The sequence below is a fragment of the Phycodurus eques genome, chromosome 2, assembly GCF_024500275.1.
Source record: "Phycodurus eques isolate BA_2022a chromosome 2, UOR_Pequ_1.1, whole genome shotgun sequence".
In the NCBI taxonomy this organism is placed as follows: Eukaryota; Metazoa; Chordata; class Actinopteri; order Syngnathiformes; family Syngnathidae; genus Phycodurus; species Phycodurus eques.
Genome location: NC_084526.1, coordinates 36,431,424 through 36,652,807, shown reverse-complemented (window position 1 = coordinate 36,652,807; position 221,384 = coordinate 36,431,424). Strand labels below are relative to the sequence as shown.

Here is a 221,384-nt window from a genome sequence, read left to right as displayed (position 1 = left end):
TAAAACTAGATAGCATACAATGAATTTAAATCTGTAGAAAGATTGCGCCGATAAAAAATCAATGGCGGAAGATTTGCACCTTGCCTGCCTTAATACGGTCTTCAATGCTGTAAATATGACGGTCAATGTCAATGTCGAAAGAGTACTACTTACTACAATTGCAGGCCACAAAGAGACAAACAATCAATCATTAACATGCAAATTCACACCGATGGGCAATTTAGAGTCTTCAATTAACCCAGCATGCATGTTTTTGGAATATGGGAAGAAACCGGAGTACCTGGAGAAAACAGAGAAATGAGAATTCACAGTGCACATTTGCAGAACATTTATTCAAGACAAAAGCTGAAGTTATCATACAATTTATCAGTGCCTTAAGTCCTCCTGCTTTAGCTCCTCAAACAATAAGATGCACGAAGAAAAAATTAACGAAGCAATTTGAACAGTAACAATTTAGTGCTGACAAATTATGTTAAAGAACTTTGTACAAATAATAACATTCCTTCCTTGGATGTTGTGTAGCAATGTTGCTACATGTGTCAAACAAGACGTACTGTATTGCATATTGGTGCATTCTCAAGACGTCTTGAAACTAATAACCAATAACAATGTTAGTCCAAGTGGGTTCAAAAGCTTTAAGCCCAATATGTCATAAAAGGACAGCAGGAGTGTTTGGCGTTATGAATTACCTTTTTAGCAATTCAGCCCAACATGTAGTGTAACAGCTCTTGTGATGTACTGTAGATTTAACTGTTATCAGTGCCAGGCAAGTCAGTGAAAAAATTGGTTGTGTTTTATTCTCTCACATGCAATGAACATGGATTTACAATCAGATTATCTTAAGTGCGTTGAACGTTTATTTAAATTCAAATAAAAATAAAGACTAACATGGAAATCGAGACACATAAACTAAAAGATTTTACATCCATTTGGTCACTTGTTTGAAAAGCTGTGACTATGGTTTGGATGGTTTAAGAGTTTCAGATTTCCTTCAGAAATGCTCCTCACAACTCTCTGAGGTTTGTCCTCTTCTGAACCTGATAATGATGCAAAAATAGTATTTCAGAATAACAGGTCACTTTGGCTACACTTTAGTCTCTGACTGTTAACCAAAACAACAAACAAACATTGAATGCAGTGTTTCCCCAGGGTTGAGAATTTACTTGTGGTGTTGGGCAGGATGGTTCAGGGTGACGCCGTGGTGTTTTTTAAGCGCATTCAAAATAATCGAATCAAACAAAGGTTTATGAAATGTGCTGATTTATTTGGTCGCACCATTATTTGAAGAGGTACAGCATGACCATGGCATACCATAATTTCCTATCACGTGAAGTTTGTCTGCAACAAGCAGTGGCTGACAAAACAGGTCAATGATTTAACAAACAAGAACAAAAACAAGTTTAGTTTCATCTTCTTGGGTAGCTGTCAATTTACTTGGGCGACCTGCCCAAGTAAAGCCTATGTCGGGGAAACACTGGAATGAATGTGTGCCTTTCCAAAATGATACTTACCAGAAAATTTAGGTACCCTCATCGGTCTGGTAGGAACACAGAGGGCTTTCTTAACACGCTTCGGTGCAGACATGTTCTCATCTCTTTCCCTGAGAGAACAAAAAGGGAAAAATTGTGGAACAAAAAAACAGCACCTTATCACTAATGGTAATTTCTGAATTTCTCCATAAAAACAAAACGTTTGAACTTTTGGGAGAAATATAAAGCACTAAAAGAATCCTGATTAGGAATTCTGACTAGGATAATCCATAAAGATAGAACTATGATTCTAATAAGACTCAACTGTCTGTGACACTCTGTTGAAAAACTGTCTGCAATGTGATTATTTTAATCATGTTATAGCCTTTATTTTCAGTGATTTAGTGGGAATAGGTGATCTTGTCATGCCCTGACATTGTATATTCAAGTGTTGCCAAACCCTACGTCTCAACAAGAAAATGTGTGTACTGTACATTAAAACTTAGCAGCTTTAAAAACATTGGAATGGGGGTATAAAATGGAATGGTAGTTCAGTGATGCACTAATTAAATCCGTTCATTCAGTTTGTTAGCCTTTGGGTGTTTCCTATTTGGCTGCTTAGGTTCATTTGTCTTGTTAGACAATCCGATATGTAAGCAAACAAACAAAAAGCAATGATTGAAAACCAATTACCGATTGAGTTTACGCTTTCCTTGCGCAGCAGACGTCATGCCCATGTACGTTGGATTGGCTTGTCTCATTTCTTGTAAGGAGAGCTGATGTCTGCACACACAGGTTAAGGTTGCGTTAGGTCTCCAGTGCCGTTCCCATAGAATTCAATACATTCATCAGTCAATCAGGAGTTCACCATAGCCCACTGTTCTATTGGACAACAGAATATCTGATTTTGAACTGTTAATTACTTTGTTCCACCTCCCTGAACACAGTGAGAGGTGTGTCTCATGTTAAAGGAGCAGTCAAGAGACAGTTCCAAGGCAGCTTTTTTGTAGGCCTCTGTAGGAAGTGCCACTCGGGATAAAGCAGTCTATGTATAATCCTGCGGCGCGATGGGTTACTCCTAATCTCTACCAAATTCGGTGTTACAAAACAGACGTTTTTAGGGCCATGTTAAAAATAGATCTGCCCTAAATATGTTTTAACAAGATCACACCAAATCTTGCCCCGCCACCCAAAAACAAATAAATAAATACAATTCTGTTCTAAATGTTACAGATTGGTGAAATGTTATTGAATTATGAAGGTTTGTGTTTCTTTTAAATTTAGGAAATTTCTTTCGGATTAATGATTTATTTAAATTGTATTCCACTTTGGAAATGGGGCTGCATAGCATACACACACACACACACACACACACACACACACACACACACACACACACACAAAGTTCACATATTATTCATTTTATTCTAAACTGGTTGCACACACCCGGACGCCTCCGTGTTGCGATGTTCTGGGCATGTCCACCGGGAGGAGGCCCCGGGACGAGCCAGGACACGTCTATGTCTCTCGACTGGCCTGGGAACCCCTCCGGATCCCCCCCCCCCCGGAAGAGCTAGACGAAGTGGCTGTGGAGAGGGAAGTCCGGGCTTCCTGGCTCAAGCTGCTGCCCACGCAACCCGACCTCGGATAAGCGGAGAAAAATGGATGGATGGATAGTTCCACACAATTGTTTTGGGAGTTAAATTTATCTTTAACCTATTGTTTTTTGTTTAATCAACATAAAATTGTGTGTCGTTTTCATTATTTTGGTGTACAGCGCCGTGGAAAAGTATCGACCCCTTCACAAATTCTTATATTTTTGAAGTTTCCCCCCTTTAAGATCATCAAACAAATGTAAATATCAGACAAATATAACCCAGGTGAATTTAAAATGCTGTTTTTAAATGATTTCATTTATTAAGGAAATAAAAAACTATTCAAAGTTACCTGGCCATGTGTGAAAAAGTAATTACCTCCTCTTAAAATCATAAATTGTGGCTAATCACAATTTTTAGTTAATTTTCACTGATCACACCCAAGCTGATTACCTCCAGACCGGTTCAATCAAGAAATCACTTAAACAGAATCTGTCCCGACAAAATCTAGTCAGACAAAAGATCGAAAAAAAGCAGCAACAAAATAACACAATCCCAAGAAATTCCAGAACAGTCGAGAAATAAAGTAATTGACATCTATCAGTCTGTAAAGGGTTACAAAGCCATTTTCTAAAGCTTTAGGCTTCTAGCGACCCAGAGAGAGAGCCATTATCCTCACATAGAGAAAACATGGAACAGTGGTGAACCTTCCCCAGAGTGGCCGGCCCACAAAGACTGCCATTTTCTAAAGCTTTAGGCTTCTAGCGACCCAGAGAGTGAGCCATTATCCTCATATAGAGAAAACATGGAACAGTGGTGAACCTTCCCAAGAGTGGCCGGCCCACAAAGATTACCCCAAGAGAACAGCAATGACTTATCCAGGAGGCCACAAAGGAACTCAGGACAACTTCTAAAAGAACTGCAGGTCTCCCTTTGCCTAAGGTCAGTTTTCATGAAACAACAATAAGGAAGAGACTGGTCAAAAATGGCATCCAGGGCAGAGTTCCAAGGCGAAAACCACTGCTGACCAAAAAGAACAAAGGTTCGTCTTTTTGGAGAGAGAGAGAGAGAGAGAGAGAGAGAGAGAGAGAGAGAGAAAAAAAGTAAATAATTCCCAAGACTTATGGCAGAGTATTATCAGAATCATCTTTATTTGTCAAGTATGTCCAAAAAACACACAAGGAATTTGTCTCCGGTAATTGGAGCCGCTCTAGTACGACAACAGACAGTCAATTGACAGAGAACACTTTTGAGACATAAAGACATTGAGAAAAACAGTCACTGAGCAATAAAGGGTTGCTAGTTATTTGGTAATGACGAGATGAAAGTTGATCTTTTTGGAAGGTGTGTGTCTCGTTACATCTGGCATAAATGTAGCACAGCAATTCAGAAAAACAACCTCATACCAACAGTCAAACATGTTGGTGGTAAGTGTGATGGTCTTGGGCTGTTTTGCTCCTTCATGACTTAGACAACTTGCTGTGATTTATGGAAAGATTAATTCTGCACAACAGAAAATCCTGAAGGAGAATGTTTAGCCATCAGTTTGTGACCTTAAGCTGAAGTGCATTTGGTTTCTGCAGCAGGATAACGATCCAAAGCACACCAGCACGTCAACTTATGAATTGCTTAAAAAAAAATAAAAAAAAAATCTAAAGTTTTTTAAGTGGATTATTGCTCAATTCAAACAGTTCTGCAAGACTGGGACTAAATATCTCCAAAGAGATGTGAGAGACTCATTGCCAGCTGTAGAAAACGCTTTATTTCAGTTGTTGCTGCTGAGAATGGCCCAACCACTTATTAAGTTTAGGGGGCCATTACTTTTTCCACACAGGGCAAGGTAACTGAAGTTTTTTTTTCCTTAATAAATGCAATCATTTAAAAGCAGCATTTTAAGTTCACTTGGGTTATAGTTGTGATATCTACATTTGCTTGATTATCTTAAAGTGGGGAAATTATGAATTTGAATCTTTTTTACAGCCCTATTTTGTTTCTGTGGTCCATTTTTCATTTGAATGGGGATAAACTGTTCAGAACGGCTTCATTAATATTCAGTCTGTGTACCCTTTACTGAATTTAAAGAACACATTTTGAGGGAAAAAAAACTCTCACCGTTTAGTAGGAATCTGGTTGACTTCATCGGCTTTGAAAGGATTGATTAGGTGTGTTGGAGCTTTCTGAGAGGGGCCGTCATTGTTTGTAATTGCTGCATCTTCTTTATGTTGAATTTCAAAGGTCATGTCGAGATCCATGCCAGTGGAGAAACCAAACTGAACATCTTTTTGAGCAGGTTCTGGTGTGTATTGGAGAGGAAAGGTACCATCCTGAAAGTCTTTGGAGAAAGTCTTTGGGCTTTGTGCTGGCAGCAATACTGAGAGATTTCTTCTTGTGTTTTTTTGGGGAAGTATGTCTTGCTGCAGGTTTGGATGACTTTTGCTGCCTAAAACCCCAAGTAAAGCATAAAAATGAGAAGGAATGACTGAACATTCATTTTTATATTTCATTACAAATATTTGAAAATACAATGTTGCTTGCTTGTTAAAACAAGAATGTCATTACTAGTACAATTTGGAATTCAACCTTAATTTAATGAAGAAAAAATAAAAAAATAAAAATGTATTTCAGATATACTGCCACACTACAGGTGACCAGTAAAGGCACAGAGAAAATGTGCATCATTTTGTGCTGTAGCGATAGCATTGCTATGAAAGAAATACATTTAAATTGTCTCTGGTCAGGATACAGTAACATGGGAATATTATACTTATGGTAACAAATGTGGCAACCCAAAAATTTAAATCAATAATAAAAGAACAAAAATAGAATGTGCAGCAAAACGTCAGCAGTGTATAGTGTGACTCATTTCCCAGCCACACAGTCTTAAGTAACTCCCAGTTTCTACTTTTGTGTATGCCATGCATTCATTATGCATCAAAGGGGGGGGGGGATGTTTGAATTTACTTTTATTATAGAGTGGCAAACATTTAAAAATATATATACATATTTGTATGACAGTTAATGTTAAAAAACACAATACACAAAGTCAATAACTCTCCACTACCATGTACACTATGCATCCATAAGTCAAAGGGTGAGTAGTTTGATTTGGGAGGCAATTGTAGCACCTTGAGATGTACATAAAAGTCAGCAGAACCCATAGCCCAGGGATGTCCAACTCATTTTTGTCGTGAGCCACATTGTGGTTATAGTTTCCCTCAGAGGGCCGTTATGACTGTGAAACCATATAAATGTTTTGTCGCGGACCAATGAGGGATGTTGAGATGAAAACATTAGCAGAACACCAAAGAGACAGTGAAAGTGCAAAATGCATGACTGAAACGTGACTTTCTATATTTTAATGTAATTTTTAGAATATATGAGCATCAGAAAGTTTTCTGAGTGAGGTGATTACATAAGCAATAAAAAGCCCATTTCTGTGGCAGTGGAGTTATTCCTTGAAATAAAGGGCAGTAGAGTTCCTTCACTCGCATATTTTTGGCTTGTAGGGGATTAATACATGCATGAGTTGCTATTTCTGGTGGAGGCAGCACTGAATTAGGGTCGCCTGGTTGCTGCTGCCTGTTTTTTATAGTCCACCTTTTCTGGTTGGTGGAGCTGGGGAATTTACGTCTGCTGACGTTTTTTCCTGCCCTGCTGTGGATCTGCATTTTCATGAATGAAGCTCAAGAGGGATTGGGAGTGTTCAATGTGAGACACTGAGAAAAAACATTTGTGGGTACAAGGGAAAGGCAGAACAGAGGGCAGAATCAGACTGGGACTTGACGTAACATTGAAAAGTAAACATTTAGGGAGGGGGAAAAAATAAAAGGAAAAGAAAGGAATTGAGAGCTTCCAGATACAAATAATAAAAAAACAAAGACAACGAATAAAGACTGCAGAGGATCTGTATGCTAAAAAGGACAAGTGTAGACATGCTTCAATCCTCTCTGAACCACCTTCTGCATGTTTCTATTAATAACCAGTCAGTCAAAGCATCAATTCCCCCTTCAAAACCCATCCCTCTCTAAATCTGACCACATTTGATTGGCTTTGCAAATTGCAGGGAGGAGCTATTGCTCATATTATGCTGCAGAGTCTATAATAAGGGCTGAAGGAGTAGGGGACTGTCAAAACAGCATCAGGGTGAGATCAGAGCAGTTTGTCAAACGCTGAATCGTCTTCCGCAGACCGAAGCCACCAGTTAAGAAGGGATGTTTAGTGTACCTGATGACACCGTAAATAATTTGCTTTGTTATACCCATAATGTGAATATCATAAGCATGTGACAGTGGAATTAGGATATGTAGGATGGGTATGAGAGATTAAAGTATGAGTCAGTGAATGAATAATTGAGAGGGATGCAAAGAGTTATGATTTCATTAGAGAGATGAAACTGGCTGCATGTTCTCAATATTGGAAACAGGAGTGATTAACAGTTAAATAAAGGCTGTATATATTACACTCATTATATTACATGGAAATTCACTGGTATCCTCTTTTGAAGTCTGAATGGCTTGCATGCATGATAGCAAAATTAATGCCGCTTTGACCACACACGGAAATGAAAACAGAGCAGAATTATATTACATATAATATCATTCAAGACTTAAATGAGTGTGTGTTTTGAAATACCTAATGTATAAAAATGAGATTGCCTGCAAACAACAAATGAAGAGTAAAAAAGCTAAAATGAAGAAGTGGAAGGCTGACGAACCACACTGGAACAGGCTGTCCAGGATTCAACAGTAAACTTTCAAAACAGATAGTGTATCAGGTTAAAGTCATTTATAATTTGATGGGAAACACAATAGCCAGTTAAAAACCCCGCATGGCTTTCATAATTGTTTACATTCAAGGAATCCCATCATCTTGCAGAATGTTCTGAAACAGTTAGTTTTAGCCAAAATGTGTTGAAATGTAGATTACATAGATAGATTATATCGTTTGAGTTGCATTTCTCCAAAGGCTTTTCAAAAACAATGTAGGACCAAAAGGGCCAGAATTATCTAAATGAATACAAATAAATTAGATGTGTCATGAATTATTTAAATATTCAAATATTAATTTAATTATTTCAATATATTTAAATAGTTAAATATTTATGTATTTTAATGTTATGTTTTGGTATTTCAACATTTATTGAATTCTGTCTGTTATTTCACTATTTATTTATTTAAATTTAATGCTCCTGTCGCCTGTGCAGCTAACAAATATAAATAAAAAATTAAAAAGAAAGAAAACTTACCTTTTGGAGATGGGGCATTTTTGATCGATACGCTCTTTGTCCGCCTCTCTGCACCTGTGTTTAAAAAAAAAAAAAAAAAAAAAACATTCTTGTCAATACTTTTACACCACATCATTAAACTGTGCGCTAAGGTTTTTTTTGTTCAGTTAAAGACTGAAAGATTGATGCTTTTGGTTTCTTTGGATAATTGCCAAATACACATGGTTGCACCAAGACCGCCTAGCCCAATCGCTCTCTCTCTCTCTTTTTTAAAAAAAATAAAATACAGTAGTGGAGTAGATCTAATCGTTCATCAAAAACTAGTCCCCCATCCCAAAAGATTACATTTAATATTTTAATAATAAGCTACTGTATTATATGTGTTTAAATGTGTTTGTATTGTTTTAAAAGTGTGTTTAAAGACCTTTTAACAGGGTTCCTACACATTTTAGATGTCAAAATTCCATACTCCACCCCCACGACTCTAATTTTGATGTATCAAATAAATTTGTGGCATTAATCCTTAATAATTGTACACTTCCAAGGGTATCAACCTGCTTATACAGGGCTTTACACTAACGTTTGTATTAGTAGCACTGGTGCAACCAATTGAAAAAGTTGGTCGCACCCTTTTTTGAGTAGGTACAGCATGACCATGGCCATGAATTAAAGATTGACAGTGACTCGAGATATGATTTACTGTGAACAAGTTTGTCCAAAACAAGCAGTGGCAGACAACACAGGTCAATTAAATTTAAAAAAGAACAAAAAAGGCGTTACTTTTATTCGCTTATTTGTTGGACAGAGTGGCCAGTTCTTATAGTGAGGGCTGCTCCTGACCCTCTCCCTTCCCCTGGGAAAACCACAACCATATGATCGACATAAATTTAAAAACAATTGCAATAATGGACCACCACCAAAACGATAGACATATTAAACAATCTTTGCAGTTGATGGCCCTACAGGGTCAAATGCAATTCATGTCTGATTGTCTAATTATTATCTATAGTTGTGCTAAAGAATATTGGCACCCCAAGGGAGAAAATAGGACGGAGCCCCTAAAGCAGGTGTGTCCAAACTTTTTGCAAAGAGGGCCAGATTTCGTCAGATGAAAATGTATGGGGGCCGACCATTCGGTCTGACATTCCTCGAACCATTACCATTGTAAATTAACATGTAAATATGTAACTATATCACTTTGCTGTCTGCAACTGGGTCGATATTGCAAATGAGAATCTGTTTTCAATTGCATTATCAGGATAGTTAAAGGTTATAATAATAATAAATTAAATACAAATGAACTATTTTATGAAAGTTGACTGAAATTTTTTAGAAACATGTATTTATTGATCAAATCACATCCCAGTGCATTTTGACAAAGAATAGTATAGTGACTATTTGAAAAAAACTGTGGTTTGATCATCACAAAAAAATAAATTCATTGAGACTTGTAGCTCGCCTTTGTAGAATTTTCATTTGAGTCACAGGCTATTGTGAAACGCTGCTGTGCTATCAAAACAGCTTCCAGTGGCTTCAGTTTTTCGGCACGTTTGTTCGCCGTTAGCTTGTCGTAGTTAGCATGTTTCGTCTGGTAGTGCCTCTTAATATTAAATTCTTTGAAAACAGCCACAGTCTCTTGGCAAATTAGGCAGACAGTTGTTTCGTATGCCAGTGAAAAAATCCACTTGTCCTGGACACGGCGGCCTGCGTTGTCAACTTTCCTCTTTTTAGTTTCAGTTGCCATTTTAGAAATGGGCTAAAAACATGCCACAGGTCACGCGACGAGAGTGCGGCCACAGGTCTACTGCCACCCTCTGTTGAAATATAAAATGGCTTTTTTTTTTGGTGTGTGTGTGTGTGTATTGTTTACTGTGGTAAATTGTGCTGGCGGGCCACATTGATTTTATGACATGATGCTTCGGGCCGGAGGAAATTTCGACTCGGGCCGGACTTGGCCCGCGGGCCGGACTTTGGGCATGCCTGCCCTAAAGGGACATGGAAAACCAAAAAAAACCAAAAAAAAACTTGTTTCTCATTGTAACGAAAAACTTTCTCATTCAAATGAGAAAAACTCTCTCATTGTAACGAGAATGTTTCTCATTTGAAGGAGAAACGTCTACCTGTCTGTCTCCCTGTGAGTGTTATCTTATTTACAGACACACACACACACACACACACACACACACACACGCAAATATGGCTCAGCTATTCTCTAGCCTCTACTGCTATATTTGTGTAATGAAAGTTTACATTTATAGTCATGTTATCTTCTTTGAGTTGGTCGATGACACTATCGGGCATATTCCTGGAAAGAGAGCAAGTCGTCTTCTGTTGCCATTTTCTCAGATGACATGCGCTGGAACCAAATTGTAAATAAGATACTGTATGGCTACCCGAACGCAGGAAGCTACCGCTAGCAGGTAAATAAGCTACCACTCACAGGTAGACGTCTCTCGTAACGAGAAAAAAGTTTTTCTTTTTTTCCCCTCCCATGTCCCTTTAGGGGCTCCGTAAAATAGAAAACAACTAGTAATAATTTTGGTAATCCTAACTGACCTAAAATAGGAAAAGTTTAGTCTGAAATCATGTCAGTCAGTCAAATATAAAAAAAAAAAAAAAAAAAAAAAAAAAAGTATGTCTCTTTATACAGTCATGGCTAAAAATATGACCCCCCACCGACGGCAAGATTTTTTAGCATGACTGTATGGCTTAGCATGAGTCCAGCAATGCAGATTCTCAATTTTTGTCTCCTCTCAATCAGACATACTTGTAACCTGGCACATTTAAACACACACTTTTAATATTTAAAAGAACAACCCAAAAATAAATAAGTAACAAGTAAAATAATAATAATAAATATAAATAAAAAAACATGTATTTTGCAAATAGAAATAATTTTGGTAATCCTATTGACCTAAAACTGAAAAAAAAAAAAAAAAAAAAAAGTCAGGGGGGAAAATGACTACGTGCTGTTCCTGCTGTGCGCGCCTTGGCCTCTTAGGGACAGTGTGTTATGATCCATGCATGGAGCTACACGTCTGTAGTTTAAAAAAGTATAGAAGAAGAACATCACGATAAAACAACATTTTTCAGACCAGGAAGAATATATCCTTGTGAGTATTGTTATATTACCTATCCGTATGTGTTACCACGGAGTTTGTGTACAAATATTCATTATTCGAAAGTAAATCCCACCCATGACCTAATGCTAACTCTAGCTAGCCTGTCAATGGGGTTTTCAACAGACTGTGAGCATTATGGTGGCCATTTCTAAAAAGATCATGTGTGTCTTGTATTTAGATATACAATCTTTTTGGTGCGTGTTTAACAGTAAACTACACTAGGGGTGTCAAACAGTTTAAAATCACACTTAGGGAGGGCAGAGACCGTTTGTGTGTGTGTGTGTCACCCATGCAGACTGCGTGTCACTTTCAGTCACGTATGTATATTATACAGAGACTAAAAATACTCCAAAAAGTTACATATATGTCATATCAAACAAAGTTATTACTGTTCCATTTGGCAAGATCTTTGTACTTCTATTATTTTGTCCCTTTGTGACATTTAAAATGTCAACAAATTGATAAAACCAATCTCGATCATTTGAAAATCTCGTGGTCAACCCCGATTTTTGATCACGTGATTGGATCGGTAACCAAAATAAACAGCATGGAAACTTACTACAAGGGCTACTCTGGTGGTAAAGCAGTTGTGAGAAAGACAGGACAGGTGCCAATTCACCACAGAACTTGAAGTTCCCCGACTCCTTGGTCTCTTGTGTCATTTGCCTAGTAGATGAACCTTGTACGTCTGGGTCCACTTCTGCCTGGTCTGCCCAGGCCACACACCTCTCTCTCAGCACAATTTGCTCAAGCTCATGGTTTTGCAACTCATCTTGGGCTGTAACCAGCCCAGCGTCATGCATCGCAGTGTAGCATCGACCATAAGCTGGCAACAACACATTCACCATTCTAGAATTCAATACAGATTGTTGCAATTAGATGTGTGTTAGTGAGCAAATACACAGCAATGTGCAAATGTACAAATACTACCGACATACTTTTGCATGCGTTTGTTCTCTTGATCCTGAAGTGCAGTGATTTTGACCATCTGCTTGATGTGTTGTTTAAGATCATTCACCTGAAGCTCCAGTCTGTGACAATGCAAGTCCTTTTCTAATACCTTAAGGAGAGAGTAAAACTAGGTTCATATAAATTAATGTACAGAAAATAAAAAAATTCAGACATGCCAAACTGTCCAAAGCTTGTTTGAAATGTTATTTTGGAGAAAACTTTACGTTATGCGTTTGTCTGTTGTACTTCAAAGACTATGCTGTGGGTAGGAGGTGGTAGGGGGTTTGAGGACTCTGACGCAAGAAAACTACGAAACAACAGCAGCGAGAACATTTGATTGGTGAGTGCGTCATAGTTCTGGGTCAGTTCTGGGAAGAAAAGATAATGAAGAAAAAAAAACATGGACATGGTTTTAGGTAACTGGCTGCTGTGTGAGGGACGAGTAAAGTGTATTGATTTATTCTCTTCGGTGATCCACGAGTGAGCTGAAGAAATAAAATGAGCACGGTTCTAATTACTGGGAGAACAGATGGGAAGAAAACAAAGACAGTCACGACACCACTAGACACGGCCTACCTTTTAAAATAAACAAACAAAAAACACCAAGCAATGAGTTTTCAAGAATTCATCTGATATTGATGAGTTCTCTTTATCATACCCATTTTAGATTTAGAAATCTATTGCACCTTAAGTTACAGAATTAGTGAAGTATTATTAGTGCATCATTGTTCTCAGACCAGCAAAGTTGGTCACTTACGTTAAGAGCAAAATTACATGACAAATTATGAGTTGTTCTCTTTCAGAGAACCAGCGTTATCCTGATAACTGATTCGGATTGAATACATTAGGCTGTACTAACCTCAGATGCAAGATCATTTGACTTCAATAATCTCATTTCGTTCTCGATACGGTGGAGCCAGCCATCATTGTTTTGAAAGCACATTTCTGCTTCTTTCAGACGTTTATGGATATGCTGCTGCTTAGTGCGTAGCATTGCAATCTTCCGCTCATGTTTACAAGTAGCCTATTGGAAAAGGACATTGGGAGTTACATGAATGAGAACAACAAACGATCATAACCCCTTGCTTTCATCCATCCACTGTTTGTTTGACATATCAGCGTATTGTGTGTGTGAGACAAGGATTGATTGTAATGGTATAAGATTGTAACAACGTCTGCAATGTCACAGCCTTTCTTAAGAGAGGAGAAGAGGAAATTCAGAATTTCTTCCCCCCCCCCAGATTTGCAGAATTAGCTTGATTCTACACTACAATATGTAGAGGGTGAGACTAAGATGTGGAGGATTCAGTTCAAGCAACTTTACACCACAAGCACGGCTCATTCCTGTTGTGGTGTAAATTACAGGCTGAGAGTTCTGTCGAGAACAGCAAAGTAAAATGATGATTCAGCAGCTCTTTTCCTGCAGGGATGATGGAATCTGGAAAGCAAAGTAAGCGTCCGCTACCTTGTCAGTCTTTTCTTTGGCAGAGATATATTGGACCTGCAGGTTGTCCTCCTCACTGTAGCGCTGGCGCAGCTCATTCTCCTTCAGTTGTCTCTCCAGATCCAGCTGTTCGCTTCTGATTTGGGCACGCATGGAGAAGACTTGCTGCAGAAATTCTGACACCCTAAAGAGAGACAAAAGAGACAGACTTTAAACAAATTTTACTTGCAAAAAGAATAAGGTTCAAACATTGAAAGATTATATTTAAACTCTGAACAGAAAGGAAAGCTTGTATTATATATATATTATAATATTTTTTTGCATGACTTTATTGTCTATTAAATATATTTGTCAAACATAAAACCTCGCACTATTCTGGCATTTAGCAAATAGAAATAATTTTGGTAATACTAACTGACTTAAAACAGGAAGATTTTAGTCTGATTTCATATCAAAGTCAAGAAAAAAAAGCACGTGTCTTTTTATACAGTCATGTCTAAAAATATTGTCAGCCCACAGATGCCAATATTTTTTAGCACGACTGTACATTGGCATGAGATAATCATCTATATTCTTATTAAATTACGGTATAACAACCAATTTAATTTACCCAAAACAGGGGGAGAGAGACATACAACCCCAATTCCAGTGAAGTTGGGACGTTATGTTAAAGATAAATAAAAGCAGAATACAATGATTTGCCAATCATGTTCAACCTATATTTAATTGAATACACTACAAAGAAAATATATTTAATGTTCAAACTGATAGACTTTATTGTTTTTAGAAAATAATCATTAACTTATAATTTTATAGCTGCAACACGTTCCAAAAAAGCTGGGACAGGTGGCAAAAAAAGACTGCGAAAGTTGAGGAATGCTCATCAAACACCTGTTTGGAACATCCCACAGGTGAACAGGCTAATTGGGAATAGGTGGGTGCCATGATTTGGTATAAAAGGATCTTCCCTGAATTGCTCAGTCATTCACAAGCAAAGATGGGGCGAGGTTCACCTCTTTGTGAACAAGTGAGTGAGAAAATAGTTGAAGGACAATGTTCCTTAACGTACAATTGCAAGGAATTTGGGGATTTCATCATCTACGGTCCATAATATCATCAAAAGGTTCAGAGAATCTGGAGAAATCACTGCATGTAAACGGCAAGGCCGCAAACCAACATTGAATGCCAGTTACCTTCGATCCCTCAGGCGGCACTGCATCAAAAACCGACATCAATGTGTAAAGGATATCACCAGATGGGCTAAGGAACACTTCAGAAAATCAATGTCATTAAATACAGTTAGGCGCTACATCCGTAAGTGCAACTTGAAACTCTACTACGCAAAGCAAAAGCCATTTATCAACAACACCCAGAAATGCCGCCGGCTTCTCTGGGCTCGAGCTCATCTAAGATGGACTGATACAAAGTGGAAAAGTGTTCTGTGGTCCGACGATTCCACATTTCAAATTGTTTTTGGAAATTGTGGATGTCGTGTCCTCCGGGCCAAAGAGGAAAAAAACATCTGGACTGTTATGGACGCAAAGTTCAAAAGCCAGCATCTGTGATGGTATCTGTGTTAGTGCCAATAGCATGGGTAACTTACACATCTGTGAAGGCACCATTAATGCTGAAAGGTACATACAGGTTTTGGAGAAACATGCTGCCATCCAAGCAACGTCTTTTTCATGGACGCCCCTGCTTATTTCACCAAGACAATGCCAAACCACATTCTGCACATGTTACAACAGCATGGCTTCGTAGTAAAAGAGTGCGGGTACTAAAGTGGCCTGCCTGCAGTCCAGACCTGTCACCCATTGAAAATGTGTGGCGCATTATGAAGCGTAAAATACGACGGAGACCCCGGACTGTTGAACAGCTGAAGAATTCCACCTACAAAGCGTCAAGAATTAGTGTCCTCAGTTCCCAAAAGTTTATTGAATGTTGTTAAAAGAAAACATGATGTACAGTGGTATTGTTGCGTTCCATTTGAATTCGGAAGTCGGAATTTCCAAGTTCCAAATGGAACGCCCTCTGAAGTCTGATTTCTCACCCAGAAAGTCGGAGACACAGTGGTAAACATGACCCTATCCCAGCTTTTTCTGAACGTTTTTGCAGCCATAAAATTCTACGTTAATGATTATTTGCTAAAAACAATCAAGTTTATCAGCTTGAACATTAAATATCTTGTCTTTGTAGTGTATTCAATTAATCATAGGTCGAACATGATTTGCAAATCATTGTATTCTGTTTTAATTTGTTTAACACAACGTCCCAACTTCATTGGAATTAGGGTTGTACGTTAGTAAATAAAACTGGAGAGGTGTTGCTGAAATATGACTGCACTCTGTAATGAAACTCTACTGACGTAGGAAACGTCATGGCCTTGCTAGACTGCTGAATTTTTAATAGTGTGAGAACCGTGCATGCTCTATTCAGAGCATCTCACTCTGCGAGTTGTGAATTCTGATGCCAGTAAATGAAATGTGTGGGAGTGAGATTCATTCAGCTTTTCTGTATCCTCCGCCCCCAGCCTGATAGATGCCACTGTAGGCCTTAAGGATAACTAGAGATATTTAAATATAGTAGAAGACCGTCTGATTGATGAAACACATACAGTAGACGCAAAAGAAACACTCCACTGGCCGCACACTGTAAAAAATTAGGTGTTGGCTCAAAGTAAAAAAATAAAACAAAGGAAAGATGTAACTATTTCCAAGGATATTTCATCCATCCATTTTCTACCGCTTATCCGGGTCGGGTCGCGGGGGCAGGAGCTTTAGCAGGGACGCCCAGACTTCCCTCTCCCCAGCCACTTCATCCAGCTCTTCCGGAGGGATCCCGAGGCGTTCCCAGGCCAGCCGAAGGACGTAGTCTCTCCAGCGTGTCCTGGGTCGTCCCCGGGGTCTCCTCCCGGTGGGATGTGCCCGGAACACCTCACCAGGGAGGCGTCCGGGAGGCATCCGAATCAGATGCCCCAGCCACCTCATCTGGCTCCTCTCAATGCGGAGGAGCAGCGGCTCTACTCTGAGATCCTCCCGGATGACCGAGCTTCTCACCCTATCTCTAAGGGAGAGCCCGGACACCCTGCGGAGGAAACTCATTTCGGCCGCTTGTATCCGGGATCTCGTTCTTTCGGTCACGACCCACAGCTCATGACCATAGGTGAGGGTAGGAACGAAGATCGACCAGTAAATTGAGAGCTTCGCCTTTCGGCTTAGCTCCTTCTTTACCACAACGGACCGATACAAAGTCCGCATCACTGCAGACGCTGCACCGATCCGTCTGTCGATCTCCCGTTCCATTCTTCCCTCACTCGTGAACAAGACCCCAAGATACTTGAACTCCTCCACTTGGGGCAGGATCTTATCCCCGACCTGGAGAGGGCATGCCACCCTTTTCCGACTGAAGACCATGGTCTCAGATTTGGAGGTGCTGATTCTCATCCCAGCCGCTTCACACTCGGCTCCGAACTGCTCCAGTGAGAGTTGGAGCTCACGGTTTGATGAAGCCAACAGAACCACATCATCAGCAAAAAGCAGAGATGCAATACTGAGGCCACCAAACCGGACGCCCTCTACGCCTTGGCTGCGCCTAGAAATTCTGTCCATAAAAGTTATGAACAGAATCGGCGACAAAGGGCAGCCTTGGCGGAGTCCAACCCTCACCGGGAACGAGTCCGACTTACTGCCGGATATGCGGACCAAACTCTGACTCCGGTCGTACAAGGACCGAACAGCCCGTATCAGGGGGTTCGGTACCCCATACTCCTGAAGCACCCTCCACAGGACTCCCCGAGGGACACGGTCGAACGCCTTTTCCAAGTCCACAAAACACATGTAGATTGGTTGGGCGAACACCCATGCACCCTCGAGGACCCTGCCGAAGGTGTAGAGCTGGTCCACTGTTCCACGGCCAGGACGAAAACCACACTGCTCCTCCTGAATCTGAGATTCGACTTCCCGACGGACCCTCCTCTCCAGCACCCCTGAATAGACCTTACCAGGGAGGCTGAGCAGTGTGATCCCCCTGTAGTTGGAACACACCCTCCGGTCCCCCTTCTTAAAAAGGGGGACCACCACCCCAGTCTGCCAATCCAGAGGCACTGTCCCCGATGTCCACATGATGTTACGGAGGCGTGTCAACCAGGATAGCCCCACAACATCAAGAGCCTTTAGGAACTCCGGGCGAATCTCATCCACCCCCGGGGCCCTTCCACCGAGGAGCTTTTTAACTGCCTCGGTGACCTCAAACCCAGAGATAGGAGAGCCCGCCTCAAAGAACCCACACTCTGCTTCCTCATGGGAAGGCGTGTCGGTGGAATTGAGGAGGTCTTCGAAGTATTCTCCCCACCGACTCACAACGTCCCGAGTCGAGGTCAGCAGCGCCCCATCCCCACTATACACAGTGTTGGTGGTGCACTGCTTTCCTCTCCTGAGACGTCGGATGGTGGACCAGAATTTCCTCGAAGCCGTCCGGAAGTCTTTCTCCATGGCCTCACCGAACTCATCCCATACCCGAGTTTTTGCTTCAGCGACCACCAGAGCTGCATTCCGCTTGGCCAGCCGTTACCCATCAGCTGCCTCAGGAGTCCCACAGGCCAAAAAGGCCCAATAGGACTCCTTCAGCTTGACGGCATCCCTCATCGTTGGTGTCCACCAACGGGTTCGGGGATTGCCGCCACGACAGGCACCGACCACCTTACGGCCACAGCTCCAGTCGGCCGCCTCAGCAATGGAGGCGTGGAACACGGTCCACTCGGACTCAATGTCCCCAGCCTCCCCCGGATCATGAGCAAAGTACTGTCGGAGGTGGGAGTTGAAACTCCTTCTGACAGGGGATTCTGCCAGACGTTCCCAGCAGACCCTCACAATACGTTTGGGCCTGCCAAGTCGGACCGGCATCTTCCCCCACCATCGGAGCCAACTCACCACCATGTGGTGATCAGTTGACAGCTCCGCCCCTCTCTTCACCCGAGTGTCCAAGACATGTGGCCGCAAGTCCGATGACACGACCACAAAGTCGATCATCGAACTGCGACCTAGGGTGTCCTGGTGCCAAGTGCACGTGTGGACACCCTTATGCTTGAACATGGTGTTCGTTATGGACAATCCATGACGAGCACAGAAGTCCAATAACAGAACACCGCTCGGGTTCTGATCGGGGGGGCCGTTCCTCCCAATCACGCCCTTCCAGGTCTCACTGTCATTGCCCACGTGAGCATTGAAGTCCCCCAACAGAACAATGGAATCCCCAGCGGGAGCGCTCTCCAGCACCCCCTCCAAGGACTCCAAAAAGGGTGGGTACTCTGAACTGCTGTTTGGTGCATAGGCACAAACAACAGTCAGGACCCGTCCCCCCACCCGAAGGCGGAGGGAGGCTACCCTCTCGTCCACCGGGGTGAACCCTAACGTACAGGCGCCGAGCCGGGGGGCAATAAGTATACCCACACCTGCTCGGCGCCTCTCACCGTGGGCAACTCCAGAGTGTAAGAGAGTCCAACCCCTCTCGAGAGGACTGGTACCAGAGCCCAAGCTGTGTGTGGAGGCGAGTCCGACTATATCTAGTCGGAACTTCTCGACCTCACACACCAGCTCGGGCTCCTTCCCTGCCAGAGAGGTGACATTCCACGTCCCTAGAGCAGCTTCTGTAGCCGCGGATCGGATCGCCAAGGTCCCCGCCTTCGGCCACCGCCCAGCTCACACTGCACCCGACCCCTATGGCCCCTCCCACAGGTGGTGAGCCCATGGGAAGGGGGACCCACGTTACCCTTTCGGGCTGTGCCCGGCCGGGCCCCATGGGTGCAGGCCCGGCCACCAGGTGCTCGCTTTCGAGCCCCACCACCAGGCCTGGCTCCAGTGGGGGGCCCCGGTGACCCGCGTCCGGGCAAGGGAAAACGAAGTCCATTATTTGTCGTCATCATTAGGGGATATTTCATCGGTATTTCAATTAAGCTAGCGTTGAGTACATGCCACAAGACTTATATAGCTAATAGAGATAAAGTGACAAATATCTGATGTCTTCAAAAAATAAAATATCTTTTTTGTCCATCCATCCATCCATTTTCTGTACCGCTTTATCCTCACAATATGCTCAATAGCGTGCTGGAGCCTATCCCAGCTATCTTCGGGTGAGAAGCGGGGTACACCCTGAACTGGTCGCCAGCCAATCGCCGGGCACATATAAAAGAACAACCATTCGCACACACATTCATACCTAAGGGCAATTTAGAGTCTTCAATCAACCTACCATGCATGTTTTTGGGATGTGGGAGGAAACCGGAGTGCCCGGAGAGAACCCACACAGGCACGGGGAGAACATGCAAACTCCACACAGGCGGGATTTGAACCCCAGTCCTCAGAACTGTGAGGCAGATGTGCCTCAGAGGTCCCTTATGACAGTGAAACCATACCTCATCATATTCTTAGATATACACAACAAATTGAGGGATAACTCGTTTTTAAATCAGAAGACAAGGACAATAGTTTGTTCAAGTTACTGTAAAAAGGGGCTTAGTAACAGAAAAATGCAATATCCCAACATTATTATTTATTACATATGACAATTTGGAATTAGGTACAGATTTAAGCAAGAATCATGGAAGTTGACGCACATAATTTGCTTTCGCGGGCCACATAAAATGATGTGGCGGGCCGCATCTGGCCCCCGGGCCTTGAGTTTGACACATATATGCTCACCAATCGTCCACCGTGCCGCCATATCTTTGTCGTCTGTGTTTTAATTTGAGCAAAAATGTAAAGTTTTACAGTATGACGAGTGAGACTCATGATGCGGTAATGGTGTGTCCGATTTCCACCGAGAGTCGGAATTGATAAAGCTTGCGACACGTGAGGCCAGAGTTGTGGCCTCTCCCAGTGCTTCTCAGTCTTACAAATAAGGACGTTCTGATACAACGTTTTCACTTCTGATCCAATACAGATATTCCAGCCTTGTGTTTTGGCCGATAGCAATAATCATACATATTTTACTTATTTTGTCATATGGAATGTTAGAAAAGGTATGATCAAGTGATATTACTCAAACAAAGAACAATAATCAGCAACAGTAGATATGAGAAAATTTATTATTAACCAATGGGTAACAAAGTTACTTTAAAAATAAGGTTATTACAATTGAATAAAAAATGAAAATATACAACAAAATCCTGAAAAATAACTAATAAAACCAATAACAAAAAATATATTTAAATTGAAATATAACCACTGCTTAATGTAAACCTAAGCATATTGCACATTTGAGTAGATTAAATAAAATAAAAAATTGGAAAACCATGAAAAATAACCAATAAATAATATATACAAATAAAAAAAAAAAAAAAAAAAGTTTTGTATATATATAATATATACAAAACTTTTAAACTGCAAAATTAAGTTCGATTTATTTATTTTTTTACTGTCAGTGGTGGGAAGAGGATTTGCAGAGGAAGAGTTGCGCAGGTTATCGGTCCATTCCACAAATACAATGGAAACGAGATTTCTTTCACTCGATAAATTTTCATTGCTGTGGTAATACCGGCGTGCCGCTCACGACGCAGCGTGCCGCTGGCTCACGTTCGCTAGCCCATTAGCTAACTAGCTAGTATGCTAAGGAGCTGTCAAAAAGTATTGATCCCCTTCTCAAATTCTTATATTTTTGCATAGTTTCCCCACTTTAATGTTTAAGATCAAACAAATATAACCCAAGTGAACTTAACATGCTGTTTTTAAATGATTTCATTTATTAAGGAAAAAAAAATATATTCTAGGTTACCTGGCCCCATGTGAAAAAGTAATGGCCCCCTAAACCTAATAACTGGTCAGGGCATCGTCAGCAGCAGCAACTGAAATCAAGCGTTTTCTATAACTGCCAATGAGTCTGTCAAATCTCTGTGGAAATATTTTGGCCCACTCATCTTTGGCAAATTGTTTGAATTCAGCAAAAATTGAGGGTTTTCGAGCATGAACGGCCTTTTCGAGGTCATGCCACTGCATTACAAACGGATTCAAGTCTGGACATTGACTAGGCCACTCCAAAAGCTTCATTTTTTTTTTTCTTTTAAAGCAATTCAGCGGTTGACTTGCTGGTGTGTTTTAGATTGTTATTCTGCTGCAGAACCCAAGCGTGCTTCAGCATGAGGTCACAAACTGATGGCTGAACATTCTCCTTCAGGATTTTATGTTAAAGAGCAGCAAGTTGTCCAGGTCCTGAAGGAGGAAGCAGCCCAAGACCACCATGCTTGACTGTTGGTATGACGTTCTTTTTCTGATCTGCAGTGCTACATTTACGTTAGATGTAACGAGATGCACCTTCCAAAAAGCTCAGCTTTCATATCATCATTTTGGAGACTGTAGGGTGAAAGGCTACTAGTGTGGACTGAATGGATGGCAAAAATGGGGAAATGCACGTATTTTGAGGGTAATCGCTTGCAGCAACACACTGAAAAAAACAAACTAATGAAAGAAAAAGAACTTTGAACTAATTACCTTTTTAAAATGTGAACTTAGTTAATTTTTTTTTATTATGAACTGAACTACCGTCATTTCTTGTGTATAATGCGCACCCATGTATAATACGCACTCCCAAAGTTGACCTCAGAATCCTGGAAAACCCGTCTACCTATGTATAATGCATTTATACAATGCATGATTTTGCTTCTAACCATATTTTCAAAGCATAAAGTATCTGTATTTTGTTAGTTTTCCCCGAAAAATATTCTGAAGCTAAGCACTATATTTGAACACAACTTATATCCACTTGATTATAACTGAGCGCTGTAACGCGGCTGCCACTGCACCACCAGTTATGACGTGGAGAGCAAAACGCTCACCGGTGACAAACAGCTGAGGTCCGGGGACGTAACACGAAAAGCATAATCCAGATGTGAAAAGAGGAATAAGAACGTCAGGTGAAAAACGTCTTCTACATCCGCGAAGTGAAACAACCACAACAAGCCTGACTGTTCATGTAATATAGCCTCCCATGGTAGCTGACGCCTCCAGAAAAGAGATAAAAAGTTACAAATAAATGCATCAGTAGGCCTACTGTAAAGTAGGTTCAGCAATACAAATTCTTAATATACTTTATTCCATATAGCCTAAAATTTTAACAAAAACAGTACAGAACAGCTAAAACATGTTTACCTTTTGACATCTGCTTTCTTCTGCGGAGATATTGCGTTTGAGGAAACAGACATTTTTTTGTCCTCATACTCTTGTATCTTCTGCTTCAACTGTACAATCTTGAAAGAGATAGAACACTGATTTAAAGTCATGAGCACTGATATTGTGTAATGAAAAAAAAAAAAAAAAAAAGGCAGCATCAATGTGTTGTTTACCTCTTGCCGCTGCTTCTCACAAATGACTGCATATTGACCAATGTGGCTGTCCAGGCTTATAACATTACTCTTCAGCTGATTAGGCAAATAAAAGAAACAATATAATACATGACTTATGAAACAGTTGTAATCCAAGTATCACAAAACATACTATAGATTAGGGTTGTAACGACTTGTTTTAGCAATGATTCGATTCTTATCACGATTCATGGTTGCCGATTTGATTCAAGGAAGATATTGGTTCATTTAGAACGATACGATCCAAAACAATTCATTGGCTGAAAATCGATTCAGTCACTTTTTTTAAGCCAAAAAGTCATCCAGTGTGAAATAAATATCTAGATACTGGACAGTGCGGATGAAATGTCCTACAGTCCTGCTATTTCTTGCAAGGGAATGCGGTCAAATTAATTATGGTCATTAAATATAAAGATTTTCCTGATGTACTTTCCTTTTGTGTCTCTTATTTAATATTGTACTGCATGTGTTTTCTAATTAATGGACGGATGTATTGCTTTGCAAAAACAAAGGAAACAGCGACTTATTGTTATTTATATTATTTCAGCTATGATTTCATTGTTCGGCAATTTTATTTCCTAGAAAAGAGGCGTTTAATTGGTGTTAGAATTATGAACGAGTCCTTGGATAAATATCTCCACTGTAAGGTGTCCTTAGTTGGCGCCAAAGTTTGAGAATACCTGTTCTAAACAGTTAAATAACAATTGCTATAAACGAAGCACTGAGGTTTTCATGAGCTAAAATACTTTAGGACTAATGTTACTAATACTGTACGTATAGAGCTAAACAAATGAACAAACCTGCTTTTTGGAACCCAAATGTGAGCCTGAAACAGCGTCCAGGAGTTGAAATTGTCACTGGTTCTCCAGTTTTCTGTCCTAGTACTCTTCTCTTTTGTTGGCAGCTAGCGAGCTAAACTAACCACTTGAAAGGCTTCAAAGTGTATGGCGATTCAATACTGATAATTTCTTGCTAGCCTCTACTCAACTGTCATCCACCAGACAGACGGATGTCTAAAAACAATTGCTTAAAAAAAAAAAAAACACACACACATACTGTGGTGTCTTGTCCAACTATTAAGGGCACTATGGAAAAGAGTGACTAGATGTGGGGTGTAGAAAAGGAAAAGAAGAAAAGAGACAAAGAAAGTAGCATTGACAGTGCTGACTGCCGTATCCTATTAATTTAAATAAATAAATCAAGCGACGAAGGAATTACAAGCATTTTTCTTAGAAATACAACACATACAGCGGCTGAAATAAGTATTTAACGTCACCATTTTTCTCACTAAATATATTTCCAAAGGTGCTATTGACGTGAAAATACCACCAGATGTTGGAAACAACCCAAGTAATTCAGACATACAAAGAAAGTAAAACAAATAAGCTCAGAAATTAAGTAATTTCTAATAATATGAAATGACACAGGGAAAATAATTGAACATGCCAACAGGTATTTATTTAATAATTTGTACAAAAGCCTTTGTATGCAATGACAGGTTCAAGACGTCTGCCGTATGGAGAAACGAGTTGCATGTATTGCTCTGGTGTGATTTTGTCCCATTCCTCCACACAAGCAATCTTCAACTCTTGAAGGTTCCATGGGCTTCTTCGATGGACCTTGAGTTTCAGTTCTTTCCATAGATTTTCGATTGGATTCAAGTCGGGTGATTGGTTGGGCCATTCGAGCAGCTTTATTTTTTTTTTCCTTTGAAACCAATTGAATTTCTTTGGCAGTATGTTCTGGATCATTATCCTGATGAAATGTCCACCCTTGTTTCATTTTCATCATGCTTGTAGATGGCAGCAGATTTTTGTCAAGAACGTCTCGGTAGAGTTTCCCATTCATCCTTCCTTAAAAAATGTGAAGTTTACCAGGATCATTCGCTGAAAATTAGCCCCACACCATCATGTTCCCACCTCGGAACTTCACTGTTGGTATGGTGTATTAGGGTAATGTGCAGTGCCTCTTTCTCCTCCAAACGTGGTGCGCATTATGGTATCCGAAGAGTTCAATTTTGCTCTCATCAGACCAGACTATTCTCCCAGTATTTAACTGGCTTGTCCCAATGTTCAGCAAACATTAAACGAGCTTTGACATGCCCCTCCTCCCCCCAGCAATGGAGTCTTGCGTGGTGAGCGTGCATACAGGCCATGGCGGTGGAGTGCATTACACACCGTTTTCCTTGTGACGACAATACCTGCTAATTCCAGGTCTTTTTGACGCTCTCCACAGGTGGTCCTTGGCTCTTGGACAACTCTTCTGATTATTCTTTGCACTCTTCTGTCAGAAATCTTGCGTGGAGCACCTGATCGAAGAAAATTTATGGTGGTATGATTGGCTTTCCACTTACGTATTATGGCCCCAACCGTGCTCACTGGGACATTCAGAAGCTTAGATATGCGCCTGTAACCAATGCCATCATTATGTTTTGCAAAAATTACTTTGCAACGGTCTTGAGACAGCTCTTTGCTCTTACCCATCATGAGATGTGTCTTGACTCACACCTGGGCAATGAGACCTTTTTGTAGGCCATCAATTAGGACTGAACCAGCTGATATTCATTTGCACTGACAAGGGGCTGGATTGCTGTATGATTATTGATAGATTTTAGGTGTTGCATTGGCTTTCCATGCCTTTTTTGCACCTCCCTTATGTTCCTGTATCATTTCACATTATAACATAATTTCTGATCTTGTTTGTTCTACTTTCTTTGCATGTATGGATTACTGAAAATTTCATGTCAATCGCACTTTTGGAAATATATTTAGTGAGAAAAATGGTGATGTGTTAAATACTTATTTCAGCCGCTGTACACACATCCAGATAAAGCCTGTCATGCTTAAATAAAGTGGATTATTTCCTAGTATCAATGTAATTGATTGATTAACTTTTAAAATGATTTAAGTCAATATATTTACATCAGGAAGGCTAACTTGCTAAGCACAGATTGATCCAATTGGAACACAGGAATAAATTGAACTATTGATATAATGACTGAATCGTTACACCACTACTATACATGTGATTTTATGACATAATAGTTAATACAAACCGAAGATTTTATTTCCTTGGCCCTGTTAGCATATTTCAGAGTGTTTTGCGTGTCATCATACGACTTGGATGAGGGGCTGATGTTGGCAATCATGACAGTCCTGCAGTTGCCTCCCAAAGAGTCCTTTAGTATCCGAGTAAGTTTGCTGTCCCTGTATGGTATATGAGCCTTCTTGCTCTAAAGCAAATGGAAATAATTGACATGAGTCCAAAAGTTGATGATCAAGGATGTTTGGATTAATATGTAAAGTGAAAGAACGCTTACAAACATTCCAGACTGAATACCGCTTTTGATCAACTTGAATGGAGCACATAAAAGGAAAGATGACACACGTGAAACAAATAAAAGAAATAAAAGAAAGACAGGTTTTTTGCATTAAACTATCTTAGATCTTCGAATACACGACCTCAAACAAAACCTTTTCTTGGGAAAAAGATCCACTAAGCAAGAGCAGCCATTCGCAATATCATCAGCTGGTCAATGAAAACAAGTCTGTCTGTAATAACGGTATAAGACAAACTAAAGCTGCTTAGTTGACTCATGACAGGCATTAGGTTTGCAGAATGTCACATTAAGAGGACAATTTACAGTAACAAAGGAGTGTAAAAGGATCTCTACTTGGGATTTCAGTGGCACAGGCACCGCACCTGGAAATACCAAAATGTTCTACACATGAATCCAAAGACCATAGATAATAGCTCACATTAGATCCTTGAGGTTAGTTATACACATTGTGGTTAAAAGAAAGAAAACCCATAATAGTCACTGAAATAACGTGAAAGTGATGGGACTACAATTTGCAAAAATGCATAAGGCAAGCCACAAAGCTTCTGGGATAATAAGGACAGGATTTTTTTAGGCACTCACATCAGCTCTATGTTTACAGATGCAAAAATGAAATGCTGTGGTTGTTAAGGTGCTCTTTAAACAATATTGAGTTGAGAGAGGAAGCTTCAGGTCATGGGTCCTCAAACAGGCTAAATACCTTTATTTATTTTTTTACTTCCCCTCTCGAAAAGATTTCACTCCCCCCCCCCCCCCCCCCAAATTGTGTTGTACAAGTTTTAACAATAGGTCACATTAATGGTGGAAAGAGTTTTGAAATTATTTACCTTGGTCTCATTTTTCATCCCACAAAAACCTGGCGTGTGAACAAGGGTGTATAATTTTTATATCCACTGTATCACAAGATGGCCACAGCAAAATTGATTCATAAGTCCACAGAAATTTTGTGTGCCAAATTAAAGATACATTACACTGATTGGTCGACCCCCCTCCTGAAAGCTGTCACCTTATCGTGGTGGAGGGGTTTATGTGTCCGAATGATCCTAGGAGCTAAGTCGTCTGGGGCTTCACGCCCCTGGTAGGGTAAACCATGGTAAACAGGTCCGGGGTGAGGGACCAGACAAAGCACGGCAAAAAAAACCCTAAGATGAACGATGTTAATGGATTGAGGTTTCCCTTGCCCGGATGCGGTTCTTCGGGAGTATGGGGTACTGAAGCAGTAAGTCAGACTCTTTTCCGGCGATGGTTGGACTGCACTAAGGCTGCCCTTTGTCACCGATTCTTTTATGGACAGAATTTATAGGCGCAGCCGAGGCGTAGAGGGGGTCCGACGGTTTGGTGGCCTCAGAATTGCATCTCTGCTTTTTGCAGATGTAGTTCTGTTGGCTTCATCAAGCCGTGATCTCCAACTCTCACTGGAGCGGTTCACAGTAGAGTGTGAAGCGGTTGGGATGAGAAGCAGTACCTCCAAATCTGACACCATGGTCTTCAGTCGGAAAAGGGTGGAGTTCCCTCTCCAGATCGGGGATGAGCGCCCGCCCCAAGTGGAGGAGTTCAAGTATCTTGGGGTCTTGTTCACGAGTGAGGGGAAGAATGGAACAAGAGATCGACAGGCAGATAGGCGCAGCATCTGCAGTGATGCAGACTTTATCGGTCCGTTGTGGTAAAGAAGGAGCGAAGCCAAAAAGCAAAGCTCTCAATTTACCGGTCAATCTACGTTCCTACCCTCACCGATGGTCACGAGCTGTGGGTCGTGACCGAAAGAACAAGATCCCGGATACAAGCGGCCGAAATGAGTTTCCTCCACAGGGTGTCTGGGCTCTCCCTTAGAGATAGGGTGCAAAGCTCGGTCATCCGGGAGGAGCTCAGCGTAGAGCCTCTGCTCCTCCACATTGAGACGAGCCAGATGAGGTGGCTGGGGCATTTGATGCCTCCCGGACGTCTCCCTGGTGAGGTGTACCGGGCACGTCCCACCGGAAGGAGACGCCGGGGATGACCCAGGACACGCTGGAGAGTACGTCTCTCGGCTGACCTGGGAATGCCTTGGGATCCCCTCGGTGGGCGTCCCTACTAAAGCTACTGCCCCCGCGACCCGACCTCGGATAAGCGGTAGAAATTGGATGGATGATTGGTAGACCCTCCATTATGCAACAATTACACCAAACACTGCCAAAACAACAAATACCTAGCGAAAGAATTGCAAAGTCTATGACTGACCAAGTGATTCTTTAGACTTGAACGCTATGGGATATACATTTTACCTACTAATAAGAGACTGAAGGGAATAACCACCCAAAACAAACAATTGAATAGTGGAAAGTTCCTAGTTGTGTATCCAATCATGATTTAAATATCTGGACATACAAGCTGAGCTGTTGACATTATTTCTCATTTATTTGATAAGAAACCCAAATGTTTTCAGTGCACAGCACAAATAAATCTCACTGTTTCAATGCTTTTGGAGGGCGGTGTGGAAGTCTTCACTAGTCTGTCCTAATTATGTCCAGCATTGCACATTAATGCAATGACATGCTGGCCAGAGATGAGTTGAGTGAGAAGTTAGCAGCTGATAGCAACAAGTGAGCGAGCCCAGTGAAGATTGTAAGGCTGAAGTCCAGCCAATAGAGTCGATTGCTAACTTCATGCTGTACTGAATGCGCATCTGCGATTGACACTCATCAGAGGTAGTGTTTAAAGTGATTTCATGTTTCAACTGTTGTTAACGTAAACTACTTTTAAGTAGTACACTTGTGTGCCTTTTAATGTTAAAAATGGTATGTGAAGCACAATATGGCCATGTATTTTTGGTCATTATTTAGTTAGTGTTTTATAGTATTAATATTGCAGTCTTAGAATTACTTTTAAGGCCTTTTCACACTGCACTTGGCAAAGCGTCTGACGCCCTCGATTTTCCCATTCATTGTCAGAGCCAAGTAAATCAATGGTTCTCAAAGTGTGGTACAAGTACCACCAGTGATGCGCAGGTTCCCTCATGAAGGAATCACTGAATTAAATGTTCACAATATTACAGTGTTTTAAGATTTTGTTTTTTCAATCCAATCAAGTCTAATCAAATATTTCTTTAGGTACAATTTGAATTTACCTTTAGTGCGCAATACATCACTTGAGTTAAGTACAATTTTTTTCCCTATATTCAATCAGTGTTAATATTCACACCATCCATATTGTGACAGTGGTTTACAAAATTAAGTACAGCTTTTAGGAATTACAACCCCTGATGTATTTTATTAACACTTAGTCCTAGTATACCTCTCCATTTTAACGTTGGCCATAATGGTGGCACTTGGAGAGCCAAGTATTTTTTTCGGTGGTACTGACCGAGATGAAATGAAAAGGAACTGTGTGCAATTCACACACAGACATTGATCTACCTTGTTATTTGGACAAAACATTTATTTACTCATAAAATTGTAAAATCAGTAGTGCCTTTTGAGCAAAATTAAAAAATTAGTGATGCACCGAAATGAAAATTCTTGACTGAAACCAGGGACCCCTAGGCCGAAAACCGAAAGATGGAGCACTGAAAGAATTTACCAATCAATCAATTAAACTTTATTAGTAAGCACTTTTTATACAAAAAAAATGCAACACCACCCGCTTTACGGTAATAAAAAAACAAATCTGCCAATTACTAATTATAAAATGATTCCAATTAAAAAAAATAATAATCCAATTGCTAATTATAAATCTCTGCCAATTATTAGTGTAAAATGGTTCTGAAAAAGTTCATTTTCAGAACCATTTGTCAGAATTTTAAAAATTATGTCAAGAACATGACTGCGGGACAGTTCATTCATCATCCGTATCGCTTATCCTCACGAGGGTCGCGGGCTCGCTGGAGCCCATCCCAGCCAACTCTGGGCGAGAGGCGGGGCACACCCTGAACTGGATGCGAGCCAATCGCAGGTCACAGATAAACAATCAACCATTCACACCTACGGGCAATTTAGAGTCTTCAATTATCCTACGATGCATGTTTTTGGGATGTGGGAGGAAACCGGAGTAGCTGGGGAAACCCACGCAGTCCCGGGGAGAACATGTAAACTCCACACAGGCGAGGCCAGATTTGAACCTGTCTGTGAGGTAGACAAGCTAACCAGTCGTCCAACGTGCTGCCCGCGGGACAGTTAGTGCAGTATATTATTTCATTTCATTTATTTGGACTGCCATTAGCTTTGGCTAACGCCACCGCTATTCTTACAGGAGTTCACAGCCACCATTGGCACCTTTACACTGCAATACACCATTACAAATAAATATATAGACAACTAAAACAGTCACAAACCCCTCATAACAATTACGACAATACTATGTAATAGGATAAAAAAATTGCACTGTTCAATTTCACAACATAATTATTACTCTATAATCATTAATAAATGATGGCTTCAATATTTGTTATTTTTATGCATTTATTGCATCAACGTTGCTGGACAGTGGACACATTTGCAGTCAAATGTCTTCTTTTGCATTCTATTTTTCCATTTCCTGTATCCAACATTCCTGCTGAAATTATACAAATTTCTCCAAAGTGGGACTAAAGGTTATATTATTAAAAAAATATATTACTGTACCTTTAAATTATAGGTTCATTTTCTCAAGTGACGTAGCAGACGTAACACACTAATTTGTTCCCAGTTTATGGTCCCTGTACGGCTGTCTAGCAATGTACGTCCTGTAAAAGTATTTTCCTCTATAAACACCTACTAATTTGCCTTCTATATTGCTCTTCAAATTTGGTTAATCGCCGCTATAACGCAGTTCCAACCAGACCAATGTGACAAGTGGACTGTACTCGTCTCTGTCTGTTCTATGCGCAGTCAGTGATTGATTGGCTGAAGGGGGTGGGTGAACTCGGATGTGATTGATCAGTACGGTCCGTCAGTACGTAAAGCCTGTAATGTTGCACCGCTTAAAATAAAAGCGCCCCGTATGACTTGTATCAAACTTTCTGTTTTATGGCTACGGCCTGGGTCCGTGTGGGATTGATTCTGGCTCTACCTCGCAGAGATTTTTATTTTATTTTAACATAAATTAAGCAGCGGCACGGCGGCCGACTGGTTAGAGCGTCAGCCTCACAGTTCTGAGGACCCGGGTTCAATCCCCGGCCCCGCCTGTGTGGAGTTTGCATGTTCTCCACCGTGCCTGCGTGGGTTTTCTCCGGGCACTCCGGTTTCCTCCCACATCCCAAAAACATGCATTAATTGAAGACTCTAAATTGCCTGTAGGTGTGACTGTGAGTGCGAATGGTTGTTTGTTTGTATGTGCCCTGCGATTGGCTGGCAACCAGTTCAGGGTGTACCCCGCCTCCTGCCCGATGATAGCTGGGATAGGCTCCAGCACGCCCGCGACCAGAAAATGGATGGATGGATAAATTAAGCAATCTGGAAGACTCTGAAGAGTCCAATAAGACAAAATAAACTAATTTTCTTCATACAAAAAAAAATTATTTACACTGCTCAAGTACATGTTGATGTACAAATTTAACATTAAAATTAAATTTGCCTCATTTTTTTTCTTTTTTGTTCTGGCCTCCAACTTGAGCCAGGCCCATCTCCACATGCACCTTATGCCTGCTTAAAGCTGTGACACATGACTAGCATCCTCCTCTTTAAGCACTCTCATTCTGGAAAAGAATTGACCAAACTCATGGTCTCTTTCACTTAATTGTTTTCATGATTACCAACTTCAAAGGCGAATCCCAAATGCATCCTCCAGGAAAATATTAAGTACAATATTTTTCTGTTTTTATTGGCCATTTTTTTATTTGAAGTTAGTCCATTCTGTGTTGTGACATAATCCCAAACATCGCTCCGTCGCTTAATACCTTTAACATTAACATCCGTAAACTAATTAGATAAATTGTAGGCGCGTTTCCTAATTAATACAAGATCTACTAGCGGATCAACTCTTCTTGCCGATGTTACGTGTGCTGCGCTGGGACCACAACCTGCAGCACCGCAATATGACGACGACCCCACCCCCAGAAAAACTCATCGGATCTATAAGAGTCTCATAAATGGCCTTTCACCGAAAGGCGACTGATTTGCATGCATGAGTTTAGGCTGCAAGCACTGACTTTTCATTTGAAAATCCCCATCAACATAAGTGAACTGTCAAGGAAGGGTACAGTTCCATTGGTCTGCTTGACCACAGGTCAGTCGTGCATGGTTGCAAACTGCAAAGTTGTGATTTCGCTCTCTATTTACTCCTGGCATTTGTCACTGTGGTCAGGGCAGCCTCCAGTCAAGGTCAAGGCAGTCACCGCTACGATTGTTAATACTATGCATTACGGTAACACACCGCCTCGCCGCAATTGTCCTGCGAGGGACAACTTCAAAATAAAAGCCTAACATTTCTACATTGGACATCAATGCCATTGTTAGGCTTTTATTTTGACGTTGGCACCGGGGGGCGTTGCCGGCGTGTTACCGTAATGTTTCGTATGAACAATCATTGTGGCGGCTAGCTTGACTCAAACATTTCGACTGCAGGCTGGCCTGACAGCAGTCATTGTTCATACAGTGTATTTAATGCCACTTTGGAGAATTGCGTAAGCGGATCACGTTTTTTGTCCAATGTTTTGAAGTTATCTGTCGTTTTTTCCCAGATGGCTGAACAGATTAGTAGTTTTACCTTGCTGGGCAAACAACTGCTGCACTCTTAACCTATGGCATATTGTTGAACGTCACTTGCCTTGAAAAAAAAAACATGTTCAGAGAATCGATGTGGATCCCTTTCTGAGGTGCTAGCTCCACATTTTGCTGTACATGCTGATCTAGGCATGACTGATGCTAATAATTCCTTCGAGAATGAGTAAGGCTCACACTGCAGGGAGTGCTGGGCACCACTCGTTCTTTAGGCAGCTTAATTAAGCCATAACCATGCGTTCACCCCCTGGTGGCTGGCTGACTAGACTGAGAAAGAGCTTCATATGCAGCAATGACTGCATTTTAAATGTTAAGAATCCCAGACGATCAGTGTCACTGAATCGTGGCAGCCAAAATCGCAATCACGATTAACATTTTATTAATTGAGCAGCCCTATTGTTTACCAAGATTAAAGGTTTTTGTCAACAAAATTAACACTTTACACATGTAATAATAAAGGAAAAGCTTTAAAATCCCACTTCGTCAAAATCAAAGATTTAAATTAATAAAATAATTAAGGGTACGCTAACTTATAATAAAAATTAATAAAGAAGAAGGTCAAAGTATAAGTGTTACTGTAGATAGAGTTCACATGCACCTACAAAAGCATCGAGGTGACAGGAAGTCTTTGTAGCCAGCAGCAGGGGCAGGCTTTTTCCAGGCCATGACCATCAAACTACCACTACCATGTTTGACGTTTGATATGATGTTCTTTTTCTGAAATGCTGTACTATATTTACGCCAGATGTAACCTTATAAAAAGCTCAACTTTCATCTCCTCAGTCCAAATACTGTTGCTCCAAAAGTCTTGGCAGTCATTCAGATGTTTTTTTGACAAAACTAAGGTGACCCTTTTTGGTCAGTGGTTTTTGCCTTGGAACTCTGCCATGGATGCCATTTTTGCCCAGTCTCTTCCTTATCGTTGTGTCATGAACACTGGCCTTAACTGAGGCAAGGGAGGCCTGCAGTTCTTCACAAGTTGTCCTGAGTTCCTTTGTGGCCTCCTGGATGACTCATTGCTGTTCTCTTGGAGTAAACTTTGTCGGCCGGCCACTCCTGAGAAGGCTTACCACTGTTGCATGATTTCTCCAAGTGAGGATAAAGGCTCTCACCAATGGTTCACTCAAAGCCTAAAACTTTACAAATGGCTTTTATAACCCTTTCCAGACAGATAGATGTCAATTACTTTATTACTGGACTGTTCTGGAATTTCTTTGGATTGTGTCATTTTGTGTCAGCTTTTTCAGATCTTTTGCCCGACTTAATTTTGTCGGGACAGATTCTGTTTTAGTGATTTTTTTGATTGAACATGTCTGGAGGTAATCAAGCTTGGGCGTGATCAGTGAAAATTAAACAAAAATTGTGATTTTCCACAATTAATTCATGATTTAACAAGGGGAGTAATTACTTTTTCACACAGAGACAGGTAATTAGTTTTTTTCCCCCTTAATAAATGAAATTACCATTTAAAAAAAGATTTTTTAAGTTGACTTGGGTTATATTTGTCTCATAATTACATTTGTTTGATGATATTAGACATTAAAGTGGGGAAACTATGCAGAAATATAATAATTGAAGAAGGGGGCCAATACTTTTTAACGGCACAGAAATATGTTTATATGTTTTAATATGTTCAGCTGTCATACACTGCATCTTTGCTTTTCATAAACACCGTATTTGGCAACCGATTTATTGCGGCTGCCGCTGCCATTCATGTTTACATTGCAGCTAGTCAGTGTGCAACTTCTGGCCTGAGAGCCACCCTCAAATGCAGGTTTCCCTCCCCACCCAGAGCCTTCCTCATTCCTGGAACCACTTTTAATTGCTTTGCGATAGGCAATATTATAACCTACAGTGTGCGAACGTGCAAATTTTAATATGCTTCCATCAATATATATTTAACTTTAAAAAATTAATTAATAAATAAACAAAAATAAATGTGGACATTATATCGTATTAGTACACACTAGTTTTAAGGATTCCAATAATTGCTGCGCAACAGATCGATGTCTAAAAACAATATTAACAGAGGGATTTAAATCGATACTGGTTTGACTATACTGAATCTGCAATTGGTAAGCAGCTTGGTGTGAAGAAATCAACTGTGGGAGTAATTATTAGAAAATGGAAGACATACAAGATCACTGATAATCTCCCTCGATCTGGGGCTCCACGCAAGATCTCGTCCAGTGGGTTCAAAATGATCACAAGATAATAGTGATGTCATATTTGGTTTGGACAAATCTTCGACTTACTTCTTTCGTCCAGGTCAGCACAAACTACAGTTAACTAAAAGAATATAAGCTATTGGTTATTGTATCGGTCTTGAGAAACAGGAAGTTATCGGTATTGGCTTGAATTTTTAAAATGTGATTATTATTAAAAATATTATATTATTAAACATGGATCACTCTAATGCTTCAGTGCACTGAACTGTGTCAGCCACAAAGGTAAGTGCGTGAAAATGAATTTCCTTCTATGAAACTGCTTATTCAGCTCATCGTTTTATTTTTTTGCATCACTAATGGCCGTAAGACCTTTGAAAAGAGTTGGGGAAGATGATGTAACCACAGTCATTTGCTTTTGGCAAGTATCAAAGGCTTTTTGTCTGCCTGGTGAAAGTGTAAACTTGGAAAAGGCGCCAAATTCTACCATTTTAATTAATTCCAGCGTAATAAATTATACATTTATAGCATTTTAAATTAGTGATTAAACATGATTTTGGGATGGTTTTGTGTTGATGTTAGTGCGCAATGGTATTTGATAGCAATATAAGGTATAACACCAACTTGAACGATATGGTGTTTGGTAAGCAATATGTCATTTGATTGATTTCATGGGAAGTAGGGATTTTAGAGATGTGAGGATTTCACCCGACAGCGACGATATGTAGCTTTGTAGGCTGTCATTGCTGAATACTTACCAACTCTGTATGGGTTTCTGAGTAAATACCACCTGACTGTGGGCAAAAGGCAGGGTTCACCCTAGACTGTTGTTCAACCATTTGCAGGGCACATGAAGCATTCACACCCATGGGCAATTTAGTAGGGATGTCCCAATACAACTTCACTTACTTTTTCACCAGCCCATGCTTTGCAATAATTACATACAATTTTATTTTTATCCCCCGCTCACCCTTTTTTTTTTTTTTTTTTTTTGGACCCAAAACCATGGGCATCTTTGTCTGTCTGTATAACTCACTGGCAGCCATGTCCGCCAATACGTAGTTCATCGGTCTGCAACAAATATGCGTCAGCTATGCAAGACACATGGGGAACATATAAGCCACACAGCAAGGCTGTGCTGAATGGAAACCATAACCTCAGGAAGACTGTGCTGATTGGAAACCAGAACCTCAGAAATGGGAGGCAAATATGCTCACCATTAGTTTACCATGCTGCCCCTATAGAGAAGGGCGTGTCAAATAACAAAAACATTCAATTACCCAGTTGGATCCCTGTTTCTATTGTGAACTCCAAGCAAAAAAAAACAAACAAAAAAAAAACAATGCAGATCTGAAAAGAACGCTTTGCCTTTCTAAAAAAGCAGTGATCTGGCCTTTGCCCCATATGTACACCAACACGTAATGGGTTCATATTCAGGTCAAAGCAGCTTTCCACAAAATTCAATTTTTTTCCAGGGTCAAGTAGTTTTTGTGTAATCCTTCTGACAGACAACAAAGCAACATGTGCGGGTGAAAACATGATGAGAATGAAAAAATAGATGAGAATGTGGACTTTACCCACCCCCCTCATCTCTTCCATAAATACAATGTCAGGAAGAGATGAGATTCCCCATTGCTTACAGAATATATCTAGCTCAAAAGACATCATACAATTATTTTGGCCACAGAAAAACAACCACTTAACAACAGAGATATACAATTACGATTTAAGCAATTTTTTGGATAAGGTATACTTGTCAGGGTAGTTTTAATGCAACATTATCATTAGTATTTTTGTTAAAATGAAATTGTACTTTTACTCGATTACACTGAGCAAAATTCAGGTAACTACTTTAATTTTGAAATTTCTATTTTGTTGTTATTTTAGCTGTTTTGGTTTCCCAGGGAGACTTCCACCTTGGCTGCTGTTACATGACTCGGTTTTACCAATCCAGCGGAACTACTAGTGATGTTTGACTCCATTTGACCAAACAAACGGAGCCAGACAGTCAAATGATCACACACCCCTCATTTTCCTCTTGATAACACTCCATAGATTCTCAATGGGGTTTAGATTCGGCGAGTTGGCAGGTTTTGGTCCTTCTGGCGGTATGGGCAGGGGCCAGGTCCTGCTGGTAGATGAAATCTGCAACTCCATACAGATCCTCAGCAGAAGGAAACATGAAGTCCTCTAAAACATTCTGGTAGACTGTGGCAGTGAACTTGGATTTAAGAAAGCAGGGTTTACCAACACATGCACTGGACATTGCACTGCAAATCATGACTGACTGTGGATATTTCGCACTGGACCTCAAGCAGCTTGGGTTCTGTTCTTCATCCATATTCCTCCAAACCCTTGGACCTTGATTCCCTTATGGACCACTGGCCAACAGTCCAGTCCTTGTCCTTGGCCCAGTTGAGTCGTCTAAATGGATGTGTCTAAATGTGGTGGTTTTTGAAGCTGTGACTCCGCCCTTTTCCACTCTTTATTGTGCATCTTCTCCTACCACATTTTCCTTCCATTAGACTTTCCATTGATATGCTTGGACACAGCACTCTGTGAACAGTCAGCCTCCTGAGCTATGAACTTTTGTGGCTTACCCATGCTATGGAGGGTATCAATGATGGTCTTAAGGCCAGTTGTCAAGTCTGCAGTCTTCCCCATGTTGAGCCCAACTGAGACAATTGGACCAAATTGAAGCAATATAATGACACCTGGGGAATCCTGTGTAGGTGCTTTGTGTTTAGTCGATGATTAGTGCGTGACACTCAGTTTAAAACATTTATGGTCTGCAAAATATAGCCTGATTTCTTCACAGTATTTTAATGTTTTGAATTCCTGATTTTGTGTGTTTTATGAGCTGGAGATTTTTAAAAATAAACAAATAAATACTTGAAATTATTTAAATTGTGAGCCCTGAATCTATAATCTATGAAAGTTTAACTTTTTGAATGGAATTATAGAAAAACTTTTCCATGATATTAAAATTTTTTGTAAAGGGTCTGTATTCGGTCAGCCCTTGGTAAATTTTGAAGTTCCCGGATAACAGTTTTTCTGTCATTTATTCCTATTTAAAGTTTCATTATGCACCAAAATCTCTAGGTACTGTATTGTTTGTTGAAAAGTAGTTCAACAGCAGTACAGATATTTTCCCTAACATGAGGAATAATCATGATTACAATATCGATCAAAAATAATAGTGATTATCATTTTGGCCATAGTTGTGCAGCCCTACGTTCATGCTTTGATGAACAAAAGTTAATTATAAATTACACACCAGTTAGTTAATCCTTGGAAATTTTTCACTGACTACTTACCCTTACAGTGGGTACGTAAAGTATTCAGACCCCCTTAAATTTTTTACTCTTTGTTATATTGCAGCCATTTGCTAGAATCATTTACCGCGTTTTCACGACCATAAGGCGCACTTAAAAGTCTTACATTTTCTTCAAAATTTCTCCTTATGTGTGCACAGAGTTCCAAAATCTGTAACTGTTGTTGTGTGACTTTGATGAGTGCTCCGCTTGACTGACTGTGAGCATTTCCTGCCGACACGCTGCTTATATAGAGGAAAGGCGGACGAGACTGAGGACAACATGCGGACGTTAAAGGGGGAAGGGTGCACGTGAAAGAGGACGCTAAAGGCGCGCCCCCAGTAGGTATATATTGGCTAAGGACCACCGAAAATGGCACCTACGAAGAGACACGCTTAAGAAGCACAGTTTAAACTGCAAGCTATCAGTTACGCGGAGGTACATGGGAATCGAGCAGCCGCGAGAGAATTAAAAAATTCTACGAATCCATGGTTCGCAAGTGTATGCCTGGGCTAAGGTATCTGCTTTGACTGGTCTCAAGGATTATTAGAAGAAATGGACAGCACCTGAGTTAAATATGAGTGTCACAGCAAAGGGTCTGAATACGTATGGCTGTGTGATATTTCAGTTTTTCTGTTTTAATAAATCTGTAAAAATTTCTATAATTCTGTTTTTTTCTGTCAATATGGGGTGCTGGGTGTTAATGAGGAAAACAAAAAGTGATTTTAGCAAATGGCTGCAATATAACAAAGTTAAGGGGGTCTGAAAACTTTCCGTACCCACTGTAAGTAATTACTCAGAGGATTAGTGTTTACTTTTGGTTGAGTCATATTATTCTTAAGTAACAGTACACTCGAGTACAATTTGTGGCTACTCAACCCACCTCTGTTGCCCACCAATTCATATTAAACAACCAAGTAAATATTTATCTGCCTTACCCTTAAAATGTGCCTGCAGCATTAGTCTCAAATAGCACAACAAAAAGTCACTACATTTGATCCTTTTAGAAAAACTGTCTTGAGGGCTAGTATCTACTGTCATGTCCCTTGTATAATACACTCGAGTATAACGTGCACCCCCACTTTAGTTGACTCAAGAAATCAAAATTGTTCTACCTATGTACAATGTGCACCCAAAATCACCCCTATCAATACATATATTCATATGCATTAAATGGTCACATTTGAAGTTTCATTTATACCTCAAATTAATTCTAATCAGCTAAAGTGACTATGTTGATATCCCATATCTCCTGATTAATGTATTTAATGTTTTTTTTCTGTGATGCCCTCTTGAGTTTAGTTTTAAAATTGTGGCTTTAATGTGGGGGCTTAACCCTTGCATTGACATGTAGGCCGACTTGCACGATGTAAAGAAAACGAGACAAGTCGTATTTCGGGAAGATACATTCACTTCTGGTTCCACAAATAGAAACACACAAAAAATGCGGAGTGGGGATAAACACACAAGATTTATTAACATTCATATGAACTATTCCGAGGGTTAGGGGACTAACTGACATAAAACAGCATTTTAACAACTATTTACGATGACGTCAGGCAAGCTGGGAAATATTCAGACCCTGCGTGGTGATAAACTGCGCTTTACACGATCAGGATTTTTGGGGCCGATCACCGAGTTTAGAAAACAGATAATCGATCCGATGACAAGATGGAGCAATGTGTCTATTTAAATTACATGTTTAATTCCTGTATATACTTGTGTACTGTATACTGAGTACCTTCAAAAGTATTCTCTAGTCAGGTCATGTATTCTATTCAGCCAGGTCAAACCAACATGACAGAAATAATGGGTGCTTTACTGCTGTACTGTACAATTACTTTATTGTAATTAAATTACTTCAACTGCGAAACTTTAGAGCATGATTACGACAGAACGCCAGCATGTTTACCTACAACTGTTAGTACTAACACGAGCTTTCTAGGCTACACAACATTTTTGTTGCCTGCTTACGAGCCGTATCATATAAAAAGTATGTGACCATACCTCAAGCAATCCTTGAATGAAAGTCCTCTCCCGAGCACTGGTGACCACCACCACCACGTTTCCCCACATTTTCTTCTTATAATACACGCGGCGCAATCCATTGTTGTTGTCCTCGTCAAGGTAACGAGTGTTTACGGTTGCGCTTGAGTTGACAAGATAAAGCCCAGTGATCGTAAAAGACAGGATGCGGTGGTATCGGAATACAAGATTTTATTGCAGTAGTCTGACATCGTGCAATCGTGAAAGACCAAATTTGTCTTATAGTCTGATCCAGGCATTACATGTTGTCTGTCTCAGACGTGTTGCCTGTCCCACACCACCAACATGTTTTTTTTTAATAACTTTATTGGCGGTCAGATATTTACAGCACTCTGTCAAAGGAGGCAAAAAGGCTAAATATAAACTAGCTTTTGGATTCAAATATACTGTACACGATGGCGACGCGGAGTAAATGTCTTTTGCTGAGCCGATCGGCACATTATGACATAAGCGCCGATCAGCATAAAATGCTAATTATCGGCCGATACCAATCAGATCGGTGTAAAGTCGGGTTAATAGACGGTGGCATGCTATCAAGAGTATATTTCAACATGCCTAGAATTGCTGTAAACAGTTGTTAAAATGCTGTTTAATGTCAGTTAGTCCCCTAAATAGTTATTGGACATTAGGTGTGTTTATCCCCCCTCTGCATCTTGTGTGTTAATTATTTTTTTTTTTTATTCTGGAACCAGAAGTGAATGTATCATCCTGACAGATGACCTGTCCAGTTTTCATTACATCGTCCAAGCCGGCTCAGTTGTCAATGCACACGAGGGAGGGTGTAACCCTTGGCTTAAAGCAGCAGTGCACATAGCTAAATTTTTAAACACAATATTCAGGAGTAAATAATTTTCAGTCTTGTTAATAATTTCACTAAGAAAACAGTTTACAAAGTGGCAAAAAATCAATATGAATACACATCACTAGAAATTTATTTATCAGAATGTCTCATTTTATTATGAATGATTTATTTTTACTTTTACTATACCTAATACGCACTATTGGAAATAAAAAAATTTGTCTTAGAAAAAATTGTGCATCATACCCGAGAAATTACAGTAACTTGGCAACACTCAGTAGATGCAGCTTCTGTCGTGCCCACTTAGCTTTGCCCCAATTTGTCATGGAAACGAAAGTTTGTATGGGTCCGAATCAGTTGATTGATGGATTCGTAAACAACAGATGTACAGTGCCGTGAAAACGTATTGGCCCCCTTCTGAAATGCTTGTATCAGAATCATCTTCATTTGCCAAGTATGTCCAAAAAAAACACAAGGAATTTGTCTCCGGTAGTTGGAGCCGCAACAACAGACAGTCAATTGACAGAGAACACTTTTGAGACATAAAGACATTGGCAAAAAAGCAGTCACTGAGCAATAAGGGGTTAATAGTTATCTGGTAATGCCGGTACATTTTTTTTTTTGACAATTGTGCAAAAGATGCAGAGTCCTCTAGCACAGTTCGAATGACTAATATTGCAATAGTCCGGTACAATGACCATTGTGCAAAGGGCGCCGAGACTTCAAGGAGTGTATGCAGTTCAAAGTGACGAGTAGTATTTTTGCATAGTTTCCCCACTTTTTTCAAACAAAGGTCTACATCAGACAAATATAACCCAAGTGAATTTAAAATGCTGTTTTTAAACAGTGATTTCATTTGTTGAGGGGGAAAAAAAATAGTTACCTGGCATGTATGAGAAAGCAATCAACCCTCATTAAATCATGAAATAATTGTGTCTAATCACAACTTTTGGTTAATTTTTACTGATCAGACCCAATCCTGACTACCTCCAGATATGTTCAATCAATAAATCAATCAAACCGAATCTGTCCAGACAAAAGATATAAAAAAAATAAATAAAAAAAAATAAAAAAAGCTGCAACAAAATGACTAGATCCAAAGAAATTCCAGAACAGTTGAGGAAAAAAAAGTAAGTGACATCTATCAGTGTGGAAAGGCTGACAAAAGCCATTTCTAAAGCTTTAGGATTCCAGTGTACCATAGGGACAGTTTTTATCCTCACATGGAGAAAAAAAAGGAACAGTGGCGAACCCTCTCAGGTATGGCCGGCCTACCAAGATTACCCAAGTGAACAGCAATGAGTCATCCAGGAGGCCACAAAGAAACTCAGGACAACTTCTGAAGAACTGCAGTCCTCCCTTGCTTCAGTATTGATCACACAACAATAAGGAAGAGACTGGGCAAAAATGGCAGTTCCAAGGCGAAAACCACTGCTGACCAAACAGAAAAAAGGCTTGTTTTACTTTTGCAAAAAAAAAAAGAACCCTCTGAATGATTCCCAAGACTTTTAGGAGAATATTATATGGACTGATAAGATGAAAGTTGAGCTTTCAGGAAGGTGTGCGTCTTGTTACATCTGGCGTAAATGAAGCACAGCATTTCAGGAAAAATCATACCAACAGTCAAACATGGTGGTGGTAATGTGATCTTCTTTGGCTGCTTGAACCATGAATGAATTCTGCTCTTTAACAGAAAATCCTGAAGGAGAATGTTCAGCCAACAGTTTGTGACCTCAAGCTGAAGCGCACTAACGATCTAAAACAGCGCAGCAGGATACCGATCTAAAACACACCAACAAGTCACCTTCTGAATGGCTTAAAAAAACAAAACGGTTTTGGAGTGGCCTAGTCAAAGTCCAGACTTGAAGCTGACTGAAATGCTGTGGCATGACCTTAAAAAGGCTGTTCATGCTCGAAAAAACAAAATGTTTGCTGTAATTTAAACAATTCCCAAAGTAACTGTGAGCCAAAATATCTCCACAGAGATGTGAAAGACTCATTTGCTACTTATAGAAAACGGTTGATTTCCGTTGTTGCTGCTGAAGGTGGCCCAACTAGTTAGTAGGTGTCGGGGGCCATTACCTTTTCACGCAGGGCAAGGTAACTGAACAGTTTTTCCTTACTAAATGACATTTTTTTAAAACGGCATTTTAAGTTCACTTGCCCCTCCTTGAGCTGTCACCTGTCAGGGGTTTTGTGTGTCCCAATGATCCTAGGAGCTACGTTGTCTGGGGCTTTTATGCCCCTGACAGGGTCACCAATGGCAAACAGGTCCTTGGTGAGTGACCAGGCAAAGTACAGCTCCAATAAGCCCTATGAAGATTAAAAATAAAAATTAAAAAGTCCCTTGCCCGGACACGGGTCACCGGAGCCATTCTCTGGAGCCAGGCCTGGACGTGGGCCTCGAAGACGAGCGCCTGGTGGCCGGGCCTGCACCCATGGGGCTCGACCGATAAGAGTGGTGTTCTGTTATTGGACTTCGGTGCTCATCACGGATTGTACATAACAAACACCATGTTCAAGCATAAGGGTTTCCATACGTGCACTTGACACCGGGACCCCCGAGGTCGCAGTTCGATGATCGACTTTGTGGTCGTGTCATCGGACCGCATGTCTTGGACACTCTGATGAAGAGAGGGGGGAGCTATCAACTGATAACCACCAAGTGGTGAGTTGGCTCCGGTGATGGGGGAACATGCCGGTCTGACCTGGCAGGCCCAAACGTATTGTGAGGGTCTGCTGAGAACGTCTGGCAGAATCCCTTGTCAGAAGGAGTTTCAACTCCGGCAGAACTTCACCCACATCCCGGGGGAAGCGCGGGACATTGAGTCCGAGTGGACATGTTCCGTGGCTCCATTGCTGAGGCGGCCGACCAGAGCTGTGGCCGTAAGGTGGTGCTGTGGCCGAACCCGTTGGTGGACACCAATGGTGGGGGATGCCGTCAAGCTGAATGAGGAGTCCTATAGAGCCTTTCTGGCCTCTGGGACTCCTGAGGCAGCTGATGGGTCTGGCCAAGCGGAATGCGGCTTTGGTGGTCGCCGAGGCAAAAACCCGGGCGTGGGAGGAGTTGGTGAGGCCATGGAGAACGACTTCCGGACGGCTTCGAGGAAATTCTGGTCCACAGTGCGGCGTCTCAGGAGGGGGAAGCAGTGTGCCATCAACACTGTGTATAGTGGGGATGGGGGCTGCTGACCTTGACTCGGGACGCTGTGAGTTGGTGGGGAGAATATTTCGAAGACCTCCTCACTTCCACAGACACGCCTTCCCATGAGGAAGCAGAGTCTGGGGTCTCTGAGGCGGGCCCTCCTATCTCTGGGTTTGATGTCACCGAGGTGGTTAAAAAGATCCTTGGTGGCAAGGCCCGGGGGTGGATGAGATTCGCCGGGAGTTCCAAAAGGCTCTGAATGTTGTGGGGCTGTGCTGGTTGATACGCCTCTGCAAAATCGTGTGGACATCGGGGACAGTGCCTCTGGATTGGCAGACTGGGGTGGTGGTCCCCCTTTTTAAGAAGGGGGACCGGAGGGTGTGTTCCAACTACAGGGGGATCACACTCCTAAGCCTCCCTGGTAAGGTCTATTCAGGGGTGCTGGAGAGGAGGGTCTGTCGGGAAGTCGAATCTCAGATTCAGGAGGAGCAGTATGGTGTTCGTCTTGGCCGTGGAACAGTGGACCAGCGCTTCACCCTCGACCGGGTCCTCGAGGGTGCATGGGAGTTTGCCCAACCAGTCTAATGTGATTTGTGGACTTGGAGAAGGCGTTAGACCGTGTCCCTCCTGTGGGGGGTGCTTTGGTAGTATGGGGTACCGAACCCCCTGATACGGGCTGTTCGGTCCCTGTACGACCGGTGTCAGAGTTTGGATCCGCATTGCCGGCCATTTCCGGTGACTCCGCCAAGGCTGCCCTTTGTCACCGATTCAGTTCGTAACTTTTATGGACAGAATTTCTAGGCGCAGCCGAGGCGTAGATGTGGTCCGGTTTGGTGGCCTCAGTATTGCATCTCTGGTTTTTGCAGATGATGTGGTTCTGTTGGGTTCTTCAAGCCGTGAACTCCAAATCTCACTGGAGCAGTTTGCAGCCAAATACGAAGCGGCTGGGATGAAAATTAGCACCTCCAAATCTGAGACCATGGTCCTCAGTCGCAAAAGGGTGGAGTGCCCTCTCCAGGCCGGGCATGAGATCCCGCCCAAAGTGGAGGAGTTCAAATATCTTGAGGTCTTGTTCATGAGTGAGGGAAGAATGGAACGGGAGGTCGACAGGTGGAACGGTGCAGTGTCTGCAGTGATGCGGACTTTGCATCGGTCCGTTGTGGTGAAGAAGGAGCTAAGACGAAAGGCGACGCTCTCTATGTATAGGTCCATCTACGTTCCTACCGTCACCTATGGTCACGTGTTCTGGATCGTGACCGAAAGAACAAGATCCCGGATACAAGCGACCGAAATGAGTTTCCTCTGCATCGTGTTCGTGCTCTCCCTTAGAGATAGGGTGAGAAGCTCGGTCATCCGGGAGGAGCTCAGAGTAGAGCAGCTGCTCCTCCGCATTAAGATGAGCCAGATGGGGTGGCTCAGGCATCTGTTTAGAATGCCTCCTGGACCCCTCCCTGGTGAGGGGTTCCGGGCATGTCCCACCGGGAGGAGACCCTGGGGACGACCCAGGACAAGCTGGAGAGACTACGTCTCTCAGCTTGCCTGGGAATGTCTCGGGATCCCCTCGGAAGAGGTGGGATCCCCTCGGAAGAGCTGGACAAAGTGGCTGGGGAGAAGGAAGTCTGGGCTTCCTTAAGCGGAGGAAGTGGCTGGGGAGAAGGAAGTCTGGGCTTCCTTAAGCGGAAGGGGAATGAATTAATGAATAAGTTCACTTGAGTTATATTTGTCTGATATTTAAATTTGTTTGATGATCTGAAACAAAGTGGGGAACTATGCAAAAAATTCATAATATGAGAAGGGGCCCAAAACATTTCATGGCACTGTATTACAAACAAGTACCTAATGGATTCTACAGGCACGTAGGAAAGGAAGGAAATTTCAGTTTTAATGTGAAAACAGTTTAACCTTCAGCTTCTGTGCATGAAACCCTACTTTCCACTGATTGACGACGTATGAAACACTAGTTCTTGTTAGCTCATATTGGTAACAAGTGGTACATTAATACAAAATAAATAATGTAACTCACCTTGGGATCAGCGAGAGCATTTATAACATTCCCCAGGGAGAGGAGTGAGCGGTTGATGTTAGCTCCTTCACGCAAGCGTTGGCCTTTGGCATTGGTAGCACTGGCTCTTTCTGAGCCTGCCAGGTCAATTAAACTCATTTTGGCAACGCACACATTGGGATTAAGCATAGCAGTTTTGTCCTGCTGTCGCAAATATATCTGGAAAAAATATAACACTCATTGTAGGCCAACAACATGTTAATATTTGTATGACATTTATCACACGCAAAATAAAGTAGTGTATGCTTATTCTAATTGTGACTATTCAACTTCTTTATTGTATTTCACAATAAAATCTGTCCTATTGGAAAATTTAAATGGGACTAAAGAGAAATACCTGGAACACGGCATGGGACCTGGAAGAGGTGGCATTTGTATCCGTTGGGTGCTGTGTCCTGTTTTGATTGCCAGAATCCAAAGCCTGGAGAATGTTCTCGGCAGATTTTGGCTGTGCAAAGACATCATACATTGAGTGTGTCCAGTACTGTATTGGTAATTTACAGAGCCAAATTGTTAGGCATTCCCATATAGCTTTCGGTGACAATATTATACAGGATGCTGAGACAATGTTCATAAAACAGTGTGCCTACTAACCTGGTACAGCGTGAGGCCCTGAACAACCACTCCTTTAACACTGTCCTCTCTTACTGCAAGAGGACCTGCATTAGCCAGCAAATCCCTGATCTGTTCATTATAAACCTATTGTTAAAACAACAACAACATTATTTATATACAAAGCCAATCAAAATATTGCAAGTGATCATTAGACAAAGTGCATGTTTTGAACAAAATCGTTCCAGCAGCAAGTCCAAAAACACTGGGCTGGACCAAAGGTGGGTAAAATTCTCAGTAGCCCATTTCATACTGCCATACAAAATGCTTTTTCCTATGGGAAAGCTACTGATATTGATACAAATATTTTCATGCTTTTGGGTTAGTACCAGAGGCGGAATCCAGACGATTCATAGCCCCACCCCCCAAAAAAAGACAATTCTTAGACATGGACTGTTCATAGACATCGAAATTTACCTCCAGAACAATTTATTCAAATTTGACTGAATTTCCATATTTTCAAAATTTTGTCAAGAACATTACCATGAGACAGTCAATCATAATCGTTAATAGTCATTAATGTTTGTTACCAGAATGAGATTTCGACATGCTATCATCAAGAATGTCTATAGATTAATTCGTATTTGCAAATTCTGTAAAAAAAAAAAAAACAACAACAACAAAAACTATGAAAACAGATTAATCAGATCCCTTCTTTTCCTTTCAGCTTGTCCTGTTAGGGGTCGCCACAGTGCGTCATCCTTTTTCATGTAAGCCTATCTTCTGCATCCTCCTCTCTAACACCAACTGCCCTTGTATCTTCCCTCTTCCCACATCCATCAACCTCCTCTTTGATCTTCCTCGAGCTCTCTTGCCTGGCAGCTCCATCCTCATCATCCTTCTACCAATACACTCGTCTCCTCTGGACATGTCCAAACCATCAAAGTGTGTTCTCTGTCTCCAAAACATCTAATCTTGGCCATCCCTCTGATGAGCTCAATCCTAATCCTGTCCAACCTGGTCACTCCCACAGAGATGCTCAAAATCTTCATTTCCACCACCTCCAGCTCTGCTTTCTGTTCTCTCTTCAGTGCCACTGTCTCTAATCTGTATACCATGGCAGGCCTCAGCACTGTCTTATAAAGTTTTCCCTTCATCCTAACAGAGACTCTTCAGTCACATAATACACTTGACACCTTCCCCCACCTGTTCTAACCTGCTTGGACCGTTTGCTCCTAACCACACTCACCATCGCTTTGGACTGTTGACCAAATATTGAAACTCCTCCACACTCGCTCTCTCTTCTCCCTGTAGCCTCACTCTTCCTCTTCCCCATTTATGCACATACTGTATATTGTCTTACTTTGGTGCATATTCATTTGTCTCCTTTCCAGTGCATGCCTCCACCTTTCTAACTGTTCCTCCACCTGCTCCCTGCTTTCACTGCAGATTACAATGTCATCTGCGCACATCATGGTTCACGGGAATTCCAGGCTGACCTCATCTGTCAACCTATCAATCACCTCTGCAAACAGGATGGGAGTCAGAGCTGATCCCAGATGCAGTCCCACCGCCACCTTAAACTCTTTTGTCACACCTAGAGCACACCTCACTGCTTTTCTGCTGCCCTCATAGCAGCTGCTGTCCTGTACTATGATATAATACTTTTCTGCCACTCCAGATTTTTCACCTCCAAGAGAATCTTAGCCAACTCTTCCTTTAAAATAACACCTAGTCCATTTTTCTTCCCATTTGCACACTTGAAAAATTATTTTAAACCTCTATCTTACTGACCTTTCCACCTGCTCTCCTGGACACACAACATAACAACCTTTCTTCTCATCATCATGTCAACCAATTCCTGATCTTTTCCTGTCATAGATTAAAATTAAATATGCCTAATTTCTTTGCTTTTTTTGTGCTGGCCTGCAACTTGAGCCAGGCCCATCTCCACCTGCACCTGATGCCTGCTTCAAACTGTGCCACATGAATAGCATCCTCCTCTTTAAGCACTCTCATTCTGGAGAATAATTGACAAAAATCATTCTCTGTTTCACTTCATTTTTCACTATTACCAACTGCAAAGGCTAATCCCAAATGCATCTTCCTGGACAATATTAAATATTTGAAGTTATTTCATTCAGTGTTGTGACATAATCCTTAACATAGCTCCGTCGCTTAATACATTTAACATTAACATTCGTAAACTAATGAGATAATTGTAGTCGCGTTTCGTAATTAATACAAGATGTACTAGCGGATCTCTTGTCGCCGATGTTACGTGTGCTTCGCGGTTCCGGTGGGACCACAACCAGGGCCACAACCCGCAGCACCTCAACGCGAAAATACAAAAGCAACAAATACGACACTGGCTGATCTGATGAGCAAAAATGTTGCCTAAACAGAAGAATAACAATAGAGGATGTCTGCTCCAGAGATGGGTAGAGTAGCCAAATATTGTACTCAAGTAAGAGTACTGTTAGTTGACAATAATGTGACTCAAGTGAAAAGTAGTCCTCCAAAAAAGGTTGTCCTCCCAAAAAAATACTTAAAGAGTAAAAAGTACACAGTGAAATAATTACTCAACGACTGAGTAAAAAGCACAAAAAAAAAAAAAAAAAACAATATTAATAAAATGCAATTTACTGCACGGTGTTTTCTCAAGTTATAAGTGCGATAAAATATCCACGTTTGGGCAGACAGTGCCAGACAAATACAACAATACATGAAAGCTGTTGTTTTTGTTCGTCTAAATGTAAGCAAGAGTAGAGCGCCATTACCTTCATGGTAATTACCATGAAGGTAATTACCCACATTTCCAAAATCAGAATGTTTATTTCCCAAGTATGTCAAAAACACACGAGGTATTTGTCTATGGTAGTTGGACCCGCTCTAGTACGACAACAGACAGTTGATTGACAGAGAATACCTTTGCGACATAAAGACACTGGAGGGTGGGTGAATGAATAAATTAATAAATAAATAAATAAATAATAATAAAAAAAAACAGTCACTGAGCAATAAAAGGTTGCTAGTAATCTGGTAATGCCGGTACAATTTTGATTTCATTTATTTTTTGACAATTGTCCAAATAGATGCAGTCCTCTAGCAATTAGAACAGTTTGAAATTATTAATAGAACAATAGTCCAGTGCAATGACCATTGTGCTAAGGGCGCGGAGATTTCAAGAAATGTATGCAGTTTAAAGTGACTAGTAGTGCGACGATCTGGGACAATGTCGATTGTGCAAATGTTGCAGATGCTACTCAGGCACATGAGTGGCCAGTATTGGTCAAAAACATGCAAATAGTGCAGCGTGGCGAGACTACTACAGTGAGTGCACGAGTAATGTATAATTGGCCAGACAGAAATGTGACAACAAACTCAAGACAAAAAAAATTGGCAGCATGTTGCAATGGAATTGTAAGTTAGCTGCTTAAGAAATTAATTGTAAGAGGGTAAAAGCTGTTGGAATGTCTGCTAGTTTTAGTTTGCATTGTTCGGTAGCGCCTACCTGAGGGAAGGAGCTGGAAAAGGTGGTGACCAGGATGTGGAGGGTCTATGAGTATTTTGCATGCTCTTGTCTTAGTTCTGGCTGCGTACAACTCTTCAAGGGTGGATAGGGCGGTACCGACAATCCTTTCAGCAGTTTTGATTGTCCGTTGCAATCAGAGTTTGTCCTTTTTTGTAGCAGCACCAAACTAGACTGTGATGGAAGAACAGGACTGATTCGATGACTGCTGTGTAGAACTGCATCAACAGCTCCTGTGGCAGGCCGTGCTTCCTCAGAAGCCGCAGGAAGTACATCCTCTGCTGGGCCTTTTTGAGGATGGAGTTGATGTTGATCTCCCACTTCAGGTCCTGAGAGACTGTAATTCCCAGGAAGTTGAAGGTCTCGACGGTTGACACAGGACAATTGGACAGCGTGAGGGTCAGCTGTGGCGAAGGATGCCTCCTGAACTCTGCGATCATCTCTACAATCTTGAGCGTGTTCAGCTACAGGTGCTGTCGGCCGCACCACAGCTCCAGCCGCTCCACTTCCTGTCGATACGCTGACTCGTCACCGTCTTTGATGAGACAGATGACTGTGGTTTCGCCTGCAAACTTCAGGAGTTTGACAGCCGGGATCGTTGAGGTGCAGTTGTTCGTGTAGAGAGATAAGAGCAGCGGAGAGAGGACACAACCTTGGGGCGCCCCGGTACTGGTGGTCCGTGTAGCTGAGGTGGTGTCCCCCAGCCTCATGTGCTGTGTCCTGCCTGTCAGGAAGCTCTAAACCCACTGGCAGATGGCAAGCGAGACGCTGAGCTGGAGAAGCTTGGAGGAGAGGAGTTCGGGGATGATATTGTTGAACTTATTGAAGTCCACGAAAACGATCCTCGCGAAGGTTCCAGCGCCGTCGAGGTGTTCTAGGATGAAGTGTAGTCCCGTGTTGACTGCATCATCCGCAGACCTGTTTGCCCGGTAGGCAAACTGCAGGGGACCCGTGACGCTCCTGAGGTGGTTCAGCACGAGGCGTTCAAAGGACTTCATGACCACAGATGTCAAGGCGACAGGCCTGTAGTCATTCAAACCGGAAATTGCAAGTTTCTCGGGGACTGGGATGATAGTGGAGCGTTTGAAACATGATGGCACAGTTCCAGAAATGTATTGAATATCTGTGTGATGAATCGAGCGAGCTGGTCCGCACAGACTTTGAAGCAGGATGGGGACACAAGGTCTGGGCCTGCCACTTTGTTAATCTTTTGTTCTTTGAAGATGTGTCGCACATCCTGTTCGTGGATGGTCAACGCAGAAGTCAGAGGTGTGATGGTGGTCGGTAGTGCGGCTGCGTGGGTGTGGGGTGTGAAAGGGTCCTTTTCAAATCTGCATTCGAAGATGTTCAAGTCGTCGGCTAGTCTACTACTGTTCTCAGCTTGGGGACGATCGTCGCTTGTCATTGGTTAGCGATTGTAATGCATGCCAGACTGATTTAGAGTCGTTAGCGCTAAACTGTTTTTCTAACTTTACTGCGTAGTTTCTCTTTGCAATGTTAATTTATTTAGACAGCTGGTTTCTAGCGCGATTATACAGGGCCCTGTCCCCACTTCGATTTGCATTCTGTTTAGCCTGGCGAAGTTGCTTAAGTTCGGCGGTGAACCACAGTTTGTTGTTATTGAATGTACGAAATTACTTTGTTGGTACACATACCTCTTCGCAGAAACTGATATAGGATGTGACAAGTGTCCATATATTCATCCAGGCTACCATCTGAATTTTCAAAGATACTCCAGGCTGTGCAGTCTTGACAGCTTGAAGTTCTAGCTTTGCTTCGTTGATCCACTTTTTTTTTTTTACTGTTTTCACTGTAAGCTTCGCGCATTGAAGTTATTTCCTGTATGTTGGTATTAAGTGAATTAAGCAGCGATCAGACGAGCCCAGATCTGCGCGAGGTATAGCACGATATGCGTTATTTAGCGTAGTATAGCAGTGGTCTAAAATGTTGTTTTCCATGGAAGGACAATGTGCTGCTCGTATTTAGGGAGTTTTGTGGTTGAGTTTAGCTATGTTAAAGTCCCAGAGAATAATGAGGGGTGACTCTGGGTGTTTTTTTTTTCAATTTCATTTTCTTGTTCAGCGAGTGTTCGCAGTGCGGCATTCATGTTAGCTTGGGGCAGAATGTAAACACCGGCGAGAATGAAAGACACAAACTTACGAGGCGAGTAGAATGGCTTACCGTTCAAAAACAGCGACTCTAAATGCGGGCTGCAGTGTGTGCTGAGCTCTGTGACATCGGTACACCATTTTTTGTTGATATAGAAGCAGTTCCCGCCACCTTTTGTTTTCCCCGATAACTCCGTGATGCGGTCTGCCTGGTGAAGATGGAACCCAGGAAGCATTATGGGGCCATCTGGGACAGTCTCACAAAGCAAAGTCTCAATAAAGCACAGGGCGGCGGAATGGCCAAAGTCTTTACTGGTCTTTGTCAGAAGCTGAAGTTCGTCCATTTTGTTGGGTAGGGAGCGTAGATTTGCAAGGCGGATCGACAGGAACGGGAATCTGTATCCTCTCTTGGGGAGCTTCACTTGGATGCTGGCTCGCATCAGTCTCCATGCACCATAGACTGCAGTCACCCACCCCCCACGCCCCAATGAGTAACTTGGGGAAAAAAACTGAGCGGATTTGCAAAGATTGGTGAAAGAAAGTCCGGGGTAGACACCCTGATGTTTAGCAAGTCTTCCCTTGTGTAAGTGAGTCACGTAATGTCTCAAAAGGCGAACGAAAAACACAAAAACATGGACAACACGAGAGAGCACGTAACCGATCAAATAAAATAAATAAATACGTTGGCCACTTAGGCACAACAATCAGCCGGGCTGGCTTATCTAGTGTTAATACCCATGCCCGGGAAGCCCAATAGAAGACGTTGTGTGAGGTCATGTGACTTTCTTTTGTCATTTGATCGGTGAAATGGACTTAAACGTCACTAGCACTTAAATTAGATTGGCGCAAACAGCGCCCAATGTGGAAGTCAAAGTCTCGCGCACGAAATAGTTGATAAATAAGCAATAATTGATCAATAAAAGTAGCGAGTGACATTTACATCATTGTAACGGAGTAAAAGTACCGTTACGTCGGTTTTCAAGGAGTACGAAACAGCCTATGAAGACGGTGACCCCCCCCCCCCCCACCCCCCCAAGGAAAAAGTCATTGCATCTACAAGATTCACGTAAATTGCCAATTTTGAGTTCAAAGCGGCGAATTTCGCCAGGCCACTGATTTGCACGTATGCAGCAAAGATAAAAGAACAAAGAATGGGGGAAAAGATGTTCACCTCAAGATAGGAGACAGCAACAGAAAACTCTTTCTCCTCTTTGGCATCATCCATGCGTTTAAAAAGGTCTTTCATGGTGCGGTACATGACCCCCGGTTCGTTTGGTGTTCCTAACATGGTATGTGTTTTGCCTGCTCCAGTTGCACCATAGGCGAAAACTACAACATGAAAAGAAAAAAAAGAATATGCCAATAATCTCACTAAGCATATATAGCACAACCACAAATTGATAGTATTTTTGACTGTGATCGACTGATGACCTGCCTTGGATCTTTTTCTTCTTTTTTTTTTTTTTTTTTAAAAGGCTGCTTAACCTGCATAACTTTCTGAAAGGACTTGATCAAAACGGGACCCAAATGACGTTCCCAAAATGAAGAGCCTGCCTCTTTCATCAAGATAAGTTGCATCCTCTTCAATCAAATCGTGAAACAGTAATTGTAAGTATCTTGCATTTAGTATTTCTGATTACATGTAGGTTGCTTGATTGCTTTCCTGAGGTAATTTGTAAGCAAAATACCACCAATCATTTTACATCATTAGATTGCCATTGGACACTAAACTTTTGACCTACAATAATCAAAAACTTGTCAGACACATAGTTGTTAAAACCTATATGTGAGGAGAAACAAAGATGACAATTATTAATTCTATGATACTTCAAATTTAGGAAAAATTAATGCCGTAGATTGTGTGCCGTTACCTGTGCAGTTAAATCCATTCATGACACTATTCAACACTCCTTTTGTGGTGTTTTCAAATATATCATCTTGAGTGGAATTCTCTCCAAAGACATGGTCAAAAACAAATTTAAGGTCTTTGTTGGCCCTCTTGTTGATGTTTCTATTCCGAACTCTTTGGGAACCAAAACAGGATATCTCCTCTTCTTTTGGATCAAATACCAACATGTGTTTATCCACAACTTGGACCACATTGCGAACATTTTCACTCTTCTCCTTCTCGTTGGTTGGCCTCACCCGAACGACCACCTTCACGTGGCTGCATACATTACTTGCCATTACGTTTCCTCACTGGTGACTAAAGTGTAACTGCAAAGACAAAAAGAAAAAAAAAAACTATGGTGAAAATTATTAAATACATCTTAGTTTGTATGATGCTAAGTCTTTACAAAAATACTGAGAGAAGCAGTTAAAAGAGGTTTTGTATTTTGCTGGAGATGGGGGTAATGTGTTGTGTGTTAACCAATAAAATCTAAGGTTTCAATGTCTGATTCAAATGTCTCTTGAGGAAGGCACTGAAGCCTGATTCTAAATTTGGGACAGTAAAGGATGACCTTTTCTTGTACTACTTAAAAAAATAAAAATGATAATTATATCAAAACTCCCCAAAAAGGTAGACTGCATGTACAGCAGTTCTTAGGAACCCATAACTAGGGACATTTTAATTCACAGGAGTTGAGCAATGAGTCGTTCCATAAATACTGTTCAAATACATCACACCGTTATTGTCCATTTATGACGTGAAACATCTTTAACAAAGCTGTTCAATAAATTACCTGTCTCGTGAAGTTAATCATGCTTATATTTGTGTAAGAACTACTGTAGATAAATGTCCAGTACGGATTAACCTATGTGCTAGACATACAATTCCATACATCTTGACGACGTTGGAGTCTAACGAGTAATTAATTGAACGGTATGATGATGCAAAGTATACGAATTCGTTTTTGGTTTTTTTTGTATCACCGTACTGTTTACGGTATGTTATGTCAACATGGTTATTGCTGGCAACCTTGGCGGCTTTGGAGATCTTGTGGCACCACTTTGGAAAGTGATTAGCGTGACGTCAAACCAAATAGAAATTCATTGGAAGCAAACGCTTACGTAACGGTAAAGGTCTTCTTTTGCTGTGTTGTTTGCAGCCTGGTGGACACTACAAATAAGAATCCGTTCTCAACTGCCTTACCTAGATAAGAGAGATAAATAGAAAAACGGTGAGCTACGCTAACGCTATTAGCAAGTAGCGAAGTAAACGCTAACGGCAAATTAGCAACGTTTGCCTTCGTGTCTGAAGGGCGACTGACTGCCCGCCACAAAGACTTACCTATCGGTTGTAAGGTAACACTTTCATTTCGTCACGATTGCTTCCAGAAGGGCCACAAAACACCTGCATAACATAATAAAGTATGATCTTCGGAGGAAGGCTAATGTTGACGAGACGGGCGCCAATATTTTCAAAAGCAAGCACTCTTCCTCGGTGGATGCAGATTGGGTGTGAGCTACGGGTCAATGGGCGGACCCAAGTGACGTATGGCAACGTGCTGCTGTGGTTGCTTCCGGTAAGATACATTCCTGTTAACTTCACGGTCCTGAAGCGTTAACATTTGAACATGCTATATAGACACTTCACTCTAAATAAGTTTAAGTAGGTTTGTTGTATTATTATTAATACTGTTGTATTGGTCGAAGACGCGTTTCCAGCGTGCTATCATCCAGTATAAGCACCTCGTAAGCATCAAACGCCGAAAGCGTCGATGTTAAAGCTAAATTTGAATTTGGACCTCGTATAAACAAACAGAACCACCTGTAGTGCTCGGAAGCATTCACGGCTCTTTCAATAACTTTGATTGATGCTATAGTTTTTTTTTTTTTTTTAATTAGCACTCACCAAACACACCAGAGTGTATTCCATCCTTATGTAAGCATTGTGTTTATCTTGCATTCTGTTTTGTGAGAAATCAGGGGGGTATTCCAGCAAGCAGGTTCAAAATACTCTTAATTTAAACCTGAGTTATTTCTTGACTTCCCAAACATCCAGCCATCACTTTCCTGTATTGCTTATCCTCACTAGGGTCGCGGGTGTGCTGGAGCCTATCCAAGGTATTTTTGGGGCGAGAGGTGGGGTACACCCTGAACTGGTCGCAAACCAGTCGGAGGGCACATGCAGTCCCCTCCTCATGTATTGGAATGGCAAGGTCAATTCCTTTGTTTGTTTGTTTGTTTGTTTTGTATACTGAAGACATTTGGGTTTCAAATCAAAAGATGGTTCAGAATTCAAAGGTTCAGAATTCCAGCTTTTATTGGTTTTATTGGTATTGACATCTAACATACATCCTTTCGGCAAAATTTGCCGTTTTGAACTCAAAATAGACCATTTACGTAAATTGTACAAATCCGATGAGTTTTTCCTGGGGGTGGGGGGGTCGCTGTCGCCATCACTGACGTCATAGGCTGTTTCGTATTCCTTGAACGCTGGCAGCTAGAGCCATTCCACACATCCAGCACCAACACACAGATGTAATTGTGAATATTACGCCGCAGCGGACTAATATGCGGCCTGAGGTGCGCTCAAAGTCACAGGAGTTGACGAGACCAGAAAAAAACCTCCGCCACTTCTTCTGTTAATAAGTCACGGTACTTTTACTCCATTACAATGATCTAAATATCTGTTGGGTAAGATAGATCCAACATTTATTTAACAATATCGCTCGCTACTTTTATCGATAAATTATTACTTATCTATCAACTATTTTGTGCGCGAGACTGCGACTTTGACTTGCACATCGGGCGCTGTTTGCTTCATCCCATTTAAGCGCTAGTGATGTTTAAATCCATTTCCCCAATCAAACGACACAAGAAAGTCACATGACCTCGCACAACATCTTCCATCGGACATAGGCATTCACACGAGATAAGCCTGCCCCCGCTGATCTTCGTGCGTACGTGGCGGCCATGTTGGGAAGGTCGTCGTTAACATGAAGGCAACAGCGCGCTACTCTTGTTTACATTTAGAACAAAAACAACAGGTTTCATGTATTGTAGTATTTGTCTGGCAGTGTCTGCCCAACGTGGATATTTCAGCTCACTTATAACTTGAGAAAGCACCGAGCAGTAAATTGCAGATGTTTTTTTTTTTTTTTTTTTTTTTTTTTGTAGTTTTGACTACATACACACACACACACACACACGCACGCACAGCAAAATCAGAATTTGTACATTCACATTTTATTTTGGAGAACTACTATTGACTTTTACTTGAGTCACATTATTGTCAAGTAACAATACTTTTACTTGAGGACAATGTTTGGCTACTGTACCCACTTCTGGAGCGGACATCCTCTTTTTCTACTCTTATGTTTAAGCAACATTTTTGCTCATCAGATCAGGCAGTGTCGTATTTGTTGCGCTGGTCTTTTGTATTTTCGCGTTGAGGTGCTGTGGGTCGGGGCCCTTGTTGTGGTCCCAAGAGGAACTGTGCAGCACATGTAGCATCGGCGACGAGCTGATCCGCGAGAACATTTTGTATTAATTAGAAAATGCGGCTACAGTTATCTAGTTAGTTTACTGTTGATGTTAAAGGTATTATGTGAAAGAGCGCTGTTAAGGATTATGTCACAAAATAGAATGAACTGAACTAACTTCAAATTCAGAAATAATAAAAACTGAAATATATTTTATTTTAGATGTATTTGGGATTAGCCTTTGAAGTTGGCAATGGTGAAACAGACAATGATTTTCGTCAATTATTTTCCAGAATGAGAGTGCTTAAAGAGGAGGATGCTATTCATGTGGCACAGCTTGAAGCAGGCATCAGGTGCAGGTAGCGATGGGCCTTGCTCAAGTTGGAGGCCAGCACACAAAAAAAGCAAAGAAATTAGGCAAATTTATTTTTAATCTTAAATTTGTACATCAATATGTACTTGAGCGGTGTAAATAAGTTTTTCTGTGTGAATATATACATAAATGTTTTGCCTTATTGTACTCATTTAAGAGTCTTCCAGGTTGCTTAATTTATGTTAAAATCTAAAGAAATTCTCTGCGGGGGCTCGGGGGATTCCCGCATATCCCCCCTAAAATGTCTTTTTTTTTCACCTTTTTCATGCCATTGGTGTTTGCATGTCTGATCTAAATGTGTTAAACAACTCAGGAGCACCTTTTGTTTGATGTCACTCACTTTTCAAATGAGCAAAAGTTTTGGAACATACATTATTAAATTAAAGTGAATAACTTTTAATATATGGTGGCATAACCCTGACTTGCAATAACTGCATAAAGCATGTGACCCATTGACTTCGCCAGACTGTTGCATTCTTCATTTGAAATGCTTTTCCAGGCCTTTACTCCAGCCTCTTTCCCTTTTTGTTTGTTTCTGGTGGTTTCTCCTTTCAGTCTCCTCTTCAGGAGGTACAATGCATGCTCTATTGGGTTAAGGTCCGGTAATTGACTTGGCCAGTCTAAGACCTTCCACTTTCCCCCACTGATTAAGTCCTTTGTTGTGTTAGCATTGTGTTTTGGGTCATTGTCTTGTTGCATGATGAAACTTTTCCCGATTAGTTTGGATGCATTTTTTATGTAAATTGCCAGACAAAATTATTTTGTAGACTTCAGAACTCATTCTGCTTCTACAATCATGAGTTACATCACCAATAAAGATGAGTGAACCCATTTCAGAAGCAGCCATGCAAGCCCAAGCCATGATATTACCTCCACCATGCTTCACAGATGACCTTGTGTGTTTTGGATCATAAGCGGATCCTTTCTTTCTCCATACTTTGGCCTTTCCGTCACTTTGGTAGAGGCTAATCTTGGTCTCATTAGTCCATAAAACTTTGTTCCAAAACATTTGTGGCTCATCTCTGTACTTCTTTGCAAAATACAATCTGGCCTTCCGATTCTTTTAGCTAGTGAGTGGTTTGCATGTTGTGGTATGTCCTGTATACAGTATTTCTTCTCTCGAAGTCTTCTTCGAACATTGGATTGGGATACCTTCACCCCTGCCCTGTGGAGGTTGGCAGTGATATCACTGGCTGCTGTCTTTGGGTGTTTCTTCACAGCTCTCACAATGTTTATATCATCAACTGCTGTTGATACCCCTGACCGATCTGTTCGATGTCTGTTGCTCAGTACACCAGTAGTTTCTTTATTTTTCAGGACATTCCAAATTGTAGTATTGGCTATGCCCAATGTTTGTGCAATAGCTCAGATCGATTTCCCCTCTTCTCTCTTCCAAATGGTTTGCTTTTCTCCCATAGACAGCTCTCTGGTCTTCGTGTTTGCTTAACAGGAAATGCAGTTTTCACAGGTGAAACTCAAAGACAAAAACAAGCACTATCTAATGTTTAAGCAATCAATCTAAAAGGCAACACCTGAGTAATGAGAACACCCATCAGTCACGTAACATTACTTTTGCTCACTTGAAAAGTGGGTGGCTTCAAACAAAAAATCCTCTGTCCTGACTTGTTTAATACATCAAGATGTAAATACCTTGAAATAAAAGCAGGAATTCTGAACTTTTATCTCTTATTCATCTTTTCCTTCTGAAAGCCAAATGTCTTCAGTATACAACAAAATACAAGAATTGACCTTTCCGGTCCAATACCTTTGGAGTGGACTGTGTAAACAAACAACCATTCGCACTCACATTCACACCTACGAGCAATTTAGAGTCTTCTGTTAACCTACCATGCATCTTTTTGGGATGCGGGAGGAAACCAGAGTACCTGGAGAAAACTCACGCAGACACAGGGAGAAAATGCAAACTCCCCACAAGACTTGAACCTGGGTCCTCAGGAGTTTGAGGCAGATGTGCTAACCAGTCATCACCGTGCCACTGACTTGACTTCCCTCAAACTCAAAAACTGGTTCAGGTCCAGAACAGCTGATCCAAATTAGTAAAATGAAGTCTTAAGTACACTCACATTGAGCTAAGCTCATTCATGGCCACAACCAAAAGACATCATCAATGGAGCCCCGGTATGTCGATTCACCATGGCCAAGGTTACAAAAAAAGGTCTGCTACCCTTAAGGTTCCTAAGAGTGGCCCCCATAATCCTTAAATGGAAGACATTTGGGACGACCAAAACCCTTCCTAGAGCTGGCCGTCCGGGAAAACTGCGCAATCGGGGGAGAAGAGCCTTGGTGAGAGAGGCTGAGCTCCAGAGATGCAGTCGGGAGATGGGAGAAAGTTCTAGAAAGTCAACCATCACTGCAGCCCTCCACCAGTCACGGCTTTATGGCAGAATGGACCGATGGAAGCCTCTCCTCAGTGCAAGACACATGAAAGCCCGCATGGAGTTTGCTAAAAAACACCTGAAGATGGTGAGAAATAAGATTATCTGGTCTGATGGGACCAAGATAGAACTTTTTGGCCTTAATTCTAAGTGATATGTGTGGAGAAAACCAGGCCCTACTCATCACCTGTCCAATTCAGTTCCAACAGTGAAGCATGGTGGTGGCAGCATCATACTGTGGGGGTGTGTTTCAGCTAGGACGAAAGGCCAAAAAGTTCTATCTTTGTCTCATTAGAGCAGAGAATCTTATTTCTCACCATCTTGGAGTCATCCAGGTGATTTTAGCAGATTCTTCAACGAAGTGAGGAAACTAAACATTTGACAAGGGGGCCAATATTTTTTCACGGCACTATTTCACATCGCATTTTATATATATATATATATATATATATATATATATATATCTCGGAGGTTTAAAAAAAAAAAAACAATTGCAAAGTCATTTTTCTCCCCAGTATCGTGCAGCTCTTAATTTGGAGCCGTTGACCAATTTTCTGTTCATCATTCCTGGCAGCTGCTCTACACCTGCGGTTTAATTGGAATCCTACATCACTCACACACAGATTTTCAATTCATCTTGTTTCCAGGAAACACCTCAATTCCATTGTTTTTTTTAGAACCATGTGACTCACTCAGGCGCCTCCTTTAGGCAGTTTTGTTTCATGTAAAAGGCCAACATGATTGATTAACTGGCGCAGGAAAACACTTTTTTTTTTATTGCAGTTGTGTATTGTGCCACTTCAGCGTGGGAAATATAATTTTTAATGTCTATTGGCCATTGTTATTAGTAAATGATTGTGTCCACAATCTGTCACACCAACTCAGGTTTCCTGCATCTGCCTGGTCTGGCACTCACTTCTCACCCTGCAGATACAGTGTACTGTATGTGCCCCTGGCAGGGATCAATCTTTAGTTAAATATGTGGTGCTCTCTAGGATATAATTTTTTTTCAAATACAGAAACATTAAAGTAAAATGGTTTAACCTTGTCCACCTGTCATGTAAATTTGCAACATATCAGTCTGCACTGCACTTGTTACTTTTATTATAATGGTACTCATGGTTCGGATCTTTTTCAGTCAAAAAACAAACAAAAACAAATCATATAATGTCTTGCTATAAATTATATATCGCATAATCCTTTACTCATCCTTGCTCTTCTCCACAGGTCAAATTAAGGATGATGGTTTTCCATATTTCTACTCCCTCTTGCCGACTGTTTCAGAGAACAAGTTTTGCCGTGCGGACAGTGCAGAAATTATGGAATTTAAATTTGCATTTAAAGACAGCTGGCCTTTGTGCCTTGTCTGGTCCTGGTTCTTTGTGTAAATCGGAACAACTGTATACTGTTTCAACTGAAAAGCCTCCTCATGTGCCTGTCATGCTCAAAGAGGTGCTTCACTACTTGGACATCCAACCAGGTCAAGTAAGTTTATTTTTCTGCTTTGTTGTTACTTCTGATGGTACATGATATTTCAAATTAGTTTCCAGTCAAATAATAATGGTTAAGGTTGTGAATTGTGTAGCTTGTTTGATCTCGTAAAGTGTGAAGACTTGGGCTGTGAGTATCTTACTAAAAATGTTATCAAATAATCGAGCATTCGGATAAATTATATTTATATATTTTTATCTTGGTTTAAGACCAATTATGAATACAGAAGAAAAATAAGCCATATAACTTAAAAATTAATGACCGATTGTTTTTCTTTTTAAAATCAACTGTTTTATTTCTTAAATTCACATTGAGCAGCAAACTATTTTCTTGTCTAGGAATGTTTTCAGTGAGGCAAGAAAACAAATCAATTTCAGTTTAAACTTAGCATTCTCTCTTCTTATTTTTCATTAAAAAAGGCATAAGGAGGCTGTTGTGCAACTTCAGTTGAGCAGCTAGCATTTTAGGATGTGACACAATAATACAGTAGGTTTCGTGGCTATGCGTTTATTATCTTAGACCAGACTAACTGAAGACACCTCGATCGGAAACACAAATATTATCAAAATATTTTTTTTTTCACAACCTTTGCCACTCAATCCTTTTTTTTAAATTATTTTTTCTTTTTCCACCCACAGTACTTGACTAAAAATGTAGCCACTCGCAGATATGATGCTAGTACACTGGCCATAGTACACTGGCTATAATATAGAACTGAAGTGTGCGTTAACGTGAAACAATATATTGTCTCTCAGCTTGACAATTAACTCTTTCCTGCCATTAACGGGCAGCTACTGTATATACCAATAGTATAGTAATGCCCTCGGAAGTGGTCAAGTAGAAAGGGAGTTGCCAATGCATTTTCAGTTACTTTATTGAACTCGCGGCAACACAAGAACATAAAAACTTACGAGGTGCTGTCGGCCACAACTCATGCCAACAGCGTCTTCCCAGACTAGTGTTGTGTCGTTCGCAAACGTTTCGTTCAGAAGAACGAATCTTTTTAGTGAACGAACTGAACCGAATCAGTTTATGAAATGATTCGTTCTTTTAGCTTTTCCCGCCGCCGTGAGGCGAGCGAGTCGGCTGAGAGCGGAAACGGATCTGTTGAAGCGTTGTTCCTCACTTCTGAATCTTCGGCGAATGACCAATGAGCAGCCACCGTGCAGGCGGGGGCAGGACTTCACTAAACGCCCTGCCATGTGATTTGCGATTTGCCAGCATTGTCACTCACTTCGGCGAATGACCAATGAGCAGCCAGCGTCAGGCAGCGTGGCGTGGGAATGACTTAAGTGAACTTAGTGATTCTTTCAGTGAACCGGTGTACTGAAGAACTGGAGAGTGATTTGTTCAGTGAACTTATCATTCGTGATCCGTCAGACACGAGTGATTCGTTCGTTGAACTTCTTCGTTTGTGATCCGCTAACGAGAGATGTACTAATACGATGAGTGATTCATTTGCGCAAGGAACGACGTACTACGTAGTGAACGTACTCATGAGTGATTTTAACCGCAAGTCCTGACGTCCTCGCGAGGATAGCTTTCAATAGCAGCTTCAAGCTAACGGCTAATTTTTGAGTCAGTCAAGCACATCAAAACAATGCACACACATTTAAAATAAATGTAAATGAATAATAAATGTATATACGTACACATATCATTCCCTCTGTGTCTCTAATGCGATTATTAAAGCTTTATATTTAATAATAATAATACATGAAACTTATATTGCGCTTCTCAAGACACTCAAAGATGCTTTCCACTAATCAGATGACAATAACAGTAAGGTGAGTGAGCAGAAAGCCCGGGTGGCCGGGGCTGGTGTCAGCGATGCTGTCCACAGTGGTGGAATCCAGAAAAGTCACGGCGTCTGGCGAGAGCCTTACTGGACATCTGGGGATGCGGAAGCATGGTAGCTGAGTTTGCTGCACGCATATTCACGACTCACAACCGAAGCCGGGTGTTCGAGAGCTTGAGAGAGATAGGTGGGTGATAATTTAGCCGTTTTAAAAAAATCTATATAATCACCCGCCTTCCTGGTTTAAAATACATGACAACAACGCATCGTCCTTGTTGAACGCATTGTCCTTGTGAACATGTTGAGTGAACGTGAACCTCAGGGATGGATCATTAACTGAATGAGGAAGCACTTGAATGATTTTCTGAAAAAGAACTGAACGATTCGGGGAAGGAATCTTATGAACGAATCTTTTTAATGAACTGATTCAACTGATTCAGTACACTCAAAAGAATTGCCGTCCCCATCACGACTGACATTTCCTTACGCTTACGTCACACTACTCACCTTTACGCGCCCCCTTAAAGGCGTACAGACATAATTACAGATGCAGTATCAAACTCAAATCAAACGGAGAGCGAATAAGTTAAATAAGCAGATCCACGAGGCAGAGAAAATTCCTCAACCATTTTTTTGTATTCGAAGTACTCGAAACATTCAAGTATTCGTGGCAACCCTGGTAAAGACCTGTGTAATATGTGTGATATTTGAATTCAAGACCCATTGACCAGAAATTGCATCTAATGTAACCAAGATTAGCTGTTATTTTGCATTCCTGGTTTTTATTTTAGTTTTTAATGCGCCTGTTAGTATTTTAGCGGACTTTATTCTCCTATTCATGATCATTTCATATAAATAAAAAAAGTTGCAGTTTAAAATTCATACTGCATTTTTTTTTGTTTTTAAAAGTCAGTATGTAAGACTGAAGTAAAGTCAAGCATATGGTGTAAGAAAGTCCTTTTTTGTGACTGAATGCATTGACAGTTTTGTGGAAAAGCAATACCTATTAAAGGTTACCTTTACTCAGCATAAAAAACGAATACTGGCATCTTAATTAGAAACAGGAAATTAAAGTGTAGTTTTTATGAATGACACAATTAACACATCTTAATTGAAATATTGTTATGAGTGGGCAGCTCGATGGGGTAGTTGTGAGCACGTCTGTCTCACAGTTCCTGTATGGAGTTCTCCCTGTTCTTGTGTGGGTTTTCTCTGGACTCACAGGACTCTAAATTCCCGGTAGTTGTGAATGTGAGAGGGAATATTTGTTGAAATGTGCCCTGTGATCCCCCACATTCCACCCAAAATCAGCTGGGAGAGGCTCCAGCTCACCCACAACCCTAATTAGAGCAAGCGGTGTAGAAAACAGATGGCTGGATGTTTATTGTTGTGGTTACAGTGGAGATGCAAACGGTGAAGAAATAGTGAAGTCTGGGCAATGTAGTTGCCTTCTAACACTAGCTGCTAGATGCTAGGTAGTTAAATGCCAACTCATTTTAACAGTGTTTTATTGTAACGTTTTTCACTGTAGTCATTGTTACCTTCTTATTACATGTGTGGGAGTGTATTTATAGTTTTACTGTTACGGTGATTAACTTTACATTTGTATAACAGTTAAGAATACTAAAATGTTAACCTCGCCGGTAGTTAATAAATGTTTTATGGTGGCTACAGTTTGACCTGCCAGGTTCCACTGTAATGAAATGATTCTCAGTAGGATGCAGTGCATCACTGCAAACTATAACCACAATAATAAACATAAAACTGACCATCCATACATTTGCAGAACTGTGGATACATCCCGTTTTGTATCTTCTACTGTGACTGATGATGGCATGTAGTTATTAGAATGTGTGTTCTGTATCTTTTTTCTTTTTCTTTTTTGAGAGACAGACAGGGTGATTTTATCTTTGCTTTCTTAAATGTATGTATGATTAGCACAGATGGACATGAGTCAAAAGACTTGTTGTGGCAAAGCACATGAGAAGAAGTGCCGCCCCCCTATATATAATGCATGGTCAAGACAGGTGGGGGCCACAGGTCAGTGAGTTAGTCAGGAATTGTGCCGCTGTAATGCTGTTGGCACGACACAGGGTGCTGCGTCGCTCCTGCCTGAACTTTAGCACCTCTAAACTCCTCCGCTGCCCGCCCATTTGCCAACTGTCCCAAGACAGTTTGCCAATCAGATGTTATTCAAACAGTCTGATAGATTTTGTTTTGCTGCACAGTACATGCTGTACACCTCACTCATTTGATACGCTGTGAAAATGTTGTGTGGTTACACTCAGAATTGCTGCTTTACCACAGATGTCTGTCTTTATAATTTATTCAAACAATGACACTCATTGAATGTAATATTTCTGTTCTATAAATGGTGATGGGGGGCTGCCATGTTGTTACATTACCATGGCTGAAGTGTAACTCTGTAAAGCTCTGCTAGTGTCATTTGGAGAGAGAATGAGGTGAGAAATCTGAATTTGGACATAACTGTTACAAACAGCTGTGATTACATTATAGTCCTGTAATAAAACCATTCGTTGCTATCAAATGGATGCCACTAGATAACACTGTGGACAGTGAAAAGTAAAACCTGTGTGGTTGTGGAAAAATAATCACCAACAGTGTTTCACTGCCAAACTTAAGCAACTTTGTCAGGCTAAAGAGGACGCATATTAAAGTGGGGACAGGGCCCTCTATAATCGCACTAGAAACCAGCTGACTAAAGAAATTAACATTGCAAAGAGTAACTATGCAGTAAAGTTAGAAAAACAGTCTAGCGGTAATGACTCTAAATCAGTATGGCATGCATTACAATCGCTAACCAATTACAAGCGACGATCGTCCCCAAGCTGAGAACAGTAGTAGACTAGCCGACGTCTTGAACACCTTCTGCTGCAGATTTGAAAGGGTCACTTTCAAACCCCACACACACCCAGCTGCACCACCGACCACCATCACACCTCTGACTTCTGCATTGACTTAAACAAAAACAAAAGATTAACAAAGCGGCAGGCCCAGACCATGTGTCCCTGTCCTGCCTCAAAGTCTGCGCAGACCAGCTCGCTCCAGTCTTCACACAGATCTTCAATAGATCTCTGAAACTGTGTGAAATACCATCCTGTTTCAAACGCTCCACCATCATCCCAGTCCCCAAGAAACCTGAAATCTCTGGTCTGAATGACTAGAAGCCTGTCGCCTTGACATCTGTGGTCATGAAGTCCTTTGAACGCCTCCTGCTGGACCACCTCAAGAGCGTCACAGGTTACCCTGCTGGACCCCCTGCAGTTTGCCTACCGAGCAAACAGGTCCGCAGATAATGCAGTTAACATGGGACTGCAATTTATCCTAAAACACTTCGACGGCGCGGGGACCTACGCGAGGATCCTGTTTGTGGACTTCAGCTCTCCATTCAACACCATCATCCCCGAACTACTCTCCTCCAAGCTTCTCCAGCTCAGCGTCTCGCCCGCCATCTGCCAGTGGATTTACAGCTTCCTGACGGGAAGAACACAGCAGGTCAGGCTGGGGGACACCACTTCATATACACGCACCACCAGCACCAGGGGCCCCCCAAGTTTGTGTCCTCTCTACGCTGCTCTTCTCTCTCTACACAAACTACTGCACCTCAACGCACCCGGCTGTCAAACTCATGAAGTTTGCAGATGACACCACAGTCATCGTTCTCATCAAAGACTGTGACGAGTCTGCGTATCGACAGGAAGTGGAGCGGCTGAAGCTGTGGTGCGGCCGACACAACCTGGAGCTGAACACGCTCAAGACTGTTGAGATGATTGTGGACTTCAGGAGGCATCCTTCACCACAGCTGCCCCTCACACTGTCCAACTGCCTTGTGTCAACCGTCAAGACCTTCAAGTTCCTGGAAATTACAGTCTCTCAGGACCTGAAGTGGGAGTTCAACATCAACTCCATCCTCAAAAAGGCCCAGCAGAGGATGTAGTTCCTGCTGCTTCTGAGGAAGCACGGCCTGCCACAGGAGCTGTCATTGAGTCAGTTGTGTGTTCTTCCATCGAAGTCTGCTTTGATGCTGCTACAAAAAAGGACAAACTGCAACAGACAATCAAAACTTCTGGAAAGATTGTAGGTACCCCCCTACCCACCCTTGAGGACTTGCACTCTACCAGAACTAAGACAACAGCATGCAAAATCCTCGTGGACCCTCAACATCCTGGTCACCAGGTCTTCTAGCTCCTTCCCTCAGGTCGGCGCTACCGAACAATGCAAACTAAAACTAGCAGAGATTCCAACACCCATTAGCTTCTTAAACAGTTAACTTACAATTCCATTGCAACATGCTGCCATTTTTTTTTTGTCTTGAGTTTGTTGTCACATTTCTATCGGGCCAATTATACATTACTCGTGCGCTCACTGTAGTAGTCTTGTCACACTGCACTATTTGCATATCTCGGAGCGCGTCAGACGCTACACATTGTGAAAGCATCCCTTGCACCATATAATCCTATTCCAAGTGTTGCACTGAGGTGACTGGTCATTAATTTTAACATTGACAAACTTTGTTCGCCGCCGTTGGGAACAAGCACATCTTCTGCGCGTTCTTCTTCTGTGGTTTTTGCCGCTTCTTCAGGGTCGCGGGACTAGGCATTGAAACTGGGAGCTGAAATTTTTAATTTTTTTTTTTTTAATTTGAACGATTCCGGGAGAACCGTAATGTTAGTCCCGGTTCCAGTCGGTTCTTGATTCTCGTTGCCCAACCCTAGCGCAGTGACTGTCTCCTCTGCCTTGATTGTTCCAATAAAATAGGGCACAATTAATCGAATTGTAATCCTGATCGCGATTTCGGCTGCCACGATTAAATGAGCCAGATTGTCTGCGATTCTTTTACATTTAAAATGTGCAGTGCCCGCAACCTAGTCAGCCAGCCATCAGGGGGGGAATTTATGATAAAGGGTTCATTAAGGGCCAGCACCATGCTCCGTGGCCAACTTCAAAAGGAAAGCTTAAATGGGATTGATGTCCAATGTAGTAAAATATGAAGCTTTTCTTTTGCAGTTGGCCCTCTCGGCATATTGGCGGAGAGGTGGCTTGTCATGGAAAGGCCCTATTAACAGTTGTTGTAGCGGTTGCCTTGACTTCAACTTTTCGGCTGGCCTGACCACCATGAAAAAACCCCGGCAGTAAATAGAGAGGGAAATCACAAATGTCGACTTCTTTGCAGATTGTGGCTGTGCACAATCAAGCAGACCAACGGAGACATACCCTTCCTTGACAATTCACTATATTGACAGGGATTTTCAAATGAAAAGTCGGTGCTTACAGCCTACTGTTATTGTTTTTTACGCAACTCAATTTGCTTCCACTCGGTTGCAATTCGTGATTGCACTTTGTAATAGCATATTTATTCAATTCGCCCTTGGTAAAGTAGAATGTTTGGGGGTAAAATTGTTTTTTAATTATCTATCATTTATTCTTATTTATAAATTCATCTTGCAATGAAAATTGTTACGTATTGTTTGTTGAAAACTAGTGCAATAAAAATAAAGATTTTACCCTTACATAAAGAATAATCATGAATGATAATCGTGATTACATTGAACAAAATAATCGAGATTAATATTTTGGCCATAATTGTGCATCCCTACTATAAATTCATCTTTACATGTAGTTAATTTTCATAGGGAGTTTTTTTTTTTTTTTGTAGGTACACAGTTTTATTTACCCATCATACATTCTGGAATTGATTGATTGCTAACCACATTTTCTTAACTAAAAAGACTCAAGCTCAACAAAGGAGTCCCATTTATAGACCCAGAGTACGGGCTTGCTGGAGCCTATCATAGCTGACTCTGGGTGAGAGCTAGTTTATTTTTACACCCTGGACTGGTCGCCAGCCAATTACAGGGGCGCACATAACCAAATTTATAGTCTCCAATTAACCTACCAAGCATGTTTTTTGGGATGTGGGAGGAATCTGGACTATCTGGAGAAAACCTATGTTGACATGGCGAGAACATGGAAACTCCACACAGGTGAGGCCGGATTTGAACCCAGGTTCCCAGAACTGTGAGGCAGATGTGCTAACGATCCGTCCACCGTACCGGCCAATGTGATTTCAATATTGTGCAAAACATTTTTCAAAATGAATGTGACTTTTAACCTGTATAGCTCAATTTTAAAAAAGTAATCTTTTTGAGAGGGAAAGTAAAAATAAACAATACACAAGTGTGCACACCCTATCATAACTGGGGATGTGGCTATGCTTAGAATCAACCAATCACATTCAACCTCATGTTAAATTAGAGACACCACACACCTGCCACCTTTTAAAGTGTGATTAACCCCAAATAAGGTTCACTTGTTCTTGTAGGCTTATATCCATTGTACACAGGAGAATTGTGCAGAAATGTTGGTCATAACCTTCCGTTAAAGAAATAATTAAATAACCTAAAACCGTAACAGGAATGTGCCAAAATTCATGTTTATTAACAACAAAGCCAAGCTTCTAGAAGAATGTCATTTGAACAGACAAAAGTGGACTTTTCTGTTAAATCACATCAGCTTTTTTTTCACATAAAAAAAAAACAACCACACAAAGAAAAGAGCATTGTACCTACTGTGAAGCATGGAGGAAGCTCGGTTATGTTCAGGGGCTTCTTTGGTGCATCCAGCACAGATGGAATATGGCAACGAAGGAATTCTATTGCGAAATGTGCTGCCCAGTGTCAGAAAGATTGGTATAAGCCACAGATCATGAGTTGTCCAACAGAATAATTACCTAAAACACATTATAAATGAGGCTAAGAATAAAACATATATTGTGGCCATCTATGAGCCCTGATCTAAAGCCAGTCATGTAGTCTCAGGACAGCACCCTTCAAAGCTGAGACAGTTGGAGCAGTTAAGGATGAGTGGGTCAACATACCTGTCGGTACAGTAATAATTTCCAAGTAGTTGATTGCCTTAAAAGTTTGTTTTTTCTTAAATTAAAAAAAAAGATTAACATAAGGATACCATAATTGTTGTCTAGTCCAGTGTCATTAAGTATTTTTTATATGAAAAAAATTCTGCTGAACAACAAAAAGAAAGACCGGATTTTGATTGTAGTTATTTTTTTGAATTATTTTTTCATTTGTCATTATTTTGTCAGTTTCAGGTTATTTTATTGACCAGCGTGCATTCTTTCTCTTTAGCTGAAGGGTAACAACATGTGTAAAGAAGAGAAAATAATTATTTGATCCCTCACTGATTTTTTTTTTTTTTTTAAAGTTTACCCACTGACAAAGACATGAACGTTCTATAATTTTTATCAGACTTTTCACCGATCTGATCGGCTTGATCGGTATCGGCCGATAATTAGCATTTTATGCTGATTGGCTGATCAGCTTTAATGTCATAATTCGCCGATGTCATTGATCGGCTCCGCAAAAGACATTTACTTCATCGAGTACAGTATATTTGAATCCAAAAGCTAGTTTATTTTTAGCCTTGTCGCGTGTGTTTCGACGTGGTACTGTAAATATCTGACAACAAATAAAAAACTGGGGTGTGGGACAGACAACACGTCTGAGACAGACAACACGTAATACGTGGATCAGACTGCAAGACAAATTTGGTTTTTCACGATTTCAGACAACTGCAATAAAGTCTTGTATTCCGATACCACCGCATCCTGTCTTTTACGATCACTGGGCTTTATCTTGTCAACTCAAAACGTGACCGGATACACTCGTTATCATGGGGACCTCAACAAGATATCGCCGTGTGATTATAAGAACAAAATGGGGGGAAACGTGTGTTGGTGGTGACCGGTGCTCGGGAGAGGACTTTCATTCAAGGATTGCTTGAGGTATGTTCACGTACTTTTAATACGATACGGCTCGCAAGCAGACAAAAAAACGTTATGTAGCCTAGCAAGCTAGTCGTAGCACTAACAGTTTGTATGTAAACATGCCAGCATTCTGTCGAATCATTCTCTACAGTTTCGGTGTGTTTGAAGGAATTTCATTCCAATAAAGTAATTTAATTACAGTAAGTTAGCACCCATTATTTCTGTCATATTGTAATGTTGGTTTGACCTGACTGATTAGAATACATGACCTGAATAGAGAATACTTTTGAAGATACTCAGTATACAGTACACAAGTGTATGCAGTAAATGAACAAGTCATTTAAAAAGACACATTGCTCCATCTTGTGATCGAATCGGTGATTGTTTTTTTAAACTCTGTGATCGGCCCCAAATATCCTGATCGTGTAAAGCCTAATTTTAACAGTAGGTGTATTTCACATAGAAAGACAGAATATCAAAGAGAGCTCACTTTGAGCTAAGCTCATTCATGGCCACAACCAAAGGACGTCATCAATGGATCCCCGATATGTCAATTCACCATGGCCAAGGTTACAAAAAAAGTTCTGCTGCACTTAAGGTCCCTAGAAGCAGAGTGGCCACCATAATCCTTAAATGGAAGACGTTTGGGACTACCAAAACCCTTCCTAGAGCTGGCCATCCGGCCAAACTGAGCAATCGGGGGAGAAGAGCCTTGGTGGGAGAGGTAAAGAAGAACCTAAAGATCACTGTGGCTGAGCTCCAGAGATGCAGTCGGGTGATGGGAGAAAGTTCTAGAAAGTCAACCATAACTGCAGCCCCCCACCAATCGGGGCTTTATGGCAGAGTGGCCCGACGGAAGCCTCTCTCCTACGTGACAGACACATGAAACCCCACATGGAGTATGCTAAAAAAAAACACCTGAAGCACCCCAAGTTGGTGAGAAATAAGATTCTCTGGTCTGATTAAACCAAGATAGAACTTTTTGGCCTTAATTGTGTAACTGGTATGTGCGGCGAAAACCAGGAACTGCTCATCACCTGTCCAATACAATCCCAACAGTGAAGCATGGTAGTGGCAGCATTATGTTGTGGGGGTGTTTTTCAGCTGCAGGGACAGGACGACTGGTTGCAATCGAAGGAAAGATGAATGCGGCCAAGTACAGGGATATCCTGGACGAAAACCTTCTCCATAGTGTTCAGGACCCCAGACTGGGCTGAAGGTTCACCTTCCAACAAGACAATGACCCTAAGCACACAGCTAAAATAACAAAAGATGGGCTTCAAAACAACTCCGTGACTGTTCTTGACCCAGAGCCCTGACTTAAACCTAATTGAGCATCCGAGTACGACCGGAAGGCTCAGAGTGCAGGTGGAGACAGGCATGAGCAATGATACGTGGATGGTCGGATGAATTTTCAGAGACTGCGGGAGTTGAAGTTGAACGGACGTGGGATTGATTATTTTAGTGATGGGAAACAGCCCGATACAGTGCGGAGTGAGTTTGCAGAATTCCGTTGGGAGTGGAAGGTCACAGGAGGAAAGCCAAACGGTTTGACCCACCTTGTACTCGGGTGCAGGGGAACGACAAAGGTCCGCGAGCCATTTATTCCTCTCCGCAGATCGGACCGGCCGCCCTGACATCCTTCCACACGGACTGGACACTTTTCAGATGATCCCTCACTGCGGGAATCTTCACCGCATGCTCCTGTTCCTTAAATAATGGAGGTTCGAAACCGTAACAGGCCATGAACTGAGACATACCGGTGGTTGAGCTGGTTAAGGGAGTTGTGGGCGTATTCGATCCATGGAAGGAATGAGCTCCAGGAGGTGGGGTTGCGTGCGACAATGCAGCGAAGGGCTGATTCCAGGGATTGATTCCCCCACTCTGTCTGGCCGTTGGTCTGTGGATGGTACACGGAAGACAAGCTGGCAGCTGCGCCCACCGCTTTAGAGAATTCCTTCCAAACCAGGAAGGAGAACTGGGGACCTCCGTCCGAGACAGTGTCAATGGGGATACCATGCAGTTTGAAGACATGATGAACAAGGAGCTGAGCAGTTTCAATAGCAGAGGGTAGCTTGGGAAGGGGTATATAATGGACATATTTAGAAAATCAACAGTGAAAATGATAGTGTTACCTTCAGAAGGGGACAGGCGGGTGATAAAATCCAAAACGATGTGGGACCAAGGGCGGCTTGTGTTGGGTAAGGGGCCGAGCAGACCAGCTGGAGGCAGGTGTGAAGCCTTCCCTTGGGCGCAGACGGTGCAGGTTTGGATGAATTCCTGGTTGTCTTTGACCAGGCTGGGCCACCAGAAATGTTGCTGGATGAATGGGATAGTGCGGGTGATGCTGTGATGACACGTGTGCTTGGAGTTGTGGGCCCACTGAAAGACGTAAGAGCGTGCGGAATTGGGCACGAATAGACAGTTCGGAGCTCCGGTTTTGGGGTCAGGGTGAGTCTTTTGAGCGCGTTTGACTATTCGTTCTATTTTCCACGTGGCTGCACCAACGAAGCAGAAGGAAGGGAGGATGGTTTCATGTTCTACAGGGCTGGAGGGGGGTGAGTATATGCGGGATAGGGCGTCAGGTTTGCTATTGCGGGATCCAGGTCGGAAGGAAAGGCTGAAATTAAATTGGCTCAGCAAGAGGGCCCAGCGAGTTAATTGAGGGTTAAGGGGTTTGGCGGAATGTAGGCAAGCAAGGTTCTTGTGATCAGTCCAGATGATAAACGGTACTTCAGTCCCCTCCAGCCAGTGCCACCATTCCTCCAATGCCCAAATTATGGCCAGCAGCTCATGGTTGCCAACGTCGTAATTCCTCTCGGCAGGGGACAGGCAACGGGAGAAAAAGGCACAGGGTTGAGGTTTCTGGGACGTGGGGTCCTGCTGCGATAGGACGGCCCCTGCCCCAATATCTGAGGTATCAACCTCCACCACAAACTGGAGGGAGAGGTAGGGGTGGCGTAGGATGGGAGCACTGTTGAAAAGGGTTTTGAGTTGGCTGAAAGCTTGGGATGCTGCTTATGTCCACTGAAAGGGGGAGCTGGTGGATGTAAGGCTGGTGAGGGGAATTGGGACCTTGCTGTAATTGCGGTAGAAGTTGGCGACTCCGAGGAATCGTAGTTCTTTCCTGGTGGTGGGAATGGGCCAGTCAATGATTGCTTGGATTTTGGCAGGGTCTGGTTGCAATTGTCCTTTGGCAAGGATGTAGGCTAGAAAATATACAGAGGAGAGGTGAAATTCGCGTATTTCGGGTTTGATGTACAGACTGTTTTGTTTTTGTTTTTTGTCCTGTTTTGTCCTCATCCTCCGCGGTGCGGGCACAGTAATTACAGGACACTTCTGTCAGTCTTTGTGCATGTAAAACGGTGTGAAATTCACACACAGTCAGTCAGTTCCATTCTCAAGAGAGAAATAGGAAATAAACCAGGCGTACATTCTTTGTATTAGCATGTCCAAACAGGTCCCTCTGCTCGGCACTTTTAATATTATTATATGTATGTAATACTATATATTGAATACAGTTGATTTACTGTATATTCCATAACCCCAACATTGCAGCAGACCCTGAGATGTGACTATTGCGCACACGTACCTCATGATGACGATGCTCGAAAAAAAATACTGTGCATTGTATTTTTCCTCATTTTGTTCCACAAACGTTTTTTCTCATTTTCTACTCACACAGAAACAATACATTGCCGCAGTGCATTGTTGTTGTCGTCACCCTGGTAACGAGTGTATCCGGTCGCGTTGACCACCTCTCCAACAGTGTTTGATTCGACAAGCGAAGGCCCAGTGATCGTAAAAGATGGGTTGCGGTGCTATTGGAATAAATGTTGTGTAGTGTTGCCACTGTCTGAATGAATAACTGCAAGATTTGATGGCAGTAGTCTGACATAGTGCAATCGGGAAAGACCAAATTTGTCTTGTTGTCTGATCCAGACATAAAATGCTTTCAAAAAAGACAATTCATAAAGACATCAAGAGGACTCAGATTATTGAGTAGAAGAATCTAGTTGTATATTTTGTTTATATAATTCACTGCTGGCGGCACGATGGGCGACTGGTTAGCATATCTGCCTCACAGTTCTGGTGACCCGGGTTCAAACCCGGCCTCGCCTGTGTGGAGTTTGCATGTTCTCCCTGCGCCTGCGTGTTTTTTTTCCAGGTATTCTGGTTTCCTCCCACATCCCAAAAACATGCATGGTCGGTTAATTCCAGACTCTAAATTGCCCGTAGGTGTGAATGTGAGTGAGAATGGTTGTTTATTTATGTGTACCCTTCGATTGACTGGTGACCAGTTCTGGGTGTCTCGCCCAGAGTCAGCTGGGATAGGCTCCAGCGCACCCGTGACAACCTAACTACTACCAGTACTTACAGCGGCTAAAATAAGTAAAACCTAAAAACATTTCACCAGATGTTGGGAACAAACCAAGTAATCCATACATGCAAAGTAAGTTGAACAAATAAGATCAGAAATTAAGTTGTGTGTAAACATGTGAAACGACACAGGGAAAAAGTATTGAACCCGAATGGCAGTTCCAGATGGAGTATCCATGTGACTGCTGAAGGCCTACGCACTGCAACTGGGAGACCCTCTGCAGCGCATCTTCAACCTGAGCCTTGAACAGGGTAGGGTCCCAAAGCTGTGGCTGATGCTCTTTAAAAAAAAAAAAAGAGCCCCTCTGTTTGCGGCCATTGAAGCACAGCAGCCGCGAAGGCGAAAACAAATCTTTTTCTTTTTCCAGTTAAAAAAACAGTAAAATTATCAGCCTGACCCAAAAACCCGATTAATTAGCCAGCCTGAGTGTTTGTGGTAATAGCTGAGTCCTTTGGTGCTTACGGACATACATTAGTTCAGATCAAAGAAGTGAATGAGTAAAGAAGTAAAAATATATTTTACTTACCTCTGCACATGACACATTTTTAATTAAGAGTGAAATAATATTTGCTGGCGGCATTGTGGCCGACTTGCACATCTGCCTCACAGTTCTGAAAACCTGGGTTCAAATCCGGTCTCGCCTGTGTGGAGTTTGCATGTTCTCCCCATGCCTGCGTGGGTTTTCTCCGGGTACTCCGGTTTCCTCCTACATTCCAAAAACATGCATGGTGGGTTAACTGAAGATTCTAAATTTGCCGTAAGTGTGGATGTGAGTGCGAATGGTTGGTTGTTTAATGTCATAATTTGCTGATCCGATCAATTTGGCTCCGCAAAAGACATTTACTCCGCGTCGCCACATGCACAGTATATTTTAATCCAAAAGCTAGTTTATTTTTAGCCTTGTCGCGTGTCTTTTGACTAGTACGGTAAATATCTGACGGCCAATGAAGTTATTTTAAAAAATATATAAAAATGTTGGCGGTGTTGGACAGACAACACGTCGGAGACAGGCAACACGTCATGCCCGGATCAGACTACAAGACAAATTTGCTCTTTCACGATTGCACTATGTCAGACTACTGTAATTCCGATTCCCATGCATTTTTTACGATCATTGGGCTTTATCTTGTCAACTCAAATGCGACCGGATACACTCGTTACCGTGGCGACGACAACACGAGTGGATCGCACCGACTGTATTAGAAGGACAAAATGGGGGAAAACGTGTGTTAGTGGTCACCGGTGCTTAGGACAGGAAAGGACATTCGTTTAAGGCTTGATTGAGGTATGTTCACATACTTTTAATACGATATGGCTCAAAAGCAGGCAATAAAATGTTATGTAGCCTAGCAAGCTAGCGGTGGCACGAACGGTTGGACGTAAACATGCCACCGTTCTGTCGAATCATGCTCTAAAGTTTCGGTATGGGTGAAGTCATTTAATTAAAAATAAAGTAATTACAGTAAGTTAGCAAATGCAACCCTATGGGGGCCAAATTCAGCCCTATGGGGGCCACAAGCCAGTGCAAACTGTAAGCCAGTCCCAAACCTGGATAAATGCAGAGGGTTGCATCAGGAAGGGCATCCAACTTAAAACTTTGCCAAACAAATATGAGCGTTCATCCAAAGAATTCCACACCGGATTGGTCGTGGCCCGGGTTAACAACGTCCGCCACCGGCGCTCTGCAGGTACACAGCGCCGTTGGCAATTCAGCTACTGTGGGTCGAAGTCGAACAAGAAGAGGTGGAAAGCAGGTTCTTCGGCAGAAAGAGAAGAGGAAAGCACAGAGCCTAGAACTGAATGTGGGGACTTTGACAGGAAAATCTCGGGAGTTGGTTGACATGATGATTACTAGAAAGGTTGATATATTGTGTGTCCAGGAGACCAGGTGGAAAGGCAGTAAGGCTAGAAGTTTAGGGGCAGGGTTTAAATTGTTTTACCATGGTGGAGATGAGAAGAGAAATGGAGTCGGGGTTATTTTAAAAGAAGAGTTGGCTAAGAATGTCTTGGAGGTGAAAAGAGTATCATATCAGGTGATGAGGCTGAAACTTGAAATTGATGTATAATGTGATTAGTGGCTATGCCCCACAGGTAGGATGTGACCTAGAGGTGAAAGAGAAATTCTGGAAGGAGCTAGACGAAGTAGTTCTGAGCATCCCACAGAGAGAGAGAGTCGTGATTGGTGCAGATTGTAATGGACATGTTGGTGAAGGAAATAGGGGTGATGAAGAAGTGATGGGTAATTACGGCATCCAGGAAAGGAATTTGGAGGGACAGATGGTGGCAGACTTTGCAAAGAGGATGCAAATGGCTGTAGTGAACACTTTTTTCCAGAAGAGGCAGGAACATAGGGTGACCGACAAGAGCGGAGGTGGAAGCACGCAGGTGGATTACATCTTGTGCAGACGATGTACACTGAAGCAGGTTACTGACTGTAAGGTAGAGGTAGGGGAGAGTGTGGCTAGACAGCATAGGATGGTGGTGTGTAAGATGACTCTGGTGGTGGAGAGGAAGATTAGAAAGACAAAGGCAGAGCAGAGAACCATGTGGTGGAAACTGAGACAGGACGAGTGTTGTGCAGCTTTTCGGGAAGAGGTGAGACAGGCTCTCGGTGGACAGGAGGAGCTTCCAGAAGACTGGACCACTGCAGCCAAGGTGATCAGAGAGGCAGGCAAGAGAGTACTTGGTGTATCCTCTGGCAGGAAAGGAGAGAAGGAGACTTGGTGGTGGAACCTCACAGTACAGAAACCATAAAAGGAAAAAGGTTAGCTAAGAAGAAGTGGGACACTGAGAGGACCGAGGAGAGGCGAAAGGAATACATTGAGATCCGACATAGGGCAAATGTGGCAAAGGCCAAACAAGAGGCATGCCAGGTTAGACACTAAAGAAGGAGAAAATGATCTATACAGGTTGGCCAGACAGAGGGATAGAGATGGGAAGAATGTGCAGCAGGTTAGGGTGATTAAGGATAGAGATGGAAATATGTTGACTGGTGCCAGTAGTGTGCTAGATAGATGGAAAGAATACTTCGAGGAATTGATGAATGAGGAAAATGAGAGAGAAGGGAGAGTAGAAGAGGCAAGTGTGGTGGACCAGGAAGTGGCAATGATTAGTAAGGGGGAAGTTAGAAAGGCATTAAAGAGGATGAAAAATGGAAAGGCAGTTGATGACATTCCTGTGGAGGAATGGAAGCATCTCGGAGAGGTGGCTGTGGAGTTTTTGACCAGCTTGTTCAATAGAATTCTGGCGCATGAGAAGATGCTTGAGGAATGAACGAAAAGTGTGCTGGTGCCCATTTTTAAGAACTAGGGTGATGTGCAGTGCTGTGGGAACTATAGAGGAATTAAGTTGATGAGCCACACAATGAAGTTATGGGAAAGAGTAGTGAGGCTAGACTCAGGACAGAAGTGAGTATTTGCGAGCATCAGTATGGTTTCATGCCTAGAAAGAGTACCCGAGATGCATTATTTGCCTTGAGGATGTTGGTGGAAAAGTACAGAGAAGTTCAGAAGGAGCTACATTGTGTCTTTGTAGATATAGAGAAAGCCTATGACAGAGTACCCAGAGAGGAACTGGGGTACTGCATGCGTAAGTCTGGCGTGGTAGAGAACTATGTTAGAATAATGCAGGACAGGTACGAGGGCAGCAGAACAATGGTGAGGTGTGCTGTTGGCATGACAGACGAATTTAAGGTGGCGGTGGGACTGCATCATGGATCAGCCCGGAGCCCCTTCCTGTTTGCAGTGGTGATGAATAGGCTGACAGATGAGGTTAGACTGGAATCCCCGTGGACCATGATGTTTGCAGATGACATTGTGATCTGCAGTGAAAACAGGGAGCAGGTGGAGGAACAGTTAGAAAGATGGAGGCATGCACTGGAAAGCAGGAATGAAGATTAGCCAAAATAAGACAATATATGTGCATGAATATGAGGGGTGGAGCTGCCAGGCAAGAGAGCGAGAGGAAGACCAAAGAGAAGGTTGATGGATGTCATGAGGGAAGACATATGGGCAGTTGGTGTTCGAGAGGAGGATGCATGAGACAGGCTTACATGGAAAAGGATGACGCCCTGTGGCGACCCCTAAAGGGACAAGCCGAAAGGAAAAGAAGAAGAAGTTAGCACCCATTATTTCTGTCATGTAATTTTGGTTTGACCTGACTGATTAGAATCCACGATCTGACGAGAGCAGTGATTTCCAACCGTTATGATATACCATTAATTACTGTGTTTACTTCCTGCCATCTCGGAGAAGACCATTCATTTGTTCTGTCTGTCACTATGCCTCACTGGCATAAATAGAGGAACAAAGATACATTATTTATTGTAAATATAGTTTTTGAGCAATTAAGTACACAAGTGTATACAGTAAATGAACAGGTAATTTAAATCGACACATTCCTCCATCTTGAGATCGGATTGGTTATTGTTTTTTTAAACTCACTGATCGGTGATCGGCCCCAAAAATCCTGATCGTGTAAAGCCTAATCATCTTCATACTTGAATTGATAGTATTACTGTTGGTCTATTTTCAATATTTACAGTTATTCTTGCTGTGAGTGTGGGTATGCTAATCAGATGCATACCCTGTGGACAGCTGGATTGGGATGACTCATTCCTGCAACACATGGTAAATTGGTTTTTGGGTGAGGTCCACCTGCATTATGTTAAACTTTCTTATAAATTTGGGCTCATGATGCTTGGATTGCGAGACACTTATCACGCATCACTGTTTAAAATGATTTCAGACTTAGGTAGCATTTACACTTCATGATTGAAGGGAACCAATCAGGATTTTTTGCTCCCATGTTACCCTGTTCAAATATGCATCACGACAGTGTATGTAAAAAAAAAAAAAAAAAAGATCAGATCTGAATCATGCCTCATTTATACAATATGTGAATATCTGATTTCTGCCAATGTGGCCTTGGTGTGAGCGAGCTGGCAGGGCGCACACTGTAAATTAAAGCCTGATGTCATTGAAATGCGCAGATCGATGGCGTATGGTAAATACACACGAGGCATTGCAAAGCAATGGCTGGCTGTCCTCTTTGGCCTTTTCAGGGTCAGGGTGTGGGTTTGAGCCTTTTTCCCTGCTACCTTTGGGCAAAAGGCAGACGACACACTCGACAGTTCGACAATCAGTCGTAAGGTGAATGTGAAGAGTTGATTTATTGGGAATTACTCCAGCGGGCATGAAACTCCGATATGTGAACTACTACACTATCAATGAGACTTTGGCATAGTCTGTTGGAAATGACCTCCAGTAGAATGGCAAATGGAATTCCCTATGGATTTAGTGGAGTTAGGGAAAATCCTATTTAAGACCGTCGCTTCACGGTGGCCGACTGGTTCGAGCATCAGCCTCACAGTTCTCACAGTTCTGAGGAGCGGGGTTCAATCCCCGGCCCCGCCTGTGTGGAGTTTGCATGTTCTCGCCGTGCCTGCGTGGGTTTTCTCCAGGCACTCCAGTTTCCTCCCACATCCCAAAAACATGCATTAATTGGGGACTCTAAATTGCCGTAGGTGTGAATGTGAGTGCGAATGATTGTTTGTTTGTATGTGCCCTGCGATTGGCTGGCAACCAGTTCAGGGTGTACCCCGCCTCCTGCCCGATGATAGCTGGGATAGGCTCCAGCACGCCCGCGACCCTGGTGAGGAGAAGCGGCTCAGAAAATGGAAGGATGGATGGCTTCACGGGGATTTTGATATATAATATACTATGGCTATGAAGCAATTAAGGAAAATGAACAGATGGAAGAGGGGCAACACAAGAGTGGGAAAGTTGAGGAATGCTAAAAAAAAAAAAAAACACCTGTATCCCACAGGTGAAGAGGTTAATTGGAAACAGGTGAATGTCATGTTTTGGTTTAAAAGGAGCATCCCCGAAAGGCTCCGTTGTTCACAAGCAAGGATGAGGCGAGGCTCACCACTGTGAGAGCAAACAGTCCAACAGTTTAAGAAATTGATTTCTCAATGTACAGTTGAGTTTAGAGATGTCATCATCTAAGGTCCATACTATCATCAAAAGATTCAGAGAATCTGGAAAAATCTCTGCAATTAAGCAGCAAGGACAAAAACCAACAATGAATGCCCGTGACCTTCAATTCCTCAGACGGCACTGCATTAAAAAATGGTATCAATGTGTCAAGGATATTGCCATGTTGGCTCAGTAACACTTCAGAAAACCATTGTGAGTTAACGCAGTTCTTCGCTACAGCTACAACTCATGCACAGTTGTACAGTAGCCCTAATGTGTAATACATAACATAAAGTGGGTACGGAAAGTATTCAGACCCTCTTAAAATTTTCAGTCTTTGTTGTATTGCAGCCATTTGCAAAAATCATTTTTCATTTTTTTCCCTCATTAATGTACACAAAGGACTCCATATTGACTGACAAACACGGAATTTGCAGATTTATTAAAAAAAGAAAAACTGAAATCACACAGTCATAAGATCAAAGGAACTGCCTGAAGAGCTCAGAGACAGAATTGTGGCAAGGCACAGATCTGGCCAAGGTTACAAAAAAAATTCTGCTGCACTTAATGTTCCTCAGAGCGCAGTGGCCTCCATAATCTTTATATGGAAGACGTTTGGGAGGACCAGAACCCTTCCTTGAGCTGGCCGTCTGGCCAAACTAAGCACTCAGGGGAGAAGAGCCTTGGTGAGAGAGGTAAAGAAGAACCCAAAGATCACTTTGGCTGAGCTTCAGAGATGCAGTCGGGAGATGGGAGAAAGTCAACCATCACTTGATGGCAGATTGGTCCAACGGAAGCCTCTCCTCAGTGCAAGACACATGAAAGCCCGCATGGAGTTTGCTAAAAAAAAAAACACCTGAAGGACTCCACAATGGTGAGAAATAAGATTCTCTGGACCAAGATAGAACTTTTTGGCCTCAATTCTAAGCGGTATGTGTGGAAAAAAGCAGGCACTGCTCATCACCTGTCCATTACAATCCCAACAGTGAAGCATGGTGGTGGCAGCATCATGCTGTGGGGGTGTTTTTGAGCTGCAGGGACAGGACGACTGGTTGCAATCAAACCAAAGATGAATGTGGCAAAGTCCAGGGATATCCTGGACGAAAACCTTCTCCAGAGTGCTCAGGACCTCAGACTGGGCTGAAGGTTCACCTTCCAACAAGACAATGAACCTAAGCACACAGCTAAACTAACTAAGGAGTGGCTTCAGAACAACTTTGTGACTGTTCTTGAATGGTCCAGCCAGAACCCTGACTGAAACCCAATTAAGCATCAGCGGAGAGACCTGAAAATGGCTGTCTACCAACGTTCACCATCCAACCTGACAGAACTGGAGAGGATCTGCAAGGAGGAATGGCAGAGGATCCCCAAACCAGGTGTGAAAAACTTGTTGCATCATTCCTAAAAAGACTCATGGCTGTATTAGCTCAAAAGGGTGCTTCTACTAAATACTGAGCAAAGGGTCTGAATACTTATGGCTGTGTTATATTTCAGTTTTTCTTTTTAAATAAAAAAAAAAATAATCTTTTTAAATAAATAGCTGTGTGCACATTGAGGGGAAAAAATATCTTAAATGAGATTAGTAAATAGCTGCAATATAACAAAGAGTGAACAATTTAAGGGGGTCTGAATACTTTCGGTACCCACTGTATAATAGAACCGTCTCCACTGAGACAAGAATTGGTACGAAGCGTCCCATGTGGAGAAGCTGCACGAAAGTTCAGGGCAGACTGGAACTGCGGCAGATGAATTGGCTAAAGTTATGCAAGATTCATTAAACACATCGTGGCAGACGATTGATGAGAGCTACCGCTAAGTATCATCTACGCTAACTAGCTTGTAGTAGAAAACTGTTGCCAGCCAGCGTAGAGTAAGCATTTTTCGGCACAGAGACCTGCTTAAACAGACCTTGGCTATGGCGAAGCATCATGATGATTAACGTTAAGCCATTTTAATCAAACAAGAAGGGTTTTGGCAACTGCTTTTGAATCTCACAGTACAGGAAATCATACAAAGAAAAAGGTTAGCTCAGAAGAAGTGGGACACTGAGAGGACTGAGGAGAGGCAAAAGGAATACATTGAGATGCGACATAGGGCAAAGGTTGAGGTGGCAAAGGCCAAACAAGAGGCATATGATGACATGTATGCCAGGTTGGACACTAAAGAAAGAAAAAATGATCTATACAGGTTGGCCAGATAGAGATGGGAAGGATGTGCAGCAGGTTAGGGTGATTAAGGATAGAGATGGAAATATGTTGACTGGTGCCAGTAGTGTGCTAGATAGATGGAAAGAATACTTCGAGGAGTTGATGAATGAGGAACATGAGAGAGAAGGGAGAGTAGAAGAGGCAATTGTGGTGGACCAAGAAGTGGCAATGATTAGTAAGGGGGGGGGGGGGAAGTTAGAAAGGCATTAAAGAGGATGAAAAATGGAAAGACAGTTGGTTCTGATGACATTCCTGTGGAGGTATGGAAGCATCGAGGAGTGTGGCTGTGGAGTTTTTGACCAGCTTGTTCAATAGAATTCTTGCGCGTGAGAAGATGCCTGAGGAATGGAGGAAAAGTGTGCTGGTGCCCATTTTTAAGAACAAGGGTGATGTGCAGAGCTGTGAGAACTATAGAGGAATAAAGTTGATGAGCCACACAATGAAGTTATGGGAAAGAGTAGTGGAGGCTAGACTCAGGACAGGAGTGTGACATGCAAAAAAGTGTGTGCACTGTACCTTCAAATACAATAAAAGGACAAATTAAATAGCAACAGTGAAACAAAAAGGCATACTGTCATTGTTTGTAGGCAAATGATGTTTGTAGGCAGATGATTTTTGCGGCGTCTTACAACAACACGCTGTGCTGTGGAGATATAATAAGACCATCTCATTGAAGCGTAATTCTGAGTGATATTTTTAATCATTTGTTTTTGTCTCTATGCCTTCATATGTCTTCATGTAAAAATGGTCAGTGGCGCTAAAAAGATTGGGGACAGCTTTTATTATCCTGTATATTGAGCAATGTTCCAATGTCAGTGCAATGTCAATACTTTGTTTACATTGTTTAAGGTTAAATTTTTTTGGTCGGCCCTAACCAGGATAAGCGGGTTTGAAAATGGATGGATTCATAAGGGTAGCAGGGCCCAATGGTTATGATCATCGCCTGCCACTGGGACCTAGGTTCAAGACACCGACTGGACCATCCTCCAACATCCCCCGGACTCACGGCTGTGGTGTCCTTGAGCAAGACACTGATACCCTGAAATGCTCCCTGGGCGCTTCACGTGCCCCCTGCTCCAGTGTGTTCCACTAACATGAGTTCACTGTGATGGGTAAAATGAGAACAAATTTCTTGTGCATGCATGCATGTTCATGACAATAAAGGTGATTATTCTTATAGTGCAGAGTAATAGCCAAGAATTGTCCAAATATTTTAGCATGTCTGCAGGATCTTGTTTGATGTGTGTCCCGCGTCCAAGACGCACAAAAATGATCAGGGACGCAAAAATAATTGTGTGTCTGCATCCACAGATGCATAGCATTGCTTACCTACGTATGCAAAGTTCAAATTCAGTGGTCTCGCATCGCAGTTTGTGCATAAAAAAAACACATTGAAAAGCAAAACTCCAAATCGTGTTTACCGCGCAGAGGATCGCGAACACGGAAGCAGGCAGTAGCGTATGTGACACAATGTGCTGACGTCACCGATTCGTGGACGAGTGAAGTGTTGGATTGATGAGCGGGAAGACAGCGGTTGAAAAATGCGACGCCAAATTGATAAGACAGAGAAAAAAGACATGGCGAAAGTGTGGTGGCATTTCATAGTATGAGCACCCGTTCGTTGTAACACGGATCTTTATCTCCGCCAAGTATGACCCCCCGTTGCGGGTCCTGAGAGATGAAGGTGAAGTTCATCCATTTTCTTCACCGCTTAACCTCACTAGGGTCGCGGACTGCTGGATCCTATCCCAGCTATCTTCAGGCGGGGTACACCCTGAATTGTTCGCCAGCCAATCGCAGGGCACATATAAACAAACAACCATTCGCACTCATATTCACACCTACGGGCAGTTTAGAGTCTTCAAGGAACCTACCACGCATGTTTTTGGGATGTGGGAGGAAACCAGAGTACCTGGAGAAAAGCCACCCAGGCACGGGGAGGACGGTGAAGTTAACATACATAAATAACACAATCCGTGAGCTAAACCTAAGTCTATTTTACTAACATAACGTCCGCGCTACAGTCTGCAATGTCTCTCTTAATTATGAGTACCATCGAATGTGTGGCTTTTTTTAAAAGTTATTTTTAAATTATTGTTTTTTTGACTGTGATTAACGGTACATACGGTGTGCTAGTCACTGTGTTATATATGGCCAATCTGATGATCTGAAAGTGGCAAAGCTTTGAGTCAAGTAGGTGAAAAACGTGGCAAATGTGCCCAGAGCGGAATAAGAATAAAATGGATCATCATCATGTACCCAAACAGAGGAGGATTTTGGGTGAAGGGAGATTAAGGAAATATTTTTTCTCTCTCGAGGTTTCTTCATTTTAGTTTGAAAGAATTTAACATTTCCAAAAATTGTAGTAGTACAAACAATGTTTGTCTTATTCGTAGTCAGCTGGTCTAAGATCATAAATGCATACCCATGAACCTAATGTATTATGTCACAAAATACTAAAATGCTGGCTGTTTAAGTGAAGATGCACAATGGCTATTAATTCTTAAAAAATACAATAAAAAAATAATGCCTTATCTTTTATGCACAATGTAAAATACAAGAAATAGTTTATCCAAATAATCAATTTTTTGATAATTTTCAGTAGGATACTTGAGTACTAAAATATTTGTTAGCTGCAGTCCTACATTCAACTCCATCCAGTCATCATTATCTGAGCCGCTTATCCTCACAAGGGTCGCGGGAGCGCTGGAGCCTATCCCAGCTATCATCGGGCAGGAGGCGGGGTACACCCTGAACTGGTTGCCAGCCAATCACAGACATTCAACTCCCCCATTGTTATATCTTTATTGTTTCATAAGGAGAGTCACTGATGGTGTAGTGGTACACTCACCTGACTTTGGAGCGGGCAGCGTGGGTTCAGTTCCCACTCAGTGACAGTATGAATTATATGTGCCCTGCGACTGACTGCCGACCAGTTAAGGGTGTAGTCCGCCTTTCGCCCGAAGTCAGCTGGGATAGGCTCCAGCGACCCGCGACCCTAACCAGGATAATTGGTGTTGAAAATTGATGGATGGATGTTTCATAAGGTCCATCTGTCAGGTCCCTGTGTGATTAAGCAGCATAAAATTGCTCCTCAAAATTTGAAATGTCCTCCTCAAATGAAGAAATGATGAGCAAAACTGCTCCTAAAAAATATATATATATATTTTAAGTTGTGTGCGTGTGTGTGTGTGTGTGTGTGTGTGTGTGTGTGTGTGGCTGAAGTGCTTCAGCGAATCATTATCCACAAAATGTACGAGTTCTGTCTTGTTGCTAGCCATTCAGAAGAACAATTATGGTTTCACAAATACAATGGACAAGACTTTTTTTTCCCGGACTCGATAAATTTTCATTGTTGTCGTAACACCTGGCGCGCCGCTCACGATGCAGCGAGCCACTGGCGGTATGGCTTTGGTTCCACAGATGAAAGCAACTGGGACATTTTAGGGAAACCAAAACAAAGATTCTGAACAAACATGACCTCTAAAACGGTTCAGTTAAGATTTCATTCATTTTCCTTACCGCTTATCCTCACTAGGGTCGCGGGCGTGCTGGAGCCTATCCCAGCTGACTCTGGGTGAGAGGCGGGGTACACCCTGAACTGGTTGCCAGCCAATCGCAGGGCACATATAAACAAACAACCATTCGCTGTCACATTCACACCTACGAGCAATTTAGTCTTCAATTAACCTACTATGTTTTTGGAATGTGGGAGGAACCCGTAGTAACCGGAGAAAACCCATGCAGGCACGGGGAGAACATGCAACGGGGAAACTCTCAATCATTGATTGTTTGTCACATAATGCAACTGAAAAAATTGGGACTGTATCTTTGTTGTTGTTTTTTGCTCTTTATTTTCATAGATTAAATATGAGAAAGCGCTCGCAGAGGATAGTGTGAGCAAGGCAATAAAAAAAAATCAAATGATTAAATTGATACAAAGAAATGTGCAGCAAATTGGCCCACAGAGCAATTCGTCTTTTAAATGACAATGTGACGTCCAAGTGTCGGATATTGTTTTCTGAACTTTTCCTGAATCAACCAATGGATTACAAAAGAAAACACCTCAATCAGAATTTCACTATGTTATTATGGAAGAAGGGTCTTCTTCATTGAGGAGCTGTAGCCCTCCTGCCCTTTCCCCTCCTAAGTTAAAGTTAATGGTTAGTTAACTATTGTGTTTATTTAGTGTTTTATTTCTTTAAAATTATGGGTTTTCACTTATCTCCCAGGTATCTCGTTTTATGTGGGTCTTGCATCTGTGACGCACAAAAATTAGCAGGGTCGCATGAAGCATATTCATTCTGCGTCCGTAGACTCATGGTTTATGATCCGCCCTACATATGTCTATGCGTGCATGCTTGCGTGTGTGTGTTGGTGAAGAGCTTCCACACACAGCAAATCAAAAATATGTATCCTTAGTGCTAGCCAATCAGAGGCAGAGTGGGATGGGTTATCATTCCATACAATGGACATGGGAGCTTTTTCTGGACTTGATAAAGTTTCATTGATGTGGTAACACCCACCGCGCCACTCATGACGCAGCAAGCCGCGGGCAGAACACACAGCTGGGACAAAGGGAAATGTCTCAGTCCAGTAGCTTGAGGGCGTGCCTTATTTTATATTTCATCCTTTATTTAACCGGTAAAAGCTTATTAAGAGATGAAATCTCTTTTTCAAAAGCCAAGAGGCAGCAGAAATTATACAGTACATAACACGACTAAAAACTAACAGTGATATTAAAATGTATTGCATCTGATTTAAAAGCACTGTCAAAGCCCAATTGCTTTCGAGTACATACATGTTGGTTTTTTTTTATTCACCCAAATTTGGCAGGCTTTAAGATATGTTTTGGGTCTATTTGGTGGGTTAATAACGTTATACCTATGTGCCAAATGTTTAATATTTTTTAAGTGGGCGGCTGTGGCTCAGTAGGTAGAGCAGGTCGTCCAGTTACCGGAGGGTAACTGGTTTGAATCCTGGCTAGGACTGTCCGCATATCGAATTGTCCTTGGGCAAGACACTGAACCCTAATTTGCTCGCAGTGGGCCTGGCAGCACCTTGCATGGCAGCAGCTGCCCATTAGTGTATGAATATGTGTGTGAATGGGTGAATGTGAGGCTTTGTAAAGCGCTTTGGGCAGTGTGATGGTGTAGATAAAGCGCTATATAAGTTCAGTCCAGTTACCATTTACCAAGTGCAGTTTTTGAAAACAGAGCCTGAGTCTGATTTATTTATATTGTTTATTTATCTAACACATTTTATGTATTGTTCTACATTACAATGCCAATGTTCCATGTTCTTTCGAATTGAAAGTTAATTATTCTTAGAATGGATGTATTTGAATTATTATGCACTATAATATCATTTAGATCAGTGGCATAAAAAAAATCATCAACGATACTATCGTTTATCGTGATAGTTTTTGGAAAAATATAACGTCCTAAAAAAATTGCTATCATGGCAGGCTGAAACATAATATATTGAGAGAGAGTAAGAGTAATGGATAAAACAAAATACTGTACAAATAAAAATCTGCAATATAGCGGGACTGCGACGCAACAACTGTCATATAGCGGAGGATTACAGTATATGTAATCTGTGATGATAAATTGCAGGGACTCATTGTTCCAGGGCTGGGACTCATTGTTTCCAAACGTGCATCCTGGGACTCACATAGTCTCAAGTGTAAAATGATCTATGATCTCTATATTGCACATTTATTTTTAACCATACACACTGATAATAAGTTAACTATAGCTTAATTTTGGGGCTTTCCATTCATTTCAATAGGAAACATTACCTTGGGTTAAGAACGTTTCGGGTTACAAACAGGGTCATGGAACCAATTAAGTTCGAAGGCTGAGGTTCCACTGTACTTTGATTCAGACTGCAACTGGATCCACCATTACAAGGTTGACACAATAAATACATTAAAATAACAAATATTGAAGCCATAATTAATTAACAGTGATGACTATAGAATAATGATTATGTTGTGCAATTGAACGGAATTCATGCAGAATTCTTTTTATCCTGTTGCATAAGATACTGCAATAACTGTCCCGCAGTAATGGACTTGACAGGAGTTTTAAAAATACGGAAATTCAGACAAATTGTTCTTGAAGTGAATTTCTATAGGTTGGCAGCTCTTTAGTCATAACCATAAATTCAATTTGAGAAATACTGTAAGTGGCATTATAATTTGTTTTGGTGTTTCGGTTTTCACCCTTGGTTTCCTCATTTTGGGTTTTCAATTTCAGCCAAAAATGTTCATTTGGGTGCATCCCAATTGTACATCGATCGAATGATTAAATCCATCGCTCTCAACAATTTGTCAGCCCACACAGTTCAAGGGCCCGCTGTATTAGCAGGCAACGTGCCATTGCTGTATTAGCAGGCAATGCGCCATTGCAGTTCCAATGTCACTTCCGGGATGCAGTTGATAATGGTTTTGCCCAACATTACACCTCCCTTACATTGATGAATTATTCTGTGTAATTTTTATTCCAAGAACGCACTATTAATCAGAGTACCTTGTTTTGACTATTGCTGGCACATGCTTTAAATTATGGGAGGGTTAGTTCCTCTTTAATTTAGTTTTAATTTAATGTCTATACTTCCTTTCTTTTTATTGAATGTTACCAACGGTTTGTACCTTGTTACAAGTCCTCTGTATTTCCAAGTATGAAAATGCTTGTGTAAATTTTGACAATGACATGTCTACCTTCTTCAAATTATTCTGGTCTTCTTAAAAAAAAAAATCTTCATAAAGGAATGGACTATGTTGTTGTTACATTTGAAAAGCAATGCAAAACTTTTCAAAGAAAGAGTTCAATATTTTTCAGTTAGTCAATCTCAACCAAATAGAGCATGCTTTTCACTGACTGAAGACATAACGGAAAGCCTCCACAAACAATCAAGACACCAAAAACGGTACAAAATGTGTGTCATTGAAGGGTCTGACTTTAAAGGTCCCATATTTTGGCTATTTAGACCGCCATAACTCTCTAACATGGACTAAGTATAAATTTCATTTAAAGACACACCTTGGTTTTGTCATACTAGTGTCCAGAAGATGCCCCTCTGACAGCTACTTCTGTTTGACCCAGTGTTAAATATATTGTAGAAGTTATAATTTATTTGCTGAGCTTGCATTAGTATTATGGACGATTTTGAGAAAGGAAGATGTCTCGCCTTCAAGAAGATGACTCAGCAGGAATCATCAGAGAGAAGGGCGTCTTGACCAAGGACGTGGCTGGAGACGTGGCAGGTGTTGGTCTCATGTCTTCACCTTGAAACCCTCCCCTTAGTGTGTTGTGTCTTGTAAGCTTAGTATGTTATGTCTTGTAAAACCTCCCTATTTCGAATAAATACAGGAGCGACGGGAGAGATTGTTTAGAGCGTGATGAGAGGCTGCAATCTGAACAATCTCCCATACGCCCTCCTCATGAGCAAAAGAAACCAGCATCTTCATTCCTTTTGTGTCTATTTTTATAAGTGTTGGGTGAGATAGATCCAACACCCAGTTTTATATCCGCTTTGTTCATATGTGGCTAAGAAAGGCCCCTTTCCTCTGATTGGTTGCCTCCCTTTAGAAGTCCCAACCCTCAATACTTGTGAGAGCACACGTTTATGTTGACAGCGCTGGCTCTGGGCAGAGAGGTTGGTGGAGATCTTCGTTAGTGACGTAGATAAGCCTGAGAAATTGGAATGACCTGATCTCAAGCCTCTCGGCAGAAAAATGTCTGGAACTCAGGAATGCGTGGCTGATTTTAATTCAGATGTCATACGTTTACTGAGGCACCATAGAGCCAATATAAACATCCCAAATACTAGAAAAAGTTGGTTTGGTAAAATATGGGACCTTTAAGCCTTTTTGAGTGGTGGCCTGATAGAGCCAAGTTGTGGTGGCCCTGTCAGAACCGATACTGGCCCCATATAGTCATAACATCAGATGATAGGTTTTGATGATTACACATACATACACATAAATTAATTCCTAACACTCTCATACAAATTCACTTTTCGAAAAGCCCCTTTTTGAATAGTGCTGTCAGGACTCAGGTTGCGAGTTGGACCCAGATGCAGAGAGGAGAGAGCGGGCAGTTTGTGAACAAATGTTTATTATTGGACCGCTTCGTCGGAAGCAAACAAAAAGGGACTCAGAGAGCGAGATCCAGGGTTGGCCGGATTCCAAGGAGGAGCGGTCTGGCAGGGTAGGGGTCCGGGTTGTCAGTGGGCAGCGGGAGATGAGTGCAGGTTTGCAGGAAGCAGAGGCAGATGGCAAACTGGGGACAAAGATGAAGAATGGGTTAGAGATTTAATCACAAGGTCTTCGGGAAGCAAAGGCGGATAGTGTGGCTCGGCTACGAACCCGGCATAGAGCGTTGATAGTCTGGCGACGAGTTGGTGTCCCACAGCATCTTAAGAGTAGCCAGCCGTAATCAGGACAATGAGGCGCAGCTGCTAGACTCCAACACGTCAAATCTGCAAAGCACTCATGACACACCCACACACACTCACACTCATGGGTTGGACTCAAGGTGCTGAAACAGCAGCCCTGACAAGTGCAGAGTAAGAGGTTAATTTTTTTTTTAATTTCAAATTTGATGTTTAATTTATTCAATATGTCTTTGCATTATATCACTATTCTAATATACAATAATGTAGTGGCATTTTTATATATATATTTTTTTTTTACAGAATGACACAATGGAAGAAATATCAGGTTTAATAATATTTTAAACCAGTTACTTGAATAGATTTCCAAGTCAACAAAAACATTACGCTCCAGGGAAATTATAACTTGGTTTCTCGCATTGATTTACCCTTGATAATGTTGCTGCAGCAGCCTTAACAGTGAAACTATTTGCATAATAAATCTAGGGGTATATTCCTATTCTGGCTAATAATCAAGGATTGTAACCTGACATGCGCAAAAAGTGTGTGCAGGGGACTTGATCAATTTCAGTGGATAAAAGCTCTTAAAAATATTAGGGGTAAAAAGCAAGAATGTATGGCTGAGTGATATGGCCTAAAATTCATCCATTTTCTGTACTGCTTATCCTCACTAGGGTCGCGGGCGTGCTGGAGCCTATCCCAGCTGTCTTTGTGCTAGAGGCGCGGTACACCCTGAACTGGTCGCAAGCCAATCACAGGCCTAAAATTAATTTCAGGATATCAATCCAATCCCTTCACGGTAACTCTATGTACCGCAATATAAATGTAAATTTCAAAATTGGTAGGCATCTTGTTGGAATTTTCTAAAAAAACATGGAATGATAACGCCTCTAAAATCCTCCAGAACAAATAAATTCACGAAATGACAATTGATGACTAAAGTACGTGACCTTTTCTACTGCCCACGCTGCTCTTCTGGCAAATAATGTTCAATTTGCGGTATTTATGTCAAGTTGTTTAGGGCAAGTACTGACGCAGAAACATCATAGTAATTTTTAGGGGCTTAGCTTAAAGAACACTTTGGAATTTCGGTCTGTATGAGCGTACTAGTGGATATTTTTTGACTGAAACTTGTCAGCTAATCGGGTAAGGGGTTCACCGAGTAGCAAACTAAATGAAAAGATCAATTGTAGCTGTGGAACTCCGTACAAGGACATCAAACCTATGTTTTTAAAGAGCAGCGAGGTCGGCGGGAGCTACCACATGGAGAATTAAGGCCTGTGGAGGAGTCTGAAGCTGTTGAATGAACATTACATAGAGGTCGATTATATTGCCACGGATCGTCATTCTCAAATTCAGAAAATTTTGAGAGACAATAACATCACATAAGTTTAGTTTGGCATATGGAAAAAGGTACACTTTATCTCATTTTTGAAATTGGTATTTTGAGTAAGTACTAGTTGTGTGTGTACGGCGTGCAAGCAGTTAGAGCTGTAGCCTTACAGCAAGATCACAGTTTTGCGTCCCGCTTGAGACCTCCAACAGAGTGTGTATTATTGTTTTGTTAACCCTGATTTTGTGAAGCTGCCGAAAAATGAATGAATTAATGAATGAATGAGCATGTATAGAGAAACTCCCTTGAAGATTCATGTTGGATCTACACACACTTTTGATCTTGGGTTAACTTGATTCTACTTGTAAGAATCTCAAATAAAATGGAAAAGATCAGCAAGAAATGTATTATAATGTATATTATTGTATATTATTAATATATACTGTGGCTGAAATAAGTAACCATTTTTGTCACTAAATACATTTCTGCTATTGACATGAAAATTTCACCAAATGTTGGGAACAACCCAAGTAACCCATACATACAAAGAGAGTAGAACAAATAAGCTCAGAAATTAAGTTGTGTCTAATAATGTGAAATGGCACAGGGGAAAAGTATTGAACACAGTAATGGTATTTATTTAATACTTTGTACAAAAGCCTTTGTTTGCAATGACATGTTCAAGACGCCTCTTGTATGGAGAAAGTAGTTGCACGCACACATTGCTCTGGTGTGATTTTGGCCCATTCCTCCACAAAAATCTTGAAGATTCCATGGGCTTCTTTTATGGACCTTGAGTTTCAGTTCTTTCCACAGATTTTAGATTGGATTCAAGTCAGGTGATTTCTTTCAAGAAGGTCCCAGCACCAGCTCACAAAACCTCTGTAGCCAAGATACCTGTAATGACGAAGAACATTGATCAGTGTCTTTAACAGATTTTTTTGTCGATTTTGCTGAATAAAAATTCCATTGAGTTGTCATTGATATTGTAAGGTGTATGTGGTTAACACTTACTGTTCTATCCCCCATAGACGTAAGGGGCCATAGTCACATAGTCAGCTTTGTAACTGTTGAATGCATTCTAGAGTAAGTATACATTCAGGCAAACTGGTTCTATACCTGGATGCTTAATCATGCATCCAGAACTTTCTTTCAGCTGCTGCAGCCTTCTTGTGACCTGTGTCACACGCAGGTGAGTTCCTGTTGTATTTTCTGCAATAAGCAATGATTGAATCTTACCCCTGGCAGCATATATTTTCTTGCTCTGAATTCATTTTTGTGCAATTTCCACAAGTGCGCCGACACAATTTTTTGTTGTTGTTGGAATTTGTTTCAATATAATTATATGCATGGATAAAACATTCTGGTCAACAACTTTGTGCCACAAATTCCACACTTGTACAACCCCAATTCCAATTAAGTTTGGACGTTGTGTTAAACATAAATAAAAACAGAATACAATGGTTTGCAACCTATATGTAATTGAATACACGACAAAGACAAGATATTTAATGTTAAAACTGATAAACTTTATTGTTTTTAGCAAATAATCATCCATCCATCCATTTTCTACCGCATATCCGGGTCAGGTCGCGGGGGCAGTAGCTTTAGCAGGGACGCCCAGACTTCCCTCTCCCCAGCCACTTCATCCAGCTCTTCCGGGGGGATCCCGAGGCATTCCCAGGCCAGCCGAATGGCGTAATCTCTCCAGCGTGTCCTGGGTCGTCCCCGGGGTCTCCTCCTGGTGGGACATGCCCGGAACACCTCACCAGGGAGGCGTCCGGGAGGCATCCGAATCAGATGCCCCAGCCACCTCATCTGGCTCCTCTCGATGTGGAGGAGCAGCGACTGTACTCTAAGATCCTCCCGGATGACCGAGCTTCTCACCCTATCTCTAAGGGAGAGCCCGGACACCCTGCGGAGGAAACTCATTTCGGCCGCTTGTAGCCGGGATCTTGTTCTTTCGGTCACGACCCACAGCTCGTGACCATAGGTGAGGGTAGGAACGTATATCGACCTGGTAAATTGAGATCTTCGCCTTTTGGCTTAGCTTCTTCCACAACGGACCGATGCAAAGTCTGCATCACTGCAGACGCTTTACCGATCCGCCTGTTCTTCCCTCACTCGTGAACAAAACCCCAAGATACTTGAACTCCTCCACTTGGGGCAGGATCTCATCCCCGACCTGGAGACGGCACGCCACCCTTTTCTGACTGAGGACCATGGTCTCGGATTTGGAGGTGCTGATTCTCATCCCAGCCGCTTCACACTTGGCTGCGAACTGCTCCAGTGAGAGTTGGAAGTCACGGCTTGATGAAGCCAACAGAACCACATCATCTGCAAAAAGCAGCAATGCAATACTGAGGCGACCAAACCGGACCCCCTCCCCCCCTCGGCTGCGCCTTGTAAATTCTGTCCATAAAAGTTCTGAACAGAATCTGTGACAAAAGGGCAGCATTGGCGGAGTCCAACCCTCACCGGGAACGAGTCCGACTTAATGCCGGATATGCGGACCAAACTCTGACTCCGGTCGTACAGGGAGCGAACAGCCCGTATCAGGGGGTTCGGTACCACATACTCCCGAAGCACCCTCCACAGGACTCCCCGAGGGGGACGGTCACACGCCTTCTCCTAGTCCACAAAACACATGTAGACTGGTTGGGCGAACTCCCATGCACCCTCAAGGACCTTGCCGAGGGTGGAGAGCTGATCCACTGTTCCACGGCCAGGAAGAAAACCACACTGCTCCTCCTGAATCTGAGATTCGACTTCTCGATGGACCCTCCTCTCCAACACCCCTGAATAGACCTTACCTTGGAGGCTGAGGAGTGTGAGTGTGTCCACGCGATGTTGCAGAGGCGTGTCAACCAGGACACCCCCACAACATCCAGAGCCTTTAGGAACTCCGGGTGCCATCGAGGAGCTTTTTAACCACCTCCGTGACCTCAAACCCAGAGATAGGAGAGCCCGCCTCAGAGAACCCAGACTCTGCTCCCTCATGGGAAGGCGTGCAAGTGGAATTGAGGAGGTCTTCGAAGTATTCTCCCCACCGGCTCACAACGTCCCGAGTCGAGGTCAGCAGCGCCCCATGCCCACTATGCACAGTGCCAAACACTAGGCTAAAGCTTGGCTTGGTCGGCGACTGCATGACGTCACGACGGGAAGCAAGTTTGGCCATAAAACAAGCGGACAAGAACTTTTGTGCTGTGTTTTCCATCGGCGTTATTCTGAACCAAGTGGAGGAGACCCAGCGGTGAGCCTTCACCAACGTTATTGTTTGACTTTGTATTTTCGAATAAATTGTTAAAATTTTCTTCCGGCCTAATCATTGAAGTTTTACCTCGACCAGAATAAAAGAACCGGGCAATAGAGGTTTGTATGGCCGGCAGGTTATACCCGGGCCACGACTTTTCTTTGTGCTCTTTTTCTAACCTATAACACATTATTAACAATCGTTGTAGCGGCTGCCTTGACTTTTTGGCTGGCCTGACTGCAATGAAAAAAATGCAGGGAGTAAATAGAGAGGGAAATCACAACTGTCGAGTTCTTTGCAGTTTGTGACAGTTCACAACTGATCAATGGTCAAGCAGAACGACGGAGACATACCGTCCTTGATAATCCACTATATTGACAGTAGGAATTTTCAAATGAAAAGGCAGTGCTTACAGCCTAATGTTATTGCGTTTCATGCATTAACTCTATTGGCTTCCATTAAGTCGCAATTCGTGATTGCACTTTATAAAAGCATATTTATTCAGTTAGCCCTTGAAGTATAATTTTTTTTTGGGTTGGATTAATTCTTATTTAAAGATTCATTTTGCACTGAAAACTGTTTCATATTGTTTGTTGAAAAGTAGTGCAATTAAAATAAAGATTTGTCCATAACATGAGGAATAAGCGTGATTAATAATCATGATTACATTTGTCAAAATAGTTGTGATTATTATTTTGGCCACAATCGTGCAGCCCTACTTTTTAGCCACATTGCCTAAGAGGTTTTATGACCCAATGCCAACCATGTGATTGCTGATGTTATTTGGAAACGTTTTTTGTGCAGTAAATATTCAGTATCATTAACAATTAAGACTGCTCAGTGCCATTACATTTCTCGTATTGAGCAAAAACATTTGGTTTCCATTAAAAGAAAAAAAAAAAGTTCCATTGTATTTGTTGTCCATTCACGTGGCAGGCATTTTTTTATATCAGTCAACAGATTTTTAGGTTAAGTTTTAGGCCACTTTGTAACTTTGTAAACCTGCCGCATCCATTCAAAAATAACTTTTTATTCTTGTGCTCAGTTGATATATTTATGTAAAGGGTTCCATTCTCTGTCTGTCGTAAAGGTAGCCCAATCTAAAATTATGAACTGCAGTACTCCAACCGTATTTACTGTTTTAAACACATTGATGTCATGGGGCCTACCAAAAGCAGTTAAATCCCTGTGATTTCCCCAGCGAATCCCAAGGAACGGTTATGGTCATAATGAAAAAGTCAGTTGAATAATTTAAAAAAAAAGTATATTATACTTGTACAGTTAGGTTAGCTAGGTATAATATTCATTCATTCATTCATCTTCCGTTCTGCTTATCCTCGCTAGGGTCGCAGGCGTGCTGTAGCCTATCCCAGCAATCTTTCGGCGAGAGGCGGGGTACACCTTGAACTGGTCGCCAGCCAATTGCAGGGCACAAAGAAACAAACAACCATTCGCACACACATTCACACCTAAGGGCAATTTAGAGTCTTCAATCAACCTACCACGCATGTTTTTGGGATGTGGGAGGAAACCGGAGTACCCGGAGAAATCCACCGTGCCGCCTCCTAGGTATAATAATGATGACAAATATTGAAAGTTGCTCAAGTAAAAGTCGAATTTTGGGGTTAAAATAGTATGACTAGTCATTTTGATATCTATTATTTTATTATTAATATAGTAATATAAAGGGTTAAAAACAAGTTAATGGCAGTACTGTCACAGCAAATCGATCACCAACACACTGATTTTTATTTTATTTTTTTAAATATACAAAGCCATTGATCAAGTTTCAGAGCTTACAGAACAATTCCTTTATTTCATACTGTAAACTGAAAAAAACAGCATTGGGCAACTTCACTAAAAATCTGACCATATGGCAGCATGAATAAGCTACCCCTGTCAAGCCTCCCTCCCTGAAGCCACCTTCACTACCCCCATCTCATTCCCTACTTCCTTTCATTTCAGACTGCATTGTCAATCCAGTCTTAAACTACTGGATGCATCTTCCTAAATGCCTCTAGATGTGTTTTCCCTATTACTATGTCTCCCACCATGAAACCTTCATTTAGCTTGACTCCTCTTCACTCTCCCTAATGGACTTGGCCCTGATCTTCCTTTGTCTTCCTTTAGTGCCATGAAATTCACCTTCAGGAGAGAGAGCCATCTTTCCTGATGCTTCTTTACATTTTGTGACTATAGTTAGATGATTGCACTCCCTCTTTTCACTTCTGTCTTCTCTTGAGCTTTATATAGTTTGCATTGTTTCCCTTGCACACGGTATTGACAGTCATGTCACACTTAAAATATTGTGTAGCTGGCACCAATGAAGCGCATAATCATTTCGAAAAGATGCTATGCATCATATTTGACCTTGTTTCCTTTTTTGCAGTAAAACAAAGTTATCCTTTTGGCATTTCTGTTGCATTCTATGTCCTTTTTGTTCGATAATGTTTATGCCTTCCCATGAGGAAGCAGAGTGTGGGTTCTCTGAGACGGGCTCTCCTATCTCTGGGTTTGAGGTCACCGAGGTAGTTAAAAAGCTCCTCCGGAGTTCCTAAAGGCTCTGGATGTTGTGGGGCTGTCCTGGTTGACACGCCTCTGCAACATCGCGTGGACATCGGGGACAGTGCCTCTGGATTGGCAGACTCGGGTGGTGGTCCCCCTTTTTAAGAAGGGGGACCGGAGGGTGTGTTCCAACTACAGGGGGATCACACTGCTCAGCCTCCCTGGTAAGGTCTATTCAGGGGTGCTAGAGAGGAGGGTCCGTCGGGAAGTCGAATCTCAGATTCAGGAGGAGCAGTGTGGTTTTCGTCCTGGCCGTGGAACAGTGGACCAGCTCTACACCCTCGGCAGGGTCCTCGAGGGTGCATGGGAGTTCGCCCAACCAGTCTACATGTCTTTTGTGGACTTGGAGAAGGCGTTCGACCATGTCCCTCGGGGAGTCCTGTGGATGGTGCTTCGGGAGTATGGGGTACCGAACCTTTGAAGCATACAGCTGAAGGAAATTTATCATCCGGTAAGTGCTGTACGATGTGGACAAAATCTTGTATTCTGATATAGATCATTTTATGTCACAATAGTGAGTCCTGACGTAGTACCTTTTAGGGATGCACTGAAAATTCGGTCACCAAATTATTTTGGGCTGGAAATGGCCCTAAAATATAGTTCTGGTTTTTGACCGAAATACTTCTGTCACGAAATAACAAAGGATGTTGTGATGACACCAGCAAGAGCCACAGCCAGCGCATGATCTCTGGATAAAGCTCTGAGGGGCCACAAACGAGGCGGCATGCTTCGTGAGCAACTCTGTCTGCGGTTTAGTGGCTACGACAGTCCATCACAATATGTATTAATTTGGGCTAGTCAATAATTAGGGATGGGTACCCAAGTCTGAACTTTTTTTGGCGCACTTGAACGCAGCAATGCACGCAGGCGAGCGTAATAACGTCACTCAGTCTTGGCCATTCCACAACAAACAACATATTTTATCTATCTACATGTACTGTTCTTTGCTGTGTTTGTTTTTGTTTAATTTACACTGTGTTAAGCACTTTGGTCAACTGTGCTGTTCTTAAAGTGCTCGCTATATAAAGCTGTATTAGATTGACTGGCTCTCAAAAGTGGTCACTGAAACTCGACGAGCCACACTCATGATCGTCCATTTTAAGTGGCGGTAAACCGCAGTTTACCGTGTTTCACTTTACCAATATCAGAATCAGAATGATCTTTATTTGCCAAGTATGTCCAAAACACAAGGAATTTGTCTCCGGGAGTTGGAGCCGCTCTAGTACAACAGACAGTCAATTTACAGAACACTTTGGAGGAAAAAAAAACAATTGTGCAAAAAGATGCAGAGTCCTCTAGCACTTAAAGCAGTTCGAATGACTAATATTGCAATAGTCCGGTGCAATGACCATTGTGCAAAGGGCGCTGAGACTTCAAGGAGTGTATGCGGTTTAAAGTGACGAGTAGTGCGATCATCTGGGACAATGTTGGTTGTGCAAATGTTACAGATACTCATCAATCAGTGTGCAAATGGAGCAGATGCAACTCTGGCATGAGTGGCCAGTATATGCAAATAGTGCAGCATGGCGAGACAACTACAGTGAGTGCACGAGTCATACATAATTGGCCCCACAGAAATGTGACAACGAACTCAAGTCAAAGAATTGCCAGCTTGTTGTAATGGAATTATAGGTTAGGTGTTTAAGAAGTTGATCGCAAGAGGGAAGAAGCTGTTGGAATGTCTACTAGTTCTAGTTTGCATTGATCGGTAGCGCCTACCTGAGGGAAGGAACTGGAAGAGCTGGTGACCGGGGTGCGGAGGGTCCGAGAGGATTTTGCACGCCCTTGTCTTAGTTCTGGCAGCGTGCAAGTCCTCAATGGTGGGTAGGGGGGTACCGACAATCCTTTCAGCAGTTTTGATTGTCCGTTGCAGTCGTAGTTTGTCCTTTTTTGTAGCAGCACCAAACCAGACTGTGATGGAAGAACACAGGACTGATTCGATGACTGCTGTGTAGAACTGTCTCAGCAGCTCCGGTGGCAGGCCGTGCTTTCTCAGAAGCCGCAGGAAGTACATCCTCTGCTGGACCTTTTTGAGGACGGAGTTGATGTTGCTCGCCCACTTCAGGTCCTGAGAGATTGTAATTCCCAGGAACTTGAAGGTCTCGACGGTTGACACAAGGCAGCTGGACAACGTGAGGGGCAGCTGTGGCGAAGGATGCCTCCTGAAGTCCACGATCATCTCTACAGTCTTGAGCGTGTTCAGCTCGAGGTTGTGTCGGCCGCACCACAGCTCCAGCCGCTCCGCTTCCTGTCGATATGCAGACTCGTCACCGTCCTTGATGAAGCCGATGACAGTGGTGTTATCTGCAAACTTCAGGAGTTTGACAGTCGGGTTCGCTGAGGTGCAGTCGTTCGTGTAGAGAGAGAAGAGCAGCAGAGAGAGGACACAACCTTGGGGCGCCCCAGTGCTGATGCTGCGTGTGGATGAGGTGGCCTCCCCCAGCCTGACCTGCTGTGTCCTGCCCGTCAGAAAGCTGTAAATCCACTGGCAGATGGCAGGTGAGACGCTGAGCTGGAGAAGCTTGGTTGAAAGGAGTTCAGGGATGATGGTGTTGAACGCTGAGCTGAAGTCCACGAACAGGATCCTCGCGTAGGTCGCTGTCGAGGTGTTCTAGGATGAAGTGCAGTCCCATGTTGACTGCATCATCCGCAGACCTGTTCGCTTGGTAGGCAAACTGCAGGGGGTCCAGCAGGGGACCTGTGACACTCTTGAGGTGGTCCAGCACGAGACTTTCAAAGGACTTCATGACCACAGATGTCAAAGCGACAGGCCTGTAGTCATTCAGACCCAAGATTGCAGGTTTCTTGGGGACTGGAATGATGGTGGAGCATTTGAGCACAGGATGGAACTTCGCACATTTCCAAAGATCTATTGAATATCTGAGTGAAGACTGGAGCGAGCTGGTCCGCGCAGACTTTGAGGCAGGATGGGGACACATGGTCCGGGCCTGCCGCTTTGTTAATCTTCTGTTGTTTGAAGATGCGTCTCACATCCTGTTCATGGATAGTTAACAGTTAACGCAGAAGTCAGAGGTGTGGTTGTGGTCGCGGGTGCGGCCGGGTGGGTGTGTGGTGTAAAACTGTCCTTTTCAAATCTGCAGTAGAAGGTATTCAAGTCGTTGGCTAGTGTGCTATTGTTCTCAGCTTGGGGGGATCGTCGCTTGTAATTAGTCAGCGATTGGAATGAATGCCAGACTGATTTAGAGTCGTTTGCGCTAAACTGTTTTTCCAACTTTGCTGCATAGATCCTCTTTGCAATGTTAATTTCTTTAGTCAGCTGGTTTCTAGCACGGTTATACGGGGCCCTGTCCCCGCTCTGATATGCGTCCTCCTTAGCTTGGCGAAGCTGCTTAAGTTTAGCACTGAACCACGGCTTGTTGTTGTTGAATGTGCAAAATGATTTTGTTGGTACACAAACCTCTTCACAGAAACTGATATCGGATGTGACAGTGTCCGTATATTCATCCAGGCTGCCAGCTGAATTTTCAAAGACACTCCAGTCTGTGCAGTCTAAACAGCTTTGAAGTTCCATCTTGGCTTCATTGGTCCAATTTTTGACTGTTTTCATTGTAGGCTTCGCACATTTAAGTTCTTGCCTGTACGTCGGTATTAAGTGAATTAAGCAGTGATCAGACGAGCCCAGGGCTGCACGAGGTATAGCACGGTCTGCGCTTTTTACCGTAGTGTAGCAGTGGTCTGAAGTATTATTTTCCCTGGTAGGACAGTCAATGTGCTGCTTGTATTTAGGGAGTTCGTGGTTGAGTTTAGCTTTGTGGTTGAGTTTAGCTTTGTTAAAGTCCCCGTAATATAGACTCCAGCCAGTATGACCGATGCAAACTCACGTGGCGAGTAGAAAGGTTTACAGTTTCAGAATAGCGACTCCAAATGCGGGCTGCAGTGTGTGCTGAGCACTGTGACATCCGTACACCATTGTTCGTTGATATGGAGGTATATCCCGCCGCCCTTTGTTTTTCACGATGATTCCATGTCGCGGTCCGCTCGATGAATGTTGAAGCCGGGAAGCATGACGGCGCCAGCGGGTACAGCGTTGCAAAGCCAGGTCTCCGTGAAGCACATGGCCGCGGAATGTCCGAAGTCTTTACTGGTCTTTAACAGAAGATGAAGCTCGTCCATTTTGTTGGGTAGGGAGCGTACATTCGCGAGGTGGATCGACGGGAACGCCAATCTGTGTCCTCTCTTGCGGAGTTTCACCTGAATGCCGGCTCGCTTCCCTCTGTGGCGCCGCTTCCGTCTCCATGTGCCGAAAACCGCGGACGCCGCTCCGGTGAGTAACTCGGGGGGAAAAAACTGAGCGGATATTCGAAAGTTGGTGACAGAAAGTCCGGAGTAGCCTCCTTGATGGTTGGTCTCCCCTTGTGTAAGTGAGTCGTGTAAGGTCTCCAAAGACGGACGAAAAACACAAAAACAAAGACAATACTAGAGAGCGCGTTACCGAGGCGACCACACTGGTAGGCGCCATCTTGGGTAGTGTCGTATACACCACTAATGATGACGTATTTCTAAGTCGTTTTAATCATGACTTAGAAATTTCTTGAAAGAGCAATTACATGCGTTGTAAGACTCGAACACTTCCCGAATCCCCATGCACATACACGTTTATTGGATGAACAGTTGGCCGGGTCCCTTGTTATGTTACTATGACCCCCCGTCATGACTCATTTTCCATCGCTTTTTTGTTGGGATGGCAAATGTTTGGACAAAACCCCAGCATACCTAACACTAACATTTTGGTCTTTTGCACCTTAAATAGTTCCAGAAAGAAGAAGAAGCATGTTTGGCCGAGAAACTTTCCTAAAACTAAAAGATTCTAGAAATTTCTTCATCAGGAAATTTTGGGGAAAAATGTCAAACTCCTACTGACAGTTTCAAACAACTTTCTTGAGTCAATGACAGAAATTTCTTTCACATCTTAGAATATGCTATTCACTGTAAATGTAGCTAATCTAACTGTACAAGTTTATTTTACTAGCATTGCTGAGAAGACAAATTAAGACAGCAGGCAGCCTATGAAGACTAGATGGCCCTCACAAAGTAAATACTGAGTTATTAGCTCACAGTTTCACAAAATAAACAAAGACTTGAAACAATTCATGTTCCTCAGGGTATCTCCATAGCAACACAGACATTTAAGGGCCTATCTCCGGACTCCTAGAAATGGGCAAATTTTGACAGTGGCTTTGAGATTCACTTAAAGAAGAACAGCAACCAAGGAATTACTTTTCACAGTATGTTAATAATGAAAAAGGTATTTAGTCAGCCACCAATTGTGCAAGCTCTCCCACTTAAAAGCCTGTAATTTTCATCATAGGTATACCTCACCCATGAGAGACAAAATGAGGGGAAAAAAATCCAGAAAATCACAAAGAATTTATTCTCAAATTATGGTGGAAAATAAGTATTTGGTCAATAACAAAAGTTCATCTCAATACTTTGTTAACGTACTACTCTGTCGACATTGACAGTCTGTAATCGTGACTCTTTACAGCATTGAAGTCCGTATTAGGGCAGGCAAGGTGCAAATCTTCTGCCATTTATATTTTATCTGTGCAATCTTTCTACACATTTAAATCAAGTTTAATAAGTCTGTGGTATGTGTCACTGAGGGACATAGTACAGAGGGAGGACGGCGTGACCGACATTGTAAAGAAGCTTGATAAGGATAACGGGATCAAGAATCTGTGGAATTGGCTCTGGCTGGAATTAAAATTTGGAAATTAATACCTTCACAAAAATATTAGAAATATTAAAGAACCAGGAAAGGCATACTGCATCTTGTGTCATCAGGATGTAAAATATCTGGAGGGAGAACGCGCTTGATCGATCACGTCAATGGAAAGAAGCACGTCAAATTATAGATTACCAGGGATCACAATGTATGAATTTGCTATGTACTTACTAATGTCGTTAACGTTAGTTGTTAGCCGTTCGTTAGTTGTTATATTGTTCATTTATGTAATACATTTTTATATATCTATATGTATGTATAGGCGGCATGGTGGGCGACTGGTTAGCACATCTGCCTCACAGTTCTGAGGTCCGGGGTTCAAATCCTGGCCTCACTTGTGTGGAGTTTGCAAGTTCTCCCCGTGCCTGCGTAGGTTTTCTCCGGGCACCCCGGTTTCCTCCGACATCCCAAAAACATGCGTGGTAGGTTGATTGAAGACTCTAAATCGCCCGTAGGTGTGAATGTGAGTGTGAATGGTTGTTTGTTTTAATGTGCCCTGCGATTGGCTGGCGACCAGTTCAGGGTGTATACCGCCTCACGCCCGAAGATAGCTCGGATAGGCTCCAGCATGCCCGTGACCCTAGTGAGGAAAAGCGGTACAGAAAATGGATATATATATAAAATGTGTGTGTGCGTGTGTGTGCGTGCGAGATAGAACAACAAGCTTCTGACTGTGACTTAGCTGTCTAATAATTCTAATCATTCATAAAATGCAGGAGAGTTTGGTGAAGTCCGTTTGCTGTGATTTTGTCACTTGTCTGATGAAAACGATGTGCAAGATCATTATCACGAGTCATTAACCAGCCATTCAAAACATGGCGAATATTTTGTGTGAACAGCAATAATTCTGCTCACGCACTTTTATGTACTTCTTTGTCTGTTCCGTTGTGTTGTTAGCGAGCTCTTTGTCAGTGGCGGCGGAATCCCTTTCCCCTCGCTTGCAAGTGAGGTTCCGGACCACATTTGGTTTCCAGGGCTATACACGTCTTCGTCCTAGCCCTACCCCTTGGCCTTACTTAGAATTGGGATGCCTCTTTGTTCTCGTGAACATGAAAAACCAAGGGCTAAGGGGTGAAACAAGGGCAATGGAGTAGAATTGGGATTGGCGCTAAAACTGATTTAGCTAACTTTGCAGTGTATTATGGTCTTCTTTTTTTATTACTTATGTAAAATTATTGTCTTCATCGTACTTTATGATGTCATTGTTCGCCATCACTTGTACAAGAGCAAAGGTCTCAGCACACAGATGTGTGGAATACCAATACGTACCGTATGCAGTGGTTGGGTGGTTTTGCTTAATAGACTGCATTAAGACCCCATTTCAAATATTTAACATGTTTAAGTTTATAGTAATGTTTAATTTGCAATGTGATATTTTCATGGTTGATAATTGTGTTTTTTCATGTCTTTGAAAGAATTTGCTATTTTATATATTTTGGCAATCTTTACTATGTTGTGTCTCCAGTTTATGGAGGCAGTTAAAAAAAAAAGTATTTTTCCATGTATGGACAGGTTAGTTAACTAGCTCAAATACCAATTCTAGTCAAACTTTGCCAAACACTGCAAACATTACTGTATAGCTGAGGAATTAAAGTATTTGTTGCAACTCTATAGTGTCCCTCTGACAAAAGAAAGTATAATCTAAACATACAGTTCTGGTAAATATTTTTGTCAACGTGTTTATTTGTTTGTATTATTCACTCACTCTAACTCATACACAATGCTTAGTTTTTGCATAGTTGTAGGTAGGCATCTGAGACATCTCTGACCACTCTTCACATAAGCTTGGCAGACTAATTGTAGGAAGCTGTCATGTCTTTATCGGTTTATCTTGTCAATGTGCCATCTGTTTTGGTGATCCCTTTCCCCCATGCTGCCGCCTACCTGTAAGACAAATGCAAACAAAGGCTTTCTCCCAAATAAATACTGTTCATTTGCCACTGTAGAAAAAGTTCAAATCAGTGTGTGATATGAAAATGTGATAAAAAGCTACGCAAAATGATGTTTCGGTTAAAATACTGAACAATGTAACCAGTCATACATTTTGAGAAAACTAGCTGTTTTAAGTGTGAGATTTGTGCCCACAGTAAGATTTGTCATTTATTGGTCTTATTACACTAACATAAGTCTACTCGAATAATAGCAGTAAAAAAAAAAATTTAACTATTTTGTCACGATTTCTCCTTTGCCATGAACTGGTTCCTTTGCAATTGTCTTGCCATGAACTTTGTATACCAGAAGAAGAAATGCAAACCGCTTTGCTTCACTCTTGCCATGGCAACGGACGCGACAAGAAAAGCGATCCTGCACCTGTGTCTCTCTGTCTCCCTAATGGTCTGTCTGTTAGTGTAACAAGATCTGTAAAAACTCCTCTCAGTGATATTTTAGATCCCTCACTGTAACTGACCTGGGCCTGGGAGTCACAGGTAGGATTTAGGTGAGTACTCTGGCTTCTCTCAGGTTCATGCTCTCCTTTTCTTAATGAATTCAGCCATATGATGGCCTGCGTTGAGGCCTCTTTTTCCACCATAACCATATGGGTTTCTATAAACCATACTTTTCACAAATGTATAAGTTTTCCACAAATGTTCGTCATGAAGTTTTTGTCATTACAGTTTTTGCTTTAACATACAAAGTGAGAGTCCAATATGCATTCGGCTTTTGCATTTGGGAAGGAACATTCTCTTTAATGATGCTGTGAGGTGACTGCTGAAGTGTCCTGCATAATACCCCCTTGCAGCCTCACACTGCACCAATCGCATTACTTTAACTCTCCTGTTCCCCCTGCTGGAAAAGGCAAATATCACACACCCTCTATCAAAAACAAAATACAGCAATTAGCTTGATTGAGAGTCCGTATATCATCCTAAATGTAAGGAGAAGGGTTAGACCGATGGTGTACTTATAATATTTTACTTTCTAAGGGGGAGCGGCTTGAGCTACACCCCTCTCAAAGAAATACTAATGTGAATGACTCACTTCAAATTTTGGTGTCAGTCATCATCACAAATGCCAGACTTGTTCTGCCCATCTGATGCCTTGACTAGGCAGAAGCATGTAAAGTAAATGTAAACATTAAATGTGTGTGTTCCTGCGTGTGTCAAATGGGGTCAAAAGGTATCAAACCTGTTGACCTATTCAGAGCAACGAGGATTCCAATGTAAATACACATTCATCAGTAATGAAAATAACCCCATATAAATCATGTTTTTTTTTGTTTTTTTTTTTAAATCCCTTACAACAGTAAAATAAACAGAAGTTATGTTTGTTCTTTCAGCCATATATTACTCAAGAGGTGAAAAAAGATTGTTGTGACAAGTCCTGCACACCTCAGTCATAACCTACTTTGTCTCATGGGCACTTTACCGTATGTCATCTGGTTTTATAAAAGTCAGTCTTCTTTGCTTTTCCTTCTCCCATTTTTGTATTGAATAGCACAACAGGCAAGTTCATTATGTGTGTGACTCATCCCACTAGCCCACACCCCCCTCCCCTTCTGCTGCTGTGCGCTGAAAAGGAGAGGGAACCGCCATTGATCATTTCTTTCCTCACACATTCACACACACACAGCCCACCTTCCACGTCACTATCGACCGAGGTTTCATGTTTTTCTGAGGAATGGCGAGCATTTCCTTGTCATTTTATTCGTTTACAATTGTCTTTCCCTTTAACTGGTATAATAATAAATTAGCGATCAAGAATGTGGAATTATTCAGACAACTATTTTTCTTTTTGGAATTTGTATTACTGCATTTATTTGTAGTAAAGTCAATCAAGAGTTGGGTTGGCTGATTTTTTTATTTCACAATGTTTTTCAGTTACAATTCAATTGAGGTGTTGTGTCACTGTCTAAAACAAATAACTGGTTGAGTCAAAACTTTCTTCAATTAAACCACAACAAAACTGAGGAAATTGTTTTTGGCAGTAAAGAAAATTGTTTTTCTGTTAGTCAATACCTGGAGTCACTCTCTCTAAAAACAAAGACCAAGTCCGAAACCTTGGTGTGCTGATAGATTCCGATCTGTCTTTCAGTAGTCATATAAAATAAATTTCGAAAACAGCCTTCTACCAGCTGAAGAACATATCCAGAGTGAAGGCTTGGACATGCCAAGCAGACCAGGAGAAGCTCATCCATGCTTTTATCTCAAGTGGACTTCACTATTGTAATTGTCATCATCCCCCACCATCGGCGCTAACTCACCACCAGGTGGTGATCAGTTGACAACTCCGCCCCTCTCTTCACCCAAGTGTCCAAGACATGCGGCCGCAAGTCCGATGACACGACCACAAAGTCGATCATCAAACTGCGACCTAGGGTGTCCTGGTGCCAAGTGCACATGTGGACAGCCTTATGCTTGTACATGGTGTTCATTATGGACAATCTGTGATGAGCACAGTCCAATAACAGAACACCGCTCGGGTTCTGTTCGGGGGGGGGGGGCATTCCTCCCAATCACGCACGTGAGCGTTGAAATCCCCCAGCAGAACGATGGAGTCCCCAGGGGGAGCCCTCTAAGGAGTCCAAAAAGGGTGGGTACTCTGAACTGCTGTTTGGTACATTGGCACAAACAACAGTCAGTATGCCCACACCTGCTCGGTGCCTCTCTCCGTGGGCAACTCCAGAGTGGAAGAGAGTCCAACCCGTCTCGAGAGGACTAGTACCAGAGCCCAAACCGTGTGTGGAGGGGAGCCCGACTATGTCTAATCGGAACTTCTCGACCTCACACACCAGCTTGGGCTTCTTCCCTGCCAGAGAAGTGACATTCTACATCCCTAGAGCCAGCTTCTTTAGCCGGGGATCAGATCGCCAAGGTCCCTGCCTTCAGCCACCGTCCAGCTCACACTGCACCCGACCCCTAAGGCCCCTCCCACAGGTGGTGAGCCCATGGGAAGTATATATATATATATATACAACCCTAATTCCAATGAAGTTGGGACGTTGTGTTAAACATATAAAAACAGAGAACAATGATTTAGAAATCATGTTCAACCTATATTTAATTAAATACACAACAAAGACAAGATATTTAATGTTCAAACTGATAAACTTTATTGTTTTTAGCAAATAATCATTAACTTCATTCAATAATTTGTTACATCACCTTTTCTTTTAACAACATTCAATAAACGTTTGGGAACTGAGGACACTAATTGTTGAAGCTTTGTAGGTGGAATTATTTCCCAGTCTTGCTTGATGTACAGCTTCAGCTGTTCAACAGTCCGGGGTCTCCGTTTTCGTATTAAAGGCTTCATAATGCGCCACACATTTTCAATAGGAGACAGGTCTGGACTGCAGGCAGTCTTTTACTACGAAGCCACACTGTTGTAACACGTGCAGAACGTGGTTTGGCATTGTCTTGCTGTAATAAGCAGAGGCGTCCGTGAAAAAGATGTTACTTGGATGGCAGCATATGTTTCTCCAAAACCTGTATGTACCTTTCAGCATTAATGGTTCCCTAAGTTACCCATGCCATTGGCACTAACAAAGCCCCATACCATCACAGATGCTGGCTTTTGAACTTTGCGTCCATAACAGTCCGGATGGTTCTTTTCCTCTTTGGCCTGAAGGAAACGACGTCCACAATTTCTATAAACAATTTGAAATGTGGACTCGTCGGACCACAGAACACATTTCCACTTTGCATCAGTCCATCTTAGATTAGCTCAGGCCCAGAGAAGCCGGTGGCGTTTCTGGGTGTTGTTGATAAATGGCTTTTGCTTTGCATAGTAGAGTTTCAGGTTGCACTTACGGATGTAGCGCCGAACTGTATTTAATGACATTGGTTTTCTGAAATGTTCCTGAGCCCATGTGATTATATATCACATGAGCTGATTATATATGTGTAAAGGATATATTATATCCTTTACACATTGATGTCAGTTTTTGATGCAGTGCGGCCTGAGGGATCGAAGGTCACGGGCGTTCAATGTTGGTTTTCGGCCTTCCCGCTTACATGCAGTGATTTCTCTCTGAACCTTTTGATGATGATATGGACCGTAGATGATGAAATCCCTAAATTCCTTGCAATTGTACGTTGAGGAACATTGTCCTTAAACTGTGAGACTGTCCTTAAACTGTGAGACTATTTTCTCACGCACTTGTTCACAAAGAGGTGACCCTCGCCCCATCTTTGCTTGTGAATGACTGAGCATTCTTCTTCTGATCATCCTTGAGATGGTTCTACACCTTCATTGGAGTCCAGCTGTGTTTGATTATACTGATACTTTTTTAAAAATATACTATTGGACTTGATTATGAAAGCCACACACCTATCTATATAAGACCTTACGACTCACATTGCATGTCAGAGCAAATGAGAATCATGAAATCAAAGGAACTGCCTAACAGAATTGTGCCAAGGCACCGATCTGGCCAAGGTTACAAAAGCATTTCTGCTGCACTTAAGGTTCCTAAGAGCACAGTGGCCTCCATAATCCTTAAATGGAAGACGTTTGGGACAACCAGAACCCATCCTAGAGCTGGCCGTTTGGTCAAACTGAGCAATCGGGGGAGAAGAGACTTGGTGAGAGAGATAAAGAAGAACCCAAAGATCACTGTGGCTGAGATCCAGAGATGCAGTCAGGAGATGGGAGAATCACTGCAGCCCTCCAACAGTCGGGGCTTTATGGCAGAGTGGCCCAACGAAGCCTCTCCGCAGTGCAAGACACATGAAAGCCCGCATGGAAAAACACCTGGAGGACTCCAAGATGGTGAGAAATAAGATTCTCTGGTCTGCTGAGACCAAGATAGAACTTTTTGGCCTTAATTCTAAGCGGTATGTGTGGAGAAAACTAGCCACTGCTCATCACCTGTCCAATACAGTCCCAACAGTGAAGCATGGTGGTGGCAGCATCATGCTACAACTACCAGAGACAAATTCATTGTGTGTTTTTTGGACATACTTGGCAAATAAAGATGATTCTGATTCTGATGCTGTGGGGGTGGTTTTCAGCTTGCAATCGAAGGAAGATGAATGCAGTACAAGTACAGGGATATCCTGGACGAAAACTTTTTCCAGCGTGCTCAGGACTTCAGACTGGGCCGAAGGTTCACCTTCCAACAAGACAATGACCCTCAGGACACAGCTGAAATAACAAAGGAGTGGGTTCAGAACAACTCGGTGACTGTTCTTGAATGGCCCAGCCAGAGCCCTGACTTTAACCCAATTAAGCATCTCTGGAGATACCCGAAAATGGCTGTCCACCAACATTCACCATCAATCCTGACAGAACTGTGTCAGGGGGTCCTCCATACTCCCAAAGTATCCCCAACAGGACTCTGTGAGAGATACATTTGAACACTTTCTCGCAAAGTACACAATACACATGTAGACTGGTTTTGCATACTCCCATGCACCCTCCAAGACTACTGTTTCACAGCCAGGATGATAGCCACATTACATTCTAATCCACTCCTCGGGCCCTGTCACAGAGAAACCTTTTTTATCACATCAGTGACCTCAACTCCACAAATAGGAGACCCCACCTCAGAGTCTGCAGAATCCACTTCCTTATACAAAGGCGTGTAGCCGGAATTTGGGAGGTGTTCAAAGTATTCTCCCCACCTACTCACAACTTCTGAGTCGAGGTCAGCTGAGCCCCATCCATCCATCCATCCATCCATTTTCTGAGCCGCTTCTCCTCACTAGGGTCGCGGGCGTGCAGGAGCCTATGCCAGTTATCATCGGGTAGGAGGCGGGGTACACCCTGAATTGGTTGCCAGCCAATCGCAGGGCACATATAAACAAACAACCATTCGCACTCACATTCATACCTACGAGCAATTTAGAGTTGTCAATTAACCTAGCATGCATGTTTTTTGGGATGTGGGATGAAACCGTACTGCCCGGAGAAAACCCACGCAGTCACGGGGAGAACATGCAAACTCCACACAGGCGGGGCCAGGGATTGAAACCCGGTCCTCAGAACTGTGATGCAGACGCTCTAACCAGTCGGCCACCGTGCCGCAGCTGAGCCCCATCCCCACTATATACATCAACACTGGATAGTTTTCGGTGTCCTGCTTTTAGTTATTTTACTATGTATATATTACTTCTATGAAAGCAACAACGCTAGACTTTTATGTACTATGCTATAACAGTAAAAAGAGAGAAGACTTATTTGCTTGTGTAGCACACTCAAGAGAATGTTTTGTCCATAGGTGTGTGGGGGATGCATGAATGTTAAGGCATGAACTTGTGGCTGATGATCCATCCATTGTCAACACCGCTTATCCTGGTTAGGGTCGCGGGGCGCTGGAGCCTATTACAGCTGACTTCGGGCGAAAGGCGGACTACACCCTGAACTGGTCGCCAGTCAGTCGCAGGGCACATATATACACGGACAACCATTCGCACTCACATTCACACCGTCACTGAGTGGGAACTGATCCCACGCTGCCCGCACCAAAGTCAGGCGAGTGCACCACTACACCATCAGTGACTTCTTGTGGCTGATGATACAAAAAAAAAGTGAATTGGGTGGGAGATTCAAAGCTTCTCTGGAGTCAGAAATGTTCGGATCAGTGTAATGTAGTTTTGGTATTAAAATTGAACGATGACTTTGAGACCAAATGTCTACTGTTATAGGCACGTAAGCAAATGACCACTCATTCGAACAAGATAACAGATCAAATCAAAAGTTGTGGAATTCGCCACTCCGCAGTGTATCTGATCGTCATTACAGTTATTAGTTCAGTCCAATACAAAAGAAACCAAAGAAAGAATCTTTAGGGATCTATTGGTTTTATTGATACAAAACAGTATGAGGTGCATGCATAGCTAATTTGTCAGAAAGTAAGATTCTATGAAAGGAGACTGTGAATACAGCATCTGTATACTAACTTGACTTCCAACTTTTACTCCTATCTCTCTAGTTGTCATGTTTATTACAGCATGGAAAATAGTTTGAGATTCCTCCAATAGTGATTATGTTTCTGCATCTGGAGGAACTTTCTTGTACTGTACAATTACAGATCAATTTCAATAGAGCAGAGCCAATGGTCCCTTGAAAATGGTGACTGAATGTAATTGAAACTGATGAAAGTATCCATCCATCCATCCATTTTCTGAACCGCTTCTCCTCACTAGGGTCGTGGGCGTGCTGGAGCTTATCCCAGCGATCATCGGACAGGAGGCGGAGTACACCCTGAACTGGTTGCCAGCCAATCGCAGGGCACATACAAACAAACAACCATTCACACTCACAGTCACACCTACGGGCAATTTAGAGTTGTCAATTAACCGACCACGCATATTTTTGGGATGTGGGAGGAAACCGGACTGCCCGGAGAAAACCCACGCAGGCACAGGGAGAACATGCAAACTCCACACAGGCGGGGCCGGGGATTGAACCCCGGTCCTCAGAACTGTGAGGCTGACGTTCTAAACAGTTGTCCACCGTGCCGCCCTGATGAAAATAATAATAGATTAAACTTTACTGGAACGTAACTGATGACAATCAGACTGCTTTATTTTTGTGACCTAACATTTTTTGAAAACAAATGAATGAAACAGTGACTCTGAGGTGATTCCTTCGATCAAAAGATTTCTGTAAATCGAAATTAGAATTGTGCACTTGTGAACAGGACACAGAGACAACCTGTGCCGGATGCAGTACAGCAACTATAAAACATACCCGCAACTCTCAGGTTTTACAGTGTTCTGTTCTTTGTATGTTTCATTTTTGTTTGTAAACATTGAACTAATGTTACTTGCCGAAAAGCCTCAGTTTTTTCTCAATATCAATGTGCACAGCAAGATATTCTCCCAGTTCTGTGGCTTGTCAATATTTTGGCAAATTCCAGTCTCATTTGTTTCGACTTCTGACCTTTTCGACTTGTCCCATTCGGGGTTCCCATTAGCGCGTCATCTCTTTCCATGTAAACAGCCTCCTCTCTATCACCAACTGCTCTTATCTCTTCCCTCACTACATCTATCAGCCCTCACATAGCTCTTCCTCTAGCTCTCTTGCCTGGCAGCTCCATCCTCATCCTTTTTTCATGATACTGTGCTCACAAGCGCTCTTCTGGATTTGTCCAAACCATCTGTATGTCTCTAACTTTTTCCCAAAAACATCTAACCTTGGCTATCCCTCTGATGAGCTCATTCCTAATCCTATCCAACCTAAGTCACTCATGAAGAGAACCGCAACAATTTCAATTCCACCACCTCCAGCTCTGCTTCCTGTTGTCTCTTCAGTGCCACTGTCTCTAAGCCATACATCATGGCTGGCCTCACCACTGTCTTATAAACCATCCCCTACATCCTTGCAGAGACTCATTTGTCACTTAACACACCTCACACTTTCATCCACCCTTTCCAACCTGCTTATGCCTCGATCAGACTACAGGATTTTAGCCCCGTTATTAGCCCGTTATTGCTATCGTGGCCGATTTCTCTGATCGTGCCCGACACCCCAGTTGAAGTTTACTGTAAAACTAAGCACACAACAAAAATAATTACCCTCATTTTATATTTAAATACAAGACAGACCGTTTTAGAAATCGCCATCTTAATGCTAACAGTCAATTAAGAACCCTGTTTACGGACCAGCTAATATTAGCATTTGGTCATACAAGGGATTTACCTTCAAATCATAAATATTCACACACAAAAGGTGTAGTAACACATACAGGCATAACTACTCACTGGCATATATTCTTCCTAATCTGTGAAAAACAAGTTTATTAACGTTATATCACGACTATCTTCTTCAACTGTTTTTCCTCTTACATTAAACAAGTAGCTCAATGCATGCATCGCACCGCCCTGCCCCCAAAAGGCCGAGGCAAACACACAGCAGGATCAGCAGATACAGTCATTGACTCTATAAAAAGACACACCTTTTTTAAAATCAGAACTCAGACTAAACCTCAGGTACATTAGGATTACCAAAATTATTTGTATTCGCTAAATGCCAGGCGGCACATCTGCCTCACAGTTCTGAGGACCCAGGTTCAAATCTGGCCTCGCCTGTGTGGAGTTTGCATGTCCTCCCTGTGCCTGCATGGGTTTTTTCCCGGTAATCTGGTTTCCTACCACATCCCCAAAACATGCACGGTAGGTTGATTGAAGACTCAAAATCGCTTGTAGGTGTGAATATGACTTAGAATGGTTGTTTGTTTATATTTGCCCTGTGATTGGCCGGCGACCAGTCCAGGGTGTACCCCGCCTCTCGCCCAGAGTCATCTGAAATAGGTTCCAGCACACCTACAACCCTAGTGAGGATAAGTGGTATGGAAAATGGATAGATGTATGCTAAATGCCAGAATAATGAGAGGATTTTCTTTTTAGACAACTATAATAAAGACAATACAGTCATGGCTAAAAGCATTAGCATGTTTTTAGCCATGAATGTAACTATTTTTCTTTGTTTTGTTCTATTTCTATTATTATAATATATTATTTCACTTGTTACTAATGTATTTTCCGGTTGTTCTTTTAAAAGTTTTTGGTAGTTTTTCAATAAATGAATAATTGCGTTAATCATGATTTCAATATCGATCAAAATAACCGTGATGTTTGACTTTTTTCCATAATCACGTAGCCCTAGTGTAGCGCCCCCTGCCCCCTTCACACTGCGCAGGCACGCACGAGCTGCGAACCAAACCCAAACAAACATGTCAGATCATATATCCAATAGCACTCACCATAAATTAATTGAAAAATTTACAGCTAATGATCGTATTGGCAGTGATAGGCAGATCTAACTCACGGCTTATTGGTACCGAAATCGGCAGGATAAAACCCTTATCGGAGCACCCCTAATTATGCATAGTGTGCACAACATCAAGACACAGGATAAAGTGCAAAGTAAAGATTTTAATAATTTTGTAATTGAGTTATTAGTTTAAGCTTTATTATTAATTTGTGCAATTGCAATGCTTTGATTTTAATGAGGTTAGTACAGAGTCATCGCCATGAATAGAATAGTAATTATAATATCTTAAAGGGACTTAATATAGTATAAAGACGCTAAATACGAAATAATCACTAAAACCTAACATATATCATAAATCTACGGGTCCAGTACAGGTTCTGACAGGGCGACCACAACTTGGCCCATGGTGCCCTGTGGGGCCACCACTCCAAAAGGCTTAACATTGGACCCTGCTTCGGTAAATTGAATTAACAATAAATTCTCCAAAGTTTGGTGTCTCTAATAGATGTCTTGTATATCCCAGATTACCTCAGATATGCACCATAAATCAAACGCTTGCATGAAATCTAAATCCTGTGATGAAAAGATGTTACATTTTGTATATGCAACCCTGTGTAGAGCAATGAATCTTGCATGTTCTCTCATGTAGGTGGTCCTGGACATGACATTTGGTGGTGGTGGTCATACCAAAGCAATACTCAAAGCAGTTTCTGACGCTACAGTCCTGGCCTTAGACCGGGATCCCACAGCAATTTCCCTGGCCCAGGAGTTAGCAAAGGAAAACCCGTAAGTAATTTATTGGAAAAGAGCAAGTACACCTAAACATAACCCAAAGCCAATGTTACTAACTGTCTGGAAAAATGTTTATACTGGATGGTGGTTAATGTTTTACCCTTTTTAACGTCACATTTGACAGATTCACCTTTTTGAGCAGTGTTTGGTTTGTGGTCAGCTCTGCAAACATACATAGGTGTGACACATTATTGCAGTTTTTGCCCACTACTTGCCTGAGTCCAGTCACAAGCTTCTCACTGGTTACTGAGTTACTTTGTGCAGTCAAATTCATTTTCCTTCTTAACTTACAGCGTTTTCCTCCCATGCAGAGCTGGTGGGCCGAGCATGTCATTTGTCAGAGTAAGGGAGTATGGGGGGGGGGGTTATAAAGTAAAAAGGAAAAAAAAAGTGAAACGATGAGAGTGAGAGAATAGGGAGACACAATGCCTCGGTGACAGGGAGTGTGCGTGTTCATAAGCAAGCTGAGGGATGATAAAAATGAGATGTTCCTAAGACCATTGCGTGGGAAGGAATCCTTTTACGTAGATTCTGGGGAAACCTCTCTCAAGGGAATCTGCAAGAAAAATGCGCCTGTGAGCAGGGAATGACAATTAGGAGAGAGAGTTTCCAAACACTATTCTGTCGGCAGCCATATACCCCTGCTGTAAACTCTTCTACGCCTACTCATGATGCAAGTTGAGAGAAGCTAGAGAAATCTTGCAATTAACCAATATTATTGGAAGCCTGAGTAAAAGGCCCTTGCAGCCTACGCAGTGCATCGTCCGCTAGGGCTGGAGGATTTTCTCTCTCCTACTGTGCAAATCACAAAGCACCAATGATTAAGCCTCTCTTAAAGCGAAAGAAAAATCTATCTACAAAGTAATTGCAAGCACAGATTGCTTGTGAAAGTAACCTATTACTTGATTTATATTCATCCATTTTTTCTTTTCATCTTCTGTACATGTCTCATTGGTAGGCTCCTGTGTGCTTGATTTGCTTTAGTTTTGACCACAGTAAATGTTTTAACTGGGTATCAAACAGTTTTGTGAAAAATGGGTGTGTTTAACGTCATACTTTGTGAGCTATAAAACATATAAAAGTGTAAAAACCTTTGGTATAAATTGTAATCTCAATTTACTGTATTTCTAATTACCTCTCACCACTATAGATTTAGACTTATGCTGAGGTGTTTTGTTCTGGAAACGCTCTTCCACTGAATGGCAAAACGTACGATAAACTTATGTACAGTATCCACCTGTTGCAGTTCATACAACCAGTGATGCCGGTAACGCGTTACTCCAAAAAAAAACACCATTTTGAGTAACGAGCGAAGTAACGCATTACTTTCCACGGGAAAGTAATTAGACTACAGTTACTTCTTCTCACCAACAATAGTTATTTTTTGCATCATCAGTTTCTCTCACAGAGTGCTACTTTGTACCTGGTGATTTGAACAAAGAGCGGTCCAGCTGTGCAGACGCATTTAACCGAGACCGCTCATTTTCATAACAAATAAATGAAAGCGATTACAAAGTGATTGTTTTTGACACAATGCACTGTGACGGTGCAGTCCCATAAAAGTGCAAACAAATGCACGATTTCACTGTCGCCACACTATTTTTGTTATTTTCCTACGTAAAAAGTGTATTTGATTGTTGTTACTTTTTTATTTACACATTAAGAATACAGTTTAACTGCCGAATTAAACGTGCAATGCATTGTGGGTTAATTCTTCATAACAAAGTGTGCAGTCATAAATCGGACATGGAGGGTAAGGACTGACTCATTGAAGGACTTAACAATACTTAGCTTAATTAATATTTACAATTAAAAGTGACAACTTTAAACTTTGGCTGGAGTCTGGACTGTGAGCTGGTTTAAGACGCTGCACAGCTGACGTCACATAGGAAGTGCTACCCCCGAGTCAGTCGCCCACAGCTTTGCTTGTTAAACAGCTGGTTAAACTTCTCACTGGGAGCGAAAATGTTTTCTCGCTCTTCGCGTCAAAATTACTGTGGTGGGAGCAATGGTGTGTGTGTGTGCGTGTGTGTGTGCCACTCACTTTCATGTTCACGTCCACGCGCACACAAACACACAGTTGCCTTCATGGACCACAATCTGTGTGTGTGTGTGTGTGTGTGTGTGTGTGTGTAATGTAATGTAATGTAATATAATGCATGTATCAATCAGTTAAGTCTTGAGAACATGTACTGTGGTGTGGTTGTTTACGTTTAGTTACTGTATTATGTCAAGTCTGCACTAAGTTAATGATTTAATGTGTCTTCAACTTCACTGATATTTAAGTTGTTGGTTCATGACATCGTTCTGTAACTTGTGTGGTATGTTACCAAGTAATGGGAACGGTTAAGTTAATGCTTTTTTTGTTCTGTGGATAAGTGATATTCCTGCCACCTGGCAGGTGCTGAAAATAACTAAAAAGTTACTTTTTTTCTAATTTAGTTACTTTTAATCAAGTAATCAGTAAAGTAACTAAGTAACTTTTCCAAGGTAACTGTGCCAACACTGTATAAAACATAACAAGTCATGGCTCCCTACAAAAGCATCAACTTTCAACTAAAGAAGCTGTGATTTCACATTGAGTAAATACATTTGTGACTAAATTGTGCCAAGATCATTATTTCAGTATTCATACTGAATGTATGATATTTGTATTTGGTTGGTTTTTTTTGGCTCTATACACCACCAAAATGGATTTGAAAAGAATCAAACAAGATATGCTTTAACTGCAGACTTTCATCTTTAATTTTGGGGTATTTACATCCAAATCAGGGAAATGGCTTAGGAATTATAACATTTTGCGTATATGCCTCACACTTTTTAGGGGCTAGCATAATCAAAACACCGCGGTCAGTCATGAGCAGAAAGATTTTCAGCGGGTTTGCTACGTACCATTAGCACATATGTAGCAGCACATACGTGCGTTGGCAGCAGTGGGTGACAGGCTGTACTGACACTCACATTTTATGCTTTTCACATAATTACGTGCGTGGTACTTCTTAGATTCACTTGTTGCTCGACGGCCCGCCGAGCCACTAGCATCGGCGAGCCAGAGTTGGGGCAAGAAGGGCCGCTGATTATACAGGCAGCGAGCTCCGTGGAAGGACGGCTGAGTCAGATGGGGCATCTCGCTATGAAGCGGGCAAGCCGAGGAACCAGACATCTTGCGTTGGAGAAATATAGATGCCGAAGTACCATCGTCAGGCTGCGTTTAGACTGGGCTTCGCGTCACTCGCAGGAGTTTGATCACGGGTGTTCATTAACATCAGTTGCGCCACATGTAGCCTACCAGAGAAACAAAGGGGCCTAGCCTTAGGACATATCTCACTGGGGGGGACATCGCCGAGACCGCTGAGGCTGATCAGTTGCGGCCACTCCAGGATCTTGGAGATGAAAATATGGCGTGCATGTTTTCACCAGGAAGATGTCTTGGAGACGTCTCCAGACAACATGAAAACCAATTCATCCTCAAGTCACTGATATAGGCCTAGATACAGTATATAATGTATCTACCGATGATTTAAATGAAGATATACATTAACTATATTGTGTGCGTGCGTTTTACTGAGATGGAAAGTTGTTGACTAGCGGACTAGCAGAGAGTAAGACATACCATAATTTCGTATGTATAATGTGCATTTTTGCAATCGATAGAGTGCATTATACATGGGTATTAGAAAAAAAATAAATAAAAAAAATTCAGATTGTATATATGCTTTTTCCGGTACCTAGGGATTGTGAAAAAGGTGTACTTTCATTCTAATATGATATGTTATGGCTTATTTTAAAAATTTATATAAATTATGGTACAACCCCAATTCCAATGAAGTTGGGACGTTGTGTTAAACATGAATAAAAACAGAATACAATGATTTGCAAATCATGTTCAACCTATATTTAATTAAATACACTACAAAGAAAAGATATTGAATGTTCAAACAGAGAAACTTTCTTCTTTTTAGCAAATAATCATTAACTTAGAATTTTATGGCTGCAACACGTTCCAAAAAAGTTGGGACAGGGTCATGTTTACCACTGTGTTACATCACCTTTTCTTTTAACAACATTCAATAAACATTTGGGAACTGATGACACTAATTGTTGAAGCTTTGTAGGTGGAATTCTTTCCCATTCTTGCTTGATGTACAGCTTCAGCTGTTCAACAGTCCGGGGTCTCCGTTGTCGTATTTTACGCTTCATAATGCGCCAGACATTTTCAATGGGAGACAGGTCTGGACTGCAGGCAGGCCAGTCTAGTACCCGCACTCTTTTACCACGAACCCACGCTGTTATAACACGTGCAGAATGTGGTTTGGCATTGTCTTGCTGAAATAAGCAGGGGCGTCCATGAAAAAGACGTAAATTGGATGGCAGCATATGTTTCTCCAAAACCTGTATGTACCTTTCAGCATTAATGGTGCCTTCACAGATGTGTAAGTTACCCATGCCACACAGCCCCATACCATCACAGATGCTGGTTTTTGAACTTTGCGTCCATAACAGTCCGGATGGTTCTTTTCCTCTTTGGCCGGAGTACACAACGTCCACAATTTCCAAAACTAATTTGAAATCTGGACTCACCAAGTTAATTTTCCACTTTGGTCCATCTTAGATGAGCTCGGGCCCAGAGAAGCCGGCGGCGTTTCTGGGTGTTGTTGTTAAATGGCTTTTGCTTTGCACAGTACAGTTTCAAGTTACGGATGTAGCGCCGAACTGTATTTACTGACATTGGTTTTCTTAAGTGTTCCTGAGCCGATGTGATGATATCCTTTACACATTGATGTCCGTTTTTGATGCAGTGCCGTCTGAGGGATCGAAGGTCATGGGCATTCAATGTTGGTTTTCGGCCTTGCCGCTTACATGCAGTGATTTCTCCAGATGCTCTGGATCTTTTGATAATATTATGGACCGTAGATGATGAAATCCCAAAATTCCTTGCAATTGTACGTTGAGGAACATCGTCCTTCAACTGTTCGACTATTTTCTCACGCACTTGTTCACAAAGCGAGGAAGCTCATCCCATCTTTGCTTGTGAATGACTGAGCAATTCAGGTAAGATCCTTTTATACACAATCATGGCACCCACCTGTTCCCAATTAGCCTGTTCACCTGTGGGATGTGCCAAACAGGTGCTGGATGAGCATTCCTCAACTTTCTCAGTCTTTTTTGCCACCTGTCCCAGCTTTTTTGGAACGTGTTGCAGCCATAAAATTCTAAGTTCATGATTATTTGCTAAAAACAATAAAGTTTATCAGTTTGAACATTAAATATCTTGTCTTTGTAGTGTATTCAAATAAATATAGGTTGAACATGATTTGCAAATCATTGTATTCTGTTTTTATTTGTGTAACACAACGTCCAAACTTCATTGCAATTGGGGTTGTACAGTTTCACTGCTCACCTGAGAATCAAGGCATCGTCCCAGCCCCGTTTTTGATATAAAAATGCATAAAATAAAAAATATTTGAGATTGCGTTCTGATATTTTCAAAGTTTGAAGTGCGCATAATTAGGGATGTCCACATACATTTTGGTGATGATTGGTTGCAGTTTTGTGACGTGAAGCAACATTGAGTTTTTTTTAGTTTTTTTTTTTAAAACACGGGGGCTGAGAATAAAGGCCGTTTTTTTTTCCGTACCGCTTATCCTCACTAGTGTCGCGGCTGTGCTGGAGCCTATCCCAACTGATTCGGGGTGACAGGCGGGGTACACCCTGGACTGGTCGCCAGCCAATCGCAGGGGACCTATAAACAAACAACCAATTCTCACTCACAGTCACACCTACGGGCAATTTAGAGTCTTCAATTAACCTACTATACATGTTTTGGATGTGGGAGGAAACCGGAGTACCTGGAGAAAACCCATGCAGGCACAGGGAGAACATGAAAACTCCACACAGGGGAGGCCGGATTTGAACCAACTAGTAATTGGCTTTTGCAAGACAGCTTCATGCAAATTTGTTGCAAGAGTTAAAATCCTTTCAACGCAGGCGAAAAGAGGCGAGGCAAATATTTGTGTGGTCATCCCCGATGTGGCGGGGATCGCACATTTGCAATGACTATTGATCATGTGGCGCAAATCGTTCAATGTCTAGTGTTTTGCTTGTTCGTCTGATTCACTTTGTGTCAGGTCTTTCCTCTCATCTTGTGCCATTTCACTCCGTTTGTATTGACTTTACATGAAACGCCCAATTTGTGTCTGGTGTGAATGCAGCATAACCCTGAACCTCCTACAGGGTCTGGATCTCGTTTCTCCAACACAAGCTCTCTGGTGACGTGCCCAGCTCCAATATGATTGGCTGCTGCATCACTGGAAGGGCATAACGCAAATGACGCCACCATATTGGCTAATCTGTTGCTTTGCTCTGGACTGTAGACACTGGTTCGCTTCATTGGTAAATGAGGACAAATAGTCACGTGTGTTATGAACCGAATGGAACACATGCGACCAAACCGGTACAGCCTAACCTAAATGTTTGGATAGCTTTCAAAAACCATTCCACCCCTAATGTATATGATGTAAATAATAATTATACCATTCCCACATCCATGAACAAAATTGTTGGTTCTGTTAAAGATATATACGATCATGGGGAGTGGAGTAGCTCACATGCAAAAGTGTGAGAGACGGCCGTGTACCACGGATGAATGTTAATAATCTAGCACCGACTTCCTGGAGCTGGCTGGCTTTAATGCAGGCAGTGATGAGTGCTGATTGGGAACAAGTGCACAGACAGTGATGAGTGCTGATTGCAGGGGAGAGAGAGCTGGAGGGAAAGGCGAGGCACAAAGCGCCACCCAAGTTCCACAAAAGGAACTGCAGGGACAGACCGTGACAGTAACCTCCCCTCAACGGATGCCTCTTTGCGTCCTCCCAGGCTTCTCAGGGTGCAGCACATAAAAGTCCCTAATTAATGAGTCATCGAAAACGAGCTTGCGAGAGATCCAGGAGCATTCCTCCAGGCCATACGCTTCCCAGTTGGAGTGTCAGAGGTGTCAACTTCCACAACAAACTGCCGGGAAGGCTCGAGGTGTATAAGGATGGGAGCACTGGTGAATAGCTCTTCAAGGTGTTCAAATGCTTGTGAGGTGTCAGGCATCCAATGGAATGGGGAGCTGGTGTAGTTGAGGCTGGTGAGAGGAACAGCCACCTTGGTGTAATTGTGAAGCGGCGGTAGAAATTCGCAAAGTCTAGGAAATGTAGCTCTTTGCGGGTGGAGGGAATGGACTAGTTAATGACTGCTTGGATCTTTGCTGGGTCTGGTTGTAACTGAAGCGGTGGCGTGAGCAGGTGAAAGAGCTTGGCGGCAGAGCTGGAGCGTAGAGCGAGGCAGGGAGGACGGAAGGAGCACTGGGGGCGAAGAAGAACAAAGAGGTAAGTACGATCGTGGGGAGTGGAGTAGCTGACATGCAAGAGTGCGAGAGACGGCCTGTATGCCACGGATGAACGTTAATACTCTGGCGCTGACTTTCTGGATCTGGCAGGCTTAAATGCAGGCAGTTTAGAGTGCTGATTGGGAACAGGTGCGCAGGCAGAGATGAGTGCTGATTGCAGGGGAGAGAGAGGGGGATGGTAAGGCCAGACACAAAGCACCACCCAAGTTCCATAAAAGAAACTGCAGGGACAGACCATGACAGTACCCTTAATATATTCTGAGGAAATCACTGTAATGAAAAAAATACTGTTACTATTGTCAATGTGCGTAAGAACACTGATGGTGGATTCCAACGCAAACACACAATTAAGGATTTTTTACAGTATCGAACAAAAAGAGCACACAAGCATGAGGGAAGTTGAAAATAAAGTGTTTTGAAAAGGTCGACATAAAAAGAACCAACTACACAAACAAAAAGAGGTGGAAGGAGAGCCATGGAGGGAAGAGAACCGGTACAAATACACAAACCAAAACTTACACAAGGCAAAGAATGAGAAACAGAAAATCATAATAGTACTTACAAGCAAACGTTCAGACATGAAGTAGACTGGCAGAAACAAGAAGAATGTGGAACAAGCACGAGGGGACCAAAATGCTGTGGGAATGGTGATACGCAAAGAGTAATAGTAATATTCTCTCCTGCTTCTAAATAACCTGCTGATAACAATCGCCAGCAGGGGCAATGCAGGAGACTGCCCACTAACACTCTCCATGGAGACTGCAACACACACACACAAAAAAAAGAGCAGAGCAGCAACTCAACAGGATTGTGCCATTTTTATGAGACTTCTGTAGCTGTTGATGGGTATTTTGCCCCACTTCTCATGAGCAATCTGCTCCAGATATCTCAGGTTTGAAGGGTGCCTTCTCCAAACTACGTTTCAACGTGTCCCATTGATTAGATTGTAGATTAGATTAGACTGACACTAGGCAGCACATTTGGCTCCAGAATACCTTCATGGTCTTCAAATATAAATGCCCACAGCAAAGATTCAAGACATCTTATGCCGGTTGCACCAAAACAGCCCCAAAACAAAACCCGCCGAATGGTCAACCAGGATGTTGTCCAAGCTCTCTGATAGTCACAGTGATTTTCCTCATCAAACTACTCCTATGCACGTTTTTGCCTTAGCAACAGCCAAAGCTGTATTACACTTGATATGCAGGTACCTATCAGTTTCTTTGAGGGTCGCACAAGCCAAAAGGGCCCGATAGGACTCCTTCAGCTTGACAGTATCTCTCATGAGCAGTGTCTACCGATGGATTTTGGCATTAGCGCGACGAGGCACCGACCACCTTGTGGCGACAACTACGGTCAGCCTACTTGTACAATGGATGTAAGGAACATAACCCACTCAGACTCATGGCCCTCTGTCTCAGGCAAGTTTTGTTGGAGGTGGGATTTGAAACTTAGTCTGACGGAGAGCAGATGTTGCTTGGCTCGCAGACCCTCACGATACATTTAGGTCAGCAGAGAACTTAACCATTTTTTCCTCCACCATTGGAGCCAACACACCATCACTTGAAGATCAGTTGAAAGTTCTTCCCCTCTTTTCACTCAAGAGCCCAAGACATTCGGTTGCAAGTACAATGACACAACCACAAAGTCTATCATTAAACTGCAGTTTAGTGTTCTTGTGTTCATTATGGACAATAGGTGACAAGCACACTCCAATAACAAAGCACTGCTCTGGTTAAGATCGAGGGGTTGTTCTTCCCAGTCATGCTCTTCCAGATCTCACTGTCATTGCCCTTGTGATTATTCAAGACCCCCAAAACAGAGCAAAAAAAATGTCTTGTAAATCTGATATATCGCAGAAAAGACGTATTAACAAGATTGACAATGAATAAATGGATCTTAAAAAATCGCAAAGTATGGGAAATCAGGCTTCAAAATGGTCAGTAATTGAGACATTCTTTCAGCTTCCAGATGCTTTGGCCGTGTCACTGAGAGCCCTGAAAGTACCGCCTCCCCGGACCTTTCAGCTGTAAATCAAATACCTGGAAGCTGCTTCCTTCTCTCACAGTTCGTAAGCGGAATTTCCAGCAACGGAGACAGCACACGCTTTCACTAGCTTCAGAGAAGCAGCCTCTGAGCCGACACAATGACCACAAGCCACGCTGCCAGGACAATATTCGCTCCAGTAAAATTCAGTGGGCCAACACGCTTCTGTGGCCACCTCAGGGTGCGCCATATGCTGCGACGCGCGCGACGCGCACTGGTACCCGTGGATACATTTTTCCCCGCCTTCCTCCATAACGCTGTTTTACTGGACCTCTGGCGGCTTCTCTAACCATATTCGGGCTCGCAATTTAGGAACTCTGGGTGGATCTCATCCAACCCCTGCCACAATCACCTTGGTGACCTCAACCTGAGTGGTAGGAGAGCCCATCTCAGAGTCCCCAGAATTGAGGAATTGAGGAGGTCTTTTTTAAGTATTCGGCCCATCGACCTACAACGTCCTGAGTTGAGGTCAGCAGCACCTTGTCCTCACTATACACAGTGTTGATGGTGCACTGCTTCAGCCTCCTGTGACACCGGATGGTGGACCAGAACTTCCTCGAAGCCGTCTGAAAATTGTTCTCCATGGCCTCACCGAACTCCTCCCACACCTGAGGTTTTGCCTCAGCGACCACCAAAGCTGAGTTCCGCTTGGTCTGCCTGTACTGATCGGCTGCCTCCGGAGTCCCACAGGCCGAAAAGGCTTCTTCAGCTTGACAGCATCCCTCACCGCTGGTATCCATCCACCAGCGGGTTTGGGGATTACAATTACGACAGGCACCAACCCCCTTACGGCCACAGCTCCGGTCAGTAGCTTCTACAATGGAGGCACGGAACATGGTCCTCTCGGGCTCAATGTTCCCCACCTCCCCCGGGACATGGGCGAAGTTTTACTGGAGGTGGGTGTTAAAGCTCCTTTTGACAGGGGACTCTGCCAAATGTCCTCACAATACGTTTGGTCTGCCAGGTCGGACTAGCATCCTACCTCACAGTCGAACCCAACTCACTACCAAGTGGTGATTGCGTGACTGCTACTCCGATGACACGACCAAAAAGTTGATCATCGAACTACAGCCTAAGGTGTCCTGGTGACAAGTGCCTATTTTGGATACCCTTATGTCTGAACATGGTGTTCGTCATGGACAATCCAAACAAAAGTTCAGTAACAGAACACCGCTGGGGTTCTGGTCGGGGGGGGGGGGGGATGCTAGTCTCCCAATCACACCCAGGTCTCACTGTCATTCCCCACATGAGTCCTCCAGCTGAACGAGCGAGTCCCCAGCGGAAGCGCTCTCCAGCACTACCTCAAAGGACAAAAAGGGTCGGTACTCTGAACTGTTGTTTGGTGCAGAGGCACAAACAACAGTCACGACCCATCTCTGCACCCGAAGGCGGAGGGAGGCTACCCTCTTGTCTACTCGGGTTAACCCCAACATACAGGCACCGAGCCGTGGGCGAAATAAGTATACCCACACCTGCTCGGCGGCTCTCACCGTGGGCAACTGTGCAACAAGCTGTGTGTTTAGGTGAGCATGACTATATCTAGTCGGAATTTCTCGACCTCACACACCAGCTCAGGCTTTTTACCTCAGGTAACGTTTCACGAGCTAGCTTCTCTAGCCCGGGATCAGTCTGCCAAGAGTGGGTGCAGGCCCGGCCACCAGGTGCCCGCCATCAAACACCACCGCCAGGCCTGGGTCCAAATGGGGGCCGCAGTGACCTGAGTCCGGGAAAGGGAAAACTGTGTCGATTTATCATATTAATCATAGGGAGTCTTTTGATTATGTAATAGCCCCGTTAGGGCTAGCTGCTAGCATGATGATGGTAAATCCACCCGGTCCCATTGTGACATCCATCCATCCATTTTCTGAGCCGCTTCTCCTCACTAGGGTCGTGGGCGTGCTGCAGCCTATCCCAGCTGTCATCGGGCAGGAGGCGGGGTACACCCTTAACTGGCTGCCAGCCAATCGCAGGGCACATACAAACAAACAACCATTCGCACTTACAGTCACACTTACGGGCAATTTTGGAGTCTCCAATTAATGCATGTTTTTGGGATGTGGGAGGAAACCGGAGTGCCCAGAGAAAACCCACGCAGGCACGGGGAGAACATGCAAACTCCACACAGGCGGGGCCAGGGATTGAACCCGGGTCCTCCGAACTGTGAGGCCGACGCTCTAACCAGTCGTCCACCGCGGCGCCACCATTGTGACATGTAAATTTTAATTATTGCAGTATGAAGATGTTAGTTTTTGTTGTTAATGTGTGTTTTTATGTTACCTAGAGTTGATTGAAAGTGTGCCTTATTTAACTGTCACATTTATGGTTGATTTATGGTGCACTATATCTTTATATAACCATGACTTAAGGTTCTATATAATAGAGTGCTCTCCCAGTCAATTAACTGAAAAGTTAGCAAAGGTCCATAAGGCATTTCTTGTTAATAGCAAATAAAACTTCTGTTGCATTATAGTGTGTATAGTATATATAGTATAGTGTAGTAAGGGGTAAGTTAGAAAGGCAGTAAAGAGGATGAAAAATGGAAAGGCAGTTGGTCCTGATGACATACCTGCAGAGGTATGGAAGTATCTTGGAGAGGTGGCTGTGGAGTGTTTGACCAGCTTGTTAAAGAGAATTCTAGCGGGTGGGAAGATGCCTGAGGAATGGAGGGAAAGTGTGCTGGTTCCCATTTTTAAGAACAAAAGTGATGTGCAGAGCTGTGGGAACTATAGAGGAATAAAGTTGATGAGCCACACAATTAAGTTATGGGAAAGAGTCGTGGAGGCTAGACTCAGGACAGAAGTGAGTATTTGCGAGAAGATCAGAAGGAGCTACATTGTGTCTTAGGGATCTAGAGAATGCCTATGACAGAGTACCCAGACAGGAACTGTGGTACTGCACACGGAAGTCTGGAGTGGCGGAGAAGTACAGTAGGTACGGAAAGTATTCAGACCCCCTTAAAATGTTCACTCTTTTTTTTTTTATATTGCAGCCATTTCCTAAAATCACTTAAGTTCATTTTTTTCCACATCAATGTACACACAGCACCCCATATTGATGGGGAAAAAACGGAATTGTTGAAATTTTTGCAGATTTATGAAAAACGAAAAACTGAAATATCACACATCCATAAGTATTCAGACCCTTTGCTCAGTATTAAGTAGAAGCACCTTTTTCACACCTGGATTTGGGGATCATCTGCCATTCCTCCTTGCAGATCCTCTCCAGTTCTATCAGGTTGGATGGTGAACGTTCGTGTACAGCCATTTTCAGGTCTTTCCAGAGATGCTCAATTGGTTTTAAGTCAGGGCTGTGGCTGGGTCATTCAAAAACAGTCAGGGAGTTGTTCTGAAGCCACTCCTTCGGTATTTAGCTGTGTGCTTAGGGTCATTGTCTTTTTTGAAGGCGAACCTTCGGCCCAGTCTGAGGTTCTGAGCACTCTGGAGAAGGTTTTCGGATATCCCTGTACTTGGCCGCATTAATCATTTCTTTGATTGCAACCAGTCTCCCGGTCCCTGCAGCTGAAAAATACACCCAGATCATGATGCTGCCACTGTTGGGACTGTATTGGAAAGGTGCCTGGTTTTCTCCGTAAATGCCACTTAGAATTCAGGCCAACAATTTCTATCTTGGTCTCATCAGACCAAAGAATCTTATTTCTCACCATCTTGGAGTCCGTCAGGTATTTTTTAGCAACTCCATGCGGGCTTTCATGTCTCTTGCACTGGGGGAAGGCTTCCGTCGGGCCACTCTGCCATAAAGCCCTGACTGGTGGAGGGCTGCAGTGATGGTTGACTTTCTAGAATTTTCTCCCATCACCTGACTGAATCTCCGGAGCTCAGTCACAGTGATCTTTGGGTTCTTCTTTACCTCTCTCACCAATGCACTTCTCCCCCGATTACTCAGTTTGGCCAGACGGCCAGCTCTAGGAAGGGTTCTGATCGTCCAAAACATATTCCATTTCAGGATTATGGAGATCATTGTGCTCTTAAGAACCTTAAGTGCAGCAGAATTTTTTTTGTAACCTGTGCCTTACCTCAATTCTGTCTCTGAGCTCTTCAGGCAATTCCTTTGACCTCATGATTCTCATTTGCTCTGACATGCACTGTGAGCTGTAAGGTCTCAAATAGATAGGGGTGTGGCTTTCCTAATCAAGTCCCATCAGTATAATCAAACACAGTAGGACGCCAATGAAGGTTAGAACCATTTTAAGGATGATCAGAAGAAATGGACAGCACCCCAGTTAAATATGAGTGTCACAACAAAGGGTCTGAATACTTATGGCTGTGTGATATTTCAGTTTTTCCTTTTTAATAAATCAGCAAAAATTACAACAATTCCGTTTTTTTCTGTCAATATTGGGCGCACATTAATGAGGAAAATAAATCACTTAAATGATTTTAAGAAATGGCTGCAATATATCAAAGAGTGAAAGATTTAAGGGGGTCTGAAAACTTTCCGTACCCACTGTATGTTAGAATAGTAGAGGACATGTATGAGGGCAGCAGAACAGTGGTGAGGTGTTCTGAGGGTGTGACAAAGGAGTTTAAGGTGGAGGTGGGACTGCATCAGGAATCAGCCCTAAGCCTGTTTGCAGTGGTGATGGATAGGCTGAGAGGAACTGGAATCACCATGGTCCATGATGTTCGCAGATGACATTATGATCTGCAGTGAAAGCAGGGAGCAGTTGGAGGAACAGTTAGAAAGGTGGAGGCATGCATTGGAAAGGAGAGGAATTAAGATTAGCTGAACAAAAAAAGATGAATGAGAAGGGGGAGGCACGGTGGTCAACTGGTTAGAACGTCAGCCTCACAGTTCTGAGGACCCGGGTTCAATCCCCGGCCCCGCCTGTGTGGAGTTTGCATGTTCTCCCCGTGCCTGTGTGGGTTTTCTCCGGGCACTCCGGTTTCCTCCCACATCCCAAAAACATGCATTAATTGGAGACTCTAAATTGCCCGTAGGTGTGACTGTGAGTGCGACTGGTTGTTTGTTTGTATGTGCCCTGCGATTGGCTGGCAACCAGTTCAGGGTGTACCCCGCCTCCTGCCCGATGACAGCTGGGATGGGCTCCAGCACGCCCGCGACCCTAGTGAGGAGAAGCGACTCAGAAAATGGATGGATGGATGGATGAATGAGAAGGGTGAAGGGGGACGAGTGAGGCTACAGGGAAAAGAGATAGCGAGGGTGGAGGTCTTTAAATACGTGTGGTCAACAGTCCAGAGCAATGGTGAGTGTGGTCAGGAAGTGAAGAAAGGAGTCCAAGCAGGTTGGAATGGGTGGCGGAAGGTGTCAGGTGTGTTATGTGACAGAAGATTCTCTGCTAGGATGAAGGGCAAAGTTTATAAGACAGTGGTGAGGCCAGCCATGATGAACGGATTAGAGACAGTGGCACTGGAGAGACAACAGGAAGCAGAGCTGGAGGTGGCGGAAATGAATATGTTGAGGTTCCAGGTTGGTGACCAGGTTGGTTGGATAAAATTAGAAATGAGCTCATCAGAGGGACAGCCAAGGTTCGATGTTTTGGAGACAAAGTTAGAGAGAGCAGACTTTGATGGTTTGGACACATCCAGAGGAGAAATAGTGAGTATATTGGACTTTGATGGGCACGGGTGGCTGTCAACACATTGGACACCTTAATGTCGCTTAATGTCCCAAAACTGCTATCAGTCATCACCCAAATTTATGGAGACGTCTATTTATGACCACTTACACCTCTGAAAATATCAGAACAATCGTCCTAATATTTTTTATTTTATGGACGTCAAGCGTTTTCCTCTCCATATACGCCCACTATAGACAAAACAGCTTAATGTGGCTTAATGTGCCAAAACTGTCACCAATCGTCACCAAAATTTACTTGGACATCTACACTCACTCCTACTCCATCCATCCATCCATCCATTTTCTGAGCCGCTTCTCCTCACTAGTGTCACGGGCGTGCTGGAGCCTATCCCAGCTATCATCGGGCAGGAGGCAGGGTACACCCTGAACTGGTTGCCAGCCAATCGTAGGGCACATACAAACAAACAACCATCCGCACTCACATTCACACCTATGGGCAATTTAGAGTTTTCAATTAACGTGCATGTTTTTGGGATGTGGGAGGAAACCGGAGTGCCTGGAGAAAACCCACACAGGCACGGGGAGAACATGCAAACTCCACACAGGCGGTGTCACGATCGGCAATGCCGTAAGGGCAGATCTAAAAAAATAGACTCCAGGTCAGAGGTCCAAACAATTTTACTTAAATGGCAGAGCATGTGATGCCGAGACATAAGAAACTAAAGGAACTCACCACCAGAGAGAATCAAAAACAGATAACGCAGGGAGACACGACAAACGGTCCGTGTGGTATAATCGTATTGAGCCTAAATTTGGACAGCGGTCAGAACGGCGGCAAAAACGAGTGAATGTTCTGACGCCCACACACTGTCACGGTGGCCCCTAAAAAGGCTGATGATTACAATGCATGACAGGTGCGTCACCAATGTCCACGCCCACCCAGACACTGCAACACAAAGAAAAACAACTTGAAACACAGGGCCATGACAGTATCCCCCCCTCAAAGGACGCCTCCTGGCGGAACACCAGGCTTCTGCGGGTGGAGAGAGTGGAAGGCCCGGAGAAGGGACGGATCTAGGATCCAAGAGCGGGGAACCCAGGAACGCTCCTCAGGGCCGTAACCCTCCCAGTCGACCAAATACTGCACACCCCTGCCCCTTCTTCTGGAATCCAATAGTTCCCCCACCGTGTACACTGGCTCACCATCAACCATCCGTGGAGGAGGCACTGCTGGAGGACACAGGGGGCTGGAGGAAACCGGTTTGAGCAAGAAGACATGGAATACCGGGTGAACTTTCATGGGGGACCCCCGGCCAAATGCAAATCTCGTGTGGACAACCAGACCTTCTCACCAGGACGGTAGGGAGGAGCTGAGATCCGATGACGATCAGCTAACTGCCTGTTGCGAGCCACAGTACGGGACAAGGCCGCCCTTGCATCCCGCCACACCCGATGAGCCCTTCGGAGATGGACCTGTACAGACGGGACGACCACCTCCCTCTCCTGAGAAGGGAACAACGGCGGCTGGTAACCGTATGCAGTCATGAAAGGTGACCGTCCAGTAGCAGAGCAAACGAGGGTGTTATGCGCATATTCCACCCAAGGCAGGTAAGAAGACCACGAGGAGGGGTGCTGATGGCAAACACAGCGAAGAGCAGCCTCCACATCTTGATTCGCCCGCTCAGTCTGGCCATTGGTCTGCGGGTGGAAACCGGATGAACGACTGGAGGACACCCCCAGCGCTTTGCAGAACAACCTCCAGACCCGAGAGACGAACTGCGGCCCCCTGTCAGACACCAGATCAGCAGGAATACCATGAACTCGGAAGACATGGTTGACAAGGAGATTAGCAGTCTCAAAGGAGGATGGCAGCTTCGGCAGAGCAACGAAATGGGCCATCTTGGAAAATCTGTCGACAACACTCAGGATGACTGAGTTCCCTCCAGACAGCGGAAGGCCCGTGATGAAGTCCAAGGCGACGTGGGACCAGGGGCGGGAAGGAATGGGCAGTGGACGAAGAAGACCAGCTGGAGGACGATGGGACATCTTGCTACGGGCACACACTGAGCATGCCGCAACATGCGTCCCTGCGTAGTCCCTGCCACCAGAACCGTTGGAAAATGAGGAAAAGTGTCCGACTGACCCCAGGATGGCCAGCGACACTCGAAGTGTGTCCCCACTTCAACACCTCTGGACGTAAAACGACTGGAACAAACAATTTGCCATCAGGAACACCTCCCGGGGCCTGGACGTCCCTCCCCGCCTCCTCCACCTTCTTCTCAACCTCCCACTGAAGTGCTCCTACTACCCGGGTCCCAGGTAGAATGGTCTCCACAACTGGCTGAACAGCAGCCGGGCCAGGCAGCCTAGACAAGGCGTCAGGTTTGCCGTTCTTCAACCCCGGGCGGTAAGTGATGATGAAGTCAAAACGGGTAAGGAACAGGGCCCAATGTGCTCGACGGGGGTTGAGTCTTTTAGCAGTCCGGAGGTAAGACAGGTTCTTGTGGTCGGTGAAAACTTGAAACGGTTCCTTCGTACCCTCCAGCCAATGCCTCCACTCCTGCAGCGCCAGGACAATGGCCAGCAGCTCTCTATTTCCCACATCGTAATTTGCCTCTGCAGGGCTCAGGCGCCTCGAGAAGAAGGCGCAGGGGTGCAGCCTCTGGTCGACCGGGGACCTCTGGGACAGGACCGCCCCCACACCTGAATCAGATGCGTCCACCTCGACAACAAAAGGAATGTCAGGATTAGGATGATGTAACACAGGAGCCTTCACAAACAATTGTTTAATATGATCAAAAGTCACTTCTGCCTTAGGGGTCCATACAAATGGTATCTTATTGGAAGTCAGTCTAGTCAGAGGTCCCACTTTAAGGCTGTATTCCCGTATAAATCCCCTATAAAAATGAGCAAAACCCAAAAACCTCTGCAACTGTTTCCTAGACGTTGGAGTTGGCCAATCAACCACAGCCTGGATCTTGGCTGGATCGGCCCGAAGCTGGCCCCTCTCCACAATGAACCCCAGAAACTGTACCGACTCCATATGGAACTCACACTTCTCAGCCTTGACGTAAAGACGGTTTTCCATCAAGCGCTGCAACACCATGGGAACATGTTGGCGATGTTCACGTAGATCACGGGAAAAGATTAAGATGTCATCCAAGTACACAAAACAGAATACATTTATCATGTCCCGGAGCATATCATTAATAAGACACTGAAACACAGCGGGTGCATTCGTGAGTCCAAAAGGCATGACTAAGTACTCAAAATGACCTAATGGAGTATTGAACGCAGTCTTCCACTCATCTCCCTCCTTCATCCTCACCAGGTAATAGGCATTTCGCAGATCTAATTTTGTGAACACCTTTGCAGACTGCAAAGGTGCAAACGCCGAGTCCAACAGCGGGAGAGGATACTTATTTTTTATCGTGATGTCGTTAAGACCCCGGAAATCGACACAGGGTCGCAGGGTCCCGTCCTTTTTATCGATAAAAAAAAATCCGGCGCCCACTGGCGACGATGAGGGACGAATCAACCCAGCAGCTAGCGAAGTGGAAATATAATTCTTTAACGCCTCTTGCTCAGGCTTGGAAATCTGATACAGCCTCGCACATGGTAGTGGAGCCTCGGGAATCAACTCTACGGAACAGTCGTATGGACGATGCGGAGGCAAAGACTGGGCGCGATCCTTACTGAACACGAGTTGCAAATCATGGTACTCAGCAGGTACTTTAGCCAAATCGATGTGCTCGTCTTGAACACGGGGGGTGGTAGTCAACATGGCAGACTGCAGACAATGAGAATGACAAAATAGGCTCCAATTCACAATCTGTAGTTGATCCCAATTAATATCTGGATTATGAAGTTTTAACCACGTTAATCCCAGCACAATTGGAGCAGATTGACAGGGCATAACAAAAAATCGCCGCGATTCGATGTGATTACCAGAGAGCTTTAAACACAGTGGAGCCGTAATGTGTGTTGTAACCGCCAGGAGACGCCCATCCAAATCAAGAACTTTTCTCGGTTTGCTAAGTCTGTACATTGGACAATTTAGAGTCTCTATCACACAGGAGTCCACAAAACACTCATCAGCTCCGGAGTCAATTAACGCGGAAACCTTCACACTGCCGCCAAATCCCGATACTTCGCCCGGCAATTGTAGTCTCTTTTTCCATCCAGTTCTCAATTCACCGGGTACCAAGTCTTCATCAAAATACTCACACGGTGGTCGCGGCGGGTGGCGCCGCGACCACCGTGTTGGTGGTGGGTGCTTTTGCCAGAACCGGAGGTAATCCAAGTGCACACACCTGATCAACCCGAGAACTCAGAGTACTGAGATGGGTCGTTAACGCCATAATTGCCTCCCTGAGCTCGTGTAACGATGTCTCGTGTCTCCCTACCAAATGTCCCTGACTTGCCAACGCGTAGCGAAAAAAGTCTGAGTTTGTGGGATCCATTTCTGGTCGGAATATTCTGTCACGATCGGCAATGCACGATCGGCAATGCCGTAAGGGGATCTAAAAAAATAGACTCCAGGTTAGAGGTCCAAACAATTTTACTTAAATGGCAGAGCATGTGATGGCGAGACATACGAAACTAAAGGAACGTATTTCCCTGACTTAAACTACCCCTAATACGTCTTTATCTGAACATACCCATTTGCGCTCCGACTCACACACCATTTTTTTTGTTTGTTTGTTTTGTTTACAGTAAAATTACCTTGTTTTAACTTTTCTTGAAATTTTCAGGGCTTTTATTCCATTTGCAAGGCACAAGACTATTTCTCGCTTTTTACCATCTTTTTCTCCATACTACATACAAATGTGAAACAACCTCCTGACGTATTTTCCCTTTAATTAGACTCATCAGAGAAACTAATTATAAAACTCTTTGGAGATAATCATATCAGTCATCTTAACAGGAGAAATAATGAAAGATTCCACAAAAAAAGCAAAGCTAAAACTCAACTTACATTCTCTAATAGTGTTGTAGAATTTTGTGGGTGTGAGTTTTAATTACATTTCTTGTTGCCCATAGTCTCTATTGCCTGGATTGGATACAGAGAGATTGTAGAACCTTTTTTTAGCTGAACTTAGGTAGCACAAACTGAAAATATGAACACGCTTTTGAGCACCAGTTTCTGTCTGTGTTTTCTATGTTTATAACCCTCTATGTTTTTCTTTCACTGGATTGAAGATATTTTCATCACTGGTCCCCTGCTGAAAGCAATCAATCAGCATCTAGTCTTAGTCTTCAGTGACGCAGGTAACAGAACTGTGCAGGTCAACAGTATTTCAGTATAGAGTATTTCTGGCATGGCAGCAGCAGTATTTTGAACATCATTGTCCTCATGCTCGATAGTGGCCCTCTTCGGAAAATCCAATCTCCTAACCTGTATGTCACCTTTCCTTAACCTTTGGAATATGTTATGGGGTCAAGGAGAGATGAAAAGGTGCTTCATTTCGAACATTGGAAAGGACAGAAGTGTTTCAAATTAATTCAATTCCACTTTTCCTAACTGACATCATCGCTGACGTAAGTCTCTCGCTTGCGGACGACCAGCAAAATATTTGCTTGATAATAAAGTAAACGAATTCTCTTCAAGTCTCCTCTTTACACTCCACAGAAGTCTCTAGCGTGAAACTGTTGAGCGTCTTCGTGTAGTCTGTAAACCTTGTTGGTGGTCTGTTGCTTTAAATATGGCTGCCGTAAAGGCATTTTTAATAAATTCAAACAACCTATCATGCAAGTACTTCCCAGTCATCTCACTCGAATAGAATAGTAAATGAAAGTTTCTAAGCAAAAACGAGAATCCAAAGAGGGCCAGTGATGGCTTGGTATTAGCCTCTGCAATAGTTTATAAAAACTGGAGTTTTTAAGCTGCTGTGGTGTCTTATTATTATAATTGATGTTTATGGAGAATCAGAATCGATCAGTCGAACAGAACAAAGTTTCTAGAGGGGAGAGAGAAACGAAGACAAAAGACAACGCACTAATTGTAAACAAGATGAGAAAAGTAAATCATTACTACAACGATGAAACATTAGCTATGAGTGTTGCATGGGGCTGTAGTGCTGGTCTATAGGACGAGAGTGTGAGTGAGGGGGATACCCAAGCAATTTGCATATTCATGAGTTATTTGTCGCAATAAGTGAGTGGCCCCACACCCAGCGAAAGAGTCCCAGGAGTGTGTGCCTGCTGACACATGCAAGTGAATTGACACTGTTTCGCATGCACAAACACTAACAGAAGTGTCCCATAATTGCTGTGCATTCACCACGGAGGCTGAGGACCCCACCTGAGAGCAGCCCGGTGGACGGGACACGTCCCCCACCGAGGCGCCCCGACAACTGGCCACCCAGTGGAGGCCGCAGGGACCCAATGCCACAACCACCCCCCTAGGTCCCCGACTGGCAGTCATTGGCCCTACCCCACGTATCAGTGGTCCCCCCGAGTGGTGTGGTGCATTAAAATCTCGAGAGGTCAGTGAGCCGAGGAGGACATGCTGAAACCCGGTCCGGCACCCACACCCTCCTGACCCCGTACCAGTTCTTTAGGAACCCCTGGATATGTATATGTGCCCAGATGTGACTAGTGAGAAAAATATATACAGTGAGTGGCGTGAGTGTGTGCTAAAAGAGTGAATAAGAGGCATGGCTCCTGCAGGTCAGGCCCATCAGGCAGGACAACCAACTATCACCCACGACCCACCCCTGAGTGTGGGAGGTGGACCCCCCCCCCCCGCCCCCTCCAAAACCAGGCAGGGACAAAAACTACACAGTAGGCCCCACAGCCCGCAGGGGACAACCCGGCCCCCCACCCCTCCACGAGAAGAGGAAAAGGCGACCAGCAGCGGGGCGCGAGGAAAGGCGAAAACCAAGGCAGCAGGCCTTGGTTTTCGAAGAAGGTCACCCCATTGGTCCCCAGAGATCGGGAAGGAGTGAAGTAAGTCCCGCCCCCACAGACACTGGAACCGCAAACACAGGGACAAGAGAAGAGCCCCACTCCATGCATGTGTCCTCTCGCCATGCAAATCAATCTAAAATGTGAGAAAGAGAAAAAAAAAGGAAAAGAAAACTAAATAGAATAATAATAAAACAACAACAACAACCTTGACAACAAAGAATCCAGAAGTCAAGTTTACTTTTACGCTCACATAATAGTCTTGTTATTGTCAGATGGCACACTACCCAGGCAAAGGAATCAAGAGTCTAGATTTAGCATGTTTAGGAAGGGTAACCAGCTATTTATATATGAAATTATGTTTTTTCGTTCTGCTGATATTTTTTCTCACGCAATATATTCTATGATGAAATTTAGCCACTGATTGATGTTAATAGCTTGTTTGTTTTTCCAGTTTAATAGAATTGTATTCTTAGCGGTAGCTAACGCAACGAGTAATGATTGTGAATATTTATTAGGGAGGTCGATTATGCTTAAGTCGCCAAGTATGCACAATCTTAGGAGAAAGTGGCTAATAACAATTTTTGAGCAGTATTAGTAGTAAGTACCTTTTGTGTGGATGCAATAGCTCAATTTTAATATTTACAGTATGTACTGTAGCGCCAGAAGAAGTGGACGCAGACTTCCCAGCATGCCTATCAGCATGTTGTACTTGCGGTAATTACGTTTCAATGGTAATTGTAGCCGTTTTTTATGTGTCCCCATAATAATAGTTGTCTCTGTGTTTTACTTACCTGTTGGTTTTAATTTTGCTCGCGTTGTTGTACAGTAAGTGTAGGTTGTGCTCTGTGTAGTGACTCCTTGCTCATTTTCTTTGTGCGGCAAGTGCACAGGGAGTGCGCATGAGCTGCTGATGCCATTGTCATACTACAGTATTGCGTAGTACCTGTATGGAGTGGGGGGCCACAGGGGGGGTCGCGGCACAGTGTTAATGGGGCACTGACACGCCCCCCCCCCCCCCCCCCCTCCACCCCCACACACACACACACCACCACCGCCAGAACCGCCACTGTTAAGATACAACCATAAATAGTTCAGGACTCTTAAGTAATTACAGGTCTACACTTAGACCTTAGCACATACACCACTGGAACTTGTTTGTTTTAATAATAAACTACCTTACATAAGGCATTTATATATCCAACTCTGTGTCGAACACACATAAAGAAATGAATAATATAGAAATGTTATGTAACTCTTTTGCATATTTTTAAATCCGTATCAGCAATTTCAAAACATGATGTAGTTGACAGTGTTCCGTTTAATGAAGGTAGTTAAGGTATTGTCGCCTGTGTGTGGGTGGAAGGAGTTTAAATTCTAGTCATAGAAGAATAATTCTATTTATGTGTGCAAGTATTTGATGTGATGCTTATGATTGTTGTATTAAAAGACAGTACAAAAACTGTGTTCTTTAGAGAGTAACTTTGAAACCACGAACTCTCCCTGCAAAAAAATTGACATCTACAGAAAAATACATGAATTTGTTTACATATGTACAGGTGTGCGTATGGGCGCGCACACACTCACACACACACACACACACACACACACACACACACACACACACACACACACACACACAGAAACAAAAAAGATAAACTATTCAGAAAAGAATGAAGTAGAAGAGAATACCCGACACAGAATAGGCTCGAGGAGAAAGATGGCTACGAGCACCCATAGTCAAGTGGAAACAGCTAGAGGAAAAAGTAGATCAAATACAACCCCAATTCCAATGAAGGTGGGACGTTGTGTGAAACATAAATAAAAACTGAACACAATTTGCAAATCATGTTGAACCTATTGTTTTTAGCAAATAATCATTAACTTAGAATTTTATGGCTGCAACACGTTTCAAAAAAGCTGGGACAGGGTCACGTTTACCACTGTGTTACATCACCTTTTCTTTTAACAACATTCAATAAATGTTTGGGAACTGAGGACACTAATTGTTGAAGCTTTGTAGGTGGAATTCTTTCCCATTCTTGCTTGATGTACAGCTTCAGCTGTTCAACAGTCCGGGGTCTCCATTGTCGTATTTTACGCTTCATAATGCACCACACATTTTCAATGCGAGACAGGTCTGGGCTGCAGGCAGGGCAGTCTAGTACCAGCACTCTTTTACTACGAAGCCATGCTGTTGTAACATGTCCAGAATGTGGTTTGGCATTGTCTTGCTGAAATAAGTAGGGGCGTCCATGAAAAAGACGTTGCTTGGATGGCAGCATATGTTTCTCCAAAACCTGTATGTACCTTTCAGCATTAATGGTGCCTTCACAGATGTGTAAGTTACCTATGCTATTGGTACTCACACAGATACCATCACAGATGCTGGCTTTTGAACTTTGCGTCCTTAACAGTCTGGATGGTTCTTTTCCTCTTTGGCCCGGAGGACACGATGTCCACAATTTCCAAAAACAATTTGAAATGTGGACTCGTCGGACCACAGAACACTTTTCCACTTTTCATCAGTCCATCTTAGATGAGCTCGGGCCAAGAGAAGCCGGCAGCGTTTCTGGGTGTTGTTGATAAATGGCTTTTGCTTTGCATAGTAGAGTTACAAATTGCACTTACGGATGTAGCCCCGAACTGTATTTACTGATATTGGTTTTCTGAAGTGTTCCTGAGCCCATGTGGTGATATCCTTTACACATTGATGTCGGTTTTAATGCAGCGCCGCCTGAGGGATCGAAGGTCACAGGCATTCAATGTTTGTTTTCGGCCTTGCCGCTTACATGCAGTGATTTCTCCAAATTCTCTGAACCTTTTGATTATATCATGGACCGTAGATGATGCAATCCCTAAATTCCTTGCAATTGTACGTTGAGGAACATTGTCCTTCAACTATTTTCTCACTCACTTGTTCACAAAGAGGTGAACCTCGCCCCATCTTTGCTTGTGAATGACTGAGCAATTCAGGGAAGCTCCTTTTATACCCAATCATGGCACCCACCTGTTCCCAATTAGCCTGCTCACCTGTGGGATGTTCCAAACAGGTGTTTGATGAGCATTCCTCAACTTTCACAGTCTTTTTTGCTACCTGTCCCAGCTATTTTGGAACGTATTGCAGCCATAAAATTAAAAGTTAATGAATATTTGCTAAAAACAATAAAGATGATCAGTTTGAACATTAAATATCTTGTCTTTGTAGTGTATTCAATTAATTGTTGGTTAAACATGATTTGCAAATCATTGTATTCTGTTTTTATTTAAGTTTGACACAATTTCCCAACAGCGGCACGGTGGGCAACTGGTTAGAGCGTCAGCCTCACAGTTCTGAGGACCTGGGTTCAATCCCCGGCCCCACCTGTGTGGAGTTTGCATGTTCTCCCCGTGCCTGCGTGGGCTTTCTCCGGGCACTCCGGTTTCCTCCCACATCCCAAAAACATGCATGAATTGGAGACTCTAAATTGCCCGTAGGCATGACTGTGAGTGCAAATGGTTGTTTGTTTCTATGTGCCCTGCGATTGGCTGGCAACCAGTTCAGGGTGTACCCCGCCTCCTGCCCGATGACAGCTGGGATAGGCTCCAGCACGCCCGCGACCCTAGCGGCTCAGAACATGGATAAATGGATGGACAATTTCCCAACTTCATTTGAATTGGGGTTGTAGTTAACCATACAATAAGATGTTCTGATGTCATACAACTGCTCCTCGGGGGAGGTATTTCAGTAGTATCTGGCCCTACAGATGTGCTGAAACCCGATCCGACACCCACCCCCCCCGATCCCATACCAGTCCCCCAGAAACCCTTTGATATGTGTATCTGCCCAGATGTGATTAGTGAGAAAAATATATACTGTGAGTGTGTGCTAAGTGACTGATTAAGAGGCATGGCTCCTGCAGGTCGGGCCCATTAGGCCGGACAACCACTGACAAGGAGGGCCACCCCACCCAGACCTGCAGCACCGACCCCAAGACCCACGCAGTCACGGGGGAGAACATGCAAACTCCACACAGGCGGGGTCTGGGATTGAACCCCGGACCTCAGAACTGTGAGGCAGACGCTCTAACCAGTCGTCCACCGTGGTGCTGATATTTTTTCTAACGCAATATATTCTATGATGAGAGTTAGCCACTGATTGATGTTAATAGCTTGTTTGTTTTTCCAGTTTAATAGAATTGTTTTCTTAGTGATAGCTAACGCGACAAGTAATGATTTTCAATATTTATTAAGGAGGTCAATTATGCTTAATTCACCAAGTATGCACAATCTTGAGGAAAGTGGAATCCTGCAGTATAAAATATGCATGAATTTTTGTATAACCGAAGATCAAAAGCATTGAATTGGTGTACATTCCCATGTAGCATGAAAATAGGTGTCTGGGGTATTTTTGGTGCATTGCACGCATATATTAGATGGAGAGAAGCTCATTGTATGCATAGTGTACTGAGTAAAGTGTGTTCTATGGAGCACTTTATATTGTATAAGATGTAGATTTGTGTTTTTTTGTCATTCTAAACGTATTGTTACAAATCTGTATCCAGTAGCTACGGTCAGCAGACATGGAGAGGTCTTCTTCCCATTTGGTGATTGGTAAGTGCATTGATTTAGTACATGAAACTAAACTAGTACATGAGATTTATTTTACTTTGCGGGAGAAGCTTCATTATTTGCTTGACAAACTCCGGCAGTTCAAGAGTGCTCTGGGGTGTTGGTATTCTTTTTTTATTGCTGATTTTAATTTATTTTATTGAAGAAAGCTTCCGGCTGTTACTTGGAATTCTTGGAACTGTTCATCACGTGTCCTAAAAACATTATTGTTCAATAGTTGTTGTAGGTGGTTAATTCCATGTTGTTCCCATGTACTAAAATGAAGGGGTATATTATTAATTTCGAAATCTGGATTATGACAGATTGGGGAGAGCATACTGGGAGCAAATTGAGATCCTGTCGATTCTAAACTTTGCCACCAAGCCATTAAGGTGGATGCGATTATTGGATTCTTGAAACATTTATGGGGTTTAAGACTAGTAGAAATAAACGGGACTTTTGGTGGTTTGATGTTGTTGCAGTCTGTTTGTTCCAATTCGAGCCAAGAATCACACTCCTCACTGTGGTGCAACCATTTGATGAGGTATTGTAATTGGTTAGCTCAATAGTAGTGTTTGAAGTTGGGACCATTTAGGCTTCCCTCCTATTTACTTTCTAAAGAGTGGATAGACTAATTCTATTTTTCTTATTTTTTGAATAAAAATGTATTACAGCAGAATCAAAGGTTTGAAACCATTTAAATGTGGTCTTAAATGGAATAATTGAAAATAAATAATTTATTTGAGATAAGGTTTTCATTTTTATTGTAGCTATTCTTCCCATTAATGATATAAGAACGTTATTCCAGCTTCTTAAATCAGATGAGATTTTTTCCAGAAGTGGGGGAGTAGTATCTGGCTTGTGATACCAAACACCAGGCAACGACTGGCACCGGGCATGGATCAACCAGGCATCCCCTTGCGATGCAAAGGAAAAAGAGTTTTAACAGAATACGTTTGTCCATTTGGCATATTTCTTTTAATGCTGTTGGTTTGGGTTTGGAGATTGTCTCCTTTGTTTTGAAAAAACAGTTTAATCTCTTTTCTGTCCCACCATCTTTTGCTCATGCCTTAAAATAGTACTCTCACCCGAGGCACAGGGTTTAAATTTTATTTACGGTAACTCGTGCCAGTTCACATCAGACACACTGTAATCTGGTAATTTTTTTTAATTTTAAGATTCTTTCATTTCTTTTCAAATCTATAATTGGTTTCACCCCTTCTTACCTGTCTGAGTTGGTCCATCCCGATGCTTCTGCCTGGTGCCTCAGGTCAGCTGACCAGTTCTTCTGGAAGTACAGAGGACAAAGCGTAAGCTCAGAGAGGATAGTGCTTTTTCTGTTGCAGGACCTCCCTCCGCACAAGCCCCCCTCACTGTCGATTTCTTCAACTCGTCTTTCAACTCCGCATGAAAGCCTGGAATTGTTTGAGAGTTGTTTTTGTTTTTAACTTATTTAATTATTTTATATCTTTGATTTGTATTTGTGTGCAGCACTTTGTTTCAGCTATGGTTGTTTTTAACGTGCTCTATAAATAAATTTGAGTTGAGTCTGTTTACATATGGAGCAGGTCTAGACCCACGCTACTTCACACATTAAAGAAAAACAACTCAACTGGCGACTTTAGTAATTATTTTTGTGTTGTGTTTTTAGAGAGCTTTAGATTTAAAAATCTGTGACTTTGCTTGGTCTGAGCACACTTATAGTCAAGTTTATTTGTAAAACCCTTAATCACAAAATAGTCTCAAAGGGCTTCACAGGCCCACAGTTAGCAATGATTGACAACATGCCCTAATCTAAAGCCCCCCCAATCGGGCAAGGAAAAACTCAAAACTCCATTTGGGGGAAAAAGGAAACCTTGACAAGGGACCGCTTAGACCAGTCTCTGTCTCACATGTCTCGGAAGAATAAGAAGTGCCACACTCCCAACCTCATGCCTGGCTGCGACTATAAGCGACAACATCTTTCATACCCAAATTGTTTGTTATTCCCCTCCTTGAGCCGTCACCTTATCGTGGTGGAGGGGTTTGTGTGTTACAATGATTCTAGGAGCTAACTTGTCTGGGGCTTTATGCCACTGGCAGGGTCACCCATGGCAAACAGGTCCTAGGTGAGGAACCAGACAAAACACAGCTCCAAAAAAACCCTATGACGAATACAATTAATGGATTCAGGTTTCCCTTGCCCGGACGCGGGTCACCGCGGCCCCCCTCTGGAGCCAGGCCTGGAGGTGGGGCTCGAAGGCGAGCGCCTGGTGGCCGGGCCTGCACCCATGGGGCCCGTCCGGGCACAGCCCAAAAGGGTAACGTGGGTCCCCCTTCCCATGGGTTCACCACCTGTGGGAGGGGCCATAGGGGTCGGGTGCAGTGCGAGCTGGGCGGTTGCCGTAGGCGGGGAACTTGGCGATCCGATCCCCGGATACAGAAGCTTGCTCTAGGGACGTGGAATGTCACCTCTCTGGCAGAGAAAGAGCCAGAGCTGGTATGTGAGGTCGAGAAGTTCCAACTAGATATAGTCGGGCTTGCCTCCACGCACAGCTTGGGCTCTGGTACCAGTCCTCTCGAGAGGGGTTGGACTCTCTTCCACTCTGGAGTTGCCCACGGTGAGAGGCGCCGAGCAGGTGTATAATACTTATTGCTCCCCGGCTCGGCGCCTGTACTTTGGAGTTCACCCCGGTGGACGAGACGGTAGCCTCCCTCCGCCTCCGGGTGGGGGTTAGGGTTAGGCTGACTGTTGTTTGTGCCTATGCACCAAACACCAGTTCAGAGTACCCACCCTTTTTGGAGTCCTTGGAGAGGGTGCTGGAGAGCGCTCCCGGTGGGGACTCCATCATTCTGCTGGGGGACTTCAATGATCACGGGGGCAATGACAGTGAGACCTGGAAGGGCGTGATTAGGAGGAACCCCTCCCCGAACAGAACCCAAGCGGTGTTCTGTTATTGGACTTCTGTGCTCATCACGGATTGTCCATAACGAACACCATGTTCAAGCATAAGGGTGTCCACACGTGCACTTGGCACCAGGACACCCTCAGTCGCAGTTCGATGATCGACTTTGTGGTCGTGTCATCGGACTTGCGGCCGCATGTCTTGGACACTCGGGTAAAGAGAGGGGCAGAGCTGTCAACTGATCACCACCTGGTGGTGAGTTGGCTCCGATGGTGGGGGAAGATGCCGCTCCGACGTGGAAGGCCCAAACGTATTGTGAGGGTCTGCTGGGAACATCTGGCGGAATCCCCTGCCAGAAAGAGTTTCAACTCCCACCTCAGACAGAACTTTGCTCATGTTCCGGGGGAGGCGGGGGACATCGAGTCCGAGTGGACCACTTTCCGCGCCTCCATTGCTGCGGCGGCCGACCGGAGCTGTGACCGTAAGGTGGTTGGTGCCTGTCGTGGCGGCAATCCCCGAACCCGTTGGTGGACACCAACGGTGAGGGATGCCGTCAAGCTGAAGAAGGAGTCCTATCGGGTCTTTTTGGCCTGTAGGACTCCTCAGGCAGCTGATGGGTACCGGCTGGCCAAGTGGAATGCAGCTTTGGTGGTCGCAGAAGCAAAAACTCGGGCATGGGAGGAGTTCGGTGAGGCCATGGAGAAAGACTTCCGGACGGCTTCGAGGAAATTCTGGTCCACCATCCGGCGTCTCAGGAGGGGGAAGCAGTGCACCATCAACACTGTGTATAGTGGGGATGGGGCGCTGCTGACCTCGACTTGGGACGTTGTGAGCCAGTGGGGAGAATACTTCGAAGACCTCCTCAATTCCACCAACACGCCTTCCCATGAGGGAGCAGAGTCTGGGTTCTCTGAGGCGGGCTTTCCTATCTCTGGGGTTGAGGTCACCAAGGTGGTTAAAAAGCTCCTCGGTGGCAAGGCCCAGGGGGTGGATGAGATTCGCCCGGAGTTCCTCAAGGCTCTGGATGTTGTTGGGCTGTCCAGGTTGACACACCTCTGCAATATTGCGTGGACATCGGGGACAGTGCCACTGGATTGACAGACTGGGGTGGTGGTCCCCCTTTTTGAGAAAGGGGACTGGAGGATGTGTTCCAACTACAGGGGGATCACACTCCTCAGCCTCCCTGGTAAGGTCTATTCAGGGGTGCTGGAGAGGAGGGTTCGTCGAGGAAGTTGAATCTTAGATTCAGGAGGAGCAGCCTGGTTTTCGTTCTGGCCGTGGAACAGTGGACCAGCTCTACACCCTTGGCAGGGTCCTCGAGGGTGCATGGTAGTTCGCCCAACCAGTCTACATGTGTTTTGTGGACTTGGAGAAGGCGTTCGACCGTGTCCCTCGGGGGGTCCTGTGGGGGGTGCTCTGGGAGTATGGGGTACTGAACCCCCTGATATGGGCTGTTCGGTCACTGTACGACCGGAGTCAGAGTTTGGGCCGCATATCCGGCAGTAAGTCGGACTCGTTTCCGGTGAGGGTTGGACTCCGCGAAGGCTGCCCTTTGTCACCATTTCTGTTCATAACTTTTATGGACAGAATTTCTAGGCACATCCGTGGCGTAGAGGGGGTCCGGTTTGGTGGCCTCAGTATTGCATCTCTGCTTTTTGCAGATGATGTGGTTCTGTTGGCTTCATCAAGCCGTGACCTCCAACTCTCACTGGAGAAGTTGGCAGCTGAGTGTGAAGCGGCTGGGATGCGAATCAGCACCTCCAAATCTGAGACCATGGTCCTCAGTCGGAAAAGGGTGGCGTGCCCTCTCCAGGTCGGGGATGAGATCCTGCCCCAAGTGGAGGAGTTCAAGTATCTTGGGGTCTTGTTCACGAGTGAGGGAAGAATGGAACGGGAGATCGACAGGCGGATCGGTGCCACGTCTGCAGTGATGCGGACTTTGTATCGATCCATTGTGGTAAAGAAGGAGCTAAGCCGAAAGGCGAAGCTCCCGATTTACCAGTCGATCTACGTTCCTACCCTCACCTATGGTCACGAGCTGTGGGTCGTGACCGAAAGAACAAGATCCCGGATACAAGCGGCCATAATGAGTTTCCTCCGCAGGGTGTCTGGGCTCTCCCTTAGAGATAGGGTGAGAAGCTCGGTCATCCGGGAGGATCTTAGAATCGAGCCGCTGCTCCTTCACATCGAGAGGAGCCAGATGAGGTGGCTGGGGCATCTGATTCTGATGCCTCCCGGACGCCTCCCCAGTGAGGTGTTCCGGGCACGTCCCACCGGGAGGAGACCCGGGGACGACACAGGACACGCTGGAGAGACTACATCCTTCGGCTGGCCTAGGAACGCCTCGAGATCCCCCCCGGAAGAGATGGATGAAGTGGCTGGGGAGAGGGAAGTCTGGGCGTCCCTGCTAAAGCTACTGCCCCCGCGACCCGACCTCGGATAAGCGGTAGAAAATGGATGGATGGATGGATGTTTGTTATTATTGATAATTTTCCCGCCTCTCTGGCATGGAAAGAGCTTAAGCTGTTGTGCAAGGTCGATAAATTCCGATTGGAAATTGTCTGGCAAACCTCCACACACAGCTTGGCCTCTGGTACCACTCTTCTCGAGATGGGTTAGACTCTCTTCCACTCTGGAGTTGCCCACGAGAGACGCCAAGCAGGTGTAGGCATACTGATTGCACCCCCCGGCTCGGTGCCTGTACGTTGGGGTTCACCCCAGTAGACGAAAGGGTAGCCTCCCTCTGCCTTTGGGTAGGGGGACGGGTCCTGACTGTTGTTTGTGCCGATGCACCAAACAGCAGTTCAGAGTACCCACCCTTTTTGGAGTACTTGGAGGGGGTGCTGGAGAGTGCTCCCACTGAGAACTCTCTCGGCCTGCTAGGGGACTTCAGTGCTCGCATGGGCAATGGCAGTGAGACCTGGAAGGGTGTGATTAGGAAGAGCGGCCCCCCTGATTAGAACCCGTGTGGTGTTCTGTTATTGGACTTCTACGCTTGTCACAAACTGTCCATAATGTACACCATGTTCAGACCTAAGGGTGTCCACATGTGCACGTTGGCACCAGGACACCATAGGCTGCAGTTCGATGATCGACCTTGTGGTTGTCTCATCGGACTTGCGCCACATGTCTTGGACACTCGGGTGAAGAGAGGGGCAGAGCTGTCAACCGACCACCACCTGTTGGTGAGTTGGCCCTGGTGGGGGTGGGTGGTGCCTGTCCTGGCGGCATCCCCGAACCTGTTGGTGGACACCAGCATTAAGTGATGCCATCAAGCTGAAGAAGTAGTCCTATTGGGCCTTTGTGGCCAGTGGGACTCCAGAGGCAGCTGATGGGTACTGGCCGGCTAAGTGGAATGCAGCTTTGGTGATCGCTGAGCCAAAAGCCCGGGCATTGGAGGAGTTTGGTGAGTCCGTGGAAAACAACTTTGGGGAAATTCTGGTCCACCATCTGACATCTCAGGAGGGGAAAGCAGTGCACCATCAAACTGTATATAGTGGGGAAGGGGGTGCTGCTGACCTCGACTGGGGACGTTGTGAGTCGGCGAGCCATATACTTTGAAGATCTCCTCAGATGTACTGACACGCCTTCCCAGGAGGAAGCAGAGTCTGGGGACACTGAAGCGGTTTCCCCTATCTCTGGGGTTGAAGTCACTGAGGTGGTTAAAAAGCTCCTCGGTGGCAAGAACCCAGGGGTGGATGTGATCGCTCTAGATGTTGTAGGGCTGTATTGGTTGACACGCCTCTGCAACATTGGCTGGACAATGGGGACAGCGCCTCTGGATTGGGAGACCAGGGTAGTGGTCCCTCTTTTTAAGAAGGGGGACCGGAGGGTGTGTTCCAACTATAGGGGGATCACACTCCTCAGCCACCCTGGTAAGGTCTATTCAGGGGTTCTGGAGAGTAGGGCCCCTCAGGAAGTGGAATCTCAGATTCAGGAGGAGCAGTGTGGTTTTCGGCCGTGGAACAGTAGACCAGCTCTTCACCCTCGCCAGGGTCCTCAAGGGTGCATGGATGTTCGCCCAACCAGTCAACATGAGTTTTGTGGACTTGGAGAAGGCTTTTGACCGTGTCCTTCAGGGAGTCCTGTGGAGGGTGCTCTGGGAATATGGAGTACCGGAACTCCCGATACGGGCTGTTCGGTCCCTGTAGGACCGTTGTCAGTGTTAAGCAGCTGGGATGAAAATCAGCACGTCCAAATCTGAGACCATGGTCCTCAGTCAGAAAAGGGTGACGTGCCCTCTCTGGGTCGAGGAAGAGATCCTGCCCCAAGTGGAGGAGTTCCTGTATCTCAGGGTCTTGTTCACGAGTGAGGGAAGAATGGAGTGGGATATCGACAGGCGGTTTGGTGCAGCTTCTGCAGTGATGTGGACTCTCTAGATCTGTTGTGGTAAAGAAGGAAAGGTAAAGCTCTCAATTTACCAGTCAATCTACGTTCCTACCCTCACCCATGGTCACAAGTTGAACAAGAACAAGATCGCAGATACAAGCGGCCGAAAGGCGATCCTCCGCAGGGTGTCCGAGGTCTCCATTAGAGATAGGGTAAGAAGCTTGGTCATCCGGGAGAGACTCAGAGTCCAGCTGCTGCTCCTCTGCAGAGAGAGTAGCCAGATGAGGTGACTCGGTTATCTGGTTAGGATGCCCCCGGGGGCCTCCCTGGTGAGGTGTTCCGGGCATGTCCCTCTGGGAAGAGGCCCGGGGACGATCCCGGACACGCTGGAAAGACTATGTCTCACGGCTGGCCTGGGAATGCCTCGGGATCCCCCCAGAAGAGCTAGACGAAGTGACTGGGAGAGGGAAGTCTGGGCTTCCCTGCTTCAGTTGCTACCCCCACAACCCTGACCTTGGATAAGTGGAAGTAAATGGGTGGATGAATATTCGCAGACTGTTTTTTTAGTCCGTGAACAAAGCCATAAAACATTTTAATCAAAGTTTGCCATTGCATAGGATAATGAAATAAACTTGCAACTGTGTTGTTCTGAGTACTGGATGCTGAGACTTCTAGTCTGTAAATTTTACCATTTACCATTTAGATAAGACAATACTGTAACAACCACTGGAAAATTGGTAGAAAAGGCTGGAGAGTATTTTTTTCCCCCCTTTAATGTAAAAATGGTTACTCCTGTTGCTTTCTTGTGCCATCATCTTTGATAACACAATGTTAAAAGGTCACATGAATTTTTCATGAGAGTGGCTGGAGGATTTTACCGTGCTTGGAAGTGACTGAGTATACATGGCTTTGCTCTGTCAGTTATTGGAAAGTCCTAATGGAATAGGTGAGGCAGATACAATGCTTCCAAAGAATATGAATATATGTTCATTTTTGAAATGTACAAGAGCAGAAGAATTAAAAGTGCACACTGCTACAACCCCCAACCCGCCCACCCCCATTAAATGTAGGGTCGGCAAGTAACTTAACAGCTTGTGGAGGCTCAATATGAAATAGACATTGTTGCAGTGCCATACATTCATTTTACAAGGTGTGCAATATGTTAATTAAAACTCAGAGATAAGTGGTATGGAAAATGGATGGATTGATGCAATCCTAGTTGATACTGCATGTTTATAAACTGTAGTGGTGTAATAGTTTATTACCTGCAGGACGCTGTTGGAAATTCAGCTACTGTGGGTCGAAGAAGAAGAGGTGGAAAGCGGGTTCTTTGGCAGAAAGCGAAGAGGAAAGCACAGAGCCTAGAACTGAATCTTGGGACTTTGAATGTTGGGAGTTTGACAGGAATATCTTGGGAGTTGGTTGACATGATGATTAGGAGAAAGGTTGATATATTGTGTGTCCAGGAGACCAGGTGGAAAGGCAGTAAGGTTAGAAGTTTAGGGGCAGGGTTTAAATTATTTTACCATGGTGTAGATGGGAAGAGAAATGGAGTCGGGGTTATTTTAAACGATTTGGCTAAGAATGTCTTGGAGGTGAAAAGAGTATCAGATCGAGTGATGAGGCTGAAACTTGAAATTGAGGGTGTTATGTATTATGTGATTAGTGGCTATGCCCCACAGGTAGGCTGTGACCAAGAGGTGAAAGAGAAATTCTGGAAGTAGCTGGACGAAGTAGTTCTGAGCATCCGATACACAGAGAGAGTCTTGATGTTGGTGAAGGAAATAGGGATGATGAAGAAGTGATGGCTAAGTACGGCATCCAGGAAAGAAACTTGGTGGGACAGATGGTGGTAGACTTTGCAAAAAGGATGCAAATAGCTGTAGTGAACACTTTTTTCCAGAAGAGGCAGGAACATAGGGTGACCTACAAGAGCAGAGGTAGAAGCACGCAGGTGGATTACATCTTGTGCAGACGATGTAATCTGAAGGAGGTTAGCGACTGTAAGGTTGTGGTAGGGCAGAGTGTGGCTAGACAGCATAGAATGGGGGTGAGTAAGATGACTCTGGTGGTGGGGAGGAAGATTAGGACGACAAAGGCAGAGCAGAGAACCATGTGGTGGAAGCTGAGACAGGACGAGTGTCGTGCAGCTTTTTGGGAAGAGGTGAGACAGGCTCTAGGTGGACATGAGGAGCTTCCAGAAGACTGGACCACTGCCAAGGTGATCAGAGAGGAAGGCAGGAGAGTACTTGGTGTATCTTCTGGCAGGGAAGGAGAGAAGGAGACTTGGTGGTGGAACCTCACAGTACAGGAAATCATACAAGGAAAAAGGGTAGCTAAGAAGAATTGGAACACTGAGAGGACCGAGGAGAGGCGAAAGAAATACATTGAGATGCGACACAGTGCAAAGGTAGAGGTGGCAAAGGGCAAACAAAAGGCATATGATGACATGTATGGCAGGTTGGACACTAAAGAAGGAGAAAAGGATCTATACAGGTTGTCCAGACAGAGGGATAGAGATGGGAAGGATTTGCAGCAGGTTAGGGTGATTAAGGATAGAGATGGGAAGGATTTGCAGCAGGTTAGGGTGATTAAGGATAGAGATGGAAATATGTTGACTGGTGCCAGCAGTGTGCTAGCTCGATGGAAAGAATACTTCGAGGAGTTGATGAAGGAGGAAAATGAGAGAGAAGGGAGAGTAGAAGAGGCAAGTGTGGTGGACCAGGAAGTGGCAATGATTAGTAAGGGGGAAGTTAGAAAGGCATTAAAGAGGATGAAAAATGGAAAGACAGTTGGTCCTGATGACATTCCTGTGGAGGTATGGAAGCATCTCGGAGAGGTGGCTGTGGAGTTTTTGACCAGCTTGTTCAATTGAATTCTAGCACGTGAGAAGATGCCTGAGGAATTGAGGAAAAGTGTGCTGGTGCCCATTTTTAAGAACAAGGGTGATGTGCAGAGCTGTGGGAACTGTAGAGGAATAAAGTTGATGAGCCACACGATGAAGTTATGGGAAAGAGTAGTGGAGGCTAGACTCAGGACAGAAGTGAGTATTTGCTCGCAACAGTATGGTTTCATGCCTAGAAATAGTACCACAGATGCATTATTTGCCTTGAGGATGTTGATGGAAAAGTACAGAGAAGGTCAGAAGGAGCTACACTGTGTCTTTGTAGCTCTAGAGAAAGCTTTTGACAGAGTACTCAGAGAGGAACTGTCGTACTGCATGTGGAAGTCTGGAGTGGCAGAGAAGTATGTTACAATAATACAGGACATGTACGAGGGCAGCAGAACAGCGGTGAGGTGTGCTGTCGGTGTGACAGACGAATTTAAGGTGGAGGTGGGACTGCATCAGGGATCAGCCCTGAGCCCCTTCCTGTTTGCAGCGGTGATGGATAGGCTGACAGATGAGGTTAGACTGGAATCCCCGTGGACCATGATGTTTTCAGATGACATTGTGATCTGCAGTGAAAGCAGGGAGCAGGTGGAGGAACAGTTAGAAACATGGAGGCATGCACTGGAAAGGAGAGGAATGAAGATTAGCCGAAGTAAGACAGAATATATGAATGAATGAGAGGGATGGTGGGGGAAGAGTGAGGCTACAGGGAGAAGAGATAGCAAGGAAGGAGGACTTTAAATAATTGGGGTCAACAGTCCAGAGCAATGGTGAGTGTGGTCAGGAAGTGAAGAAACGCGTCCAAGCAGGTTGGGACGGGTGGAGGAAGGTGTCAGGTGTGTTATGTGACAGAAGAGTCTCTGCTAGGATGAAGGGCAAAGTTTATAAAACAATGGTGAGGCCAGCCATGATGTACGGATTAGAGACAGTGGCACTGAAGAGTCAACAGGAAGCAGAGCTGGAGGTGGCGGAAATGAATATGTTGAGGTTCGCTCTCGGAGTGACCAGGTTGGATAAAATTAGAAATGAGCTCATCAGAGGGACAGCCAAGGTTCGATGTTTTGGAGACAAAGTTAGAGAGAGCAGACTTCGATGGTTTGGACACGTCCAGAGGAGAAATAGTGAGTATATTGGTAGAAGGATGATGAGGATGGAGCTGCCAGGCAAGAGAGCTTGAGGAAGACCAAAGAGAAGGTTGATGAATGTCGTGAGGGAAGACATGAGGTCAGTTCGTGTTCGAGAGGCGGATGCAGGAGATAGGCTTACATGGAAAAGGATGACACGCTGTGGCGACCCCTAAAGGGACAAGCCGAAAGGAAAAGAAGAAGAAGTGGTGTAATAGTTTAATATTGCACTGTATTTATACGAGATGTACCAGTCATAATGTGTACAATGTTACTACACTGAAGGGTGGCATTTCAACGTGCCCTACCAGGAGGTTTACATCATTGCTGGTGGTGCTCTTTTGGCCTTCTTATGCACGGATGTTACTAGTCAGTGAATTTTTATGATTATTATGATTATTATTACAATTATTCATTTTTAACATACAGTTCAGTGTAGTGAAAAGAAATTTGCCCCTTTCTCAAATTCTTGTTTTTTTTTATGTTTAAGATCATCAAATAAATGTAAATATCAGACAAAAATAACCCAACTAAACATAAAATGCATGTTTTAAATGATTTTAATTATAAAGGGAGAAAAAATAACTTTTGTAAGATAACTGGCCCTGTGTAATAAAGTAATTGTTAAATCATGACTTAACTGTGGTTAATTTCTTTGGGAAAGCTGGGTTCATTTTCACTGCCTACACCAAAGCCTGATTAACTCCAGATCTGTTCAATCAAGAAACCACTTAAATAGAATCTGTCTGGCAAAATGAAGTTGACCAAAAGATCTGAAAAAACTGAAAGAAAATGTCACGATCCAAAGAAATTCAAGAACAGATGAGAAATCAAGTAATTGACGTCTGTCTGTCTGGAAAGGGTCACAAAGCCTTTTCTAAAGCTTCAGTGAACTACGGTGAGAGCCATTATCCACAAATGGAGAAAACATGAAACAATAGTGAACCTTCCCAGGAGTGGCTGGCCTACAAAAATTACCCCAAGGGCCCAGCAACGACTCATCTAGGAAGCCACAAAGGAATCCAGGACAACATATAAAGAACTGCAGGCATCCTTGCCTCAATTAAATTCAGTGTTATTGGCTCAACAATAAGGAAGAGAGAGGCAAAAATGACATCCATGGCAGAGCTCCAAGGTGAAAACCACAGCTGACCAAAAAGAACATAAAGGCTTGTCTTTGAAAAAGAAAACATCTGAATGATTCCCTAGATTTTGGGGAGAATATTGAGAATATGGACTGACAAAAGTTGAACTTTTTGGAAGGTTTCTGTTTCTTCACATCTGGTGTAAATGTAACACAGCTTTTCACAAGAAGAACGTCATACCAACAGTCAAACGTGTTGGTAATGTGATAGTCCGGGGCTACCTGCTCTTTCAGGACCTAGGTGGCTTTCTGTGATTGATGGAACCATGAATTTTGCTTAGTGTCATATGAAAGTAATATCAAAATACACAACTAACTGATGATGATCTTCTCTCTCTAGTGACCGTGTAAAACCATTACTTGGACTATTCAGCGAGCTTGAAGCCCTGCTCGCTGGCATCAACGTTAAAGCCGGCAGTATTGATGCTGTCCTATTGGATGCTGGCTGTTCTTCCATGCAGATGGATCATGCAGAAAGAGGCTTCTCGCTCAGCAAGGATGGGCCCTTGGACATGAGAATGGATGGAGAGAGGTGACATTTTTATCATATTCAAAATTTACGGCAACAAACTATGTATCCAGACATACAATTTCTATATTTTAGTATTAAAAAACAAACAAACAAAAAGTTGAGAATTTAGTGAAGAACAGAACCAATAATCTTAATTTGAATCTCCACGAAAGGAATTTGTTCCAAAACAACGCTACAGGGAAAGAAAGAAGAAAAATGGTTACCTTGTTACCTCAAAGTGGTTTTCAGGCCACTTTGACAGAATCATTTGTCCTTTCTGATTGAAGTGGTGGATTTGGCATTCATGGTGAGACTTGAAAATGCCATAACAATAGCCCAACAAACAAAGGCTCTCAGAGAGTCAATAAGAAGACTCTTTATATTATACTTCATCAACTGATTTTTGAAAAAAAAAAAAAGATAATTATTTTTCCTGTCAGTAGTACGAGGCTCAGTGGTACATATATTACATACTGCACAAAATTACCAATTTTTAGGTAAATGGAACTTACTCCCCTCTTCCTTGTTCTGTATTCTGAGAGAGGTGAACACAAGAAGGAATACAAGGTCAATGATCAGAGTGGTATCGGGTATACTTTCTATGCTTATCAGGAGCGCTTAACATCTGATCCAACGTGGAAATAACAGGCCAACTTGTGTGAATTTAATTATAAAAGGTAATAATCCGGCTCTGTGTGTGCGCATTTATATGTATGCTTCTGTCAAGACAGTTGGAGGTTTTGGTGGATGGTACAGTGTTCCCTCGTTTTTCGCGGTTAATGGGGACCAGAAACCCCCGCGAAAGGTGAAAAACTGCAAAGTAGGATTTGAACCACCCCCCCCCCCGAGGAATTTTCGTGGATGTGTATGTGGGTACCAGAATGTTTAAAATATGTAAACAGTATTTATACTTTACATATTTGAGACAAAGATTACAACAGTACACATATTTACTTAAATCTTTAATTATGAAACCTTATACGGTAATTAACATTTATTATACAGTAATTAACATTCATCAACATTGCCTTCTGAGAGAGGCGAAGAGGCTTGTGTTGGTGGCGGAGGAGAGCCTCTCACTTGACTCGTAGATTCGTCAGGTTCGTCAGCACCTTCTTCAGCCTCTTCATTGTCGTCATCGGGCAAGATTTGGTCGAAGAGAGCTTTGGCCTTTGTCCTGATAATATTAGTGTCCAAATTCACTGTCTTTTCCCTGCAATCAGTAACCGACAATGTCAATGCAGCTTCCATTTTCACAATTCTCTTATTACGCGTAGTTATCACACGTTTCGCTTCCTTATTGAAGGTTATTGAAGCAGTTTTGCGGATGTTTGCTTCCTCTTTCTTTATGTACCGCACTGTAGATTCATTCACGCCATAATGGCGTGCCACAGATGCATAACTTCTGCCCTCTTTGATCAAATCTAAAAGTTTCACTTTTTTGCTGATGGTCATCATCTTCTTCTTCCTCTCGTGCGCACCGGAGGAAGCTTTCGCAGGGGCACAGCGCTTCGGCGGCATTGTAAGGGCTTAACTAATAAAAAAAAATATCACTAAAACAAAAAAAGTTATTGCAACCACAACAGCGTGGACGAGACTGGCGAGACACAACAAGGAAAGATGCTGGGTTAGGCTGCGATGATGCGCAGCCAATCAGCTCACGGGATAAATCCACTCGTGCTCTCATTGGTCGAAGTCGTGCCGGGAACCAATCACGCACATTGTATGAGTGCCCGTACAGTACAGGCATGTCCATAGCCTCTGAGTCAACTTATCTCTTTGTTTGGCATGCAGGGAAACGTTCTCTCGCGCGCACCAACATGAAACAACGCGTCTTTCCGCAATATGGTTGCCGATATGGCTCTATTTCTTTTTTTTTTTATTTCTTTTTTTTTTTTAATGAATATTTTGGAAAAACTCGCGAAGCACTGAAGCCACAAAGCGCGAAGTGGCTAGGGAACACTGTATTGTCATTATTTTAATGCGTTCATCCACTATTAAGAAGAAGAACAAGAAACATTTATTTATGTAGATGCTTTGTGCTTTGGCATCCTTTTGAAATATGGAAAGTGTAGCCTATGTATGTACAGTATATGGATTTTCAGGGGACATATTACAGAACATTTACTTTCTAATGGTTTCTATATGAATACAGTAGTTGAGTCTCTGGAGTGCCTGCCCACCCTTCAAGAGTGAAATTAGACAACCAAGTAAATCGTTCCTTATCTGCCTAGTTCTGAGAATGTGTCTGTAAATGAGGTGTACTGCACTTCTGCTCATTTAGATAATGACCAACCCCACATCGAGTTTCTCTGCCAATGAAATTATCAACTTGGCTGGGCATTGTTCATTGTTCAGCCATTTCCAAGTGACGGCCTACTGTAAAACAGTATTATGCACCACCATGTAGAAACACCTGTCATTGTAAAGCCAAAGGGTAAGCAGAGCTGCATTGAGTCTTGTTGGATGCACGGATTAGCGTTTGCTGACTGCGTTAGCTTCTGATAAACTGCACATTATTTGTTTACTCTCTGAAGTTGTTGACAGAATGGCACTCGGGGCTATTTTTGTCTGGCAATGTGTCCATGCGCCATATACACACAGTGTAGTATATGAAGTATTGTCTCCACGAGTGCAAAACTTTTATTGTCTTAATCGCCGCGCACTTTTTTCGTAGGGATGAGCAAGTACTGATACTGGCCGTTTTTCAAGTTATCAGGTACTCGTGAAGGCTGCCGATAGCAGTCACCAATACCCTAAGGCAAAAAAAAAAAAAAACAATCTGCCATTAAGTCCTCATCGCAAGTAGTTAGCGCTACACTGCGACGGTGTTATGACACATGTTCCAAGCAGACCAGGAGAAGCTAATGCAAGCCTGTACCTCTAGTATACTTGGCTATTGTAATGGTCTTATGACTGGACTCCCCCAAAAGAGCATTAAACAGCTGCAACTCATTCAGAATGCTGCAGCTCGGGTTCTGACCAGAACTAAGATATCAGTTATTACTCCAATTCTTATGTCTCTACACTGGCTCCCAGTCACCAATACAATAGACTTAAGTTCTATTACATGTCTCTCAATCACCAAATGGTTCAGGTCATGAATACATTAAAGAAAAGCTAATGGAATATAAACCCAGTAGAGCTCTGAGATCTACAGACTCAGGTCCAGAGTCCAAAGCAAACATGGTGAAGCAGGATTTAGCTCTACAAACAATGGAATAAGTTGCCAACAGATGTGAAGTCAGCCCTATGTGTCAATGTTTTTAAGTCCAGGTTAAAAACTATTCTTTTTCTCATGCTTGAGCATTTTAGAACTATTACAGAGCATTTAGATTTTTTAATGCTCTTTCTTGCACTATGTTTTTAGTAATTTTAGTCTTTGTTTTTTTAATGCTTTTAAGCTGTTTTTTACTTTTCTGTTCTTAGTATTGCTTATGGTTTTAATCATGTAACGAATACAAAGTTACCTTTTTTATGAAATATGGTATATAAATACATTTGCCGAGCCTTGCCTTTTCCCCACCTAACATCATCATGGTTCATCATTTTGACCCCTCGCAAATCGTTGTCGTGATGACTATCAGCCATCAAGGTTTTCAGCTGTATCTCACACTTGGCAGGATTCACTGCTGTCAGCAACAAGGTGACGTCGCCAACTTTAATTGGTCTTCCCTTTGTGCGTAGGTTCTCCGACATGCCCTGTGCTGCTGACGTGGTGAATACCTTAGATCAACTGGCTCTTGCGTCTATCCTCAGTGCTTATGGTGAGGAGCGACATGCCAGGAAAATAGCTTCAGCCATTGTGGAGTCACGCCGTGTCAACCCCATCACCCGGACACAGCAGCTTGCAAGTGTGGTAGCAGGTAGCGAGACATAATCCTGATAAATTCCCAGTTTTCTGAAGGCTGTAACGGCATGAACCACAGGTTGTGTTCAAAGCCCTTTCCCAATGGGAATTTTCAGCTCGCATGAGCAGTGATCACTCAAATGTCTTCCCTCTGTTTTGTGTCTGTCCTTTTCTTTTTTCTAAATAGCAATGGCATAAAGGCATGAGTCTGAAAGAAATTGTCAATGCCATCAAATTAAACTTCCCTACAGTGGACATTTTAAATAGGTACAGTACTGAGAAAAAGTATTGTACTATGTTTTTGTGTTTGTACATGGTGTCTGGAGCGTTCCAGACAGCGCCATTCAGCTCGACTGGCTAGCATGCTACCGAGTGGGCAGAACTCTCGCAGGAGGTAAGACTCGCAGCAGCGGACTGTGTGTTTACATCAGTAATGCCCGGTGCCGGGACGCTATCTTGGTCAGTCAACAATACATACCACTACTGGAGTTTATGGCTCTGAAGTGCCGGCTGTTTTATTTACCGAGGGAATTCACTGCCATACTGCTTGTGGCAGCCTATATTCCGACAAACTCCAGCAATAACAGGAGTGAAGCGCTAATTAAGCTATACCATATCAGTGAACAGCTGACGGCCCACCGAGATGCTTGCCTCATCCTAACTGGGGACTTTAACAATGCTGACCCCAAACTCCTAAACCCCTAAACTCTCCTCAAACATTGACTTTCCAACACGGGGAAATAACACTCTGGACAAGGTTTTTACCCCCCTGAGAGGGGCCTACAATGCCTTGCCCTCCCCCACCACGGCGCCTCAGACCATCTCACTGTTATGCTAATGCCAGCTTACAGACCACTGGTTAAAGTCTCCCAACCAGTTAGGAAACAGGTACGAGTTTTTCCAGAAGGGTCCCTTGAGGCACTTAGACTGTTTTTCCACCACAGACTGGACCATGTTCAAACAGGCTGCCACCTACAACTCCATCTTCGCTCGGTTTGAGGCACACAGCAGCACCCTGCACACAAGACTCCACCTCCTCCTGGTGACCAAGTGCTGACACTGACCCGGGACATTGTGAAAAGATCTCTTGATAGGATCAACACACGAAAAGCTCCGGGCCCGGATAACATACCTGGTCGTGTTCTGAGGAGCTGAACTCACAGATGTCTACACTGACATCTTCAACACCTCCTTGAGTCAGGGTGTTGTCCCCACATGTTTCAAAGCCACCATCCCGGTCCCAAAGAAGTCGTCTCCCTCCTCCATCAATGACTACTGTCCAGTAGCGCTCATTCCCATCCTGATGAAGTGCTTCGACCGGCTAGTCATGTACCATGTCAAGTCCCCCCGCCCGTCATCCTTGGACCCCTTCCAGATCGGTCCACCCGGTCCACCAATGATGCCGTCTCCACCGCCCTCCACTCTTCCCTCACACACCTGGACTCTATGGACTCATATGTCAGAATGCTGTTCATAGACTTCAGCTCGGCATTGAATACCATCATCCCTCAACAACTGATCTACAAACTGGACCACCTGGAACTCAACACTTCGATGTGCAACTGGCTGCTGGACTTTCTGACAGGGAGACCGCAGGCAGTACGGGTCGGCAGCATCACATTCAGCACCATCACTCTGAACACAGGGGCCCCTCAAGGTTGTGTGTTGAACCCACTCCTCTTCACCCTGCTGACCTATGACTGCATACCGACATCAGCTCCAACCTCTTTATCAAGTTTTCTGACGACACAACTGTGGTGGGTTTCAACACCAACGGGGACGAGACAGACTACAGGAGTGAGGTGAGCCGCCTGGCCAGGCGGTGCACAAATAACAATCTCTCCCTGAATGTGGAAAAAATGTGGAAAAAAACGAGAAGAAGAAATGAGAAGATTGTTGGTGCGCCTAGAAATTCTGTCCATAAAAATTATAAACAAAGGGCAGCCTTGGCCCTTTGGCGGAGTCCAACCCTCACCGGAAACGAGTCCGACTTACTGCCGGATATGCGGACCAAACTCTGACTCCGGTCGTACAGGGACTGAACAAATCCACAAAACACATGTAGACTGGTTGGGCGAACTCCCATGCACCCTCGAGGACCCTGCAGAGGGTTTAGAGCTGGTCCACTGTTCCACGGCCAGGACGAAAACCACACTGCTCCTCCTGAATCTGAGATCCTCTGTATGTGTTACGCATATTTATGAATTGACAATCAAAGTGTATAAGGAAGAGACCTGGCAAAAATGGCATCCAGTGCAGACTTCCAAGGCACAACCCACTGCTGATCAAAAAGAACATAAAGGCTCGTCTTACTTTAAAAAAATAAATAAATAAATAAAATCGGAACGATCCCCAAGACTTTTGGGAGATTATTATATGGACTGACATGATGAAAGTTGATCTTTTTGGAAGGTGTGTGTGTCGTTACATCTGGCATAAATGTAGCACAGCATTTCAGAAAAAGAACATCATACCAACAGTCAAACATGGTGGTGGTAGTATGATGGTCTTGGGCTGCTTTGCATCTTCAGGACCTGGACAGCTTGCTGTGATTGATGCAACCATGAATTCTACTCTTTAACAGTAAATCCTGAAGGAGAATGTTCAGCCATCAGTTTATGACCTCAAGGTGAAGCGCACTTGGGTTCTGCAGCAGGATAACGATCCAAAACACACCCGCAAGTCAACTTATGAATGGCTTGAAAAAACTAAATTGTTTTGGACTGGCCTAGTCAAAGTCCAGACTTCAGTTTGATTGAAATGTAGTGGAATGACCTTAAAAAGTCAGTTCATGCACGAAAACCCTCCCATTTTTGCTGAATTTAAACAATTCTGCAAGGAAGACTGGGCCATAATATCTCCACAGAGATGTGAAAGACTCATTGCCAGTTGTAGAAAACGCTTTATTTCAGTTGTTGCTGCTGAGGATGGCCCAACCAGTTATTAGGTTTAGGGGGCCATTACTTTTTCTCACAGGGCCAGGTAACTTTAAATTGTTTTATGTTTACCCCTTAATAAATGAATTCACCTATTAAAAACAGCATTTTAAGTTTGCTTGGATCATATTGGTCTGATATTCATATTTGTTTGATGATCTTTAACATTAAAGTCGGGAAACTATGCAAAAATATTATAATTTGAGAAGAGGACCAATACCTTTTCACGACACTGTGTATCATCTTGCTTTCTTCTATTGAAAGATGCTGTCACACTCATGTAAATAGAGCTAGCCAATAGAGATGTTTTTTTCCATGCCATATACCCCTGCTTCCTTCTTGTCTCCTTACTCACATGCATGCAAAAACACCTGACAGTAATGGTAACACATACAAGCTCATGCAAATTTGTTTGTTTCTTCACTGATTCCCCCCTTTTATTTATATGCCTCCAATATTTGAGGTTCTGAATGAGTGAAATATTGTCGTCAATACTTATTGCAGAGAGCAGCATGTACGTCAGCATCACCCTGGGAGAACAGGTGTGGGTAAGAGCAGCCGTCTGATCTCTTTTGAAGAGCAACAGCAAATCACTGCCTCTGCTTATTTGAAACAATCCAAACTTTATTGACGCAAGTAGCACCGGGGGCTCTGTGCCCAGTTGTGCCACAAATGCTGACAAGAAAAAATTTCATTTGAGAGGAAATAACACATTTATGAAATTGCGCTTGTGCACCTGAACCCAACTATCACATGTATAAACAACATGAAATTCAGACTCTGTGACTACTCATGGTGAGTTTTGTTTCCTTTTTTTTTTCATTTATTGCAACATTTTCTTGCTCTAGAAGAAAATTCAAGTTGTTTTCTTCAGCTAAAAGGAATACAGTGAATACCACTGATTGAAAATAAAAGCCGTATGAGACAACATGGCAAACATTTTCAATTAGCCTGATTTGCATTCACAAGGTCCAGCTGTTTACTAAACGTCATGTGGTTTAAAATAGTTTGATTGGTCATTTTTTTTTAATATCAACTACCTGCAGTGTCAATAACAACTACATAGCAAAAGTAGAAATGTAAGGGGGAAAAAAGGAAAATAGCAAAGCTCATTTCCAACAAATTCCATTTTGCATGCATTTTAAATATATTCTAAATGTTTCTGTTATTGTTTTATCATTATTTTTAATTCAGTACTTACAAGCACATCACGTTTTCAGCTTTTTAAAACGTATGGCATTACATGGGGATAAGAGTTGTGGATGTGTGTGTGGCCTTGTACTCATAAATAAAATGTCACATTGACAAATTTGAAGTGGTACGATGGAACGTGTCTCACACATCTGCCTCACAGTCAAGATTCATGGTTTGAAAAAGCTCGGCCATTTCTCTGTGGAGTTTGCTTTGCTTGCGTCAAAGTTCTTTGCGTACTACAGTTTTCTCCCACGTTCACTAAGCATGCATGCCTGGTTAGTCAACTCTAAAGTGCTCATATTTGTGAAAGTGAGTGTGAATGGTTGTCATTTGTGAGGTTTAAGATTTTTCTATAGATGTACGGTAGCCAACAGGATGAAGACAGGCTTAAGCAACGAGACGTGGAAGGGTGGATGAATTTTCAAGGACAGTGGAAGCTTCAACCGGACGGAAGTGGGATTGATTATTTGGTAATCGGGAAAGGACCTATGAAACGGGGAGTGAGCTTACGCGATTCAGTCTGAAGTGGGAGGTCGTGAGAAGAAAGCCAGACAGATTGATCCACCTTGTATTCGGGCGTCGGGGAGCGATGACGGTCCGCGAGTTGTTTGTTGCGTGCGGCGGACCGGGTCAATGCCGCACGGACGTCATTCCATACATCCCAGATCCGCTGGAGATGATCCTTGACTGCGGGTACAGCCACTGCCAGTGCCGCTTGAACAATGGCGGTTGGTAACCATAGCAAGCCATGAATGGGGACATACCGGTAGCGGAACAGGTGAAGGAGTTGTGGGCGTACTCAATCCACGGGAGGAATGAGCTCCAGGAGGAGGGGTTGCATGCGGCAACACAACGGAGGGCTGATTCCAGGGATGGGTTTTCCCGCTCCGTCTGGCCGTTGGTCTGCGGATGATATCCCAATGACAAGCTGGCTGCTGCGCCCACCGCTTTACAGAATTCCTTCCACACCAGGGATGAGAACTGCGGACCTCTGTCAGAGACAATATTGATGGGAATACCGTGGAGTCTAAAGACATGCTGGACAAGGAGGTCAGTAGTTTCGAAGGCGGATGGTAGCTTTGGGAGAGGTATGTAATGGACAGATTTGGAAAAACGAACGACAATGGTGAGAATGACAGAGTTACCTTCAGAAGGAGGTAGATCGGTAACGAAGTCCAGAGCAATATGGGACCAAGGGCGGCTAGGGATAGGCAATGGACGCAGCAGCCCAGCCGGGGGCAGGTGTGAAGACTTCCCTCGGGCACAGGCGGAGCAGGCTTGGACGAACTCCCGGGTGTCTTGAACAAGGCTGGGCCACCAGAAATGTTGCCGGATGAACTGAATGGTGCGGGTGATGCCAGGTGAGTTTGGAGGTATGAGCCTACTGAAGAATGTTAGAGTGTGCAGAATCTGGTACGAACAGGCGGTTTGTAGGCCCAGTCTTGGGATCCGGGTGAGGTTTTTTTCAAGGAGACGCTGAATGACTTGGCGTACATGGAGGTGGTGTTCTTCGGGTGCGCGGGACAAATGAGGATGTCATCAAGGTATACAAATACGAACCAGTTGAGCATGTCATGGAGGACGTGAGTAATACATGTCTGGAAAACTGCAGGGCCTTTGGTTAAACCGAATGGCATGACCAGATACTCGAAGTGTCCGAGAGGGGTATTGAAGATGGTCTTCCATTCGTGCCCCTCTTGGATACGGATAAGGTGGTAGGCCTTCCGTAGATCCAATTTGGTGAATACCTGGGTGTCACAGAGGGGTTCAAACGAGGGGTCGATGAGGGGAAGCAGAGATTTATTCTTCACGGTGATATCATTGAGACCACGGAAGTCAATACATGGGCGGAGAATGGAATCCAGAGAGTCATGGATATAGTCCTCCATAGCCCTCTTCTCAGGTCGGGAAAGGTTGTAGAGACGGCTGGAGGGAAGAGGGGCCCCCGGCAGCAGATTAATAGAACAGTCATACGGGCGGTGGGGGGTAGAGAAATGGCCAGGTCTTTACAAAATACCGGAGATAGATCATGATATTCTCCAGGGACTCCGGAGAGGTCAACGAGCATGGAAGAGGGTGGTGGTGTACCAGAAGGAGGTATTGCTGAGAGCAGGCAGTGTGAGTGGCAGTGAGGGCGCCATCCAGAGATGGCTAAATGTGTCCAGTCAATGGTGGGGTTATGTCTTTTAAGCCAGCGAATTCCAAGGACTAATGGGGTATCAGGAGAAGGGATAACAAAAACGGAAATGTTTTCACGGTGATTTCCTGAAATAAGCAAGGTGAATGGCACAGTTTGGTGGGTAACAGCGGAGATGATACGGCCATCCAGGGCTGTGACCTTCTTCGGAGACGGAAGAAGTTGGAGAGGAATTTGGAGCTGGTGAAATATGGCTTGGATGAATGAAATTGTCATCGGTACTGGAATCAATCAGGGCAGTGATGGGAGTGTTAAGATGCCGAAACTATAATGCAAGTGGGAATGGTCATGCGAGAAGGAGAGCTTGAGGGGATGGTGGTTTGGCTCACCATGACGCTCTGCGGTGAGCATGGTCTTTTGGCCGGAGGGGACATAAGGAAATAAAGTGACCGGTTTGACCGAAGTAGATACACAGCCGCCGGGCGATACGACGCTGTGGATCTAACTGTGTCTTAGCAACTTGCACGGGCTCTTCAGTGGCTATGGGGAGTGACGGAAAGGCGGAAGACTGTGCAGGAGGCGGGTGTGAAGCTGACGGCGTAGCGCTCTGAGTGGGAGGGTTTTTCCCGCGAGCGAAACCCCCTCTCTCGTGTACGCTCTCGCAGTCTGTTATCCAGACGGATGGATAAGATCCTTGAGAGAGGAGGGCTCGTCCCGGACTGCTAGCTCATTCTTGAGCTACTCGGAAAGGCCATCGAAAAAAATCCCCCAAAGTGCCGCGTTATCCCACCCACATTCACCTGCCAATATCCGGAACTCTACGGAATATTCTGCTGCAGAATTAGCGCCCTGTGTGTGAGACGACGACGGTGGCTTCTTTTCCCTGAACGGGGTGATCGAACACTTTACGAAGTTCATCGGAAAAGGAATTGAATGAGTGAAGTACCGAGGAGGAGTTTAGCCATAAGGAAGTGGACCATTTAGCTGCTTTGGCGCGGAGGAGGTTAGTGACATGCGCTACTTTGGATTGTTCGGTGGGATAACTGTATAGTTGAAGGTTGAAAACGAGTGAACAATTGAGTAGAAACTGGCTACATGCACCTAGGTCCCCGGAGTAGGGCTCGGGCGGCGGAACACGAGGTTCTTTATACAGGAGGCATGGTGGCGCTGAGGCTGTGGGCTCGGAAGGCGTACTTACAGTTGGATGGTTAGCTAGCATCGTTGAAGAAAGGAGGGATACCTGTTGTAGGAGGGAGTGTAGGGATTCCGTGAGTTCTTGGAGAGTCTTTTCTTGTTTTTCTATGTGGGCTACTTGGAGAGTTAGTGCTTTCATCAGTGCCTCCGGAGTAGCTGGGTCCATAATGGCCGAAGTATTCTGACACGAATAGAGTGTGGCTGGATCCAAGAGCAGTCGGAGGCAGATGTGAAAGGGTGAATAGTTTATTGATGAAAGGTAATGGCAATGATCCGAGGTGGGTTGGCAGGCGGCGGTGTGGACAGGTGGCAGGTAGTGGTGAGGACAGGCGGCTGGCTTGGCAGCAGGAATTACTTGGATCAGGAACACTGGGGGAAAACACACTGGAACAAGGAGACACAGGAGTCAAAAAGGGAACGAGGAATGGGGTGACTTACGTGAGGTAAAAGGGACCGTGGTACCACTGAAAGTAACTGGTGGTGATAAGGCTGATTCGAGACAGGTGCTGAAAACAGAGAAGGTAGGGGGGAGAGAGAGAACGCAAAGCGCCCTCCCGGCTACAATAATGGAACTGCAGGCAGTATATGACACTGTTTTTGTTTGTACTGACTCCATAAAGTGTTTGACTTTTCAGACATTATTACAGTGACTGAATGAATATAATGATTTGCATATTGTCGCTATCTGATTTTAAAACAAAAGTCACTTTATTTCAGGAACAGTAAACTGTTTTAAAGCAAGTATTTAATAATAATTTTAAAAACACAAATAAATGACAGCGATTAGACATATTTAGCATCAGAAACATGTATGTTCAGGTAATATTCACATATAATTAAGACTTTTGAAACCTTGAAGTTCCTCTCAGATTTGAAGGATAAGGTAAAATGCCTCAACAAAACTTTCATCAAAGCAATCGACTTTCATTGAAATCAATGTATTTCATCATTCATAGCTTAATGGCTGATTTAGCCACATTTATAATTTTGTTTTGAAATTTTTATAATTTGTTTATACTTCTCGGCCACTGTATGAGCCAAAACTTAAGAAAATAAACACATGCTAATATTCTGTGCTTATACTATAGCTGCGCTTTATCTTCTAAATGCTGCAGTATTAAGCGGCTTACACACTGTATGTGGTTTTCATGGCGCCCACGGCGAGGTAGGACACAGGACGGCGCAAGCTCACCCCTATTTGACACTAACGAGCTTGCTAACAGGAAGTAACCCGGCACCTTTTCCCGCTGGTTTAGAGTTAAAGTGGGCTGCAGCTTGGCAGTATGTATTTGTCACTGTTACAATGGAAGGCCCTGGCTTCACTTTAAAGTAAGGATAAAGAGGAGATATGTGATCCAAGTGAAGCATGTGTGGCTATGCTATATTTTATTTCAGCTAGACCGCTTTCAACCAACCTGGTACATTTAAAGTAGTGGAGAGGTCCATCGCTGTGCTTTACCATGTCACTCTACGACATTTATCCCTGAACTCCGAACAGGGACACTGCATTAATTTTTCTTCCTCTATTTTCTCCATGCTGTTTTCACTGTACAAATTTTACAAGTTTGCCAAAATGTCTTGCTGTTGTCACTCTGAAATCCCTCGGCCACATCCTCGCCGATTGGATATGTCTGTTGTCACAGTGGTGATGTGCCGAAATTGAACATCTTTCAAGGCGGGTGCGTCTTTATCGGTGGCAAATGCCCACCTCGTGTTTGGCAGTCAGCTGCCATGGCATCACATGCACAATGAATAGGTTGGTTTACAGTACACTGGGCTGTGCTAGGTGCACTGTAAAAAAGGCATTTATATTCCACAGTCTCCATTTTGCTGCAGCTGCTCCGTTTCTTGCTTCCCTCAGTATCCTGTGAAATAAAATCTGCTTTCTCTGGCCAACAGCCACATGTTGAGAATTAAAAACAGTAGATCCGTGTTCTCCATTGTTGTTGTTTGCTAGCGTGTCAAGCTCCAACTGATGCATTCAAAACAGTACAACTTAATTGTCCACGACAGACAATATTGAAGTGGAAAACTGCTTGTTTTGTCCAGTGTAAATGTGTCAGAATAGTTTTGTTTAGTAACAATTAGTTACACGTAACTGTCAAAACATGATAAGCACCTCTTAGTATGATGCAATGCAGTTTAAAAAATACTAATAAAATAAATGTTGTTCAATGTAATACCTCCCGGACAATATTAATCAAAACATAAAAATGTTATCGTAATAGACTATGTTATATGGCTCTTGTTTTGGCTAATATTTGATTGTGCCGGTCTTCATACTATTTTAGCTTTTGCTCAGCTGGCGTTGGGCCAAAATCTCCTCTTTACAAATTTGGTCCATTTAATATTTTTTTCCAAAAATTGATACTATGGTTCCCTCCCCACGTGGGTATATTAATTTTAAAAAATTAATGACCAATCTAAAGTTTTGAAAATGGCTTGCTCTCTTTGAAGATGCAATGTTAATGGCTGTACTAACGTGCCGTTTTTTTTTTTTTTTTTTTTCCTGAAAAGTGATGGTTTTGGAGATGTGAGTTTTCCGCTTGATGCCAGCGATATGGAGAAAGCATTCAATATTGGAAGCATTCAGTATTGGAATCTGGTACGTACAGTATCCATTAGGGCTCATAGTGACCCTCTAAATCCCGATCCGCTATTTGTGTTGACAGTAATGAATGACTTATGAATCAGAATCGAATCGTTACTCCTTGTACTATTCCGAAATAAAGAGATGTCATCGTCCAACAAATGAAAAATCAAATTTGATCACAAACCCCAATTCCATTGAATTTGGGACAATGTGTAAAACGTAAAATAAAAACAGAATACAATGATTTGTAAATCTATTGAAGCAGAAAGAGAGTACCCTGGCATCTTTTGGCTGCCACTTCTCCCTCCGAAAAAGTTTTTAAGTTTAAAATGGCTTACTTTAAGGAGGATCCATTGCTGGCCAAAGGTATAACCCGGGTTGGTTTTGCGCCTGTCTGTGCCCTAAATCTTTGCTGGCGAGGACCAGCTCCCTCCTTCCTAGCTAGCTAGGTGGCTGGCTATATGACGAGCTGTCACCATCTGCCACACTGTGTTGGATCTTGCTCAAGTGCTCAACTTTCTCCCATTCATTCTTCCGCGGTCGCCATCCACCTCAAGCAATGGGTCCTTTTTGGCTTCAGTTGTGGTGCTGCCATGAACATCCATGCAGCTCCTCAGGATCAGCTATCACACGCCTCGTTCCGCGGAAACCATTGTCCCGTTGGAGGGCCACGACTATTTGCAAGCGTCATCTATGGTCAACTGCAAAAACAAACTACAACTGCGCACATGCACAGAAACTATGCTCAGTAAGTCAAAATGGCGTTGACCATAAACAGGCTTAAAATCCTGAAATAGTTTGTATTTTCTTTTTACAACCCCAATTCCAATTAAGTTGGGATGTTATGTTAAACATAAATAAAAACAGAATACAATGACTTGGAAATCATGTTCAACCTACATTTAATTGAATACACTACAAAGACAAGATATTTAATGTTCAAACGGAGAAACATTATTGTTAGCAAATAATCATTAACTTTTTTTTTTTTTTTTTTTTTTTTTCAATAATCATTTTATGGCTGCAACATGTTCCAAAAAGCTGGGACAGGGTCATGTTTACCACTGTGTGACATCACCTTTTCTTTTAACAACATTCAATAAATGTTTGGGAACTGTGGACACTAATTGTTGAAGCTTTGTAGGTGGAATTCTTACCCATTCTTGCTTGATGTACAGCTTCAGCAGTTCAACATTCCGGGGTCTCCGTTGTCATATTTTACGCTTCATAATGCGCCACACATTTTCAATGGGAGACAGGTCTGGACTGCAGGCAGGCCAGTCTAGTACCTGCACTCTTTTACTACGAAGCCACGCTGTTGTAACACGTGCAGAATGTGGTTTGGCATTGTCTTGCTGAAATAAGCAGGGGCGTCCATGAAAAAGACGTTGCTTGGCTGGCAGAATATGTTTCCCCAAAACCAGTATGTGCCTTTCAGCATTAATGGTGCCTTCACAGATGTGTAAGTTACCCATGCCATTGGCACTAACACAGCCCCATACCATCACAGATGCTGGCTTTTGAACTTTGCGTCCATAACAGTCTGGATGGTTCTTTTCCTCTTTGGCCCGGAGGACACGACCTCCACAATTTCCAAAAACAATTTGAAATGTAGACTCGTCGGACCACAGACCACATCAGTCCATCTTAGATGAGCTTGGGCCCAGAGAAGCCGGCAGTGTTTCAGGGTGTTGTTGATAAATGGCTTTTGCTTTGCATAGTAGAGTTTCAAATTGCACTTACGGGGGTAGCGCCGAACTGTACGGGCATTCATTCAACTGTACGGGCATTCAATGTTGGCTTTCGGCCTTGCCGCTTACATACAGTGATTTCTCCAGATTCTCTGAACCTTTTGATGATATTATGGACCGTAGATGAAAATTGCCCTAAATTCCTTGTAATTGTACGTTGAGGAACATTGTTGGACTATTTTCTCACGCACTTGTTCACAAAGAGGTGAACCTCGCTCCATCTTTGCTTGTGAATGACTGAGCAATTCAGGGAAGCTCCTTTTATACCCAATCATGGCACCCACCTGTTCCCAATTAACCGGTTCACCTGTGGGATGTTCCAAACAGGTGTTTGATGAGCATTCCTCAACTTTCTCAGTCTTTTTTGCCACCTGTCCCAGCTTTTTTGGAACGTGTTGCAGCCATAAAATTCTAAGTTAATTATTATTTGCAAAAACAATCAAGTTTATCAGTTTGAACATCAAATATCTTGTCTTTGTAGTGTATTCAATTAAATATAGGTTGAACATGATTTGCAAATCATTGCATTCTGCTTTTTTTATGTTTAAAACAACGTCCCAACATCATTGGAATTAGGGTTGTAAGTAAATGCAGTGTGGCAGCAGTTGCTACTCTTGTCAAAATAAAGTAAGACGTATTCTAAGATACATTCTGGAGTCCAAAAATTCTGATTGGATTATCGTTTTTTTAGGCCCACTTGAATCCCTATTCGAATTGCTCATGATTTTTGCACAGTATACTTAGTATACATATGTATTGTATACAGTATGTACAAAAATAGCAATATACCAGGTGAGCTACAATGCGGTCATCTAAACCCAAACGTTTGTATAGTATTTTGTCTATTTTACATCTCTCTCTCGCGCTTACTGTCACTTAAACTGAAGTCTCATACAACAAGTCGTCGATGTTCTAAGGTAGTTGTGCAATGGATTCTCTCTTACGTTTGCTTAGCTACATTGCATGATCAGTTCATAGAAAATGCAAATGCTGCGATTGGCTGCCGACCGGTTCAGGACGTACCCCGCCTCCCGCCCGAATATAGCTGGTATAGGCTCCAGCAGCCCGCAACCCTTGTGAGGATAAGCGGTAAAGAAAATGGATGGATGGATGGAAAAAGCAAATGAGAAACAAGAGCAGTATACAATATGTGCATTTACTTATTATTGTGGTAAATGCCCCTTTTCTCCATGGATCTGTCTTTTGGACCCTTGAAAGATGAATTAGCGTGGAGAGCGCACATGGCTTGGTTTGGCAAGACTAGGGCTTGGTCTCTCTGTGCAGGCATTGTATTGATTGCAGTGTGACTCACACCTTGGGGTATTTAGTGCAGGAGGGGAGAAATGCCACATCACTCACTTCTCTATTTATTGCAGTTTCTCTTAAAGGTCTTATGGGCTTTTATATTAGAATGGTGTAAACCTCTATCCCACAACACAAAATATATTTGTTCTATTGTAAATTGAAACCCAAAATGTTTGATTTAACCAAGACCATGCCCCACTGAAAAGATAAAACATAGCTAGATTACAAGAAAAAAGAAAGAGAAAGACGCACATTTAGAAACGGACTTGTAATTTCAACTGAGTGCCAAAATATTTATAGAGTATCACTAAATGTTTGCAAAGAACAGTTCTGGTTAATGATAAATCCCAACAAAAGAGATGATTTCAGGTTGTTTAGTGCTTTCTTAGGTACAGACACATATATGCACAAATCACCTTAAACTGCCTCTCCTGGTGATCATGTTGATGTGCCAGAACATTGACTTCTTTTACACTGTTGATTGAAGCAAGCATTTTCCTGACTCGCTGTAGTGACTGATTGTGAGGGGTTGAAGTTGAGCTGGGAATTTGTCGGCTTCCGATGGAGACGAAATGTCACAACTCAAATCAACGATTCAATCAATCAATCAAACAAAAAATCAGTCAATGAATCAGTCAAACTTTATTTATCGAGCACTTAAAAGCCAAGTGCTTTACGTTGAACTCAATCCTTTCCCGGCACTCATCCACACAGACATACACACTAAAAATAAGATTAATAATGTAATAATGTGCCCAATTGCTGGGCACAGACAATCCAGGTGAGGAAACACCATCTCAGGGAGCCGTCTGCACCAAGAGCAGACAACAGACTGCATCCACAGGATATCGGCATGGAGCTCCAGTGTAGTGGCGTAAGAGGAGGCTTGGTATTGCTGGGCCATGCAGATTCGGTAAATGTTCTAATTCGTTTTGACTAAACCTACTCATGGTCAACCATGATTTTGTATTTGAAATTGCTTTAGTTTACGAGGTATACATACTGGTAAGTGCAGTTTCCGTGTCATCCAAAGCCATCTTCTGCGGTTTACATTTCTTCTTGTTTCGTGTGCAAGGCTTTACTGGTATTTTTGACAGAAATATGAATGCATCAAAATTTTTCCTATTATTGACTGCAAGTACACATTTACCCAAAGTACTGAAAATGCAAGTTATGAGTGCTGACAGCTGAGTGTAACAGCCAGGCAGCAAAAACATTTTAAATATGAACATGACGTTTATGAATTAGAAACATTTGGCTCCATTGACTTAAGTATTTTAGTGACACATTCACCAGTCAACACCATGTCCACCATCCATCTGCTCTGCATTGAGGCTCTGGTTGCCCGAATGTACCTGCAACTCAGTCCTGCTGCTCCTCTCTCACTTCCCTGCATACAGTGGCCTGCACATATTCCATCATCTAATTTCTGTTGCCGTCAATTGTTGACTCATGCTGTATTCATGATATAAATATATTAGCAGAGGACAAGTGCCAGTTGCCGAAGCCAAGGATTTATTTAACAGGAGTTTCCATGTCCATGAGGGTCTTGAGTGTAATGTAATACTCTTTCAGCTGTCCTGTGCTGTCTGTTATAAGGCTAGTTTTTAAGAACCTCATGATTCGATGTTGATTTTTTTTTTAGGTTGCATTTCGATTCAATTTCAATTCTCAAGGTTGCATTACAATTCAATATCGATTCTTTAGGTTGCATTTTGATTCGATATTGATTTTCATGCTCTGATATCGATTAAGTAAGAAGTAGAAATCCACAAATAAGAGTACATTTTGACACTTTTGAAATATTCAGTATTGATGCCAAAATATGTCGTATGGCACATTACATTTGCATTTGCACATACACTATATTGCCAAAAGTATTCACTCACCTGCCTTGACGCAGATATGAATTTAAGTGATACTCCATTCTTAATGATATTGGTCCACCCTCTGGAATTATAACATCTTGAACTCTTCTGGAATGGCTTTCCACAAGGTATGGAAGTGTGTTTATGGGAATTTATGACTAATTTTCCAGGTGCCCATTTGTGCGGTTACACACTGATGTTGGATGCGAAGGCCTGGCTCTTAGTCTCCGCTTTAATTCATCCAAAAGTATTTTATAGGGTTGAGTTCAGGATTGTGCAGGCCAGTCAATTTCTTCAACATCAAAGTCTCTCATCCATGCCTTTGTGAACCTTGATTTGTGCACTGGTGCACAGCATGCTGCAACAGGAAGGGGCCCATCTCCAAACTGTTCCCACAAAGTTGGAAATGTCCAAAATATTAGCCCCTGGGCTCCAGTGAAAGGAACTCTGGATGATTCAGCAAACTAAGATATTTTGGACAGTCAAACAGTTTGGGAATTAGTCCTTCCTGTTCCAACATGTCTGGTCCATAAAGACATGCAGGAGAGAATTTGGTATGGATGAACTTGACTGGCCTGCACAGAGTCTTGCCCTCAACCCGAGAGAACAGCTTTGGGTTGATTTCGAATGGACAGTGAGCCAGGCCTTCTGGTCCAACATCAGTGTGTGACCTCACAAATATGCTCCTGGAAGAATGGGCAAATATTCCCATGAACTCACTCCTAAACCATGTTGAAAGTATTCTTACAAGAGTTGAAGCTGTTATAGCTGCAAAGCTAAGACCAACATCATATTACACCATATGGACTTAGAATGGAAGATCACTTCAAATCATATGTGCATTAAGGCAGTTGAGCGAATACTTTTGGCAATATAGTGTAACATGCACTTGCACATTGCACATGGAGTACAAAAGTAAAAAACATGACAGTTGTGTACAATCACTGAAAAGGTAAAGTGCACGTGAACTGAAATTGTAATAAAAATAAAAACGTGCCAAAAGGCTTCTCCCCGTGCCTGCGTGGGTTTTCTCCGGGCACTCCGGTTTCACATCCCAAAAACATGCATTAATTGGAGACTCTAAATTGCCCGTAGGCATGACTCTGACTGCGAATGGTTGTTTGTTTCTATGTGCCCTGCGGTTGGCTGGCAACCAGTTCAGGGTGTACCCCGCCTCCTGCCCGATGACAGCTGGGATAGGCTCCAGCATGCCCACGACCCTAGTGAGGAGAAGCGGCTCAGAAAATGGATGGATGGATGGATGTACGTCTCCGTTGTTCTGCTTGACCATTGATCAGTCGTGCACGGTCACAAACTGAAAAGAACTCGACAGTTGTGATTACCCTCTCTATTTACTCCTGGGTTTTTTTCATTGCGGTCAGGCCAGCCGAAACGTTGAAGTCAAGGCAGCCGCTACAACAATTGTTAATAGTGTCTTACCGTGACACGCCACCTCTCCGCCAACATACTACAAGGGCCAACTTCAAAATAAAAGATTCATATAGTACTACATTGGACATCAATGCCAATGTAAGCTTTTATTTTCAAGTTGGCCATGGAACATGTTGCCGGTCCTTAATGGAGCCGTAACTATGCATTCTCCCCCTGGTGGTGGGCTGACTAGGTTGCGTGTACTGCCGCAAATGAAGCACTTTTCAAATGCAGCAGTGCCCACATTTTGAATGTATAAAAATCACTAACGATCAGGGTCATTTAATCGTGGCAGCCAAAATCAAAATCACGATTAAAATTTTATTAATTGTGCAGCCCTAAAGTGCGCTATAACTTTTTTGAGCAAATGGAGTACAAGAATAAACATGATGACAGCTCTGTATTGAAAAAGTAAAGTGCTGTATACTTAAACAATATGTTTTTACTTATCCCTCATGCAGTATAATCACTCTACATACGTAGGAGTCATTTTGAGACAAAACATGGTTCAGTCTTTTAAATTTCTAAGTCCTAAATATCTTTTTTACTTTCAACCCCTCAAAATGTTCAATGGCATCAGACCTATCCATAGATACGACTGAAATAAGTATTTAACAGGTCACCATTTTTCTCAATAAATATATTTCCAAAGGTGCTATTGACATGAAAGTTTCATCAGATGTTGAGACCAACCCAAGTAACCCATACTTACAAAGAAAGTTAGAACAAATTAGCTCAGAATTTAAGTTATGTGTAATTATATGAAATGACACAGGGAAAAAGTATTGACCACGCCAACTGGTATTTAAACAATACTTTGTCCAAAAGCCTTTATTTGCAATGACAGGTCGAATGGTGTGATTTTGGCCTATTTCTCCACACAAGCAGTCTTCAAATCTTGAAGTTTCAGTTCTTTCCATAGATTTTCGATTCTAGCAGCTTTATTTTTTGTCTTTTAAACCAATTGAGTTTCGTTGGCAGTATGTTTTGGATCATTATCCCGCTGAAATGTCCACCCTCGTTTCATTTTCATCATCCTCGCAGATAGCAGCAGATTTTTGTAAAGAACTTCTCGGTAGAGTTTCCCATTCATCCTTCCTTCAAAAATGTGAAGTTTACCAATACCATTTGCTGTAAGGCAGCCCCACACCATCATGTTCCCACCTCTGAACTTCACTGTTGGTATGGTGTTTTTAGGGTGATGTGCAGTGCCATTTCTCCTCCAAACGTGGTGTGCATTATGGCCTCCAAATAGTTCAATTTTGCTCTCATCAGACCAGACTATACTCTCCCAGTATTTAACTGGCTTGTCCAAATGTTGTTCAGCAAACTTTAAACGAGCTTTGACATGCTTTTTTTTCCCCCAGCAATTGCGTCTTGCGTGGTGAGCATGCATACAGGCCATGGCGGCGGAGTGATTTCCTCACTGATTTCCTTGTGACAACAATACCTGCTAATTCCAGCTCTTTTTTTAAGCTCTCCACAGGTGGTCCTTGGCTCTTGGACAACTCTTCTGATTATTCTTTGCACTCCTCTGTCAGAAATCTTGCGAGGAGCACCTGATCGAGGCAAATCTATGGTGGTATGATTGGCTTTCCACTTACGTATTATGACCCTAACCGTGCTCACTGGAACATTCAGAAGCTTCGATATGCACCTGTTACCAATGCCATCGTAATGTTTTGCAAGAATTAATTTGCAATGGGCGGCACGGTGGCCGACTGGTTAGAGCGTCAGCCTCACAGTTCTGAGGACACGGCCCCGCCTGTCTGGAGTTTGCATGTTCTCCCCGTGCCTGTGTGGGTTTTCTCCGGGCACTCCGGTTTCCTCCCACATCCCAAAAATATGCATTAATTGGAGACTCTAAATTGCCTGTAGGTGTGAATGTGAGTGTGAATGGTTGTTTGTTTGTATGTGCCCTGCGATTGGCTGGCAACCAGTTCAGGGTGTACCCTGCCTCCTGCCCGATGACAGCTGGGACAGGCTCCAGCACGCCCGCGACCCTAGTGAGGAGAAGCGACTCAGAAAATGGATGGATGGATGGATTTATGTTTACTATTATTTGGTTCTTGTCTGACTATGGTATGTTTTTGTTGGTGTTAGTTGTCTTGTGTTGACCTTTTTGTAGGCCATCAATTAAGACTGAAACAGCTGATTTTCATTTGCACTGACAAGGGGCTGGATTGCTGTTTGATTATTGATAGATTTTAGGTGACTTTGACTTTCCATGCCTTTTTGCACCTCCCTTTCTTTATGTGTTCAATACCTTTTCCCTGTGTCATTTCACATTATTACAATGTAATGTAGTTAAATTTAATTTCTGATCTTATTTCTTCTACTTTCTTTGTATGGATGGATTACTTGGGTTTTTCCCAACATCTGGTGAACATTTCATGTCAATAGCGCCTTTGGAAATATAGTGGGGCAAAAAAGTATTTAGTTAGCCACCAATTGTGCAAATTCTCCCACTTAAAAGCCTGTCACTTTCATCATTGGTATACCTCACCTATGAGAGACAAAATGAGTGGGGGGGGATCCATAAAATCACATTGTCTGATTTTTAAATAATTTATTAGCAAATTATGGTGGAAAATAAGTATTTGGTCAAGAATAACAGTTCATCTCAATACTTTGTTAAATACCCTTTGTTGGCAATAACAGAGGTCAAACGTTTTCACTAAGTCCTCACAAGGTTTTCACATACTGTTGCTGGTATTTTAGCCCATTCCTCCATGCAGATCTCCTCTTGAGCAGTGATGTTTTGCGGCTGTCACTGGGCAACACAGACTTTCAACTCCCTCCAAAGATTTTCTATGGAGTTGAGATCTGGAGACTGGCTAGACCACTCCAGGACCTTGAAATGCTTCTTACGAAGCCACTCCTTCGTTGCCCAGGTGGTGTGTTTGGGATCATTGTCATGTCAAGACCCTGCCACGTTTCATCTTCAATGCCCTTGCTGATGGAAGGAGGTTTTCACTCAAAATCTTTTCATACATGGCCCCATTCATTCTTTCCTTTAATCGGATCAGTCGTCCTGGTCCCTTTGCAGAAAAACAGCCCCAAACCATGATGTTTCCACCCCCATGCTTCACAGTAGGTGTGGTGTTCTTTGGATGCAACTCAGCATTCTTTCTCCTCCAAATACGACAAGTTGAGTTTTTAGGGACTCTGACCCAGTTGCCAGAACCTCCCCCTACATGATGGGCAACCTTTAGATTATGAGACTGATAAAAGGTTTATCGTTGCTTTCTCCTAAAGTTTATACGTACAAAAAGAAATGTGGTACCCTTTACGAGACTAAATAGCTAAATACAAATGCCAATATACGCTACAAGTGTTTACCAAAAAGTTCTATTTTGGTTTCATCTGACCATATGACATTCTCCCAATCCTCTTCTGTAGCATCCAAATGCTCTCCAGCAAACTTCAGATGGGCCTGGACATGTACTGGCTGAAGCAGAGGGACAAGTCTGGCACTGCAGGATTTGAGTCCCTGGCGGTGTAGTATGTTACTGATGGTGGCCTTTGTTACTTTGGTCCCAGCTCTCTACAGGTCATTCACTAGCTCCCCCGTGTGGTTCTGGGATTTTTGCTCACCCTTCTTGTGATAATTTTGACCCCACGAGGTGAGATCTTGTGTGGAGCCCCAGATCGAGGGAGATTATCAGTGGTCTTGTATGGCTTCCATTTTCTAATAAATGCTCTCACAGTTGATTTCTTCACACCAAGCTGCTTACCTTTTGCAGATTCAGTCTTCCCAGCCTGATGCAGCTCTACAATTTTGTTTCTGGTGTCCTTTGACAGCTCTTAGGTCTTGGCCATAGTGGAGTTTGGAGTGTGACTGTTTGAGGTTGTGGACAGGTGTCTTTTATACTGATGAGTTCAAACAGGTGCCATTAATACAGGTAACGAGTGGCGAACATAGGAGCCTCTTTCAACTCCTCAAAATGTTCAGTGGCATCAGACTTATCCACATATATATGGTTTTATTTTTGGTGCCCTCTATGGACAATCAAAAGCAGTATTGTGTTATGACCATAACTCTAAATATGCCCTATATATAAAAAGCGGGAAATTTTACATTAGAGCCTTTAATAAGTCAATAAGTCATAACAACATATGACAGATATACTTTAACCAGTACTGACCCAGGCCCCAGGAGTCAAGCCAAGAGAAATGTGAAAACCCACCACCCACCCTATTACTATGGTTACCAGGTCCCCGACTGGCAGCTCACTTTCACACCAGTAGTCATGCTTCAGACTGCGTTCAGCCTTTTTTGCCAAGGACATTTTGGATATAACCAACCTGCAAGGCTGCAGGTCAGTCGCGCACACGCACGCACATATCCACACTGCATAAAGTTCATGAAAGCTCATCTCTCGACCAATTGAAGTGCAGGATTTCAAATAATAACACTTGGATTTTCAGAAGAGCTTAGGCCAAAAATGTTGAATTTCTCAGGCACACAAACACACAATATATTCATATCTGCACACAAATATTTGTGTGCAGATAATCCCAACTCGCCAACATATTTTTGTGGCATAAATTGTGTGAAATTGTAGCCGTGTGTGAACTCATCTGCTGGAGGGCTGGGCAAGAAAAATATGAAATGAGAAGTCATAGTCATACGTAGGGTCAGTCCTTCTGGATGTCCAAGTATCACATGAATGAGCCATTCTTTCTGTTCAATTCAACGACTCGGTGAGTGGTAGAATCTCTGCTCCAACTACTGAGGCTTCTCAGCCTTCTGGAAACATTTTATTCCAGGGTAACTGAAAGGAGAGTTCTGCTATCATTTGAACCCCAGATCCAGTTTGTGCAATGTGTTATTCGTTTCAGGTCGTGGAACACGTTACCAGCACTACATCCTAGCAACTGTACTAGAATGTACATGGGAGTTTGTCTAACCAGTCCACATGTGCTTTGTGCGCATGGAAAATGTATTCTACCGTGCGCCTTGTCATGCTCTGTGGAGGGTGCTCCAGCAGCACAGGGTCTGGGACTCACGACTGCTAGCCAGTTGGTCCATAAATCAGTCACATCTGTTCTTGGTGGACATTGGTCTCCACTAAAGTTTCCCTTTGTTGCTCGTTCTATTCCCTGTCTATATTGAGAAAATAGATTTAGGGTCAGGCCGTGGACGGAGTCCAGTTTGGTGGCTTGGGGATCTCCTCTTTTATTTTCTTATTTGAGGATGATGTGGTCTTGATGGAATCACCAAACGTTCCGCGGCTATGTGCTTCACGGAGACCTGGCTTTGCGACGCTGTACCCGATGGCGCCGTCACGCTTCCCGGCTTCAACATTCATCGAGCGGACCGCGACATGGAATCATCGGGGAAAACGAAGGGCGGCGGGATATGCCTCCATATAAACAAAAAATGGTGTACGGACGTCACGGTGCTCAGCACACACTGCAGCCCGCATTTGGAGTCGCTGTTTCTGAACTGTAAACCATTTTACTCGCCACGTGAGTTTGCATCGTTTATACTGGCTGGAGTCTATATTACACCGCAAGCTAACACGAGCGCCGCATTGCTAACGCTCGCCGAACAAGTCAACGAAATTGAAAAAAAACACCCTGACTCACCCCTCATTATTCTCGGGGACTTTAACAAAGCTAAACTCAACCACGAACTCCCTAAATACAAGCAGCACATCGACTGTCCTACCAGGGAAAATAATACTTTAGACCACTGCTACACTACGGTAAAAAACGTATACCGTGCTATACCTCGTGCCGCCCTGGGCTCGTCTGATCACTGCTTAATTCACTTAATACCGACGTACAAGCAAGAACTTAAATGTGCGAAGCCTACAGTGAAAACAGTCAAAAAGTGGACCAATGAAGCAAAGATGGAACTTCAAAGCTGTTTAGACTGCACAGACTGGAGTGTCTTTGAAAATTCAGCTGGCAGCCTGGATGAATATACGGACACTGTCACATCCTATATCAGTTTCTGTGAAGAGGTTTGTGTACCAACAAAATCATTTCGGACATTCAACAACAACAAGCCGTGGTTCACTGCTAAACTTAAGCAGCTTCGCCAAGCTAAGGAAGATGCATATCAGAGCGGGGACAGGGCCCTGTATAATCGAGCTAGAAACCAGCTTACTAAAGAAATTAACATTGCAAAGAGGATCTATGCAGCAAAATTGGAAAAACAGTTTAGCGCTAACGACTCGAAATCAGTCTGGCGTGCATTCCAATCGCTGACTAATTACAAGCGACGATCCCCCCAAGCTGAGAACAATAGCACACTAGCCAACGACTTGAATACCTTCTATTGCAGATTTGAAAAGGACAGTTTCACTCCACACACCCACCCGGCCGCACCCGCGACCACAACCACACCTCTGACTTCTGCGTTAACCATCCATGAACAGGATGTGAGACGCATCTTCAAACAACAGAAGATTAACAAAGCAACAGGACCGGACCATGTGTCCCCATCCTGCCTCAAAGTCTGCGCGGACCAGCTCGCTCCAGTCTTCACTCAGATCTTTAACAGATCTTTGGAAATGTGCGAAGTTCCATCCTGCTTCAAACGCTCCACCATCATTCCAGTCCCCAAGAAACCTGCAATCTCTGGTCTGAATGACTACAGGCCTGTCGCTTTGACATCTGTGGTCATGAAGTCCTTTGAACGTCTCGTGCTGGACCACCTCAAGAGTGTCACAGGTCCCCTGCTGGACCCCCTGCAGTTTGCCTACCAAGCGAACAGGTCTGCGGATGATGCAGTCAACATGGGACTGCACTTCATCCTAGAACACCTCGACAGTGCAGGGACCTACGCGAGGATCCTGTTCGTGGACTTCAGCTCAGCGTTCAACACCATCATCCCTGAACTCCTTTCAACCAAGCTTCTCCAGCTCAGCGTCTCACCTGCCATCTGCCAGTGGATTTACAGCTTTCTGACGGGCAGGACACAGCAGGTCAGGCTGGGGGAGGCCACCTCATCCACACGCAGCATCAGCACTGGGGCGCCCCAAGGTTGTGTCCTCTCTCTGCTGCTCTTCTCTCTCTACACGAACGACTGCACCTCAGCGAACCCGACTGTCAAGCTCCTGAAGTTTGCAGATGACACCACTGTCATCGGCCTCATCAAGGACGGTGACGAGTCTGCATATCGACAGGAAGCGGAGCGGCTGGAGCTGTGGTGCGGGCGACACAACCTGGAGCTGAACACGCTCAAGACGGTAGAGATGATCGTGGACTTCAGGAGGCATCCTGAAGTTGTCCAGCTGCCTTGTGTCAACCGTCGAGACCTTCAAGTTCCTGGGAATTACAATCTCTCAGGACCTGAAGTGGACGAACAACATCAACTCCGTCCTCAAAAAGGCCCAGCAGAGGATGTACTTCCTGCGGCTTCTGAGAAAGCACGGCCTGCCACCGGAGCTGCTGAGACAGTTCTACACAGCGGTCATCGAATCGGTCCTGTGTTCTTCCATCACAGTCTGGTTTGGTGCTGCTACAAAAAAGGACAAACTCCGACTGCAACGGACAATCAAAACTGCTGAAAGGATTGTCGGTACCCCCCTACCCACCATTGAGGACTTGCACGCTGCCAGAACTAAGACAAGGGCGTGCAAAATCCTCTCGGACCGTCTGCACCCCGGTCACCAGCTCTTCCGGCTCCTTCCCTCAGGTAGGCGCTACCGATCAACGCAAACTAGAACTAGTAGACATTCCAACAGCTTCTTCCCTCTTGCGATCAACTTCTTAAACACCTAACCTATAATTCCATTACAACAAGCTGGCAATTTTTTGACATGAGTTCGTTGTCACATTTCTGTGGGGCCAATTATGTATTACTCGTGCACTCACTGTAGTTGTCTCGCCATGCTGCACTATTTGCATATACTGGCCACTCATGCCAGAGTAGCATCTGCTCCATTTGCACACTGATTGAGGAGTATCTGTAACATTTGCACAACCAACATTGTCCCAGATGATCGCACTACTCGTCACTTTAAACCGCATACACTCCTTGAAGTCTCAGCGCCCTTTGCACAATGGTCATTGCACCGGACTATTGCAATATTAGTCGTTCGAACTGCTCTAAGTGCTAGAGGACTCTGCATCTTTTTGCACAATTGTTTTTTGTCAATGTCTTTATGTCCCCAAAGTGTTCTGTAAATTGACTGTTTGTTGTACTAGAGCGGCTCCAACTACCGGAGACAAATTCCTTGTGTGTTTTGGACATACTTGGCAAATAAAGATGATTCTGATTCTGATTCTGATTGTGAGGATCTTTTACTGGGACTGTTTTCAGCTGAGTGCGAAGCTGCTGGGATGAGAATTTGCCTCCATAAATCTGACCGTGGTTCTTAGTTGGAAAAGGATGGATTATATCCTCCTGGGTTGGGAGTAAAACCATACCACTGGTAGATTTTTAAGTATCTCAGAGGCTCAGAAGTGAGGGAATAGCAGACAGTGTATTAGTGAAACGTCTGCATTACAAGGGTTGCTGTAACAATGTCACACTGAATTCACCAGTCGATCTACCACTATTTACCACACTCAAGTATGGTCATGAGCTTTGGGAAGCAACCGAAAATACAAGGTCATGAGTGTACGCATCACAAATGAGTTTTCTCTGTAAAGTGACTGGACTCAGCCCTAGAGATAGGGTGAGGAGTTTAGTCCCAGAGCTTTTCCATGTAAAGAGGAGCAGGTTGAGGTGTCTTGGCTTCTTCTGATGTTTCCATTCAGTGTGCTAACGTTATGCTGCTTTCCGGAACATTTGAACGACCAAGACATATCCAACTCAAATCAAAGTATTCCAAGTAAGGAAGATGAACATGAAAAAACTAAACATGGCTCTCAGTTTCGAAAAACATTCCTCTATTACAACAAAACTATTTACTGAATACATTTATGTAGAGTGTATAAAACGACACAGTTTGGGTGCAAAGTTTAGACCAGGGCCCGATCGATATGGATTTTTCTAGTTTCTTGTTTACTTTGTGTTCCTTATGTAATTAAATGTTAACTATCATCAATACTTAAATGTAGACTTTATCATCTGTCTGTCTGTCTGTCTGTCTCTAGGATCTTTTCCTGCAGCTGCTATCTATGCTCGAAAGGACAGACTGCACCGACCTGCGCATGTGGCCACGAAAACCTTTCAGGCTCTGCGTATCTTTGTGAATGATGAGTTGAACGAACTTCACGCTGGTCTGCGCACTGCCCGGACAGCACTGAAATCTGGAGGACGTCTCTGCGTCATCACGTTTCACTCACTAGAAGACCGACTGGTTAAGCGCTTCCTTCAGGGTGATGATTTGCCTAATTTAGAACAATATCACTTTGGCCTGGGGAGGCAAGGCGCAGGAAGAGAAAAGTCAGTCGAGACAAAAAAGGATAGAGCAAGTGTGTACTGGCATCCTTTGCAAAAAAAGGTGATCACCCCAGAAAAGGCTGATATTAAAGAGAATGCTCGAGCACGCTCTGCAAAACTTAGGGTAGCGCTCAGGTGTTAATCTTTTTTTTTAACCTTTCCTTCTTATTCAACCAGTTAAATGTTCAAGTTTTACTGTCTAGAATACATCAATTATAATAAGGCTATTTTAATATTAGTGATTTATTTCTACAATACATTTTTGTTGAAAGTCTGATCATCAAAAGCTAGACGATGTACAGTGCCCTGAAAAAGTATTGCCCCCTTCTCAAATTCTTATATTTATATTTATATTAGTGTTCAAAGTTTCCAGGCCCTGTGTGAAGAGGAAATGTCCCCTAAACCTAATAACTGTTTGAACCATCCTCAGTAGCAATAACTGAAATCAAGTGATTTCTATAACTGGCAATGCATCTTTCACATCTCTGTGGATAGAGTTTGGCCCACTCTTCCTTGCAGAATTGTTTGAATTTAGCAAAATTGGTGGGTTTTCTAGCATGAACGGCCTTCTTAAGGTCATGCCACTGCATTTCAATCTGACTCAAGTCTGGACTTTGACGAGGCTGCTCCAAAACCCTCATTTTGTCTTTTAAGCCATTTTATAGTTGACTTTCTGGTGTGTTTTGGATCGTTACCCTGCTGCAGAACCCAAGTGCGCTTTAGCTTGACATCATAAACAGATGATTGAACATTCTCCTTCAGGATTTTCTGTTAAAGAGCGGAATTCATAGTTCCATCAAGCACAGCAAGTTGTCCAGGTCCTGAGGGAGAAAAGCAGCCAAAGAACATCAAAATAGCACCATCACGTTTTGACTGTTAGTATAATGTTCTTGTTCTGAATTGCTGTGCTACATATACCTTCCAAAAAGCTCAACTTTTATCTCGTCAGTATATAGAATATTCTCCCAAAAGTCGTGGGAATCATTCAGATGTTTTGTTTTTCGAAAGTAAGATGAGCCTTTGTTCTTTTTGGTCAGCAGTGGTTTTCGCCTGAGAACTCTGCCATAGATGCCATTTTTTCATGTTGTGTCATGAACACGAACACTGACCTTTACTGAGGCAAGGGAGGCCTGCAGTTCTTTAGTAGTAGTCCTGAGTTCCTTTGTGGCCTCCTGAATGAGTAATTGCTGTTCTCTTGGGGATATCTTTGTAGGCTGGCCACTCCTGGGAAGGTTCACCACTGTTCCATGTTTTCTCAATGTGTGGATAATGGCTCTACCTATGGTTCGCTGGAATCCTAAAGCTTTAGACATGGCTTTTGTATCCCCTTCCAGACTGATAGATGCCAATTACTTTATTTCTCAACTGTTCTGGAATTTGTTTGGATTGTGTCATTTTGTTGCAGCTTATTTCAATCTTTTGTCTGACTTGATTTTGTCGGGACAGATTCTGTTTAAGCGATTACTTGATTGAACAGGTCTGGAGGTAATCAGGCTTGGGTGTCCATCCATCCATCCATTTTCTGAGCCGCTTCTCCTCATTAGGGTCGCGGGCGTGCAGGAACCTATCCCAGCTGTCATCGGGCAGGAGGCGGGGTACACCCTGAACTGGTTGCCAGCCAATCGCAGGGCACATAGAAACAAACAACCATTCGCACTCACAGTCATGCCTACGGGCAATTTAGAGTCTCCAATTAATGCATGTTTTTGGGATGTGGGAGGAAACCGGAGTGCCCGGAGAAAACCCACGTAGGCACGGGGAGAACATGCAAACTCCACACAGTCGGGGCCGGGGATTGAACCCGGGTCCTCAGAACTGTGAGGCTGACACTCTAACCATTTGGCCACCGTGCCGCCGGCTTGGGTGTCATCAGTGAAAAATAACCAGAAATTGTGATTACCCACAATAGATTCCTGATTTAACAAGGGGAGTAATTTTTTTTTTTAAAACAGGGCCATGTAACTTTAAATACTGATAGTATTTTTTCTCCTTAATAAATGAAATCACTATTTAAAAACAGCATTTTAACTTCACTTGGGTTAGACTGTATGTGTTTCATACATTTGTTTGATGATCTTAAACATTAAAGCTGGGAAACTGTGCAAAAATATAAGAATTTGAAAAGGGGGCCAATACTTTTTCATGGCACTGTATATATTTGAAGAAGAAAAAAACATAGTGGCCACAGAAATAACTTGCATCTGACAAAAGCAATAATAAATAAAAATGTAAGGAAAATTAACGAATGAAAATCAGACGTTACTTTTTAATTTTTGTTCAGCAGAATTATTTTAAAAAACAAACTCATTAAACAGGCTTGGACAAAAATGATGGTACCCTTAATATTTTGTTGCACAACCTTTTGAGGCAGTCACTCCAATCAAATTATTTTTGAAACTTTCAAACTGCTCCAGTTTTCTCAGGGATGAAGGGTGCTTTCTCCAGATGGCATGTTTAAGCTCCTTCCACAGATGTTGAATAGGATTTAGATCAGGGCTCATTGTCTTGGGTGTGTGTTCCGGTTGTTCTTTTCCCCCTGTCTTGCACACACCTGCTCCTGAGAGCATCTTCTCCACCTGTGCCTCGTTCACCCTAATTACCCCTTGCATTTAACCTCTCATTCTTTCAAGTTGCCAGTTTGGTGTACCTTGTCGTCGCGTTCCAGCATTCCTTGTTTCCACGTCACCGACTCACAGTAAGACTAGACCTTGTTCCGATTATCGACCTCGCCTTTTTGCCTCACGTTTTGGGATACTGTTGCCTTTTTTGGGTTACCTGCCTGTCTACCGACCTCTGCCCGTGTATTAAACCTCTCTTTTTGCAACTGTCCATTTGTTTTGGAGTCGTGCATTTTTAGGTCCTATCCTCTGTTCCGTTCATGACACAACGAACCTGCCATAACATGGACCAGCAGACTCAGACCCGGTGCGCAAAGCCCTTCAAGCGCAGGGTCAACGCTCTCGAAGCAGGATGAGCAGCTTGCTGCCCTCCACCTTCATCTCGAGGGACTGTCAGAGCAGGAAGACAAAATGATGAGACAGGTGGCCTCACAGTTTGAAGTTCTTATGAAAATGATTCAGAAGAAGGAACCAGTTGGCACAACACCCGATGCCGCCACTGTACCAACCTTTTCATGTGAAGCAGTTACCATGCAACCACCTGCCACCTCCGCTGCTGTCTGCCCACAGCTCTCTCGACCGGAGAGGTTCTCTGGAGATTCTTTGGAATATTAAGCCATTCATCACTCAGTGCGAACTCCACTTTGAGCTGCAGGCAGCTGCCTTCCCCACCGAGCAAAAATCGCTATAGTCATTTCCCACCTGACTGGTCGTGCAGAGGTGTGGGCTACTGCTGAATGGAGCTGCAATTCCACCACATGTCATTTGTGGGCTTTTTTCGTAAAGACTATGGAGCAAATTTTTCAGTTTTCCACACCAGATCGTGAAGCAGCTCGCTCCCTTGTCACCTTACACCAAGGCAACTGCAGGGTTTCAGATTACGCGATTGAGTTTCGCATTCTAGCAGCTGAGAGTCAGTGGAATAATAGGGCACTGCTCGATAAATTTTTTCAAGGACTATCCCCCGCTGTCAAGGATCATTTGGTCCCGCTAGACCTGCCGACCGACTTGGACACTCTCATCACTCTCGCCGTAAAAATCGACAAGGACCTTTTGGATCGCGAGATGGACGGAGTTCGGCGGAGGGCTGTGTCACCGCGCACTTGGAGGACGAGCCTCGGTGACGAGCCAAACCAGGGCAGATCCCCTGTTTCCGGTCTCAATCCACTGGCAAGCGTCACCACGGATGAACCCATGCAACTGGCCAGGTTCCGTCTCTCCCCTGAGGAACGTCAATTGGAAGGGCGGTGCTTCTACTGCGGGCAATTGGGTCATTCCGTGAGCAACTGTCATGTCAAGGTTGCCAGTGCCGGGAGCAAGGGCACGGGAGCGGTGAGTCTAAATTTCATTAAGGAAGACTCTTCCCGGGTTCTTCCTAAAGTGACACTATGCTCTCCTGATCAAGAAAAATTCATACACCTGTATTAATTGACTCTGGTTCTGACGCTAACTTACTCAACTCCCTCCTCGTTAGACAGATGCACCTTAGAACCTTTCAAATAAAACGCCACCGCAACACCTACGCTGCAGATGGCAGTTTTATGGGCAAGATCACTCACCGCACCCAAACACTCACATTGACGTTTCCTGATTCTCACTCGGAACGCATTAGTTTTCATGTTTTTGACGCCATGAATCATGACCTTATTTTAGGGAACCCATGGTTGAGATTACATAACCCCCACATTGACTGGTCCTCTGGGCAGGTTATGTCATGGGGCAGCAATTGTGCCCAGAACTGTTTCAAGCCACCATGTGATGTTCAGGGCTATGTTTCAAATGACAATTCACAAACCCCATCTGGGGATCCTGACTTATCTCAAGTGCCCACCTGTTACCAGGACATTAAAGACGTTTTTTCCAAGTCCAAGGCCAAATCCCTTCCACCACACAGACTTTATGACTGTGTAGTTGACTTACTGCCTGGAACCACACCTCCACGGGGAAGGTTGTTCTCTCTTTCAAGGCCGGAACACAAGGCTATAAAGGAGTATGTGGATGAATCACTGGCAGCCAGGATTATTCGCCCATCTTCATCCCCTGCGGGAGCCGGATTTATCTTTGTGAACAAGAAGGACAAGACTCTGTGACCCTGTATCGATTACCGGGGTCTCAATGACTGTGAAAAACAGGTACCCTCTTCCTCTCATCTCCGACGCCTTTGAGTGCTCTCCCAGAAATGTCTCAAGGATGGTAAATTACATCCTTGTGCTTATCTCTACAAGCCAAGAGAAATTATGACATAGGTGACCGTGAACTGCTGGCAGTCAAGGTGGCTTTGGTGGAGTGGAGGCACTGGCTTAGAGGGGGCACATACTCCGTTTTTAGTATGGACACATCACAAGAACCTGGAATATCTTAAATCTGATAAGAGATTAAATGCGAGGCAGGCTAGATGGGCTCTGTTCTTCACTAGATTAAATTTCACGTTATCCTACCAACCTGGTTCTAAAAATGGTAAGCCAGATGCTTTATCGCGCATTTTCTGCGCAGAGAATTCTTTGTCCGACCCAAAAACCATTTTGCCCAAGTCATGTTTGGTTCTGCTTTTGTTTGGGACATTGAGACTGCGGTAAAGGAGGCTCTGAAGAACACTCTTCGTCCTGAAAATTGCACTGAAAACAGGCTTTATGTGGTTCCGACCTTAAGGGGAAGAGACATCCACTGGGCTCACACTAACTGGACTGTATGTCACCAAGGCATTGCCAAGACTCAATCTGTGGTTGAACAGCGCTTTTGGTGGCCCAATGTTAAAGGGATGTTTCCAATTATGTCAATGCTTGCCAGGTATGTGCTGCGAACAAGTCCTCTCGCAAACGTCCTTCTGGGGAGTTGCGACCCCTGCCAATACCACAACGTCCTTGGTCAGACATCTCCGTAGACTTTGTGATGGAGGCCTCCTAAGGAAATACCACCATTCTCACAGTCATGGACAGGTTCTCTAAGATGGACACACTTCATTGCACTCCCGAAACTCCCCTCAGCTAAAGACACTGCCGAGTTAATGATACACCAGGTATTTAAATTCCATTGTTTCCCCAAGAATGTGGTATCTGATAGGGGTCCGAAATTCATTTAGCAATTTTGGAAGGGGTTTTGCAGTCTCATAGGTGCTACCGTCAGTCTGTCATCTGGGTTTCACCCTGAAACTAACGGACAAACAGAGAGGCAGAACCAGGACCTGGAAACTGGGCTCCGATGTCTCGGTTCACAGGAGCCACGATCCTGGTCTCAGAAACTGGTTTGGGTCGAATTCTCTCACAATTCCCTCCCTTCTGCATCCACTGGTCTATCGCCTTGTTACGTTGTACATGGTTACCAACCATCTCTATTTGCTGCCATAACCCCAGAGTCCACAGTTCCAGCGGCATTGACCTTCGTGAGACTCTGCAGGAGGACCTGGGAGCGAGCCCGCCAGATGCTGCTGCGCCACGGATGGCATACAAAACTGCTGCTGACCATCGGAGGACACCGGCCCCGAACTACAAAGTGGGTCAGCGAGTTTGGCTCTCTACCAAACATATTCCACTCCGGGTGGATTATCGACCTCGCCTTTTTGCCTCACGTTTTTGGATACTGTTGCTTTTTTTGGATTGCCTGCCTGTGTACCGATCTCTGCCCGTATATTAAACCTCTCTTTTTGAAACTGTCCATTTGTTTTGGAGTCGTGCATTTTTGGGTCCTATCCTCTGTTCCGTTCATGACACTCATAGAAGACCACTTCAGAATAGTCGAATGTTTTGCCCTTAGCCATTCTTTGCTGTTTTTAGCTGTGTGTTTTGGGTTATTATCCAGTTGACCTTGACTTGCGGCTGAGACCAGGCTTTCGTACACTGGGCTGGACATTTTTCTCGAGAATACCTTGATAGTCTTGACATTTCATTGTACCCTGCACAGATTCAAGATACCCCGTGCCAAATGTAGCTAAGCAACCCCAGAACATAACTCCTTGATCGTCTCCCATGCAGTCTACTTTGGCTCAAACAACAATGGATGGTGCGATCTGACACTCATGTTCCTTGACCTTTGAGTCACCTTTAATTTATTTGGGGCTTGTTCTGGGCGCTTTTGTTACCATTCATATCATCCATCTCTTCAATATGTCATCAATTTTCCTCCTGCTGCCATGTCCAGGAAGGCTGGCTACAGGCATTGAACCACAATTCAAAAGCAATGTCTGATTTTGATTTTCATTACATTTTATTTATTACTACTTTTGTCAGATTCAAATTATTTATGTGACCACTGTGGGTTTTTCTTTGATTAACAGAGGGGTACCAACAATTTTGTCCACATGTGTATGAATGTTGTACAGATTCTAGTTATTGTTTATAAATAGGTTAATTATTATCCAATAAAGTCTGATAATCTGTTATAAATTGGAAAAATTAAGTGCTGGAGCACGATTTTGTAAATTTAAACTTCTGCTACCCTGTTAGATTTTTCTACCCTGCGGTCATTAGGATATCTAAAAATGACTTAATTGTAAAAAATAACATTCATGAGCTACTAATGGAAAAAGCAGTAGAGCTAAATGTAGGTTTTGGCCAACTGCTGCTGTTCTTATCTAGTGACTCCTACCAGTTCATTTGGTCTTCACAATGTGTTAACAAAAGTACCTAAAAAACAATTTATAAAGTATTTACAAATTCCGGCGGCACGGTGGGTGACTGGTTAGAGCATCAGCCTCACAGTTCTGAGGACCCGGATTCAATCCCCGGCCCCGCCTGTGTGGAGTTTGCATGTTCTCCCCGTGCCTGCGTGGGTTTTCTCCGGGCACTCCGGTTTCCTCCTACATCCCCAAAACATGCATGAATTGGAGACTCTAAATTGCCCGTAGGCATGACTGTGAGTGCGAATGGTTGTTTGTTTCTATGTGCCCTGCGATTGGCTGGCAACCAGTTCAGGGTGTACCCCGCCTCCTGCCCGATGACAGCTGGGATAGGCTCAAGCACGCCCGTGACCCTAGTGAGGAGAAGTGGCTCATAAAATGGATCGATGGATGGATTTACAAATTCCTAATGTCATATCAAGTGACTCATATCAGTTGATTTAGGATTTTCATTGTGTTAAAGTACCTAGTAACCTATGTATAAAGTATAATTCTTTAGTTTCTAATTGTAAAGTGCCACCAGACAGCATTGGTCAGAGTCGGTAGAGTAGTCAAATATTGTACTCAAGTCAGAGTACAGTTACTTTAGGATAATATCCATCCATTTTCTGAGCCGCTTCTCCTCACTAGGGTCGCGGGCGTGCTGGAGCCTATCCCAGCTGTCATCGGGCAGGAGGCGGTGTACACCTTGAACTGGTTGCCAGCCAATCGCAGGGCACATACAAACAAACAACATTCGCACTCACATTCACACCTACGGGCAATTTAGAGTCCCCAATTAATGCATGTTTTTGGGATGTGGGAGGAAACCGGAGTGTCCGGACAAAACCCACGCAGGCACGGGGAGAACATGCAAACTCCACACAGGCGGGACCGGGGATTGAACCCAGCTCCTCATAACTGTGAGGCTGACGCTCTAACCAGTCATCCACCGTGCCGCCACTTTAGGATAATATGACTTCAGTAAATGTAAGCAGTAGTCCTCCAAATATTTACTTGAGTAAGAGTAAGAAACTACTCAGTGAAAAAACTACTCAAGAGTAATTTGTGAGTAATTTCAGATTTTTAAAAAATAAAGTCAGCACATGAACGTCAAATAATCTAAAAATTAATCATAAATGGTAGTCCACATACACCTGCCACTGTTTAAAATGCTCATCAGCCCCCCACATATAACCCCTACATTTCCAAACACTCCACTGTACCGCTTCCTTTTCCTCGCTCTCCTACACTGTGTCCCTGCTGGTTTATGCATTAGTATTCATTGTGGTTGGACTCTGTTTGGAAGGGAAAGGGGGAGGTGGAGGGAAGTTCCCTTTGCCAGCTGCTATACCGGGATTGGCTGTATAATGGCAGCGGACATTCAGACAAACAGGAAATGCTCGGGAACACATGCAAAAAGAGACCAGCCGTGAGAATTAGGGAGCAATTAATCTGTTGAGGAAAAGCGGCAAGAATGACATTCACTAAGAGCGAAGACCTCTGCCAAGTCCCGCCAGGCCCCAAAAACCAACAACACATGCATTGGGCCCTACAGAAACATTGCTTCAATCAAATAAATGACTGAATGAAGAAGCTGTTTGCTGACCAGTCTCATTGATTTTGTGAGAGTGTGTGTGTGTGTGTGTATGCACGCGTGTGATCACCTTGGATTGGCACAATGTCGCCCCATGTGGAAGTCAAAGATGGAGTCTAAAAAATAGATCGCGCACGCAATAATGGATAAATAAAAGTAGTGAGCGGCATGTCGATCATTGTAGCGGAGTAAAATTATTGATTCTTCTTTGCATAAATACTCAAGTAAAAAGTATGGTGCATTTAAACTACTCTGACAAGTACAATTTATCCAAAATGATACTTGAGTAAAAGCAGCCTCTGGCATTGGTCTAATACAAAAACAAGACATTTTCATAAAAGACATGAACACAACATTGGAAAAGTGCTGAAAATGAATTATTGGTGAATATGACAACAAAAAAGTGACTTTTTTGTATTATATATTCTTATTCTTTTTGCAATTGAACCGGTTGGTTTAATGCAATACTGACACAGTAATACACAGCAGCAGAAGAAATGTATAATTCAGCTCTTGTCATGATCCTGTGTTCTGTTGCTGAAACTGTATTTTTCCAGGCTCTGGGCCTGCTGACATTCAGTATTTTTCCATTCCCTGGCCATGGTGGATGGGCGGAGCCTCTGGCGCACACCTGCTTGGCATTATGATTAGTTAGGTTCTCAAGCACCAGATAGATGGGGAGCTAGTTGCTGGGATTTTGTTGGCCTATTGCTATTCGCCTGTTTGATTGTGTTGTTTGCGTTCACAGTCGCCTCACACTTGGTTTCCCCTGTAAGTCTTTCTGTCCGTCCGTCCCTCCATAAATTATTGTATGATCTTTTCTTGTGTAATTTAGGCGTTTGTTATCTTGTTCTGTTCCGTTCTCTGGACTTGTGTAGTCCAGCAACTGCTCCCTTAAGTTTAATTCTCCTTTGATTTCTATTAGAGTATTTAGGGTTCTTCTTTACGCTAATTCCTTTTCTTATTTGTCTACAGCTGTGTTTTTTCCAACACCTTTTGTTTTAACTCTTTGTGTTAGTTTTCGCTCCTTTCTTTTATTGTCAACTAGCTTCCATCGTGGTCTTTCTATCCACCTCTGAGTGTGTTTTGTTTATTATAGTTTGCGTCATCCTTTTGCCACGTAGTTTTTTTTTTTTTTTTTTTTAAATTCTCTTTGCTCACATTGTTTGTGCATCCTTGGTTGAATAAATAATTTGCTCTTAACACTGTGGTGGCTCTGCTTTGGTGTTCGAAGTTCTGTACATGGTGTTCGATTCAGCTCTTTGGTCTGTGAGTTGGGGGGGGGGGGAAAAAAAAAAAAAAAAAAAAAAAAACACTTCTGCAGTGCGGATAACTTGTTTTGCTATACATGAACAATTATTTGTATGCTGCTTCCTAAACTTGAAGAGCAGTTTAACTCAGAATAGTATAACTTTATCATGCTCTCTGTCCAGCTGAGCATCCGACCAGGATGATGAAATAAAAACACACTTTGTGGGGCATTGATTCTGTCATCGGGCAGTTTTATTGAAACTTTCAATTTTAAAAAATAAATAACTAAAAAGTCACAGGAAGGGTTGTATGGAAGGACTTTTTTCATTCTGAGCTGGAGCCTATCCCAGCTAAGTTTGGACCAGAGGCTGTGTACACCTGGCTCAGTCACGCAAGCCCGGAAGTCAGTACATCAATTTGACTTTGTGCAGCCAATGCACTTTTCCAAGGAAATGTCTTTCCTCCCCAATTTTTTGGAATGTCACACAAGCCTAAACCTTAATACTGATTTTATTTTTAAGCATTTTGTTTTTTCAATGCACTAATGCAGCCAGCCCAAGGTTCTGATTTTTTCCTGATGTCTTGCAGCTTAAGTTGGTTGGTGAATTTATATCATTAATCAAAAATATAAAACAAATGTCAATAACCTAAAGCAGAATTGGCCTGCCCCCAACTATATCTGGCCCGCTAGTTGACGTTTGTCAAGGTACTATATAGAGCCGGGCTGCTATAGTGCTCAATTCACTTTTTTGTTATAAGCAGATGGGGTGTTTGAATCTTTACTATTTTACTGTTATTTTATTTTTTCCATTTTTATTCTGGTGTGCTTTTATTACACCCTTCTTTTTATTTACCTTGGAAGCTAAATTGTGCATAATAGTGAACCGCATGAATACCCACAGTCATGCTAAAAACATATTGGGGTGCCAATGTTTTTTAGCCAAGACAATATGTCTTAAAAAAAAAAAAAATCCTTCTCTTGTTCTTCTGTCATTTAGAAAATATAAATTTGGTAATCCTAACTGACCTAAAACAGGAAAGGTTTAGTCTGATTTCAAACTGATGTCAGATAGTCAGGAAAAAAAGCAAATGTCTTTTTATAGTCATCCATCCATTTTCTGAGCCGCTTATCCTCACTAGGGTCGCGGGAGTGCTGGAGCCTATCCCAGCTATCATCGGGCAGGAGGCGGGGTAGACCCTGAACTGGTTGCCAGCCAATCACAGGGCACACATAAACAAACAACCATTCGCACTCACATTCACACCTACGGGCAATTTAGAGTCGTCAATTAACCTACCATGCATGTCTTTGGGATGTGGGAGGAAACTGGCGTGCCCGGAGAAAACCCACGCAGGCACGGGGAGAACACGTAAACTCCACATAGGCGGGGCCGGGGATTGAACCCAGCTCCTCATAACTGTGAGGCTGACCCTCTAAACAGTCATCCACCTGGTTACCTGGTCAGCTGTAAAATGGGATTTACTTTGAGCCACTGTCATAAATAGTAGGAGTAAACATGTATTTCTTTGTAGACTGACCAAGGTAAAGTTCATCTGTCCATCTATACTGCTTGTAACTACTCTTCTTGTAACAATTTGATCTGTTCTCGGTTCTGTTTGGTGCTTTATGTGCTGGATACAAACAGAACTTTTATGACATAATGTCTTAAAAAAAAAAAAAAAAAAAAAACGCTGAAGGATATTTTACTGTGAAGCAAACGTATAACCAATCCAACTGACTAGCAATGTTAGCACGAGCACGAACACAAACTGTTTGATTTTGTTGAAGGAAAGGTGATTGGGAGACTTAAATTAGTAGCCAACACAATGTTTTGATCACGTTGACCAATCAGATGACCATCTACTTTAATAAATCTTTTGCAATTTCATCTTCTAACTTTAATGACAGGAGACAATCTTATTTTCCATTTTCAGTTGAGGATTAAAAAAAAAAAACCTTGCGATTTGCTGGCGACCAGTCCAGTTTGTACCCCTTCTCTCACCCAAATTCAGCTGGGATAGGCTCCAGCTAACCTGTGACCCTATTGAAGATAAGCGGTGTAGGAGATGTATGGATGGATTCTGATAAGGGCCACTAATGGTGTAGTTGTTCACTCATTCAGGCAGGCAGCGGGGCTTCAGTTCGCACCCAGTGATAGTGTGAACATGAGTGTAAATGGTTTTCTGTATCTATATGTGCCCTGTGATTGACTGGCGACTAGTACACAGTGCAGTCTACCTTTTGTCATAAATCACCTGGGATAGGCTCCAACTCCCCAGAACCCTGAACAGGATAAGCAGTGTAGAAAAATTGCAAAATTCAATAGATTAAAAAAAATAGTATTGCATTTAGTTGAGCTTGTACCTCATGGGACCTGAATTGTGTTCGTTTGTCCATCTGTTTGTTAGTTAGCACCCTACTCGATGTGGTCTGAAGCAGAAGTACCTGTTTTTATGAAACTTCTGGTGGCGAACGGAAATATATGATTTTATAAAATGTTTACATGAAAACATAATATAAAAGTCTAAGGTCTTATAATGGCATTTTAGGATTATCATTGGAGAGCCACAAAATTATAAGTCCAGCCTTTCCTGGGTCATCCTTGAGGCCTCCTCCCTTTGGGACGTGCTCGGAACACCTCACCATGGGGGTTTCCAGGGATCATCCGAATCAGATGCCCGAGCAACCTCATCTGGCTCCTCTCAATGTGGAGGAGCAGCGGGTCGAATCTGAGCTCCTCCCGGACGACCGATATTCTCACCCCATCTCCAAGGGAGGAAGGAAACTTCCTCCCTTCCCTGTGGAGGAAACTCATTTCGGCCACTTGTATCTTGTATCTGTTCTTTCAGTCACGACCCACAGCTCGTGACCATAAGTGAGGGTAGGAACATAGATTGACCAGTAAATCGAGAACTTCGCCTTTCAGCTCAGCTCCTTCTTTACCACAACTGATCGATGCAGAGACTGCATCACTGAAGATGTCGCACCGATGCCACCAGTCGATCTCCCGCTCAATTCCTCCCTCTTTTATGAACAAGACCCCGAGATACTTGAACTCCTCCACTTGGGTCAGAATTGCTTCCAGGACCTGGAGAGAGCACTCCACACTTTTCTGACTGAAGACCATGGCCTCAGATGTGGAGGTGCTGATTTCTCATCTTTTCACATTTGGCTGTGAACCGCTCCAGCAAGAGCTGAAGATCACGGCTTGATGAAGCCAACAGAAATATATCATATCGAAAGGACACTTTCACACCCCACACCCACCCAGCCGCACCACTGACCACTATCCCACCACCGACTTCTGCGTTAACCATCCGCGAACAGGATGTGAGAAGCATCTTCAAACAGCAAAAGATTAACAAAGAGGAAGGCCCAGACCATGTGTCCCCATCCTGCCTCAAAGTCTGCGCGGACCAGCTCGCGCCAGTCTTCACTCAGATCTTCAATAGATCTCTGGAACTGTGCGAAGTACCATCCTGTTTCAAATGCTCCACCATCATTCCAGTCCCCAAGAAACCTGCAATCTCGGGTCTGAATGACTACAGGCCTGTCGCTTTGACATCTGTGGTCATGAAGTCCTTTGAACGTCTCGTGCTGGACCACCTCAAGAGTGTCACAGGTCCCCTGCTGGACCCCCTGCAGTTTGCCTACCAAGCGAACAGGTCTGCGGATGATGCAGTCAACATGGGACTGCACTTCATCCTAGAACACCTCGACAGTGCATGGACCTACGCGAGGATCCTGTTCGTGGACTTCAGCTCAGCGTTCAACACCATCATCCCTGAACTCCTTTCAACCAAGCTTCTCCAGCTCAGCGTCTCACCTGCCATCTGCCAGTGGATTTACAGCTTTCTGACGGGCAGGACACAGCAGGTCAGGCTGGGGGAGGCCACCTCATCCACACGCAGCATCAGCACTGGGGCGCCCCAAGGTTGTGTCCTCTCTTCGCTGCTCTTCTCTCTCTCCACGAACGACTGCACCTCAGCGAACCCGACTGTCAAAATCCTGAAGTTTGCAGATGACACCACTGTCATCGGCCTCATCAAGGACGGTGACGAGTCTGCATATCGACACGAAGCGGAGCGGCTGGAGCTGTGGTGCAGCCAACACAACCTGGAGCTGAACACGCTCAAGACTGTAGAGATGATCGTGGACTTCAGGAGGCATCCTTCGCCACAGCTGCCCCTCACGTTGTCCAGCTGCCTTGTGTCAACCGTCGAGACCTTCAAGTTCCTGGGAATTACAATCTCTCAGGACCTGAAGTGGGCGACCAACATCAACTCTGTCCTCAAAAAGGCCCAGCAGAGGATGTACTTCCTGCGGCTTCTGTGAAAGCACGGCCTGCCACCGGAGCTGCTGAGACAGTTCTACACAGCGGTCATCGAATCAGTCCTGTGTTCTTCCATCACAGTCTGGTTTGGTGCTGCTACAAAAAAGGACAAACTCCGACTGCAACGGACAATCAAAACTGCTGAAAGGATTGTCGGTACCCCCCTACCCACCATTGAGGACTTGCACGCTGCCAGAACTAAGACAAGGGCGTGCAAAATCCTCTCGGACCCTCCGCACCCCAGTCACCAGCTCTTCCAGCTCCTTCCCTCAGGTAGGTGCTACCGATCAATGCAAACTAGAACTAGTAGACATTCCAACAGCTTCTTCCCTCTTGCGATCAACTTCTTAAAACACCTAAACACCTAACCAACTTCTTAAACACCACTTAAACACCTAACCTACAATTCTTTGACTTGAGTTCGTTGTCACATTTCTGTGGGGCCAATTATGTATTACTCGTGCACTCACTGTAGTTGTCTCGCCATGCTGCACTATTTGCATATACTGGCCACTCATGCCAGAGTAGCATCTGCTCCATTTGCACACTGATTGAGGAGTATCTGTAACATTTGCACAACCAACATTGTCCCAGATGATTGCACTACTCGTCACTTTAAACCGCATACACTCCTTGAAGTCTCAGCGCCCTTTGCACAATGGTCATTGCACCGGACTATTGCAATATTAGTCATTCGAACTGCTCTAAGTGCTAGAGGACTCTGCATCTTTTTACACAATTGTTTTTTGTCAATGTCTTTATGTCTCCAAAGTGTTCTGTAAATTGACTGTCTGTTGTACTAGAGCGGCTCCAACTACCGGAGACAAATTCCTTGTGTGTTTTGGACATACTTGGAAAATAAAGATGATTCTGATTCTGATTCTGATGAGCGAAGACATGAGGGTAGTTGGTGATCGAGAGGATGATGCAAGAGATGGCTTCCATGAAAATGGATGACACGCTGTGGCGATCCCTAACGGGACTCGTCAAAAGGAAAAGAAGACACACGGATTAAGATATGAAATAGAAGTTACACAACTGTTACTCAGTACTTGAGTAGCTTTTAAAGTATTTATTAAGAAGCTACTTTTATATGAGTCAAATTAAAAGTTAGAGAAAAGTTCCTTCACTATTTGTCCCAACCGTTTTGTCAAGCCAGTTTAGATTAAAGATTTCAAGATATCTTTGTCATTGCACTGGGACAATTACATTTTGGCACAGCAATCCTGCAGATTCCTAAAAAAAAGTAAAATACACAAAATACCCAATATGTACAAGATATATCACATACAATTATAAACGACGTCAATAGTAAAACAGTAAGTAAACATTATATATTTTAAAGATGCTTCTGTGATTTAAAAAAAAAAAAAATGTCACCCCTCCCTGTCCTCACACAGAAACAGACGCATGGCCTCTGACCTGAGAGACCCACCCTGATATCCTGTGTATCTCTCATTCCTGGTACCTTTTTTTAAAAAAGTACTTTACAATGGGTAATATTGTAGCCAGTGCTGTTTCACAACACGGTTGTAAGTCGCGGTTGTATTGTTTTAAAGATGCACCTTTTGCTGGTTTAAAATAACCCACACTCACCCTTCCCCCCCTTTCAGACGTGGAAGACGTGCAGGAGCATGGAATCTGGCCTGAGAGCCTCCGCTGATGCCTGCTTCCTGTCTTCCACGCCTACTTGAGCGTTTCACTACCCTTCAATACCCAGGTACCATTAGTTTCAGCTAAAAGATGATAGATTCCTCCCACTGACCCTTTGTCAACCCTAGTGTAACCTTGTCTGACCTCGTGTAATCCTTTGAAGTGCCAAATATTATTGTTTCACAACTCTTTAAAGTGCCAATTTTATAGCATGTGATACTTTTAGGCACGGTGGTGACTGGTTTGCACATCTGCCTCACAGTTCTGAGAACTGGGGTTCAAATCCCGTCCTCGCCTGTGTGGAGTTTGCATGTTCTCCCCATGCCTGGGTAGGTTTTCTCCGGGTACTCCGGTTTCCTCCCACATCCCAAAAACATGCCGAGGTAGGTTGACTGAAGAAATTAAATTAAAACTAAATTGCCCATAGGTGTGAATGTGAGTGCGAATGGTTGTTTGTTTATGTGTGCCCTGCGATTGGCTGGCGACCAGTTCCGGGTGTACCCCGCCTCTCGCCTAAAGATAGCTGAGATAGGCTCCAGCACGCCCGTGACCCTAGTAAGGATACGTGGTACAGAAAATGGATGGATGGATGGTGATATTTTTATTGTTTTACAAACCTTTAAAGTTGCATTTTTAATCGTTTCATAACACTTTGAAGTGCCAGGTACCCGCACGTGACCCTTTGAAGTACCTGTTCTATTATTTTACAACCCTTTAAAAAGCCAGTTCTATTGTTTATGACCGCTAAAGGAAACCATAATGACGTCACGTGATCAAAACAAACCCCCTAAAGATCAAAGGTGAAAGCCATAAACCTGTCTAACGTGACCTGTATTGAGTTTAATGAAAGCAGCACTTTGTTTTCTTTCCTCCTACGCGTTTTTGCCTCGGTGACCATCAAAGCTGTATTTTGTTTGGCCTGCACCCATCACCTCCTCCCACAGACCAAAACTCCTTTATCAGTTTGACAGCATCCCTCAGCACCGGTGTCCACCAACAGGTTTGGGGATTGCTGCCAAGACGAGCACCTGCCACCTTATGACCACACCTCCAATTCGGCGCATAAACAATGGAAGCATGAAACATGACCCACATTGACTTAACGTCCCCCGCCTCCCTCGGGACATGGTTGAAATTCTGTCTGAACATGGTTTTTATTGTGGACACCCTGTGACGAGCACAGATGTACAATCACAGAATGCCACTTGGGTTCTGATCGGTGGGAACATTCCTTCCAATCATACCTTACCAGGTCTCATTTTCACTGCCCCTGTAATCATTGAAGCCCCCCAGCAGAATGAGGGAGTTCCCAGCGGGAGCGCTATCCAGCACCCCACCTCCAAGGAAAAAGGCTGGGTAATCTGAACTGCTTTTTGGTGCATATAGGGACAAACAACTGTCAGGACCCCCCACACACACACACTTAAAGGCGGAGGGGAGATCCCCTTTTGTCCACCCTGGTGAACCCCATGTACAGGCACTGAGCTGGGGGGCAAAAAAGTGGGGGCCCCTGTGACTCCCGTCCAGGCAAGGGAAACTGAGGTCCATTGAAAGTAATCATCATCAATAGCTCTATTGAGCCATTCTTTGTCTGGTCCCTCACTTAGGATCCGTTTGTCCCTGGTGATCCTGCCTGCAGCATAGAGCCCCAGACAACCGAGTTCCTTGGATTATTGGGACACACAAACCCCTCCACCCATCAGGTACAATAACAATAAGGTAATGGCTCAGAGAGGGAGTTATACGTAAAAAACAAATATTAATTAATTTCCCCCTCTCATGCTGATAAATAAGATATAGGCAGGTATATGCGCAGTATATACAGTATGCAAATTATACATTGATAACTTTAATATCATCAATAATTCTGTAGCTGTGTCACCTAAAACTGTTGTCATCTGTGAAAGAAGAACGTTTGATACAGCTCATGTATTGGATCTGATTAGTTTGACAGATGTACAGAACTTATTCCTCTAGCACGTGAGTGTGTACTGTATGAACAAATGAGTGAACATAAGGTTTGAGCCACTGGAAGAGTAGTGCTATCCATCTATTGGAAGTGATTCTGGATGGGCAACCACTAAAATAAATCCATCAATTATTATTATTATTAATTTTTTTTAAAGAACCTGTCCTCAGCTATGGTCACGAGTGAGCTGAAGCCTATCCCAGCTGACTTTGAGCGAAAGGCAAGCTACACCCTGGACTGGTTGCCAGACAATTTCAGAAAAAAATAAGGTGTACGGCTGAATTGTAGAAGGTGAACAAATACTTCAACAATTCAAGGGAAAAAAGCTAGGAGAATATGCTCTAAGCTAAAGCACAAAACAATAAATCTTTTCCCTCAGGAAACAAATATTCCTTTACACCTGACTGCAGATTTTTGTTATTTTGCAATTTTTGACAGGAGAAGTGAGTCAGGCACTGTGACCAATAACGTTCTGTATGAGGAGAAGAGAAGTGACTGGGGCTCCTTCTTGACAACCTGAAGAATGTATGAATTTCACAGTGTTAGAGAACAGGCTGACACAGAAAGGCTCTTTCTATTAACATCTTCTCTTCCCTCCCTTAGTCTGCTTCTGTCTGCTGCAACTGTTCTCAAAGAAAAAACTCACGGTTCAAATCTATTGGAATAATTTTTGGTGATTGAGGTCTCATGGGAAGAAGATCCAACCATGAAAGAAGACGGCCATGTTGGGTAATTGCCCAACGGTGCATTCACAGAGAGTGACTTTCAATTATTCACTCAAATTGAGGGATTAAAAGACATTCACTTTAATTCCTATGCTGAAAACGACTACACATCAACTGCCAAAATATGTTCAGTGTTTATTGTATCCTGGAGATTAAGCTGATAGCCGCCTCTTCACTTGTCAGGGTGCCTCTTGCTTTGTCAGATGTTGTGTGACCTGACCTGATGTCATCACTCTTCCAAGGGAGGTTTAAACTGGAGGAGACACAACATTGGCTTGCATGCCTTGAAAAAGAGCCAATATGCATTTAAGCACCTGCTTTTTCTGTCTGTTTACATAACAAATTCTGGCAAAGCCAACTTTCACACCAAGCGGGATTCCCACAAACGTCTACCGCTGTGTAATTAGTTGCTAAATCTGAAGGTACAAATTTTCTATCACTAAATACTGTAAGTCCAACCCGGATAATAATAAGTGGAATAAGGTTTCATATGTGCTACCATACCATGAAATCGTTTGGGTATATTCCATTACTCAGTTGTGCACGTTTGTGAGGGTGGAGTCTCTGGAGAGCCACATCAATGTGGAGGAGCTGCACGAGCCCGTTGGCCTCCACCCACGCCTTTCTCAAAAGCACATTATATCAGGAAGCAACCATCAGGAGATTAGCAACATGTCCGAAATTAGGTGACAAACATTTATAAACACTCACCTTTAAACCACACAAACCAGTATGTGGTTTATATGTAATGATTGGTTTAGCTTTACCTCAAATTAAATGTAATAACTCAAAATATATAACTAAAGACACGCATGCTGAATACACCAATTATTTGTAGAAAGTTATTTTTCCACTTGCATGACTGTTAAGAATTGTAAAATCATACTTAAAAATACCTGTATGGGTAATAAAGGTTCTATGGTGGTGACAGTTTTACCCTGGATTTGGATTACATCTGTTTCCTGTTGGGAAGATTGTTTCAAAATCCGTAGAGTGTACGATTATGTTTGACTGTAAAGTTTCAACATCAGTGCAAATAAATATCTCCTGAAGCAACAAAAAAACTGCATCGTGTGTTTTCCCCTAAAGGTTGGCAAAAAAACATAACAGGGGAACCAAAATGAGGTAGAAAGGATAAGAAAGTACCTTCAAATCAGGTTGTGGCATGGAAAATGGCAAGACCTTGATACCAGGCACCGTCTGTAATCAACACCAATGAGGCGATATATTGGATAGTGGCAGCACAATAATAAAGCCATCCTTCAAGTAGATGTGTATATAACAAAACACTACTATCAATCCCCTCCCCACTCACAGCCATTGTAGGGAAAATAGTCTGTTTGGGTGGAAACCTGCAATATTCACAGCAGTCGTCCTTTCAACTCCTGCACAAGCATCATTCTTGAGATTGACATGAAACTGAGCTCATACACTGCAGTCACCCTGTAGTTAAAATTATAGACTGAGGAGCCCTGTAAGTACTTCTATAACGACACACACTGTCACGCCAGCATAAGTAGTTCACAGCACAATTTGGACAACATGTCAATTCAAATGACGGATTTTTTTTCATTTTTGTTTTCCAAAGGCACACACGCACAAATGCACGCACCCATGTACACACTCTCACACACACACACGCATGCACGCATTCTATTAATGAGAGTCCACATTACATTTTATGGGAGGCTTCATTCCATCTTACATGACCGTTCACTCTTGTGTGTATGTACATAAAATTAATTTATAATTTAGCTGTGAATTTTTTAATTTTGCCATCTTGAAAACACACCACTGTCAAGGACATAGTTTCGAGCAAAACCAGCGCAAATGTGGTTGCCAAGCAACTGTTGGTTATATTTGAAGGGGACCGTATGCATTTTAAATCTTTATATTTTATACTGTTGTCTGACCATTCATCATTTTGCATAGTCTCCTGCTGCCATTTAATCTGACATCTCTTCGGTTTATTTAGTTACTGGTTACGCTCAAACATCATCCTATTTTTTACCAGATTGTCAAGCTTTTATGCTGGTTATATTGATCTGCTTTTTATTATATAAAAATTAATTTGTTTTGCTTTGAGCTGAAATCTGCTCTGCAAAAGTTATGACTGAACCTCGAGAAATAGGTTTGCTTTTCATGGCGAATAAATACCAGTTGAACTTTAAGGTAGATTACTTTTGCATATACAGTACTGATTAATTTATTTCGACCACACATATTGCTTTCCAAATAAAATGCTTTCCAGAATATGCCCACAAACTACAACCTTGAGATTTATGTTCTTAAAATTACATAAATCAGTGAATTTTAAAATTCATTAATAGGTAAATCTCGAAACGGAGTTACGTGCCATTACAATTTAAACAAAATCCATTAAATCCATCCCTCTTTTTGCAGATCCTAAATCTGTTATTTATTTGCACTATTATGTATTTACTGGTAATAAGTCTTGTAGCTAGGCGGTACGGTGGGCAACTGGTTAGAGCGTCAGCCTCACAGTTCTGAGGTGCGGGGTTCAATCCCCGGCCCCGCCTGTGTGGAGTTTGCATGTTCTCCCCGTGCCTGCGTGGGTTTTCTCCGGGCACTCCGGTTTCCTCCCACATCCCAAAAACATGCATTAATTGGAGACTCTAAATTGCCCGTAGGCATGACTGTGAGTGCGAATGGTTGTTTGTTTCTATGTGCCCTGCGATTGGCTGGCAACCAGTTCAGGGTGTACCCCGCCTCCTGCCCGATGACAGCTGGGATAGGCTCCAGCACGCCCGCGACCCTAGTGAGGAGAAGCGGCTCAGAAAATGGATGGATGGAAGTCTTGTAGCTCTTTCCATTTGAATGAATGCAACTGTAATTGCAAAAACAGTTTTAATAGGCTGTATTTAGGGAACTGGGTGACATTAGTTTCTATACTACAAAATGAATAAAAAGTGAATCTCAATTTGACACACGGGAGCATAAAAATAATTAAAAACAACACATTCAAATCCAGTGAATATAAATCTTGAGGCCCACATTTACCATGGCGTTTCTCATGAAGTTCGCAGGTGAGCTTGAACCTAACTACCTCATTTTGCGCAAAAGGCAGGGTACATCTGGACTGGTCACCAGCCAATGACTGAGCAAATTGGTAGTAATTAGTCGTATTTCTCTCATTTTTAATGTGTGTTGTCTTCTGCGTTGCTTTACCATGTAATTCCCTCCAGCTCATTATATCGTTTACTGAGAATAAACTCATTTTCAGTTTGTCCACTTAAAGAGTAGAGTTAACCATTCTAAAATTTTTTAGAATTTGTCACAAATTGCTTAACACATCTACACACTGTAAATTTACACACAGTAACAGAAAGTTTGATGATTTGGTTTTATATCAGAAGGTTCTATCAAAGTATCACTCTAATCTTTTAAAATCTTAACTTGTATTAGCTCAAAAGGGTGCTTCTACTTAACGCTTTCCCCGTGTCTACCTACATTTTGAAAGTTGTTTTTCTTTTTAACTTTTGAGGCTATTTTTAATTTTTGAGAGCAAAGTCGCCCATTTTCGAGGCTACTAGCTTCAGCCACACCAATACCGAACACCGATGAGGCTCTTCGCCTTTCCCACAGACTTCGCCTCCAAAACTCCAATCAAAGAAACGTGAGTATGGACTCCTGCACCACTTGCACCTTTCTCCTTGAGAGGCTTTCCCCGGTAGAGGGACATGTCCGCAAATTAGAGCACAAGAGTTTGCTAACTGTAGATGTGGCGGGCACATCTCATAATGTAGGGTGTAGTCGACCTAAGAGCCCTGTTATCATTGGCCCCAAGTGGCTAGCTAACCTCGGCAAGGCTGTTCAGACGCAAAACAGATTCACTCCTTTAGCTAGTCCCATTCCTACTCAGTCTACTGGCTCCCGCACGTTAGTCATAGGTGACTCTATCACTCGTAACATCAAGCTTAAAAACCCAGCCACTGTAATGTGAATTCCTGGTGCCAGAGCACTCGACATTGAAGCTCGCCTCAGGGAGATGATTTGCATTAGGCCTAGACACCAGCGTGGGGATAACAACATTAGCTACTCGGATATAGTGATGCATGTCGGCTCCAATGATACAAGGATGCAGCAATCAGAGAGTACAAAGAGGAACATAGCCAGGACTTATTATCACGCCGGGAAAGACGTGTCGGCATTGAGTAATTGTCTCTGGCCCCTTGCCTGCGAGAGGCAGTGATGAGAGGTTTAGGTTTAATTATTCTTGCTCAATCGGTGGCTGGCTAGCTTCTGTAGCGAACAGGGACTGCGAGTTTTTAGATAATTGGCCTTCATTCTCGAGGACTCCCGGCTTGATGAAGGCGGACGGCTTTCACCCTAATGGGGTAGGCCCCATCACTCTTTTTAGAAACATGGATTACTGTTTGAGCTTTGCATGACAGTTCACACTAGAGCAAGCCGGGACACAGGTGATTAGCAAGCCTGTTAGAACGGTTGTGGAGTCTGTAAGGTTAAAGCTACCTAGTGCTATGCTGGACTCCAACAACACACATAGTCCTATATGTAGATTAGAGCGAAATACTACACATTCTGATCCACTACACACTAATGCATTGTAGACTATGTTTTCTACTGAGGTAGTACTATGTGCTGAGTTTAGGTACTCTTCCCGGTTCGTGCTACCAACGATAAATCGAGAAATAACGACCAGATTCCTGCAGTATTAATCTCTCGCCACGCCCACAACAACTCGAAATATATTGTAATACGGGTTATAGATGATGCAATCTTATTAATATTACTACTATGAATACTCTGGGGGCAAATAGGATCGATCAGCCCACTTTAATGAAAATCGGTCTTCACTTTCCTCAAAAGCTTTACTCGTCAATGATCTTATCAGATACCACAATCTTAATTGGATTGGTCTTTGGGAGACTTGGTTAAAACCAAATTCATTTTTACCACTTAAAGTTTGTGAGTTCACTGTACTTGCCAGAGTACTTTAAATGCACTGTACTTTTTACTTTTACTTGAGTATTTATGTGAAGAAGGATCGATACTTTTACTCCGTTACAAAGATCGACATGCTGTTCGCTACATTAATTTATCCATACATGCGTGTGCGCCAATGTTCGACTTCCGCATATGGCGCCCTTTGCGCCAATCAAACGTGAACACTAATGTTATTTGACTCCAATTCACGAATCAGACGACACAAGGCAGTCACATGAATACACACGGAACCTTAGCGAGCAAATCAAAATGACTCATTTTGGCAGGCTAGAATGCCCTAGCCGCTGATATCAGTGCTGCTACCTTAGTAGAAATGTTTAAATTCCAATATAAGACTTATTTCTACTCTTTGGCATTTACCATGTTTTCACGACCATAAGGCGCACTTAAAAGTCGTAAATTTTCTCCAAATTGGACAGGGCGCCTTATAATGCGGCGCGCCTTATGTGTGCACCGAGTTCCAAACTCTATAAATGTTGTGTGATGAGCGCTCCACTTGACTGACTGGGAGCATTTCCTGCCGACACGCTGCTTATACAGAGGAAAAGCAGACGTGGCTGAGGACAGCATGCGGACGTAAAGGGGGAAGGGTGCGTGTGACAGAGGACGCTAAAGGCGCGCCCCCAGTAGGTATATAACGCCGGTCAAGCCACCAATAAAAGCTTCACAATAATACGGACGGTTAAGGAATGCAACCAGCAAGGTTAATTTGAATCTTGAGATGCATTAAAAAGGAAGTTTATTAGTTTTCGGTGACTTTTATTTTGAAATACAATATCAGATCTTGCGGCACGGTGGGCGACTGGTTAGAGCGTCTGCCTCACAGTTCTGAGGACTGGGGTTCCATCCCCGGCCCCGCCTGTGTGGAGTTTGCATGTTCTCCCCATGCCTGCGTGTGTTTTCCTCCCACATCCCAAAAACATGCAGGTTAATTGACAGCTCTAAATTGTCCGTAGGTGCGAATGTGAGTGCGAATGGTTGTTTGTTTGTATGTGCCCTGCGATTGGCTGGCAACCAGTTCAGGGTGTACCACGCCTCTTGCCCGATGATAGCTGGGATAGGCTCCAGCACGCCCGTGACCCTAGTGAGGAGAAGCGGCTTGGAAAATGGATGGCTGAATATCAGACCTTCATCAAACCTCTTTTAGTGTTACTCAATAGGTAGAACAGGTTTGAATCCCTGCTACGACTGTCCGCATGTCGAAGTGTCCTTGGGCAAGACACTGAACCCTAATTTGCTCCCAGTGGGCCTGGCAGCGCCTCACATGGCAGCAGTCGCCCATTGGTTTATGAATGTGTGTGTGAATGTGAGGCTTTGTAAAGCGCTTTGGGCACTGTGGTGATGTAGATAAAGTGCTATGTAAGTACAGTCCAGTTACCATTTATTTTTCCTAAGATATCAAATAAACACAATTTTGTAATGTATCTCAAGATTCAAATTAACTTTGCTGGTTGCATTCCTTAACCGAAGAGCACTGACGTCCGTATTATTCGGAAGCTTTTATTTTGAAGGTGGATTTCGCCGTGAGTTGGCGACCTATTACCGTAATGCCTAGTATGAACAAAATTAGGGGCGGCTGGCTTGACTGCTACTTTACGAGTGGAGGCTGGCTTGAACGCAGTCGAAAACTGCACCTACGAAGAGACATGCTTACGAAGCACAGTTTAAACTGCAAGCTATCAGTTACAGATACAGAACATGAGGACTTTGATGAATTTGTGCATGAGGATTGATCAAAAAATAACATGAATACATTGTTAAATCCTTTAATAAAGTACCACCGAACTCAGTTTTGCTCCCGCTGCCTTTTTAAAAACATTGTTTTAGCGTGCATGTATGCTACCGTATGTTTTAAGCAGGCGTATGTTTTACCATGCCTGCGCCCAATAATACGGTGCGCCTTATGTATGTGTTAAATACAGAAATAGACCCCGTAACTGAGACTGCGCCTTTTAATACGGTGCACCATATGGTTGTGAAAATACGGTAGGTACATGTAGGCCTGTTTTACTCCCGCTTGTCCTATCTCCTCCTGCCTTGTCTCCTGCTCAGAGAGAGGGCTAGGTGACGTAGACCAAATCTGAGGCTTTTCGTGTTTGGGTTCTGCACCAACCAACTGTGACAAGATCTGCGGTGGACCACTTCCCCCATATGCCTTCATAATGAACATTATACAGTTACAGACTATGTGATAAATGTTGCCCACTCAACATCCAGCCTGGTCATCCTGGAAGGGGGATCCCCTCAATCTGCGATCCCTTCTCAAGGTTTTTTTTTTTCCCCAAATGGGGTTTTGAGTTTTTCCTTGCCTCATTGCGGGGTTGAGATTAAGGGATGTCAATCATTGCCAAATGTGGGCCTGTAAAGCCCTTTGAGACTCTTTTATGATTAAGGACTGTACAATTAGACTTGACTTGAGGAACATGAAGAAGTCTTATAGCCTGAGTTATCTTACCTTGCCATTGCCAGTGTGAAAGTGTATTGTATCAAGAAAATGTAGGGAAGACAGTAAACAAAGTCTAAACATGGCTCCAAACATCTGAATGTTGAGAGGTCCTGTGAACAAAGTCAAAATTAACAATTGTTAATGCACCACGTGCCAGTGAGTAGAGGTATAGAATGATACACTATCTGCTGTGATTGGCTGGTGACCAGTTCAGGGTGTACCCCAACCTCTCGCCCTGTGTCGAATTGTGTCGAAAAGATGGCTTCCCATTTGTGGGGAGGAGAGGGTGGGGCAGATGTTGAAAGTATGACAAGGAGGTGGTCGATGAACAATCACTTTATTGCACACGCAATAGGTTGCTGTCCGCCGTAACCACACCAAAATAGCAACAACAAACTGAGGGCCATATTCTCTGAATAATACTATGTTCGGAACAGACGCGAAGTGAACTGTCGCCTTGTATCCCTCACACAAGTTTGATGGCGGGAGTATTAATTTGCACCACAGTGATTTGCCGATTAGCTGTCGCTACATGATTTTCGGCTTCAAGTTCAAATTCAAATTTCCCAACTGAGCGAATGGGTGAAGAAGCAAATTTTCACGTTTGCCCCACTCGCGTCGCGTCAAACCTGTAATATGTGTTGGATTCGTGCCTATTCACACAAACTAGATTGACTTTCTATGTAATCAAGTCGTGTGAAAGGTTAAATTCGTGTCCAGTCTGAACGCAGCATGAGTCAGTAAAGCCGCACACCTTTGTGTGCTTGCATTCTCCCGTTCAGTCAAATCTGTTGTTTACGCACCCTCACGCCAGGTACGCATTCTGGGTTAAGCAACCGTAAAATGTGGGTATTCCCTGTCAAATTGGGTCATGCGCGCGTGGTTCGTGGATTCTCCTGTGGACTTGAGCACTTTTTCTCTTCCACACCACAGAGGCTGTAGTAAATCTAGTATCCTATGAAGGTGAAGCATCATATTTTAAATCACTTAAGTGCTTGCTGACAGCCTGGCACAACTGCTGACTCGTGGTGACGGTGCGGGACACACCTGGCCCATAACGCTCACCTACGCTCACTGATTGCTCAATCGCCATAATAAGTCCCTACCACATTACGCTGATGGCCTGAATGTCGACATATTATATCATAATAAATGGGAAAAATATCGATGCCAGCGCACATTTTTTCACCTGCAAGGAGCCTTTCGGCTTCAAACATTTTGCTGCCAGGTTGTAATTTTTTTGAAAGTGCCACTCACTATTACAACAACTAGTCATCGTAATGGCACAATGGGGAGTTTGAATCATTTGCTTTTATTTGATCTGTGTCGGTCATCAAATAAGTGACTCGCCCATGATCTGTGGTGAAAGGAAGATTGCATGGCACCACTAATAAAGAATGGCAGGCACTGCTTTCGATTGATGGACCACCAAACATATGTTCAGTTATAAGCATAGTAACCTGATTAAATTACTTTTATTGGATTTATTTCATACAGAATACAAAAACACAATCTCCTGCTAAATTGTAGCTTGTTAGATGGAGCAGTGCACGTCTCACTGTCAACAACACATCTGATAGATTGTATTTCCATATTTAAAGAGTGCTATATTTTCCAAATGGAGTCGCAGGATAACTCCATGTTCCATGACCTACAGCCAGCCTCAGACTTCAATGAGTCAAGCCTCTTTGGTAGTTGCACACACATTTCTCGGTTATGCACGGTGTGTGTGTCAGAAGTGTAAACGGGAGAATGTGTGTAGCTGGAATGTGTGCAAGCCAGGGGCGTAAAGCAAATTGGAGACAATGGCCCTTAGTTGTCTCCTGAACTTTCTGCTTTCTTCCATATACACACAAGCTCACGCTTGCTGTGTCTGAATTTTCTATACGTGTGAATGTGAGTGTGAATGGATATTTGTCTAAACGTGTGCTGTGATTGACTGGCAACCAGTCTAGGGTGTACCCCACCTCTCGCCCAGTTAACTGGGATTGGCCTTAGCTCATCTGCAGCCATATTGCCCACAAGCGCTATAGAAATTGAATCGATGGATGGATAAACCATGCGGAACAACTGCACTGTTTTTTTTACTTTGGTGGGTTTTTTCATCTATCTCGAAAGGGTAATTCTATAATAGTTTGTTTAAAAATCTCAGCATTCTATAATAGTTTTTTTGCAAATCTCAGCATTTACATTAATTCATCAATGCCGCTACTCTTGAATCAAAGCGTAAACTGTTGTAATTTATCTGCCAACGTATATCTAAGAGGTAGGAGCAGAGCCTCATGTATGACCCTTGGGCATGAGTTCTTGCGCACGTTCTCTTGATCTGCCAATTTACAGAGAGTAAAAGCATAAAGAACCAAAAGCACCCTTTGGATCATTTGTGACTTCTATGTACTGTACCTTTAGTGTGCTTGTAAATGTTTGACATGTAATGAACCCTCATCCGTTGAAGTGACTCAGAGGAAAGAGGTTCTCAGTAACAACTAACCCAATTATTCTGAGCAGCAAAAAAATACATAAGCTGCCACAGTACAGGTCCACTGCAACATTACAAAATGAATCTATTTTACCTTTACTTTTATTTTCATGCATCAAATTGGCAATAGACTTAAGTGTTTTATAAAGATCATTATGAATACAATTACTCTATTGAACTGGAGTGTTAACATTTTCATCATCCAATCCAATCCAATTAATTTATAAACATTAAAAAACGACAAGAGTTGACCAAAGTGCTGTACATCAAAGGATATAAAATGAAACACTGGTTACAAAAACAATAAAAATCACAAAATAACACCATACACTACCAACTCTCATACAGGGTCTGAGAAAGCCAGGGAGAACAAATGGGTTTCTAAATGGGATTTAAATATAGGGAGCGCGAGAGCTAATCTAACCTGCAGCTGGAGCTTGTTCCAGAGTATGGGCTAACGACAGCACAGGTTCTGTCTCCCTTGCGTTTCAACTTTGCTCTTGGGATTACAATGAGAGATCTATCATCAGACCTCAGAGATTGTGTTGGAGTATAAGGGTGTAAAAGTTTAGAGCGGTAGAATGGAGCCAACCAATTCAGCGCTTTAATAGCCAACAATAACATTTTAAAATGAATTAAAACATTTATTGGGACCCAGTGATCCGGTTTGAAGTTGAGCAGCAGCATTTTGGACCAGTTGTAAGCGAGTAAGGGAAGCCTGGCTGACACCAACATAGAGGGCTTTACAATAACCTGGTGAAAATAAAAGCATGAATAACCCTCTCAAAGTCATTCAAAGAAAGGCTTAACTTCGGATAAAATTCTCAATTGAAAAAATCCTGGGCTTTATTGCAGAAATGATCTGTTGTTCCATTTTAAAATTGGAGTCAATTTTTACCCCCAAATTGGTGACAGTATTTTTAAGATTGGGAGCATGACAATCCAAGTCAGGAGGGGCATTAGGGGTACCACTGGGACCAAACACTACAACTTCCGCTTGACTTGTATTAAAATTTAGAAGGTTGATGGCCATCCAAGCTTTCCTTGTCCTTTAGGCAGTCCAGCAAGGGTCTTACATAATTTGAAACAGGTTTAATGGGGAGGTAAATTTGGGTATTGTCCGCATAAAAGTGGAAAGAGATGCCATACTTTTTAATGAGCGCTCCTAGGGGAGCAGGTACAGGGAGAAGAGGATGGGCCCATGAATGGAACCTTGAGGAACTCCATTTTCAAAAGGTGCAATGGACGAGCGATGCTTACCAAGACTAAAAGAAACACTTCTGTTGGAGAGATGAGACCAAAACCACCAAAGAGCAATTCCAAGAATCCCAGCACAATCCTCCAGGGGAGAAATTAATATACTGGGGTCTATTGTGTCAAAGGCAGCTGTGAAGTCTAACCGGATAAGAATTGCACAGTCCCCAGTGTCGGTAGCTAAAAACTGATCATTAAAAAGCCGTACAATTGCTGATTCGGTACTGTGGATTGGTTTAAAACCAGATTGGAAGACCTCGTAGAAAGGAGAAAGATATAAAAAAAAGACTGCAGTTGTCCGAGTACAACATTCTCCAATATTTTTTAGATAATACGGAGTTTAGAAATGGTTAAAAATTGCTTAAAACTGTAGTACCAAGGTTGCGTTTTTTAATTAGGGGTTAGACCACTGCCTGTTTAAGACATTTTGGTACAACGTCAATAGCAAGACTGCTGTTAATGATAACTTGAATACTAAGTCCAATAGTGTCCCAAATGTCTCTTAAAAAGAAAGGGGGGATAACATCCAAAGGTTAACCTGAGGGTTTTATTTGAAAAATAATTCCTTTCAGAGTAGAAAGTGTGACAGGCTCAAACCAATCAAAAATAGCATAACAAGTGACTGTAATTGACGGGTCACGGGAAAGGGGTGGGATTCCTCCTCTGATGTTTGTCACTTTGTCTACAAAAAAGTGGAGAAACACTCACAATTTTGAGTGGAAGCTTAAATAGAAGAAGCTTGGGGAACATAAAGGATGCTGTTAATAGTATTAAAAAGGACACGGGGTTTGTGGCAATTGTTTGAAATAATATCCGAATAATAGCTAGCTTTTTTAGATTTAACAGCTTTTTGGTAATTGCACCAATATTCCTTTAAAATATTATACGGCACCTGTTGTTGATCCTTTTTCCATTTGCATTCAGCCCTACAACACTGCTATCGGGCACCACGAGTAATACAATTTAGCCATGGTTCAGGCTTGAGTTTTGAACGGATAGGCTAAAGTGGGGCAACATTGTCAGAATCAGAATCAGAATCATCTTTATTTGCCAAGTTTGTCCAAAACACACAAGGAATTTGTCTCCGGTAGTTGGAGCCGCTCTAGTACAACAGACAGTCAATTTACAGAACACTTTGGGGACATCAAGACATTGACAAAAAACAATTGTGCAAAAAGATGCAGAGTCCTCTAGCACTTCGAGCAGTTCGAACGACTAATATTGCAATAGTCCGGTGCAATGACCATTGTGCAAAGGGCGCTGAGACTTCAAGGAGTGTATGCGGTTTAAAGTGACGAGTAGTGCGATCATGTGGGACAATGTTGGTTGTGCAAATGTTACAGATACTCCTCAATCAGTGTGCAAATGGAGCAGATGCTACTCTGGCATGAGTGGCCAGTATATGCAAATAGTGCAGCATGGCGAGACAACTACAGTGAGTGCACGAGTAATACATAATTGGCCCCACAGAAATGTGACAACGAACTCAAGTCAAAATATTGCCAGCTTGTTGTAATGGAATTATAGGTTAGGTGTTTAAGAAGTTGATCGCAAGAGGGAAGAAGCTGTTGGAATGTCTACTAGTTCTAGTTTGCGTTGATCGGTAGCGCCTACCTGAGGGAAGGAGCTGGAAGAGCTGGTGACCGGGGTGCAGACGGTCCGAGAGGATTTTGCACGCCCTTGTCTTAGTTCTGGCAGCGTGCAAGTCCTCAATGGTGGGTAGGGGGGTACCGACAATCCTTTCAGCAGTTTTGATTGTCCGTTGCAGTCGGAGTTTGTCCTTTTTTGTAGCAGCACCAAACCAGACTGTGATGGAAGAACACAGGACTGATTCGATGACCGCTGTGTAGAACTGTCTCAGCAGCTCCGGTGGCAGGCCGTGCTTTCACAGAAGCCGCAGGAAGTACATCCTCTGCTGGGCCTTTTTGAGGACAGAGTTGATGTTGGTCGCCGACTTCAGGTCCTGAGAGATTGTAATTCCCAGGAACTTGAAGGTCTCGACGGTTGACATAAGGCAGCTGGACAACGTGAGGGGCAGCTGTGGCGAAGGATGCCTCCTGAAGTCCACGATCATCTCTACCGTCTTGAGCGTGTTCAGCTCCAGGTTGTGTCGGCCGCACCACAGCTCCAGCCGCTCCGCTTCCTGTTGATATGCAGACTCGTCACCGTCCTTGATGAGGCCGATGACAGTGGTGTCATCTGCAAACGTCAGGAGCTTGACAGTCGGGTTCGCTGAGGTGCAGTCGTTCGTGTAGAGAGAGAAGAGCAGCGGAGAGAGGACACAACCTTGGGGCGCCCCAGTGCTGATGCTGCGTGTGGATGAGGTGGCCTCCCCCAGCCTGACCTGCTGTGTCCTGCCCGTCAGAAAGCTGTAAATCCACTGGCAGATGGCAGGTGAGACGCTGAGCTGGAGAAGCTTGGTTGAAAGGAGTTCAGGGATGATGGTGTTGAACGCTGAGCTGAAGTCCACCAACAGGATCCTCGCGTAGGTCCCTGCACTGTCGAGGTGTTCTAGGATGAAGTGCAGTCCCATGTTGACTGCATCATCCGCAGACCTGTTCGCTCGGTAGGCAAACTGCAGGGGGTCCAGCAGGGGACCTGTGACACTCTTGAGGTGGTCCAGCACGAGACGTTCAAAGGACTTCATGACCACAGATGTCAAAGCGACAGGCCTGTAGTCATTCAGACCAGAGATTGCAGGTTTCTTGGGGACTGGAATGATGGTGGAGCGTTTGAAACAGGATGGAACTTCGCACATTTCCAAAGATCTGTTAAAGATCTGAGTGAAGACTGGAGCGAGCTGGTCCGCGCAGACTTTGAGGCAGGATGGGGACACATGGTCCGGTCCTGTCGCTTTGTTAATCTTCTGTTGTTTGAAGATGCTTCGCACATCCTGTTCATGGATGGTTAACGCAGAAGTCAGAGGTGTGGTTGTGGTCGCGGGTGCGGCCGGGTGGGTGTGTGGAGTGAAACTGTCCTTTTCAAATCTGCAATAGAAGGTATTCAAGTCGTTGGCTAGTGTGCTATTGTTCTCAGCTTAGGGGGATCGTCGCTTGTAATTAGTCAGCGATTGGAATGCACGCCAGACTGATTTTGAGTCGTTCGCGCTAAACTGTTTTTCCAACTTTGCTGCATAGATCCTCTTTGCAATGTTAATTTCTTTAGTCAGCTGGTTTCTAGCTCGATTATACAGGGCCCTGTCCCCGCTCTGATATGCGTCTTCCTTAGCTTGGCGAAGCTGCTTAAGTTTAGCAGTGAACCACGGCTTGTTGTTGTTGAATGTCCGAAATGATTTTGTTGGTACACAAACCTCTTCACAGAAACTGATATAGGATGTGACAGTGTCCGTATATTCATCCAGGCTGCCAGCTGAATTTTCAAAGACACTCCAGTCGGTGCAGTCTAAACAGCTTTGAAGTTCCATCTTTGCTTCATTGGTCCACTTTTTGACTGTTTTCACTGTAGGCTTCGCACATTTAAGTTCTTGCTTGTACGTCGGTATTAAGTGAATTAAGCAGTGATCAGACGAGCCCAGGGCTGCACGAGGTATAGCACGGTATGCGTTTTTTACCGTAGTGTAGCAGTGGTCTAAAGTATTATTTTCCCTGGTAGGACAGTCGATGTGCTGCTTGTATTTAGGGAGTTCGTGGTTGAGTTTAGCTTTGTTAAAGTCCCCGAGAATAATGAGGGGTGAGTCAGGGTGTTTTTTTTCAATTTCGTTGACTTGTTCGGCGAGCGTTAGCAATGTGGCGTTCGTGTTAACTTGCGGTGTAATATAGACTCCAGCCAGTATAAACGATGCAAACTCACGTGGCGAGTAAAATGGTTTACAGTTCAAAAACAGCGACTCCAAATGCGGGCTGCAGTGTGTGCTGAGCACCGTGACGTCCGTACACCATTTTTTGTTTATATGGAGGCATATCCCACCGCCCTTCGTTTTCCCCGATGATTCCATGTCGCGGTCCGCTCGATGAATGTTGAAGCCGGGAAGCGTGACGGCGCCATCGGGTACAGCTTCGCAAAGCCAGGTCTCCGTGAAGCACATGGCCGCG

At 43.3% G+C, this 221,384-nt stretch overlaps 2 protein-coding genes across 5 annotated transcripts; one reads left to right on the top strand and one right to left on the bottom strand.

Annotated features, from left to right (window-relative positions):
- Window positions 1–771: 771 nt before the first annotated feature.
- Window positions 772–56,271, bottom strand: kif18a (kinesin family member 18A). 4 transcript variants are annotated; one of them, XM_061703126.1, is made up of 19 exons: window positions 56,121–56,271; window positions 55,901–55,982; window positions 54,760–55,105; window positions 54,060–54,217; window positions 47,291–47,395; window positions 47,034–47,144; window positions 46,658–46,855; window positions 26,210–26,386; window positions 23,137–23,211; window positions 22,943–23,040; window positions 13,827–13,989; window positions 13,221–13,385; window positions 12,349–12,470; window positions 11,970–12,259; window positions 8,310–8,363; window positions 5,177–5,504; window positions 2,163–2,252; window positions 1,512–1,600; window positions 772–1,037 (listed from the first exon to the last, which is right to left on the bottom strand). In XM_061703126.1, exons 3-19 carry the CDS (start codon window positions 55,073–55,075, stop codon window positions 934–936), a joined length of 2,643 nt encoding a protein of 880 aa, XP_061559110.1. In that variant the 5' UTR covers window positions 55,076–55,105; window positions 55,901–55,982; window positions 56,121–56,271; the 3' UTR covers window positions 772–933. The 4 variants fall into 4 exon arrangements, with proteins under 4 accessions (XP_061559110.1, XP_061559099.1, XP_061559120.1 ...); XM_061703115.1 differs by lacking the exon at window positions 55,901–55,982; XM_061703136.1 differs by lacking the exon at window positions 55,901–55,982 and having other exon boundaries at window positions 12,030–12,259.
- A 5,987-nt stretch (window positions 56,272–62,258) lies between these two features.
- On the top strand, window positions 62,259–189,157 carry mettl15 (methyltransferase 15, mitochondrial 12S rRNA N4-cytidine). The gene is made up of 5 exons (XM_061703103.1): window positions 62,259–62,511; window positions 118,296–118,432; window positions 157,648–157,839; window positions 161,506–161,684; window positions 187,138–189,157. Exons 1-5 carry the CDS (start codon window positions 62,266–62,268, stop codon window positions 187,566–187,568), a joined length of 1,185 nt encoding a protein of 394 aa, XP_061559087.1. The 5' UTR covers window positions 62,259–62,265; the 3' UTR covers window positions 187,569–189,157.
- Window positions 189,158–221,384: the final 32,227 nt, after the last annotated feature.

What these genes read in the sequence shown, in the direction of transcription:
- mettl15 (XM_061703103.1), top strand. Translation starts at nt 62,266, where the DNA reads ATGATGGTTTTCCATATTTCTACTCCCTCTTGCCGACTGTTTCAGAGA. An exon ending in GAGTTAGCAAAGGAAAACCC is followed by an intron (nt 118,433 to 157,647) that starts GTAAGTAATTTA and finishes TTCTCTCTCTAG; the next exon opens with TGACCGTGTAAAACCATTAC. An exon ending in GCTTGCAAGTGTGGTAGCAG is followed by an intron (nt 161,685 to 187,137) that starts GTAGCGAGACAT and finishes GTCTGTCTCTAG; the next exon opens with GATCTTTTCCTGCAGCTGCT.
- kif18a (XM_061703126.1), bottom strand. Translation starts at nt 55,075, where the DNA reads ATGGCAAGTAATGTATGCAGCCACGTGAAGGTGGTCGTTCGGGTGAGG. An exon ending in CCACCAGAGTAGCCCTTGTA is followed by an intron (nt 8,364 to 11,969) that starts GTAAGTTTCCAT and finishes TTTTAAACACAG; the next exon opens with GTGCAGAGAGGCGGACAAAG. An exon ending in AACCAGATTCCTACTAAACG is followed by an intron (nt 2,253 to 5,176) that starts GTGAGAGTTTTT and finishes CTGTGTGTGCAG; the next exon opens with ACATCAGCTCTCCTTACAAG.